The 288,358-nt window shown below is 45.3% G+C and overlaps 4 protein-coding genes across 6 annotated transcripts; 2 read left to right on the top strand and 2 right to left on the bottom strand.

Moving 5' to 3' along the window:
• Positions 1–87,073: 87,073 nt before the first annotated feature.
• On the bottom strand, positions 87,074–88,098 carry LOC121001465 (centromere protein L-like). The gene is given in 4 exon segments (XM_040432535.1): positions 87,074–87,140; positions 87,142–87,599; positions 87,602–87,765; positions 87,768–88,098. Coding segments are annotated over 4 exon segments (1,020 nt in total).
• A 45,476-nt stretch (positions 88,099–133,574) lies between these two features.
• PTDSS1 (phosphatidylserine synthase 1) lies at positions 133,575–239,120 on the bottom strand. Of its 2 annotated transcripts, XM_040431665.1 has the most exons (15): positions 238,986–239,120; positions 227,698–227,805; positions 199,163–199,276; positions 193,758–193,849; positions 182,320–182,364; positions 166,284–166,408; positions 162,356–162,514; positions 152,986–153,137; positions 151,465–151,606; positions 147,462–147,574; positions 145,664–145,729; positions 143,235–143,334; positions 142,000–142,068; positions 140,754–140,820; positions 133,575–135,986 (listed from the first exon to the last, which is right to left on the bottom strand). In XM_040431665.1, exons 2-15 carry the CDS (start codon positions 227,712–227,714, stop codon positions 135,898–135,900), a joined length of 1,350 nt encoding a protein of 449 aa, XP_040287599.1. In that variant the 5' UTR covers positions 227,715–227,805; positions 238,986–239,120; the 3' UTR covers positions 133,575–135,897. The 2 variants fall into 2 exon arrangements, with proteins under 2 accessions (XP_040287599.1, XP_040287598.1); XM_040431664.1 differs by lacking the exons at positions 227,698–227,805; positions 238,986–239,120 and having other exon boundaries at positions 199,163–199,434.
• MTERF3 (mitochondrial transcription termination factor 3) lies at positions 199,612–251,020 on the top strand. 2 transcript variants are annotated; one of them, XM_040431667.1, is made up of 9 exons: positions 199,612–199,671; positions 203,993–204,315; positions 207,095–207,247; positions 220,868–221,057; positions 238,976–239,123; positions 242,695–242,766; positions 245,264–245,425; positions 247,647–247,866; positions 251,003–251,020. In XM_040431667.1, exons 2-8 carry the CDS (start codon positions 204,009–204,011, stop codon positions 247,839–247,841), a joined length of 1,227 nt encoding a protein of 408 aa, XP_040287601.1. In that variant the 5' UTR covers positions 199,612–199,671; positions 203,993–204,008; the 3' UTR covers positions 247,842–247,866; positions 251,003–251,020. The 2 variants fall into 2 exon arrangements, with proteins under 2 accessions (XP_040287601.1, XP_040287600.1); XM_040431666.1 differs by lacking the exon at positions 251,003–251,020 and having other exon boundaries at positions 247,647–247,911.
• Positions 251,021–260,952: 9,932 nt separating this feature from the next.
• Positions 260,953–267,817, top strand: LOC121002000 (cytochrome b-c1 complex subunit 7). Its single transcript, XM_040433296.1, has 4 exons — positions 260,953–261,039; positions 265,186–265,257; positions 265,342–265,508; positions 267,608–267,817. Exons 1-4 carry the CDS (start codon positions 261,021–261,023, stop codon positions 267,683–267,685), a joined length of 336 nt encoding a protein of 111 aa, XP_040289230.1. The 5' UTR covers positions 260,953–261,020; the 3' UTR covers positions 267,686–267,817.
• The last annotated feature ends 20,541 nt before the right edge of the window (positions 267,818–288,358 follow it).

The following is a 288,358-nucleotide window of genomic DNA, read 5'->3' as shown; positions in this document are numbered from 1 at the left end:
TGGATTTTTGATGTGGATATAAAGTGCATCGATGTGGATGTAAAGTACATCTGCTTCAGGTAATGTTAGATACTCCTTGTTTTATCTACCGTCATCTCAAAGAAAAGTTATTATACGCATCAAGTACTGTTTATGTACTAGATATAGATAAAAGACATTGTTTTCACCCCCCTTTATGATAGCATAAAGCTGTTACATTGTATACAGATGTGTCTTTTGTGAATCAAGTTCTTGGTACGTGGCCATCAGGACTAACATTAACATTATCAGTGAATGTACTTTGAATAAATCATGGAGAATAATATTATACAGGTTGTAGATAAAACCCTCAGATGGACAATAAATGGAAGTGAAAAGATTGAAATCGTTCCCATATTACACTTTCTGTTAATGTAACAACTTTATAACCGGAGGAGCACATTTATGGTTGAGCACATGTTCCGGGTTGATAGAGGCCCATAATATGCCTTTGATGTGTTTTCAAAATCATATCTATTTTATTATATGCTCGCCCCTTGAAATGTTACCATATTTTTATTCTCAAATACTCAGTGATGCTCTACTGCAAAAATAACAGAAGATCATGCATTTATGATATCCTGGAAAACTATTCTTTTGTACATTATGGGACATTTGAGCCACATAAAAATCTACTATGTTTTCATACTTATATTGAATGTTCTACTTAACTATTACGGCATGGGCTATGCAGTGATGGGAAAGGTGCACCTCTTGTTCCCTGATGGGAAAGGTGCACCCCTGGGTACTCCCTGATTTTGGGACTTCTGCCTTTTGATTGGGGTGCCCTTGGTGTAGGTAAGTTTTGAGGCGTAAGGCAGGGGTCTAAGAGACACTGCAGCTGCAGTACCCCAGAATAGGGTACTTGAAAATTGTTATTTAATTCTATTTAAAGTACTGTATAACCCATATAACTTTGTTGTATGGATTAATCAGGGTTAAAAATCCTGACTCTGCCCCTGTAGGAAGCTGGAGGTTGGAGTTAGGTCCTTCCCCTAGCCAAGTTAGTGTGTTGCGTGTTAGCTGAGGAAGTGAGAGAAGCTACTTGTGCTCACTCCACAGAGTACTAGGCCTGAACTCCAGAGAACCTCTCTGAAGATCCATAGAGAGAAAACCATCTCTACAGTACTTCACTGTACTCTAGGAACAGAGAAAGGAAGAACTAAGAAGGTCTAGAATCTGCAAGACTGAGCTTTGGTATCAGTCAGAAAGGTATTCGCTGTTTAAGGCCTCATGCACACGACCGTTTTTCGGGTCCGCATCTGAGCTGCAGTTTTTGCGGCTCGGGTGCGGACCCATTCACTTCAATGGGGCCGCAAAAGATGCGGACAGCACTCCGTGTGCTGTCCGCATTCTTTGCTCCGTTCCGTGGCCCCGATAAAAAAAATATAGCATGTCCTATAATTGTCCGTTTTGCGGACAAGAATAGGCATTTCTACAATGGGCCGACCGTTCCGTTCTGCAAATTGCGGAAGGCACATGGGCGACTTACGTTTTTTGCGGATCCGCGGTTTGCGGACCGCAAAAAAACGGCGCGGTCTTGTGCATGAGGTCTTAGGCTGTGGGAGGGACATTCCTAAAATATCTTTCACTCTTGCACATGGTCTGGCCTACCATATCTTAATCCTGTACCCCTCAGCATAGGAATTAAAGCCAGCATTGCAAAAATAATAATGACAGCCTTAGACTCTGCAGAGAGAGATTTTGGAGAGATAGAGTGAAGAACTACTACAATCCTCATTCCAGCCTATATCATTACATTGCTATCTAGGAAGATTTGCACTGAGAATTGTTTGGAACTCTTGTTTGATACTGTTGAATGTACTACAACTCCCATTCTGCACTTCAGTAAAGAGATTCATTTATTTTCTATAACTGGCCTGGTTACTGACTCCAGCACCATACACTGGCTATAGCTCCCATATCTCTTGCATTGCACCTACACCAAACCCACAACACCAAGGCATAGCCAGGACGATGGGTAGCCAAATGTAGGAACCCAGCTAGGGCACCACCTCGCTACCCAAGGGGGAGAGCTATCAGGTTCACATCTGCTTCCATTCAATAGAATGGCAAAAGAGGCAAATGACATCACTGATCAGATCATTGCCTGACATCATCGCCGATCCTGGTAATTGCGACCGGGTGTCTGCTTTGTACAGCCAGCACCAGCCATATATGGAGGGAGCTCAGCGTGTGAGCACAGTCCATACAACCCCTTAAACACTCTTACGTACATGATTATGCGGGAAGGGCCTAAGCTCTGCCACAGGCACAGCTTAACGGTTGTTGAGGAACGGTTGAGACATATGCATATATATCCATGCATGCCTGCAAACACGTGCGGGCATGTATGGTATATATGTGCATACATTAGCCATAGCATCATGGGACGATGTGCGCAGATGTGCCCAGCATCTGCGCACGTCTGCCCATGGTGATCCCCAGGGGCTCATGGTGGCCCCTGTGGGAAATATGTGCCCCCTTATATTGTAGGGGCTTGTGCCCTCTTATATTGTAGGGGCTTGTGCCCCCTTATCTGTGCCCCCTTATATATGAATGTGGCCCCTTAGATAATCCCCCTTAATATATGCCCCCTTATCATATATATATGTGCCCCTATACAGTTATATAGGAGGGCTTATTCCTGCCCCTATGTGAATAATGTCCGTTCATATATGCTTATAGATGTGCCCCAAGCATCTATGGACATATATGGCCGGAATCCCGCTCATATGCGCCTGCTGGGTGGGTGGAGGAGACAGACAGTTGGACAATTATGTCCAGCGTCGGCCTCTACAAAGGACAGAGGATCAAAAAGATCCTCTGCCCTTTGTCACCATCTCCGGCAGCGCTGGAGATGGTATGCCTAACAGGGACATGGGGATGTGCGATATCTCCACAGGCGGGAGGATCAAAGGATCCCCCTGCCTGGGAGAGCGGGCTGGCGCAGGGCGGTAAAACGGGCGCGAGTGCTGCAGGGTTTAAATACCCCAGCAGCACTGCGCTCTGACAGTTGGGTCCCCCCCCCCCCCCTGAAGGTGAGCGCACCCGGCGCTGGGATAGAGAACCCCTGCCTGCCTGCCGCAGCAGAGCGCTGTGCTCTGCGCTCAGAAGTGGACCCCCTGCATGCCGGAGTGAAGATCCCCCCCCCCCCCACTAAGAGGAGAGAGCGCAGCCAGCGAAGGAGCTGCGCTCCTGCACATACCCGAAAGGCTGGCAGCGCTCTGAAGAGAAGTGGAGGAGACTAGGCTGAGTAGTTGAGCCCAGAACAGCCCTGAGGAAGAGAGCAGAAGGACGGAGCAGAAGTTATACAGTCTAAGTATCACTTTCCCTGTCCTGCCTCCTCCTTAACCCTTGCTGCCCTGAAAGATCTCACTGCCCCCCCTGCCATTAACCCCTTCAGTGCCCAGCAGTCCCCCAATGGCAATCCCAGCAGCATTGCTGCTGCCCTTAACCCCTGCCCTGCTGCCCCAGGTCACAGTCCCCTGCTCTGCAACTCTGCTCCCCAGTCCCCTGTTAACCCCTTCAGTGCCCTGTTCCCCTACTCTCCCCTGGTTACCCCTGGAACCCTATACATCCCCTGGTTCCCTGTGTGCCTGCTCTCCCCTGGTTTACCCTGTTATCACCCCCCATAGACCCCTGAACCCTGGTGGCCCTGCTGGTAAACCCTGATTAACCCCTGGTGGTTACCCTGGTCCCCTGCCTTGGTTCCTCTGTAGAGCATGCTTCTGCTCTGCAAACAATCCTCTGTGGAGCATGCCTCTGCTCTGCAAACAATATTGTGTAATTAACCCTCTTGTTACCCTGTAGGGACAGTGAGTACAGACGGGTGGGGTTGTTACTGATATTTGTGTGTATGCGAATGTATTATTGTATTGTATAGATAGTGTGTGGGGTGGAATGTGGGATTGTGTTGTGTAGTGTAGTTAGGCTTGTATTGTGTTTATGGTAGTACTGTTTCTGTACTGCGGTGTGTACGTCTATATGTATATATATTCATATCCATTGATCCATGAATATGTATAGATATTAGCGTATTGCTAGACGTGTATAATTGTATTGTGTAATAAATATTCCTTATTGTTCATAATGCAGTGTATGGTGTTTTTAGTAGTCGCCGCCGTAGTATAGTGATAGTAAGGCGCATGCAGCTAGATTAGTGATTAGTGTAAGGCAATCAGTAGTGTTTTATGTTTATTTAGGTATAAATAGGCGGAGTCATCACTAGACGACTCTCGCCTATTTATGAATATTAATTATTGAGATTTGCATAAATATCAATAATTAATATCCCCTTTAACATTGGCGAGCCAGCCAGGAGAATGTGCAGTCTACTGTTGACCGAGAAGCGCAGGTGGCTAGGATAGAGTCACAGTTAGTAGAGCTGCAGAGGCAGAAGGAGGAAATTGAGGCTAAGTTGACTCAGTCTTATACTGAGCTCAAGGCCTTCAAGGAGCGGACTGCCTCTACTGACGTGACGGTAGCCAAATTGAAGGCTCAGGTTGCTGTAAGGTCCCAGCTAATGTCTGGCATGCAACAGGTTATTACCAAGTTGGTGCCGGCCCTTTCTTTTTCCGTAAAGCCAGGGTCGGAATCTCCCAAAATGTTGCCCTGTGCAGGGCCACAAGGGGGGAGAGTAGTCTGTGACCGGTCTGATCATCAGGTCAAGCCGGTCCAGACTAACAGAGATTTTTCCCTGACTTTGGGAAAAAGAACTGTGGTGAAGAGTGCGTCCCTGAGGATGGAACAATTCAGGAGAAGGGAGCACGGCTGCAGTGTAGATGGACCTGGGCCATGCAGAGCAAGCATCAGATGTTTTGCATGTGGTGGCCTAGGTCACATAGCGAGACACTGCGAAACAGATAGGAACATAACACACAGGACAGGAAACCAAGTCACGTGTTTCAGGTGTGGGAACAAAGGACACATTGCAAGGAATTGCCCTTGTGCAGGTAATTGCAATGTGTCCAACAGTATCAGCCAGGTAACAAATTGTGCAGTGGGGTCTAGTCAGCCTGGCCATAACGGGGTTACCTCTCGGCAGCATCACCAGCTGCTGAGGGGTCAGAATGGCCAAGCTAGGCTAGGCAACATTTGACACCCCTGTACTATTTGTTACACTGTTTGTTCCCTGTGTATGTCCATGTTGTGTGTTTTTGTTATCTGTTTGTAAGTTTTTCTTGATGTTGATGGTGGTAGTCCTTGTCTACGAGTGTGTTCCACCATGCTGATTTATGTAGTGGTGTAAGTCCCATCTGCTGTCTGTTTCATTCTGTGTCCCCTTGCAGTGGAACAGTGTTATACTGTGGATCGAGAACGTATAGGCTTGCGAGCAGATAATTTCACACGGGAAATCCTACACAAAGGATGATGTGATTTTATTCTGGGCAGCCAGGGTCTAGGATCGATACAGATAGCGCTGTTGTGCTCAAGGTTTTCGGTAGGGCTGTGTTGCGCTGGGGACTGGGGCGGACAGACAACATTGGTGTAATGTTGTGCTGCGCACTTAATTCTAGTCCGGTCAGGTAGCACAGCTCTGATAGGGATTGGACGCAGAGTGTTTGGCAGCAGAATGTGGACTGTGTTCTTGTGTTGTGGGGTCCTGGGGAGCCAGGGCATGCCTATGCCATTGGTTCTGCGGGCCTCCACAAGATGGGATCACAGGGGGAAATCGGCCTGGGTACACATGAGTGGACAGGGATGCGGTGCCATCAATAACAAGATGGTGCTTTGTCCACAGAACTCCAGTTATCCTAACCTAGTAGGGCGGCCATCCTTATCTGTTGGTGCAGAGGGATGTGCAGCAGAGGACGCTATCCTCTGAAGGTAGGGTGTTCAGACACCAGTGTTGGGATAACGAGGGGTCCTGTGAGATAAAGGGCAGCCCAATACCTTTCTCTACCCATGGGTCAAAGGTATTGGTGCTGGGAATTTTCACATTTAATTGCACTGTTAGGGGAGAAATTCCCCTGGGAGCGCCTGGTATTTTCTTCTGCCATAGGTGTGATTTTATATGGAGCGGAAGAAAAACCCAGGAGACGCCACAGAAGAGACCAGCTATTCCCCCTGACACTGTTGTGAAGCTCCAGAGGATCCCACTGGATTTTGGCAACTAAGCGACCTCTGCCTAGAGGTGTTCTAGAGAAGACTGTGCCACAATCCAGCGGGAGCATTATTTAAGGCTCTGGAGGAAGACTTGGGAGACGTTCGGGTGGAAGAACTTATCACTTGTTTCACCCAGTGAAACTTCTTCTGGTTCTGGTCATCGTCGGAGGGTCAAGGGACTTATTGACCAAATACACCAGAACCAGACAGAACTTTACAGAACTATCCAGAGGAGGAGGCTCAGGACATAACTCAAACATTGTTCCTGTAGCCAAATATATCTATGGACACACTTTGTTTCCTATGAGGGTTCGGGACGTATAACATGTACTACCCTGAAACCCCATAGCACATTGTATTGTATATATATTGATTATGTTTGTTGGTTGATTGTGTACCCATAGACACTCTAGGTACAAATGTGTGACAGCCTATACCCAGGGAAACTCGCCCAACGCATTGCGGTGAGTTATAATTTGGCTGTACACATTTGCATCCTATAGTCGTTTCCCATTGACACAGGGGTCTGCGACCTACCTGTGTCTTTGGAGGTGTAGAGATATGCCAGGTTGCATGAGTCTCTATGGGTGCACACATTTAATGGAATTTGGTGGTGTTGGGAGGGATGTGACATGTATTTTGTGTGAATGGGGATAAGGTTAGGTCACGATAGGGACAGACATCATTCATTTGCCACCTTGAACCCTGGAACGGTGAAGTTCTTAAGGGAAGGGCTGGATGTGTAGTGTGGCGGAGGTGTTCTCCGCAGTAGAATTTAGGTACTGTGACATCGCCGCTTCTGACCTGCCTTGTAAAGACCTATTAATCTGTCCATGGGAGAACCGCACCCATCAAGATGGAAACAGATGTTGGACGAAAGTGGTGATTGAAGAAAGTTGGGACTGAGGTTGTGAGGGTGAACCCGCTCCAGATTCCTTGGAGGCGGGCCATACCTGAAGATCGGCAGAACTACCGAGACTGTGGGGGTGTGGTCACTCCAAAGTGGGGGGTGGCCGACACTAAAAGTCTGTTAAAGAAAGGCCAGTTAAAGACTGCAAAGAGTGAACCCGCTCCAGATTTGGGGGGGACGACGACACCTGAAGATCGGCAATTACCTAGAGACTGTGGGGGTGTGGTCACTCCAAAGTGGGTGTTTGCCGACACGAAAAGACTGTTAAAGAGACTGTGGGTGTGTGGTATCCTAAAGAGGTCAAGAAGAAGACGGTGTATCCTGTGGACGGAGGAGTAGGTTATGGTGAAGGGCAGGTCGGAGGAAGACGGATGTCTAAGTACCTAAAGATCAGTGTGCACTACAGTTCTTCCTGAACTTCCACCAAAGATGGGGTTGAAGGGGGGCAAATATATCTCAACCCGTTCCCCCATTATATTGTCGTATTATATAGTCCGACAACAGGGGGATTGTTGAGGAACGGTTGAGACATATGCATATATATCCATGCATGCCTGCAAACACGTGCGGGCATGTATGGTATATATGTGCATACATTAGCCATAGCATCATGGGACGATGTGCGCAGATGTGCCCAGCATCTGCGCACGTCTGCCCATGGTGATCCCCAGGGGCTCATGGTGGCCCCTGTGGGAAATATGTGCCCCCTTATATTGTAGGGGCTTGTGCCCTCTTATATTGTAGGGGCTTGTGCCCCCTTATCTGTGCCCCCTTATATATGAATGTGGCCCCTTAGATAATCCCCCTTAATATATGCCCCCTTATCATATATATATGTGCCCCTATACAGTTATATAGGAGGGCTTATTCCTGCCCCTATGTGAATAATGTCCGTTCATATATGCTTATAGATGTGCCCCAAGCATCTATGGACATATATGGCCGGAATCCCGCTCATATGCGCCTGCTGGGTGGGTGGAGGAGACAGACAGTTGGACAATTATGTCCAGCGTCGGCCTCTACAAAGGACAGAGGATCAAAAAGATCCTCTGCCCTTTGTCACCATCTCCGGCAGCGCTGGAGATGGTATGCCTAACAGGGACATGGGGATGTGCGATATCTCCACAGGCGGGAGGATCAAAGGATCCCCCTGCCTGGGAGAGCGGGCTGGCGCAGGGCGGTAAAACGGGCGCGAGTGCTGCAGGGTTTAAATACCCCAGCAGCACTGCGCTCTGACAGTTGGGTCCCCCCCCCCCCCCCTGAAGGTGAGCGCACCCGGCGCTGGGATAGAGAACCCCTGCCTGCCTGCCGCAGCAGAGCGCTGTGCTCTGCGCTCAGAAGTGGACCCCCTGCATGCCGGAGTGAAGATCCCCCCCCCCCCCCACTAAGAGGAGAGAGCGCAGCCAGCGAAGGAGCTGCGCTCCTGCACATACCCGAAAGGCTGGCAGCGCTCTGAAGAGAAGTGGAGGAGACTAGGCTGAGTAGTTGAGCCCAGAACAGCCCTGAGGAAGAGAGCAGAAGGACGGAGCAGAAGTTATACAGTCTAAGTATCACTTTCCCTGTCCTGCCTCCTCCTTAACCCTTGCTGCCCTGAAAGATCTCACTGCCCCCCCTGCCATTAACCCCTTCAGTGCCCAGCAGTCCCCCAATGGCAATCCCAGCAGCATTGCTGCTGCCCTTAACCCCTGCCCTGCTGCCCCAGGTCACAGTCCCCTGCTCTGCAACTCTGCTCCCCAGTCCCCTGTTAACCCCTTCAGTGCCCTGTTCCCCTACTCTCCCCTGGTTACCCCTGGAACCCTATACATCCCCTGGTTCCCTGTGTGCCTGCTCTCCCCTGGTTTACCCTGTTATCACCCCCCATAGACCCCTGAACCCTGGTGGCCCTGCTGGTAAACCCTGATTAACCCCTGGTGGTTACCCTGGTCCCCTGCCTTGGTTCCTCTGTAGAGCATGCTTCTGCTCTGCAAACAATCCTCTGTGGAGCATGCCTCTGCTCTGCAAACAATATTGTGTAATTAACCCTCTTGTTACCCTGTAGGGACAGTGAGTACAGACGGGTGGGGTTGTTACTGATATTTGTGTGTATGCGAATGTATTATTGTATTGTATAGATAGTGTGTGGGGTGGAATGTGGGATTGTGTTGTGTAGTGTAGTTAGGCTTGTATTGTGTTTATGGTAGTACTGTTTCTGTACTGCGGTGTGTACGTCTATATGTATATATATTCATATCCATTGATCCATGAATATGTATAGATATTAGCGTATTGCTAGACGTGTATAATTGTATTGTGTAATAAATATTCCTTATTGTTCATAATGCAGTGTATGGTGTTTTTAGTAGTCGCCGCCGTAGTATAGTGATAGTAAGGCGCATGCAGCTAGATTAGTGATTAGTGTAAGGCAATCAGTAGTGTTTTATGTTTATTTAGGTATAAATAGGCGGAGTCATCACTAGACGACTCTCGCCTATTTATGAATATTAATTATTGAGATTTGCATAAATATCAATAATTAATATCCCCTTTAACAACGGTAGTGATGTTTTCGCGAATATTTGGGCGAATATTCGTCATATATTTGCAAATTCTAGAATTCACGATTATTTTCTTGATTACGAAAATCGGCAATGTATTATGCGCGTATTGCGCCCGCAATACAGGCTTGGGTCACTGTTGCTGCATTTTTCAAGCTGCTAGAAGTTTCCTGAGACTGGAGAAAATGGTTGGCATGGCAGAACATTACAATAGCTTTATATGCAGATAGAGTGCTCTAATATATTCACGATTGCAGAAATCGGCAAATAATGATGCGCATATTTTTGCGCAATACGTGCAACTTCACATTTTAGCAGGTCTGACTACATATTACTGATTGGTGCACTATGTATTGTCACACTACCTAACACCCTGCACTAGAACCCATCAGCTACATCACGATCTAACCTACACTGACTATCTCCCACTAACTATTTGTATCATATATAAGCTAACTAACTAACTATCTAAAGTAATTAAACAGTAAAGCACAGAGCACAGCAATGACACTGCTGACTCTACTCAGAACTCCAATAAAACTACAGAAAATGGCTGCTGGGGAGGTTCTTATATAGTAAGGGGTAGTAAACTTTCCTATTGGTTGCTAGGGATGTTGCTAAGCTCAGACAAAGACATTGCAGCCTTCTCATTGGCCCACAAGCAAGAAAGGAGGTTACTGATGGAAAAAAAATCTAGAATATTTGAGAATATATAGCACTATATTACGAATCTTCGCGAATTCTCGAAGTGGCGATATTTGCGATTAAAATTCACGATTCAAATATTTATGCCCAAAACTACTTAACAGGCATCTTTTTATGGCAGGCCTCGGAGCCTTTACAAGGCCTCAGGCTACCATAGTAATCAAACTCTTTTTTTTACTCATCAGAGGTCAAAAGAAGTTCCTCTGCCTTTGTCTTACACCTTCAAATACTTTGGGTTAAATGATCAAAAACAGAGTTATCTCCACTCCTGGTCATTACACAGCTGGCACCAGCCGACAGCTGAGCCTGCTCCATACATTCACTTCTGACATACTGTAGCTGGCTAGCTAAGACCTTTCCTAGGTTGCTAATATAGCTTATATGTTTATACAGCTAGATCTGCAAATAACCTAATACAGTTCCTATGTTTGTGTGTTAAAGACAAAAGCAGAGTTATTTACAGTGACTTCATATTTGGATGTCATATAACTGTTATATACACTCACCTAAAGAATTATTAGGAACACCTGTTCTATTTCTCATTAATGCAATTATCTAGTCAACCAATCACATGGCAGTTGCTTCAATGCATGTAGGGTTGTGGTCCTGGTCAAGACAATCTCCTGAACTCCAAACTGAATGTCAGAATGGGAAAGAAAGGTGATTTAAGCAATTTTGAGTGTGGCATGGTTGTTGGTGCCAGACGGGCCGGTCTGAGTATTTCACAATCTGCTCAGTTACTGGGATTTTCACGCACAACCATTTCTAGGGTTTACAAAGAATGGTGTGAAAAGGGAAAAACATCCAGTATGCGGCCGTCCTGTGGGCAAAAATGCCTTGTGGATGCTAGAGGTCAGAGGAGAATGGGCCGACTGATTCAAGCTGATAGAAGAGCAAGCTTCACTGAAATAACCACTCGTTACAACCAAGGTATGCAGCAAAGCATTTGTGAAGCCACAACACGCACAACCTTGAGGCGGATGGGCTACCACTCATCTCCACTACAAATAGAAAAAAGAGGCTACAATTTGCACGAGCTCACCAAAATTGGACTGTTGAAGACTAGAAAAATGTTGCCTGGTCTGATGAGTCTCGATTTCTGTTGAGACATTCAAATGGTAGAGTCCGAATTTGGCGTAAACAGAATGAGAACATGTATCCATCATGCCTTGTTACCACTGTGTAGGCTGGTTGTGGTGGTGTAATGGTGTGGGGGATGTTTTCTGGGCACACTTTAGGCCCCTTAGTGCCAATTGGGCATCGTTTAAATGCCACGGGCTACCTGAGCATTGTTTCTGACCATGTCCATCCCTTCATGACCACCATGTACCCATCCTCTGATGGCTACTTCCAGCACGATAATGCACCATGTCACAAAGCTCGAATCATTTCAAATTGGTTTCTTGAACATGACAATGAGTTCACTGTACTAAAATGGCCCCCACAGTCACCAGATCTCAACCCAATAGAGCATCTTTGGGATGTGGTGGAACGGGAGCTTCGTGCCCTGGATGTGCATCCCTCAAATCTCCATCAACTGCAAGATGCTATCCTATCAATATGGGCCAACATTTCTAAAGAATGCTATCAGCACCTTGTGGAATCAATGTCACGTAGAATTAAGGCAGTTCTGGAGGCAAAAGGGGGTCCAACACCGTATTAGTATGGTGTTCCTAATAATTGTTTAGGTGAGTGTATATTGTGTTCACAAAAGCAGAAAAGATAATATGCCTTTAAGATTCATTATATAATGTAAGGTAAGCTCAATGACACTGAGATACCTTGACAGTGGTGCAAAAGGGCTCAGATGTGTTCCTGACAGGAATACATTGGCTAAAGTCTCAGTTTTTAACATCAGCTTGAGGGATTTGCCAGTGTTGTCAGTTGCATATCATTGTGGTGCACCTTTTGCAGTGATTTATAGACCTCAGATACACCTCTCAGAGAGATCATAAAGTGCTTAAATAACTTAAAGTGAGAGTACAGATACTCAAGAGATAAATATATCCACCATTTTATATTGAATGACAAGATTGAACAGTTGAACCACCATCTTATGCATACCGCCATTTTGTGATACTTTATTCAACACGTGTTTTGTACATGGACTATCTGCTGCGGAGGCGGCAGTGTTATATATGAAGAAAAGTTGAAGTTAGTAAAGAAGTTATTTTAAGCATTTGGTGTGCTCTTTAAACCTACTGCTTCCATAGAACGGCGCTAGAGGAATTACAGAGTAATAGACAGTCTGGTTAGACTAAAAAGTCAGAGATATCAAAATTCTTCTAATGCCACAGCGCAAAAGGCACTTCATAGTACTGTGCCTGCCACACATACAGTTATGTCAGGGTGCGGAAAGTGGTTAAGTACCAAGCCTGTTTTGATGTTAAAATGTTTGTTTTTTTTAATCCCCGCCTGCAGTTACAGTGGAAAAATCTATACTCATCTGTTCCCTGCCACTCTGTTACAGCTTCCTGGCTTTCTTCAGTGGTCCTCCAGTCCTGTCAATTGCCAGACGGACAGGGTCATGTGCGCCACTGCAGCTAATGACTGGCCTCAGCAGTGACATATCCCAAACCGGCATGTGACCCAACAGTGACTTGCCGCTTGGGGACACATCACCCTTGAGGCCAGTCATCGACTGCAGTGGCACACATGATCCGTCCATCTGAAAGTTTACAGATGGGGACTGGCGCCACATATCAGTGTGGTAGTACTTATCTTTATGCTTCCCAAGGTAAATAAACAGGTGCAAGAAACTATTATTTTCTCAATTACTTTCAGTTGTTTATGTGATGTGATATCATGCTGCAGCAAGTTGTCAGATTCAAGTTAGAAACTGCTCCATCTGTACTAATGAAGTTCATGTGTCGTACCCCAGACCTGGGGGTGCTACAATTCTGTATATAGTTTTTGTTTTATATTGTTATTAGTGATAAGTGGCAGGGGCAATATTCAAATTCGCAATATTTCGCAAACATTTTGTTGAATATTTGTTGAATATTCACGAATTCGAATATTCGTTATATTCTACATTCTTTTTTTTTTTACTCGAAAATCGGCAAGGTAATGATCAATACAGGAGTGGGTCAAAAACTAATATATAGCACTATAGAATATAGTGCTATATATTAGTTTTTCGAATATTCGTAATTTTTTCCATCTGAACACGATTGGCCCAAAAGCAATTTAAGCAGGAAGGAATCATGACTTCAGATGAAAAAAAATGACGAAAATTCTAAAAAACAAATATATAGCACTACATTTAATATAGTGCTATTTATTTGTTTTTTAGAATATTCGTCTTTTTTTTCCATCTGAAGTAATGATTCCTACCTGCTTAAGTTGCTTGTGGGCCAATCATGTGTTCAGATGGAAAAAATTACGAATATTCGAAAAACTAATATATAGCACTATATTCTAAATATTTGCGAATTCTCGAAGTTGCGATATTCAAGATAAAAATTTGCTTTTCGAATATTCGCGCTCAACACGAATTGTTATGTATTGTGTTGTAATTTCTATGCTATGGCCCTAACTACAAGTAGGGTGTAGATGGCAAGGGTTAACTTGGAATAAGGCTAAAAACCCTGTTCGTCCTCTCTTTGAAGGATTGGGCTGGGCCTGTTTCCTTCCAGGTAATCAGATAGAAGAAACAGGTCAGCACTTCACCTTGGTATTGCACGCTGCACGGGAAAAGGAGCAACCTCCAATGTATGACAGGTAAAAGAATCCCAGCTGCTGTGTCTTTGTGAATAAGCTTCTTTTTTATATAAAAAAGCTTATTCACAAAGACACAGCAGCTGGGATTCTTTTACCTGTTTCCTTCCAGGAGCTCCTGTTAAGCGACAGTGTGGAGAGGAAGCACTAGTCGGAGCTTCTGCTTCTAAAGAATAGTGATGCAAATTCGCTATCTCCATTCATAATTTATTTTTCAATGTGAAAATCGCAATGTAAAATTTGCTTACTGCGCATGTGAAAAAGGGGCGTGGCCTAGTTTACCAACTGTTTTCAAACGACCCAAAGTTTGAGGAGATTGGAAAACATGGTTGGCAGCAATTTTCGCGACAGTGAGGAAGAGCTCCTGATCACTGTAAGTAATTTGACATTACAGCAGTGTATTTGATTGATTTCACATGCATGTCAGAACAATCGCTTTATATGCAGATAGAGTGTTATAAAATATTCGCGATTGTGAAAATTGTCACTTGTGATACGAATGTTTTTTTTGCAATACATACAACTTCACATTTTATCAGGTCCCAGTAGATACAGTGGGGGAAATAATTATTTGACCCCTCACTGATTTTGTAAGTTTGTCCAATGACAAAGAAATGAAAAGTCTCAGAACAGTATCATTTCAATGGTAGGTTTATTGTAACAGTGGCAGATAGCACATCAAAAGGAAAATCGAAAAAAAAACTTTAAATAAAAGATAGCAACTGATTTGCATTTCATTGAGTGAAATAAGTATTTGAACCCCTACCAACCATTAAGAGTTCTGGCTCCCACAGAGTGGTTAGACACTTCTACTCAATTAGTCACCCTCATTAAGGACACCTGTCTTAACTAGTCACCTGTATAAAAGACACCTGTCCACAGAATCAATCAATCAAGCAGACTCCAAACTCTCCAACATGGGAAAGACCAAAGAGCTGTCCAAGGATGTCAGAGACAAAATTGTAGACCTGCACAAGGCTGGAATGGGCTACAAAACCATTAGCAAGAAGCTGGGAGAGAAGGTGACAACTGTTGGTGCGATTGTTCGAAAATGGAAGGAGCACAAAATGACCATCAATCGACCTCGCTCTGGGGCTCCACGCAAGATCTCACCTCGTGGGGTGTCAATGGTTCTGAGAAAGGTGAAAAAGCATCCTAGAACTACACGGGAGGAGTTAGTTAATGACCTCAAATTAGCAGGGACCACAGTCACCAAGAAAACCATTGGAAACACATTACACCGCAATGGATTAAAATCCTGCAGGGCTCGCAAGGTCCCCCTGCTCAGGAAGGCACATGTGCAGGCCCGTCTGAAGTTTGCCAATGAACACCTGAATGATTCAGAGAGTGACTGGGAGAAGGTGCTGTGGTCTGATGAGACCAAAATAGAGCTCTTTGGCATTAACTCAACTCGCTGTGTTTGGAGGAAGAAAAATGCTGCCTATGACCCCCAAAACACCGTCCCCACCGTCAAGCATGGGGGTGGAAACATTTTGCTTTGGGGGTGTTTTTCTGCTAAGGGCACAGGACAACTTATTCGCATAAACGGGAAAATGGACGGAGCCATGTATCGTGAAATCCTGAGCGACAACCTCCTTCCCTCTGCCAGGAAACTGAAAATGGGTCGTGGATGGGTGTTCCAGCACGACAATGACCCAAAACATACAGCAAAGGCAACAAAGGAGTGGCTCAAGAAGAAGCACATTAAGGTCATGGAGTTGCCTAGTCAGTCTCCGGACCTTAATCCAATCGAAAACCTATGGAGGGAGCTCAAGCTCAGAGTTGCACAGAGACAGCCTCGAAACCTTAGGGATTTAGAGATGATCTGCAAAGAGGAGTGGACCAACATTCCTCCTAAAATGTGCGCAAACTTGGTCATCAATTACAAGAAACGTTTGACCTCTGTGCTTGCAAACAAGGGTTTTTCCACCAAGTATTAAGTCTTTTTTTGTTAGAGGGTTCAAATACTTATTTCACTCAATGAAATGCAAATCAGTTGCTATCTTTTATTTAAAGTTATTTTTTCGATTTTCCTTTTGATGTGCTATCTGCCACTGTTACAATAAACCTACCATTGAAATGATACTGTTCTGAGACTTTTCATTTCTTTGTCATTGGACAAACTTACAAAATCAGTGAGGGGTCAAATAATTATTTCCCCCACTGTATTACTGATTCGTGCACTAAGTATTGTTGTGACATCACAGCACTATGTCTGTAGCATGTATGTATGGACAGCATAGAAATATCTCTCACATGCACATTGCACATCCATTTTCCTGCCGCACACTATATACACCCCCCCCACACACACACACATACACACACAGAAACACAATCTATAGATTAGAGTTTGTGTCCCGTTGGTCAGGTTTATTTAGAGTTACCCAGGGTGCACCACTGGGAAGCGAACCAGCTGTACACCCCATACCGTACCGTCACTTCACTAGACAGGTACATCTCTGCTCAGCTGACCAATATCCGATTGCTCAGACACCACACACATACAATCGCAATACAATCCGGTCTTATAATGGTAACATTAAATCTAATATTTCCCCTCCAAAGACTTAAATACCTGTCGATGTTTTGTTGAGGACATTATTTTCAATACTTATATTAAAACTTGGGATTATATGCTTGCATCTTTATCCTGCAGCGCATGTTGGAGCGGGGCTATAATAGGACCCGGGTCCAGGCTGAGAAGCACAGGATTGTCAGGGAGATCCGTTTCGAGCTCTTAAAGGGCTTCTGCACTTTGTTTAAACTGATGATCTATCCTCTGGATAGATCATCAGCTTCTTATCGGCGGGGATCCGACACCTGGGACCACCACCGATCAGCTGTTTGAGAAGGCAGCGGCGCTATAGCAGCGCCGCGGCCTTCTCACTGTTTACCGCTGGCCCAGTGACGTCACGTCTAGTATCAACTGGCCTGGGCACCTCTAAGCTCTGGTCACTTGAATGGAGCTTAGGCCCGCCCAGGCCAGTTGATACTAGTTGTGACATCACTGGGCCAGCGGTAAACAGTGAGAAGGCCTCGGTGCTGTTATAGCGCCGCTGCTATAGTGCTGCTGCCTTCTCAAACAGCTGATAGGCGGGGGTCCCAGGTGTCGGACCCCCGCCGATCCGATGCTGATGATCTATCCAGAGGATAGATCATCAGTTTAAACAAAGAGCAGAACCCCTTTAAGGAAGTTCAACGGCAGGCACCCTAGGATGGCCATATTAAAGAAATGGTCACATTTGAAGAGGAGGAACTCGGAGCGGATCATAGAGATCTGTGGTAGAATATACCTAGGTACAATGCTTACATTACTTTTGTATGTCTTACCAACACTCTGTAATGTATATATACAGTTATGAAAATAAGTATTTCATCCCTTTACAAATAATTACTTATTACTTGGTGTGACACTTAGCAAATCAGCAGGTTACATCATACATCTAAAACATAACTTTTAATTAAATATGCAAATAAAACACACCAGTGTGATGCCAAAATCTAAAAACATAAGGGGTCCAAGCCTGGTACCCCAACAATACTGGTAGACAAAGAAAAATCCTGCTCCACCTGGTGAAAGGTGCGAGCAGTCTTACCATACCAATACGTGTAACGAGACCGGGAGAGAATCCGAGGGAGGCGAATCCAGGGGACGTCAGATGTAGGTCCAAAGGAAAGCCACGGTAATAAACGGGGTCAGTATAGATTGTGGAGCTCTGTGCCCTATTACACCCTATTGAAGGTGAAGGGGGCTAGTTTCATTCTCCCTATCTACACAGAGCACCCGCCCTGAGAGGGGCGACCCTGTCCGGATACCTGTCCCTACTCGGGCCTGATCCCTAAATCTAAAAGAATTAGTAGCCAGCTAGTGCGCTCCTATTAACATTCTGACATGGCACGTTTCTGTCCGTGTCGACTCTTCAGGGGAATTCATACAGAAGGATAAAGAAGCCACAGGTAACAACCTGTAGCCGCAACTGGATCAAATATGGGTATATTGATAAATGCCTCTCAAATAGGAGGGTGCATTTATGCCAAGGAATCAATAATCCTGGGCTGAATGGTCAGGAGGATATGATAATCCTACGCTTTGCAGGTCCACTATGGTTGGGGGAAAGAAAAATACCAGCAGTGATTTTACACCTAACCAGTGGAGTTTTTAAATGCTACAGTACCTGTCCGCGCCTCTACATAAGGAACGCCCCCCCCCCACGTACAGCGCTGGTGCGTGACATCAGACGCACGCATGTGACGCCAGCGCTGCAATCACGTGGGTTGGGGCGGTCAGTAGCAGAGTCGAGAGAGGCGGCACAGGTGGTTGCCTGGTTACGGGAGTAAACAGGAACCATTGAGGACGCACAATTCGTGTGCATCCATGGTAACTTAGTAAATACAGTCTATAAGACAATCATTGGCATTGTTGACAGATATGAGGACAAGAGAAGAGGACAGAATGAGACTATGCATACAAAGATGTTAATCAATATACGAACTGTTATATAGGGCATTTGACCTGGTTGCTTATACCATATGTTAAACAATAGATGTCCCCCAGGTGCTCACCCACCCTCCTTCGAAATTCACGTATGCTATTGCCATGGGGATCTAGGTGTGTCCTGGGTGTGTCCTCTTGGCTCTTTATATCCTGGTGTTGTGAGAATGTGGTCAGTTGCCTTTCAGCCTTTGTGAGAGCTGGAGTGCTGCTCCTATCCTGGATATACCATCTGTCCAGTGGGAGGGCTTCCTAGCTAGAGATCAATGTCTCCTTGATGTCGCATAACCTCCAGAAGGGGGTTTCTGGGTTCCTCAGAGGGGGAATCACAAGTCAATGAGCAGCTGGGGCCACCATGCTTCCTCTCCACATTGTGGCCGATCCAGTGGCTGTTCACTGGCTGTCCCTTTCCTTGCAGCGGGGATGTCAGGGATGAACAGGTTGTCTCCTGCTCCTAACCTTCTTTCGGGGATCTTCAGGGTCAGAGGTTCCTATGTATGTATGAGCCCACCTACCATCTGGGTCTGCTCATATGGTTAGGAGTTAGGGCGGCATTAGGAGGTGACCTGCTCCCTTTTCCTGGTTTCCACGCCTAGCTGCTTCCCAGTCTTCCTTCACTATATGGTGAGGAGTTTTCCCCCATTTCCCACCGTGATACTCTGTATCCTAACCCCTTCATAAGAAATACAACACTCTAAAGCTGGGGGTGGAGCCAACCACCACTTAGCAACCTCCTGCATAGGGTTGTGCCAGAGTTAGTTTATTCTGTCACTACCATACATAACTATACTGGGAGTAATATATGGGATTACATAACCTAACATTATATTACATTACATTTTAACAACAAGCTATTTGCAGATACCTGGGTACTGCATTGGTAACACCAGTTTTCATTTTAGTGCGGCACTTAGAATAGGTTCATTCTGACATTGTAACCCTCAGACCAGAAAAGTTTGGTCATCCCTGGTCTATATAGACTGACAGATATGATGTTGAGATATAAGGAAATAGATCTTGGATTATAAGAAATCTTAAGTGTCATGGAAAACAATGGTTCTGCATAGTAATAAGGATGGTTTCTCAGTACCAGAAAAATTATCATGTGAGGCAAGGGTAGCAGGTCACTGTTGCAGTCAGCGATTGGCTGCAGCGATCACATGCTCCCCCATCTACAGGATGTTGATATTAGCGCACCAGGATGACCGAAGAAAGACCGAAACCATCAGCATGGCACATTTTGACTTGGCAAGACTTGCCCACTCTTCTTTGCAAAAACACTCCAAATCTGTCACATCACCCCACAGATTTTCAATCGAATTCAGGTCTGGGCTCTGGCTGGGCTATTCCAAAACTTGAATCTTCTTCTGGTGAAGCCATTCCTTTATTGATTTGGATGTATGCTTTAGGTCGTTGTCATGCTGAAAGATGAAGTTCCTCTTCATGTTCAGCTTTCTAGCAGAAGCCTGAAGGTTTTGTACCAATATTGACTGGTATTTGGAACTGTTCATAATTCCCTCTAGCTTAACTAAGGCCCCCGTTCAAGCTGAAGAAAAACAGCCCCAAAGCATGATGCTGCCACCACCATGCTTCACTGTGGCTATGGTGTTCTTTTGGTGATGTGCAGTGTTGTTTTTGGGCCAAACATATCTTTTGGAATTATGGCCAAAAAGTACTACCTTGGTTTCATCAGACTATAACACCTTTTCCCACATGCTTTTGGGAGACTTCAGATGTGTTTTTGCAAAATGTAGCCTGGCTTGGATGTTTTTCTTCGTAACAAAAGGCTTTCGTCTTGCCACTCTACCCCATAGCCCAGACATATGAAGAATACGGGAGATTGTTGTCACATGTAGAGATGTCCCGAATAGTTCGCTGGCGAATAGTTCCCGGCGAACATAGCTTGTTCGCGTTCACCCCCGCCCGCGACATATGCGATGTTCGGTCCGCCCCCTATTTGTCATCATTGAGTAAACTTTGACCCTGTACCTCACAGTCAGCAGACACATTCCAGCCAATCAGCAGCAGACCCTCCCTCCCAGACCCTCCCACCTCCTGGACAGCATCCATTTTAGATTCATTCGGAAGCTGCATTCTTAGTGAGAAGAGGGACAGTGTAGCTGCTGCTGATTTAATAGGGAAATCGATAGCTAGGCTAGTGTATTCAGTGTCCACTACAGTCCTGAAGGACTCATCTGATCTCTGCTGTAAGGACAGCACCCCAAAAAGCCCTTTTTAGGGCTAGAACATCAGTCTGCTTTTTATTTATTTTTTCCTGTGTAATCTAATTGCAGTTGTCTGCCTGCCAGCGTGTGTGTCAGGCTCACAGCGTATACTGTGCCCACTTGCCCAGTTCCACCACTCATATCTGGTGTCACAATAGCTTGCATTTAAAAAAAAAAAAAACTTTTTTGACTGTGAAATAATATCAGTCATTTTCCTTCACAAGTGTGCGTTTCAGGGCCTGCAAGGGCACAGTGTCACACCAGTGCAACTCATATCTGATAGGGGACGTAACAGGGATTAAACTGATAAGAATAGAACAACATAACACACCACAACTATCTGGCGGCACATTAGATTGCACGCGCAGTGCCCCAAATTTGAAGTAGGAGGACCGACCAAGCATCTTTTTCCATCTCCCCGTTCCTAAAATCAATGCCATATACACGTCCCCTGATAGGGGACGTAACAGGGATTAAACTGATAAGAATAGAACAACATAACACACCACAACTATCTGGCGGCACATTAGATTGCACGCGCAGTGCCCCAAATTTGAAGTAGGAGGACCGACCAAGCATCTTTTTCCATCTCCCCGTTCCTAAACTCAATGCCATATACACGTCCCCTGATAGGGGGACGTAACAGGGATTAAACTGATAGGAATAGTACTACTTAACACACCTTATAATAACGCATAGAGAGGCAACACAGAGAGAAGAGTCTGAAGAAGAGGAGTCAGAGGAGGAAGGTGGCTTTGAGGAGGTGGAAGACCAACCACAGCAGGCGTCCCAGGGGGCTTGTTGTCACCTTTCGGGGACCCTTGGTGTTGTACGTGGCTGAGTGGAGGAAGAGACCTTCAATGACTTCAGTGAGGACAAGGAACGGGACATGGCTAACTTGGTATCCAACCTTGTGCAAATGGGGAGTTTGCGGTTGTGCAAATGGACTGTTTGCGGTGCGTTAAACGGGGAGTTTGGTCTGTCACTGTCACGGCTGAGGATGGGGAAAACCCTCAGCCGTGCAATGCCACGAGATGTTAGTGGCTGCTCAGCCAGGACCACAGAATTAGGGAGCAGGTCATCTCCTAATGCATACCTAATCTGACCCTAACTCCTAGCTGCATGAGCCGACCTTGAAGGTAGGAGGGCTCATGCTCAGGAACCTCGGATCCCTACTCACCCTCCGCCGTTCCCTGAACTAGGAGCTGGGTAGACCACCTGTTTCTCCTGGATACGGAGAAACAGGTGTCTAAACTGGCCGGGCTGCAAGGGGAACAGAAACAGACATATGGCAATGGCAGGTAAGTGCAACTAGTACCATACCTACCTGCCACAGACACAGAGCCTGGAACCCAAGTATAAGTGCTGCTGTCCACAACAACACAAGAGACAGAGCACACACCACACAGGAACCCAGGAAACCATACGCTGCAATAAATAAGCATAACACAAACACATCTTCATAACATCTCGTGGCATCGCACGGCTGAGGGTTTTCCCCATCCTCAGCCGTAACAGTATGACCACAATGGCTCCTCACGGGGCGTTACCCTCGAAAGAGGGTGCAGCATGTACCGCCATCTGTTGATGGGGTGCATGTGCGTTCTCTGGAGGGAGAGCATTATGGGGGTTTCGCCGCTGACGGCGCGGTGAGTGGCTTTTCCCCGCCGTTCCTTCACCGTTGTCTGTCTTGGTGTCCCCTTATTTTTATTCTTTTTCCCTTGTTTGTGTGGTGTGCGGTTGCACACCTTCGAAAGAGGGTGCAGCATGCAGCGCCATCTGCTTTTGGCCTGCATGCGCGTTCTCCGGAGGGAGAGCGTTGTGGGGATCACCGTTAACGGCGCGGTTGGTGGCTTATTCCCCGCCACCTTACCTTCCGTGTCCGTGTTGGTGATCCCTCGTCCCTCTCCATGTTCCTATCTCTGGTCGTCTGCTGGCAGCGTTCCGTTTGTGTTCCAGCTGCGTGCTGGTTGGAAGTGTCTGCTGGCAGCGACTGGAGTGGGTACGTGAGTGGAGAGTGGACGCAGTGTTAGTGCGCTCTCCCCGGGCTGTTTCTTTGCTGGTCTCCGGTTCCTGTGTGTTGCTCCGGAGCCTGGCAGTCGGCTCCTGGTTCCTGTGTGTTGCTCCAGGGGCCGGCAGCAGTCCTGGGGAGACGCATATTCGGACACTGATTCCCCTTCTCCTGTCCCCTTGTATGGGTCCCTCTCTAGTTTTCCCTTTTTTTTTGGTGGGGGGGCTTTGAGGGGTGGGAGTGTCACGACCATGGGTATGGTCGTGACTCCTGATCCGCAGGCTGTTGCGGTTTGGTTTTGGTCAATCACATGGTGAGGGCGGCTGGATTGTTGCAACATGTTTGTGCTTTGCAGCTTGCTGCAAGCTGCATGCGGTTACACCTGGCAACCTGCGTTTGTAGGTGTGCCTTTTTATATATCTGGTGTGCACGAAGTTTGGGTGTGTGCACTGGGATGGTTTCCCTTCACTTGTGGCTGCCCGAGGTAACGTGGTGTTTTCTGTACATGTGGTGGCGGTGTCTCGGCCTTCTGGCTGACTCCCAGGACACGGTTGCCACGCATGTCGTTGCCTGCGGTAACAGCTGCAGAGTGATAAGGGTTTGTTCACTTCCCCTGTATGTGGCTGTTCTCCCTTCCCTGGTGTTAGAAGGGTTAATTCCCTTCTGTGTGTGTGAACACTGGGTGTATCTGTGTGGGTGTGGCTACATGGGCTATAAAGCCTCAGTTGAGACCTGATGTCTGAGGGGTACTCCAGCCTTGGTTGTAAGCTGGAGGCACCCTCCTGGTCCCTTATTCCATCTGCCAGTGAGGGCCACCCTTGTGGTCATAAATTGTGATACACGATGTTATGAAGATGTGTTTGTGTTATGCTTATTTATTGCAGCGTATGGTTTCCTGGGTTCCTGTGTGGTGTGTGCTCTGTCTCTTGTGTTGTTGTGGACAGCAGCACTTATACTTGGGTTCCAGGCTCTGTGTCTGTGGCAGGTAGGTGTGGTACTAGTTGCACTTACCTGCCATTGCCATATGTCTGTTTCTGTTCCCCTTGCAGCCCGGCCAGTTTAGACTCCTGTTTCTCTGTATCCAGGAGGAACAGGTGGTCTACCCAGCTCCTAGTTCAGGGATCGGCGGAGGGAGAGTAGGGATCCGAGGTTCCTGAGCATGAGCCCTCCTACCTTCAAGGTCGGCTCATGCAGCTAGGAGTCAGGGTCAGATTAGGGATGCGATAGGAGGTGACCTGCTCCCTAATTCTGTGCTCCTAGCTGAGCAGCCACTAACATCTCGTGGCATTGCACGGCTGAGGGTTTTCCCCATCCTCAGCCGTGACAGTATGACCACAAGGGTGGCCCTCACTGGCAGATGGAATAAGGGACCAGGAGGGTGCCTCCAGCTTACAAACAAGGCTGGAGTACCCCTCAGACATCAGGTCTCAACTGAGGCTTTATAGCCCATGTAGCCACACCCACACAGATACACCTAGTGTTCACACACACAGAAGGGAATTAACCCTTCTAACACCAGGGAAGGGAGAACAGCCACATACAGGGGAAGTGAACAAACCCTTATCACTCTGCAGCTGTTACCTCAGGCAATGACATGCGTGGCAACCGTGTCCTGGGAGTCAGCCAGAAGGCCGAGACACCGCCACCACATGTACAGAAAACACCACGTTACCTCGGGCAGCCACAAGTGAAGGGAAACCATCCCAGTGCACACACCCAAACTTCGTGCACACCAGATATATAAAAAGCTGCAAAGCACAAACATGTTGCCAGCGGCAACCACACGTGAGGCAACAATCCAGCCGCCCTCACCATGTGATTGACCAAAACCAAACCGCAGGCAACAGCATGCGGATCAGGAGTCACGACCATACCCATGGTCGTGACAGTCACTGTGAAGCGGGCGTAACTGTTACACTACCTGATCGATACAACATCATACCTGATGTTTTAAAGCACGTTATTCCAAACAATTTAGGAATGTTAGGTGATTTATGCCCTTTATGGATTAAAACCCGACTCTGCGTCAACTACGTAATTTTCCATGGGAGTTTTGCCATGGATCCCCCTCCGGCATGCCACAGTCCAGGTGTTAGTCCCCTTGAAACAACTTTTCCATTACTATTGTGGACAGAAAGTGTCCCTGTGGGTTTTAAAATTCGCCTGCCTATTGAAGTTTATGGCGGTTCGCCCCGGTTCGCCAGTTCGCGAACATTTGCGAAAACTCACGTTCGCCGTTCGCGAACGGAAAATTTTATGTTCGCGACATCTCTAGTCACATGTACCACACAACCAGTACTTGCCAGATATTCCTGCAGCTCCTTTAATGTTGCTGTAGGCCTCTTGGTAGCCTCCCAGACCAGTTTTCTTCTCGCCTTTTCATACATTTTGGAGGGACGTCCAGTTCTTGGTAATGTCACTGTTGTGCCATATTTTCTCCACTTGATGATGACTGTCTTCACTGTGTTCCATGGTATATCTAATGCCTTGGAAATCCTTTTGTACCCTTCTCCTGACTGATACCTTTTAACAATGAGATCCCTCTGATGCTTTGGAAGCTCTCTGTGGACCATGGCTTTTGCTGTGGGATGTGACTAAGAAAATTTCAGGAAAGACCAACTAGAGCAGCTGGACTTTATTTGGGGTTAATCAGAGGCACTTTAAATGATGGCAGGTGTATGCTGACTCCTATTTAACAGGATTTTGAATGTGATTGCTTAATTCTGAACACAGCTACATCCACAGTTATAAGAGGGTGTGCACACTTATGCAGCCACATTATTTTAGTTTTTCTTTTTTCCTGCACCCCCTTTACCTTTGTCTAATTTTTTTACAGCACAGAAACCTGACATCTTAACAGGGGTGTGTAGACTTTTTATATCCACTGTATGCTGAGACAGGGTCACATTACTTCTGAGTGGTGGATATGCTTGTCGTGATACAGGCTGCCACTCTGGCATGGTAATGGTCATACACATGGAGGATGTCCTCTGGTGGTATGTCATTCTAGTCACTTTCAACCTGAACCTGTGGTTCAGCGTATGCGGTTGTTGGCTGCTGTGCATGAGAGAACGGTCACCCCATCCAATCTCAAACATTCCCGATATATACCTCAACATGCAGTATACCCTGCTGCAGAACCCAAAATAAGGCTCCATTCATACGTCCGCAAGTGTGGCCCGCATCCGTTCCACAATTGTGCGGAACGGGTGTGGACCCATTCATTCTCTATGGGGACCGAATGGATGTGGAGAGCACACTTTGTGCTCTCCGCATCTGCATTTTCGGAGCGCGGCCCCGAACTTCCGGTCCGCATCTCCGCAAGAAAATAGAGCATGTCCTATTCTTGTCCGCAGCTGCGGACAAGAATAGGACTTTTTTATTTAGTGCCGGATCCGCAATACACCACGGACGTGTAAATGGACCCTAAAAGGTGCACCACCTTGGTTGTGTGATTGACACTGCATATGCTTGGCGATCAGCGATGTTATCAGCTGTTTGGATCCACCAGCTTAATGTTTCCAGAATTTGTCTTTCCTCCCATGGATATAGTACATCTAGCCAACAGCCTTCTATCCTGACTTCCCCATACATATAAATGTAAGTTTTGGCTAAGCATGTAGGTGTTGTGGGGACAGATGAGAGATTCAGTACCAGACACTTCTGGTGGTGGCTTGTCTCCTGGTAGAACAAAAGGAGCAGGGGAAAGTTGGGAGCTCCCAATACACATTACATGTGTATGTGGGCCTTTAGTCGTATGGGGAAGCAGTGCTACCGTTAGTGGTATTCTGGGTCCCGCAAAGACAAATGTTTAGGGCACCTTTGACTCTCTTCCTCCCATCCATAATCGGACGCATCAACTACCAAAAATATATATTTTGTGATAATTTTCTAGAATGAGAATTATTTTCTAGATCATCAGTGGGATCCATACTACATATTTGGTGGGTCCCTGAAGAATATCGGAAAACAAAACTAATTGTTGCCAGTGCACTTTCACACTGGAGTGGTGGGAACTTTAGCAAGTGAGTCAAGCGTTTTTCCTTTTTTTTTACGTCTGTCTGCTCACCTGAAGATCTTACAAACTGTCAGACAACCTCTTCAATGAACATGGTTCATGTCTGGTGATGACCACCTTTGGGACTCTCTTTTGGCTGCGAGCGTCTCATTCTTCAGCCACAGTGTTTTGGGATTCTCTATAAAAGTAAAACTGAAAATGTAACCTTGATGTGCACTAAATCCCACGTGGTGAAATATACTTGTACGTGTCCTTTAATATCTCCACAAGAGTCATTCTGCCTTTCCTCGCAAGCAGATTGCCAACTTGAAACTCCCTTTAGTGTGAACTTTAAACTGAGATCAATCCTATGGCATTTACACTGATCCAGACTATGTCTATTTTTGCAGCCTTCATGTAATTTTAAATATTATGCATAATGGTCCTGAACCTACATTAGACTGTTCTCATGGCAACGATTTATTATTGTCACTTGGCCTTTCCCCTTAAAAAAAAGCCCAAAAATCCTTATTTAACTCTCCAGAATTTTTTTTATTCATAAATATCCAACGTTAACACTTAGAAGGTTTAATGACTGCAAGTTACTTAGCAAGAAGCAAATGGTAGCATTCAATACAAGTCTCGAGCTTTATTTCTGAAGGAGTGGGTAAGTCAGAGTCAGTGGCATATTATAATATAGAAGGTTTAGGCAACTGCCTGGGGTCCAAGGTTCCCAAACCATCATTTTAAAAAGCAGACACATGACATTTGGCCCATAGACAGACTCCACTTGTGGTGCTAAATCAACTATAAACTTCTTGTTGCCCTATGGGAGCAACCAGTGGTAGATTAAATGCACCATAGGCCCTGCCCTGCTGTACACAAAATTTGGGCCTCCTTATATTTACATTCAGGTGTCTTGGTCCATTCAAGAGACAAGGAATGTTTCATACACAGAGTAGTCTGAGAAATTGGCGAGCCCGTCAGTCAATCATGTTGCCAGTATCTACCCTCACCAAGGCAGCATAAAGTTTATAGTTTATGTAGCATTTCAATCTACAAAATGTTTACCTTTTAAGATGATGGGTGGCTTGGCTGGTCATGGGCCCCCTAGGAGCCTTTGATCCTGAGAGGCTGCCCAATCTACCACTGCTGGCAATGAGAATGACTGCCGAGGTGGGCACGCACTAGGAAGCTATGGACAGTCAATCATACAGGGACTCAGTCTACCACACCATTACAGCCCAGTGGAGGAAGGATCCCCTCTGCATTGACCTAAAGTGGCCAACAGTTTCTCAGTTTGTTCTCTGCATTTTGCTGCCAAGTATAGGACATTTCAGCCTTTTAGTGGAATGGACATACGGATGCGGAAAGCACATGGATTTATGCATCCATATATCTATTCCACAAAAAGATAGAATAAATTTCTTGGCACATCTACACAAGCCAGTACTTAGGAACAAGCAGTCATTCCTGGTAATGGGCCCGATAATCTGTCCATGCAAATTGGCCCTCATTCATATCCTCTTTGCTACTGGGCGGCCACAACCTATACAGGACTCCCCTTTTCCAGAGGAGCTGAAAATGGTGGTAAAGAATTAGCCTAAGGTTTGTGTAAAGGATGTGGAGAGAGAAATAAATATCAGGTCGTGGGTGGCAAAGTCAAAAAGATAATGGCGGGCCCACATGATCTTTGAGGAGGCCCGTCTTCTATTTATCCACTGCTGGAGTACATTCTAAAAAGTCTGTACTTTACAGAGGTCTTAGAGGCCATTCTTGACAGTGGAATTTGGCACGGATTCTTCACCAAAAGCTGACGGACATTAGCTGTTCATGTGGCTGTGGTTTTTTGCCTTGATCACACCAAGAAAGGACATGTTCTCTCTTGACGTGGTCATGGGCAGAAACTGTGGCTTCCCATTGAAAGCAAAAAGAGAGGTGGTATCCACCAGTAGCGTAACAGCAAATTTTTGAACCCCCCAATAAAATTTTTGCAACCCCTCCTCCCCTGCAGCTAGTCAAGATCGCTCTCTCAGACAAAGCCTGTCAGCTGCCATAGCACATCTGTTTAATACAGTTGTGGCAAAAATAACCTCGCCACTGGGTTTTGGAGGGGCCTGTTTGCCAGCCTCTTGCCTCCGGATTGTAGCCCATATACTAACTTTGAAGGAGAAGGTAGACCGGCCGCACAGCCTAAATCTGTGGAACTGTTTTGGGCAGGAAAGCCATGCTTGCGGTCGGCCAAATGTGACTTCCATGGAATTCGGGAACCCCTGCTCGGATCTGGGTGATGTTGTTCACCCAGATCAGAGCTATCCATGGATGTATAAATTATGGGGATATGTGGGGTTTTGAGGTGTTTTCTGTGTTTTGGGGAAAAATGTGTGTTTTCTGCCTGTAGTGATTAAGTTAGCCCATTATGTTTGGTAATTGTATCACAGGCAGAGCCCATTGTGTTTTGGTAATTGTATTTTGTTGATTGCGTCAAAGACAATGCCTATTCTGTTATTGAGTGCGTCACAGGCAATGCCATTGTGTTTGTTAATTGCGTCACAGACAATGCCATTGTGTTTGTTGAATGTATAGTTTTTGTGTTTAAACTGTAAAGGATTGGCTGCTATGTTATGTCCTCAGTTCCCAACCAGGTCCACGGGGGTGGTACCCTTGTTGGAAAATGTGTTTATAAGGTCAATGCTTGTGTGTTCAATAAAGAGACCTGCTTTACCCCTTCATGAAGTTTTGGCTCATGTTTGGGGGATGGGAAAACTACACTCTTGGGGATTGCTATATCACAATACTCCCCTGAGGATAAGCTTTTGTAAGAGCTTGTTCATGGTTCCTGCTCTCTGGATTTAGTAGAGGTTCACCCACTGGAAGCTGAAGCCCGGTCTTGGGTCCAGCGTGGGTGGAGGACGGTGAGACCCCAACCAAGCTGCGGCGGTTCGTGGGGTCTCTGGTGGTTATGGTGTCAAGTCGAGTGCTTGGAGCCCTCGGGAAGAACTAGGAGCAGCCATCAACGGAGGTACCCAGTCTGGGTGCCAGGAGCTCTGTTACAACAGTGTTTCTCTATATAATGTCATTATATAATAGTGTTGAGGAGGCCCTGGCAATCAAATCTTTTAGTCCTCCTCCTGGGTGGGCTCCTTCTGAGTTCAGGCCCCAAAGCAGCCGCTTCCCCTATAGCTACACCCCTGGTTTCCACATTGCCACTAGTTGGCTTTTCAACACGGATTCTTCTCAAAGTTCCCCCGTCAAAAACCCACTGTGTGAATGACCCCTTAGTGAAGCAGAAAGAGTCAGGATGGAGCTGATATTCACTTTCTACTTCTGGAGGGGTCTCATGGGCCCTGGTGCAAGAGCTCAGCTTGGGCCCCCCTTCCCTCATTGCTTTGTGGACAGGGGCAGGTGCAGTGGCCGGTTTTGGGGTCACCCCAATGCTATGCTGGGTCCCCCGGACACTGTCGAGGTGTCACCACGTGTTGCTGCTCTCCTGAAGGGATAGTAAGGCATGGTGCACCCCAATGGGAAATAAGTCCAGAGAGTCAGGGTCTGCAGTAAACCAGGGTGTTTATTTACTGGAGGAATTCAGGTACAAAACAATACAGGCGAGACATTGGGCTGGCTTCCCCAGTTTCCTTCCTGGCAGAAGAAGAGTTTGATGCTGAGCTAGCTGTCCCTCTTTCTCTTCATAAGGCTGGTATCCTGGTCCAAGGCTAGTGATCCAGGGTCTGTGACAGCGTATCCCCGTCTTAGCGTCTTCTGGTCACTCAGTAGTCTGGCAGAGTCTCCTCTTCCAAGCACTGTTCCCTAACTGCAGCACACTAGGGGCTCTGACTGCTCTCCTTATATACAGTTTTTGCTAGACTAGAACCTTCTAGTGAATGGGGTGGAGTGGAGAAACTCAGCACAAACAGATACATTGTTTCAGCTACCGTCTGGTATAGATTTACATTAGAGCTTCAATGATACTCAATGGCAATTATACAGCAGGTTTTCCAGACCTAAACAAGTTTCCTGACATGACAACATAGCTAAAACCAGACATTTAAAAGGTCAGACTTTTTGCTTTTTGGTGGTAAACAAGTCTGGATTTTTCCCTCCAACAGGGCCATTTCTTGGACCGGGCGACCGCCCGGGGCGCTGTAGCGACTGCCACAAACACCACACACTGTAACAACATGCAGGACGGCAGCGCCCTTACTACTTTAAGATTCCCTGCCTGTGTCACAACTTGCCCGCTTCTCATGAGAGGGAGAGATGGGATTCAAACCTACAACCTTCTGTATCAGAGGCAAAGCACTTTCCCACACAGCTATAAGAGCTGCATAGCCACTGACTGAAAAAATTCTACTGTAGAAGGTTTGCATAAATACAATATGCGAATGTTCAATCGATAAATATCTCCGAACATTCAATATTGGCCGCTTGCTTTATTAAGCTCTCATAACAGAATTGTGTAACCCTTTGCAAGTCATCCAGCTACTTCTGTCTGCTTTAAAGAGACACAGCTATTTATGTAAGAAGTGTGATGTTTGCACAACTATAATATTTGAAGGACCATTAGTCTCATAATTAAGACGTATATATGTGGATTTAATCAAACCCATTGTATATGAGCCTCGGATTTGATACAATATTATTCTAAGAACCGTCCAGGTTGACTAATGTCTCTACAATGTTTTTAATTTTCAGCAATTGAGTATTGGCCAATACATATTGTGTTAATATTTATGCATAGGGAATTTTAGGCAAATAAATTTAAATTTTTGTTGCATCTGTGTGACCCTTGTATCTGTGAGTGCCGATCTAATTCTTTAATCCTATTTCATTCGGTAAACGGGGGTTTATACCTGATCGTGCACCTAGTCAGGATTCCCTATATTCAGTAGAGCCACCCTTTTCTGACTAATTCCATTTTTGATTAGACCCCCATTTTAGGGTGTGCTCACTGATTAGACAGAAATAATGGATATATGGAGTCACGCAGAAAATAAAAGATTAACTATGGAAACTTTCTCCTTTGGTGCCTCAGCTTCGGAGGAAACACCATTTATGGAATCAATGACTGATCTATTCAGGGAGACAGAATCATTACTTATTAAGCAACTGAAACAAAGATGGGAGATAAAATCCCTTCAACAATATATAGCACAAAAGAGAATTCCAAAAGGCCTTCGCCTTATAAAGACACCGGCTCAGGACCTTATTACCCCGGAATTTGAAAATGATTGGAATAATTTTCTGAATGAGCAGTCATTGGTTCTAATTAACATGATAGTGAGACATAGATCCCAGATGTTAGAGCAAATTGCAAGAAGGTTAGACTCCTTGAAGGAGAGGATTGATACACTTCCAAAAACCGAAGATTTTGAGAACTGGCAAAGGATACTACGTAGGAGTCTTGATAGAATGGAACAGGAAATCATGAACAAGAAAAAGAAGAAACTTAACATCAGACCTACTGATAACAATAGAGATGAGTATCCAAGTAGTACGGAAACTACAGTAGCTAGTAAACAACATTCAGGACAGACAAAAATATATATATGAAATACCAATCAAAAACAGATAAGAAGTTTTAATAGAGGAGCCTTTTTTAGACAAAACTCCACCGCATCACAAAACCAGGAACAGAATAGTGACACACAGATCACCGAGCCAGACACGCTCTTTGAGACCGAACAATCATTATGTACAACACACAGAGGACACACACAGATACAATCTCAGGGAGAGACCGTCCCAGAGTAGAGTTGAGCGAACACCTGGATGTTCGGGTTCGAGAAGTTCGGCCGAACTTCCCGGAAATGTTCGGGTTCGGGATCCGAACCCGATCCGAACTTCGTCCCGAACCCGAACCCCATTGAAGTCACTAAAAAGGCTGTAAAACAGCCCAGGAAAGAGCTAGAGGGCTGCAAAAGGCAGCAACATGTAGGTAAATCCCCTGCAAACAAATGTGGATAGGGAAATGAATTAAAATAAAAATAAAAAAAATAAAAATGAACCAATATCAATTGGACAGAGGTCCCATAGCAGAGAATCTGGCTTCACGTCAGCAGAGAATCAGTCTCTTCATGCCATAGCAAAGTATCTGGCTTCATGTCAGCAGAGAATCAGTCTCTTCATGCCATAGCAGAGAATCTGGCTTCATGTCAGCGCAGAATCAGTCTTCATGTCATAGCAGAGAATCAGGCTTCACGTCACCCACCACTGGAACAGGCCACTGTCACACATTTAGGCCCCGGCACCCAGACAGAGGAGAGCGGTCCCGTAACAGAGAATCTGGCCTTATGTCAGCGCAGAATCTGTCTTCATGTCATAGCAGAGAATCAAGCTTCACGTCACCCACCACTGGAACAGGCCACTGTCACACATTTAGGCCCCGGCACCCAGACAGAGGAGAGAGGTCCTGTAACAGAGAATCTGGCCTTATGTCAGCACAGAATCTGTCTTCATGTCATAGCAGAGAATCAGGCATCACGTCACCCACCACTGGAACAGGCCACTGTCACACATTTAGGCCCAGGCACCCAGGCAGAGGAGAGAGGTCCCGTAACAGAGAATCTGGCCTTATGTCAGCGCAGAATCTGTATTCATGTCATAGCAGAGAATCAGGCTTCACGTCACCCACCACTGGAACAGGCCACTGTCACACATTTAGGCCCAGGCACCCAGGCAGAGGAGAGAGGTCCCGTAACAGAGAATCTGGCCTTATGTCAGCGCAGAATCTGTATTCATGTCATAGCAGAGAATCAGGCTTCACGTCACCCACTACTGGAACAGGCCACTGTCACACATTTAGGCCCCGGCACCCAGACAGAGGAGAGAGGTCTTGTAACAGAGAATCTGGCATTATGTCAGCGCAGAATCTGTCTTCATGTCATAGCAGAGAATCAAGCTTCACGTCACCCACCACTGGAACAGGCCACTGTCACACATTTAGGCCCCGGCACCCAGACAGAGGAGAGAGGTCTTGTAACAGAGAATCTGACCTTATGTCAGCACAGAATCTGTCTTCATGTCATAGCAGAGAATCAGGCATCACGTCACCCACCACTGGAACAGGCCACTGTCACACATTTAGGCCCAGGCACCCAGACAGAGGAGAGCGGTCCCGTAACAGAGAATCTGGCCTTATGTCAGCACAGAATCTGTCTTAATGTCATAGCAGAGAATCAGGCTTCACGTCACCCACCACTGGAACAGGCCACTGTCACACATTTAGGCCCCGACACCCAGACAGAGGAGAGCGGTCCCGTAACAGAGAATCTGGCCTTATGTCAGCGCAGAATCTGTCTTCATGTCATAGCAGAGAATCAGGCTTCACGTCACCCACCACTGGAACAGGCCACTGTCACACATTTAGGCCCCGGCACCCAGACAGAGGAGAGAGGTCCCGTAACAGAGAATCTGGCCTTATGTCAGCGCAGAATCTGTATTCATGTCATAGCAGAGAATCAGGCTTCACGTCACCCACCACTGGAACAGGCCACTGTCACACATTTAGGCCCCGGCACCCAGACAGAGGAGAGCGGTCCCGTAACAGAGAATCTGGCCTTATGTCAGCACAGAATCTGTCTTAATGTCATAGCAGAGAATCAGGCTTCACGTCACCCACCACTGGAACAGGCCACTGTCACACATTTAGGCCCCGGCACCCAGACAGAGGAGAGCGGTCCTGTAACAGAGAATCTGGCCTTATGTCAGCGCAGAATCTGTCTTCATGTCATAGCAGAGAATCAGGCTTCACGTCAGCCACCACTGGAACAGGCCACTGTCACACATTTAGGCCCAGGCACCCAGACAGAGGAGAGAGGTCCCGTAACAGAGAATCTGGCCTTATGTCAGCACAGAATCTGTCTTCATGTCATAGCAGAGAATCAGGCATCACGTCACCCACCACTGGAACAGGCCACTGTCACACATTTAGGCCCAGGCACCCAGGCAGAGGAGAGAGGTCCCGTAACAGAGAATCTGGCCTTATGTCAGCGCAGAATCTGTATTCATGTCATAGCAGAGAATCAGGCTTCACGTCACCCACCACTGGAACAGGCCACTGTCACACATTTAGGCCCAGGCACCCAGGCAGAGGAGAGAGGTCCCGTAACAGAGAATCTGGCCTTATGTCAGCGCAGAATCTGTATTCATGTCATAGCAGAGAATCAGGCTTCACGTCACCCACTACTGGAACAGGCCACTGTCACACATTTAGGCCCCGGCACCCAGACAGAGGAGAGAGGTCTTGTAACAGAGAATCTGGCATTATGTCAGCGCAGAATCTGTCTTCATGTCATAGCAGAGAATCAAGCTTCACGTCACCCACCACTGGAACAGGCCACTGTCACACATTTAGGCCCCGGCACCCAGACAGAGGAGAGAGGTCTTGTAACAGAGAATCTGACCTTATGTCAGCACAGAATCTGTCTTCATGTCATAGCAGAGAATCAGGCATCACGTCACCCACCACTGGAACAGGCCACTGTCACACATTTAGGCCCAGGCACCCAGACAGAGGAGAGCGGTCCCGTAACAGAGAATCTGGCCTTATGTCAGCACAGAATCTGTCTTAATGTCATAGCAGAGAATCAGGCTTCACGTCACCCACCACTGGAACAGGCCACTGTCACACATTTAGGCCCCGACACCCAGACAGAGGAGAGCGGTCCCGTAACAGAGAATCTGGCCTTATGTCAGCGCAGAATCTGTCTTCATGTCATAGCAGAGAATCAGGCTTCACGTCACCCACCACTGGAACAGGCCACTGTCACACATTTAGGCCCCGGCACCCAGACAGAGGAGAGAGGTCCCGTAACAGAGAATCTGGCCTTATGTCAGCGCAGAATCTGTATTCATGTCATAGCAGAGAATCAGGCTTCACGTCACCCACCACTGGAACAGGCCACTGTCACACATTTAGGCCCCGGCACCCAGACAGAGGAGAGCGGTCCCGTAACAGAGAATCTGGCCTTATGTCAGCACAGAATCTGTCTTAATGTCATAGCAGAGAATCAGGCTTCACGTCACCCACCACTGGAACAGGCCACTGTCACACATTTAGGCCCCGGCACCCAGACAGAGGAGAGCGGTCCTGTAACAGAGAATCTGGCCTTATGTCAGCGCAGAATCTGTCTTCATGTCATAGCAGAGAATCAGGCTTCACGTCAGCCACCACTGGAACAGGCCACTGTCACACATTTAGGCCCAGGCACCCAGACAGAGGAGAGAGGTCCCGTAACAGAGAATCTGGCCTTATGTCAGCACAGAATCTGTATTCATGTCATAGCAGAGAATCAGGCTTCACGTCACCCACCACTGGAACAGGCCACTGTCACACATTTAGGCCCAGGCACCCAGACAGAGGAGAGCGGTCCCGTAACAGAGAACCTGGCCTTATGTCAGCGCAGAATCTGTCTTCATGTCATAGCAGAGAATCAGGCTTCACGTCAGCCACCACTGGAACAGGCCACTGTCACATATTTAGGCCCAGGCACCCAGGCAGAGGAGAGAGGTCCCGTAACAGAGAATCTGGCCTTATGTCAGCGCAGAATCTGTATTCATGTCATAGCAGAGAATCAGGCTTCACGTCAGCCACCACTGGAACAGGCCACTGTCACACATTTAGGCCCAGGCACCCAGGCAGAGGAGAGAGGTCCCGTAACAGAGAATCTGGCCTTATGTCAGCGCAGAATCTGTATTCATGTCATAGCAGAGAATCAGGCTTCACGTCACCCACCACTGGAACAGGCCACTGTCACACATTTAGGCCCAGGCACCCAGGCAGAGGAGAGAGGTCCCGTAACAGAGAATCTGGCCTTATGTCAGCGCAGAATCTGTATTCATGTCATAGCAGAGAATCAGGCTTCACGTCACCCACCACTGGAACAGGCCACTGTCACATATTTAGGCCCCGGCACCCAGACAGAGGAGAGCGGTCCCGTAACAGAGAATCTGGCCTTATGTCAGCGCAGAATCTGTATTCATGTCATAGCAGAGAATCAGGCTTCACGTCACCCACCACTGGAACCGGCCACTGTCACACATTTAGGCCCAGGCACCCAGGCAGAGGAGAGAGGTCCCGTAACAGAGAATCTGGCCTTATGTCAGCGCAGAATCTGTATTCATGTCATAGCAGAGAATCAGGCTTCACGTCACCCACCACTGGAACAGGCCACTGTCACACATTTAGGCCCCGGCACCCAGACAGAGGAGAGGGTCCCGTAACAGAGAATCTGGCCTTATGTCAGCGCAGAATCTGTATTCATGTCATAGCAGAGAATCAGGCTTCACGTCACCCACCACTGGAACAGGCCACTGTCACACATTTAGGCCCCGGCACCCAGACAGAGGAGAGAGGTCCCGTAACAGAGAATCTGGCCTTATGTCAGCGCAGAATCTGTATTCATGTCATAGCAGAGAATCAGGCTTCACGTCACCCACCACTGGAACAGGCCACTGTCACACATTTAGGCCCCGGCACCCAGACAGAGGAGAGCGGTCCCGTAACAGAGAATCTGGCCTTATGTCAGCGCAGAATCTGTCTTCATGTCATAGCAGAGAATCAGGCTTCACGTCAGCCACCACTGGAACAGGCCACTGTCACACATTTAGGCCCAGGCACCCAGGCAGAGGAGAGAGGTCCCATAACAGAGAATCTGGCCTTATGTCAGCGCAGAATCTGTATTCATGTCATAGCAGAGAATCAGGCTTCACGTCACCCACCACTGGAACAGGCCACTGTCACACATTTAGGCCCCGGCACCCAGACAGAGGAGAGGTTCATTCAACTTTGGGTTGCCCCACAATATAATGGTAAAATGAAATTAAAAATAGTATTGAATGAGGAAGTGCCCTGGAGTAGAATAATATATTGTTAAGGAGAGGTAGTTAATATCTAATCTGCACAAGGGATGGACAGGTCCTGTGCGATCCATGCCTGGTTCATTTTTATGAACGTCAGCTTGTCCACATTGGCTGTAGACAGGCGGCTGCGTTTGTCTGTAATGACGCCCCCTGCCGTGCTGAATACACGTTCAGACAAAACGCTGGCCGCCGGGCAGGCCAGCACCTCCAAGGCATAAAAGGCTAGCTCTGGCCACGTGGACAATTTGGAGACCCAGAAGTTGAATGGGGCCGAACCATCAGTCAGTACGTGGAGGGGTGTGCACAGGTACTGTTCCACCATGTTAGTGAAATGTTGCCTCCTGCTAACACGTTCCGTATCAGGAGGTGGTGCAGTTAGCTGTGGCGTGGTGACAAAACTTTTCCACATCTCTGCCATGCTAACCCTGCCCTCAGAGGAGCTGGCCGTGACACAGCTGCGTTGGCGACCTCTTGCTCCTCCTCTGCCTTCGCCTTAGGCTTCCACTGGTTCCCCTGTGACATTTGGGAATGCTCTCAGTAGCGCGTCTACCAACGTGCGCTTGTACTCGCGCATCTTCCTATCACGCTCCAGTGTAGGATGTAAGGTGGGCACATTGTCTTTGTACCGGGGATCCAGCAGGGTGGCAACCCAGTAGTCTGCACACGTTAAAATGTGGGCAACTCTGCTGTCGTTGCGCAGGCACTGCAGCATGTAGTCGCTCATGTGTGCCAGGCTGCCCAGAGGTAAGGACAAGCTGTCCTCTGTGGGAGGCGTATCGTCACCGTCCTGTGTTTCCCCCCAGCCATGCACCAGTGATGGGCCCGAGCTGCTTTGGGTGCCACCCCGCTGTGAACATGCTTCATCCTCATCCTCCTCCTCATCCTCCTCGTCCTCCAGTAGTGGGCCCTGTCTGGCCACATTTGTACCTGGCCTCTGGTGTTGCAAAAAACCTCCCTCTGAGTCACTTTGAAGAGACTGGCCTGAAAGTGCTAAAAATGACCCCTCTTCCTCCTCTTCATCCTGGGCCACCTCCTCTTCCATCATCGCCCTAAGTGTTTTCTCAAGGAGACATAGAAGTGGTATTGTAACGCTGATAACGGCGTCATCGCCACTGGCCATGTTGGTGGAGTACTCGAAACAGGGCACACAGGTCTCGCATGGAGGCCCAGTCATTGGTGGTGAAGTGGGTCTGATCCGCAGTGCGACTGACCCGTGCGTGCTGCAGCTGAAACTCCACTATGGCCTGCTGCCGCTCGCACAGTCTGTCCAGCATATGCAAGGTGGAGTTCCACCTGGTGGGCACGTCGCATATGAGGCGGTGAGCGGGAAGGCCGAAGTTACGCTGTAGTGCAGACAGGCGAGCAGCGGCAGGGTGTGAACGCCGGAAGCGCGAACAGAAGGCCCGCACTTTATGCAGCAGCTCTGACATGTCGGGGTAGTTGCGAATGAACTTCTGCACCACCAAATTCAGCACATGCGCCAGGCAAGGGATGTGCGTCAAACCGGCTAGTCCCAGAGCTGCAACGAGATTTCGCCCATTATCGCACACCACCAGGCCGGGCTTGAGGCTCACCGGCAGCAACCACTCGTCGGTCTGTTGTTCTATACCCCGCCACAACTCCTGTGCGGTGTGGGGCCTGTCCCCCAAACATATGAGTTTCAGAATGGCCTGCTGACGTTTACCCCGTGCTGTGCTGAAGTTGGTGGTGAAGGTGTGTGGCTGACTGGATGAGCAGGTGGAAGAAGAGGAGGAGGAAGCTGAGTAGGAGGAGGAGGAGACAGGAGGCAAAGAATGTTGCCCTGCGATCCTTGGCGGCGGAAGGACGTGCGCCAAATAGCTCTCCGCCTGGGGCCCAGCCGCCACTACATTTACCCAGTGTGCAGTTAGGGATATATAGCGTCCCTGGCCGTGCTTACTGGTCCACGTATCTGTGGTTAGGTGGACCTTGCCACAGATGGCGTTGCGCAGTGCACACTTGATTTTATCGGACACTTGTTTGTGCAGGGAAGGCACGGCTCTCTTAGAGAAGTAGTGGCGGCTGGGAACAACATACTGTGGGACAGCAAGTGACATGAGCTGTTTGAAGCTGTGTGTGTCCACCAGCCTAAATGACAGCATTTCATAGGCCAGTAGTTTAGAAATGCTGGCATTCACGGCCAGGGATCGAGGGTGGCTAGGTGGGAATTTACGCTTTCTCTCAAATGTTTGTGAGATGGAGAGCTGAACGCTGCCGTGTGACATGGTTGAGATGCTTGGTGACGCAGGTGGTGGTGTTGGTGGTACATCCCATGTTTGCTGGGCGGCAGGTGCCAACGTTCCTCCAGAGGCAGAGGAAGAGGCCGAGGCGGCGGCAGCAGCAGCAGAAGAGGCCGAGGCGGCGGCAGCAGCAGAAGAGGCCGAGGCGGCAGCAGCAGAAGAGGTAGCAGGGGGAGCCTGAGTGACTTCCTTGTTTTTAAGGTGTTTACTCCACTGCAGTTCATGCTTTGCATGCAGGTGCCTGGTCATGCAGGTTGTGCTAAGGTTCAGAACGTTAATGCCTCGCTTCAGGCTCTGATGGCACAGCGTGCAAACCACTCGGGTCTTGTCGTCAGCACATTGTTTGAAGAAGTGCCATGCCAGGGCACTCCTTGAAGCTGCCTTTGGGGTGCTCGGTCCCAGATGGCGGCGGTCAGTAGCAGGCGGAGTCTCTTGGTGGCGGGTGTTCTGATTTTGCCCACTGCTCCCTCTTTTGCTACGCTGTTGGCTCGGTCTCACCACTGCCTCTTCCTCCGAACTCTGAAAGTCAGTGGCACGACCTTCATTCCATGTGGGGTCTAGGACCTTATCGTCCCCTGCATCGTCTTCCACCCAGTCTTGACCCCTGACCTCCTGTTCAGTCTGCACACTGCAGAAAGACGCAGCAGTTGGCACCTGTGTTTCGTCATCATCAGAGACGTGCTGAGGTGGTATTCCCATGTCCTCATCATCAGGAAACATAAGTGGTTGTGCGTTAGTGCATTCTATCTCTTCCACCCCTGGTGAAGGGCTAGGTGGATGCCCTTGGAAAACCCTGGCAGCAGAGTCTTCAAACAGCATAAGAGACTGCTGCATAACTTGAGGCTCAGACAGTTTCCCTGATATGCATGGGGGTGATGTGACAGACTGATGGGCTTGGTTTTCATGCGCCATCTGTGCGCTTTCTGCAGAAGACTGGGTGGGAGATAATGTGAACGTGCTGGATGCACTGTCGGCCACCCAATTGACTAATGCCTGTACCTGCTCAGGCCTTACCATCCTTAGAACGGCATTGGGCCCTACCAAATATCCCTGTAAATTCTGGCGGCTACTGGGACCTGAGGTAGTTGGTTCACTAGGACGTGTGGCTGTGGCAGAACGGCCACGTCCTCTCCCAGCACCAGAGGGTCCACTAACACCACCACGACCATGTCCACGTCCGCGTCCGCGTCCCTTATTAGATGTTTTCCTCATTGTTCCCGTTCACCACAATTTTGAGAATGGCAAATTTGGGAATGCTTTTTCAACCCAGAACAAAAAGTCTGCTTTGACGGTCACTACAAATAACTTGACCAGCTAAAACTGTGCAGATTTGGTTGAATAGAGATGTGAGACCTGTTTTTTTTTGCGCTGTGTGACAGTTATAGCTTTAATCACAGAATGACACTTCTATCAGCACGCTAGCGTGTGTCTTAGGTTTTTCTGAATGATACTATCAATAACTTTAATGGAAGATTTTCTTTTTGGGATAGATTTCAAGTAGGCCTGAAATACCACAAACTAGTTATTTTCAGAATGGCAAATTTGGGAATGCTTTTTCAACCCAGAACAAAAAGTCTGCTTTGACGGTCACTACAAATAACTTGACCAGCTAAAACTGTGCAGATTTGGTTGAATAGAGATGTGAGACCTGTTTTTTTTTTGCGCTGTGTGACAGTTATAGCTTTAATCACAGAATGACACTTCTATCAGCACGCTAGCGTGTGTCTTAGGTTTTTCTGAATGATACTATCAATAACTTTAATGGAAGATTTTCTTTTTGGGATAGATTTCAAGTAGGCCTGAAATACCACAAACTAGTTATTTTCAGAATGGCAAATTTGGGAATGCTTTTTCAACCCAGAACAAAAAGTCTGCTTTGACGGTCACTACAAATAACTTGACCAGCTAAAACTGTGCAGATTTGGTTGAATAGAGATGTGAGACCTGTTTTTTTTTGCGCTGTGTAACAGTTATAGCTTTAATCACAGAATGACACTTCTATCAGCACGCTAGCGTGTGTCTTAGGTTTTTCTGAATGATACTATCAATAACTTTAATGGAAGATTTTCTTTTTGGGATAGATTTCAAGTAGGCCTGAAATACCACAAACTAGTTATTTTCAGAATGGCAAATTTGGGAATGCTTTTTCAACCCAGAACAAAAAGTCTGCTTTGACGGTCACTACAAATAACTTGACCAGCTAAAACTGTGCAGATTTGGTTGAATAGAGATGTGAGACCTGTTTTTTTTTGCGCTGTGTGACAGTTATAGCTTTAATCACAGAATGACACTTCTATCAGCACGCTAGCGTGTGTCTTAGGTTTTTCTGAATGATACTATCAATAACTTCAATGTAAGATTTTCTTTTTGGGATAGATTTCAAGTAGGCCTGAAATACCACAAACTAGTTATTTTCAGAATGGCAAATTTGGGAATGCTTTTTCAACCCAGAACAAAAAGTCTGCTTTGACGGTCACTACAAATAACTTGACCAGCTAAAACTGTGCAGATTTGGTTGAATAGAAATGTCAGGTCTATTTTTTAGGCACTGGGTGACAGGCTCAACTTGCCCCTGATGTAATATATGGCCAAAAAATAACCAGACTGTTGATGGTTAAATGCACTTCGGTGACACAGGCTCAGCCTGCAGCTGATGTAGTATATGGCCAAAAAATAATCAGACTGTTGATGGTTAAATGCACTTGGGTGAAACAGGCTCAGCCTGCAGCTGATGTAGTATATGGCCAAAAAATAACCAGACTGTTGATGGTTAAATGCACTTCGGTGACACAGGCTCAGCCTGCAGCTGATGTAGGATATAGCACAAAATAACCACACTATCGATGGTTAAATACACTTGGTGATAGCTCGTGCTGGCGCACCACAAGTCACAAAATGGCCGCCGATCACCCCAGAAAAAAAGTGATCTAAAAACGCTCTGGGCAGCCTCAAAAAAGTGAGCAAGTCAATAATAGCACTTCAATGATCCACAGCTGCAGATCGATCACAGAATGAAGTCTTTTGGAGGAGTTAATCTGCCTAATCTCGCCCTAACGTCGCAGCTGCAACCTCTCCCTATACTGATCATAGCAGAGTGACGTGCGGCGCTACGTGACTCCAGCTTAAATAGAGGCTGGGTCACATGGTGCACTGGCCAATCACAGCCATGCCAATAGTAGGCAAGGCTGTGATGGCCTCTTGGGGCAAGTAGTATGACGCTTGTTGATTGGCTGCTTTGCAGCCTTTCAAAAAGCGCCAAGAAAGCGCCGAACACCGAACCCGAACCCGGACTTTTACGAAAATGTTCGGGTTCGGGTCCGTGTCACGGACACCCCAAAATTCGGTACGAACCCGAACTATACAGTTCGGGTTCGCTCATCCCTATCCCAGAGACAACAGGAGCACAAGTTCACCGACAACAGATATGTGTCACAAACACAACAGAGTCACATGTACACACAACAGAAACGTTATCACAGAACACAGAGACACAAAGAAAGAGAATACGAAGGGGAGGGAAATATAAGAATAAGAAGGGACAGATATTAACATCTGAAAATGATTTGAGTGTAAATTTAAGCATGGTATCACTAACATCAGCACAAAAGTCACTCTTGAACAAAGGGTTAAAATTTGCCCCAACTAGGAAACTTAATAAGTTTGATGTATACATAGGAGTGGAGAAATATATGCGCCAACTATGTCTAAAAAGATACTACATTAAGAATCCAGTTATCAATCAGGAGGATAAATTAAGAAGTACTCCCTATCAGCATACAGATCTGAAATTAAGATCCACAAAGTATCCAAAACAGGAGTTAAGTGAGGAAATGACAACTTTTATTCGTAGGTTGAAAATTAAAGAAAAACATAAATACAACTTGACGTATAAAGAGAAGGAAGCTATCAAACAACTGGAATCGGAAGAGAATATAGTGATACGCCCCGCCGATAAGGGAGGGGCGATTGTTATTCTCGATAAAAACAAATATGTGGAGGAATGCCGGAGACAATTGGGGGACCCCAACACTTATAAGAAACTAACTAAAGATCCAACCCAACAATTCCAACAAGAACTAATTAATTTGTGCAATAAAGGTTTGTACAGTGGAATCCTGAATGAACAGGAATACAGATACATAACTACAACTCAGCAAAGATTACCTGTCTTTTATTGTATCCCCAAATTGCACAAAAACTTGGTGGATCCTCCGGGTCACCCAATTGTCTCCGGCATTGGGTCGTTGTCTTCTAATCTGTCCTGTTACATAGATAAACTACTCCAACCAACAGTTCAGAAACAGAAATCCTACTTAAAAGATACCACACAGGTAATAGAAATTTTGGAGGGTTTGAGCTATGACCCAACATGGACAATCTGTACTTTAGATGTACAGTCATTGTACACTATAATCAATCATACTCGGGGTGTAACAGCTATGAAATTTATGCTGTCAGAAGAAAGTAGATTACCAATGGAGCAGACTGATTTTTTGGGAGACAGTGTGGGTTTCATTTTGGATCATAATTATATGTTTTTTGAATCTGAATATTACCTACAAATCCAGGGTACAGCCATGGGCACCAGGTTGGCCCCAAATTATGCTAATTTATTTATGGCATATTGGGAACATCTAAATATTGGCCCTCTGCTTGGGGCGGACCTGGTGCTCTGGCTCCGTTACATCGATGATGTAATTTTTATATGGAGAAAGGACAGACAATCTTTAGGTAAATTTCTGGAAATGATCAATGTTAATGATTTGAATCTACAATTCACTGCCCATATATGTGAATCATCTATAGAATTTTTGGATCTACAGTTAACTCCGAAAGATCAAAAAATAATCTGTAGCACTTATTTCAAACCAGTTTCGAAGAACGGATTTATTCTTTTTAGCAGTTGCCACCTTCCTAGGTGGTTACTAAATGTGCCGGAGGGTCAATTTAGGAGACTGAAGCCCAACTGCACAGTAGAAACCGTCTTCGAACAGGAAGCAGCACAGATGAAGCAGAGATTTGTAGAGAAAGAATATCCAACAAACTTAGTTAATACCTTTATTGGACAAAATTAGACAAACTAAAAGGGAGACGTTTTTTAAAGGCAACAAGGAAGAGGGCCGAAAAACGAAAATGAGTAATCAAATGAGGTTAATAATACCATTTAACATTCAACATAAGGATATATTGAAACTAGTCAACAAGCATTGGCATTATTTGCAGAAGGATAAGATCATAGGAGGGGAAATTCCATTAAAACCCTGTGTAACGTTCTCCAAAGCCCCAAATCTAGGGATTCAGGTGGCATCCACAATTAAAAAACCAAGTCAACCACAAATGTCCATGCAAAAATGGATAGGCCTGAAAGGATTTCATAGATGTGGAGCATGTAACGCATGTTCCATAACTTCCTTTCCAAAAAAAATACACAGAAATGATATCAAGTGTCAATGGACACATACACCAGATTAAGGAGTTTCTTACTTGCAATTCGAGCAGCGTGATCTATGTCATCACTTGTCCATGCAATAAACAGTACGTGGGACGTACTAAAAGGACTTTGAAAAAGCGTATATCAGAGCATATGGCCAATATACGAAAGGGGGATATTAAACACACTTTATCCCATCACTTTAAAAGTGTACATAATAAAGATCCATCTGTTCTGACATACGCTGCAATAGAACAAGTTAATAGACAATGGCGAGCTGGAGATCATATTAACCACCTCAGCCCCCAGTGCTTAAACACCCTGAAAGACCAGGCCACTTTTTACACTTCTGACCTACACTACTTTCACCGTTTATTGCTCGGTCATGCAACTTACCACCCAAATGAATTTTACCTCCTTTTCTTCTCACTAATAGAGCTTTCATTTGGTGGTATTTCATTGCTGCTGACATTTTTACTTTTTTTGTTAATAATCGAAATTTAACGATTTTTTTGCAAAAAAATGACATTTTTCACTTTCAGTTGTAAAATTTTGCAAAAAAAAACGACATCCATATATAAATTTTGCTCTAAATTTATTGTTCTACATGTCTTTGATAAAAAAAAAATGTTTGGGTAAAAAAAAATGGTTTGGGTAAAAGTTACAGCGTTTACAAACTATGGTACAAAAATGTGAATTTCCGCTTTTTGAAGCAGCTCTGACTTTCTGAGCACCTGTCAGGTTTCCTGAGGTTCTACAGTGCCCAGACAGTACAAACACCCCACAAATGACCCCATTTCGGAAAGTAGACACCCTAAGGTATTCGCTGATGGGCATAGTGAGTTCATAGAACTTTTTATTTTTTGTCACAAGTTAGCGGAAAATGATGATTTATTTATTTATTTTTTCTTACAAAGTCTCATATTCCACTAACTTGTGACAAAAAATAAAAACTTCCATGAACTCACTATGCCCATCAGCGAATACCTTGGGGTGTCTTCTTTCCAAAATGGGGTCACTTGTGGGGTAGTTATACTGCCCTGGCATTCTAGGGGCCCAAATGTGTGGTAAGGAGTTTGAAATCAAATTCTGTAAAAAATGACCAGTGAAATCCGAAAGGTGCTCTTTGGAATATGGGCCCCTTTGCCCACCTAGGCTGCAAAAAAGTGTCACACATGTGGTATCTCCGTATTCAGGAGAAGTTGGGGAATGTGTTTTGGGGTGTCATTTTACATATACCCATGCTGGGTGAGATAAATATCTTGGTCAAATGCCAACTTTGTATAAAAAAATGGGAAAAGTTGTCTTTTGCCAAGATATTTCTTTCACCCAGCATGGGTATATGTAAAATGACCCATGCTGGGTGAGAGAAATATCTTGGCAAAAGACAACTTTTCCCATTTTTTTATACAAAGTTGGCATTTGACCAAGATATTTCTCTCACCCAGCATGGGTATATGTAAAATGACACCCCAAAACACATTCCCCAACTTCTCCTGAATACGGAGATACCACATGTGTGACACTTTTTTGCAGCCTAGGTGGGCAAAGGGGCCCATATTCCAAAGAGCACCTTTCGGATATTATTATCATATTTTTATAGTATTGGGACATTTTACACCACTATCGGTTCAACAAGTTTAAAGAAAATTCCACCCCAGTTTTTGTGCTTTTTTGAATTGTTTGGGTGGAGCTTATAGGGTATAAAAGAGGCACATGGAGGTTCACAAAATTTCCACTGAGGAAGGAGTAAGACCAGAAATTGTACTCCGAAACACGTTTGGGTCATTCAAATAAATTGGTCTCCAGTGCCATCAGAAGAATAAACAACTTTAAGAAATACTGCCGGCAGTGAACAATTTTGAAAAACATCAACCTGATATGAAAGCCAAGCAAACCTTCGCTAAAAGACATCAAGTAACCAGGAAGTGAGACACAGAGGTAATCTCGCGATAATAAACCTGGGACATTCGGGTAATGAATGCAACACACGCCAACAGCATGCGGTAATTCGGAAGCCTTGGAATATACGTGAGTACTTCATGAACGTTGTTCCATTGTGCCTATATTGAATCTTTCGGATCTGAAAGTCCGCATAAATACAACATACGAACTTTTGTATTATAAGGCCGAAAAAATCGTGAGCACCTCATCAATGTTGTTTCATTGTGTCGATATCGAATTTTTTCGATCAGAAGGTTCGCATAAATACAATACGCGAATGTTCGATCGATAAATATCTACGAACATTCAATACTGGCCGCTTAAACAAGCGTGCATACTGAACTTCCAATTCACCAAGTTCTTACCGAACGTTTGCTTTATTAAGCTCTCATAACAGAATTGTGTAACCCTTTGAAAGTCATCCAGCTACTTCTGTCTGCTTTAAAGAGACACAGCTATTTATGTAAGAAGTGTGATGTTTGCACAACTATAATATTTGAAGAACCATTAGTCTCATAATTAAGACGTACATATGTGGATTTAATCAAACCCATTGTACATGAGCCTCGGATTTGATACAATATTATTCTAAGAACCATCCAGGTTGACTAATGTCTGTACAATGTTTTTAATTTTCAGCAATTGAGTATTGGCCAATACATATTGTGTTAATATTTATGCATAGGGAATTTTAGGCAAATAAATTTAAATTTTTGTTGCATCTGCGTGACCCTTGTATCTGTGAGTGCCGATCTAATTCTTTAATCTACTATATCTCTATATATGACAGCTGCCCCAGCACACTCAGCTTTGCAATATCTATATATCTCTAAGTATTACTATACAGTAGATAGATATATAGAGATATATAGAGATATAGCAGAGCTGGGTGTGCTGGGGCAGCTGTCATATATAGGGAATTTTAGGCAAATAAATTTTAATTTTTGTTGCATCTGCGTGACCCTTGTATCTGTGAGTGCCGATCTAATTCTTTAATCATATTTCATTCGGTAAACGGGAGTTTATACCTGATCGTGCACCTAGTCAGGATTCCCTATATTCAGTAGAGCCACCCTTTTCTGACTAATTCCATTTTTGATTAGACCCCCATTTTAGGGTGTGCTCACTGATTAGACAGGAATAATGGATATATGGAGTCACGCAGAAAATAAAAGATTAACTATGGAAACTTTCTCCTTTGGTGCCTCAGCTTCGGAGGAAACACCATGTATGGAATCAATGACTGATCTATTCAGGGAGACAGAATCATTACTTATTAAGCAACTGAAACAAAGATGGGAGATAAAATCCCTTCAACAATATATAGCACAAAAGAGAATTCCAAAAGGCCTTCGCCTTATAAAGACACCGGCTCAGGACCTTATTACCCCGGAATTTGAAAATGATTGGAATAATTTTCTGAATGAGCAGTCATTGGTTCTAATTAACATGATAGTGAGACATAGATCCCAGATGTTAGAGCAAATTGCAAGAAGGTTAGACTCCTTGAAGGAGAGGATTGATACACTTCCAAAAACCGAAGATTTTGAGAACTGGCAAAGGATACTATGTAGGAGTCTTGATAGAATGGAACAGGAAATCATAAACAAGAAAAATAAGAAACTTAACATCAGACCTACTGATAACAATAGAGATGAGTATCCAAGTAGTATGGAAACTACAGTAGGTAGTAAACAACATTTAGGACAGACAAAAAAAATAAATATATGAAATACCAATCAAAAACAGATATGAAGTTTTAATAGAGGAGCCTTTTTTAGACAAAACTCCACCGCATCACAAAACCAGGAACAGAATAGTGACACACAGATCACCGAGCCAGACACGCTCTTTGAGACCGAACAATCATTATGTACAACACACAGAGGACACACACAGATACAATCTCAGGGAGAGACCGTCCCAGAGACAACAGGAGCACAAGTTCACCGACAACAGATATGTGTCACAAACACAACAGAGTCATATGTACACACAACAGAAACGTTATCACAGAACACAGAGACACGAAGAAAGAGAATACGAAGGGGAGGGAAATATAAGAAAAAGAAGGGACAGATATTAACATCTGAAAATCATTCAAGTGTAAATTTAAGCATGGTATCACTAACATCAGCACAAAAGTCACTCTTGAACAAAGGGTTAAAATTTTCCCCAACTAGGAAACTTAATAAGTTTGATGTATACATAGGAGTGGAGAAATATATGCGCCAACTATGTCTAAAAAGATACTACATTAAGAATCCAGTTATCAATCAGGAGGATAAATTAAGAAGTACTCCCTATCAGCATACAGATCTGAAATTAAGATCCACAAAGTATCCAAAGCAGGAGTTAAGTGAGGAAATGACAACTTTTAGGAAAAATGTGGAAAACGATATTCGTAGGTTGAAAATTAAAGAAAAACATAAATACAACTTGACGTATAAAGAGAAGGAAGCTATCAAACAGCTGGAATCGGAAGAGAATATAGTGATACGCCCCACCGATAAGGGAGGAGCGATTGTTATTTTCGATAAAAACAAATATGTGGAGGAATCCTGGAGACAATTGGGGGATCCCAACACTTATAAGAAACTAACTAAAGATCCAACCCAACAATTCCAACAAGAACTAATTAATTTGTGCAATAAAGGTTTGTACAGTAGAATCCTGAATGAACAGGAATACAGATACATAACTACAACTCAACAAAGATTACCTGTCTTTTATTGTATCCCCAAATTGCACAAAAACTCGGTGGATCCTCCGGGTCGCCCAATTGTCTCCGGCATTGGGTCATTGTCTTCTAATCTGTCCTGTTACATAGATAACCTACTCCAACCAACAGTTCAGAAACAGAAATCCTACTTAAAAGATACCACACAGGTAATAGAAATTTTGGAGGGTTTGAGCTATGACCCAACATGGACAATCTGTACTTTAGATGTACAGTCATTGTACACTATAATCAATCATACTCGGGGTGTAACAGCTATGAAATTTATGCTGCCAGAAGAAAGTAGATTACCGATGGAGCAGATTGATTTTTTGGGAGACAGTGTGGGTTTCATTTTGGATCATAATTATATGTTTTTTGAATCTGAATATTACCTACAAATCCAGGGTACAGCCATGGGCACCAGGTTCGCCCCAAATTATGCTAATTTATTTATGGCATATTGGGAACATCTAAATATTGGCCCTCTGCTTGGGGCGGACCTGGTGCTCTGGCTCCGTTACATCGATGATGTAATTTTTATATGGAGAAAGGACAGACAATCTTTAGGTAAATTTCTGGAAATGATCAATGTTAATGATTTGACTCTACAATTCACTGCCCATATATGTGAATCATCTATAGAATTTTTGGATCTACAGTTAACTCCGAAAGATCAAAAAATAATCTGTAGCACTTATTTCAAACCAGTTTCGAAGAACGGATTTATTCTTTTTAGCAGTTGCCACCTTCCTAGGTGGTTACTAAATGTGCCGGAGGGTCAATTTAGGAGACTGAAGACCAACTGCACAGTAGAAACCGTCTTCGAACAGGAAGCAGCACAGATGAAGCAGAGATTTGTAGAGAAAGAATATCCAACAAACTTAGTTAATACCTTTATTGGACAAAATTAGACAAACTAAAAGGGAGACGTTTTTTAAAGGCAACAAGGAAGAGGGCCGAAAAACGAAAATGAGTAATCAAATGAGGTTAATAATACCATTTAACAATCAACATAAGGATATATTGAAACTAGTCAACAAGCATTGGCATTATTTGCAGAAGGATAAGATCATAGGAGGGGAAATTCCATTAAAACCCTGTGTAACGTTCTCCAAAGCCCCAAATCTAGGGATTCAGGTGGCATCCACAATTAAAAAACCAAGTCAACCACTGTGAGAGAAGGATTTATTATTTTACGCATATATAATGATAATATTCTGTAGTACACATTTCTGTCCACTAGATGGCTGCAAACCATATGTATGAGAAGGTCAATGAGGGAGGGGGAAGAGGGGATTACATTACAAACCACTCCTATCAGGTTAAGGAGCCAATAGTCTCTTGTTAAGGAACACCCCTTTTGTGATGTCATGTCTGCTATTTAAGTGAATGTACTGTGAATAAAAGGCTCTCTCGCCTGCTCTTCTACCATGCTCAAGGAAGATGAGAAGATGCTTTCATGAAACCACCTAGTTTGTCTGGTCTCATTATAAAGCTGTATGGCATGCACATACTTATACTTCTAATTGATTTGGCACCACACAAAGAAGAAGGAGAAGCGCATGAATTGCGCTAACAAAATGGCGCCGAGCGTGAGGCAGATAGCTTGCGTAACTTCCGATTCAAACGCCACGAGAGCGACTTAAACTGAACCATCAGACGAGATCACATGCCGGCAAGGTAAGAAAGCTTTATTTCTTACAAATCTCCTCTGTAACTTCCGCTTTTGTGGGTTCTCAAGAGTTGAATTGGTGTTATCGCGATAAAAGGGTTCAAGTTATAGCTGATCTGTCTGTTAGAAAGAACCTGTTGAAATATTCCGTCTTTGTGTGGTAGAACATGCTGAAACTAAAAGGAAGTTGTTAGACGGCTGAGCCGGATATCCTGTGACGTAGAATTGGTTCCCAGCCCAAGATTCTGACGAGAATCTGGAGATAAGGGTTAATACCAATTGCCATAGGCAATTGGAAGTTATTAAGATTTTGTATCCCGGTGAATTGACTAGGGGTCTTCACTTTGAGAGATTGTGGGCTCAATACTATTATATCATTTGATCTTTGTGCAACTGCGCTTAAGTTTGTGGGTTCGGTGGCGATTACTTATAGTAATCGGATTCCGTTTGATCTTTGTGCAACTACGCTTAAGTTTGCGGGTTTGATAAGTAGCAATTGTTTGATCTTCGTGCAACTACAATAATGGGAAATTCTAATGTTGCAGGACAGAGTGAAAAGAGATATTAACAGCGGCTCAGTTGATGAGAGAAAAAGAAAGGAAAAGTTTCAGTTAGAAAATAAAAGTTGAAAGCATTCTGTCATACTAAGTAGCAGCGATTTCCGGTATTATCCGTAAATATGCAGTTTTGTGTAAAAGTTCCCCCTAGAGATTGCAAATGCAGTGGGAGATAGATTAAATTAAAGTTTGTGGAAAACTGTAGGTGGAAAGTTGAAAGTAATTGAGGAGAATGGACAATACTGCTATAGTAAAATGGAGGATTTGGGTGTGGTAAGGGAACAAAGAGAGTTGGCCATGCGGCATTCCCTTCCCCCCCACCACATGTGTTGTAACTAAGTAATCCTGGGTCTTGTGGTCCATCAAAGACTACCTATTGCTTTTTCTGTCAGCCACTCCTCTACACCAGGTGCTGGAATGTGCTAATCAGCACCACCCACTGTGCCTTTCTGCTCCCTCTAGCTTTTCCCCACCCCCCAAAAACTCTTTCCTTAGGCTGAAAATAACCCTTCCCAATTGTATGTCCCATCAGTTAAAAATGTACCTGCAGTAATTATTCCCATGATGCTAGTTGGAAGTGTCCAGTCTACTCAATCTAGATTGCACCCATTCTAAGTCCTTATTCAGGTATGAGTGAAAGTGTAGGGATATCTGCATCATTATATGATATATGACATATATTACACCCAGTAGTAACATCAATTTTGCCATGATGAATAGAATTCCCAATTCAGAGGACTTACTTATGCTGCTTTATAGAAAATTAGTTAAAATATGGAGAGTTTTCTCATATTATTTACGAGATTTAGAAAATTGAGTCCAATATAGAGCTGGGGATTTAATGCATAGTGAAGATCAGTGAGTCTGTGATGAAGTGTTTAGATCATCAGTCAGTCACATTGTCCTCAGGACAGAGTGTGTGGAGAAAGTTTTCACTAGACTCCAGGAAAGTTGGGTGGATTTGGATTTTTGAGATTACCTTATCTATGCATGAGAAAATCCTAAGTACTGCCTTTGTGGATCATCTTGAGAATCATCTAGAAAGGTCTAGTGTTGGCTAGGCTTGAGAGAAGTTAATTTTGTCCCTATTTTGTCATATTGTTAAGGTTAAATCAAACAAAGACCTAAGGCGGGCATGGCTGCATATCAGTCCTCCCCACAAGGGGGGGAGGAAGACTTTGTATGTACTTGCCCACTTCCTCGCCTGTGGGAGGAAGACAAATGTTCAGCCCTTCAAATGAAACACCCATAGGAAATTAACAACCCTGAATCAAATACTGGATCCCTATTATTTATATAATCCTTGGGATCTAATTACATTGCCTCATAGCAAACATGATCTCTCATGGCTAAGGATAGTATCACATGTGTAGGAGCATCTAGTAATGCAATTCCTACTCCTCTCACCAATTAATCACTGTCTTAAGGGTGTGCAAAATTAGATCCGATCACTCTGCTGCATCTGGAAGGGGGGAGGCTGGGAGTAGTAAATACAAATACTTTTTCCCACCTCTGTAAATAAAAATAAAAAGTGCTTTCTGGGAGTAGTAAATAAAAATATAAAAATTCAAATTCAAATTTAATGTATCCAATTAATAACCACATTTTTGAGTTTCTGGTAGATCATTTCAGGTTCCTGGAAGATGGATCATCTCGGACAGGATATGCTGTTCCTACTTAATCTGATGTTGTCAAGAAAGAACCACTCCGTCCAGCAATGGTAGTGCAGGAGACAGAGCTGAAGACACTCGCTGAGGTTGGTAAGATGGCTGAGGGTAAGACTGCTAACATCCAGGTATGCCTTCGGTATCACTCATTATTATGGTCTAATCTAGAGAAGCAGAGATTTTGTTTGATCCATTGGTAAGCCCATCAATAATGAATGCTGAGTGTATGAAAGATGTTTGATGCCCTGATGCTGCCTGAGGAGGTAGAGGCTACATTATTACCTGAAGTCTACCCTAAGTGGAAATCTGTGTGATAAAGGATGGCTTATGGCCAGTGGACTTCCAAAAAGTTTGCCTTTTTCAGATACAGGTTACAGAGGCTGAAAGGAAACATCAAAGGATAAAGGTAGAAGTGATGATAGGACTCTGGAGAGTTGGTAATAAACTCTTCCTTCAGAGGGCACTCTACCTAAAGAGGATGGATTTAGAACATGGGCAAATCGAGAGAGAGAGAAGGTGTGATTGGGTTCTGTGGTGGATGACTCCTGGGTTCAACAATGCTGCCACTAGGTGAATGCTGTAATAATGATGGGAGAACTATGGGAGTTCCAGGAAGGCATATGCCAAGGTCATCTTACCCATTTCAGAGACTGCGGATTGACTACATTCAGAACAAAGGTGGAACAGTGTGAATATGTCTGTGTCTATATTGATCTCTTTCCAGGATATTCGGAGATTTGGCCTGTAGCAAAGGCTACAGCTAAAAGATACTGACTGAGGTGAGAGTACCTATCCCTGGGGTTTTTCTTCCTCCGATATACATCTAACCGGAAGATAGGCCTAAGTCCTTATAAAGTACTCTTTGGGAATGCTCCTGGATTAGGTGTCTATTTCCCCAATAGTTCCAGATGCAGCATAGTAGTTTTCCAAAATGATGTTGTCTGTTGCACAAGTTATTGTCTAATGTGTATTTCCAAGTTTTAGTTGTTTCCTAGAATCCAGACTGTATAGAAGCGATTCATTCTTCACAATCAGGAGATTGGATAGTGGTGAAACAAGAGACGGGTGGAAAGTCCTAGAGCTACGGTTTGAAGACCTACATCAAGTCCTGATAACCGCCGCCACTGCTGTCGAATTGCAAGGAGAAACTGATCGTATTGCAATCAAGTGCCAGGACTATAAGAGCCATAATGTTGTTTCATGCCTTATTGTTTGTTCCATATTGTACAAAGGGGAAATCACAGTCAAATCAAATTCCAACGGTGATATATTATCAAGATGAGTCAGGAACAACTAAGTTGACTTTTGCAGTATAGTGGACTGTAAGACAGATGACAGATAGGACACTTGGTTTTGGTCTGATAAGTACATCTGTGTGACGGGGACTGACCCAGTCTACGGTAATTGTATTTAAATATGACCATACCAACTGTGGATATTGGAAATTAACAGAATGGAGTACTAGTCTGAAGTGTTGGGAATATAATCTAGTGGAAACTACCTCTAGAGTCAGTAAAGGCGAAGGTTTGTCGCAAAGGATGACTATCCTGAAGGGAACACCACCAAACAGTTGTAAACATGATGAGTGTAATCCTCTGTTCCTGTCCATTAGAAATCCTATCCAACAGGATTCGGGGATATATGTGTTAGGAGCGTGTGTAAGTGACAAAGATCCCCTAGGACCTTAGAGACAGGATTTATACAGGAAAGCCCTTTGGTGTTTTCCCTCCAGGATATTGTTCTTACATAATTCAGCTGAAGAAGACAAGTAGTGACTCTAACGTTTACTCTGACAGATGGTTTATCAACCAAAATTATCAAAACGCAGATATCTGGTGATTGTGTGGAGATTTGAAACTCCAACCCAGGATGCAGGTGGAATGAAGTGGCCAATGTACCCTGATCAAGTCCTGATCGGGTACTGATGCCATTTGTTCTATTCTCACCTCCTGAGTGGGATCAAATCAGAAAACAATGTCCGGTCACGACTAAGGAGGTCACTGCCTACATCCTATGACTCATGTTTATACATGGATACATGGATGCCATAGGAATCTGTAGAAGAGTTTCTGATGAATTTAAAGCAAAAAGTCAGATAGTTGCAGGATTTTAGTCATTAACTCCCATGATTAGTAAAAATAAAAATAATAATAATAATTTTTTTGATTGGATTAACATATCTATTGTCATCAACAGAGATTTGGGAATTATATCTGTAATGCTATGCAAGGAATGGTGGAACAACTGAGCTCTTTTCCAGTGATGACTCTACAGAACCGACTGGTCCTTGACAGCAGAAAAAGGAGGGGTCTACAGGAACTGCTGCATCTACAGCCCGGACAACACTGCCCCTGATGGAAGGATCACCAAGGATCTGAAGAAACTGATGGAAGGATCACCAAGGATCTGAAGAAACTGATGGAAGGATCACCAAGGATCTGAAGAAACTGATGGAAGGATCACCAAGGATCTGAAGAAACTGATGGAAGGATCACCAAGGATCTGAAGAAACTGATGAACTTTATCAAATGAACTGATGGGAAAAATTCTGAAATTAATATCATGGCCAGAATAATGTTTTGGGAACTGGTTCAGTGACTACAATGTTATTAGAATTTGGTTTTAATGGGCTGTCATATAGTTCTACATTTTAGGAAAATTGTTTTGGAAAATGTATAATACATCCATGCTCACACTATGTATATGTGCTGTGCCCCTGTCAAAGACACAGACTATTCCATCCTTAAGTAAATAAAACCTTGTTGATGGTTGCGGGGTAAATAGGACAAGGTGAAGGCAAACCCGAAAGGGAATTGAGGGGACCTGGTGAAGCAATAAGGAAAGTCCAGCTCTTCGCTGTTTAGGGCGTTGGGAGAGTACCTCACTTTGCCTGTTCACCTCTGGTCTATTGCCCGCAAAAGGAGGGATTTGTGAGAGAAGGATTTATTATTTTACGCATATATAATGAGAATATTCTGTAGTACACATTTCTGTCCACTAGATGGCTGCAAACCATATGTATGAGAAGGTCAATGAGGGAGGGGGAAGAGGGGATTACATTACAGTCTTCAAATACACCTATAGACTCAGTGAAACCACTCCTATCAGGTTAAGGAGCCAATAGTCTCTTGTTAAGGAACACCCCTTTTGTGATGTCATGTCTGCTATTTAAGTGAATGTACTGTGAATAAAAGGCTCTCTCGCCTGCTCTTCTACCATGCTCAAGGAAGATGAGAAGATGCTTTCATGAAACCACCTAGTTTGTCTGGTCTCAATATAAAGCTGTATGGCATGCACATACTTATACTTCTAATTGATTTGGCACCACACAAAGAAGAAGGAGAAGCGCATGAATTGCGCTAACACCACAAATGTCCATGCAAAAATGGATAGGCCTGAAAGGATTTCATAGATGTGGAGCATGCAACGCATGTTCCATAACTTCCTTTCCAAAAAAAAAACGACAGAAATGATATCAAGTGTTAATGGACACATACACCAGATTAAGGAGTTTCTTACTTGCAATTCGAGCAGAGTGATCTATGTCATCACTTGTCCATGCAATAAACAGTACGTGGGACGTACTAAAAGGACTTTGAAGAAGCGTATATCAGAGCATATGGCCAATATACGAAAGGGGGATATTAAACACACTTTATCCCATCACTTTAAAAGTGTACATAATAAAGATCCATCTGTTCGCCGATATGGAAGTATTTGGATTCTTATAAGTATGGGGTGGGGCTCCGGAATTGATAGAGGACCTCGGAGGTGTTTTATCCGACCTCGGGGGTCCTTCCTTAGTTCCGAGGCCCCAGCCCTGTATCATCCTCATATCAACTTAACAAAATAATTGGAGTTCCAGTTTGAGTTTGAGGTCCCTTTCTTCCATCAATATGAGAACATGCACCATTGGAGAAGGTTTCCTATGTTTTTAAGATTAAGTAAATACCAACCTGTAAATCCTGTTTCTATGATTAGGCAAATATTATTATAGAAATGCTTCATAGGGGTGATTCTCTGAAGTTTTCTGCAGCATTGGGCAAAAAAACGCATCCACTTACAAAAAAAGCATGAAAAACGCATTAAAATCGCACATGCGTTTTTTTGTCTTGGGAGTTGACTAATGTGCAGAAACGTCTAGTCAGAGGATAGGGATGATATAGGGAATATATTTTTATTATATTTTTATCATATTTTTATAGTATTGGGACATTTTACACCACTATCGGTTCAACAAGTTTAAAGAAAATTCCACCCCAGTTTTTGTGCTTTTTTGAATTGTTTGGGTGGAGCTTATAGGGTATAAAAGAGGCACATGGAGGTTCACAAAATTTCCACTGAGGAAGGAGTAAGACCAGAAATTGTACTCCGAAACGCGTTTGGGTCATTCAAATAAATTGGTCTCCAGTGCCATCAGAAGAATAAACAACTTTAAGAAATACTGCCGGCAGTGAACAATTTTGAAAAACATCAACCTGATATGAAAGCCAAGCAAACCTTCGCTAAAAGACATCAAGTAACCAGGAAGTGAGACACAGAGGTAATCTCGCGATAACAAACCTGGGACATTCGGGTAATGAATGCAACACACGCCAACAGCATGCAGTAATTCGGAAGCCTTGGAATATACATGAGTACTTCATGAACGTTGTTCCATTGTACCTATATTAAATCGTACGTAAGGCTGAAAAAATTGTGAGTACTTCATGAACGTTGTTCCATTGTGCCTATATTGAATCTTTCGGATCTGAAAGTCTGCATAAATACAACATACGAACTTTTGTATTATAAGGCCGAAAAAATCGTGAGCACCTCATCAATGTTATTTCATTGTGTCCATATCGAATTTTTTCGATCAGAAGGTCCACATAAATACAATACGCGAATGTTCGATCGATAAATATCCACGAACATTCAATACTGGCCGCTTAAACAAGCGTGCATACTGAACTTCCAATTCACCAAGTTCTTACCGAACGTTTGCTTTATTAAGCTCTCATAACAGAATTGTGTAACCCTTTGCAAGTCATCCAGCTACTTCTGTCTGCTTTAAAGAGACACAGCTATTTATGTAAGAAGTGTGATGTTTGCACAACTATAATATTTGAAGAACCATTAGTCTCATAATTAAGACGTACATATGTGGATTTAATCAAACCCATTGTACATGAGCCTCGGATTTGATACAATATTATTCTAAGAACCGTCCAGGTTGACTAATGTCTGTACAATGTTTTTAATTTTCAGCAATTGAGTATTGGCCAATACATATTGTGTTAATATTTATGCATAGGGAATCTTAGGCAAATAAATTTAAATTTTTGTTGCATCTGCGTGACCCTTGTATCTGTGAGTGCCGATCTAATTCTTTAATCTACTATATCTCTATATATGACAGCTGCCCCAGCACACTCAGCTCTGCTATATCTATATATCTCTAAGTATTACTATACAGTAGATAGATATATAGAGATATATAGAGATATAGCAGGGCTCAGTGTGCAGGGGCAACTGTCATGTTTATAGATGTAGCAGAGCTGGGTGTGCTGGGGCAGCTGTCAAATATAGAGATATAGTAGAGCTGAGTGTGCTATGCCACTATGATACTGCACACTCAGCTCTGCTATATCTATATATCTCTAAGTATTACTATACAGTAGATAGATATATAGAGATATAGCAGAGCTGAGTGTGCTGGGGCAGCTGTCATGTGTATAGATGTAGCAGAGCTGGGTGTGCTGGGGCAGCTGTCATGTGTATAGATGTAGCAGAGCTGGGGCAGCTATCATATATAGAGATATAGCAGAGCTGAGTGCATTGGGGCAGCTGTCATGTGTATGGATGTACACTAGCTATCAAAGCTATAAACGAGTCTACAGTAGAAGTCTCATATTTTTTCAGGCAGTGGCTATGCAGCTCTTATAGCTGTGTGGTTAAGTGCCTTGCCTCTGATACAGAAGGTCGTGGGTTTGAGTCCCAGCAGAAACATTTCTGAAATACACAAGCACTGACTCCATATATGGACATACCGGCCCGGAAGAGGCTGCATCGCATCGCTAAGTGTTTTTTATTTTTTTTAAATACCGGACTGTTACTGCCACATGGGGGGAGCGGGAGGCACATGGGGGGAGGAGAGAGACACTTGATACTGGCACATTGGGGGGGGGGGGGGGAGATGGCACTATGATACTGGCACATATGGGGGGGAGGAGAGAGGCACTTAATACTGGCACATTGGGGGGGAGATGGCACTAGGATATTGGCACATGGGGGGGTGGGTAGGAAGGAGAGAGGCACTTGATACTGGCACATTGGGGGGGAGATGGCACTATGATACTGGCACATGGGGAGGTGGATATAAAGGAGAGAGGCACTTGATACTGGCACATTGGGGGGGCTACTGGCACATGATAGGAGGCTACTGGCACATAAGGGGGACTACTGGCACATAAGGGGGGCTACTGGCACATAAGGGGAAGGGGAGGTACTGGCACATAAGGGGGGCTACTGGCGCATGATAGGAGGCTACTGGCACATAAGGGGGGCTACTGACACATATGGGGAGCTACTGGCACATTAGGGGGGCTACTGGCACATAAGGGGGCTACTGGCACATGATAGGAGGCTACTGGCACATAAGGGAGGGGGCTACTGGCACATAAGGGAGGGGGCTACTGGCACATAAGGGGGGCTACTGGCACTTGATGGGGGGCTACTGGCACATGATAGGGGGGAGGTGACTGGCACATATGGGGGGGCTACTGGCACATGATTGGGGGGGCACCCTGGCTACTGGCACATGATGGTGGGGGGCTCTTATTACTGGCACATGATTGGGGGGCATCTATGGGGGCTCTTATTACTGGCATATGATTGGGGGCATCTATGGGGGCACATCTTACTGGCACATGATTAGGGGGCATCTATGGGGGCACATCTTACTGGCACATGATTAGGGGGCATCTATGGGGGCACATCTTACTGGCACATGATTGGGGGGCATCTTTTGGGGCACTTTTTACTGGCACATTATTGGGTGGCACTATAAGGGCATCTACTGAGGCTAAAAATAAGGGGTATTTTATATGGGGGGCTCTGTATAAGGGCATTTTATACTGGGACACATTATGGTGGGTACTATGGGGAAGGGGGGAGAGGAGCACTATGGGGTCATCTACAGGGGCACTGAGAAAGGGTATTTTATATTGGCACATTATGGGAACATTAGCTCAACTGGAGGCATTACAAGGGGGTATGTTTTGCACATTATAAGGATAATTATTTCTACTGGGGGGGGGGCTTTATTACTCCCCCATGGTATGACCCCCTAGTAGCAGCACCAGCCTCTCCCTGCTCTGCTATCCCTCTGCCCCTTCTCCAAATCCTTATTATGAAATCTTTCTCATTAGCATAAAGCACAACATAAGCTCCACTGAGCCCCCCAGCCAAAGTGTGGAAGTGGTGTCCGAGATCCCCAAGGGCCAAGCCAAGTAATTGTAAGTTTTCATGCGGAGTATGTTTATGTTATACACATATAGCCTACACTGTGCCCCACAATATACAGTATACCTCTAAACTGTGCCACACAATATACAGTATACCTCTACACTGTGCCCCACAATATACAGTATACCTCTAAACTGTGCCACACAATATACAGTATACCTCTACACTGTGCCACACAATATACAGTATACCTCTACACTGTGCCCCACAATATACAGTATACCTCTAAACTGTGCCACACAATATACAGTATACCTCTACACTGTGCCACACAATATACAGTATACCTCTACACTGTGCCACACAATATACAGTATACCTCTACACTGTGCAGGGGTTATACTGTTTATTGCACAGGATGGCACAGAAGTTATATTGTCCGGCATGGTGTAACCTCCATACATTTTATGTACAGTATACAGTAATCCGCCTTGCCATCTATGCTTTGAATCTGGTTTTATATGTTACTTTGTTTTTCCGAGACGTTTTTTTGACACTCGCCCTGAGAGAAATTTTACCTAGAAACTGCACTTCCCTCCAAAACATGGTCTTTTTTAAACCCTATGGCAGCTGTGGAAAATTACCAACTTCTCAATCAAAACCCTAACAGTCTCTCAGTATTCATTAACCCTTTCCACAGAGCCATATAAATACAGTGATAATGAACAGGATATATAACACATCAAATATATAAAATGCAGTTACACAGTATTAAACAGTGCAAGTTAATCCTTTTAGGTTAAATAAAGTAAGAAGTTTTAACTTTGCATAGGGGAAATAGGCAAATGTCCAAATGTCAAAGTACTCCCTGCTCCAGAGAACTACACAAGGAACCACATAGCCTTCGTGCTGCCTAGTGCAAAAATTGAAACAGCACCCCTCCATGCCAAATTCTTGACCTAACCCCTTCCCTCAAGCCAGAGGTGTAACTTGACCAGCATGCACTTTCTATGATACTGGTGTCTGCTTATGTGAGCAAAGGGTCTTTGGGCCCCCTCAGGATCCTGGGCCTGGTAGCAACTGCTACCTCTGCACCCCCTATAGCTAGGTCCTGGGTCTCATTATTCACCTGAGAGTGTTCTCTGAATTTCTAGCTTTACCTGAATGAAGAATGAATTTACGAATTAATTCCATTCATCCGCAGAAAACATAAACTTGATTTATCCCTTTTGTATATAAAAATACATTTCTGTCTGTCTAGACGTCTGTCTGTCTAGGCATTCTATAACCGCTCCGTTCTCCGGTTATAGCCTCCGGTATGTTCATAGTTAGGCTCCACCCAGGGGAACCTGCCGGCGTCTCTTTCTCCTATGCTGTAGCGCTGGCCAATCGCAGCGCTCAGGGCCAATCGCAGCGCTCAGCTCATAGCCAGGCTGAGCTGAGCGCTGCGATTGGCCAGAGCTACAGCATAGGAGAAGGAGACCGCGGCAGGTTCCCCTGGGTGAAGCCTAACTATGAACATACCGGAGGCTATAACCGGAGAACGGAGCGGCGCCCGGGGATAACAGTAAGTGCAGGGGGATCCCTGGGCGCCGCTCTACACGTCTGTATAGTCAGTTTAGATACTTTATTCTGGTGAAAGGTCTTCTTTAAATATTCAGTCATATGACATATGATGGCACAACTACACTGCTACATGCATGGGGGGAAGGGGCCACTATTAAACGGATGGCCGTTGTGGAGTTCACTGTTAAAGAGGCAGGCACTGTGGAGGTCACTGTTAAAGGGGTGGTCAATGTTAAAGGGGTGGGCACTGTGGAGGTCACTGTTAAAAGGGCAGGTACTGTGGAGGTCACTGTTAAAGGGGCGATCACTGTTAAAGGGGCGATCACTGTTAACGGGTGGGCATTGTTGAGGTCACTGTTAAAGGGGCGGACACTGTGGAGGTCACTATTAAAGGGGCGGGCACTGTTAAATGGGCGGGCACTGTGGAGGTCACTGTTAAATGGGCGGGCACTGTGAAGGTCTCTGTTAAACGGGCGGGCACTGTGGAAGTCACTGTTAAAGGGGCGGGCACTGTGGAAGTCACTGTTAAAGGAGCAGCCATTATGAAGGTCACTGTTAAAGGGGTGGTCAATGTTAAAGGGGAGGGTACTTTGGAGGTCATTGTTAAAGGGGCAGGCACTGTGGAGGTCACTGCTAAAGGGGGTGCACTGTGGAGGTCACCATTAAGAGGCAGACACTGTGGAGGTCACTGTTAAGGGGCAGACACTGTGGAGGTCACTATTAAGGGGCAGACACTGTGGAGGTCACTGTTAAAGGGGCAGGCACTGTGGAAGTCACTGTTAAAGGGGCAGGTACTGTGGAGTTCACTGTTAAAGGGGCAGCCACTATGAAGGTTACTGTTAAAGGGGTGGTCAATGTTAAGGACGTGGGCACTGTGAAAGTCACTGTTAAATGGGCGCGCACTGTGAAAGTCACTGTTAAATGGGCCGACACTGTGAAGGTCACTGTTAAAGAGGCAGCCACTATGAAGGTCTCTGTTAAAGGGGCGGGCACTGTGGAAGTCACTGTTAAAGGGGCGGGCACTGTGGAAGTCACTGTTAAAGGAGCAGCCATTATGAAGGTCACTGTTAAAGGGATGGTCAATGTTAAAGGGGTGGGCACTGTGGAGGTCACTGTTAAAAGGGTGGTCAATGTTAAATGGGCAGGCACTGTAAAAGTCACTGTTAAAGATGCGGTCACTGTTAAAGGGGTGGGCACTGTGGAGATCACTGTTAAAGGGGTGGGCACTGTGGAGGTCAATGTTAAAGGGGCAGCCACTGTGGAGGTCAATGTTAAAGGGGAAGGCACTGTGCAGGTCACTATTAACCCCTTAAGGACTCAGCCCTATTTCACCTTAAGGACTTGGCCATTTTTTGCAAATCTGATCAGTGTCACTTTAAGTGCTGATAACTTTAAAACGCTTTGACTTATCCAGGCCATTCTGAGATTGTTTTTTCGTCACATATTGTACTTCATGACACTGGTAAAATGAAGTAAAAAAAATTCATTTGTATTTATAAAAAAAATACCAAATTTACCAAAAATTTGTAAAAAATTGCAAATTTCCAAGTTTCAATTTCTCTACTTCTATAATACATAGTAATACCTCCAAAAATAGTTATTACTTTACATTCCCTATATGTCTACTTCATGTTTGAATCAATTTGGGAATGATATTTTATTTTTGGGGGATGTTACAAGGCTTAGAAGTTTAGAAGAAAATCTTAAAATTTTTCAGAAATTTTCAAAAACCCACTTTTTAGGGACCAGTTCAGGTCTGAAGTCACTTTGTGAGGCTTACATAATAGAAACCACCCAAAAACTGATTTTACAAACTTTGTTAACCCTTTAGGTGTTACACAAGAGTTATTGGCAAATGGAGATGAAATTTGAGAATTTCAATTTTTTGCCAAATTTTCCATTTTAATCCATTTTTTCCAGTAACAAAGCAAGGGTTAACAGCCAAACAAAATGCTATATTTATTGGCCCGATTCTGTAGTTTGCAGAAACACCCCATATGTGGCCGTAAACTACTGTACGGACACACAGTAGGGCGTAGAGGGAAAGGTGCGGCGTATGGTTTTTGGAAGGCAGATTTTGCTGGACTGTTTTTTTTTGACACCATGTCCCATTTGAAGCCCCCCTGATGCACCCCTAGAGTAGAAACTCTAAAAAAGTGACCCCATCTAAGAAACTATACCCCTCAAGGTATTCAAAACTGAACTGATGCACAAGATTTAATGGAAAATAGAAACAATTTCAAAATTTCACTTTTTTGGCAGATTTTCCATTTTAATATTTTTTTTCCAGTTACAAAGCAAGGGTTAACAGCCAAACAAAACTCATTATTTATGGCCCTGATTCTGTAGTTTGAAGAAACACCCCATATGTGGTCGTAAACAGCTGTACGGGCACACGGAAGGGCGCAGAAGGAAAGGAATGCCATACGGTTTTTGGAAGGCAGATTTTGCTGGACTGGTTTTTTTGACACCATGTCCCATTTGAAGCCCCCCTGATGCACCCCTAGAGTAGAAACTACAAAAAAGTGACCCCATTTTAGAAACTACGGGGTAGGGTGGAAGTTTTGTTGGTACTAATTTAGGGTACATATGATTTTTGGTTGCTCTATATTACACTTTTTGTGAGGCAAGGTGACAAGAAATAGCTTTTTTGGCACCATTTATTTTTTTGTTATTTACAACATTCATCTGACAGGTTAGATCATGTGGTATTTTTATAGAGCAGGTTGTCATGGACACGGCGATACCTAATATGTATACAATTTTTTTTATTTATGTAAGTTTTACACAATGATTTCATTTTTTAAACAAAAAGAATCATGTTTTAGTGTCTCCATAGTCTGAGAGCCATAGTTTTTTCAGTTTTTGGGCGATTATCTTAGGTAGGGACTCATTGTTTGTGGGATGAGATGACGGTTTGATTGGCACAATTTTGGGGTGCATATGACTTTTTGATCGCTTGCTATTACACTTTTTGTGACGTAAGATGACAAAAAATGGCTTTTTTTACACGGTTTTTATTTTTATTTTTTTACGGTGTTCACCTGAGGGGTTAGGTCATGTGATATTTTTATAGAGCCGGTTGATACGGACGCTGCGATACCTAATATGTATATTTTTTTTTAATGTAAGTTTTACATAATGATTTCATTTTTGAAACAAAAAAAATCATGTTTTAGTGTTTCCATAGTCTAAGCCATAGTTTTTTCAGTTTTTGGGGCGATTATCTTGGGTAGGGTATGATTTTTGCGGGATGAGATGACGGTTTGATTGGTACTATTTTGGCGTACATGCGACTTTTTTGATCACTTTTATTACCTTTTTTGGGAAGTAAGGTGGGCAAAATTTCATTTTGTGCGGGGAAAGTAACATGACCATTTTATAGATCAGGTCGTTACGGACGCGGCCATACCTAATATGTGTAGTGTATTTTATTTTTATTTTTTTTATTCAGTGATAAATGTGTTTTTTTTAATCTTTACTTTTTTCACTTTTTTTTACATTTTTTTGACCCAGACCCACTTGGTTCTTGAAGATCCAGTGGGTCTGATGTCTGTATAATACAGTACAGTACACTATATGGTGTATTGTACTGTATTTTACTTACACTTTGTCTGAACAGATCTATGCCTTTAGCACAGATCTGTTCAGCACCATGGACAGCAGGATGCCTGAGAAGGCGTCCTGTTGCCATGGGAACCTTCCCCGTCTGCTCAGTTGTGGCCACAACTGAGCAGACGGGGAAGGAGGAGGGCTCCCTCCCTCTGTGACCCCATCCTGTCTTGGGGCTGCAAAGGCACAGCAGCCCGCCCATGGGAGAGGGAGGGCGCTCCCTGACTGTTAACCCTTTTCATACAGCGGTCCGTACATACCGTGGTATGGAAAGGGTTAAACGGCTGACATCACAGCACAGATGTCAGCCGTTTATACCAGAGTGTCAGCAATGTGCTGACATTCTGGTATAACCACTGGACACCAATGAATATTTAAGAGGAGGCACCACCCGCCGGCATAAAATAATTCAGGAGTGCAGGGGGGGTGAAAAAAAACTTTATTTTGGGCATTTTAAAGTTTGATCCCCGCGGTCAGGGACTGCGGGGATCAGAAACTGCAGAAAGCGCAGCAAACCGCAGGTCTGAATTGACCTGCGGTTTGCTGCGATCGCCGATACGGGGGGTCCTTAAGGACTCGGGAAACATGCCGTACCGGTACGTCATGCGTCCCTAAGGGGTTAAAGATGCGGTCACTGTTAAAGGGGCAGGTACTGTGGAGGTCACTGTTAAAGGGGCGTGCACTGTGGAGGTCATTGTTAAAGGGGCCGGTATTGAAGAGGTCACTGTTATGGGGGAAACTGTTGATATCTTTTTACGACACACAGAAACATAAAATGAAATAGATGAAATATACCCGTGTAAAGCCGGGTCCTTCTGCTAGTCTCATATATATAAAAATGAGTTTCTGTCTGTCTAAACGTCTGTCTGTCTGTAAGAACGTTCTTTATGCGCGACCAAATGACTGGACCGATCTTCACCAAATTAGGCACCTCTTTTCACTTAAATCCGAACTGTCATTTACACAGTCACATGTCCCTTATTAGCCAATAGAAGCTTGCAGGTCCTACTCCAGGTTGCCATAACAACTGATCACAGGTTTTAGCACTTCGCTGGTCCTTAACCCATTAGGGACTTACCAGTACGTCCTAAGTTTAAAAGTAGATTGCGGCGCGGCGGGGGTTAATTGTGACAGGATGCCCGCTGAAATCATTCAGCGGGCATCCTGTCACAACGCTGGGGGGGGTCATGTGACCCACCCGTATTGGCGATCGCCGCAAACCGCAGGTCAATTCAGACCTGCGGTTTGCGGCTTTTACCTGGTGCGGCGGCGGTGGTCGGCGGTGCCATCGGGTCCCCATGCGGCTGTGGGGGGGACTCGATGGCATGGAAGGCAGCGCGATGTCTAAGGAAGGCATCGAGCTGCCTTCCGGTGACGAGCCTGTGAGATCCAGCCCCCTTGATCTCACAGGCAGGAAGCTGTATGAGTAATACACACTGTATTACTCATACAGCCAATGCATTCCAATACAGAAGTATTGGAATGCATTGTAAAGGATTAGACCCCCAAAAGTTCAAGTCCCAAAGTGGGACAAAAAATAAAGTAAAAAAAAATTGAAAAAATGTAGTTTTCCCCAAATTTTTTTTAAAGTTTCAAGTAAAAATAAACCAAAACATCATTTTCCCCAAATAAAGTTAAAAAAAATTGGTAAAAAATAGAGGAAAAAAGTATTCATATTAGGTATCGCCTCGTCCGTATCGACCGGCTCTATAAACATATCACATGACCTAACCCCTCAGATGAACACCGTATAAAAAAATAAAAAAATAAAACTGTTCTAAATAAACCATATTTTTGTCACCTTACATCACAAAAAGTACAACAGCAAGCGATCAAAAAGGCGTTTGCCCATCAAAATAGTACCAATCTAACCGTCACCTCATCCAGCAAAAAATGAGCCCATACCTGAGACAATCGCCCAAAAATAAAAAAAATATATAGCTCAGAATATGGAGACACTAAAACATCATTTTTTTTGTTTTAAAAAAGCTGTTATTGTGTAAAACTTACATCAATAAAAAAAAAGTATACATATTTGGTATTTCCGCGTTCGTATCGACCAGCTCTATAAAAATATCACATGACCTAACCCCTCAGATGAACACCGTAAAAAATTTAAAATAAAAACTGTGCAAAATAAACCATTTTTTGTCACCTTACATCACAAAAAGAGTAATAGCAAGTGATCAAAAAGTCACACACACCCCAAAATAGTGCCAATAAAACCGTCATTTCATCCCGCAAAAATCATACCCTACCCAAGGTAATCGCCCAAAAACTGAAAAAAATTATTGCTCTCAGACTATGGAAACACATGATTTTTTTTTCGCTTCAAAAATGAAATCATTGTGTAAAACTTACATAAATAAAAAAAAAAGTATACATATTAGGTATTGTCGCATCTGTGACAACCTGGTCTATAAAAATATCACATGATCTAACCTGTCAGATGAATGTTGTAAATAACAAAAAATAAAAACGGTGCTATTTCTTGTTATCTTGCCTCACAAAAAGTGTAATATAGAGCAACCAAAAATCATATGTACCCTAAACTAGTACCAACAATACTGCCACCCTATCCCGTAGTTTCTAAAATGGGGCCATTTTTTGGGAGTTTCTACTCTAGGGGCAGGGCTCCAGACTAAAAAAAATATCAAGGAGCCATTGGCTCCTAACCTGAAAAACTTAGGAGCCAAATGAAACTTCGCCAAATTTAAAATACATAATATAACTGGGATGCTTAGGAGCAAGGGGTTTTCTAAGCTACAGCCCACGCAGTTAAAGGAGTTGTACACTCATTTCCATGACCTGTCAGACTAGCCAGATTTGCGTTGATAATCCCTAGGTGCTGGGTCCAGGCTCATTCGCTTCCCGGCCTCCGCTGCTCGTCTTGGCTTTCTCCATGAAAACGTTTGGCTGCAGTGGCATCAAGACAATCTCTGGCCACGGTGGAGATCTGCTCCCCTGGCATCACAGGACCATTTACCATAATGCACAGGAAGCAGTGGTCAGTCATCGGCTGTAACACCGTCAAATAGGAGGTTTTCATGAAGGGACTCAAGACAAGCAACAAAGGCTGGGGAGCAAATAAGCCGGGATCCAGCACTGGGCATCAGGCAAGTATGATCACCAACAAAGGTCCTGCCAGTCTGAGGTCCAGAAATTAGTGTATCCAAACCCTTTAAGGAGTAATTTTTATATTTTTCTTTAAGGGGTTTCAAACCAGTATTCTTCTATATGTGACTCAGAATGGGTTCAAAAAAACTATCCCCACTGCACTCCTTAAAAGGCCAATCACTTGAGAGTCGCCACTGCAACCAGTGACCACATCAGCCGGCATCACGTGTTGACGGGACCAGCATGACAGTGGGGGTGGGGGGAGGGCAGCTTTTTTTTATTTTTTTACATTAAGAAAAAATATAACAGCTAAAAATATAATACTACACGAGCTTTACTCTTTATTCTCAACCCCTCTGCTTGCCGGTCAGTGAATGAAAACCTCTTGTTTGCTGTTGTTTCTTGAGGAAAGATTGCCCATATTCTAGTGCTGCTCACTGTGTAACTGTGGCTGGACATGGACATTCAGTCTGTCAATGTCAACCTTAAAGGTTTCCATTCACTGCCAGCAAGCAGAGATGTAGGAAAGCTAGGGGACCTCCTCTGGCAGCTGAACTAGCCTGTGCTTAACCCCTTATAGGCTGCTTCAGTGCCATTTTCCCTCTTTTTAACTCTACCACATGTCTTTGGAACAGAAAGGAGCAGTTAAGGGCTCTCTGCCCATCACCCCCGTGTCAGTAAGGAGCCGTGCACGGACATCGCCCTCCTTTTCTAGAACGTGCGCAGTATAGGCGGCAATCTCTCCTTGTCAATTGGTTTCACACCGGAGTCTGTCTGCAGGAGCTCTGCACTGCCGGGGTCGCAGAGCATTATATTGATTTATGAAGCTATGTAACCCTTACAGTTCTGGAATGTATTGGATAACACTGACCGCATTAGGTCAGTGTTATCCAGTACATTCCAGACCTCTAAGGGTTACATAGCATCATAAATCAATATAATGCTATGCGACCCCGGCAGTGTTATGCAGACCAGGACAGCGAGTGTTAAAGCAGCACAGCCGGTGCTTATACTTGTTCTTACGGATCTCTGCCTTCTCCTTGTGACCCCATAAGGACCCAGTCCTATAAAACACACTAATAAATCTGCATACGGGTGACTCGCCTGGTGTTATCAGCCGTGGACTGTGCGGCCCTAGTTGAAGTGTCTCCAGCAGCTCAGCGCCACAGCACAGACTCAACTCCAAAACTTGCCAGACTGCTGGAAGCGGGAGCGGAGGGTCTAGGTGCAAATGGCGACAAGACTACAAAGTCTTGTCGCCATTTAGCAGTTCTAAGTCGCATTGGTGACCATTTTGGTCGCCATCTGGAGCCCTGTCTAGGGGTGCATCAGGGGGGCTTCAAATGGGACATGGTGTAAAAAAAAACAGTCCAGCAAAATCTGACTTTCAAAAAGCGTATGGCATACAGCTGTTTACGACCACATATCGGGTGTTTCTGTAAACTATAGAATCAGGGCAATAAATATTGAGGTTTTTTTGGCTGTTAACCCTTGCTTTGTTACTGGGAAAAATTGATTAAAATGGCAAATTTGACAAAAAAATTAAATTCTGAAATTTCATCTCCATTTGCCAATAACTCTTGTGGAACACCTAAAGTGTTAACAACGTTAGTAAAATCTGTTTTGAATACCTTGAGGGGTGTAGTTTCTTAGATGGGGTCACTTTTATGGAGTTTCTACTCTAGGGTTGCATCAGGGGGGCTTCAAATGGGACATGGTGTAAAAAAAAACAGTCCAGCAAAATCTGCCTTCCAAAAACCGTATGGCATTCCTTTCCTTCTGCGCCCTGCCGTGGGCCGGTACAGCTGTTTATGACCACATATGGGGTGTTCCTGTAAACTAAAGAATCAGGGACATAAAAATTTAGCTTGGTCTGGCTGATAACCCTTGCTTTGTAACTGGAAAAAAATTATTAAAATGGAAAATCTGTCAAAAAAGTGAAATTTTGAAATTGTATCTCTATTTTCCATTAATTCTTGTGGAACACCTAAAGGGTTAACGATGTTTGTAAAATCAATTTTGAATACCTTGAGGGGTGTAATTTCTTAGATAGGGTCAATTTTATGGAGTTTCTACTCTAGGGGTGCATCAAAGGGGCTTCAAATGGAACATGGTGTCAAAAAAAACAGTCCAGCAAAATCTGCCTTCCAAAAACCATATGGCATTCCTTTCCTTCTGCGCCCTGCCGTGTGCCCGTACAGTAGTTTACGACCACATATGGGGTGTTTCTGTAAACTACAGAATCAGGGCCATAAATAGAGTTTGGTTTGGCTGTTAACCCTTGCTTTGTAACTGGAAAAAAATTATTAAAATGGAAAATCTGCCAAAAAAGTGAAATTTTGGAATTGTATCTCTATTTTCCATTAATTCTTGTGGAACACCTAAAGGGTTAACAAAGTTTGTAAAATTAGTTAGTTAGTTTATAGAATGGGGTAATTTTTGGGTGATTTCTATTATGTAAGCCTCGCAAAGTGACTTCAGACCTGAACTGGTCCCTAAAAATTGGGTTTTTGAAAATTTCTGAAAAATTTCAAGATTCGCTTCTAAGCCTTGCAACATCCCCAAAAAATAAAATATCATTCCCAAAATGATCCAAACATGAAGTAGACATATGAGGAATGTAAAGTAATAACTATTTTTGGAGGTATTACTATGTATTATAGAAGTAAAGAAATTGAAACTTGGAAATTTGAAATTTTTAAAAACTTTTTGGTAAATTTGGTATTTTTTTTATAAATAAAAATGATTTTTTTTTACTTCATTTTACCAGTGTCATGAAGTACAATATGTGACGAAAAAACAATCTCAGAATGGCCTGGATAAGTCAAAGCGTTTTAAAGTTATCATCACTTAAAGTGACACTGGTCAGATTTGCAAAAAATGGCCAAGTCCGTAAGGTGAAATAGGGCCGAGTCCTTAACCCCTTCACGCAACATCACGTACATGTACGTGGGGGAATGTGGTGCCTCACCGTATCCCCACGTGCATGTACGTGATCGGCTCTTTGTGTCAGCGCAGGGAGCGAAGCGCTGAAGCTTCAGTGAAGCCGGTGTGCTGGGGTTGCTAGGCAACCAGAGAAGCCGGCAGGAGCTGTATTGGAGCTCTGACCCGCCCGCGATCGCTGTGATTGGTCCATTACTGCAGAGGGACCAATCACAGCGCATCGGGGCAGGTAAGGGGGGGTTAGGGAGGGACTATGTGCTTCTCCTTCTCTGATCGCCCCAATTCCTGTCAGGGAAGCGATCAGAGAAGGAGAAAGTGTGAAAATATTCCCCACCTATGACGAGTATACTCGTCATGGCGCACTGCTACTTAGCGCACCATGATGAGTATACACGTCATGGCATTCAACTGTCACCATGTCTGCAGACATGGTGACAGCGCTGAGATCCCGGCTGTGCACCTTAGGTCAATGCCGAGGGGGGTCCTGTGACCCCCCCATGTCGGCGATCGCTGCAAACCGCAGGTCAATTCAGACCTGCGGTTTGTAGCGCTTTCTGCGGTTACCGCGGGGATCAGAAACTTTAGTATGCCCAAAATAAAGATGTTTCACCCCCCCTGCACCCCTGAATGATGGCGGTGCGGAGGTGCGGTAAGGTGCGGGAGGCGGGCGGTGCGGCAGGCGGGATCGCGATCCCCCGCCCGCCTCCCCTTCAATGATCGTTGGTGTCTAGTGGGGATACCAGGGTGCCAGCACATTGCTGGCACCCTGGTATAAACGGCTGACATCTGCGATGCGATGTCAGCCGTTTAACCCTTTCCATACAGCGGTCCGTACGGACCGCTGTATGGAAAAGGTTAACAGCGCAGGGAGCTCCCTCCCTCTCCCATCGGGGGGCTGCTGTGCCTTTGCAGCCCCCCGATGGGAGAGGGAGAGAGCCCCCAGAGAGCCCCCCGAGAGCCCCCCTCAGCCCTGTACTTACCCTTCCCCGTCTGCGCAGTTCTGACCAGTACTGAGCAGACGGGGAAGGTTCCCATGGCAACAGGACGCCTCTCAGGCGTCCTGCTGTCCATGGTGCTGAACAGATCTATGCTAAAAGGCATAGATCTGTTCAGACAAGTGTAAAATACAGTACAGAACAATATATATTGTTCTATACTGTATTATACAGACATCAGACCCACTGGATCTTCAAGAACCAAGTGGGTCTGGGTCAAAAAAGAAGTAAAAAAAAGTGAAAAAAGTAAAGTTTCAAAAAAACACATTTATCACTGAATAAAAATAAAAAAAATAAAATACACTACACATATTAGGTATCGCCGTGTCCGTAACGACCTGATCTATAAAACGGTCATGTTACTTTCCCCGCACGGTGAACGCCATAAAAATAAAAAAATAAAAACTATGAGGAAATTGAAATTTTGCCCACCTTACTTCCCAAAAAAGGTAATAAAAGTGATCAAAAAAGTCGCATGTACGCCAAAAAAGTACCAATCAAATCGTCACCTCATCCCGCAAAAAATGAGCCCTTACATGAGACAATGGCCCAAAAAATAAAAAAAATATGGGTCTCAGACTATGGAGATACTAAAACATGATTTTTTTTTTGTTTCAAAAATATTATTGTGTAAAACCCTGATAAATTATAAAAAGGTAGACATATTAGGTATTGCCATGTCCGTAAAAACCTGATCTATAAAAATACCACATGACCTAACCCCTCAGGTGAACACTGTAAAAAAAATTAAATAAAAACGGTGTCAAAAAAGCTATTTTTTTGTTACCTTACATCACAAAAAGTGTAATAGCAAGCGATCAAAAAGTCATGTGCACCCCAAAATAGTACCAATCTAACCGTCATCTCATCCCGCAAAAATGATACCCAACCTGAGACAATCGCCAAAAAACTGAAAAAACTATGGCTCTCAGACTATGGAGACACTAAAACATGGTTTTTTTTGTGTCAAAAATGATATTATTGTGTAAAACCTAAATAAATAAAAAAGTATACATATTAGGTATCGTCACGTCCGTAAGAACCTGCTCTATAAAAATAGCACATGATCTAACCTGTCAGATGAACGTTGTAAATAATAAAAAATAAAAACAGTGCCAAAACAGCTATTTTTTGGCAAATTTTCCATTTTAATTCATTTTTTCCCATAACAAAGCAAGGGTTAACAGCCAAACAAAACTCAATATTTATTGCCCTGATTCTTTAGTTTATAGAAATGCCCCATATGTGGTCGTAAACTGCTGTATGGCCACACGGCAGGGCGCAGAAGGAAAGGAGCGCCATATGGTTTTTGGAAGGCAGTTTTTGCTGGACTGGTTTTTTGACACCATGTCCCATTTGAAGCCCCCCCCCGATGCACCCCTAGAGTATAAACCCAAAAAAATGACCCCATTTTGGAAACTACACCCCTCAAGGTATTTAAAACTGATTTTACAAACTTTGTTAACCCTTTAAGTGTTCCACAAGAGTTAATGGCAAATGGAGATGAAATTTCTGAATTTCTATTTTTTGTTACTTTGCCTCACAAAAAAGTGTAATATAGAGCAACCAAAAATCATATGTACCCTAAAATAGTACCAACAAAACTGCCACCTTATCCCGTAGTTTCCAAAATGGGGCCACTTTTTTGGAGTTTCTAACCTAGGGGTGCATCAGGGGGCTTTAAATGGGACATGGTGTCTAAAAACAATCCAGCAAAATCTGCCTTCCAGAAACCATATGGTGTTCCTTTCCTTCTGCGCCCTGCCGTGTGCCCGTACAGCGGTTTACGACCACATATGGGGTGCTTCTGTAAACTACAGAATCAGGGCCATAAATAATGAGTTTTGTTTGGCTGTTAACCTTTGCTTTGTAACTGGAAAAAAAATATTAAAATGGAAAATCTGCCAAAAATTTGAAATTTTGAAATTGTGTCTCTATTTTCCATTAAATCTTGTGCAACACCTAAAGGGTTAACAAAGTTCGTAAAATCAGTTTTGAATACCTTGAGGGGTGTAGTTTCTTAGATGGGGTCACTTTTATGGAGTTTCTACTCTAGGGGTGCATCAAGGGGGCTTCAAATGGGACATGGTGTAAAAAAAACAGTCCAGCAAAATTAGCCCTCCAGAAACCAAACGGCGCACCTTTCACTCTACGCCCCGCTGTGTGGCCATACAGTAGTTTACGGCCACATATGGGGTGTTTCTGTGAACATCAGAGTCAGGGCAATAAAGATACAGTCTTGTTTGGCTGTTAACCCTTGCTTTGTTAGTGGAAAAAATGGGTTAAAATTGAAAATTAGGCAAAAAAATGAAATTCTCAAATTTCATCTCCATTTGCCAATAACTCTTGTGCAACACCTAAAGGGTTAATGACGTATGTAAAATCAGTTTTGAATACCTTGAGGGGTGTAGTTTCTTAGATGGGGTCACTTTTAGGGAGTTTCTACTCTAGGGGTGCATCAGGGGGCTTCAAATGGGACATGGTGTAAATAAACCGGTCCATAAAAATCAGCCTTCCAAAAACCAAACGGCGCACCTTTCACTCTACGCCCCGCTGTGTGGCCGTACAGTAGTTTACGGCCACATATTGGGTGTTTCTGTAAACGGCAGAGTCAGGGCAATAAAGATACAGTCTTGTTTGGCTGTTAACCCTTGCTTTGTTAGTGGAAAAAATGGGTTAAAATGAAAAATTTGACAAAAAAATGAAATTCTCAAATTTCCTCCCCATTTGCCAATAACTCTTGTGCAACACCTAAAGGGTTAGCAATGTATGCAAAATCAGTTTTGAATACCTTGAGGGGTGTAGTTTCTTAGATGGGGTCATTTTTGGGTGGTTTCTATTATGTAAGCCTCGCAAAGTGACTTCAGACCTGAACTGGTCCCTAAAAATTGATTTTTTGTAAATTTCGGAAAAATTTCAAGATTTGCTTATAAACTTCTAAGCCTTATAACATCCCCAAAAAATAAAATATCATTCCCAAAACAATTCAAGCATGAAGTAGACATATGGGGAATGTAAAGTCATCACAATTTTTGGGGGTATTACTATGTATTACAGAAGTAGAGAAACTGAAACTTTGAAATTTGGAAATTTTTCCAAATTTTTGGTAAATTAGGTATTTTTTTGTGCAAAAAAAATAATTTTTTTGACTTCATTTTACCAGTGTCATGAAGTACAATATGTGACGAAAAAACAATCTCAGAATGGCCTGGATAAGTCAAAGCGTTTTAAAGTTATTAGCACTTAAAGTGACACTGGTCAGATTTCCAAAAAATGGCCTGGTCCTTAAGGTGAAAATGAGCCCGGTCCTGAAGGGGTTAAGGGGTTAAATATTCAGTCATATGACATATGACGGCACAACTACACTGCTACATGCATGGGGGGCAGGGGTCACTATTAAACGGACAGGCGCTGTGGAGTTCACTGTTAAAGGGGTGGGAACTGTGGAGGTCACTGTTAAAGGGGCGGGTACTGTAGAGGTCACTGTTAAAGAGGCAGCCACTATGAAGGTCACTGTTAAAGGGGTGATCGATTTTAAAGGGGCGGGCACTGTGGAGGTTACTGTTAAAGGGGCGGGCACTGTGGAAGTCACTGATAAAATGAAATAGATGAAATATACCCGTGCGAAGCCGGGTCCTTCTGCTAGTTTATTATATACGTTGCATTTCATCCCGATTGACGTGTCCCTATGGGCTGGTGACAGGGCCGGCCTTTGGGGTGTGCGGGCTGTGCGGCCGCACAGGGCGCCATAGTAACAGGGGCGCTGGGCGGCCGACAGCTCGCAATGTAATCTGCGGCAGGCGAGGCTGCACTTGTGTTCTCCCTCGGGGCGCCCCCTCCATCTCCCTCTCCCCTGTCTGACCTGCCTGCTGCCCCCGCCGCTGCCAATAAGAAGAGAGGCAGGAGGAGGAGGGGAGGGGCTGTGGCCACTGCGCCACCAATGAAAAAAACTGACCTGAAATACAAATACAGGAGGCGGGTGCCGGAATCAAATAGCCCGCACCCGACCTCTATGACAGGAAGCTGCGATCAGCTGCAGTTGAGTTAACCCTTCAGGTGCGGTACCTGAGGGGTTAACTGCCGCTGATCGCAGCTCCCTGTCACAAAGGTCGGGTGTCGGCTATTTGATTCCGGCACCCGCCTCCTGTATTTGTATAAGAAACGTTGGTGGCACAGTGCGCCCCCCCCCCCCCCCAACACCCCAGTATAAGAAACGGTGGCACAGTGCGGCCCCCCCCCCCCAACACCCCAGTATAAGAAACGGTGGCACAGTGCGGCCCCCCCCCCCCCAACACCCCAGTATAAGAAACATTGGTGGCACAGTGGGAAGTGCCAGTGAGGGTTAAAAAATAATTTTAAAAAATTAACTCACCTCCTCCAGTTGATCGCATAGCTGCCGGTCTCCTGTTTTCTTCAGGACCTGTGGTGACGTCACTGAGCTCATCACATGACCCATTACCATGGTGATGGATCATGTGATGAGCACAGTGATGTCACCACAGGTCCTTTGACAGGTCATGAAGAAAGAACAGAAGACGATCAATTGGAGGAGGTGAGTTAATTATTTTTTAACCCTCATTGGCACTGCCCACTGCGCCACCAATGTTTATTATATTGGGGGGGGGGGCGCACTGCGCCACCAATGTTTATTATATTGGGGGGGGGGCGCACTGCGCCACCAATGTTTATTATACTGGGGGGGCGCACTGCGCCACCAATGTTTATTATACTGGGGTGTTGGGGGGGGCGCACTGCGCCACCAATGTTTATTATATTGGGGGGGGCGCACTGCGCCACCAATGTTTATTATATTGGGGGGGGGCGCACTGCGCCACCAATGTTTATTATACTGGGGTGTTGGGGGGGCGCACTGCGCCACCAATGTTTATTATATTGGGGGGGGCGCACTGCGCCACCAATGTTTATTATACTGGGGTGTTGGGGGGGCGCACTGCGCCACCAATGTTTATTATATTGGGGGGGCGCACTGCGCCACCAATGTTTATTATATTGGGGGGCGCACTGCGCCACCAATGTTTATTATATTGGGGGGGCGCACTGCGCCACCAATGTTTATTATATTGGGGGGGCGCACTGCGCCACCAATGTTTATTATATTGGGGGGGCGCACTGCGCACAACGATGGGTTAGGGAAATTTCACAGCAGAGTGCGCATGCGCTGGGAGCCTCGCCGGCGGTTAGGGTAGGGAAAAATTATGGGCCAGTGCACAGGTGCGGTGATCGGATGGATGTTCTCAGCTGGACACCGGCCGACACTGCGCATGCGCTGGGAGCCTCACCAGCGGTTAGGGTAGGGAAAAAGCACTGGCCCGTACGTAATTTTTCCCTTCCCTAACCGCTGGTGAGGCTCCTGGCGCATGCGCACTCTGCTGTGAAACTTCCCTAACCTGTCGTTGTGCGCCTGCGCGGCGCTGCACACCTCCTCACGTCATGTCCGGTGCGACTGGAAGTGACGAGGGTAGGGAAATCTCACGAAGTAGGGAAGTATAACATTACACCGGCCTTTGGGGTGTGTGGGCTGGTAACTACTTGGTTGGATAGTCAGCCAGCCTATGCCATGATGCCAGCAACAAGCAGTGTTTTTTTTTTTTTTTTTGGGGGGGGGGGGGGGGCGCCACAAGGTTAGCTCGCACAGGGCGCCTGAACACCTAAGGCCGGCCCTGGCTGGTGAGATATATTTATAAGAAGCAGGTTGGTGATTATAACCTGGATTTGTCTGTCCCTGATGCTATGTCCTCGGTTTCGCGGCTTACATGTTTTGTTAAGAAAGGGAAAGCAGAAGTCGCAGTGTCTTCCGGATACAGCAACGCTTCTGTAATGATTCATTAGCAAAATATAAAAAGGTCGACTGTTACATTTAATCAGAAAGTTTTGCCGCTGCTCTTTGTGCTGAAGTCCTGAACCTTCATTGTAAAAGCTGTTTGACTTGTGACAAAGGAAAAGACTGTTAGCACTTCCAGTTCTAACCGCCTGTTTGATGGAGTGTGAACCCCATAGTGATCCTTTTATACTTGCTGCCTTTCTTGTTTTAATGAAAACTGGACATTTTTTAATGCTCCATTTTCTGGCTGTGTATTATTTTTGCTGCTTATGTGTGTCACTGTACTGAACGGCTGTTCTTGCACCTTCAGAAAAATATTTTAGTTTCTTTAACTAAATGAAAAATTGCATTTTATTGTCCTGTGATTTTAGAATTCCCAAAAAATAGTTACAATAAATGGCCGCAGATACAAAGTAACATTTTTATCTCTTTCTCAGTACAGGTGTTTTTATGTTCATCTGCTTTGACCCAAAGCGGTTTATTATATATCTTATTTATATCTTCCTGTTGTGATTAGTCACTAAACTGAACCACAAAAGAACAATAACAGTATTTTTCTCTTTATTTGTTCAGAATAATGAGGAGCTGCGACTTGTAGGGCGTTTTTTCAGTCTAAGCATTGAGAAAACCATATCTTATGTAATCTACGGTCTGCTTAAAAAAAAATTTTCATTCTCTGTATGGCAGTGTTATTTAGTCATTGTATGGAGGTATTAGTCTACTTTCACACTCGCGTTTTCGCTTTCCGTTTGTGAGATCAGTTCAGGGCTCTCACAAGCGGTCCAGAACGGATCAGTTTGCATTCTAATGCATTCTGAATGGAAAATAATCCTCTCAAAATGCATCAGTTCAGTCTCCATTACGCTTTGGAAACGGATACCAAAACGCTGATTGCAGCGTTTTCGTGTCCGACTGATGAAACTGAGCCAAATGGACCCGTCCTGGCACACAATGTAAGTCAATGGGGACGGATCCGTTTTCACTGACACAATCTGGCACAATAGAAAATGGATCCGTCCTCCATTTACTTTCAATGGTGTTCAAGACGTTATTCTCTTTGCACGACCCGAGGATTCGTGTGGAAAATTGCCCATATGAATATACCCAATTAATTTTATGGGTCAGCGTTCAGTCTGGGTGCTGTCCATTCTAAACTCGGACAGCACCCAAACAGAAACATCGACCACCTGGAAGGGGCCTTACAGACGAAGAAAAGATCATGATCCGCACAACTCCCAGAATGCTGACTTAGGAAGCGATTTCGACATGCTGTTTCGGCAGAGAACAGCTTACTAGAATTGGATCCGGAAATGAAGGACGCAAGGGGAATGCCCGCCAGCCCCATTAAGTATAATGGGGTCCAGAGGAGATATGGCTGCATGCTGCGGTTTGTGTCTGGCCAATTCTTGGCATTTTTACCATATCAGGCGGTTGGCTACCAGTGCCACAGATGTAAAAGTAGCCTCACATTGAAACTTCACCAACTACTTTTGGAAGATTGCAGGAGCACAAGGATACGAAGAAGAAGCTGAGGAAAATGTCAAGTTTAGATAAAGGGCCGGTGCACTCAAAACGTCCGTTATCCAATCGATGGAATAGTTAAACAGATCTCAAAATGTACAAATCACTGGATTGTTTAAAGGCGTTGGCCACTTTATTGTTACTGTTGACCAATGTGTTTTTGAGATGATTATATGACACTTACTAATATACAGTGGGATGCGAAAGTTTGGGCAACCTTGTTAATCGTCATGATTTTCCTGTATAAATCGTTGGTTGTTACGATTAAAAATGTCAGTTAAATATATCATATAGGAGACACACACAGTGATATTTGAGAAGTGAAATGAAGTTTATTGGATTTACAGAAAGTGTGCTATAATTGTTTAAACAAAATTAGGCAGGTGCATAAATTTGGGCACTGTTGTCATTTTATTGATTCCAAAACCTTTAGAACTAATTATTGGAACTCAAATTGGCTTGGTAAGCTCAGTGACCCCTGACCTACATACACAGGTGAATCCAGTTATGAGAAAGAGTATTTAAGGGGGTCAATTGGAAGTTTCCCTCCTCTTTTAATTTTCTCTGAAGAGTAGCAACATGGGGGTCTCAAAACAACTCTCAAAGGACCTGAAGACAAAGATTGTTCACCATCATGGTTTAGGGGAAGGATACAGAAAGCTGTCTCAGAGATTTCAGCTGTCTGTTTCCACAGTTAGGAACATATTGAGGAAATGGAAGACCACAGGCTCAGTTCAAGTTAAGGCTTGAAGTGGCAGACCAAGAAAAATCTCGGATAGACAGAAGCGACGAATGGTGAGAACAGTCAGAGTCAACCCACAGACCAGCACCAAAGACCTACAACATCATCTTGCTGCAGATGGAGTCACTGTGCATCGTTCAACCATTCGGCGCACTTTACACAAGGAGATGTTGTATGCGAGAGTGATGCAGAGGAAGCCTTTTCTCCGCCCACAGCACAAAAAGTGCCGCTTGAGGTGGGCTAAAGCACATTTGGACAAGCCAGCTTCATTTTGGAATAAGGTGCTGTGGACTGATGAAACTAAAATTGAGTTATTTGGCCATAACAAGGGGAGTTATGTATGGAGGAAAGAGAACACAGCATTCCAAGAAAAACACCTGCTACCTACAGTAAAATATGGTGGTGGTTCCATCATGCTGTGGGGCTGTGGGGCCAGTGCAGGGACTGGGAATCTTGTCAAAGTTGAGGGACGCATGGATTCCACTCAGTATCAGCAGATTCTGGAGACCAATGTCCAGGAATCAGTGACAAAGCTGAAGCTGCGCCGCGGCTGGATCTTTCAACAAGACAACGACCCTAAACACTACTCAAAACCCACTAAGGCATTTATGCAGAGGAACAAGTACAACGTTCTGGAATGGCCACCTCAGTCCCCAGACCTGAATATAATTGAAAATCTGTGGTGTGACTTAAAGAGAGCTGTCCATGTTCGGAAGCCATCAAACCTGAATGAACTAAAGATGTTTTGTAAAGAGAATTGGTCCAAAATACCTTCAACCAGAATCCAGACTCTCATTGGAACCTACAGGAAGCGTTTAGAGGCTGTAATTTCTGCAAAAGGAGCATCTACTAAATATTGATTTCATTTCTTTTTTGTGGTGCCCAAATTTATGCACCTGCCTAATTTTGTTTAAACAATTATAGCACACTTTCTGCAAATCCAATAAACTTCATTTCACTTCTCAAATATCACTGTGTGTGTCTCCTATATGATATATTTAACTGACATTTTTAATCGTAACAACCAACGATTTATACAGGAAAATCATGACGATTAACAAGGTTGCCCAAACTTTCGCATCCCACTGTAGTCTTTGTTGAAATTCTGCACGATTTTCTATATGTCATAAGGTATGCCCTTTTATTTACTAAGGCCTCTTGCCCACGATCATATGGCTTTTTCAGTATTTTGCGGTCCGCACAAAACGGATCCGCAAAAAATACGGATGGCGTCCGTGTGTATTCAGTTTTTTGCGGAAAGGAACAGCTGACCCCTGATAGAACAGTACTATCCTTGTCCATTATGCGGACAATAATAGGACATGTTCTATCTTTGAACGGAAATACGGAAACGGAAGGCACACGGAGTACCTTCCATTTTTCTTGCGGATCCATTGAGATGAATGGTTCCGTATACAGAACGCAAAAAAAGGACCGGAAACGGAAAAAAATCGTTCGTGTGCAAGAGGCCTAAGGTTACTTTCACACTAGCGTTTTTTGCGGATCCGTCATAGATCTGCAAAAGCGCTTCCGTTACAATATTACAACTGCATGCATCCATCATGAACGGACCCGGTTGTATTATGTCTTCTATAAGAGGGGATGAAGGACCTGCGATGACCTCACCATCATGTGACCATAGCAGGAGGTGGAGCTCAGCAGTGCAGTTGTAAAGTAATGAAGAAGATGGAGACCAGCCATGCATGTGAAGAAGTATGGATTCAATGTAAGTGCCAGGGAAATGCTGGGAGTTGCAGTCCTCTCCTCTTATACCTCCTGTTATGTAATATCAGAGTACATTACAAGAGGAGGTATGAGGAGAGGACTACAACTCCCAGAATGTCCAGCTTGTTATGTAATATAAGAGTACATTACAAGAGGAGGTATAAGAGGAGAGGACTACATCTCTCAGCATGTCCAGGCCATTATTATATAATATCAGGGTACATTGTAACACCCTCCTCTTATATTGTACTATGATATTACATAATAACTGCTTGGACATGCTGGGAGTTGTAGTCTTCTCTTATACCTCCTCTTGTAATGTACTCTGATATTACATAATAACGGCTTGGACATGCTGGGAATTGTAGTCCCATCCTCTTATATGTCCCCCTTGTTGTGGAAATTTTATTATGCGGACATTTTATCTTAGGATGTGTGTGTGTTTTTATAGATTGTCATCTGTCTCCCTGTGTCCGATTTAGCCAAAGAACGCTCTAGCAGAGGGTACTTGGGTTGAATCGGGACCAGTGGTAAAACCGTCAGTATGAAAACCTTCTCATGGGCTTGGAGACGTGTTCTCAGTATGTAGGGGGGCGTTTGCCGGTTTGTGAGCACTAAGTGCAATGCACTGGCTTCTTCCCTTCAGATGTCTATACACATTAGAGAAGTGAAGTCTGCATAACGAGAGATACATATTATACCTCTGCTGCGGCTTCGCTATCCCTTTCTGGATACATATCTGCTTTTAAGACATGCATATCTGCCTTGTCGGTATACTCGTACCGTATACTGACAATAGCCGTAGCAATGTCTCGCAGATAATCTCAAACCTATAAGACCAGTAGAATGATCTTCACTAGATACTGGTCGCTTTGAGCAGTATTGAATGGGATCTATGCTGACAGTGGTGGGGCATGGGCAGCCACCTGGCTGATCAGACAATGGACATGACTCATCCTTCCTTATACAGGGATGGGGTGTGTGCATTGCACTGTCCGGCCACGTTGAGGCCCTCCCCTGTCCTTTGACAAGTCTCACTTCCTGTATGTCATCACTTCCTGTGTCATCACTTCCTGTATCCTTGTTATGGGCCAGCCCTTTTACACCTTTTGTGAGTAAATAAAAGAAACAGACTGGGCAGGGGGAAGGAGGAGTTGCTCAGAAGAATTCGAGATGGTAACACCTGTGTCTGCCTCTAACTGCGGTTGAGGGAATAGGGATTTTCCTTTTTCCTTACACAAAGTTTGATGCGAGCGGATAACAACTATTAATATTTCTACAACACCATGTAATGTGCTCTGATGTTAAATAATAGACATGCTGGGAGTTATAGTCCTCTCCTGTTATACCTCCTGCAGTAATGTGCTCTGAATTAGGGCCGGGACAATGTATAGGGGAGGGTAGTCATCCTCCTATGGTGCAAGAACCCGAAATGACATCAATGCAACCTCCTGCTCTGGGTCTCGTCATCACGTGAGACCCGGAGCAGGAGTGGTGATGTCATTGGGACCGCATGCATCAGGACGCAGCAACACAAGCCACAGATAAAACTGTGATCTGCATCGCAGACAGCGGCGGGGGGACGGGAGGGGGGCGTTATTTTTAAAATATATACTAAATGTCCACACTGCTGGGGGAACCAGGGATGGGGGGAAGGAGATCATTATATATACTTTGCACTACTGAAGAGGAATGGAGGAATGGAGGAGCATTATATACATACTGGCACTATGGTGGAACATTATATACAGTGGATATAAAAAGTGTACACACCCCTGGTAAAATGTCAGGTCTCTGCGCTGTAAAAAAATGATACAAAGATAAATCATTACAGAACTTTTTCCACCTTTAATGTGACCTATAAACCGTACCACTGATTTCATTATTGAAAAACAATCTGAAATCTTTTAGGTGGAGGAAAGATTTTGGTAGTGAAATAATACTGTGAGTCCTTATGACATGCAGATGACAGGCGTCGCTCTTAGAATCACTGCACACTTCACTTGTTTGGGCAGTCACGGGGTAAAAACTGACCAAATAATTCAAGTATGAACTCAGCCTTACAGGTCGATGTTAGCACCAAGAAGAAGCGCACTCCTTTTACACTGTCTTCAGCTGACTCCACATAGATGTCTACAGAACCTGTTCTATTAAGTGCTTATACAAGTAGATCCCCCGACAGAGTGGAGATGGTGTCAGCAGTAAGTTTGTGTTGACGCCACTGATTATTTTGCCCTTCCTCTGATCCGCCAGAACAATAGCCCACAAAAACAGATCCTGTCTGTGGAGCATTTGCCTTCACTTGGTCAGCATTTGGTCAGTAATCCATCAGTATTGTTAATGCCAAAAAAACAGGAGTGGATCCAAAACAGAGATGACACGTGAAAGTCTTTTGTGTTTTGTACCCACTCCTGCTTTTGGCTACAAAATCACAAGGCAATTCTTTTTTTTTTTGAACGGGGGAGAAAAAACAATGTTTATTTAACAAACAGGACATTAATTTAACACACCTAAAATACAACACAGAAGGGGCAAAACCACAAGATTTAAAAGAGAAACTGAAAAAAATAAGTGCTTAAAGGGCTTCTGTCACCCCATTAAACCGTTTTTTTTCCCCTTTACTAATAATCCCTACACTGCGATCTCATCATACATAAGCTAATTAATGATTTTCGTTCAGTAGAATTAGTTAAAAATCGATTTTTGAAATATGTAAATTACCTTGCTACCAGCAAGTAGGGCGGCTACTTGCTGGTAGGAGCCGCATCCTCCGATGGTAATGACGCCCCCTCTGCTTGTTGATTGACAGGGCCAGCGGACGGGATCTTTCTATGCTGGCCCTGCCTGTTTTGATTCAATATCTGGCGCCTGCGCCGTGGCCGTACCTCTCTTCAATCTGCGCAGGCGCACTGAGAGGCGGCCACTCGCTCGGCCGCTCCATCCTCAATGCGCCTGCGCCGATGACGTCACATCTACACCCGGCGCAGGCGCATTGAGGAGCGAGCGGCCGAGTGAGTGGCCGCCTCTCAGTGCGCCTGCGCAGATTGAAGAGAGGTACGGCCGCGGCGCAGGCGCCAGATATTGAATCAAAACAGGCAGGGCCAGTAGAGAAAGATCCCGTCCGCTGGCCCTGTCAATCAACAAGCGGAGGGGGCGTCATTACCATCGGAGGATGTGGCTCCTACCAGCAAGTAGCCGCCCTACTTGCTGGTAGCAAGGTAATTTACATATTATAAAAATCGATTTTTAACAAATTCTACTGAACGAAAATCATTAATTAGCTTATGTATGCTGAGATCGCAGTGTAGGGATTATTAGTAAAGAAAAAAAAAAACGGTTTAATGGGGTGACAGAAGCCCTTTAATCAACAAGAATGGATTAACGACCAGTGTAGGGGTGACCACGATGGTAATGCATATTGATCATGAAATGTATGGGGTTCTGGCTGATTACTAGGGGACAGTCCAGCAAACAAGCCGACTCCAGCTCATTCCTACAGTGCAGGCTACACAATCACAGCTGGAAGGTAACTGGTCAGTACAGGCAACACCTGAAAATATTCATAAATAAGCCTTAGTATTTGCAGGTCTTACAGCCGCTGTAACAGAACGGTAAGAAGCGGTGTAACATGTAGTAAGCACTGCAGTGATCATGTCTAAGACATGTAAGACATCCGGGGGGTCCCGAACATTGTGGACAAGGTCCGAGATGAGAGTTGTCCATGTGTTCAATTAATGGCCAGCTCCGTGATGAATTCCAGCACTCGGATTAGGTAGTCCTTACTGAGGAACTTTTCCTTCACAATGCGCTGATGCCACAGATGCCGTCACCTTGACGAGCTGGGTTGCTGATAAGTGGATTCTAAAGTATCTGAAGAACTGCGAGTAAAGACATTGGAATAAATTGTCCACTTCCTCCAATGTGACCTCGTCCTTTGATTTATGAATATCATTCCATAAAGTCTTAAAGTCCTCTGCGTGGCTGGCATAAGAAATGTCCATGCTAGGTTCGACGGGCACAGAGAAAACAAGCTCTGTGGCCGACACTGATCCAGACACTTCATACCCGGTCCACATCGCTGCTAGCCAAGTAAGGTCCTGAGAACTGATCACCAGCTTACCGAAACAACAGTCAAAGTTTCTTTGGAACCACGTCCCTACGATAGCCGTGAGCGCCTCAGAGCCGTTATACAGGAAGAGCGGGAGGCAAGGAAATGTCTTTGATAACACCTCCAATAGATCGTCCTCTGTGTTTACGTCCCACAAAACCAACCTGTCCACACAATCCGGTCCTCTGTGCTTGCCTTAGTGAGTGGAGGCTTTGATGAAATTTGTATGAGTACAGCCAGTGGATCTCTGTCCTTTTCTTTGAGTACAGGTAAACAGGAAAATTTGGCTTTTAGGTTCGTCTCTGACCCACTTCAATGGCAAGACCCTTCTGCTTCTCGGCAGCTATGTGGGCAGACATGTGCTTGGAATACTCTTTCATTCTGGTGTATGAGAAATTATACATCGGTGTCACGCTGTACAGAGTCCATTGTTTTTGAAGGAGCAAAGAAGCCAGTGCCGGATCAAGAGTTTTCTCCAAGGGGGTGCACTGCAGGATTTTTCTTTTAGACAAGCTTCGCAATGCTGACTGTCGACCTGCAGAGTTCAAGCTTCCGGGAGGATACCTCGGGCTGTGAAAATGACTGCTCCTTCGTGCCGATGACCTACTTCTGGGGGTTAACACCCCATCGGTTGGTGTTTGCATATCCTTGCGATAAATGATGTTCCCGTTCACTGACTGTAAACAGAGATCTTGACAGACAAATGTATCAAACTCTGCCGCCATCTTTCTAGGAGCCACGTCTCCAGTCCCCGGACCAGCCAGATTTACCAGCATCTGTTCCAGGACATGAAGCAATGGAATGACATTGTTTATCCCGTAGTCCTGGCGACTGACAAATAAAGTGGCCTCCCCAAAGGGCCTGAACAAACGGCAGGTGTCACGCATGAGCTGCCACTGGCTGACATCGAAGTTACACAGGGGACTGCTTCTGTCCTCTTGGATCATGAAGAAATCGTTGATGGCCTTTCTCTGTTCGTATAGTCGGTCCAACATATGGAGGGTGGAATTCCAACGGGTGGAAACATCGCATATCAGCCTATGTTGTGGGATGCCGTTCTGCCGCTGCAAGTCAAGGAGGGTGTGCTTTGCGGTGTACAAGGGGCTGAAGTGCATGCAAAATTTCCTGGCCATTTTTAGGATGTCTTACAGATGGGTGAAAGACGTCAGGAACCGCTTGACAACCAGATTGTAAACGTGTGCCATGCAGGGCACATGGCTCAGCCCTCATTGACCCAGCGCCGACACCATGTTCGTCCCGTTGTCTGTGACCATGGTTCCGATTTTCAGTTGTCGCAGAGAAAGCTACGATTCAATTTCTTGCTGAAGGACACAGCAGTTCCTCCTCTATGTGACTCTATTCGCCCAGGCAAACCAGTTGCAGAACAGCGAGAGAGTGATGAGAGGGGTCGCACTTGGCTTGCATACACTACATGCCTCCAACATAATTCTTGGATCTCTACATGAAAATAATGTATTTGGTGTAAATCGCGCGAGGGGCATAGTTGGAGACATTGACTTCACAAGAGATACAGAGCAGCGGAGTTTGCTTTGAAATAAAAAATTTCACCACTGCTTAATTCGGCCCATACAGCAAAAGGAGGTGTACAGTCACCCATCAATGTTCCTAAAAAAAGCCAGTTTCACATAACAAATTTCACCACTACGTAAATCGGCCCATACCACAACAGAAGGTGTACAATCACACATACAATTTCCGAAAAAAAGACAGTGTCACATAAAGAATTTCACCACTAAGTAATTCGGTCCATACTGCAAAAGGAGGTGTACAATCACCCATAAATTTTCCCAAAGAAAGCCTGTGTCACATAGAATTTCACCACTAAGTAGTTTGTAGAGATGAGCGAATTTTTCAAAAATTCAATTTGCCGGTTCGCAGAAATTTTCGGGAAAAATTTGGTTCGATCCGAATATATTCGCTGCGAATTACGTTAAAAACGACTATTTCCTGGCTGCTGAGAGCCTTTATAGTGGTGTAGAACACTATGCCTTGTAGTAACACGCATAGGGAGTCTGCTTTGGTAGTGAAAATAATACCGTGAGTCCGTATGACATGCTGATGACAGACGTCGCTCTTAGAATCACCGCACATTTCATTCATTAGGGCAGTCACGGGGCCAAAACTGACCAAATAACTCAAGTATGAACTCAGTCTTACAGGTCTATGTTAGCACCAAGAAGAAGCACACTTTTTTTACACTGTCGCCAGCTGATTCCACATAGATGTCTACAGAACTTTTTCTATTAAACGCATATACAAGTAGAGCCCCCCGGACAGAGTGGAGAGGGTGTCAGCAGTAAGTTGTGTTGACGTCACTGATTAAATTTCCCTTCCTCAGATCCGTCAGAACAATAACCCACAAAAAACGGATCCTGTCTGTGAAGCATACACCTTCACTCAGTCAGCATTTGCTCAATAATCCATCAGTATTGCTAATGCAAAAAAAAAAACATAAGTGGATCTAAAACAGAGATAACATATGAATGGAATATTTGCATGTCTTTTGTACCCACTCCTGCTTTTGGCTACCAAATCATAAGCCAATTCTGATGGGACCATTCAGGCCTTACAGCTGCTACACAGAGAGGATCCGTTGTGCGTCTCATTTTTCCTTCCTTCTGACAGATCAGAAGAAAGTTCAAATAAATCATGATGTCAGGCAGGCCGAAAGGCAAAATAGTGGGCCAGTCATGAAGTGGGGAGGGTAGGAACAGCATGAGAAGTCCATAGAGTGGACCTATGACATAGTGGTGAGGTGGAAGCAGCATGAAGAGACCATAGAGTGGCCCAATGACAGAGTCTGGAGGTGGCTGCAGCATCAGGGGGCCACAGAGTGGCACGACGACAAAAGATTGTGGAGGTGGCAGCAGTATGAGGAGGCCACTGAGTGGCACAATGACAGAGTCTGGAGGTGGCGGCAGCATGAGGAGACCACAGAGTGGCCCAATGACAAAGTGTGGAGGTGGCGGCAGCATCAGGAGGAGACCACAGAGTGGCACAATGACCGAGTCTGGAGGTGGCAGCAGTAAGAGGAGTCCACAGAGTGGCCCAATGACAGAGTGTGTAGGTGGCGGCAGCAGCAGCTTCAGGAGGAGGCCACCGCACAATGATCGAGTCTGGAGGTGGCACCAGTATGAGGAGTCCACCGAGTGGCTCAATGACAGTCTGGAGTTGGCAGCAGCTTGAGGAGACCACAGAGTGGCCCAATAACAGAGTGTGGAGGTGGCGGCAGCAGCAGCATCAGGAGGAGGCCACTGAATGGCACAATGACCGAGTCTGGAGGTGGCAACAGCAGCAACATCAGGAGGATACCACAGAGTGGCAAGGTAACATAGTGTGGAAATGGCAGTAGAAGCAGCAGCAGCATCAGGATAACCACATTTGGTGACGCTGCATATGTTGATGCAGGGCTGTGGTGCCAACATTGGCACCCTGGCCACGCTTCACCTTCTGCCCACATATTCTACATATGGCCATGTTAACCTCCACACCGCCGGGTAGGTGATTTTCCCCCCAACATTCCGCACTGACTGACTGCTACCACCGCTGCTACCGCCGCTGCTTCCGTGAAACCCTGCAAAGCAGGTGGTCTACCCCGTGCACGTTTGACTCCCGACCTCCTACTGCTGCCACTCTGCTAACTCCCAGTCATGCTTTCAACACATATAACCGCTGACATGAACAGAGAATATATTTTTCTTTTTCTACTGAAATAGGCCACTAAATGCTTTCAACACATATAACCGCCCACGTGAACTGAAAATATATTTTTCTTTTTGAACTGAAATCGGCCACTAAATGCTTGAAACACATATAACCGCCGTAGTGAACGGAGAATATATTTTTTTTTCTGTACTGAAATAGGTCGCTAGACGCTTTCGCCACAAATAACTGCAACAGTGAAGTGTGTATATTTTTTTCTTTCTGTACTGAAATTGGCCACTAAACGCTTTTGCCAGAAATAAATGCACCTGTGTAGTGCGTATATATTTTTCTTTCTGTACTGAAATAGGCCACTAAATGCTTTTGCCATAAATAAGTGCACCAGTGAAGTGCATATATTTTTTTCTTTCTGTACTGAAATAGGCCACTAAATGCTGTCGCCACAAATAACTGCACCAGTGAAGTGCGTATATATTTTTCTTTCTGTACTGAAATAGGCCACTAAATGCTTTCGCCACAAATAACTGCAACCGTGAAGTGCTTATATTTTTTCCTTTCTGTACTGAAATTGGCCACTAAACGCTTTTGCCAGAAATAAATGCACCAGTGTAGTGCATATATAATTTCTTTCTGTACTGAAATAGGCCATTTAAAGCTTTTGCCATAAATAAGTGCACCAGTGAAGTGCGTACTGTATATTTTTTTCTTTCTGTACTGGAATAGGCCACTAAACGCTTTCGCCACAAATAACTGCACTAAACATTTTCAACATATATAACTACATAAGTGAACTGAGAATATATATTTTTTTGTACTGAAATAGGCCACTAAACGCTTTTAGCAGAAATATATGCACCAGTGAAGTGCAAATATTTGTTTCCTTTTTGTACTGAAATAGGACACTAAACGCTTTCACCACATATAACTGCAAAAGTGAAATGCGTATATATTCTTTGTACTGAAATAGGCCACTAAACGCTTTTAGCAGAAATAAATGCACCAGTGAAGTGCAAATATTTGTTTCCTTTTTGTACTGAAATAGGACACTGAACGCTTTCACCACATATAACTGCAGAAGTGAAATGTGTATATATTTTTAGTTTTGTACTGAAATAGGCCACTAAAATCTTTCACCACAAATAAATGCAACAGTGAAGTGCGTATATTTTTTTCTTTTTCCACAGATATAAGCCACTAAAGGCTTTTCAACATAGCACTTGCACCCCAATAAATTGCTGGAATGCCAGAGCTGTATAATGGCTATTTGGATTCCCAATAATGTTTCCCTGCACTTGTAAATCGCTTTTTTTTTTCACAATGAGGTTTTTCTAGCACTGTCCCTAGCGACTTCAGACGTCTCTCCCTGCACTAAGATGCTGTGAAATGATTCCTCCCTATCCTTTCCCTGCACTTGTAAATCACTTTTCTGGCACTGTCCCTAGCGCCTTCTGACGTCTCTCCCTGCACTAAGATGCTGTGAAATGATTCCTCCCTATCCTTTCCTTGCACTTACTGTATAAATAGTTTTATCATTTTTTTTTTCACAATGAGGTTTTTCTTATTGTTTTCCCTAGCGCTTCTCAGGTCTGTCCCTGCACTCAGAACGCTGGAAAATGTCTGACTCTAAGATGGCCGCTGTATTTATAGGGCTGTGACATCACAGGGCTGGCTGGCTGCTGATTGGCTGCATGCATGGCATTATGGGCCAGCCCGTCTTCTCAGAGTTCTTTGCCCCATCCATGATCTCACATGTGTAGCCATTGTAGCTGCCATTTTAGGAAAAATTGTGATTTGTTACCACGAAGTGCAAGGAAATTTGCATTCATTGCGAATCAAATTTTTCCTGAATTTCGGATCGAATTCCACTTTGTCTGATTCGATTCGCTCATCTCTAGTAGTTTGGTCCATACCGCAAAAAGAGGTGTACAGTCACCCATACATTTTCCCAAAGAAATCCTGTGTCACATAAAGAATTTCACCACTAAGTAGTTTGGTCCATACCGCAAAAGGAGGTGTACAGTCACCCATACATTTTCCCAAAGAAAGCCTGTGTCACATAAAGAATTTCACCACTAAGTAGTTCGGTCCATACCGCAAAAGGAGTTGTGCAATGACCCATACATTTTCCCAAAGAAAGCCTGTATCACATAAAGAATTTCACCACTAAGTAGTCTGGTCTATACGGCAAAAGAAGTTGTACAATGACCCATAAATTTTCCTAAAGAAGGCCTGTATCATATAAAGAATTTCACCACTAAGTAGTCTGGTCCATACGGCAAAAGGAGTTGTACAATAACCCATACATTTTCCCAAAGAAAGCCTGTATCATATAAAGAAATTCACCACTAAGTAGTTCGGTCCATGCCGCAAAAGGAGGTGTACAATCACCCATAAATTTTACAGTAAGTAGGCCCTTAATTTTTTCAACTTTTACACTACACAAGGCTTTTCAACATATAAGTGCAACGTTGAAGGATGAATATATTTTTCTTTTGCCTACAGACTCCTTTTGTTATGGCTTTGCACAGGGAGCAAGAATGTTACGCACAATTCTAATGGAACTCCTGATCTTAAGAAACTGGACTTGGACTCCAAAGCAGAGGCTGTCCTGTCATGTCTTGTGTGCTGTGGAGATCGAATGCAGACGGAGCAAATAAAAACACATGGATGTTTTCAAATTACTGAAGCTGCTTGATTTAATTGTGAATAGATGGTAAAGGCAAAGTCTTCTGGTTTGTTGTCATCAGCGTCTTCATTATGTTTACTGCTGGACCCACAACGACGTAATTTGGTCCATACCCCAAAAGGAGGTCTACAATCACCCATCAATTTTCCAGAAGAAAACATGGTTGAAATACAAAATTTCACCAATGAAAGGATAATGGAATTCGGTTCATACAGAAGAAAGTCTACAATCACCCATCAATTTTCCCAAAAAAGCCTGTTTCACATAAAAAATTTCACCACTACATAATTCAGTCCATACCGCAAAAAGGGCTTCACCACATTTAACTGCACCGCTGAACGGCAATTAGGCCCTAAATTTTTTCTATTTTTACACTACACAAAAGGCTTTTCAACAGATAAGTTCAACGCTGCATGGCAAATATATTTTTATTTTGCCACTAATACACGGCAAACAGGGCTGTAAAATATCTCACTGCACCGCTGAACGGCAATAAGGCCCTAATTTTTATCTATTTTTACACTACACAAAAGGCTTTTCAACAGATAAGTGCAATGCTGGACGGCGTTTCACCACTAAAACACGGCAAATAGGTCTGTAAAATATATCACTGCACCACTGAACGGCAATTAGGCCCTAATTTTTTTCTACTTTTACACAACAGGCTTTTCAACAGATAAGTGCAACGCTGGACGGCGAATATATTTTATTTCGCCACTAATAAACAGCAAACAGGGCTGTAGAATATATCACTGCACCGCTGAACGGCAATTAGGCCCTCATTTTTTTCTATTTTTACACTACACAAAATGCTATTTAACAGATAAGTGCAACGCTAGACGGCGAATATATTTTTATTTCGCCACTAATACACGGCAAACTGGGCTTTAGAGTATATCATGGCACCGCACAAGGGCAATTAGGCCCTAATTTTTTTCTACTTTTACACAACAGAAAGGCTTTTCAGCAGATGAGTGCCACACTGGATGGCAAATATATTTTTATTTCACCACTAATACACGGCAAACTGGGCTGTAGAATATATCACTGCACCGATGAACAGCAATTATGCCCTATTTTCTTTTTATACTTTTACACTACACAAAAGGCTTTTCAACAGATTAGTGCAACGCTGGACGGCGAATATATTTTTATTTCACCACTAATACATGGCAGAAAGGGCTTAACATATAACGTCACCGCACAGGGGCAAATAAGACATACTATAGAATTATTTCCTTGTAATAAAACCTGTTAATGGCTGCATCAAATAGCACTTGCACCCCAATAACAAGAACGGTTTGCTGAAAGACAAAGCTGTATAATGGCAATTTGGATCCCCTGTCAGTGCAGCAAGGGGTAACAGGATTGTTCCTATTACCCAGTCAGTAACCTTCCCTACTGAACTCTGTTCTACATAAATGCTGTGGAATGATTCCTCCCTATCCTTTCCCTGCACTTATAAATCGTTTTTTCACCACAATCAAGTCTTTAATAGCTGTATCAAACAACACTTGCACCCCAATAACAAGAACGTTTTGCTGGAATGACAGAGCTGTTGTCACGGCTGAGGATGGGGAAAATCCTCAGCCGTGCGATGCCAGAAGATGGATGGTCGATGCAAGGCCAGGACAGGAATCAGGGAGCAGGTCACCTCCTATCAATCCCTAATTCTGAACCTGTCTCCTAGCCGTATGAGCCGACCCTGATGGTGGGAGGGCTCATACTCCGGAACCTTGAAGTCCCTTCTAGCCCTCAGGGTGGCCCTGGACTAGGAGCAGGATAAGATGACCTGTTCCTCCTGAATACGGAGGAACAGGAGTCTTACTGGTCAAGCTACAAAGAAAGGGGAACATGAACAGCTTATGGCAATGGCAGGTAAATGCAACAACACAACACCTACCTGCCACAGACACAGAGCCTGGAACCCATGTGTAAGTGCTGCTGTCCACAAGAACTCAAAGGGACACAGCACACACCACACCTCACACAGGAACTCAGGACCATAAGCTGCAATAACAAGGAGATCAAACACACACCTTCATAACACCATGTAACATAACTTATGACCACAAGGGTGGCCCTCACTGGCAGATGGAATATAAACCAGGAGGAAGACTCCAGCTAACCATGGCTGAAGTACCCCTCAGACTTCTGCTCTCAACTGAGGCTAAATTGCCCATGTAGCCACAGCCACACAGACACACCCAGTGCTCACACACACAGAAGGGAATAAACCCTTCCCACACCAGGGAAGGGAAGACAGGCACTTAAAGGGGACGTGCACACATACAAAAACCTCGTGCACAACAAACAAACACAAGGCACACCTAATAGACAGGTTGCCAGGTGCAACCGCATGCAATGACAGCGAGCAGCCTAGCAACCAGCTCCAGCTGCTCAACTGCCACATACCTAATGTTGCCAGCGGCAACCACAGTTGAGGCAACATACTTCAGCCCTCACCTGTGATTGACAACAACCCCAGACCACAGGAACCTGCATGCGGTTCAGGAGTCACGGCCATACCATGGTCGTGACAGCTGTATAATGGCAATTTGGATCCCCAGTCAGTGCACCAAGGTGTAATAGGATTGTTCCTATTACCCAGTCAACCTCCACTACTGAATCCTGTTCTACACAAATGCTGTGGAACGATTCCTCCCTATCCTTTCCTTGCACTTTTAAATTGTTTTTTCACCGCAATCAAGTCTTTCCTTTCACTGTCCTTAGCGCCTGCAGACGTCTTTCCCTGCACTAAGTACACTGGTAAATGGAAGAATCTAAGATGGCTGCCGCTATTTATAGGGCTGTGACATCACAGGGCTGGCTGGCTTCTTATTGGCTGCATGCATGGCATTATGGGTGATCCCGCCTTCCCAGATTTACTTTCTCCATGTCCTCACATGTGCAGCAGCCATTTTAGGAAAAAATGCGATTCGTTACCACGAAGTGCAAGGAAATTCGCATTCGGTGCGAATCAAATTTTTCCTGACGTTCGGAACGAATTCCAGTTCGACAGCTTTGATTCGCTCATCTCTAGTTGTGATGATGGTACAATGAACTAGTATGCATTAATGGTGGTAATAATCTTTATTTATATAGCGCCACCATATTCCACAGCACGTTACAATTGAGAGGGTTCATGTACAAATCAAAAGACATCACAAAATTATAGGGTAATAAACAACTAAAACACCAGGAGTGAAGGGACTGCTCACAAGATCTTATAATCTATGAGGAAATGGGGGTGACACAAAAGGTAAAGTTGATAGTTTTATAAAGCAATCCAGCCACCTATGTACTAAAGCCAGTGCATTGGGTGTGGCGATTACTGTCAGAAGAAGGTGTTCAGTTCAGAATAAGGGTTGGGGGGGCGTAAACGGGGAAGAGTCAGTTTAGCAAACATGATAGGCCTGTCTGAAAATATTTGTTTTTAAGACACATTTGAAGCTAAGGAAGTTGGAAATTAACCTGATTGTCCAGGGTAGTGCATTCCAGAGAGCTGGTGCAGCTCGAAGAAAGTATTAGACAGTAGTGAGGTTTGAATTATGGACGATGTTAGTCTTAGATCACTTGCAGAACGGAGAGCACGAGTCGGGTGATAGACGGAAATGAGAGAGGACATGTATGGAGGTGCAGCACTGTGGAAAGCTTTGGCTGGTGTAGCGGGTGGACAGATACCGTAGATGAGCCTGACTGCTGCATTTAGGATAGACTGAAAAGGGGGAGGAGAGTTTAATGAGGGGAAGACCAATGAGTTACAGTGGTCAAGACGAGATCGAATCAAAGCAACAATAAGAGGTTTGGCCATTTCCACCGTGAGAAAAGGGCAGATACTGGAGATGTTCTTCAGGTGCAGAAAACAAGAGCTAGCAAGTGATTGTGTAAGGGGTACAAGTTCAATGGTGGCAAACCCCCTTCAAAACAATATTGAATTCCAATGCCATTACTAGTGCTCTGCTGCTATCTAGGGGCAAGACCTTGCATCTATTTTAGACATTAAAGGGGTTGTCCGAGTTCAGAGCTGAACCCGGACATTCCCTTATTTTCACCCAGGCAGCCCCCCTGAAGCTAGCATCGGAGCATCTTATGCTCCGATGCACTCCCTTGCCCTGCGCTAGATCGCACAGGGTACGGGCTCTTTTGTTTATCATAACAAACTGCCGTGCAGAAGCTTCCGCCCGGCAGTGTGTTCGGTGACGTCACCGGCTCTGATGGCAGGGCTTTAGCGCTGCCCTAGCCGTTTTACTGGCTAGGGCAGCGCTAAAGCCTGCCCATCAGTGCCTGTGATGTCACGGGCTTCCTGGCGGCCCCATGAAGAGCCCCGGTACGTCACCGGAACTCCTAAAAATGCCTTTGCCCTGTGCGATTTAGCGCAGGCCAAAGGAGAGCATCGGAGCATGAACTTCTCCAATGCTCAAGTCAGGGGGGCTGCCGGTGTGAAAATGGAGGTATGTCCGGGTTCAGCTCTGAACCCGGACAACCCATTTAATTGTAGGAATATTCTGGATGATGTCACTTCTTGGAAGGAACAGGAAAGTTCTGGCTGAGAGACAGAGAAGCAGAGAGGAGAGAGAGCTCAGAGAATAAGGTTGCATAAAGTACTGCAAGGCTACAAATCAGGATGATATAAGTTGATCATCTGCTTTGAGAAGAGACGCTTCCTCCAACAAGTGCAGACTGCACACATAGACTTTATCCAAAGCAGGCCACACGTGGGCCTAATTTGATGCTATACACCTGAAAAATCATCACTGCAGGAGATACATCCTCTGCCCAGGAAGAACCAGAGGGAAATCAACAAGTTAAGGGTTATGTTACTTGGCATGTAAGGGGACTGTAAATACATATACATTGTGCACTGGCTGATAACTAGGAGTGCCTTGGTGGTGGATAAAGAACATTGGAATAATCTAGAAAGAGCTACCAGTTTTCTTGTGTTCCTGTTAATAAAGAGGCTATATTAGATATCTGTACTGAACCACTTGCTGAAGAAGTGCTTGAGTAAAATATCCAGTTCTATCATACTCCATTGTGGTCTCTCTCTCTCAAGCTGGTGTGATTACTACTATACTTCTAACAATTGAATATGGGGAACAAAGGAAAGATCCGAGTTGAACATGACCCCAGGAGTTATGATACTGATGCAGACCAAAATTGGAATATCAAATTTAGGTGGATTAGTAGATGGGGGAAGACAAGAAGTTCAGTTTTTGAGAGGTTCAGTTACAGATGGAGAGAGGACATGATGTTAGAGACAGCTGCCAGACAATTACTGGTGTTTTGGAGTAAAGCAGGGGTGATGTCAGGGGTGATGTCTATCTCCTATAGTCTCTGCAAAAAAAGTAGATTTTCCCTTAAATTTTCTAAAACTGAAGTCAATTCATCATGCTTTTATCTAATGATGTAAAACATACAATGTTGCAGCCCTTGTTAAAGGGATTCTGTCATGAGATTTTACCCCTATAACCTAAACATATGCTCATGTCCGGACTAATAAGAAGAACCCTAAGCTGGCCTTATTAAACTTCACTGTGGCTCTATTTGCCCAAAAAACAGGTTTTTATAACCTGTCAATCATTTACTTAAGATGCCCAAGGGGAGGTCCGTTAATATACGGTGCCCGGCGGCACCCCTCGCCATCCGGTGCCCAGCACCGTCTTCGCTGTCTTCTGCGCCGCCTTCTACAGCTCAGCACCGCCTCCGCAATCCTACCCGTCCCTCTGCCAGATCCCGCGCCTCTGCCAGGATTATTCTTATTACTCTGGACATGAGCATATGTTTAGGTTATAGGGGTAAAATCTCATGACAGAATCCCTTTAAGTCCCAACCCAGAACACATCCTATGGAGGTCCCTAATGAGAAACTCCATTTTGGGCTCATGCACTTTTTGTCCATGTCCATTCCATTTTTTTTGCGGCCTGTATGCGTAGCCATTCATTTCAACGGGGCTGCAAAAAAACGGAAATTACTCCAGGTGCATTCCATATCTGTATGTCTGCAAGTCCGTTCCGCAAAAAAATAGAACATGTCCTATTCTAGTCAGTTTTGCAGACAAGGACAGACATTGTTACAATGGATCTGCAAAAAAATATATAAAATTATGTAACACAGGGCACAGACGTCACATGGATGTCATCCGTTTTGCGGACCGCAAAATACATACGGTAGTGTGCAGGAGCCCTTAAGCTGAGTTTGCACTCCAGTTATTTGGTCAGTGATTTCCATCAGTGATAGGGAGCCAAAACCAAAAATGGAGGCTACAGAGAGATAAGATATGATGGAAAGATTTCCTCCTGTTCTGTGTTTTTGACCCGCACCTGGTTTTGGCTCACAATCACTGATGGAAATAACTGATCAAATAACTGAAGTGTGAACTCAGGCTTAGGCCTCATGCACACGACCGTTCCTTTTTTTTGCGGTCCGCAAACCGCGGATCCTCAAAAAACGGAAGCCGCCCATGTTGCCTTCCGCAATTGGCGGAACAGAACGGGCGCCGGCAATATAAATGCCTATTCTTGTCTGCAAAGCGCGGACAAGAATAGGACATGTTATATTTTTAAAGCGGGGCCGCGGAACGGAGCCACGGATGCAGACAGCACACGGAGTGCTGTCCGCAACTTTTGCGGCCCCATTGAAGTGAATGGGTCCGCATCCGAGCCGCCAAAACGGCGGCTCGGATGCGGACCCAAACAACGGTCGTGTGCATGAGGCCTTAGTAAGGCCTCTTGCACACGGCTGTTGTGTGTCTGTGGCCATATTGCGGCCCGCGTACGGTGGGTCCGCAATACATGGACACCGGCCGTGTGCACTCCGCATCACAGATAAATGGGTCCGCAATCACAGAGATGCGAAATGGAAGCACGGATCGGAACCCCACGGAAGCACTACGGAGTGCTTCCAAGGTGTTTCTATCCGTGCCTACGTACGGCAAAAAAGTAGAATTTTTTTTGCGGTGCGGACAGGTCAAGGCCTCATTCAAGTTGAATGGGTCTCGATCCGTCCCGGCCGCCACACGGACGTTGCCCGTGCATTGGGGAACGCAAATTGCGGTCCCCAATGTACAGAACGGATGCACAATGTTCGTGTGCAAGAGGCCTAACTCAAATATAATGCTCTCCTTTGCCAACCCATTTAACATGGTGCTGCTGCTGACGAGGCAGTAAGCTCCCTTTCACACAAGCGAGTATTCCGCGCGGGTGCAATGCCTGATGCGAACGCATTGCGCCCGCACGGAATCCGGACCCATTCATTTTAATGGGGCTGTGTACATGTCCGTTGGTTTTCACGCATCACTTGTGCGTTGCATGAAAATCGGCAGCATGTTCTATATTCTGCGATTTTCACTTAACGCAGGCCCCATAGAAGTGAATGGGGCTGCGTGAAAATCCAATTGCATCCGCAAGCAAGTGCGGATGCGATGCGTTTTTCACAGATGGTTGCTAAGAGATGTTGTTTGTAAACCTTCAGGTTTTTTTATCACGCGCGTGCAAAACGCATTGCACCCGCGCGATAAAAACTGAACGCGATCGCAGGCAAAACTGAATGACTTTGCCTGCGAAATCGCGCATTTTTCACTGGACGCATTCGCAACGCATCCGGACCTAATCCGGACGCGCTCGTCTGCAAGGGGCCGAAGTGTGACCATGCACAATATTTGGATTTCATCACTTTGTAACAGGATGAACTGCATAACCACATAATAAGCAACAGAAGCAAGCTATAATTTTTTCCTTCGGCAATTTGGCCCTTGGTCTTGCAAGAAAACTACACAGAGATCGAAAACAATAGTTCTCTGTTAAGGGCTCATTCAGACGGCCATATGCTATCCGCAAAAAATGCGGATCCGTTTTTTTGCAGATTAGATGCTGTCCCATTCACTTCTATGGGGCCTTTATTTCCATTGCACGGCTCAGCAAAACAAATTAAACATGTCCTATACTTGTCCGTGAAAACCAGGACATGGCCCCATTGGAGTCTATGGGTTAGCAAAAAAACGGAATGCAATCCGTTTTTTTGCGGACATGATTAACTGTCCGCAAAAAAAACGGATCCGCATTTTTGCAGGCAGCATACGGTCGTCTGAATGAGCCCTAAACAGTAAGCCCCAGAGCCAACTTTTTCAGTAAAGAGGCCTAAATGACCTCAACAGACTTTATTTTCAGCACAATTATAGAATCTATAGGATTTTTTTAAAGGAGTTTTCCGGAAGTTAAATATTGAGGACCTGTACTCTGATCAGTGAGGGCCCAGCACTTGGCACCGCACCAATCAGCAGTCTGAAGAATCCGCAGAGCTCTGGTTGTAAAACGGCTAGACTTGGTGTCGCAGCTCATCCCCATTCACTTGAATGGGACTGAGCTGCACCTAGACCATGTGACCAGTGAACGTGACGTCAGTGGCCTAGGAAGAGGCCACAGCATTTGCCGGAACTCTGTGGTCTCCTCAAACAGCTGATCTGTGGGGGTGCCGGTTGTCCAACCCCTGCCGATCAGATATTGAAGACCTATCCTGGGGATAGGACATCAATATAAATCACTGCACATCCCCTTTAAGCTTCTATCAATCTACTTAGCAGATGAAGTTGTGATTTATGGGCTAGTGGGACCAATTTATTTTCAATGCTCCAAAGCTTCTAAAATAAAAAAATAACGCAGATTTTTTTAGTCTCCTCTTACACTTTTCTACCGTTCGCTGTCCGGAGTTCATCTATAGATTAGGCATCTCATGGTTTAAAGACTAAAAGCAAATCTCTGAAAACCATGGAATTTACATGTTATTAAAAGACTTGATGCCAAATATCACAGGACACGTATGAGTAAGGGGGCGTGTCCCCCAATACGTTGCATGAATGAGGTAGAAAAGTCAGCGTTAACAATTTGTTAGAACCAGCCCTGTACCTCACATGGATCCAGAGATCTTCCCATTCATTGCTCTGCTAGACTTATATCAAGCTGACAGCTCAAGGGGAGGGTCTATTCTGCTGCAGCTCAGGGGGCGTGTCCATGCTCTCCCTATCACAGCTCAGGAGACAGATGAAGGATGAAACTGAGCATGTGCGGCCATCTCAGTGAGCAGGACAGAGAAATAAGGGAAAAAAACTAACAGCAGGTGGTGCTATACAGATACATTTTATTGAATAACTCAGTGGCTATAATAAATTTCCAATACGGGATACAAATAAATCCTAGGCTGTCTGTCACTAGCTACACAGTAGTTCTCCCTAAATACCAGGACCTGGGTCTACCACCCAGTGTCCTCAAAACACGTCACAGTTCATGCCATAAGCCTGGTTCTGCGGCTCCTACAGGCAGGGGCGTAACTACCATAGCGGCAGACCATGCGACTGCTATGGGGCCCAGGGCAAAGGGGGGCACAGTCTTAGTTGGGAGTATCTCCTTTACTACTGGAGGTGAAAACTTGGTCAGGACTCTACCCTCTATATCAGGGCAGGCCAACCTGCGGCTCTCCAGCTGTTGCAAAACTACAACTCCCAGCATGCCCAGACAGCCTACAACTATCAGCCTACAGCAGGGCATGGTGGGAATTGTAGTTTTACAACAGCTGGAGAGACACAGGTTGGCCAGCCCTGCTCTATATGAACAACTTTTAGCAAATAAGGCAGTGGACAAATGGCCCAAGGATCATTAAAAAGGATTTAGGCAGAAACCCTTCTGTCCTGTGTGGGGGGCCTGGTGTGGTCTTTGCTATGGGGCCCTTACTTCTCTATGTAAATAGCGCATGCGTAACTCCTCCTATCCTAGATGCTAAATGAGGCATTAGTGTACAGTCGTGGCCAAAAGTTTTGAGAATGACACAAATATTAGTTTTCACAAAGTTTGCTGCTAAACTGCTTTTAGATCTTTGTTTCAGTTGTTTCTGTGATGTAGTGAAATATAATTACACGCACTTTATACGTTTCAAAGGCTTTTATCGACAATTACATGACATTTACGCAGAGAGTCAGTATTTGCAGTGTTGGCCCTTCTTTTTCAGGACCTCTGCAATTCGACTGGGCATGCTCTCAATCAACTTCTGGGCCAATTCCTGACTGATAACAACCCATTCTTTCATAATCACTTCTTGGAGTTTGTTAGAATTAGTGGGTTTTTGTTTGTCCACAGTCCACCCGCCTCTTGAGGATTGACCACAAGTTCTCAATGGGATTAAGATCTGGGGAGTTTCCAGGCCATGGACCCAAAATGTCAACGTTTTGGTCCCCGAGCCACTTAGTTATCACTTTTGCCTTATGGCACGGTGCTCCATCGTGCTGGAAAATGCATTGTTCTTCATCAAACTGTTGTTGGATTGTTGGAAGAAGTTGCTGTCGGAGGGTGTTTTGGTACCATTCTTTATTCATGGCTGTGTTTTTGGGCAAAATTGCTAGTGAGCCCACTCCCTTGGATGAGAAGCAACCCCATACATGAATGGTCTCAGGATGCTTTACTGTTGGCATGACACAGGACTGATGGTAGCGCTCACCTTTTCTTCTCCGGACAAGTCTTTTTCCAGATGCCCCAAACAATCGGAAAGAGGCTTCATCGGAGAATATGACTTTGCCCCAGTCCTCAGCAGTCCATTCACCATACTTTCTGCAGAAGATCAATCTGTCCCTGATGTTTTTTTTGGAGAGAAGTGGCTTCTTTGCTGCCCTTCTTGACACCAGGCCATCTTCCAAAAGTCTTCGCCTCACTGTGCGTGCAGATGCGCTCACACCTGCCTGCTGCCATTCCTGAGCAAGCTCTGCACTGGTGGCACTCCGATCCCGCAGCTGAATCCTCTTTAGGAGACGATCCTGGCGCTTGCTGGACTTTCTTGGACGCCCTGAAGCCTTCTTAACAAGAATTGAACCTCTTTCCTTGAAGTTCTTGATGATCCTATAAATTGTTGATTGAGGTGCAATCTTAGTAGCCACAATATCCTTGCCTGTGAAGCCATTTTTATGCAACGCAATGATGGCTGCACGCGTTTCTTTGCAGGTCACCATGGTTAACAATGGAAGAACAATGATTTCAAGCATCACCCTCCTTTTAACATGTCAAGTCTGCCATTGTAACCCAATCAGCCTGACATAATGATCTCCAGCCTTGTGCTCGTCAACATTCTCACCTGAGTTAACAAGACGATTACTGAAATGATCTCAGCAGGTCCTTTAATGACAGCAATGAAATGCAGTGGAAAGTTTTTTTTGGGATTAAGTTAATTTTCATGGCAAAGAAGGACTATGCAATTCATTTGATCACTCTTCATAACATTCTGGAGTATATGCAAATTGCTATTATAAAAACCTAAGCAGCAACTTTTCCAATTTCCAATATTTATGTAATTCTCAAAACTTTTGGCCACGACTGTACATTTTGATCAAAATGCATAAGCCCACTCATCACGCCAAGGTCGCCTCTATGAGTGGGTCCTATTCTAAAATTGGTGTGGTGCTGATCATATTATCAATTCAAATCTATGGAGAGGGGAGAGGTGAGGAGTGAGCAGGAGCACACACATAAGCAGATGGCTGGAGGTACATGGGCTGAGATATACATGTCCTAAGTGTTTTATTCACAACCATACAGGTAAGTACCTGTCTTGAAAGTCTGCCATGATCCTGGGGCTGCTTCTGAGTGAGTAAGAGGTTAGGAATCAGATTGTCCTCTACTTTCTGTGAGCTAGTCTCCAACCACCATCTGTTGAAGAACTAGATGGTGGTTGGAGAAACCAACTAGAATAGAAACTAGAAATTCAGCATGCACAGATTGACAGATACAAGTCATATAAGACCTCATGCACACGGACGTTGTTTTGGTCCGCATCCGAGCCGCCGTTTTGGCAGCTCGGATGCGGACCCATTCACTTCAATGGGGCCGCAAAAGATGCAGACAGCACTCCGTGTGCTATCCTCATCTGTTGCTCCGTTCTTTGGCCCCGCTAAAAAAATATAACATGTCCTATTCTTGTCCGCGCTTTGCGAATTGCGGAACACGCACGGGCGCCATCCATGTTTTGCAGACCGGAAAACACACCACGGTCGTGTGCATGAGTCCGAATGCTGAGAAATAGTGTTCTTCCTCAAGTAGACACACTGTACTGCTGATTTTTGCCAAGTTTGTTGAAAGGTTAGGCATGCTTTAACTGTTCTTTTACATATGGAATAAAAGTACTGTTTCTCAAGAATGAAACAACGGACCGCTAAGTGAAATATATCATTACATTCAGCTGAGCTAACCCTTCAAGGCATTGTGCTTGGAGTAACAGGGAATTTTCTGACGACAACCTTTAACACAGGAACAGACACAGGAGTATATTCACACACAGCAAATTTGTTTTAGAAATTCCTGCAAGTAAAAATCTGTTCCATATTTGGGTTGTTTTTGCAGATTGTGCATGTGACTTCCAAACCCTTTTATGTATATGGCACCATTTTTTTCACTTGCAGAAATTTCTATAGCTAATCTCCCAAATTGTAAACATGAATAATTTTCCATCATTACAGGTGATATAATTACAGGCAGGATTAGAATGACAGATAAGCAGGTAACTGCAGTAAAGTGATCTGTACAGACCAAGAAGTGGCGCCTAATATTAGTCTTAGTGGCCACTGCCAAAACTGAAGGATTTTATGGCTTTTGTTTAAATATAGATATTGACATGGAAAATTCAAAATATCAACAAAAATTATTTAAAAATATGTTGCCATAAAAAATATTAACATAAAAAAGTGATTTAAACAATAGATCATTTTCTGATTACACATTGCCTTTATGTCTGCAGCTTAATGTGTAAACAGGATAGTTTCTCCCTGTAGCTGACTTCCTGTGAACTACAGGATGTCATCATCACCAATAAAATCCTTCCTGGCAGCTCTAAGGCTTCTCCTCCCCACCATCCATATTTCTCTGTACATCTATGTATTCTGTTGAAGATATAATGTCATGGAACAGTAGTGCAGATATATAGTAAGTGAGTGTACACAGTGATTATCTGCAGTCATATAAACCGCCTGACTTACACGGCCTGTACTATTTGTGTGTACTAACTCTCCAGTATAATTCTTCACACTGGTCCCCCTGCCTCCTGCTTGTAAAAGCTGACGGGGAGAGAAAGATGATAGGGCAGAGAGGGCAGACAGGCTGAAGTTGCATCACATAAGAAAACTTGGAGATCCTGTAGTTTGAGTGGGAGGGCCTACATGTGTTCACTAATCAGAAGAGTAGGCCCGAGTCCAAGAGAATCACTATCTATGAGATATTTACACCCAGAAAGCCATATCTACTACATCTCTACTATATCTCTACAGTGCTCCAGAGACAGAAAGAAAGAACCAAGAAGGTCCAGAATCGGCAAGGTCGAGCATTGGATTCACTCAGTAAGGTATTAGCTGTTTAAGGTCAATAGAGACTTTACTGCAGTGAGAGGGACATTTCTAATACACCCTTCCACATTTTGATGGTCCTGGCCAGCCTCATCTTTACATAGTTACATAGTTAATATGGTTGAAAAAAGACTCAAGTCCATCAAGTTCAACCAAGGGATAGGTGGGGATGCGAATACCAGAAGGAAATGAGACTCAGATTTCTACACGTTTTCATAAGCATTAATGTTGTTTACTTTTAAAAATTCATCTAAACCCTTTTTAAAACTGTCCACTGTTCCTTCTGTGACCACATCCTGAGGAAGTCTATTCCACAGATTTACAGTTCTTACAGTAAAGAAACTTTGACGCTTCTGGAGACTGAACTTTTTCTTCTCCAGTCGGAGGCAGTGCCCCCTTGTCTTTTGAGCACATTTGACATGGAACAGTTTTTCATCATATTTTTTGTATAGCCCATTTATATATTTGTATAGGTTAATCATGTACCCCCTTACACGTCTCTTCTCAAGACTAAATAAATTCAATAATTTTAATCTTTCTTCAAAACCAAGACCCTCCATGCCCCTTATCCGTTTAGTCGCTCTCCTCTGTACTTTTTCCAGCTGCAGAGCTTCCTTTCTATGGACTGATGCCCAGAACTGAACTGCATCTTTATCATGTACCCCTCAGCCTGGGAATTACAATTGCAAGTTTTGCAAGAAACGTATTGCCAACCTTAGATTCTGCAGAGAAAGACTTTGGAAAGACAGAAGGAGTATCACAACCTCCATCATTGCTTATATCCATACACCATACACATACATTATCTGGGGAGATTTTTGCATCGTTAATTGTTTGGAACTTTATAATACTAAACAGCGGGGGGCACACCAATGATCAAGTAAAGGAGTGCAGGCCTGGTATAGAAAAAAGCATGAGCTAAACTAAAGAAAAGAAATACCAAACTCAGCCGCACCTCCAAAAATCAATAGTAATTTATAAAAGACACAAAGTTTAAAACCATGGACATATGAAACAATATCCCACTGAAGGGAGGAATTGATAAACATAAAGCAAACGTCATCCAAGGAGACCATAAGTAATGCAGTGCTAGAGTAAGAGAAAATGATCCATAGAACCAAAATGGTATACTTATCAAGTAGCACAGTGGTAACACAAGGAGAGAAGAATGAGCAACCCTTCAGTGAGACAAGCAGGAAAAGTCCTCACGCGTATCGCTAGTAACCAACTAGCTTCATCAGAGGTCCATATAAGTCTAAGGTGATGTTTCAAGGTTCTTATATTTACAATAATTAACCTATAAGTAAGTAAAGCTGTGGTCAAACCTATTTAGGTAATTTGAAGAGGAGAAGGCCAGGTGGACACATCAAGGGGCGCCACCTGAGTGCTCCCCGGTGCACGGTCTAGGCGCTGCGACATGTGCCGGTCAAGCCGGCGTGATGGAAAAGCGAATGCGCCTGCGCAACATGGCGCCCGGCCGGAAGCCGACGCCGCGATGCGTTCCATAGACCGGAAACGCATCCGGCCCCAGCGTCCCGTCCGGGCGACAGATCGCGCAACTCCGTCCCGTGGAACGCAAAGGACGGGGGGCAAAGTGGAACGCAGGTTGAATAGAGCGAACAGATTAGGTGACAGTACGCATAGTCATACCATTTGATGTCTTGACAACGCATGTTTATTTCAGGACAATATCTGCATGAACCATGAGCAATAATAGCATGATTATAAAAAGTATATAATAAATAATTCATCTAATAAATACACAGTGAGCCATAGTGTACCAATATTCAAAATAATGTTACACAAATACAATAAACAAGACATTGACGGCCGTGACCAAAATAACGCAGACAATAGTTCATTAGTGTATATATAAATATAATAAATATATAAAAAAATATATATAAATATATGATAAATAAATCATTTGGTGAATACATAGTAAACCAATATTCAAAATAAGAATGCAGAAATACAATAGACAAAGCATTAACGACCGTGACCAAAATGACGCAAACAATACTTCATTAATATGTAAAAAGGTATAATAAATACAGTATAATTGTGAGTAATAATTCATGAATATAAATAGAATATACAAAATAAACAAAGCATAAATTGTGATAAAAATGGCGTACCACAATTCATGATCAGTTCATGGGTCAGACAAATTATTTATACATGCCTAAACATGCGTGTTTCATACAATAGGTGTATCTTGCACAGCCCGCGTCAAGGCCCCTAAATCTGGGCAACATGGTTATTATGTAAAATTAGAGGCATTAGTATAAACAATTATCTCAAAAAATCAATATATACATAATCACATGTCCATGAATTCAAAGCCTAAACAGCCCAACAGGCGGGGGACCGTGCACCGGGGAGCAAAGGACCAGCCACGCAAGCGCATAAAAATAGGAAAAGAATAAATGCACATACATATACATATTATATAAATATAAATAAATGATAAATAGAATAAATAGGGGTGGAGGGACAGGACATAGCATATTATTTCACTGACAGCATAATTTCATGTAGGCAACGTTACATATCATTTCATAATATATACAGAGAATAAAAAGACAATGATAACAATAAACTAGGCGCAAAGAGGGAGTCTCAATGGAGGAGGTGGCTCAGCGACTGTGCAGTTACAGTAACCAAGGGTGCTTTAAAGTGCCAAGTGTCAAATATGTGCCATGAAGAAGAGGGTGAAGTCCATGACTTCAGTAGGTCCCATGATCAGGTGTCAGTGGGTCTTTTAAAACCTAAAAAATGAAAAAAGGTGAAAAGTGAAAAAGGAGATGAAAGAAGAGGGTAGAAAAAGGAATAAAAGAGTGTATAGAATCAAAAAGGATACATATCCCTGTGGGAATAAAAGAGGATAGGTGATTAATACATAGTCTTTGTTCAATCAGGACAAGATCTATGTATAAAAACCCGTGAAGGTGAGTTCTTCATTTAGGCCCCCTGGAAACTGTGAACCAAGGTTGAAAATCCACCTTGATTCAGAGCAAAGCAACCTCTTAGAGATATGTCCACCCCTAATGTTGCCCCGAACAATGTCCAGTCCTGCCACCCGTAGATCATCATACCTACCATCATGACAGTCCAAGAAATGGGTTGCCACTGATGTCAGGGGTTTCTCCCCCTTGCTTCTGTCCCGTGCTGCTAGCCGAATATTCGATGTGTGCTGTTGTACTCTCTTCCTGAGCTCCTGCATGGTCTGGCCCACATAGATCTTGTTACAGGGGCAAAGCAGAGCGTAGACTACATTCCTGGAACGGCAATTAACATAGCGTTTTAGATCAACCCTGCGGTTCTCTCCATAGGAGAGAGTATCCGAATTAAGCATGAATTGGCAAATGTTGCAGTCCCCACAGGGATATGTACCCTTCAACACACACCCCCTGGCCGTGGAAACCCCAGGGTGTTGAAAGTGGCTACGTACTAAGGTATCTTTAAGGTTTGGTGCCCTCCGTGCCACAATCCTGGGTGTTTCATCCACGTGCGAGGCTAATTTGGCATCTGACCGAAGTAGAAACCAGTGCGTGTTCAAAATTCTATAGAGGTCAGACCACTGGTTGTTGTACTTGGTGATCAAACGTATTTTGTTTTCTCTTGGCTTTACCTTAGGTATGAATAAGTCCTCACGTTTGGCCTCTTTAGCCCTCTCAAATGCCCGGGCTATGACCTTTTTGGGGTAGCCCCTCTCATTCAGACGTGATGTCAGATCTTGTGAGGCCTCTCTAAAGTCATTCACATCGGAGCAATTGCGTCGTAAACGTAAGAACTGACCCCTGGGTATGCCCTTCTTTAAGTGTGTCGAGTGGAAACTTGCAAAATGAAGCAAGTTGTTGGTAGCAGTACTTTTACGGAACAGGGATGTCACAATTTTAGAATCTTTCAGTCTGATCCGAAGATCCAGGAATTCGACTTCAGAATCCGAGATTTTGTGTGTTAAAAATATATTCAACGGGTTCTCATTGAGATGACCAATGAATTCCTCACAATCTTGTCTTGACCCCTGCCAGAAAAAGACGATGTCGTCAATAAACCGATACCAGCCTAACACCTGGTTTCTAAATTGATCCAATGGGTACACACGTGTGGCCTCCCACCAACCTAAAAATAGGTTGGCATAGGAGGGCGCACACCGTGCACCCATGGCTGTGCCAGAGATTTGTCTATAGAAGGTCCGGTCAAAGACAAAGTAGTTGTGCGTGAGCACAAACTCCAGTAGACTCACCAAGAATGTATGATGAGCTGCATCGCCAGTGGTGGAGCCAGACAGAAAGAATTTGACAGCATCTAACCCGTCGCTATGGGCAATATTTGAGTACAATGACTCGACATCACAAGTAACCATCAAGGTACCGGGCGGTAAGATGACATCTCCTAGTTCCTGTATTAGGTGCATAGAGTCCCGGATATAGGATTTAAGGCCCAAGACAAAAGACTGCAAGAAAAAGTCCAAGTAAATGCAGGCCTGCTCGCACAAGCCCCCAATGCCTGCCACGATTGGACGGCCAGGTGGGATCTGTAGATGTTTATGTACCTTGGGCAGCAACTAGTTCAAATTGGAAAGTCCATGATACAATATTTCAATCTGGGACAATGTTCCTTTAAATACCAGCAATCAACGTCCGGACAGTACTGACTTCTTTCGAGTCTGTGATTCAGATCTCGGTAACATACAATCCGCCAATTGTGGCGTTCAGTCTTTCCTCACCGTAGTGGGTTGTGTGCGGTGGTCACAGGCTGTGGAGAGATATTGCTTACCGGTGTCTGCAGATATCCGGCCCTCTCGTTCACCTGCCTTCCACACCGCGCTGCTGTACTTACTTCCGGCGTCCTCGCACTCTGTTCTAGGTCACGTGTTCCTGCAGAGATATCGCGGGACTTCGTTACTTAATTCCGGTATCTGATGTGCTAGTGCGCATAGCAAGATGGGAGAAATGGAGCGCTCCAAATTTGAGAAGTCAATCAAATGATCTTTCTCATGTCCGGATTAACACTTGCAGCAGGGATTTCCACGCCAGACGCGTTTCGAGGACTTCACTCCTCTTCCTCAGTGGCTGAATCCCTGTTGTACATCACTTCCTTTTATGTCCCCACAAGATCATTATAAAATCTGGACTGGAATGTGTTTTGAACACATTGCGGTATCAATGCGATTTGCATGCATTTTTTTTCGTTGTCCATGCGTTTTTTCTTTCCATTGCATCAGGATATTATAATAAGTGTAGACAGCGAAAAAAGCAATCTTCAATTGATCAATTTACACTCTTAAGTTTATAAAATACATAAAATACATGACTCCTGTTAAAATCAACATAAAATATACCCAATATATTTGAGGGAAGGGTAATTTGGGGTCTTGTTCATTATAAAAAGCAGGATAATAAAACCTCTCTCTTGTTTTACGTTCCAGCTACTTGTAGATTAATATATTGTAGGTTGATGTGGGGGAGTGGGCCTATCACCAAGGGGGGGTCGCAGCGCCGATAAACGGCCAGACATGCGATCCCCCATTGGATGAGAGGCACACCACCCAAACTCATAAAAAGCCAAAAATCTCCATTTCTGCATTTAAACCCACTGGCAACATGCTTCCAAAATTGTAAATCTGTTTTGTTTCTGCGAACGGATGTCTAGAGCAGAAACAAAACAGATTTACAATTTTGGAAGCATGTTGCCAGTGGGTTTAAATGCAGAAATGGAGATTTTTGGCTTTTTATGAGTTTGGGTGGTGTGCCTCTCATCCAATGGGGGATCGCATGTCTGGCCGTTTATCGGCGCTGCGACCCCCCCTTGGTGATAGGCCCACTCCCCCACATCAACCTACAATATATTAATCTACAAGTAGCTGGAACGTAAAACAAGAGAGAGGTTTTATTATCCTGCTTTTTATAATGAACAAGACCCCAAATTACCCTTCCCTCAAATATATTGGGTATATTTTATGTTGATTTTAACAGGAGTCATGTATTTTATGTATTTTATAAACTTAAGAGTGTAAATTGATCAATTGAAGATTGCTTTTTTCGCTGTCTACACTTATTATAATATCCTGATGCAATGGAAAGAAAAAACGCATGGACAACGAAAAAAAATGCATGCAAATCGCATTGATACCGCAATGTGTTCAAAACACATTCCAGTCCAGATTTTATAATGATCTTGTGGGGACATAAAAGGAAGTGATGTACAACAGGGATTCAGCCACTGAGGAAGAGGAGTGAAGTCCTCGAAACGCGTCTGGCGTGGAAATCCCTGCTGCAAGTGTTAATCCGGACATGAGAAAGATCATTTGATTGACTTCTCAAATTTGGAGCGCTCCATTTCTCCCATCTTGCTATGCGCACTAGCACATCAGATACCGGAATTAAGTAACGAAGTCCCGCGATATCTCTGCAGGAACACGTGACCTAGAACAGAGTGCGAGGACGCCGGAAGTAAGTACAGCAGCGCGGTGTGGAAGGCAGGTGAACGAGAGGGCCGGATATCTGCAGACACCGGTAAGCAATATCTCTCCACAGCCTGTGACCACCGCACACAACCCACTACAGTGAGGAAAGACTGAACGCCACAATTGGCGGATTGTATGTTACCGAGATCTGAATCACAGACTCGAAAGAAGTCAGTACTGTCCGGACGTTGATTGCTGGTATTTAAAGGAACATTGTCCCAGATTGAAATATTGTATCATGGACTTTCCAATTTGAACTAGTTGCACATGTCATCCATCTAGGACCGTTAGACAAGTGGAAATTTTATTGAGTTTTTAGGGGGATATTTTATGTATTATGTACCATGTATTCACTTTTGATTTAGACATATGTCATATTTTTTAAATATTAAAAGCTGATGTTGTGACCCACATAGTGAGTGCCAGTCCCTACTATCCAAATTTTTCCTTTACTCTGACTGATTGGGCGATCAGTCTTTGACTAGAGCACCTTGACCATACTGAGAAAGGTGGTGAGCTATCCACAAACACATATTTTTAATATTAGGAAACATGCTGAGAGAGCATTTTTTCATTTTTTAGGTTTTAAAAGACCCACTGACACCTGACCATGGGACCTACTGAAGTCATGGACTTCACCCTCTTCTTCATGGCACATATTTGACACTTGGCACTTTAAAGCACCCTTGGTTACTGTAACTGCACAGTCGCTGAGCCACCTCCTCCATTGAGACTCCCTCTTTGCGCCTAGTTTATTGTTATCATTGTCTTTTTATTCTCTGTATATATTATGAAATGATATGTAACGTTGCCTACATGAAATTATGCTGTCAGTGAAATAATATGCTATGTCCTGTCCCTCCACCCCTATTTATTCTATTTATCATTTATTTATATTTATATAATATGTATATGTATGTGCATTTATTCTTTTCCTATTTTTATGCGCTTGCGTGGCTGGTCCTTTGCTCCCCGGTGCACGGTCCCCCGCCTGTTGGGCTGTTTAGGCTTTGAATTCATGGACATGTGATTATGTATATATTGATTTTTTGAGATAATTGTTTATACTAATGCCTCTAATTTTACATAATAACCATGTTGCCCAGATTTAGGGGCCTTGACGCGGGCTGTGCAAGATACACCTATTGTATGAAACACGCATGTTTAGGCATGTATAAATAATTTGTCTGACCCATGAACTGATCATGAATTGTGGTACGCCATTTTTATCACAATTTATGCTTTGTTTATTTTGTATATTCTATTTATATTCATGAATTATTACTCACAATTATACTGTATTTATTATACCTTTTTACATATTAATGAAGTATTGTTTGCGTCATTTTGGTCACGGTCGTTAATGCTTTGTCTATTGTATTTCTGCATTCTTATTTTGAATATTGGTTTACTATGTATTCACCAAATGATTTATTTATCATATATTTATATATATTTTTTTATATATTTATTATATTTATATATACACTAATGAACTATTGTCTGCGTTATTTTGGTCACGGCCGTCAATGTCTTGTTTATTGTATTTGTGTAACATTATTTTGAATATTGGTACACTATGGCTCACTGTGTATTTATTAGATGAATTATTTATTATATACTTTTTATAATCATGCTATTATTGCTCATGGTTCATGCAGATATTGTCCTGAAATAAACATGCGTTGTCGAGACATCAAATGGTATGACTATGCGTACTGTCACCTAATCTGTTCGCTCTATTCAACCTGCGTTCCACTTGGCCCCCCGTCCTTTGCGTTCCACGGGACGGAGTTGCGCGATCTGTCGCCCGGACGTGACGCTGGGGCCGGATGCGTTTCCGGTCTATGGAACGCATCGCGGCGTCGGCTTCCGGCCGGGCGCCATGTTGCGCAGGCGCATTCGCTTTTCCATCACGCCGGCTTGACCGGCACATGTCGCAGCGCCTAGACCGTGCACCGGGGAGCACTGAGGTGGCGCCCCTTGATGTGTCCACCTGGCCTTCTCCTCTTCAAATTACCTAAATAGGTTTGACCACAGCTTTACTTACTTATAGGTTAATTATTGTAAATATAAGAACCTTGAAACATCACCTTAGACTTATATGGACCTCTGATGAAGCTAGTTGGTTACTAGCGATACGCGTGAGGACTTTTCCTGCTTGTCTCACTGAAGGGTTGCTCATTCTTCTCTCCTTGTGTTACCACTGTGCTACTTGATAAGTATACCATTTTAGTTCTATGGATCATTTTCTCTTACTCTAGCACTGCATTACTTATGGTCTCCTTGGATGACGTTTGCTTTATGTTTATCAATTCCTCCCTTCAGTGGGATATTGTTTCATATGTCCATGGTTTTAAACTTTGTGTCTTTTATAAATTACTATTGATTTTTGGAGGTGCGGCTGAGTTTGGTATTTCTTTTCTTTAGTTTAGCAATTGTTTGGAACTTTGATACCTTTGGATGTACTACAACTTCCATTCTGCACTTTAGTAAAGAGAGACATATTCATTTTTTACAACTGACCTGGTTACTGATCCGATGACCATTCCCTGGCCACGGCACCTAAATCTCCTACCTTGCATCCATACAATGCTCATAACACCAAGGGCAACATTAACCAACATCAGGCAGTAACCCCAAGTAATGCGACGGAAAAAAGGTGAGTGCCGCAGCCTCCTCACGGCTTACCATGCACAGTGCCATCCATTGGATAGCAGCTATGCTTGGTATTCCTGCTGAGGCTCATTCACTTGAATCGGTGCCAAGGCCTCGTGACCGATTAACATGACTTCGCATGGCCTAGGAAAAGGCCGTGGTTGTCAATGGAGCGCTGCAGCCTCTTCAACCAGCCGATAGATGGGGGTGCCAGGAGTTGGACTCCCACCAGTCAGATAATGATGAACTATCCTATCCCGAGGATAGGTCATCAGCATTAAACGGGTTATCCCATGATTAATGTAAAAAATTTATATCAGACATCATATAGTACATGACAATCTCTTTCTAAGAAAGTTAGAACCAGCCCTGGACCTCACATGGATCCATAGATCTCCACATTCATTGCTCCAATTGTTCTTCTAGATTTATATCAAGCTTGCAGCTCGAGGAGAGTGTCCTTTCTCAGGGGGCATGTCTTTATTCTATAGCTCTCTCTATCACAGCTGAGGAGTCAGTTGAAGGATGAAACTGAGCATGTGCGGCCATCTCAGTAAGTCGGACAAAGAAATAAGAAATAAAACAAACAGCAGGTGGCGCTATACAAATACATTTTATTGACTAACTCAGTAGCTATACTAAATGTTTCATTACATGCAATTACAAATTTGCTGGTTTGAAAACGACAATATTTTTTGTGGGACAACCCCTTTAAACACTTGGACAACCCCTTTAATACTATTATACTCTATGCACACTTTCCTTTTTCAAGCAAAGGACTTTTCTAACAGTTCAACCTTTTCATATGTGAGAAAATTAGATACATTTTATTTTATTTCCTTACCCAAGATTCTTGGCGTCTTTAGATTCTCTAAATTTTCACCTATGTGACATCCTGCCAAGATTTGACTTGGAAAGAGCCATAGACATCAGTCTCTGTAAAGGGCTCGGAGGCGGTATTGAAATACAAGCAAAGCTTGAGGCGACACAAGGTATTTCTTAGGTGCAAACATTCACAGAAACCAGTCGACAATCCTATCCTTCAAGTGAAATATTATTCTGCTGTAACTTTATCATGCCTATAGCTTATTGTTTTAAGCAGTCAGGACATATAAGTTATGAAAACAAACATTTCCTTTCGGCCTCAAATTCCTCTTTTTGGAGGATAGAATACTTTAATTGAAAAGCGGATAATATCGTTGAGCAAGAAGGAATGCAAAAGTATTCAACATGTGCAGAACAGCTGACGGGGACTCACGTGATTTACTTGGATATGTGACTGTTTTTATGGCCAGGAGCAATAGGAGATTTTGGCCTGTATGTAGGGAGCTCCACCTGCGGGAATGTCGTTACTGCACAAGAAAACTTTATAGAAAGCCAAAAGCAACTACCGCACCTAAAAATAAGTAACAGAGGCAAATCTGATTGACTGAATGCAGTCAATTGCAAACGTGTTTGCACAGGTTCAAGTCTCCAATAAAAGAGTCTTTTATATTCTTTTTATTGTTTTTTAAAATATTTTTTTTCCGAGGGTTCAGGCATTAACGGAGATTGAAAAATCTCACATTTTATTCAATGTATTAAAGCACATGTCAGCCAGTTTTTTTTTTTTTTTTTTACATTTTACAGTTCACATGTATAATCTACAGATGGGAGTCTGCATAACTGTGAATGAAGCTGAGGATGACCATGGGTGGTCACCTAGGACCAGGGGCATAACTACCATAGCGGCAGACCATGCGACTGCTATGGGGCCCAGTTGGGATCATCCCCTCTTCTACTGGAGGTGAAAACTTGGTCAGGACTCTACCCTCTAAAAGGAACAACTTTTAGCAAACGAGGCAGTGGGAAAAATGGCCCAAGGGTCATTGAAAAGGGTTTAGGCGGAAACCCTTCTGTCCTGTGTGGGGGGCCTGGTTTGATCCTATCCTTGCTATCGGGTCATTACTTCTCTTTGTACGCCACTGCTGAGGACCAGTACATTAGCAATACAGTTACTTAGTTGAGCCTCTTTTACACATCTGTGATGACCTCCATGAGAAGATGGTCTGTGAAGATGTGCATGAAGTATCCGTGTTTGGTTTGTGTGTCCGTTTTTTGCCCTCTGTGTCATCCATATTCCATGGACACTGCTTGGCTGAAGATTAATTTCCAATGCATACCCTTGCAATGATCTGTGAAAACCACAGACCAAACACGGATGGCATCTTTGATGTGTCCATGATTTGCACTGACTCATCGACTATAATATGCCTGAGGGATCCGTAATCAGGGACAAATATAAGGCATGCACCCGTAGTGTCACCACGGACCATGAAAAACCACTGACGTGTGAATACATACATTAAAGTCAACGGGTATGTGTGCTGTCCATGGAGAAACGTGTCAAATGTTGGGTTTGACCAACAAAAATTGCAAGAAAACTACCCTGAATGAATAAGCCACTGAGTTCAGGCTGGTATGTTAAGGGTCCTGTGCCCCAATATCTGAGGTCCATATAATATTTGAGGGAGAGACATTGGCCCAGATAAACTAATCCTGTAGATGGCGTTAACTTAGACCGGCACCAGATTGATCTCAGGAGCTCAGGCTGGATGATAGATGTGGTGCAGGGATGGACACTTTTCTCTGACTCTATACTTACTATTGGTTGGCTTACCTTGAGACAGAATTTTAGGCCAGAATTGTAGTGCAAAACAGCACATCTTAAGCTACCCATAGGCGTGCGCAGCCTATTGCATTACGGTGTGCACCCTAAAGCACTAACACACGCCGCGCGTGTGTAAATATATATATATATATATATACACATATACTGTACATGCCCACATACCTAAGCTGAAACACACTGGACCAAACCCTCAGTAGGGAAAAGGGAAAAAGACTATCAGCTCCTTCAACCAAAGGAGCTAGCATCACTCTGGGGGCCTAGTAAAAACAGACACAAAAGGAAAAAGGACTTATCTTTAGATGAGCTGGCGCAGACACTCCACCAAAACCGCCAGCACTATAACCCGCAAAGGCTACAGGTAGCGGGAGGAATAAATTGCCTCACCAATTACCAAACGAACCACACCTGATGGGAGGTGGGATTCTGTTCAAACCCAAAACAGTCAGATCGAGTCAGCAACTCTGACAGATCGTCTCAGAACACCCACAGGGCAGGGCGTGACATATGTGCATCTGTGGATGACGCACTGTTATGGGCATCAGTGGATGACACTATTATGGGGGCATCTGTGGATGACGCACTGTTATGGGCATCAGTGGATGACACTATTATGGGGTCATCTGTGGATGACGCACTGTTATGGGCATCTGTGGATGACACTATTATGGGGGCATCTGTGGATGACACTATTATGGGGGCATCTGTGGATGACACTATTATGGGGGCATCTGTGGATGACACTATTATGGGGGCATCTGTGGATGATGCACTGTTATGGGCATCTGTGGATGACACTATTATGGGGGCATCTGTGGATGATGCACTGTTATGGGCATCTGTGGATGACACTATTATGGGGGCATCTGTGGATGATGCACTGTTATGGGCATCTGTGGATGACACTATTATGGGGGCATCTGTGGATGATGCACTGTTATGGGCATCTGTGGATGACACTATTATGGGGGCATCTGTGGATGATGCACTGTTATGGGCATCTGTGGATGACACTATTATGGGGGCATCTGTGGATGATGCACTGTTATGGGCATCTGTGGATGACACTATTATGGGGGCATCTGTGGATGACGCACTGTTATGGGGGCATCTGTGGATGACGCACTGTTATGGGGGCATCTGTGGATGACACACTGTTATGGGGGCATCTGTGGATGACGCACTGTTATGGGGGCATCTGTGAATGACGCACTGTTATGGGCATCAGTGGATAACACACGGTTATGGGCATCAGTGGTTGACACACTGTTATGGGCATCAGTGGATGACACACTGTTATGGGCATCAGTGGATGACACACGGTTATGGGGGCATCTGTGGATGATGCATTGTTATTAACAGTGCGTCATCCACAGATCCCCCCATAACAGTGATCCACAGATATCCCCTTAATAGACTGTTAAGGGGATATCTGTGGATGGCACTGTTATGAGGGCATGATCATTTGTGTGGAATCTGACACAGATGCGGGGGGGGGGGGGGGGGTCTGTGGATGACACTGTTATGGGGGGCCGGGGGGATCTGTGGATGACACACATATATAGCAGCGCCAGCATCTTGTGCTATATGTGTCATGATCATTCACAGATATCTCCCCCCCCCCCCCCCCATAACAGTGTCCCTGACATTATGTAAGTGAGCTTAAGTTGTAAATAATAAACTTGTGCAAAGTATGTACTAGAATTACTACTATCTAATAATCCTTATCTATCACTTCAATAACTTACTGGGACAAGATCAGAATCCATTCACTGGGGCAGTTAGGCACACTGGGCGCGGGCAGGCAGGCTCCCGCTCTTCAAACATTCAAAATAGGCACTGGCAGCCGGCGGCAGCGTAACGTGACGTCACTCACTCCGTCACGCCGCACGCGCATGCTCCACTTTATTAATGAAGCAGGCGGAGCCGGCACGTGACGTCGGAGTGAGTGACGTTACGCCTGCTGGGAGACTGAGACAAGCAGCACAGCGGAGCAGTGGGGGTGGAGTCTGGATTAAACTACAGACCAGCACGCAGTATGTATGTATGTCACTCTCATACATGACATGAAGCTGTGCGGTCGGACGGACACTAGTGCAGGGCGGCAGTTCAGGAGGCGGAGCACAGGGGTGTGATTAGGGTGTGCCCAGGCACACCCGGCACACCCCGTGCGCACGCCTAACACTCCATCCATATGAAGCCCCATCCCTTTTCGAGCAAGTTGGAAAAAGTGTAGAAACCCAAATTGTGCAATTTCTTTAGACAAATTGTAGGTGCAGACACATTAGTAAATATGGTCCACTCAGTTCGGGGATATATATGTTTCTACAGAGGTATAGCCTGAGAGTATGTTCACACACACAAAATCCGCTGCTGAAAATGGCTAGTTTCCTCTGTCTAATCCACTATGAAAACGCTAACAGCAGCTTCAGTTGTCCTCCATGGACTGACATCATTGTGTTTTTTTTCCGTTGCTGACCAATCCACTTTAGAAACAGCATGTTTCCTTTTTTTATTGTGATTTTCCATAGAAATCTATGGAGAAGCAGAAAAACCTCACTCAAAAATTCTTCTAATATGTTTCTAAAAACTCCTCTTAAAAAACACCACCAAAGATCAATGGGGGAGATTTATCAAACTGGTGTAAAGTAGAACTGGCTTAGTTGCCCATAGCAACCAATCAGATTCCATCTTTCATTTTTCACTGCTCCTTTGGAAAATTAAAGGTAGAATCTGAATGGTTGCTACTTTACACCAGTTTGATAAATCTTCCCTATTGATGTTCTCAGGAATACTTATCTGAGAAATGCTGAAAATAAAGGGTGCTTCGACCCCAACATGTGTTTGAGTAAATGGTTCCCCATACGGGCCGGGAAAAACCCGGAATGGACACAGGGGAAAAAATACATTTGTGTGCATGACCACTTAAGTGCATTGGTACAAACAAACTAATAGTCAATAGTGGGAGCAACAGCTTCCAAGGTTCAGAACCAGTATAGGATTAATACAGCCCAGAATACAACTCCCAGAACAATATAGGAAGTCCAGCATAATGAATAAAAAACTAATGGTGGTCTGTGGATGATGTACTGTTATGGAAATCTGTGGATGACACTGTTATGGGGGATCTGTGGATGACGCACTGTTATGGGGGGGATCTGTGGATGACGCACTGTTATGGGGGAATCTGTGGATGACGCACTGTTATGGGGGAATCTGTGGATGACGCACTGTTATGGGGGAATCTGTGGATGACGCACTGTTATGGAAATCTGTGGATGACACTGTTATGGGGGGGATCTGTGGATGACGCACTGTTATGGGGGAATCTGTGGATGACGCACTGTTATGGGGGAATCTGTGGATGACGCACTGTTATGGGGGAATCTGTGGATGACGCACTGTTATGGGGGAATCTGTGGATGACGCACTGTTATGGGGGGATCTGTGGATGACGCACTGTTATGGGGGGATCTGTGGATGACGCACTGTTATGGGGGGATCTGTGGATGACGCACTGTTATGGGGGGATCTGTGGATGACGCACTGTTATGGGGGGATCTGTGGATGACGCACTGTTATGGGGGGATCTGTGGATGACGCACTGTTATGGGGGGATCTGTGGATGACGCACTGTTATGGGGGGATCTGTGGATGACGCACTGTTATGGGGGGATCTGTGGATGACGCACTGTTATGGGGGGATCTGTGGATGACGCACTGTTATGGGGGGATCTGTGGATGACGCACTGTTATGGGGGGATCTGTGGATGACGCACTGTTATGGGGGGATCTGTGGATGACGCACTGTTATGGGGGGATCTGTGGATGACGCACTGTTATGGGGGGATCTGTGGATGACGCACTGTTATGGGGGGATCTGTGGATGACGCACTGTTATGGGGGGATCTGTGGATGACGCACTGTTATGGGGGGATCTGTGGATGACGCACTGTTATGGGGGGATCTGTGGATGACGCACTGTTATGGGGGGATCTGTGGATGACGCACTGTTATGGGGGGATCTGTGGATGACGCACTGTTATGGGGGGATCTGTGGATGACGCACTGTTATGGGGGGATCTGTGGATGACGCACTGTTATGGGGGGATCTGTGGATGACGCACTGTTATGGGGGGATCTGTGGATGACGCACTGTTATGGGGGGATCTGTGGATGACGCACTGTTATGGGGGGATCTGTGGATGACGCACTGTTATGGGGGGATCTGTGGATGACGCACTGTTATGGGGGGATCTGTGGATGACGCACTGTTATGGGGGGATCTGTGGATGACGCACTGTTATGGGGGGATCTGTGGATGACGCACTGTTATGGGGGGATCTGTGGATGACGCACTGTTATGGGGGGATCTGTGGATGACGCACTGTTATGGGGGGATCTGTGGATGACGCACTGTTATGGGGGGATCTGTGGATGACGCACTGTTATGGGGGGATCTGTGGATGACGCACTGTTATGGGGGGATCTGTGGATGACGCACTGTTATGGGGGGATCTGTGGATGACGCACTGTTATGGGGGGATCTGTGGATGACGCACTGTGATGGGGGGATCTGTGGATGACGCACTGTGATGGGGGGATCTGTGGATGACGCACTGTGATGGGGGGATCTGTGGATGACGCACTGTGATGGGGGGATCTGTGGATGACGCACTGTTATGGGGGGATCTGTGGATGACGCACTGTGATGGGGGGATCTGTGGATGACGCACTGTGATGGGGGGATCTGTGGATGACGCACTGTTATGGGGGGATCTGTGGATGACGCACTGTGATGGGGGGATCTGTGGATGACGCACTGTGATGGGGGGATCTGTGGATGACGCACTGTGATGGGGGGATCTGTGGATGACGCACTGTGATGGGGGGATCTGTGGATGACGCACTGTGATGGGGGGATCTGTGGATGACGCACTGTGATGGGGGGATCTGTGGATGACGCACTGTGATGGGGGGATCTGTGGATGACGCACTGTGATGGGGGGATCTGTGGATGACGCACTGTGATGGGGGGATCTGTGGATGACGCACTGTGATGGGGGGATCTGTGGATGACGCACTGTGATGGGGGGATCTGTGGATGACGCACTGTGATGGGGGGATCTGTGGATGACGCACTGTGATGGGGGGATCTGTGGATGACGCACTGTGATGGGGGGATCTGTGGATGACGCACTGTGATGGGGGGATCTGTGGATGACGCACTGTGATGGGGGGATCTGTGGATGACGCACTGTTATGGGGGGATCTGTGGATGACGCACTGTGATGGGGGGATCTGTGGATGACGCACTGTGATGGGGGGATCTGTGGATGACGCACTGTGATGGGGGGATCTGTGGATGACGCACTGTGATGGGGGGATCTGTGGATGACGCACTGTGATGGGGGGATCTGTGGATGACGCACTGTGATGGGGGGATCTGTGGATGACGCACTGTGATGGGGGGATCTGTGGATGACGCACTGTGATGGGGGGATCTGTGGATGACGCACTGTGATGGGGGGATCTGTGGATGACGCACTGTGATGGGGGGATCTGTGGATGACGCACTGTGATGGGGGGATCTGTGGATGACGCACTGTGATGGGGGGATCTGTGGATGACGCACTGTGATGGGGGGATCTGTGGATGACGCACTGTGATGGGGGGATCTGTGGATGACACTGATGGGGGGATCTGTGGATGACACTGATGGGGGGATCTGTGGATGACACTGATGGGGGGATCTGTGGATGACACTGATGGGGGGATCTGTGGATGACACTGATGGGGGGATCTGTGGATGACACTGATGGGGGAATCTGTGGATGACACTGATGGGGGGATCTGTGGATGACACTGATGGGGGGATCTGTGGATGACACTGATGGGGGGATCTGTGGATGACACTGATGGGGGGATCTGTGGATGACACTGATGGGGGGATCTGTGCATGACACTGAGGGGGGATCTGTGCATGACACTGAGGGGGGATCTGTGCATGACACTGAGGGGGGATCTGTGGATGACACTTATCCGGCTCTGTGGATGACACTTATCCGGCTCTGTGGATGACACTTATCCAGCTCTGTGGATGACACTTATCCAGCTCTGTGGATGACACTTATCCGGCTCTGTGGATGACACTTATCCGGCTCTGTGGATGACACTTATCCGGCTCTGTGGATGACACTTATGTCATCCACAGATCCCCATAAGTGTCATCTACAGATCCCCCATCAGATGCATCAGTGTGGAGTGAGGAGGCGGAGACACTCATGGCGGGGCCCGGTGCAGTGACTCTACTCTAATACATCGGGCCCCGCAACTGTTAAACATTCAATCTGATCTATATCTAATAGTATATGCTCTGTACGGCTCTTACTGTAGTACCGTAAGTATAGCGCAGACCGGCATCTCCATCGGTTATGCGCCACCTGCTGCAGCTCCCTCCTCATGCGCCGTCTGCTCCAGCTCCCTCTGTCATGCGCTGCCTGCCCCAGCTCCCTCCTCATGCGCCGCCTGCCTGCTTATCTCACTTTATGAATGGACAGGCAGGCGGCGCATGACAGAGGGAGCTGGGGCAGGTGGCGCATGACAGAGGGAGCTGGGGCAGACGGCGCATGAGGAAGGAGGTGCGGCAAGCGGCGCATGACCGAGGGAGATGCCGGTCAATTAATTAGTGATTAATTTGATTACATAAAAAAATTCCATCTGTCCTACTAGTACAGAGGACTGATTAGGGTGTAAGGGAAACAGGCTGTATATGGATGGCATCCCCATGCTGTGTATTTTCATAGCCTTATTGACTTGAATGGGCAAGCCTAGCATGAGAAGCGGGCCAAAATAGTGCATGCTGTGACCGCTGGTCTGTGAAGAACATGTGAAGTGACCCAATGACTTTAATATATCATTCTTCAGTTCATGCTCTGTCCATTCTACACTCGGACAGTAAATGGATGTGAAAATCGCTTGTCTGAATGAGCCCTATGTGTCAGGATTAGAATTTTAAAAAAGCATTAAATCCTCTTTTGGATTTATTTAACAAAATATGTTAGAGGGGAGTAGTGAAGGGGGGAAATCAGGGCTTGTGCCCTGGCCGTAGAGAATTGAGGGCACGCCCGTCCGGGCAGGTCATTTTTAGATGGTGAAGCAGGTAGCTGTCAACTCCCTACTTCACTGTTGCATTGAAGTGCGCCGCTCCCCAGCAGTCCACACATCTCGCTGCTGGCTGTGTGAGGAGCAGTGAAAGCCCGGGAATCTGCCTCCGGCACAGACAGCAGCGCTATGTGTGTGTGTGTGAGTGCGTTGTGGTGCTGCTGGCAACACCGTATGTGCCGATCAGGTACACAGGTAAGTATTTGTGTATTTAAAAAAAATATATATTAATGGAGCTGAAGGGGGCAGAAGGTGGGCATTACTACAGTGAGGGGGGCACAATGTGAGCATAACTACCATGAATGGGGCACAAAGTGAGCATAACTACCATGAATGGGGCACAATGTGGGCATAACTACCATGAAGGGAGCACAATGTGGATATTACTACTGTGAGGGGGTACCATGTGGGCATTAGTACTGTGGTAGCACTAAGGGGAAATGCCCTAGAGTACCCTGTTATACACTGGGATGGCTTTGTCTTACAGGCCAGCACATCACTGTGTACCCTATGGTATATCTTATGAGGTTACATATTGGGGGTAATTTACAAAGACCGGCTTTTTGTGCCGATCTTTGTTCCCCCTCAGATGAATTAGGAGCACCTAATAGGTGATAACTATTGTAATCTTGCCTGTGATAATTAGAGATGAGCGAATTTCAGGTTATGAAATTCGTTCACTCTTCGTTTACTGGTAAAAGGTGAATTGTGTTATAAATTCTGTTACCACGGACCATAACGCAATTCTAAAGGCATTCCGTTATTCATTCCGTCATAACAGAAGTCTATGGGCTCCCCTGCATAACGGGGGAGGGGGCATAGAAACGGGAAGGATCCGTTTTGCAGCCCATAGACTTCTATTATGACGGAATAAATAACAGAATGCATCTAAAGGCATTCTGTTATGCATTCCGTCATAGAATTGCGTTATGGTCTGTGCTAACGGAATCCATAATGCAATTCACCTTTTACCAGTAAACGAAGCGTGAACGAGTTTCAAAATATGAAATTCGCTCATCTCTAATGATAATGAGCTGACTGCTGAAAAGTTATCTGAACAGAACAGACCTATAAGGGTACTTTCACACTAGCGGCAGGACGAATCCGTCCTGCCGCTATTTTGCCATGCCGCTGGACTGCTGCTCCGTCCCCATTATAGTCAACGGGGCGGAGCTCCAGCGCAGCACGGCAGTGCGCGGTGAGAGGACGCCGGACTAAAAAGTCGGACATGCAGTACTTTTAGGCCGACGGCCTCTCGCCATGCACTGCCGAGCCGGTGCTCCGCCCCCATTATAGTCAATGGTGACGGAGCGGCAGTCCGGCGGAATAGCGGCAGGATGGATCCGACAGGGTGAACAGCCTGTCGGATCCGTCCTGCCGCTAGTGTGAAAGTATCCTTATTAGGCCTCTTTCACACGACCGTATGGCTTTTTCAGTGTTTTGCGGTCCGTTTTAAACTGATCCGTTGTTCCGTTTTTTGTTTCCGTTTCGTTTTTCCGTATGGCATATACAGTGTACAGTAATTTCATAGAAAAAATTGGGCTGGGCATAACATTTTCAATAGATGGTTCCGCAAAAAACAGAACGGATACGGAAGACATACGGATGCATTTCCGTATGTGTTCCGTTTTTTTTGCGGACCCATTGACTTGAATGGAGGCACGGAACGTGATTTGCGGGCAATAATAGGACATGTTCTATCTTTTAACGGAACGGAAAAACGGAAACGGAATGCATACGGAGTACATTCCTTTTTTTTGCGGAACCATTGAAATCAATGGTTCCGTATATGAAACGCAAAAACGGCCCGTAAACGGGGGGAAAAAAAACGGTCATGTGAAAGAAGCCTTAGGCTTAGTGGCCAGTGTGAAAACTGCTGAATTTTAGGATTTTCTTTTAAATGTAGGTAGCGAGCTGGAAAATTAACAATGACGTCAACAAAAAAAATATTTTAAAATATGTTTAACATACAAATCTAGACAATAGGTCATTTTCTGATTACACATTTTCTGGTCTATAGAAAACCTCAATATGTGAAATAAAATAAAACACCCTATTGCTCGGTATGACATTCCCAGCAGTTACCATAGAAGTCAATAGTGGGAAAACTACCACTAACCTCCCCCCCATGTGAAGCCTCGGCTGCCGGAACGCTGCAGTAACAAGCCTCACAGAAATTATTGATTACAAAGTCGAGGAGCAGAACTTGCTCTAAATTGGCTGCTGCATGCATAGAAACATGAACAGATTCCAATAACAGGCGAAGGAAGTTTTTAAAAAAAAATTTTTTAAAGCTATTTATTTCGATTTAATGTGACTTTTTGTGTTCTCCGTTCAATCAGGACGAATTCTAAGGTACTTTTGTCGGCTTGCCGTTTTCTTGATTTTCGGCGCTGATGAGCTGAAGGTTCTGAATGACATCTCTAATTACAATCATTTTCTGGAATATCATAATAGTGGAAATAACAAGTCTAATAGTAACTCTGGAGAGAGAGGTCTAGCTTTACACAACCAGGATCACGCCGGGACGTGATTACTCACAGCTCAATGAATCCGAAGAAAAATGCATCAGTGTGAATGGGGGTTTAGTAAGTGGCTTCAGGAAATGAGTTGGTTCTCCAACAGCGTTTCTTCGTTCACACCGGATAATGGATAAAGGTTTGATAACACCGCTATTCCATCGGGGTTGTGGAGCTTTACGCACGGCTGCTATAGCTTAGGTCACTAGGACCCCCATCTTTAGAACCTGATGCCTTTGGATCCCAATTTAATCGGAGACATCTCAGTGATCATGCCTTATAGAACAAATAAAAATGAAAGAATTCACTTCCATTACTTTCATGCAAGGACCAAAGACTGCATTTATGGCAATGTAAAAAAACTGTCCGGTATTGGGGATGGATGGAGGGGGGCTAGGTGAAAGGTCTCCCCCCCCTTAGAAACAGCACTCTTACCCATGGCTACAGTATATCTGATATTGCAGCCCAGTTCCATTCAAGCGAATGTGATTGAGCACCCAGCACCCCCACCGATCAGCTGTTTGACGAGGCCATGACACTCTAGTGAGCGCTGCGGCCTCATCACAGTGCCATACATTGTATAGTGGCTATGCTTGGAATGAGCTGCAACTAGACCATGTGACCAATGAGCGTGACGTCATTGGCCCAAGGTGGTCACTCAGACCACCCTCAAAAGACAGACTTTACAGTCCCGCGTGGGGGCTTCTTGTTTAAAATCTCTGCAGGGTGACTTTCTCCCTGCCGCTTACGCTCATACAGCGCAGTGCTGCTTGTCTGAGCATGAGCTATTAAAAAGGACATCCCTACATCTGTCCAGGCCCTGTGCCGGACAGCGGGTCAGAAATCCGGACTGTCCGGCCTAAAACAGGACCTCTGGCCACCCTACACTGGCCTATTATTCTAACAGCTGTTGGTGTTAGACCCCCACCAATTAGATATTGGTGACCTAGCCTGAGGATAGATCAATAGGAGTCCCGGAGATTATTTTTTTTAAATATGTAAAGTATTAAAAGTCCAGTATATATACAGTATAAGGCCTCTTGCACACGACCGAATCGTTTTTTTTTGCGGAACGGAACAGCTGGCCCCTGATAGAACAGTACAATCCTTGCCCGTCATGCGGACAATAATAGGACATGTTCTATCTTTGAACGGAATTACGGAAATGGAAGGCATACGGAGTACGTTCCGTTTTTTTTGCGGATCCATATAAATGAATGGTTCCATATACGGAATGCAAAAAACGGAACGTAAACGTCTGTGTGCAAGAGGCCTAATAAAGTATAAGCCAAGCGCTGGTTGAACACAGTCTTACTTACCAAAATATACCCATATATTCATTTTCAAATCAAATCGTTTTCTCATCTTTTCACATGGCTTACTGGGGTTATAAGGACAAAGGGGGTCTTAATAACCCCTATAACGGGCAGTGGATCCGCCGCAGTTATGTAGAGGCTCCGGCCTATACATAACTTCGCCGCATCCAGCGCCAGTCTAAATGTAAGAAATGGTGAATGAGATGGTCCTGTCGGCCGCCCCCCTTTATAGAGCTGGAGTGAGCAGGGAAAAGTTCTATTCACAAAGTCTTTGACTCAGGACCACCTTCTATAAGCCAGGGCTGTTCTTTCCACATGGACGACTATTCATTTTAATGGGTACAAGCATGCCTCCCAATTTTTTCTGCAAAACGGGTCTAAAAGAGGCGCTGTCTATTCAAATAAGGCAAAACATTCCTGGATGACTCAAGGTTAGGTCTAGAAATGCTCCACACGGGGAGTCACATGTTTGGAGGTATGTGCATGTAATGCTACACTTCATCTGTAGTGGCCGCTGCAGGGAAGAAGTACAGCCAGCAGCTTGCTAAGGACTCCTGGATCGGCTGATTGCTGTTCTGGCTCTCATGGTCTCTACATTACGAGACAAATCCTTCCAAGCATTAGGCAGTTTCATTAACCCCATCAGCTGCCCACATAATGAGGTGTTCTGCTTCTGGCGAGCAAGATAAATTAATATAATTGGTCTTGCGAGTATTACATGGTACTCAAGATTTCAGGGGATGCGGCAGTCCGGCAGGGCCAAAAACCAGGTCTAGTGGACTCCTGTAAATGTAAAAGATTAATGAGATGTAGGGGCATACCTACCATGTTGGCAGACCATGCCCTGAACTGGTCCTTCTGTTCCCAACATACATGAATTCACTGCATTTCCCAGCAGGCAACACTAGGGGGAGCTCATTGTTAAGACATTATTTACAGCTTTCATTGATATCGAGGGTATAAATTCCTGAGTACTGAGCTCCCCCTAATGGTTGCTGCAGGCAAAGGGAAGCAGGAGATTCATCAGTGCATTTATTCCTGTTGTCTGGAGGACATCCATTGGGAAATATGGTGTTCAGGAGGGAGCGACATATTTATAAAACTTTTTGATTACAATTTTTTTAAAATAACATTTTCTTGTTTCTAAGGGCTCGTGCACATGACCGTAGCCCGTTTTGCGGTCTGCGAAACACAGATAATGCCCTTGTGTGTTCCGGCCCAAGTAGACACAGACAAGTATAGGACATGTTCTATATTTTTGCGGGTGCGACAGAACGGACAGTACACTGTGTGTAGGCCGCATTTTTTTGCAGCCCCATTGAAGTAAATGGGTCCGCATCCGACCTGCAAAAAAAAAAGCAGATCGGACGCAGACCAAAAATAAGTTCATGTGCATGATCCCTAATGGAATCACTTGGAAAGTTGGGAGTTGCACTTTGCGCTCCGTTTTGCCTGGGAGTGTTTGACACAAGTGTGCTCTGATATTGGGCTGGGGGACCGTCCTATGTTTTTATTGGGGGCTCTAGGAGAACAGATGAAGTATATATTCTTTACAGGGACAGTATCTTTCAGCACAGTTACCTTAAAACAATAACCAGGTTGCCCGTTGCTTGCAGGTTGCAGCATTTTTAATATACCGTGTTCCAGGGGATTGTCAGGAGCTGACACTTCATATAAAACATACATTTCACAGGTTTCAGCTGCCATCCCCCCCGAGCACAATCCTAATTAAAGGAACCTTCCTCTCTTTTCTTTTATTGCTTTGTTCTCTGTGTGCATAAAATCAGCTCATCACAATAACCTCTTCCCGAGAGTCGGAAAGGACCTCCGACGTCCTCTCCATCATGGACTATAGCAGAATCAGCATTAAGGGACCTTCTGAATCAGTGCACAGGGCTTAAGAGTCATCAGCTAAAGTTTCATCATTGTAACCGCGAAATCTTGGCGTCTGATCTTATCTTTTCTCTGCAATATTGAAATCCTGTTCACCACCTTATGTGCGGCGTCTGCTCCCTCACGTGCTATGAGGGTGGAAAGTTCTGATGCTGTTTTACACTATTTATACTGGTGTAAGCTTTATATTTAATCTGTCATTTGCTTGTAGTAATCACCTACCGTTTTAGGGCGCATTCACACGACTATGTATTTTGTGGTCCGCAAAACTACAGATAACGTATTGTGTTACATCCGATTTTTTTGGGGGATCCATTGTAACAACACCTATCCTTGTCCGGCAAAACAGACGAGAATAGGACATGTTCCGTCTTTTTCGCGGGGCTACAGAAAGGACATATGGATGTGGACAGCGCAAAAAACGCGGATCAGATGCGGACCAAAAATACATTCGGGTGAATAGGGCCTTACTGAATGTGGCCATAGACACAAGTGTTCTCATAGGATAAAATAGAGAGATGCTCTGCGGGCTCCGGTAAGAGAGTGAATGGACGGGCGGCTCAGCCATTACTGAGCCTACAGAGAGTGGTCATCAATCACCCAAAGATCGTACCAGTATACACAGACATTTTTACGTTATCTCTACGCCTCCCATTCGTCTTCCACCTTGCCTTGTTCTTGTGACAGCAGACTTGCACAATCTTAACAGTTTCTACATTTTCACATACATCTACACAGGGGGGAGGGTGTTTGACATCTGGGCTTCTAGAATCAGAGAAACTTCTGTTATCGGCCATTGAAGACCCCAGATGCAGGGTATTTAACTGTGGGAGGGGGCTCCCTCTGTCTTCCTACTGGTCCCCTGGAAATAAAACTATGCCCTACAGCTTCCTGACTTTCTTCTGTGGTCTCCTGGTCCCATCCTGTAAACATCCAGATGGGTTCGTGTATGCCACTGCAACCAATCACTGGCCTCAAACAGACGGGCTCATGTGCCCTACTGCAGCTATTGACTGGCCTCAGCGATGAAATGCCCCCAATTAGCATGTGGCCCAGCAGTAACGTGCCATTTGGGGACACATCACCGCTGGGTCACATGCTATTTGGGGACACCATCGCTAAGGCCAGTCAATGGCTGGAGTAGGGCACATGACTCCCGTCTCGTCAAAAGTTTACTGGGACTGGGGAGACTGCAGAAGAAAGCCAGGGAAGCCGAAACAGAGCAGAGGGGGAAAAGCTGAAAACCATTTTAAAGGGGTTGTCCGAGTGTTTAATACGGATTGCCTATTCTCAGTATATGATCAGTGGGAGTCCGGGTCCCCGGCACCCCCGCCGATCAGCTGCGGTATTCATGGCCTCTTCTTAGGCCAGCGAGACCATGTTCATCGGTCACATGGCCTATGCGCAGCTCAGTCCTATTCCAGTGAATGGGGCTGAGCTGCCATACCAAGCACAGCCGCTAATGCGAAAGATGGCGCTGTGCTCGGTAAGCTGTGAGGAGGCTACAGCGCTCACTGGATGGGCAGAGTTGCCTGGCGTCGGACCCCCACTGATCACATACTGATCATCTAAACCCATTTAAGGCCCAAAACAAGCCTAAACATAAAAGGGTTAAGGGTAATTATATTATTTGTGACTCGCATAGTAAGATGCATGTAAAAAAAAATACAGGACAGACTTTTTTTTCACCCAGTAACAGTTTAATCTGTACCCGAATGATTAGTACAGTGTTGATGGCGCACACACAGCGGCTGGTACCAACGCTATCTCTTCCCGATTATCAAAACGGCAATTAAGAACCCACTCAAGATTGTGGCAAACAAATCAATCGAGATTGTAGGACAGCTTCTGGAGTGTATTTTGGCATCTTAACGGTGATTTCTCCCACCAGACTGCTCTCTGGAGACTGAGGAAAGGCTATTGAGTGAGCAGAAATGTCTTAACATCTAGAAAAGATACGATGGCTGGAAACACGTACAAGTGACAGGACTGCGAATGGAAACACGTAATACTGGCGGAGGAGCTTTGGCCGCCTCAGTTCCAGATCACTTTTAGAAACCGAGGACACTTTGTCATGTTTGGCTTGCGGTGTCTATGTAAGAGCTTAAAGTGAATTTCCACCTTGAACATTATTCTAAACTAACTAGGTTGAAAATTTAGCGCCAATTAATTTAAACAATTAATTTAAAGGGGTCGTCTCACTTCAGCAAATGGCATTTATCATGTAGACATTACTAATGTGTTGTGATTGTCCATATTGCCTCCTTTGCTGGTTGGATTCAGTTTTCCATCACATTAGACACTGCTCGTTTCCAGAGGTTACGACCACCATGCAATCCATCAGCGGTGGCCGTGCTTGCACAGTATAGAACAGGGATCAGTAACCTTCGGCACTCCTGTAAAACTACAGTTCTCAGCATGTGAACTTACTCGGCTGTTCTTCTAACTCCCACAGAAATGAAAGGAGACTTCTGGGAATTGTAGTTTCAGAACAGCTGGAGTGCCAGAGGTTGCGGATCCCTGCTATAGAAAATAAATGGCTTATGCACGGTCCCACCAGAGAGGCCGGCGCCTTTTCCTATAGTGTGCAAGCACGACCACCGCTGCTGGGATTGCACGGTGGTCGTCACCCCTGGATACGAGCTGTGTGTATAATGTGATTGAAAAATGAATCAAACCAGCAAAGGAGGCAACATGGACAATCACAATACATTAGTAAGAGCCTTGTATTAAAAGAGGTTGTCCGAGCTTATCAGATCGGTAAGGGTCTGACACCCGGCACCCCCGCCGATCAACTGTATGAGGACACGACGTGTGCGGTGTGCACGAGACGTCTCCCTGCTCTCTTCCTGTGTGCTGCTGGATGTCTATGGGACAGCAAGAGAGAAGGTAGACGGCACGTGCACACTGCGCATGCCGCCTCCTCGTACAGCCGATTGGCGGGGGTGCCGGACCCCTGCCGATCTGATATTAATTACCTATCCCGAGGACAAAAGCCAGGACAACCCCCTTAAACTTTGTCTACATGATAAATGCCATTTGCTGAAGCGAGACAACCCCTTTAACATACCTTGAAAGGGGTCAGAGCTTCAGCTTTTCTTTATATGGAGTTCCAAATCGCTGACACATGTGTAGATTTAAAAGATGTCTGCCTGCGGCCACCACTAGGGGGAGCCCTCTGCAGTTATTTTAAAAAAAAAATCCTTTTCTCTGCAGGGGATTTGGAGCTCTGTATCAGTATCTGAGCTCCTATCGCTACGAACATATTTAAAAATGAATTTGCACATCATTTTAGGCTTTAAAAAAAAAAAAAGTGGAGATTCACTTTATGATAAATGAAATGTTGTCTCTTACATGCGCTGCATTACATTTTTTTTTTTTTACACAATATTAAAAGCAAAATGGAAAAAAGGTGAAGTTACAAAAGCAGGTGCGATCTGCAGCCTAGTTCGATAACGGCAAGACATGAGAGCGTCATCTCCCTTGACCGTTGAAAAAAAAATGAAAAAAAAAATAAAAAATTTAAAAAGCAGGACATCACACTGACTGCATGTGAAAATGACAAAGAAAGCAAAACCAACAGAAACATCACACTATACGGTAGAATAAATGCCCATGTAGGGCAGAGCATCAGCAGCGATCAAAGTCAGCAAGAGGCAGACCGATCGGTCAAAAAGAAGCAGCACGTCACAACAAAACAAAAAAAACAAAAACTTTGCAGGTCAGAAACTTAATGATGCTCTCAGCCGTGCAACATGGTGCCCGTCACTGGGTGGACTAGTGGTTATACGTTACAGTAGGATCCAGGGTCAGAATGGCAAGAATGGTTTGGAAATTCACAGTCACTCAGGATCCTTGACTCACACGAGCCACAAGAGCTGCATCTTTCCGATAACGCGTCCGTCCTGGTGCCTTCTTCGCGCTCAGTGAATGGATGAACCGTCGCACACAGAGTAGCAGCACCAGGTTCGGCTCGCACACCTGCATTAAGGCTTGCCTCCATTCTCACAGTTATTTCTTTCCAACTCCATTGGTGACTTTGCCCCTGCGGTTCTTTCTCCTGGACGTTGTCGTACTTTCATGGTGTCTCGCTGGAATTTCTGTTGGGGAAAAATAAATAAATAAAAAGATGGCAGATATTAAAAATGAGAATCAAACATCTAAGTTAAGGCCCCTTTCACACGAGCGAGTTTTCCGCGCGGGTACAATGTGTGAAATGAACGCATTGCACCCGCACTGAATCCTGACCCGTTCCCTTCAATGGGTCTGTGCGCATTTTTTTTCCCACGCATAATTTTTGCGTTGCGCAAGAATCGCAGCATGTTCTATAGTCTGAGTTTTTCACGCAGCTCCTGGACCCATAGAAGTGAATGGGGCGGCTTCAGGGAGAAACGCATTGCATCCAGATACAATGCGTTTTTCACCGATGGTTGCTAGGAGAGGTTCTTTGTAATTCTTTGGGGTTTTTTCACGTGCGTGAAAAACGCATCAAAACTGATAGTACCCGTGCGGAAAAAAAACGGAAACACTAAACGCAATTGCAGACAAAACTGACTGAACTTGCTTGTGAAATGGTGCGAGTTTCACTGAACGCATCCGGAGCCGATCAGTCACGCTCGTGTGAAAGAGGCCTAAAGGCTACTTTCATATCTGCGTTTTTGCCGGATCCGTCATGGATCAGCAAAAACGCTTCCGTTAGGATAATACAGCTGGCCACATCCGTTATGAACGGATCCGGTTGTATTATCTCTAAAATGGCCATGATGGATCCGTCACTAAAACCATTGTAAGTCAATGGGGGACGGATCCGTTTTCTTTTGTGTCCGGGAAAACAGATCCGGCACCAATGACTTGCATTGTGTTTCATGCCGGATCCGTCTGGCTCCGCATCCCATGACGCACTCAAAAACACTGCTTGCAGTGTTTTTCTGTCTGGCACGGGAACGCAACCGAACAGAATGGAATAATGCATTTTGGTGCACTCCGTTGCGTCCCTATTGACAATGAATGGGGACAAAACAAGTGTTTTCCTCCGGCATTGAGATCCTATGACGGATCTCAATACCGGAAAGGAAAAATGCGGATGTGAAAGTAGCCTAAAGCAGACAACCTAAAACTGAACCTACAGTAGTAATGTGTGCTAAAAAGAAGAAGATAAAACCACACAAGACATTTTATAAGGCAGTTGTCTACATTGTACATTATTAGATCGCCATCTACTGGCAAGCACAAACAATACTGCTGAAAGAACAGGGATAACAGGGATAACCTTATTAGAAGGGGATTCCTTCTAATAAGACGCCTTAACTCCTTCAGCCTCCAGCGATTTTCCTTTTCATTTTTAACTCCATGCTTTCCCGGAGCCATAACTTTTTATTTATTTTTTCAAAAAAGCCATATAAGGCTGCATTCACACGTCCGCAAGCGTTTTGCGGTCCGCAAAACACGGACACCGGCAGACCGCACATGCCAGGCAATTTAATAGAAATGCCTTTTCTTGTCCGTGTCTGCGGACAAGAATGGGACATGTTCTATTTTTTTGCGGAACGGAAGTGCGGAAGCGGACAGCACACTGTGTTCTGTCCGCATCTTTTCCGGCCCCATTGAAAATGAATGTTACCTTCTCCGGGTCAGTACAATTACAGCTATACCACAAATCTAGTTTTTCTTGTGTTTTAGTACAGACATAAAAAAATAAAATAATTCTGGCCCCCATAAATTTGGTCCGCATTTGAGCCGCAGTTTTGGCGGCTTGGATGCGGACCCATTCACTTCCTATTCTTGGAACAAGATTAGGCAGTTTGATTAAAGACTGTACGTGCCGTTCTGCAACTTGCGGAACGCACACGGACGCCATCCGTGTTTTGCGGATCCGCGGTTTGCATGTAGCCTTAGAGTTATGTTTACAGAGCTGTGGGGGTGCGGAGGGCTCATTTTTCTGCAGAACAATCTGTAGTTTTTATTGATAACATTTTGGAGTGTGTACGACTTTTTAATCACTTTCTATTCAATATTTCTTTGCAGGTGAAGGGACCAAAAAAATAGTGATTTAGATTTTTTTATGTTACGCCGTTCGCGATAAATATTTTTATACATAAATAGGGTGGGTGTTTTTGGACACGGTGATGCCCATGAGGTTTAGGTTTTAATTTTTTTATTATTGTTTAGCTTTTTTTCTTTTTTAGGAAAAGGGGGGTGATTAAATTTTTATTTTATTTAAAACTTTTTTTTAAAACATTTTTTTTTAACATCGCCCTAGATGACTATAAACATGCAATCATTAGATTGCATCTTGTATTCTATAATGCATATCTATTCAGTATATTCCAAAGCAGTGCTGCCACCTACTGGCCAGCATTGGAATATACCAGTAATCGGCCTGTGAGCCTTTTTACAGGCCTAGGCCTATTACTAGTGCAGGCCACCTTCCCCGATCTCAGCCAGGAGAAGGCAGCCCAGTCCAGGAAGCACGTGTCTCCCAAATGCCATGCACACATTTGAATACGGCATCTGAGGGGTTAAATATCTGAGATTGCAATTGACGGTAATGACAGACATTAGCCCCAAGCCTCTACTATGTAAAACAGCAGAAACCCGGCGGTTATGGTGCCTGCGAGCGGGTGTAATCTTTAAAAGACCAGACTTCCACCATACATGTACTGCCGAGGTCCGGAAAAGGTTAAAAAGAACCCCCTCAGAATACTCATGCTACGGATCCAACTGTGGGTTAGGCCCAATGGCACTGATCCACGTGAAAGCACTGGGGGTCATAGGCCTTTTGTGGCATGGGTTTATACATTGTTTGCTGTAATATCTGCATAAATTATAGTGTGGATACCCCTTTGTAAATAATGAGGTGGACTATGAGAAGATTATGTGCGGATTTCGGTGCAGAACACCCACCCCAATCCCCTATAGAAAAAAAACTGTGTGATCATACTCTACTGGGATTCAGCCAAAAATACAACCAATTTAACTCTATAGGCCAAAGCAATCTTCTGCATTAGGCCTCATGCACACGGCCATTGTGCGGCCGTTCCGTGCATTGGGGACCGCAATTGCGGTCCCCAATGCACGGGCAACATCCGTGCAGCGGGCCGGACCCATTCAACTTGAATGGGTCAGTGATCAGTCCGCAGCACAAAAAAAATGACATGACACTCCGTATTGCTTCCGGTGTTCCGTAACTCCGTTCCGCATCTCTAGAATTGCGGACCCATTCAAGTGAATGGGTCCGCATCCGTGATGCACACGGCCGGCAGCCGTGGATTGACGACCTGCTGTTTGCGGGCCGCCTGACGGCCGTGTGCATGAGGCCTTCCAGCTACATACCTTTCAGTTATACAGTGCCGTAATAACGCAACGTGTAGCACCTGAGTGTGTCTCCATGCAGGCTCCATGCACACAGCTCTGCATTGCATATTAGGGAACTTCTGTATAGAAACATTAGTTCCCCTGTATATATATATATATATATTTATTACCAGATTCCCTCTGGGGGGCTTTCTCATAGTGACATATAAATTAATTCCCCAGGGACAGCGGCAGATTAATATACCATAGGCTGTCTGCTGCTCCATAAGCAGTTTATCTTTTTCTTTTAAAAGGAGTCTGCCAGCATTTCTATCGATACAAAACTGCTGACAGACATAGGTAGGTGCAGGGGACAGGAGGTGACACACACATCAGTCACTAATTTTAGTGCTGTAAAAAGGAACTTTGAATGCCGAGGGAGCTGCTTTCGAAAATGCACCAAGAGCGGGCCGGCAGTCTGCAGTGCTTCGGAGAGGAGACACCATGACACACTGTACAGAGGGGAGGCTCAGCCAATACAATTGATAATTAAATATGATTTGGAGCACATGGAAGTGTTAAAGAGCATCTGTCAGCAGCTTTGTCCCCATGACACCGGCTGACCTGTTACATGTGCGCTTGGCAGCTGAAGACATCTGTGTTGGTCCCATGTTCATATGTGCCCGCATTACTGAGAATTTTTTTTTTATGCAAATGAGCCTCTAGGAGCAACGGGGGCGGGGCTGTTACACCTAGAGGCTCAGCTCTCTCTGCAACTGCAGCGTCCTCCACTTTGACAGACCAAGACATTGAAAACTTCATCACGCCTGATCCTGTCGAAGTGCAGAGGACGCAGCAGTTGCAGAGAGAGCTGAGCCTCTAGGTGTAACAGCCCCGCCCCCGTTGCTCCTAGAGGCTCATTTGCATATATTAAAACATCATTCTTTTTAAGCAATGCGGGCACATATGAACATGGGACCAACACAGATGTGTTGTGCACATGTAACAGGTCAGCCAGTGTCATAGGTGCAAATCTGCTGATGCATTCGCATTAACCCCTTCGCGCAAATTTAAGTTGGTGGTCGGGTATGTAAAAATGGCGCCCGCTGTTTTTAAACAGCAGACACCTGGGACTAATGAATGCAATCAACAAAATCAATTACACACATTTAACCCCTCAGATACCATGGTCAAATGTGACCACGGCATCTGGGCAGTCAAAAACCGTGAGCTCGCGCTTCTGGCTGTGCACTGGCTTCCCCTAGCGAGGATCACGGGAGTCAGATGATGTGTGCAGAGGCCTCTGTATTCCTAAATGATATGTGGCTGAGAAACCTGCGTATGGACTCAGTTTATGCTGATAGATAAGCATAGCAATGCGACTGTAGTTCTATCCGCCATAAAGGGGCCTGTCCAGACAGCAGCACTTATTTCAGGGAATTGCTGTATATTCAGTCTCCTAATACATAACTGTAGGTTCACGTTCAGTGAACTTGCTCGTTACATAAGAATCTTTGTCATGGATTATTGCATTACACCGTCCATAGTAGTAATAAAAGTAGATGGACACTTACCCGTCTTCTCCATATGTTGCCAGGGAATATCAGTATTATAAGTGCTGTCTTCACATTCAGAAAAGCTCTGGAAAATAAACAGTTCCATATCACACAATGCTGGTAGAGGTCACAGACAAGCGCCTATAGACTGTTAGGCTGCGTTCACACGGGCGAGATTTCCGCGCGGGTGCAATGCGGTAGGTGAACGCATTGCACCCGCACTGAATCTGGACCCATTCATTTCAATAGGGCTGTTCAGATGAGCGATGATTTTCACGCATCACTTATGCGTTGCGCGAAAATCGCAGCATGCTCTATATTCTGCGTTTTTCACGCAACGCAGGCCCCATAGAAGTGAATGGGGTTGCGTGAAAATCGCAAGCATCCGCAAGCAAGTGCGGATGCTGTGGGATTTTCACGCATGGTTGCTAGGTGACAGTCTATTCACTGTATTATTTTCCCTTATAACATGGTTATAAGGGAAAATAATAGCATTCTGAAAACAGAATGCATAGTAAGTGATCAGTTGAGGGTTAAAAAAAATAAAAAAAATTAACTCACCTTTTCCGTTTGTTCGCGTAAGTCCCAGTCTCTTCTTTACTTCTCAAAAGATGAACTATGGTCTAAAGGACCTTTGGTGACGTCAGATCACATGCTCCAATCACATGGTCCATCACCGCGGTGATGGACCATGTGATTGGAGCATGTGATCTGACGTCACCAAAGGTCCTTTAGCCCATAGTTCATCTTTTAAAGAACTAAAGACCGGGAGAACTACGCGAACAACAGGAGAAGGTGAGTAAATTTTTTTTTTTTTTTTTAACCCTCAACTGATCACCTACTAAGCATTCTGTTTTCAGAATGCTATTATTTTCCCTTATAACCATGGGGACCAGAGGTGGGACCCACACCTATCAGGCATTGGGGGCATGTCCTAGCGATATGCCCCCAATGTCTGAGAAGATACAATCTCTTTAAGAGACATCATAATGGCCAATTAGTTTCCCAAGTTTAACAGGAGCCAAAAGGGGCACAGTCTTTGTTTTAGCAATTGATGGAGTTTACAGCAGTCGGAGCCCAACTGATCACAAAGACATCGCTATGCCATAAATGTGTCCTGTCAGGTGGGGGTGCATGGTACGAGCAATAGTAACACATGTAACACTTATGTATTGGAAGAGGAACTCCAGCTAAAAGGATGTTCTGCCATGTCACTCAGACCTGTCAGAAGATGACATTGGCTGGGGGCCCATGATATCTCTACCTTTTGTCGTTGTCCGCAATATTCGGCATACCACACCATTCCATAGAGGCAGAGGAAAGTTGTAATCGCCTACAATGGACACGAAGAAATTAAAATTAAATGTTCGTTCTAATCAGAGCTACAATCAAAATATCAAGTCATCCAGTATCAAACGTTCAAACGGTAAAAATACATTCAATAATATAAAAGGGGGATTTAGAAAAGTTGGAAGTTCAGAGAAGAGGAAATTGAGGAGAAAAAGGTTATACGTTAGAATTACAGAAAATAATAAAACTGTAGGGTTTTGTAAGCTGAAGGCTACCAAACAATGCCAGGTGGCTGCTGCCAACGTAATAGGGCCATAGAAGCATGTGACGAGAATTTATTTTATGCAACAGGTAAAGTCACCAGTGAGACCGCACTTGGAAAAACAGTGTCCAACTTCTCATACTACATTGTATATTGGGTCATTGATCCACGGATTTATCCTAATAGCAGTGTCCGAACCGCCCCCCACCCCACCATCTAAAGGACAACTGGCAACTACCTCATATAATAGGTATAGCACAGCATAATAAGCACAGGTCAATGATAGACAAGGCTATTGGCGCTCATTTATAGGGCCTTTCATACGGGCTGAGGCAAAGTGAAAGGAGGACGAAGATGGTAATAGCAGGCGTCCGCCCACACTCACTTCGCATACTGTCTGTAGCACATCTCTTGTTTACAATATCTCGCCACCGAACAATTATTTTAGGTGCCACATGAATGATGTGATCATCTGACAGACAACCATTTTTCACATTTGCCAGGTGTTCGGCGGCACCTTTACCTGGGCCACTCATCAGGAAAGAGAACACCCGATAACTGACCCGATCCTCGAGTCATGGAAAAGGGCAACTGCCCTATCCATACTTAGAGGGGTTGTCTTTTCCAAATATCAAATTTTCAAATACCCTGTTATGGAATTCTGTTACTGTCCCACATTCAGACCCCTCATTTATTAGCCAGAAGACAGTAACAGCGCGTTTCCTTTCCCTGGAGGAGCCGGCGTATCCATACATTTCAGCAGATGGAGGCAATGCAGGGACACCGAACCCTTCCAGATTCCCTCACACGTTGCGGAGGAGCTTCCTTCTGTGAAAGGTCAGCTGTACCCGTGGGAAATGTACTGAATGCACAAAAGGAAATCATTTTTTCTTTCGTGAATGGGATTCGCTCATAAACAAGTGGAACAAGCGCGGGCTGAAACTTACCACACACAACAGCCACAGTACCACATACAGCAAGTGGGTCTTGGAGAACAGGTCCTGCCCAAACTTAATACACACTATTGCTTCGAGGAAGGCAATTGCTCTGTAAAAAGAAAAAAATATATATATAACAAAAGGTTGTCCACACTACAGATCAGCCATCCTCAGATTGGTCATCAATATCAGATGGGGGGGTCCGACTGCCTGCAGCCCTGCCTATCAGCTGTGGGGCTCGGGGAAGCTGCATCCTCTTTAATGTCTACCTGCACGCTGTCTTCATTGTACCAGCAGCAGTGTAAGTGAATATCTTGCCACTGAACTATTATTTTAGGTGCCACATGAATGATGTGATCATCTGACAGACAACCATTTTGCACATTTGCCAGATGTTTGGCGGCACCTTTACCTGGGCCACTCATCAGGAAAGAGAGCACCCGATAACTGACCCGATCCTCGAGTCATGGAAAAGGGCAACTGCCCTATCCATACTTAGAGGGGTTGTCTTGGCAAAATATTACATTTTCAAATACCCAGTTATGGAATTCTGTTGCGGAGGCAATGCAGGGACACTGAACCCTTCCAGATTCCCCTGCCTATCAGCTGTTTGAAGGGGCTGTGGGGCTCGGGGAAGCTGCATCCTCTTTATTGTCTACCTGCACGCTGTCTTCATTGTACCAGCAGCAGTGTAAGTGAATGGGAGAGGAAGCCGTACATACAGCTATGCTGACGGAAAATATAAGGTATGGCTCTTGGACGGCAGGGAGGAAAAAAATAAATAAATAAATTTGATAACAAAACTAGCTTGCATTGAAGGGGTTAAAGACCAAGCATTTTTAAGGATTTTGTTAATCTGCGCAGCACATTGCAACTTTCTGTTGAAGCCGTATTAGAGATTTTTTTTTGGGGGGGCAAGCTGTGTTTATCAATTATACCATTTTGGGTAGCCTGTTAGGTTGTGCCTACAGCAAGCATCTATGGATCAGTGGGGGAATCGCATTCTTGGGCTGCTGAGGTTACTAAAGGTCCCTTCATTCTTGGGCTGCTGAGGTTACTAAAGGTCCCTTTACTAATTATCGGGGGATGAGTGTTTCTAGAAATGCTCGTTCACAATAATTGGCCTGTGTAAAAGGTGCCGTTCATTTCTCCATGTAAATGCAGCCCTAATCTCTGCTGAGAATCAGGCAATTATCGGGAACATTTAGTTGCCTGAAACATTGGTCCATGTAAAAAAAGCCCCATCCTCTGTTTAACCACCTATATGACGTAGTCGCTACTAACCACGGCATCTAATGGGTTAAATGTCTGGAATCAGTCATCTCCAATCAAGATAAATGCAACAGAATGTCAGCGGTATATTACAGCTGAAACCCGTTGCTATCCCAGCAACATAACTGTATGTCGAGGTGCGCAAAATTCTCACCCTCTCGACCCACAGCTTATTTAGGCTTCCTTTGTAAGGAATTAAATCACGGAATGAAGCCCCCGATTCTCACTTTCTTTGTAGACCCCGCCTTGTACTGCACTTGCCATCCTCTCACTTCCAGTGCTTTCATCCGACTAAACTGCTACTGTGTGTGTTGCAGGTCCAGACAACCTGAGTTCTCTAACGCTGACAAAATTATTCTATTCACACTGATAGAGATCTATTAGGGTGAATAGGACGTCACACTGTCCCTGCTGCTCTGTGCACACAGCATCAGGGAGCTTACCATGGCAGCCAGGGCTTCAGCAGCGTCCTGGCTGCCATGGTAACCGATCGAAGCCTTGCAATTACACTGCTGGGGCTCCAATCAGAAGCTGCCACTGTGGCCAATACTGAGGGGACCCTGTTCTCACTGCCACCAATGACTTTAATATTGGGGGAGGTGGGATGCACTGTGCCACCAATGATTATTATTTATAATACTGTAATAATACTGGGGTTGGGGGTGGCGCACTGCGCCACCAATGACAATAATTAACACATTAATTCAAGTGTAGGCTGCGGGTGCCAACGGCGGCAACTGAGGGGTTAATTGCAGCGGTTCGTGGGATCAAAGCGACCTGTCATAGAGGCCGGGTATGTGATACCGCCACCGGCACCCTACACTTGAATGAATATGTTAATTATGGTCATTGGTGGCGCAGTGGCCACAGCCCCTCCCCCCCTCCTCAGTAATATTGGTGGCAGTGGCAGCAGCGGCACAATGGGGAGGGAGGGACTGCCTGCCTCCTTCTCACTGTGCTGCTGAAGAAAACATGGAGCACGCTGAGAGCGGCGCGTGTCATGTTCTCCAATTGATACTAGGCTGCGCAGCCTAGTATTGTTAAATAGTAAAACCCGGTATCATATCGATTAGGTATGGATACTTTGATACAACTCTATGCTGGGGTAGATAACTTATTGAGCAGCCCTCGGTGCAGCATTTTATATACATGTACCCAATACTCACCCAAACACCCAGCACTGTGTACCAACTCTTTTGCATTGTGTATCGGTAAGATATGCATAGTATTGCCTGTAAAACAAAAAATGATTGACAGAAGTATATTATAATAAAAGGGTTGTCCAGGACTAGCAAAAATGCTTCACCAAACCCTTTCCCTCCAGACACAACACCGATCTTGTCCACACAGGCTGCGTCTGCTATTACAGTTCATGGACATGAGTGGCGGTATTTCAGGAAATAAAGCAGACAGCAATATCTACAGGGTGCAAACACCATTTCCCCCCAAGCTGAAAATGTAAAGCTATCCCCACACAGACGCTTTGCGCTCTCTCCTTAAAGTAAAACTTTACTTTAGCAAAACATTTGATATGCCAGTGAAATATCAAAGGATTCGATTGAGGGGAAGGGGGGTCCGAGTGCTGAAACCCCTCACTGATCACTAGAACGAGGAGAAAGCAGCACTCGCACACAGTGCTCCCTCTTTTCGCTGGTTAAAGTGGTTACCCCGTCTCGCCATCTCAACTGCAAAAAGGAGGCTAAACGCTGACCCAATGTGGTGACCCAATATGGAAACTTCCCAGCAGGCCGGCGCTCTGCCGTTTCTCTGACTCCTATTGCAGTAAATGGGAGCTACTTAAACAGAGCAGCAGAAAGAGCTCCGCAGCCGTTGTGACTACCGGGATATGGAAACAGAATAGCCTAATGTGCAGATTCACTGCAATGAGAGTGAATGTCTATAAGCCAATCTCCTCCAGCGAGGAGAGAGCGTGCTCTACGTGAGCGCTTTGTACTCCTTGTTCTAGAGATCGGTGCGGGTCTCAGCACTCAGACCCAAAGCGACCTAATCTAGGTCACTACGACATATGAGGTTTTGGTAAAATACTGGTACATCTTAAAGAGGCTATGTCACCAGGATCAACCCTGTTAAAATCAGACATACAGTACTGCCTGGCAGGGCGCATCACGCTGATTAAAAGCGGGGCAGCCAATAGCAGGCCGCGACGAGAACGAGCCTCAGTAGCGTCACCCACGATGCTAGGGAAGCTCGTTCCCGTCGCGGCCTGCAATTGGCATCCCAAACCCCGCATGTTTTCATCCGCGAGACAGGGAGATGCAGGTACCGGGGAACGAGGTAAGTACTATCTGTGTGAGGAGCCCGGGCAAATGGGGGGACATTATAGAACTTGGATAACCCCTTTAATCCCTATACCGTTGTAGACCGCTGGGAATCCTCAGTATAGATCATCAATATCAGATCAGCGGGTCCTACTCCTGGCATCCTCACAGCTCAGCTGTTTGAAGAGGTGGCGGCGCTCGTGCGAGTGCTGCTTTCACTTCAAAATTACCGGAGCACCGTCTCCTTTGTAAAGGCGGCACAGTGTAATTGCATCTGCTCGTCTAATTCTAGTGAATAGGATGGAGCAGTGGTAATTACACTGCACCGCCTATTCAAAAGAGACGGCACATAGGTCATTTTGAAGAGGAAGCGGTGCTCGCACAAGCGCCGCTACCTCTTCAAACAGCAGATCGGTGAGGATGCCAGGAGTAGGACCCTGCTTCGCCTCTTCAAACAGATGATGCACAGGGGTGCCAGGAGTAGGACCTCTGCTGACCTGATATTGATGACCTAGCACTGCACAACCCGTTGAAGTAAAATATCTGGTAGTGTTCATGTGTCACAGGTTCTTCTACTGGAATTATCTTTAGAAATGTCCTAACAATCTCCAGGGAGGGGGGAGGGCGGGGGGTATGTGCTGGCATGAAGGTAAGGCCTTTGTAAAGAGATATGCACTGGCATTACCTGACTGTTGGAGCTGTAATGATGCCAATGAAGAGAATCCGGCAATAGCTCAGCGGGTGACTGGCTTGGAATACAAAGATATGTTTTAAGAAGAATGTATTGAGCTCCGTCAGCTGGAAGGCAGAGAAGAGACAAGGGAAATACTTAACATTTATTTAAAGCGACCCTCTACATTTTGGTAACTTCTGCAATAAAATGATTTTGCAATACAGTAAATTCTTATGATCCAGAATTCAATAATCTAGAACACTGGCCGTAACGTCAGGCTGTTCAGTGGTCAGTTCTTATTGGTTTCCTGTCTGCCCGCTCCCCCATCTCCCCTCACACCATGGCATTACCAGCGAGGTCCTCACTGAGAACATTACTGCCCCCCAGTGTTCAGAACAGATCTAGTCTGTGTCCAGACTACCATGGCTATTAGATGTTCCCTGACTCAACAGTCGCCCGACGATGAGCCGAATACTGCGGTGTGGCCTAAGAAACCCAGAGCGATCAGCCCGTAAAGTACTGCCGCAGCGCCGGCTGCAGGCAAAATGTAGCGCTGCATGGAGGCCATTCAGGACAAAAGGGGTTGCTCATCCAACCAGTCCAGTATAACAGCTTTCAAAAAGAGTTTGTACTATTGCAAGATCCTACAATAAATATGCATATATGAATATTAAAAGGGTAGGTTCACCACTTTCAGATAAAGGCGAGTCTGTGATCTGTGACCCTCTGCGATGGCTAGAAAGAAGGAACTAGGAGGCTCCAAACATTGCGCCCCTTCATCTTCTGACTACTTGCGTGTTACAGGTCCTACAAGATTTTGGAATACAGACCACAGACTTGGAAGTTTGTAGTTAGAAGTTAAATTGTGGTCAGGGGCGTCGACAGGTCAAAACATTCGGGGCTTGAGCCCCGAATGTTATGCTGGCCTGGTAGCATTTCTTATTTTATTTGGCTATTCCAGGGCCCCTTAATATTGATTGGACCTGGGCAACCCCCCACCCCCTTTGTACTTGTTCCGCTACTGGCGGGCATGAATTCAGTCACTTTGGTGCGCAATCCCGTCCTGCAGCGCGTGATCCCGCGAGACCCGACGCAGGAGGTCACTGGTCTCGCGGGATCACACGCCGCAGGATGGGATTGCGCACTGGGGGGGGGGGAGAGATTATCTGTGGGGTTGCCCAGGGTCCACTCCCATCAATATTAAAATATTAAAGGGTCCAAGCAAAGATTTCTGCAGTGGTGAGGAAATGAAACATAACAGATGTTGTATTATATAATGACTGCAGTCTGCACTTCATTTGCATAAAGCAGAACACCCCTTTAAGCATGCCTTTAATGTGCAACTTCAACACAGTGGGCTTGACCCTAGCAGCATCCCCCTGATTGTGGTCCCTTCGTTCTAGCAATTATCAAGGGGGAGAGAGCAGAGATCTCCACAGAGGACATTCTCTGACATAGCTGGGATTTACATGTTATTTTTTGTAATGTGTAGGGGCAGTGATAATTAACATTTTTGCAATATACTTTAGTTACTCAATTTGTACATTTCTATTAGAAAAATCAGTCTGAAGTAACCCCTTAGGAGCGCCCCCTATTGACTGCACTGTAGATGCGGTCCGGGCTGACTGCTGCCTCTACTAATATATAGATTTCCCTTTCTGGCTGTGATCTCTACACTGTCAGCGGTAAGTGCTGACAGTATACGTTCCCTCCGTATGCCACGGGAGATGAATGACAGCGGGCAGAGAGAAAGGAAGAAGCTGTTCTACACTATAGGGACAGATATAATATACAGTGTCCCTTTTCCCTTCCCTCTGTCTGCCCGCTGTCAGCTGGTTACATAACATACGGAGGGAACGTATACTGTCAGCACTTACCGCTGACAGTGTAGAGATCACAGGAAGAAAACGATTATACATAATCATATATACTGTATTTTCCTGCGTATAAGACTACTTTTTAACACATGAAAATCTTCTCAAAAGTCGGGGGTCGTCTTATATGCCTGTATACGGCGTTCTGAAACTTACTTCCTAGCCGGACTGGAGAAGCTGTCCTTCTCCAGCTTCAGGGACAGGCGCCCTCTAGCTGACCCACCGTGCTCTGCATCCCGGCCAGCCGCTCCTGAAGCAGCCCCCTCTCCCTGCTCTCAGTGGTTCTCTCATGCCGGCAGTATCACATTGCGTACTACTGCTCAGATCGTCCTGAAGACAGGGGGGGCTGGGCAGGCAGGGAGAGCTGACCCACCCAATCCAAGCAGGCTTTGTATGCAGTGTGCACAGGAAATACCGGTACATCGCTTGCCGTGATTGGCTGGTTGTTGTATACTGGGTTGGATTGGCGATTCTGAGGGAAGGCAGGGGAAAGCAGGAGCATCTGCACTTCAGCCAATTCTAATGCTGGAACGGCGGATCTCTAATGAAGTTTGGTGTGCATCTTATCTGTGGTGAAAAAACAGAGTCTATCTGTGGAGCAGATACGTGTGGTGGTGAATACAGTACGGGAGCAGATACCTGTACCGGTTCATACAGTACGGGAGCAGATACCTGTACCGGTTCATACAGTACGGGAGCAGATACCTGTACCGCTTCATACAGTACGGGAGCAGATACCTGTACCGCTTCATACAGTACGGGAGCAGATACCTGTACCGCTTCATACAGTACAGCACCAGTACATACAGTACAGCACCAGTATCTGTACATACAGTACAGCACCAGTATCTGTACCAGTTCATACAGTACAGCACCAGTATCTGTACCAGTTCATACAGTACAGCACCAGTATCTGTACCAGTTCATACAGTACAGCACCAGTATCTGTACCAGTTCATACAGTACAGCACCAGTATCTGTACCAGTTCATACAGTACAGCACCAGTATCTGTACCAGTTCATACAGTACAGCACCAGTATCTGTACCGTTTCATACAGTACAGCACCAGTACATACAGTACAGCACCAGTATCTGTACCAGTACATACAGTACAGCACCAGTATCTGTACCAGTACATACAGTACAGCACCAGTATCTGTACCGGTTCATACAGTACAGCAGTATACAAATGGCTAACAGCCAGGACCCCATCACGGCTCTACCAGCAAGAAGAAAGCCAATTTCAAACTGTTGTAAACTTTGCCATGGAACATAATAACTGCGCTGCTGCAAAACAATATGGAGTAACAGAAAAGATGGTTCGGGACTGGAAAGCAAATGAAAAAGCATTAAAGGGTATGCCAAGGGGTAAGTGTGCATTAAGAAGAGGCACCCCCACATTGGCCAGAACTCGAAAGACGTGTAGCAGACATGGTGAATGAGCATCGCCAAAACGGTTATGTAGTGACACGAAATAAAATACGTTTGTTTGCTCTTCAGTGGCCAAATCTAACCCAGATCACAGCAACCGATCTAAGGCCACTGTATCCTGGTGTACTGGATTCTTGGAAAGGCATAATATGCTACTGAGGAAAAAGCCGAAAATTGCACAATTACCTGCAGATCTTGATGCCAAAGTAAATAGCGTTGGAGGGGTAGTCTTATATGGCGAATATAGCCCAAACCCTATATTTTAACTGGAAAAGTTGGGGGTCGACTTATACGCCCAGTCGTCTTATGCGCCGGAAAATACGGTGTATATATATATATATATATATATATATATATATATATATAAGACACACACACATCAGTTTTAGGGCTATATAGGATAGCAGTCAGCCTGCAGCGCGTCCACAGTTCAGTGAATAGAAGACAGCCATTCCTTAGTAACACTCATTTAGACAGAGCTGCTAAGGGCCACTTCGGAACAATTCAGTAAATAAAGTATATTACAAAAATGTTCGTTATCACTGCCCCTACAAAACAGTTACAGAAGGTGAATCTTCCCTTGAAGGCTGTGGTCAGTGACGGGAAGAGAGGAAGCTGTAGGGGGTGGTCAGAGATTATGGCCAAGTAGACCTTGCACTTTTTTTCTATAAACCAAAGCGGCCATCACTATTAGGACTAGTGCACTTACCTGCCAGATGATCATGAACATATACACTCCAGCCACTCTTTGAAATGAAGATTTAGGGTCAAACCAACGCACATAGATCCAGCTGGCCGGCGTAAATTGCAGCACGGCCCTCTTTATTTTCCCCGTGGTGGTGTGAATGTCTCTGAGAGAGAGAAAGGTAGGTTACATGTGTGAAAAACATTGGTGGGTATTTCCCAGACAGAGATAAGACTGAGAATCAACCGTGTAAGAGCAGCCCATTACAGGGACTACTACTAGACCCAACAGGATAAAAAAAACATGACTCCATGCTCCTGCCCACCTGGCCGATGGCCTCTGTCCTTCGATAGCAGCACATTCAGGTGACAGAGGGGCTTTAACACAGAAGTAAAAGTAACATTTCAAAATGGCAGAAGCTAGAGTACAGTGGTCAGTGTCATGCGCAACCACCGCTCCATTCGAATGGGGTACAAGGGATCCCTCATTCTTGCCATCAGTGGGGGTCCTAGCGGCCAGACCCCACAGATCAGACACTTATTCCAGATCCTGTGTATAAGGGAACAATTTTGCTTCTGAGAAAACCCATTTTAAAAGGGCATCTGTAAGAATATTTGTCCCTATGACACTGGCTGACCTGTTACATGTGCACTTGGCAGCTGAAGGCATCTGTGTTGGTCCCATGTTCATATGTGCCCGCATTGCTGAGAAATATGATGCTTTATTATATGCAAATGAGCCTCTAGGAGCAATGGAGGCGTTGCCGTTACTCCTGGAGGCTCTGCTCGCTTTGCAAATGCCATGCCCTCTGCACTTTCACAGGACCAGGCAGTGAAAACATCATCACACATGCTCCGTTTCATCCTTCAACTGCCGCCAGCCCTATCTACTTTAAGAAGCTGTGACAGTTTAGAGGGAGTGAGCTGCAACTGAAAGGATGCACCCCCTGAGCTGCCATAGGGAGAGAGCTGCAGCAGAAAGGACATATCCCTTTGGCTGCCAGGTTGAAATAAATCTAGCAGAGTAATTATAGCAATAAAAAGGGGGGAGATCTCGGGATCCATGTGAGGTACAGGACTGGTTCTAGCTTTGTTAGAAAGAGGCTGTCATTAGTGTTGAGCGAACTTCTGTTTTAAGTTCGGCGTCTAAAGTTCGGCTTCCGGTTAGCGGAGAATCCCGATATGGATTCCGAATTCCGTTGTGGTGTGGCCCGTGGTAGCGGAATCAATAATCGGCCATTATTGATTCCGCTACCATGGACTACACCACAACGGAATTCGGAAACCATATCGGGATTCTTCGCTAACCGGAAGCCGAACTTTGGACGCCGAACTTAAAACAGAAGTTCGCTCAACACTAGCTGTCATGTTCTACATCAGGGATGCTCAACCTGCGGCCCTGGGAGTTGTAGTTTTGCAACAGCTAGAGGGCCGCAGGTTGGGCATTCCTGTTCTATATAATGTCTGATTTTCATTTTTACATGAATCAGGAGGCAACCCCTTTAATAACAACGAGACAAAAAAGCTGACCCAAGGTTGAACCTACTTAAAACTTGCCCAGTGATAGCTTCTCATCTCCAAAAAGCGACAGACCACCATACCAAGAAGGATGCCACCTCCATTACATAGGAGGATGTCCAGGATAACTTGGTCCCACCAACACTCAGCAAAATTAGGAAGAAGGTGCATAAAGAACAGCTGAATCAACACAAAAGAAGGAACAGGTTACAGGGGCCCCAGAACATTTTACACGTGTACACGTGCGATAAGTCTACTTTGGAAACTTCACCCATTTCATGTGCGGCCGCAACCACATCATCCCACAGAACAACTCGGTGGAGATCCAAACTGTTAGGCCCCCTTTGGGACCAAAAACATTTACTGGACATGCCATAAATTTATGATCCTATGGGACACAGACCCAGCAGGAAAATGGGGTTGCAATGGTTAATTCGAAGGAACTTATGGTCAGCTCCAGCAGCCACAAATAGGAAAAGAGGGCCTGCTGAATATCTCCGGTCCGGATTCACACTCATGATACAGCTGCAATACTAGGACCGCTTGGGGCTCTACTATATTAAGCACAAATAACTATAGGGCTCTATTGTGATATAATGGTGCAGTACTGCATGGTGGCTGTTGTTGACGTGCTTGTGGGGTCACCCCCTGCAGCTGCTGTTTTGCTGCCAATCACCATGTGGTGCCGAACCCAATAGCTTAACCACTTCAGCCCCCCTAGCTTAAACACCCTTAATGACCAGGCCACTTTTTACACTTCTGCACTACATTACTTTCACCGTTTATTGCTCGGTCGTGCAACTTACCACCCAAATTAATTTTACCTCCTTTTCTTCTCACTAATAGAGCTTTCATTTGGTGGTATTTCATTGCTGCTGACATTTTTACTTTTTTTGTTATTAATCGAAATTGAACGAAATTTTTGCAAAAAAATGACATTTTTCACTTTCAGTTGTAAAATTTTTCAAAAAAAACGACATCCATATATAAATTTTTCTCTAAATTTATTGTTCTACATGTCTTTGATAAAAAAAAATAATGTTTGGGTAAAAAAAAAAATTTTTTGAAGCAGCTCTGACTTTCTGAGCACCTGTCATGTTTCCTGAGGTTCTACAATGGCCAGACAGTACAAACACCCCACAAATGACCCCATTTCGGAAAGTAGACACCCTAAGGTATTCGCTGATGGGCATAGTGAGTTCATAGAATTTTTTGTCACAAGTTAGCGGAAAATGATGATTTTTATTTTTTCTTTTTTTCTTACAAAGTCTCATATTCCACTAACTTGTGACAAAAAATAAAAACTTCCATGAACTCACTATGCCCATCACGAAATACCTTGGGGTGTCTTCTTTCCAAAATGGGGTCACTTGTGGGGTAGTTATACTGCCCTGGCAATTTAGGGGCCCTAATGTGTGGGAAGTATTTTTAAATCAAAATGTGTAAAAAATGACCTGTGAAATCCGAAAGGTGCTCTTTGGAATGTGGGCCCCTTTGCCCACCTAGGCTGCAAAAAAGTGTCACACATCTGGTATCGCCGTACTCAGGAGAAGTTGGGCAATGTGTTTTGGGGTGTCATTTTACATATACTCATGCTGGGTGAGAGAAATATCTCGGCAAAAGACAACCTTTCCCATTTTTTTATACAAAGTTGGCATTTGACCAAGATATTTATCTCACCCAGCATGGGTATATGTAAAATGACACCCCAAAACACATTCCTCAACTTCTCCTGAATACAGAGATACCAGATGTGTGACACTTTTTTGCAGCCTAGATGCGCAAAGGGCCCAAATTCCTTTTAGGAGGGCATTTTTAGACATTTGGATCCCAAGGTATTCAATGAGGGGCATGGCGAGTTCATAGAATTTTTTTTTTTTTTGGCACAAGTTTTTTTTATTTTATTTTTTCTCACAAAGTCTCCCTTTCCGCTAACTTGGGACAAAAATTTCAATCTTTCATGGACTCAATATGCCCCTCACGGAATACCTTGGGGTGTCTTCTTTCCGAAATGGGGTCACATGTGGGGTATTTATACTGCCCTGGCATTTTAGGGACCCTAAAGCGTGAGAAGAAGTCTGGAATATAAATGTCTAAAAATTTTTACGCATTTGGATTCCGTGAGGGGTATGGTGAGTTCATGTGAGATTTTATTTTTTGACACAAGTTAGTGGAATATGAGACTTTGTAAGAAAAAACAAAAACAAAAAAAAAAAAAATAATTTCCGCTAACTTGGGCCAAAAAAAATGTCTGAATGGAGCCTTACAGGGGGGTGATCAATGACAGGGGGTGATCAGGGAGTGTATATGGGGTTATCACCCCCCTGTCATTGATCACCCCCCTGTAAGGCTCCATTCAGACGTCCGTATGTGTTTTGCGGATCCGATCCATGTATCCGTGGATCCGTAAAAAACATACGGACGTCTGAATGGAGCCTTGCAAGAGGATGATCAATGACAGGGGGGTGATCAGGGAGTCTATATGGGGTGATCAGGGGTTAATAAGAAGTTAATAAGTGACAAGGGGGGGGGTGTAGTGTAGTGGTGTTTGGTGCTACTTATTACTGAGCTGCCTGTGTCCTCTGGTGGTGGATCCAAGCAAAAGGGACCACCAGAGGACCAGGTAGCAGGTATATTAGACGATGTTATCAAAACAGCGTCTAATATACCTGTTAGGGGTTAAAAAAAAAAATCGCATCTCCAGCCTGCCAGCGAACGATCGCCGCTGGCAGGCTGGAGATCCACTCGCTTACCTTCCGATCCTGTGAACGCGCACGCATGTGTGCGCGTTCACAGGAAATCTCGCGTCTCGCGAGATGAAGCACGGATGCGTCCAGGAGGAATGAATCGACTGCCTCCAGGACGCATCCGTGCGTTAGGCGGTCGGGAGGTGGTTAAAGGCTATGTGTACACCTTTGGGGCCATTTTATTTGTATTATTGCATTGTACTTATTTTTAGCTAAAAATCATTTTTTCAATTTGTCTTTATTAAAAATATGGAATCCTTTTTTCTGTACAGAGCCGAGATGCTGTAGTAGCATTGTGGATTTTCTCTCTTTTCCGTCAGTTGGGGATCTGAAGGGCTCCTTATCTCTGCTCTCTGACATTATAAACACTCATAGTTCAGTTCTAATGTTACTGATAAGAATGTGGCTTAAATAAGGCTACTTTCACACTGGCCTTTGGGCTTTCTGTTTGCGCGTTCAGGGCTCTCACAAGAGGTTCAGTTTTGTCCTAATGCATTCCGAATGGAAAAGGATCCGCTCAAAATGCATCAGTTTGCCTCCGTTCAGTCTCCATTCCGCTTTGGAGACGGACACCAAAACGCTGCTTGCAGCGTATTGGTGTCCGTTTGATGAAACTTTCAATGGTGTTCAAGACGGATCCGTCATGGCTATAGAAGATATAATACAAATGGATACGTTCTGAACGGATGCAGACGGTTGTATTATCTGAACAGATCCGTCTGTGCAGATCCATGACGGATCCGCACCAAACGCGAGTGTGAAAGTAGCCTATGTGTTTATGTCCTCTTAGGGCTCTTTCACACTTGCGTTATTGTCTTCCGGCATACAGTTCCGTCGTCGGGGCTCTATGCCGGAAGAATCCTGATCAGGATTATCCTAATGCATTCTGAAGGAGAGTAATCCGTTCAGGATGCATCAGGATGTCTTTAGTTCCGGTACGGAACGTTTGTTGGCCGGAGAAAATACCGCAGCATGCTGCGCTTTTTGCTCCGGCCAAAAATCCTGAAGACTTGCCGCAAGGCCGGATCCGGAATTAATGCCCATTGGAAGGCATTGATCCGGATCCGGCCTTAAGCTAAACGTCGTTTCGGCGCATTGCCGGAGCCGACGTTTAGCTTTTTTCTGAATGGTTACCATGGCTGCCGGGACGCTAAAGTCCTGGCAGCCATGGTAAAGTGTAGCGGGGAGCGGGGGAGCAGCATACTTACCGTCCGTGCGGCTCCCCGGGCGCTCCAGAGTGACGTCAGGGCGCCCCAAGCGCATGGATCACGTGATCGCATGGATCACGTCATCCATGCGCATGGGGCGCTCTGACGTCATTCTTTAATAGCGTCCTGGCTGCCATAGTAACACTGAAAGCATTTGGAAGACGGTTCCGTCTTCAAATGCTTTCAGTACACTTGCGTTTTTCCGGATCCGGCAGGCACCTCCGGCAACGGAAGTGCATGCCGGATCCCAACAACGCAAGTGTGAAAGAGGCCTTAGTTTAGAGATAAGGGTTATGAAATGACCAGAACAAAGTAAAAGGGAAATTACCAATCACACAGTTTGGAAAAACAGTTAACCCTTTGTGACAGAATGGCTCAATATTTTTAATAAAGATCAACTGAAAATAAGCTTTTTAGCCAAAAATGAGTTAAATACAATCAAACAAAAATTGCATCAGAAGGTATACATAGCCTTTAACCACTTGCCGCAACTGTAACGCCGAAAGGCGTCATCGCGGCGGCTCCCCCAGGCTACGCTAACGCCGATTGGCGTCATCTCGCGTGAGCCGAGATTTCCTGTGAACGCGCGCACACGGAAGGTAAGAGAGTGGATCTCCAGCCTGCCAGCGGCGATCGTTCGCTGGCAGGCTGGAGATGTGTTTTTTTTAACCCCTGAAAGGTATATCAGACGCTGTTTTGATAACAGCGTCTAATATACCTGCTACCTGGTCCTCTGGTGGTCCCCTTTGTTTGGATCGACCACCAGAGGACATAGGTAGCTCAGTAATATGTTGCACCAAGCACCACTACACTACACCCCCCCCCTGTCACTTATTAACGCCTTATTCACCCTTGATCACCCCTGATCACCCCCTGTCATTGATTACCCCCCTGTAAAGCTCTATTCAGACGTCGGCATGATTTTTACGGATCCACTGATAGATGGATCGGATCCGCAAAACGCATATGGACGTCTGAATGGAGCCTTACAGGGGCGTGATCAATGACTGTGGTGATCACCCCATATAGACTCCCTGATCACCCCCCTGTCATTGATTACCCCCCTGTAAAACTCCATTCAGATGTCCGCATGATTTTTACGGATCCACTGATAGATGGATCGGATCCGCAAAACGCATACGGACGTCTGAATGGAGCCTTACAGGGGCGTGATCAATGACTGTGGTGATCACCCCATATAGACTCCCTGATCACCCCCCTGTCATTGATTACCCCCCTGTCATTGATCACCCCCCTGTAAAGCTCCATTCAGATGTCCGCATGATTTTTACGGACCTACTGATAGATGGATCGGATCCGCAAAACGCATACGGACGTCTGAATGGAGCCTTACAGGGGCGTGATCAATGACTGTGGTGATCACCCCATATAGACTCCCTGATCACCCCCCCTGTCATTGATTACCCCCCTGTAAAGCTCCATTCAGACGTCCGCATGATTTTTACGGATCCACTGATAGATGGATCGGATCCGCAAAACACATACAGGCGTCTCCCTGGAGCCTTCCAGGGGGGGTGATCACCCCATATAGACTCCCTGATCACCCCCCTGTCATTGATCACCCCCCCTGTCATTGATCACCCCCCCTGTCATTGATCACCCCCCCTGTCAGGCTGCATTCAGATGTCCGTATGATTTTTACGGATCCACGGATACATGGATCGGATCCGCAAAACACATACGGACATCTGAATGGAGCCTTATAGGGGGGTGATCAATGACAGGGGGGTTATCACCCCATATAGACTCCCTGATCACCCCCCTGTCATTGATCACCCCCCTGTCATTGATCACCCCCCTGTAAGGCTCCATTCAGACATTTTTTTGGCCCAAGTTAGCGGAAATTATTATTTTTTTCTTACAAAGTCTCATATTCCACTAACTTGTGTCAAAAAATTAAATCTCACATGAACTCACCATACCCCTCACGGAATCCAAATGCGTAAAAATTTTTAGAGATTTATATTCCAGACTTCTTCTCACGCTTTAGGGCCCCTAGAATGCCAGGGCAGTATAAATACCCCACATGTGACCCCATTTCGGAAAGAAGACACCCCAAGGTATTCCGTGAGGGGCATATTGAGTCCATGAACGATTGAAATTTTTGTGAGAAAACTTAAAATAAAATAAAACTTAAAAATAAAATAAAAAAACTTGTGCCAAAAAAAAATAATTTCTATGAACTCGCCATGCCCCTCATTGAATACCTTGGGGTGTCTTCTTTCCAAAATGGGGTAACATGTGGGGTATTTATACTGCCCTGGCATTCTAGGGGCCCTAAAGCGTGAGAAGAAGTCTGGGATCCAAATGTCTAAAAATGCCCTCATAAAAGGAATGTGGGCCCCTTTGCGCATCTAGGCTGCAAAAAAGTGTCACACATGTGGTATCGCCGTACTCAGGAGAAGTTGGGCAATGTGTTTTGGGGTGTCATTTTACATATACCCATGCTGGGTGAGAGAAATATCTTGGTCAAATGCCAACTTTGTATAAAAAAAAAATGGGAAAAGTTGTCTTTTGCTGAGATATTTCTCTCACCCAGCATGGGTATATGTAAAAAGACACCCCAAAACACATTGCCCAACTTCTCCTGAATACCGCGATACCACATGTGTGACACTTTTTTGCAGCCTAGGTGGGAAAAGGGGCCCACATTCCAAAGAGCACCTTTAGGATTTCACAGGTCATTTACCTACTTACCACACATTAGGGCCCCTGGAAAATGTCAGGGCAGTATAACTACCCCACAAGTGACCCCATTTTGGAAAGAAGACACCCCAAGGTATTCCGTGAGGGGCATGGCGAGTTCCTAGAATTTTATATTTTTTGTCACAAGTTAGCGGAAAATGATGATTTTTTTTTTTTTTTTTTTTTCTTACAAAGTCTCATATTCCACTAACTTGTGACAAAAAATAAAAACTTCCATGAACTCACTATGCCCATCACGAAATACCTGGGGGTGTCTTCTTTCCAAAATGGGGTCACTTGTGGGGTAGTTATAGTGCCCTGGCATTCTAGGGGCCCAAATGTGTGGTAAGAAGTTTGAAATCAAAATGTGTAAAAAATGACCAGTGAAATCCGAAAGGTGCTCTTTGGAATATGGGCCCCTTTGCCCACCTGATTGCAAAAAAGTGTCACACATCTGGTATCTCCGTACTCAGGAGAAGTTGGGGAATGTATTTTGGGGTGTCATTTTACATATACCCATGCTGGGTGAGAGAAATATCTTGGCAAAAGACAACTTTTCCCATTTTTTTATACAAAGTTGGCATTTGACCAAGATATTTATCTCACCCAGCATGGGTATATGTAAAATGACACCCCAAAACACATTCCCCAACTTCTCCTGAGTACGGCGATACCACATGTGCGACACTTTTTTGCAGCCTAGGTGGGCAAAGGGGCCCATATTCCAAAGAGCACCTTTCGGATTTCACTGGTCATTTTTTACAGAATTTGATTTCAAACTCCTTACCACACATTAGGGCCCCTAGAATGCCAGGGCAGTATAACTACCCCACAAGTGACCCCATTTTGGAAAGAAGACACCCCAAGGTATTCGCTGATGGGCATAGTGAGTTCATGGAAGTTTTTATTTTTTGTCACAAGTTAGTGGAATATGAGACTTTGTAAGAAAAAAAAAATAAATAAAAAAAAAAAAAATCATCATTTTCCGCTAACTTGTGACAAAAAATAAAAAGTTCTATGAACTCACTATGCCCATCAGCGAATACCTTAGGGTGTGTACTTTCTGAAATGGGGTCATTTGTGGGGTGTTTGTACTGTCTGGGCATTGTAGAACCTCAGGAAACATGACAGGTGCTCAGAAAGTCAGAGCTGCTTCAAAAAGCGGAAATTCACATTTTTGTACCATAGTTTGTTAACGCTATAACTTTTACCCAAACCATTTTTTTTTTTACCCAAACATTTTTTTTTTATCAAAGACATGTAGAACAATAAATTTAGAGAAAAATTTATATATGGATGTCGTTATTTTTGCTAAATTTTGCAACTGAAAGTGAAAAATGTCATTTTTTTGCAAAAAAATCGTTAAATTTCGATTAATAACAAAAAAAGTAAAAATGTCAGCAGCAATGAAATACCACCAAATGAAAGCTCTATTAGTGAGAAGAAAAGGAGGTAAAATTCATTTGGGTGGTAAGTTGCATGACCGAGCAATAAACCGCTAAAGTTGTGGAGTGCCGATTTGTAAAAAAGGGCCTGGTCTTTAGGGGGGTATAAACCTATGGTCCTTAAGTGGTTAAAGGGGTTTTCCGAGAGTTTTTTTTTTTTTTTTAAACAGATGACCTATACTGTGGATAGATCATCAGTATCTGATCAGTGGGGCTCAGACACCCGGGACCCCCACCGATCAGCTGTATTAGAAGGCATCGGTGATCACACTACCTCCACGGCCTTCTCTCAGCTCAGCAAGCACAGTGCCGTGTGTTATATAGCGGTTGTGCTTGGTATCGCAGCTTAGCCCCATTCACTTCAATGGGGAGGAGCTGCGCCTAGGCCATGTGATCAATGAACGTGACGTGACGTGGAAATTTGGGTCAGTGGAACTATCAGCAATGTGGGTGTAGCAAATACCAAAATGTAGCCATGTCCTAGCACTTATCATATGCCTCAGTGAGATAAGGGTGAATGGGAATATGAAGGACTTGAATGTACAATGACAGTTTGTACTAAAACTGGTCTCCTCAACAGCTAGACAAACCCAGTAAGGCTACTTTCACATCTGCGCTTTCCCTTTCCGCTATTGAGAACTGTCAAAGGATCTCAATAGTGGGGGAAACGCTTACGTTTTGTCCCCATTCATTGTCAATGGGGACAAAACTTAACTAAACAAAATGGAATACACCAGAATGCATTCCGTTCCTTTTGGTTGTGTTCCCATCGCAGACAGAAAAACGCTGCAAGCAGCGTTTTTCTGTCCGCGATGTGGTGCGGAGCAAGACAGATCCGTCATGACACACAATGTAAGTTAATGGGGATGGATCCGTTTCTCGGACACAATAGAAAACGGATTTGTCCTCTATTGACTTTCAATGGAGTTCATGAAGGATCCGTCATGGCTATTTTAAAGATAATACAACCGGGTCCGTTCAGAACAGAGGCAGACGGTCGTATTATCATGACGGAAGCGTTTTTGCTGATCCATGACGGATCCAGCAAAAACGCTGGCGTGAAAGTAGCCCAATATACAAACTGCAATCACCCAATCTCAGGCATTGCCTTTCACTGGATCCCTCATGCCCAGCAGGACACAAGCACTGCACAATTCTATAAATGGATGCCCATTGTGACACTGCAGACAGAGGACTTAAAGGTCCATGAAACACTGTTCTGATTTCCCCTTTAAGTAAATGCAACTATCCAAACAGCGGGAAGACTGAGATCGGATCTGTCAAGCACTTACCTCTGTCAGCTCCCAAGTGATGCTGATTGTCCAGCAAAGGCCATAGCTGCGGATCAGTAATGCCTTCATGGCCCAACCCCAGAAGTGGCCAAAAGCAAAGACATCAAAGTGACTAAGTATTCGTTCCCAGGTGATCACATGGCAATTGATTGCATATTCCTGTAAAAAAATGCAGAAATATAAGAAATCAATTTTTTTTGTTCCAAAGAAACATTTAAAAGGATTCTCTTGCTTTTCAATATTTTTTGGCTAACCCCCTCTCCGTAAGACCTGTGGTGAGGAAGCGTACGTATCCGCTCCCTGCCATTCGGCTGCAGCTACTTTCCGTTCAGCGCATTCCGATCCCTGCTTGTGAACTTCCAGCATCGACAGGGGTCGCATGTGCCGCTGCAGAGGTGACGTGTCCCCCAAGCGGCATGTGACCCAGTGACTGAAGGAGGCAGAACAGAGCGGCAGGCAGCGTTTTTTTTTTTTTTAATCAGATAATTTTTATCCATTTTCCAAGAGGTAGAAATAAAATAGAAATATCATTGCACATCCAAATGACAGTATGAGGTATACATAATCTCCGCTAATTGACATATTGTCTCAGCAGTAATACACATCATGCCTAGTATCTAACAACGGTGCAAGATATCAATATGATTTCTTATCAGTGAAGAATGGTAGCCATCATAACTTATTCACTCTGAAAACCCTCAACCCCCATCAACCCCATGCCCAGACCCCTACAGTCCACCCATTTGTCCCAGATTTTGGTACATTTTCCCAGGCACTGCCTCTTAAGATATATTCCCTTTTCTAGGCGAATTAGATCATCCATTCTGTTCAGGAATTCTGGCCTCGATGGGGCCTGGGGTCTAAGCCAGTATTTAGCAATCAGTTTTCTAGCCTGGAAAAGCCGACGCTGCACTCCCAGACGATAATGACGGTTTTTAATGTCCAGTATTCCCAGTACACATGTCCTTGGATTAGCCGAGACCTCAATATTGTACACGTCTTTAATAGTTACCAACACATCAGTCCAAAATTTATTAAAGGTTTTCTACCACCAGAAATACTGTTATGTAGCTGACTGATATAGAGACGCGCCAATGTCAGCACTACATAACAGTATGTTTCTGACATTAGTCCCTGCAGCCGTTTTGGTAAAATAAGCACTTTTATAATATGCTAATGAGCCTCTAGGTGCTATGTGGGCGTAAAATCAGCACCTACAGGCTCCGTCCACAAACCCTTTATCCCGTCCAGGTCCCCTGTGCTGCCCGCCCCGCTCCTCTTGATTGATGCCACGGTCCACCGCATCGTTGATGAAATCCTGCGCCTGCGCCGCTCACTTCTGTCTTCGGCGCAGGCGCAGTGAGTGACGTAGTCGGCACAGGCGCATTGAGGAATCCGGCACCAGGAGCGCATCATTCACTCACTGCGCCGAATACAGAAGTGAACGGCGCAGGGAACAGTGACATCAATCAAGAGGAGCGGGGCGGGGCGGGCAGAACAGGGGACCTGGGCGGGATAAAGCGTGAGTAGACGGAGCCTCTAGGAGGTGCTGATTTTACGCCCACATAGCACCTAGAGGGTCATTAGCATATTATAAAAGTGCTTGTTTTACAAAAACGGCTGTAGGGACTAATGTTAGAAACATACTGTTATGTAGTGCTGACATTAGCGCATCGCTATATCAGTCAGCTACATAACGGTATTTCTGGTGGTAGAAACCCTTTAAGCTCTGCACAGTCCCAGAACATGCAAGGAAGCAGGACTCGCTCCACATGGAGGACAGGATGCATCAGGTCTAACTCCTATCTTGAACAGAAATGGTGGAGTCCTGTACACCGTGTGAACAAGAAACAGTTGAGACATGCGTTGGCCTTCACAAAGCAACAACGAAGGTGTCAATGCAAATATCGACTTCCATTGTTCCTCTGATATTGGTCCAACCTCCGCAGGCAGCGGGTTTGTACGCTTCTCTCCACTGGTCCGGCAGGGAGGTGCAAAACACTGTGGAAAATCTGGAGAATCCCTTTAAGCGAACAGAGTACCGTATTTTTCGCCCCATAAGACGCACAAACAATGGGGGAAAATGCGTCTTATGGGGCGAATGCTGACATTTTTACATCGCAGGCTGCGATGTATGAGCGAGCGGGGAGGGACTGGGAGGAGGAGCTGGGGGCCGGTAATTGCGGCGGGGCCGGTGCAGTCACTGTACTCTGGCCCCGCCGCTCCAGTGCTGCACTATACAAATATAAAATGTCTCATTCAATTAAAAGTGATTAAACATGCCCCCCCCCCCCCCCCCCCACTTTTAATATTACCGTACACCCTAACAGCTTCTGTAGAATGCAGGCATGCAGGCCGGGCGGGTGGCAGCGTAACTCCCTGATGTCACGTGCCTGTGCCGCCTACTTTATGAATGAAGCAGGCGACGCAGGCACGTGACGTCAGTGAGTGACGCGCCAGCCACCCGGCCTGCCTGCCGGCATTCTACAGAAGCGGTTAGTGTGTACGGTAATATTAGGAGTGAGGGGGCATGTTTAATCACTTTTAATAGAATGAGACATTTTATATTTGTATACTGGAGCGGCTGGGGGGGGGGGGGTCTGTGGATGACAGTTTTATGGGGAACATCTGTGGATGGCACTGTTAAGGGGTGGGGGGTCTGTGGATGGCACTGTTAAGGGGTGGGGGGTCTGTGGGTGGCACTGTTAAGGGGTGGGGGGGGTCTGTGTATGGCACATATATTACAGTGTCCGTCACAGATCCCCCCCATAACAGTGCGTCATCCACAGATCCCCCCATAACAGTGCGTCATCCATAGATCCCCCCATAACAGTGCGTCATCCACAGATCCCCCCATAACAGTGCGTCATCCACAGATCCCCCCATAACAGTGCGTCATCCACAGATCCCCCCATAACAGTGCGTCATCCACAGATCCCCCATAACCGTGTCCTTCACAGATCCCCCATAATAATGCCATCCACAGACCACCATTAGTTCCAAACCCACCAAAAGCACACCTTTTGGTTAAAAATATTTATTTTCCTCCCCAAAAACCTAGGTGCCTCTTATGGGCCGGTGCGTCTTATAGGGCAAAAAATACGGTATGCGACTCCCGCTGAAACCCTCTAATCTTAGGCTGCATGCACACAACCGTATGTGTTTTGCAGCCCGCAAAAAAAACAGATAATGTCTGTGTGACATCCGTGTTGCATCCAGTTTTTTTTGCGGACCCATTGTAACAATGTCTATCCTTGTCCGCAAAATGGATAAGAATAGGACACGCTCTATAATTTTTGCAGGGTTACGGAACGGACATACGGATGCGGACAGCACACAGTGTGCCGTCTGCATTTTTTGCAGACCCATTGAAATGAATGGGTCCACATCCTTTCCGCAAAAAAAAAAACACAAAAAAACGACAGTGAAACAAAATACATTCGTGTGCATGAGGCCTTAAACCAAAGTGTCAAAATATCCTAATAAAATTCCTCTACCAAAAGAGCATGCATTTTCGTCAAGAAAACGAAAAGTAAGACTTGCTGCCATGGCAACACCTTGGCACCCTGCAATCACATTGGGAAGGAGCGATGAAGTAAGATAGGGAGCCTTCAATCTCTCTCTCCTCTAAACGGCCGCAGTCAGCACTGACCATGGCACCTAAGGGATTAAACTTCCCCTCCCAAATCCCAGTTCCCGATCTGGGGAGTGACAGAAAGGTGTCAGCTGTATAATGCAGCTGGACTAACAAGTACTGGCACAGGAACAGCACCTGAGCCTTCACTGCCCCATCATAGTATAGCGGCTCGTGGGAAGGGCACACGTCCCGTGACATACTACCTTGGAGCTGGGCAGTAAGGGGTTAAACGCGAGTCACAGAGGCACCACACACTTTACTATGAATAATAACAGCTTGAGGATTTCCCACCATTATATCAGCTTCTCTTGTAGCATAGCGCAGGTTTGGATCCAGCCAATACATGACTGCTTTCACTTGCTCGAAGTTTAGGAAGAGCAGAAATACCATGAAGAGGAAATAGAGGACGCTGAGGCCTAGAAGACAAAATAAGTGAAAACCAATTAGTATCACACTATTCCAAAAAATAATAAAAATAAATCCAGTATTTTAGGAAAACACAAATACATTATGAACATAAATACTGCATAGAAAAGAGCCTATAAATCAACCGTATTAAAACCAGCCTTGTGGGGTTGATCATGCTGATTAACATATTACAGACCAAAGAAAGGTATTGCGTTTTTAATTATATGCAAATGAGTATGTTGGAGCACCAGGGCACAGGGCTAAATCCTTGGAGCACTGCTTTTGTAACACCCGCTGTGCTCTGCACACTAACTTTCTCCTTGATTGAAAGGGCTAGACATTAGCACGGTGAGGGCAGAGCGGTGTCCTAGAATGTACATATCATATAGAGTGATGAGCAAACTTGTGTTTTAAGTTCAGCGTACAAGGTTCAGGTTATGTAAGAATTCCGTTATCACGAATCATAGCTTATGGTCCGTGGTAGCGGAATCCATAACAGAATTCTTAGATAACCCGAACCTTGTACGCCGAACTTGAAACACAAGTTTGCTCATCCCTAATCATATACACTACTTACTATAGCCTTACCACGTTGAGAAGAGTGGATTTCTATGCTTAGAAACCTAATACTTATTACTGGCACAATATACAATTATGAAGACACCAGTAATATATAAAAGTAAGGCGCTTTAAAGAGTTCTCCCAAGATTCTAGAGAATCTCACAAAGCCCCTTAAATACTATTCTCACTTTGTAATCTCATGGAAGTCCAACTTCCGGGACCCCGAGTGATCCTGAGAATGATCAGAGATGAATAATCAGCAGTCCTTAGTTGAATGAAAGTATGCTGGCGATCCGCTGCACAGCAGATAGGTGGGGCAATACTGTGCAGCAGGACTCCAGCACAGTTACATTCAACTGAATGGGAGAGGAAGCTGTAATTACAGTGCAGAGAATAATGAAGAGAACGCAGAGTTTCCATGAGGATAGGTCATAGATATCTATAGGCCGGACAACCCCGTTAGCGTGTTTGATCACTGTCCTCCTCCCCATAGACTTCATGGAGCTGTATATGCATTTCCGTGAACGGATTTGCTCAGTCATTTTAGAGAACGTGGATCAGGGCAGGGAAAGTTCACTCTTTTCACTATTATCTCTTATTTTTCACTAATATCAGCTATACTATTGAATTATGACAAATAAAATAAAAACTTAGATACATTTTAAAGGGAATGTGTCATCAGAAAATGACCACGTTTATTTTTAGATTTTTTTTAAAATTATTTTTTACATCATTATCTACATAAAAAAAAGAAAAAGGTACATAATGCTGCAATTTTCACACTGGATTCATTTTTCTCATCACATTATACACTGCTCGTTTCCATGTTTACGACCAACCTGCAATCCACCAGTGGTGGTGCTTGTGTAACACCCCAGAGTTGTGTTACTACACGCCTCTACCCTGCGACTATCTTCTAAGAGCCTTCACACTGTCATCTGATATGATTTTGCTCATGTCTTCACAACTGTGCATTAAAAACTATGTTAAATGTAAATTTCCTTGTAATTTTCCAGGTTGACCAGCAGGTGGCAGAAATGCGTTGGTAAGATATTAGTTTCAGTTTAGTATATCTAGGCTGGAATGGATTATTCCAGCTTACCTCCCCCTCTGTGGAGGTGTGGACTGTTTCCCACATCCTGCACCTTGGGTGGAGAAGGAAGTTAGGTTCAGTGTAGCCCACCCCCTTCTAGGGGAAGGCTGTGTGATAGAGATCAAGAGTCCCCCTGCATAGGGAAGAAAGCCAGGATCTTGTCTCGGCTGGTACATTGATCAAATACCCAGACTGAGCACTGCAACCTCAGCTGGATGACAAGAAAGCAGACAACCTCCAGAGTTCCAGGAGGAAAGCATTCCCTGAGAGCCTGAGAGTCAAGTCCAGAGATCTAGGAGAAGCCATATTCCTCCTCAGCTAGTCAGTCCCCACAAAGCAGAAGATATAGAGAAGTGCAAAAGACAAATTCCTGCCACAGTTACAGAGCTACAAAGCAGACTTCTTATCCTGCAAGCTCCAGATTTATAGTGCAGAAGATTTATTCCTGCCAACCATTGCCAAAACCTGCTGGGACCAAGGACCAAAGCTGCATACTGTTTGGATACAAGTTATCTTCAATAAAGAAAAGTTTGAACTTCATCTAAAGGTCTGGACATCATTTCTGCTGCAAAATTCCTCTATTACTCCTACTAACACTCAATTTATTGCAAGTGAGCCAGGAGTCCAGCCGTACCCAGGTAGGAGACACCGTTGACACCATTATCATCACCATACAGAGACATTATAGGCAATCACACCACTCTGGCATTCCTAACCTGGGACGTGCGTTATAACACCTTGGGAGTGATAGTAACCTGCGCACGCTGCAATTGGCGTCACAAACAAACTATAGACTATCATCTACATCTGACCCAGTCATTGCATAGTTTGGCGTCAGCGTATACCTGTATCCTGCTCATTGCACTTGCACACTATAGGAAAAAGCACTGGCCTATCTGGTGGCCGGGACCATAGGAGCTCACATAGGCTGGTGCTTTTTCCTATAGTGTGCAAGCACTACCACTGATGGATTGCAGGGTGGTCGTAACTATGGAAACATGCAGTGTATAATGTGATGGAAAAATGAATGAAGCCAGCAAAGGAAGCAATATGGAGAATCACAATACATTAGTAAGTGCCTTGTATTTTTTCCTCTACATAATAAATGCCATTTGCTGAACTGAGACAACCCCTTTAAAGAGGACCTTTCACCAGAAGAAAGTATCTAAACTGACTATACAGACGTGTAGAGCGGCGCCCAGGGATCCCCCTGCACTTACTGTTATCCCCGGGCGCCGCTCCGTTCTCCGGTTATAGCCTCCGGTGTGTTCATAGTTAGGCTCCACCCAGGGGAACCTGACGCCGTCTCTTTCTCCTATGCTGTAGCGCTGGCCAATCGCAGCGCTCAGCTCATATGAGCTCATTTGAGTCAAAATAATTCATTTTTATTTACAAAGAAAAAAATACCAAATTTACCAAAAATTTCAATTTCTCTGCTTTTAAAACAGATAGTAATATCTCCTAAAATAGTTATTACTCTACATTCTCCATATGTCTACTTCATGTTTGGATCATTTTGTAAATTACATTTTTTTTGCGACGTTAGAAGGCATAGAGGTTTAGAAGCAAATCTTGAAATTTTACAGAAAATTTCCAAAACCCACTTTTTAACTCCTTTAGGACCGGGCTCATTTTCACCTTAAAAGGGTTCTGCACTTTCATTTAACTGATGATTTATCCTCTGGATAGATTATCAGCATCTGACCGGCGGGGGTCCGACACCCGGGACCCCCGCCGATCAGCTGTTTGAGAAGGCAGCGGCGCTCCAGCAGCGCCGCGGCCTTCTCACTGTTTACCGCCGGCCCACTGACGTCACGACTAGTATCAACTGGCCTGGGTGGGGCTAAACTCTGTTCACTTGAATGGGACTTAGCCCCGCCCACACTAGTTGATACTAGTCGTGACGTCAGTAGACCAGCGGTAAACAGTGAGAAGGCCGCAGCGCTGCTGGAGCGCCGCTGCCTTCTCAAACAGCTGATCGGCGGGGGTCCCGGGTTTCGGACACCGGCCGGTTAGATGCTGATGATCTATCCAGAGGAAAGTGCAGAACCCCTATAAGGACCAGGCAATTTACGTGGTGATAACTTTAAAACGCTTAGACTTATCCAGGCCATTCTGAGATTGTTTTCTCGTCACATATTGTATTTCATGACACTGGTAAAATGGAGTAAAAAAAAAAATAAATAAAAAAATAAATAAAATAATTTACAAAAAAAAACACCTAATTTACCAAAAATTTGGAAAAAGTAGCAAATTTCCAAGTTTCAATTTCTCTACTTCTATAATACATAAAAATACCTACAAAAATAGTTATTACTTTACATTCCCCATATGTCTACTTCATGTTTGGATCATTTTGGGAATTACATTTTATTTTTTGGGGTCGTTAGAAGGCTTAGAAGTTTCGAAGCAAATCTTGAAATTTTTCAGAAATTTTTAAAAACCCACTTTTTAAAGGACCAGTTCAGGTCTGAAGTCACTTTGTGAGGCCTACATAATAGAAAACACCCAAAATTTACCCAATTCTAGAAACTACACCCCTCAAGGTATTCAAAACTGATTTTACAAATGTCGTTAACCCTCCAGGTGTTCCACAAGAGTTATTGGCAAATGGAGATGAAATTTCAGAATTTCAATTTTCTGGCAAATTTTCCATTTTAAATCAATTTTTTCAATTAACAAAGCAAGGGTTAACAGCCACACAAAACTCAATATTTATTGCCCTGACTCTGTAGTTTGCAGAAACACCCCATAAGTGGCCGTAAACTACTGTACGGGCACACGGTAGGGCGTAAAGAGAAAGGTGCGCCGTGTGGTTTTTGGAAGGCAGATTTTGCTGGACTGGTTTATTTACACTATGTCCCATTTGAAGCCCCCCTGATGCACCCCTAGAGTAGAAACCCCATAAAAGTGACCCCATTTTGGAAACTACGGGATAAGGTGGCAGTTTTGTTGGGACTATTTTTAGGGTACATATGATTTTTGGTTGCTCTATATTACATTTTTGTGAGGCAAGGTTACCAAAATTTGAAATTCTGAAATTTCATCTCCATTTGCTATAACCTGTTGAGGAACACCTAAAGGGTTAATAAAGTTTGGAAAAATCAGTTTTGAATACCTTGAGGGGTGTAGTTTCTTAGATGGGGTCACTTTTATGGAGTTTCTACTCTAGGGGTGCATCAGGGGTTCTTCAAATGGGACATGGTGCCAAAAGAAAAGGCCATCAAAATCTGCCTTCCAGAAACCATACGGCGTTCCTTTCCTTCTGCGCCCTGCCGTTTGGTCATACAGCAGTTTACGACCACATATGGGGTGTTTCTGTAAACTGCAGAATCAGGGTAATAAATATTAAGTTTTGTTTGGCTGTTAACCCTTGTTTTGTTACTGGAAAAACGGTTTAAAATGGAAAATTTGCCAAAAAATAGCTGTTTTGGCACCGTTTTTATTTTATTTTTTTGACTGTGTTCATCTGAGGGGTTAGGTCATGGGGTATTTTTATAGAGCAGATTCTTACAGACGCGGCGATACCTAATACGTCTACTTTTTTTAATTTTATTTTAGTTTTACAAAATAATATTTTAGAAAAATGTTTTTTTTTGTTTTAGTGTCTCAAGTCTGAGAACCATTTTTTTTTTTTTGATTGTCCGTGGCTAAATGGAATTAAAATTGGGGAAGGGGATTATAAATTTAGTACTCCATGGAAGTGTGGTACTCCCTGAAGCAACCGTCAATACAGAGGCCCGGATGCTCGGGGGAACGTGTCACACTGAGTGGTGGTGTCCTTCCGTATCCCCCTCCTGTTACACACTCTGCACCTTTTTTGGGTCCATCCCTTCTTTCCAGTATGGGGGACCACACCTGGAAAGTGTTGGCCAAGGACGATCTGGGAGCCTCCAGTTCCTGAGGTACTCCGACCTGCTCTTTCCCGGTCAGAAAAGATCAGGGCCTTGAGGACTGCTTCATAGAACTGCAGGAATTTCCCTGTGTTGTCAGCGCTCCGGGACAGCACAAAAGAGTTGTACAAGGCAACCTGTACCAAGTAGACTGCAACTTTTTTGTACCATGCCCGGGTTTTGCACATGGCATTATATGGCTTGAGGACTTGATCAGAGAGATCAACTCCTCCCATATACCGATTGTAGTCGACGATACAATCAGGCTTGAGGACCGTTGCCGCGGTACCTCGCACAGGGACAGGGGTTATCCCGTTACCGTGAATTGTGAACAGTACAAGGACATCCCTCTTGTCCTTATATCTGACCAGCAACAGGTTTCCACTTGTAAGGGCACGGGTCTCACCCCTGGGGATAGGTAGCTGGAGGGGGTGGGTAGGGAGGCTGCGTTGATTTTTCGGCACGGTCCCACAAGCGGACGTGGATCTGGCGGCGAGGGACACTGAATTGACCTGCGGTTTGCTGCGATCACCAACACGGGGGGGGTCACAGGACCCCCCTGGGCATTGTACCAAGGTGCCTGCTCAATGATTTGAGCAGGCACCTTGTTCCGATCACCGCCCGCCACGGTAATCGGAAATACACAGGGCGCCCGGAAATACACAGGGGCTCATTTTTTTTCGGTATGAGATGGTTTGATTGGTACTATTTTAGGGTGCATATGACTTTTTGATCGCTTGGTATTACACTTTTTGTTAAGTAAGGTGACAAAAAATGGCTTTTTTGACAGTTTTCATATTTTTTTTTTTTTTACGGTGTTCACCTGAGGGGTTAGGTCATGTGATATTTTATTTGCAGGTCGTTACGGACGTGGCAATACCTAATATGTATACTTTTTTATTTAAGTTTTACACAATAATATTTATTTTTTAAGCAAAAAAAAATAAAAAAAAATCATGTTTTAGTGTCTCCATAGTGCGAGAGCCATAGTTATTTTAAATTTTTGGGCGATTGTCTCAGGTAGGGGCTCATTTTCTGCGGGATGAGGTGACTGTTAGATTGGTAATATTTTGGGGGGGGGGGGGCATACGCCTTTTTCATCGCTTGGTGTTGCACTTTTAGTGATGTAAGGGGACAAAAAAAATGTTAGTTTTTTTTAAGCATTTTTTTTTATTTTATTTTTTACAGTGTTCATCTGAGGGGTTCGTTCATGTGATATTTTCATAGAGCCGGTCGTTACGGACACGGCGATACCAAATATGTCTGATTTTTTTTTTCACAATTTTGTGTGTTTTATTTTGGGAAAGGGGTGTTTTTTCTTTACTCTAAACTTTGTTTTCCATAATAAAATAAATAAATAATGTTTAACACTTTTTTTTTTGTCCCACTCTGGGACTTTAACTTTTGGGGGTCTGATCCCCTTTACAATGCATTACAATACTTCTGTATTGTAATGCATTGGCTGTAAGTGTATTACACACTGTAATACACTTACAGCTTCCTGCCTGTGAGATTCAGGGGGCTGGATCTCACGGAAGGCAGCCACGATGCCCAAGGGGACCTGATGGCCACCCTGGACCCGCCAGGATACAGCACGTGCCGCAGTCAGCGCTGACCGTGGCAGTGCAAGGGTTAATGCGCCGGCATCTGTGTTTTCATCGATGCCGGCGCATACAGCAAGGGTCCGGCCATCAGCGACTGTTGGACCCCTGCCGCTGATCGGGCGGGCGCAGCACCTGCTCCCGCCCGATCAGCCCGCTGTACATGAACGGCGCTGGTCCTTAAGTCACGTTTAAACAATGCTGGACTGCCAATTTGATGATGTCATGTGTTTGGAAGCTTCTGTTAGGTTTGTTGGCAACATCTGAGTAAGGCTACATTCACACGTCCGTGGTGTGTTGCGGATCAGCAAATAGGACATGCTCTATCTTTTTGCGGAGCTGCGGTCCCAAAATCGGGGCCGCGCTCCGCAATTGCGGCTGCAGACAGCACACTGTGTGCTGTCCGCATCCATTCCGTCTCCATAGAGAATGAATGGGTCCGCACCCATTCCGCAAAATTGCGGAAAGGATGCGGACCCATTTTGCGGACGTGTGAATGGAGCCTTAATTAGAGACACACCTGTGGATGTATTTAAATGCACACCTGAAACACACTGCTTCTTTGTGTAGCATCATGGGAAAGTCTAAAGAAATCAGTCAAGATATCAGGAAGACAATTGTGGACTTGCACACGTCTGGCTCAACCTTAGGTGCACTTTCAAGATACCTGAAGGTGCCTCGTTCATCTGTACAAACAAGATGGGAATGTCCAGTCATCATACCGCTCAGGAAGGAGACGGGTTCTGTGTCCCAGAGATGAACGTGCTTTGGTCCGACATGTGCATATCAACCCAAGAACAAAAGCAAAAGACCTTGTGAAGATGATGGCGGAAGCTGGTAAGATTGTGTCAGTATCCACAGTGAAACGAGTACTGTATCAACATGGGCTGAAAGACCACTGTGCCAGGAAGAAGCCATTACTCCAAAAGAAACATAAAAAAGACAGATTAGGCTTAGTTCACATCAGCGTTCAGCCTTTCCGTTCTCCTGCTCCGTTGTAGGAGCAGGAGAACGGAAAGGACGGATTCGGCACATAACGGAGCCTACGGACCCCATAGACTATAATGGGGTCCGTTAGGTTTCCGCTCAGAAGATGATTTTGGAGCGGAGACAAAAGTTGTGCATGCAGTACTTTTGTCTCCGCTCCAAAATCATCTTCTGAGCGGAAACCTAACGGACCCCATTATAGTCTATGGGGGTCTATGGGGTCTGTAGGCTCAGTTATGAGCCGAATCAGTCCTTTCCGTTCTCCTGCTCCTATAACGGAGCAGGAGAACGGAAAGGCTGAACGCTGATGTGAACAAGGCCTTAATGCTTGCAAATGCACACAGGAACAAAGACCTACATTTTTGGAGACATGTCCTGTGGTCTGACGAAACTAAAATTGAACTTTTTGGCCATAATGACTATCTTTGCATTTGGAGGAAAAAGGGAGAAGCTTGGAAGCCTAAGAACACCATCCCAACTGTGAAACACGGGGTGGCAGCATCATGTTGTGGGGTTGTTTTGCTGCAGGAGGGACGGGTGCACTTCACAAAATAGATGGCATCATGAGGAAAGAAGATTATGTGGAAATACTGAAGCAACATCTCAAGACATCAGGCAGGAAGTTAAAAGGAAACCTGTCACCTAAAAAACTCCTCCCAAACCACCAGCATTACCTTAAAGTAACCGGCAGTATGTTTCTAAAGATCCTTTTCTTCCTCCGGCCAGATGCACCGAAATCTTGAAAAACAAACTTTATTCCCCTGCAGGCGCTATGTAACAGCAGAGTTTGAAATGAAGGGGGCAGCGGCCTCCTCGCTTCAAGTCAGGATAACCACGCCCCCTTTCCCTGCCCCTTCGGTTTTTTATTGACTGCAGATAGTTTTCGGCTGTTCAGCAAAGCCGGCCGAAGTCTCACACATGAGCCCCGACGTCAATATTTACGTGCCTGCACACCGCTGTTAGGTCGTTTTCAGAGGCTCAATTCTCAGGCTCCCGGTGTGTGAGTGGGCGTCGGACGTTCACGTGCGTTGCTGTCAATGAGAGGTGAAGGGGCAGGGAAAGGGGGCGTGGTGATCCTGACTTAAAGCGAGGAGGCTGCTGCCCCCTTGACTTCAAACTCTGCTGTTACATAGCGCGTGCAGGGGATTAAAATTAGATTTTTTGTACTCCCCTTAAAATCCTTTTCTCGCAGTAGGCATTGGGGGACACAGCACCACGGGTATATGTCCAACTACCACTAGGAGGCGACACTAGACATAAAAAAGTGTTGGCTCCTCCCCGTTGGGCTATACCCTCTCCACAGCCACTAGGCAGCTCAGTTTGTACCAAAAGCAGTAGGAGAGAAGAAAGGCAAGGAACCAACAACTCCCGTACTGGGAAAGATCAAGAGACCAGCCCGAAAAAGCGGAAGTAAGAAACATAGGCTGGGATCTGTGTCCCCCAATGCCTACTACGAGAAAAGGATTTTACGGTGAGTACAAAAAATCCAATTTTCTCGTGCATGGCATTGGGGGACACAGCACCATGGGACGTCCCAAAGCAGTCCCCGAGGGTGGGAAAAGAACAGCCATGCCACCTGTAGGTGCGGAAGAACCATGTGACCCAACAGGAAAAAGCACGGAATAGGCAGAAGGCCACATAACAGGGAAAAAACCCCAAGGAAGCCAGTGACGACTGCCAGCACCCCAGCACAAATGCCTGGGAGAACGACCCAAATGCACGGAGAAGGCAAGGGGGAAAACCAAGCTCAGCCGAAGGCTGGAGAGAAAATAGGACAACATCGCGTATTGGAGCCACATAACATCCTAATAGTCTCAGGTGAAGCACAAACACCCTGAGGCCAACCCCTGACGGGCCAGGGGCATGGAATCACTGAAGGCCAAGCGAGTGAGGGAAGCCATAGCAAGGCTCACATGTGAAGGGAGCAGTTCTCCCCTCACCGCAAACCAGGTGAAGAAGACAAGCGCCCTATTGAAAGGAAAAAATCCCAAAGGCGCTAAGGGAAACCGCCAACCCTTTGAAAGGAAGGGGGTTGTAAGTAAAAACTAGAAAAAAAAAGAAAAGATAAGACCTGCATCCCCAAGCTAGGGGACAAGGAACGAGCCTCTGAAAACAAAATATCGCTGAGAAGCGTAAGACCGGAGAAACTCCGGCCAAATGAAGAATCAGGGAAAAAAAAAAAAAGAGGACCAGATGCAGGCCCAGGAAATCTCAGCAGGGGCACACCGGAGTGAGGGAAGCCATAGCAAGGCTCACATATGAAGGGAGCAGGACTCCCCCCACGGTGAAGCAGGTGATGAACAGAAGCGTCCTATTGAAAGGTGAAAACCCCCAAAGGTGCTAAGGGAAACCACCAACCCTTGGAAAGGGAGGGGGTTGCAAGTAAAAGTCAGGAAAAAGAAGAAAAGATAAGATAAGATAAGCCCTGCATCCCAAAACAGGAGACGAGGAACAAGCCTCTGAACACAAAATCTCGCTGAGAAGCGCAAGACCGGAGAAACCCTGGCCAAATGAAGTATTAGGGAGATGCAGGCCCAGGAAACTCAGCAGGGACACACTGGACTGAGAGACATGGGAGGAGAAGGAAAGCGCTCCCAACAGACTAAGGAGGAAGGTTCTACAAACAGGAGGAAGTCCCTCCCGAAGGAGACCATAAAGGTGGAAATGCAGACCGTAGCCCTAAACCACTCAACGCCAGGTACTTGACATGGGAGGATGGGAAGATAGACACAAATCCCAAGAGGTCCACAAGGCTATTGGAACCCGCAAGGGGAACAATCAACCCAGAATATCCAAGAAAAAAAAAGAAAGGAACCATCATATGGGAAGGAATTGGCCATGGACAAGTAGCCATTCAAAGAATAGGAGGTGTGGAGGGGTGGAAGCTAGTTGAGACCACCCGAGGAGGGTCCGTGGGCTACTCCTTGCGTGACTCTGTACCTGAGCGTGACCCATCAGTAGGGAGGACCCTGGGGGGAAGGGGGAGAAGGCAATTTGTAGGTAGCACTCCAGCGACCCCGCCAGGGATTGGGCGAGTCAGGCAAGGTTCCCATGGCTTGACATGGAGGGAGCCCATTCAGGGGGGACCTACACAGAAAAGGGTGGGAGGGTGACAATGCGACCACATAGAAACCTCCGTAGACAACGGACGCGCGTGAAATACGTAGGGAGGCTGGGAGAGGAGGCCACCATAGAGCAGCAGGGCTGTCCTATCTGTCCCCGGATGTCACGTCCCCCAAGAGGTGCTGCAGCAGCTATAGAGCAGGTGGAAGGGCTGCAGGAGAATGCAGCAATAGAGAGGGGAGGGAGGGAAAAGAGCCTGCAGAGAAATTCAGCCAGAGGCTGCCTACCAGACCCCAGTAACTGTGCAGCGCACCACAAGATGGCGACCGGAGAGAGCAGGAGCCGACAGCTGGAGGAAGAACCGCCCCTCTGAGAGAGAGAAGGAACCTGGGGCTGGACTGGCAGGCAGGAGAGGCCCCTCCCAGGCTCCCCCCCAAGGAGGGGAGGTGACAGAGTAAGCCCGGGAAGGGAGAAAGTGGGCGGGGAGTTGTGGCCTAGTAGGCCCGAAAAGCCGGGGACTAAATTAGTGGAGCGCGGCCGGAAGAACGGCCGCGATCGCGCCCCAGAGAAGCTGCGACGAACGGGGGCCAGGTGGGGGAGAGAACAGAAGAAGCGACCCCCAGAGAGAGAAAAACGGAAGGCCAGGGGGCTTATGGGGCCAGGATACAGCTAAGAGTTAAAAGTGTCTGTTGGGGCCTGAACCTACAACCTGCTGTATCAGAGGCAAAGGCACTTATCAGAGGCAAGGCATTGTCCCACACAGCAATGGAGCTGTATAAAATATGCGGGAAGGGGGGAGAGGAGGGAACGCGCCCAGGCCCGGGAGGGAGGGTAGGAGACCCTAAACTAACATACTCACCCTCAGACGTCTTCAGGCGCAGCAGTAACCACCCCCTTGGCGGACTCAACACAGGAACCGTGGGACTGCCGGAATTCCACTGCGGAAGCAGATTTGGGGACTGGGTGGCTGCCAGGTACCTGAGTACGCGCCCGCAGAGGGGCAACTAAAGTGGAACACGATGTAGCCACCCCTGCCGCAGGCCGAAACCTGCAGAGAAGAGAAGAAAAAATAAATGAAGAAAAAATAAAAATAAAAAAGTAGCAGGATGACCTGCACAAAAAAGCAGGTCAGGTCTGCCTCCTATGGACACTAGAACAAGACTGAGCTGCCTAGTGTCTGTGGAGAGGGTATAGCCCAACGGAGGAGCCAACACTTTTTTATGTCTAGTGTCGCCTCCTAGTGGTAGTTGGACATATACCCATGGTGCTGTGTCCCCCAATGCCATGCACGAGAAAGTTCATTTTTCAAGATTTTGGTGCATCTGGCCGGAGGAAGAAAAGGATCTTTAGGAACATACTGCTGGCAACTTTAAGGTAATGCTGGTGGTTTGGGAGGAGTTTAGGTGACAGGTTCCCTTTAAAGCTTGGGCGGAAATGGGTCTTCCAAATGGACAATGACACGAAGCCTCCTGCCAAACTGGTTACAAAGTGGCTTAAGAATAACAAAGTTATGGAGTGGCCATCACAAGGCCCTGATCTCAATCCTATTGAAAATTTATGGGCAAAGCTGAAAAGGCAGGTGCGAGCAAGGAGACCAACAAACATGGCTCAGTTACACCAGTTTTGTCAGGAGGAATGGGCCCAAATTCCGACCAACTATTGGGAGAAGCTTGTGGAAGGATATCCAAAACGTTTGACCCAAGTCATACAGTTTAACCCCTTCTACGCCAAGCCAGTTTTCACCTTCCTGCCCAGGCCATTTTTCGCAAATCTCACGTGTCACTTTATGTGGTAATAACTTTGGAATGCTTTTCTTTATCCAAGCCATTCTGAGATTGTTTAAGGCTTAGAATTTTAGAAGCAATTCTTAAAATTTTTAAGAAAATTTCCAAAACCCACTTTTTAAAGGACCAGTTCAGGTCTGAAGTCACTTTGTGAGGCTTACATAATAGAAACCCCCCCATAAATGACCCATTGTAGAAACTACACCCCTCAAGTTACTCAAAACTGATTTTACAAACTTTGTTAACACTTTAGGTGTTCCACAAGAATTAAAGGAAAATGGAGATTACATTTCTAAATTTCACTTTTTTGGCAGATTTTCCATTTTAATCCATTTTTTCCCATTAACAAAGCAAGGGTTAACAGCCACACAAAACTCAATTTATTGCCCTGATTCTGTAGTTTGCAGAAACACCACATATGTGATTGTGAACTGATGTAAGGGCACACGGCAGGGCGTAGAAAGAAAGGAGCGCCGTATGGTTTTTGGAAGGCAGATTTTGCTGGACTGGTTTTTAGAAGTTACCTCATTTTGGAAACTAGGGGATAAGGTGACAGTTTTATTGGTACTATTTTGGGGTACATATGATTTTTAATTGCTCTATATTACGTTTTTTGTGATGCAAGGTAACCAAAAAAATTGCTGTTTTGGCACTGTTTATTTTTTACAATGTTCTTCTGACAGGTTAGATCATGCGCTATTTTTATAGAGCAGGTTGTTATGGACGCGGTGATATCAAATATGTCTACTTTCTTTGTTTAAGTTTTACATAATAAAGCATTTAAAAAAAAAAATAATAATATGTTTGTGTGTCTCCATTTTCTGAACGCCATATTTATTTATTTTTTCTGCCAATCGTCTAGTGCAGGGCGCATTTTTTGCAGGAAGTTGTCGTTTTTATTGGTACCATTTTGGGGTATTACACTTTGAGACAAGGTGACCAAAAAAATTGGTTGTTTTGGCACAGTTTTCATTTATTTATTTTAACAGCGTTCACCTGAGGGGTTAGGTCACGTGATATTTTTATAGAGCAGGACGTTACGGACGTGGCAATACCCAATATGTATACTTTTTCTTATTTAAGTTTTACACAATAATAGCATTTTTGAAACAAAAAAAAATATATATGTTTTAGTGTCTCCATAGTCTGAGAGACATAGTTTTTTTTATTTTTTGACTGTCTTAGGTAGGGGCTCTGTTATTGCAGGATTGGTTTGATTGGTACTATTTTGGGGGGCATACGCCTTTTTGATCGCTTGGTGTTGCAATTTTTTTGGTACGGTTTCTATTTTTTTTTTTTTTTACTGTGTTCACCTGAGGGTCATATGATATTTTTATAGAGCTGATTGTTACGGACGTGGCGATAACCAATATGTATACTTTTTATTTATTTCACTTTAACACAGTAATTGCATTTTTGAAACAAAAAAATTATGTTTTAGTATCTCCATGTTGTGAGCTATAGTTTATTTTTATTTTTTAGGCGATTATCTTATATAGGGGCTCTTTTTTTGTGGGATGAGGTGACTGTTTTTTGGGGGGCATATGCCTTTTTGATCTCTTGGTGTTGCACTTTTTGTGATGTAAGGTGACAAAAATAGCTTTTTTTTTAACCAGTTTTTATTATATTTCTTTCACAGTGTTTTACAGACAGGGTGGATAATGTGATATATTTATAGAGCCGGTCATTACGGATGCAGCAATACCTAATACGTGTGTGTTTTCTTTTTTCTTCTTCTATTATTTTATAAAAAATCAGTGGAAAGGGGCGTTTTCTTCTTTTTTTACTTGAAACGTTATTTTTTTTTTTTTATTAAAAACTCTTTTTTGGACCTTTTTTTTTTTTTAAACTTTATTTCTGTCCCACTCTGGGACTTTACTTTTGGGGGTCTGATCCCCTCCGCAATGCATTACAATACATCTGTATTGTAATGCATTGCCTGTTAGTGTATTACACTGAGTAATACACCAACAGGTTGCCTAGGAGACGGCGCTGGGGCTGGATCTCCTCGGCTCCCGTTAAAGGCAGGTCCAGATGCCGTACAAGGCATTGAGCAGCCTCTGCACTGCATCGGGCTGCCGTCGGGTCCCCACCACAGCAGCGCGGGGACTCGATGGGCTCCCTCACCCGCCACCAATCCCCCTCTATGCCGCGGTCAGCGCTGATCGCGGCATCGAAGGGGTTAATCCGCCGGCATCGGCTTGTACAGCGATGATGGCGGGTACAGCAGGGGCCCAGCTACCAGGGACTGCTGGGCCCCTGCAGTGATCGGGCGCGCATCGCTGCGGCGCCCGCCCACCATGACGTAATAGCATGACGTATATAGTTTATGTATATCCTTCAACTGCCTCCTGAGCTGTGACAGGAAGAGACATGCAGCATAAAGGACACCCCCCGGAGCTCCAGCTGGAAGGGCACTCTCCTTGAGCTGCCAGCTTGATATAAATGTAGCAGAGCAATTGGACCAATGAATGTGGAGGTGCAGGGCTGGTTCTAGCTTTGTTAGAAAGAGATGATGTACTATGTGAGGTCTGATTTTCATTTTTACATTAATCATGGGATAACCCCTTTAACACCCTATAAAACTCAGGCCGTGCAGAGCCCCTCGCAAACAGGGTGACTCAGCCTCCACCTCATACATAACTACTCACCAAGGAACCACAGGGCCGGAGACAAATAGCATCATGGCAGGCCTCAAAAAGTGAGTTCCCAACCTGGGAGATGTCAGGATCTGTCTAGAACAGCTAGCCGAAATATTTATGGAAAGTCATGGACTGCGAGGTCATTTCAGGACATTGGCAGGGAATATAAAATATGGCAAATTATAATTCGAAAAAGGGCTTTTTATGGGTCTGATAATATCAGATATTCCAGTCTTTGGGCTTCATCAAGACAAAATGTGCTCAGGGGTAGACAGACCTGAAAAGTGTTACTTACCGAACACCATCCTCCATATTGCAGGGTGCGGCCTCGTGAAGGGTCCTGCAAAAACAAAAAGACAGACTCATGAGAAGACGCATCCTGGACAGCTCTGCAGGCGGATTTAAAGGGGGTTTCCCATCTTAGACAATGGGGGCATAGCGCTAGGATATGCCCCCGTTGTCTGATAGGTGCGGGTCCCAGCACCTACAATGAGAACGGAGCAAGGAAACAAACGGAGGGCGCACCGCGCATGTATAGCCGCCCTCCATTTATTTCTTTGGGGCCGCCGAAAATAGCCGAGCGCTGGCTCGGCTATTTCCGTCTGCCTCATAGAAATGAATGGGAACAGGGGCCTCGCATGCGCGGTGCGCTCCCATTCACCTCTACGGGAGCAGCGCTTAGTGGTGGACGGGGTCCTCCAGCCACAGCTCTCCCCGCTCCGTTCTCGTTGTAGGTGCGGGTCCCAGTGGTGGGACCCGCACCTATCAGACAATGGCGGCATATCCTAGCGATAGGCCCCCATTGTCTGAGATGGGAATACCCCTTTAACCTCTACCTGCCCTATGGCGCACCCTTAAAAGGTGTTAGCAATGACATGGTGTGATCGTACATGACAGTGACTGCTCAGGCATGGGAGCGCTCCCCCCAGCCGTGTGAAGGGAAACTTCACTGATAAACCAGGCACAAATTGGGCAGATTTACTAATAGTGTTGTAGTTTACAATCTCTAAGAATACGAATTATTCTTAAAAGAGTTTTCCTAGAAATTTTTACTGATGACCTATCCTTAGGATAGGTCACAGTATCTGATTGGCGAAGGTCCAACACCCGGGACCCCCTCTGATTAGCTCTTTGAGTAGGCTCTTGCAGCAGCACTGCAGCCTTCTTTCAGCTTTGCCTGGGCCATGTGACGTCACGTTCATCAGGCACATGACCTAGGCGCATCTCCGTCCCATAGAAGTGAATAGGGCTGAGCTGCAATACCAAGCACTGCCACTATACAATTGTACGGCGCTGTGCTTGGCGAGAGGGGAGAAGGCCGAGCCCCGATGCATTCTCACCAATCAGATACTGATGACCTATGCAGAGTATAGGTCATGAGTAAAAATTTCTGGGCTCATGCACACGACGACTGTAGCAGTTTTTTGTGATCCGCAAAACACAGATACCGCCCGTTTGCGTTCCGCATTTTGCGGAACGGAACATCCAAGCAATCATAGGACAATCCTTTCCTTGTCCGTAATGCAGACATGTTCTATTTTTTGTGGGTGCCATGGAACGGACACACGGAATTAAAGTGAATGGGTCCGCCTACGATCCGCAAAAAAATGCGGATCGGATGCAAACAAAAAATATGTTTGTGTGCATGAGCACTAAGACCGCGATTTCTATTCTTAGACAGTACAAAGTAGGACACTACTAGTAAATCCGCCTCAATGTGCCTGGATTATCAGTGAATTTTCCTGGTGACAGACTCCCATTACATGGCAGGGGGGAGCGCTCCTGTGCCTGAGCAGTCACTGGTCATGTACTATCACACCTGTCATTGCAATGACCCCCACTGATCCAGAGGTAGGTCATCAGTAACAACATCTCAGAAAACCTCTTCAATGTTAGACAAATGTACTATTCTGTAGCATGGACCCTTGTAGGATCGTAAATCCGGAGCCAGATTTACTCTAGAATTCTGTTTGTGCGCCCAAAATTTTGTCCATGCATCAAAATTTGGTCCTTGTGCCCAAAAAACCTGTCTAGTCTTAGTTTACGCTGCCTATAAGTTGCTGCGGTTTCACGCAAAAAAAATGCACCAAATTTTCCGCCACACAGAGGCCCATTTAGGCCACGCCCCCTTGCCAGGCAAGTCGTAAAATGCTTTGACAAGAGTGTAAAACCGCTAGTAAATGTGATGCAAAGCATGCAAGCCAGTTTTTGGGCACAAAATGAGAACAGCGCATTTTCAATAGTAAATATGCTCGTGCACACGTGTCCGTTTTGTGGTCCACAAAGTATGGACGAGGACTAATTTTTTTGCAGACCCATTGACGTGAATGAGTCTGTGGTCTGCAATTTGCAGACATTATCTTTTTGCGGAACAGACATAGAAATGGATGCAGAAAGCACACGGATGATCCGTGGACTGCAAAATACATACGGTCGTGTGCACGAGGCTTAAAGAGGACCTTTCACAGGTCCTAACATTACAATATAAGTATGTGGCACCGTTCTGGTTTCGCGCCCTGTATGCTTCGGTACGGAAAGGAGGAGATGCTAGCTTTTCTCAGGGGGCGCTTCCTCCTCCCTGAACCGATGCTATATATATATTATCATGCAGGGCACAAAGCCAGAACAGGGGGCACGGCACCCCAACAGAGTAGCCATGACATCTACTGCCCTACAGTGCCAGGTACTTCTATTGTAATGTCAGAACCGTTGACATGTCCGGCATCTAGGTGGGGTCTTATATTACCCCATCGCCTGCCGCGCAACAAGATGCCATAGGTTTGCTATGGCAGCTCGTGGATTATCAATGGACCCCATGTGTGCCATCTTACTGGGCCTACCGGAAAACCGCTTTAAAACGGGTTTTCTCATCTCAGAAAATCAGGGCATATCAATAGGATATATGCCCCAATTGTCTCATAGGTGCGGGTCCCACACCTATATCGAGAACGGAGCCCCGCAAAGTGGTGGCTGGAAGACTTTGGTACGGCCACCACCAAGCTCTCTCTCCCCCCAGAAGTGAATGGGAGTGCACTGCACATGACCGGCCGCCGCTTCCATTCACTTCTACGGGCCGGACGAAAATAGCCGAGTCAGCGGTCGGCAATTTTCGGCTGCCCCATAGAAAATGAATGGAGGGCGGCTGCGCATGTCAGATGCGCCCTCCACCACTTTCGGGGCTGTGTTCTCGATCTAGGTGCAGGTCCTAGTGATATGCCCCCATTGTCTTAGATGAGACAAACCCTTTAATGTTTATTTTGCCATCACGTAGTCAAATAACGGCCACACGCAGCGTGTAAGCTGAGGTTTTTCCACAGCAGCAAAATCTGCATCAAATGGAGCAGATTTTGTTGTGGAATTTAACGTGAGGGTTTGGCACAGATTTCAATCTCTGCAGTGCAAAAAGTGAAATCGGTGGCAGAAATCAGCACTTTGCTGCTACTATAAAGACTGCAGATATTTCTGAATGCGATGCCACGGCAGAAAGTCGGCAGCAGTTTCGCCAGGTTTGGCCACAGCCTAAGGCCCCTTGCAGGCGAGCGTGTCCGGATTAGGTCTGGATGCGTTGCGAATGAGTTCAGTGAAAAATGCACAATTTCGCAAAGTCATTCAGTTTTGTCTGCGATCGCGTTCAGTTTTTATCACGCGGGTGCAATAGGATTTAATAAAAAACTGAATGTATACAAACATCTCTTAGCAACCATCCGTGAAAAATGCATCGCATCCGCGCTTCCTTGCAGATGCGATTTCCACGCAGCTCCATTCACTTCTATGGGGCCAGCGTTGCGTGAAAATGGCAGAATATATAACATGCTGCGATTTTCCACGCAACGCACAAGTGATGCTTGAAAACCAACGCTCATGTACACAGCCCCATTGAAATGAATGGGTCCGGATTCCGTGCGGGCGCAATGCGTTCGCATCACGCATTGCACTCGCTCGTGTGAAAGGGGCCTAGGCCTGTCATCTGGCTATTACCTGTGTTGAGGGCTCAGTCCATGGTTTGAGCAGTGTATGTTCTTAGTGAGAAGGTATCTGTGAGTAAAGCTTATGGGGTGTCAGATGAGAAGATCAATGGTATTTATTTTCCTAGGTGTTATACGGAGAGGGAGCGTTCAGGTCTCAGTCAGCGGTGTAATGTCTGTCATCCCGGAGCAAACATGGATCATGTTGCCATTTTGACCTGGTACTTGAGCTTACAGTTGCTAGGGTCCTACTGGGTATCGAAGTCTCCATACTTTTTTATTACTTTTATACCCGGTTAGGTTCAATACCCAGATTACCCATTTTTCGATACTAAGCTGTGGTATCGCGAAGTGCAGCGGCCGCACAGTGGAGAAGGAAGGAGGACGTCGCTCCCTTCCCACTGGCCCACCGCCACCAATGGAAAAACTGAGAGGGAGTCAGAACCACAGAAGGAACCAGCAGAGCCTGTGGTAGCCCGGGTGACCCTGTACGTCCCCAGTCCCTGCAGCAGACCCACCCAAAGTCCCGCCTCTTTTGCTCTGCTCCCCCTGAAGCCCCCGCAGCCCTAGTCAGCGGGAGAACAGAAGGAAAGTGGGTCTGGCTTAACATGGGCAGCAAGCAGACCCTCTGCTGGGAGACCAAGACCTTCCTGTACCGCCCTGCAGTGATAAGCGCTTCTTTTCCTCCATATACTCTGTGTGCCACAGTATGCAAGGACTCCAGTAATATGCGACTCATTAACCTCAATGCTACCATTATGTGAGAAATAATGGGGGTCACTTACTATTAAAGAAGAACTCCCGCAAAAAAATGTATTCTCTGACCTGCTAAAAATGTACATGATGTAATCTGTGGTGAATGTAATTTTCTTACCAGTGACTGTATTTGTGAGTTATCCCCTCCCTTCTGATCCTCAGCTGTGACATGTGACCAACACTCTGACTCTCCAAATAACACAGTGGTATGTGTGGACAGGAAGTCCGTTTCTCTATGTACTCCTATGGGAGCCTCAATGTCAGTCTCATAGGAATGAATAGAGAAGTAACTGACTTCCTGTCCTGTGTCAGTTGGAGAGTCAGAGTGTTGGTCACATGACACAGCTGAGGATTAGAAGGAAGGGGATAACTCACAAACACAGTCACTGATGAGAAGATTACATTCACTACAGATTACATAATGCACCTTTCTAGCAGGTCAGAGAATACACATTTTTGTGGGTTACTTTAGTACCTCCATGTGCTTCACACATTAATAGTAAGATGGGCAACATGAGGTTAATGTAAGGTACATGATTTATTTTATTTTTTTACTATTAATATGAAGCACATGGAAGCCCAATAGGTAAAACCCATTGCCTCACATTAAGGCCTCATGCATAAGACCATATTTTGTATCCATGTCCGATTCAAATTTTCTTTTTTGCGGGTCCTGTTCATTTCTACCGGTCCTCAAAAAAAAAAAAAATGCATCTGTGTGTCTGTTCAAGAGACAAGAATAGTAATTTCTAGTAATGGGAGTGAGAAAAAAAAAACTAGATTTTTGTACTTACCGTAAAATCTGTCTCTCTTCTGTTCATTGGTGGACACAGGCTTTGACCATGGGTATAGCTGTTGCCGCTAGGAGGCGGACACTAAGCACACAAAGTGTAAGCTCCTGCCTCTTCAGCTATATCCCTTCTTACAGGGACCAAGCTAAGGGTTCATTCACACGTCCGTATGCGTTTTGCGGACCGCACATCGCTGGCAATCTCATAGAAAATGCCTTTTCTTGTCAGATTGCGGACAAGAATAGGACATGTTCTATTTTTTTGCGGAACGGAAGTGCGGATCGAAAATGCGGATACGGACAGCACATTCCGGCCCCATTGAAAATGAATGGGTCCGCACCTGTTCCGCAAAATTGCGGAACGGATACGTACCCATTTTGCGGACGTGTGAATGGACCCTAAATCAGTTAGTGCAAAAGCAGTAGGAGAAGCCAGACACAAGAAAATCACACTATGTACAAATCCAGAACCACACAGGCGCGAAAAGGCCCTTAAAACAAAAGAATGGGTGGGAGCTGCGTCCCCCAATGAACGGAAGAGAAGCAGATTTTACGGTAAGTACAAAAATCTAGTTTTCTCATCCGTATCATTGGGGGACACAGACTTTGACCATGGGACGTTACAGAGCAGTCCCCAAGGGTGGGCATAACAAGAAACCCTCACGTCAGAGAACTGCAGTCAGCAGACGCAAAAGGTGTACACTCTGTAAAACTTGGAAAAAGTATGCAAAGACGACCAAGTAGCCTCCTTGCACACCTGGAGGGCCAAAGCCCCGTGATGCACCGCCCAAGAGGCCCCCACTGCCCGAGCCGAATAAGCAGTCACCCGGAAGGGCGGGGCCTGGTCCTTAACGCGGTACGCTTCCACAATAGCCAAACAAATCCATTGGGAAATGGTCTTTGACGCTGCCAGCCCTCGTCTCGGTCCCTCTGGAATCACGAACAGGATATCCGTTCGCCGGAAAGATGCCGTCTGGGACAGATAGACTCAAACGGCTCGTACCAAATCCAGGGTATGGAGCAACTGCTCTCGAGGATGAGACGGTCCGGACAAAATGAAGGGAGAATAATCTCATTTAGATAGAATTCCAACACCACTTTCAGCAGGAAGGACTGCACAGGGCGAAGGACCACCTTATCCTGATGGAGGATCAGGAAGGGCGACCGACCTGACAGAGCCGTGAGTTCCGACACCTGCTGCAAAGGCTCAAACGGAGAAGATTGGAGAGCGTTGAGCACTAGATAAGGATCCCAAGGATCCAATGGAGGATGGAAGGGGAGAGCAGCATGCGCCACCCCCTGCATAAAAGTCTGAAGCGCCGAAAGTGAAGCTAAAATTACGCTGAAAAAGAATGGAGAGAGCAGACACTTGCCCTTTGAGGGAGCTGAGAGCCAGCCCCAAGTCCATGCCCGACTGCTGGAAAGCCAAAAGTCACGGCAAAGAAAAACGAGCTGTCACCGCTTCCACCAAATAAAAGTAGGACTTCCAGATTCGGTGGTAGATTCTGGAAGACGACGGCTTCCTGGCCCGAATCACAGTCTGGACCACCGCAGCCGAAAAAACCCTGAGCCTTCAGTACAGCAGCTACAACAGCCATGCCGTTAAATGTAGCGACCCTAAATTCGGGTGGAAGATCGGCCCCTGCGACAGTAGGTCCTCCCGGAGAGGAAGACGCCAAGGTTAGTTGGCGAGGAGGGCAACTAGGGACACGTGCCACACCCTGCGGGGTCAATCTGGGGCCACGAGAATGACAGGCAATCCCTCGGACCTGATCTTTCGGAGAAGACGCGGAATGAGAGGAAGACGTACGAAACGTGAACTGACTCCACAGCATCACCAGCGCGTCGCATGCCAGTGCCATGGGGTCCCTGGACCGCACGACGAAGTCCTCGACCTTGTTGTTGAACCGTGAGGCCAAGAGAACCACATCCGGCCGACCCCACCTCTCGCAGATGGGCCGAAAGACCTCCGGTGAAGAGCCCACTCGCCGGGATCGAGACGCTCCCGGCTGAGGAAGTCTAAGATCCAGTTGTCGACACCGGGTATGTGAACTGCCAGAATATGTTTCTCCACCCAGTTGAGAATCAGCACCGTCTCCGCCATGACTGCCGGGCTCCGGGTGCCACCCTGGTGATTGATGAACGCCACCGCCGTGAAGGTATCAGACTGAACCCGAATCGGACAACCCCCGAGATAGTCTGCCCAATGCCGTAGAGAGAGCTGAATCGCCCTCAACTCCAGAACATTGATTGAAAAGGAGCGCTCCTTGCGTGACCATACCCCTTGAACAGAGAGATTTTCCAACACTTCCCCCCAACCCTTGAGGCTTGCGTCCGTTGTTAACACCTTCCAACGGAGAGGGAGGAACGAGCGACCCGACGTCAACATCAGAGAGACCATCCACCATCTGAGGGCCCAGTGCACTGGGGCAAGGAGACGCATTGGCCGATCCGAGAAGGCTGGGGAGCGATCCCAGCTGGACAGAATGGCTCGCTAAAGCGTTCTGATATGGAATTGAGCATAGGGAACTGCTTTGAAGGCAGAGTCCATGTACCCCAGAGCCCGCATGCAGCGACGAATGGGAACCGGAGCTGGCCGCAACAAGGGGAGAATCTGAAGACAGAGAGCGAATTGTTTTTCAAGAGGCAAGAACACCTTGGCCTGACAAGTCAGCCGCTGCGATGGATAAAGACAAGACTTCTGCCTGTTCAGGATCCATCCGAAGCGCTCCAGGGTGTCTAGAACAATGTTCAAGCTGTCCGCCGTCCCCTGGAACGACGGACCCTTCACCAGGATGTTGTCTAAGTAATGGATCACCACAATCCCCCTGGCATGGAGCAGCGCCATGATTGCCGCCAGAACCTTCGTAAAGACCCTGGGAGCCGTTGCCAGGCCGAACGGGAGGGCTACAAACTGGTAGGTAAATAGACCAACTGCGAACCGAAGAAACCTCTCTGATGACGGACACATATGGGCACTTGAAGATAAGCGTCCTTGATGTCTATCGAGGACAGGTACTCCCCCGGTGCCATGGACGCAATGACCGACCTCAGTGACTTTATCCGGAATCTGCGGACGCAAAGGAAACGGTTGAGAGGCTTGAGGTCCAGAACGGGACGGACCGTCCCCTCTTTTTGGGAAGTCTTGCGCAGGAACCGGAACAATCACACCTGGCTGCAGCAGCGTGTGAATTGCCAGAAAAAAAAGAATCTGCGGCTGCAGGAGATGACCGAAAAAAACGGGACGGAGGGGAAAATTTGAAATCCAACTTGTAGCCCTCTACAATGACCTCACTCACTCAGGCATCTGAGACGTGAGACAGCCAAACATGCCGAAACACATGAAGCCGGCCGCCCACCAGAACGGAGAGCGCCGGGAGCCGCCCGTCATGCAGCGGAGTTCTTAGGGTTAAAGGACTTGGAGCCCTGCTGACGGGAACGCTAGGAAGGGCGCGGCTTGAAGGAAGGTTTGCGCTTCTGATCCATGGCCGACTTGTCGGAGGCCCTCTTGGGGCTGGAAAAACTCTGAAAGGGGTGAAAAAAAGGCTTCTGCTATTTTGACCTATTAGCCCGCCCCCTGTTCTGTGGTAAATGGGTGCTCTTACCACCTGTAGCGTCCGAAATTCTCTCATCCAGGCGCTTACCAAAAAGTCTGCTGCTGGTAAAGGGGAGGGCAGTCAGGGTTCACTTTGAAGCATTATCTGCCGCCCACCAGGAGAGCCATAGGGTACGGCGAATAGCCACCAACAGGGCTGACGAGCGAGCCATAAACCTGGCCGCGTCTAAAGATGCTTCACAAATTTTATGCACTGGCATGCGAGAGCTGCAGGGCCACATCTGCAAGTTCCCCCGAGGGGACTTCCGAGTCGAGACCCTGGCGTAAATTACTTGCCAACTCTCCCATAGCCTCTCTCACCCATGTAGAGGCAAATACCGGCTGCAGTGCTGTGCCCACTGCTTCAAAGGCAGATTTGGCAAACGCTTCCAGCTTCTTATTTTTGATATCAGAAAAAGAAGCCCCATCCGCCATTGGCAAGGTAGAATGTTTAGCCAAGCGGGAAACTGGCGGGTCCACTATAGGTGGAGCCGACCATTTCTTAGTCAAATCCTCCGGAAAAGGATAAAGGACGTTCAAGCGTTTTGGCAACATAAAACGTCTATCACGGAAATTCCACTCCTTAAAGAGAGGAATCAAACTCCTGGTGGTTGGGGAAACACTTGTGCGAGTGACGGGACCTTCTAAAGTAAAAACCCGATCTGGCAAACGACGGTGCGGGATCCTCAACCTGCAACGTCTCAAAACCCGCCGTAATTAGATTGTCCACCATGGAGGACAGTTTGGACAACTGACTCTCCGAAGACACAACATCCTCATCTGACCCTCTCTCCTCAGAAGATGCCTCTTCAACTGAGGACACGTCGGGATGAGACTCTCGTAGGAGGAGGAGAGGCCGAGGAAATGGGAGACACAGACACCCTTATGGGGGAGGATGTTCTAGCCCGTTTTGTAGGACGGCCGCGATGGGCACGCGCCCCATGATCCCCAGAGTTGGACCGGTCAGAGGACTGCCTAAGACATCGTGACAACCCTGGCGCCGAGGAAGAGGGGAAGGTTAGGCCCTGCAATAAAAAGGCACAAACAGCACTTACCCAGTCTGTGTCCCTCCAAGCAGCAAGCCAGTCCATCAGCGTCCCGCCAGGTGCTTTTAATCCAAAAGTGGGCTTAGCCCACTCTCCCTCTGCTCTGCTGCAGGCGTGGGGGACGGAGGGAACACAAGCCCCCCTCCCCCGCAACACACGCCGGCATCCCCGTCCAAATCCAGACGCCGGCCAGGGAAAAATAAGCTTGGGGGGGGGGGGGGGGGGGGGGAGCAGGGCGCACAGAACCCGGGGCCTCAATTAACAATGGCCCCGGCTGCCCCAGAACCAAGCCAACCAAGAAGCGGCGCTCAGAGGACGAAACTATGCCCCTCTCCCCGGCGTCCCTGAGCCCTGCACGCTGGCCCTGGAAGACGGATGCCCCCAGGTGCCATTTAACATTTAAAGGGCTCTCATTACTGCCCATAGTACAGGGCGACCACATAGGGACTATCACATGTAGGGAGGAGAGGGTACTGGAGGGGGGGCACTATGGGCAGTCTCCAAACTTTAGACTCACTTGTCCGCCGTCTTCTGCGCATCCCCCCACCCCCACCCCACATCTCCAGACGGATCACCACCTTGGTGATGCTGGCGGGAGACAGAGGTTTTTACAGGAACCTCTGGCCCTCCATTTCTTCTGGAGCACGTGAAGGAGCAGGGGGGTTTGGGTGACCCCCTGGTCTCCCGTCTCCTGGGTGGGAGTGCAGGCAGTTTTACGGACTGCCTGAAGCTTACCGCTAAAGAAGGAAAGAAGAAAAAACAAAAAATTAAAAAATCAGCAGACCTGCAACGTAGGGAGGTCTGCCTCCTACAGACCCTAAGCTAAAACTGATTTAGCTTAGTCCCTGTAGGAAGGGTATAGCTGAAGAGGGAGGAGCTTACACCTTGTGTGCTTAGTGTCCGCCTCCTAGCGGCAACAGCTATACCCATGGTCAAAGCCTGTCCCCCCCCCAATGATACGGATGAGAAATGCAGATTGCACATGGAAGGTGTCTGTATTTTGTGGATCACACTACAGCCACACATGGAGTGACGGCCCTCTTCTAACAGCAGATCGATGACCCAGGTGTCGGATCCCGGCCGATCTGATATAGATGACCTATCCTGAGGATAGATCATCAATATTAATTCCCGGATAACCTCTTCAAAGTAAAACTTCCGTTTTTAAATCAATGCATGTGCCGCACAGTAATAGTAAGTGACCCCATCAAGAACCTCCTCACATAAATGGGCAATCCCTACTTTGCAAAAAATAAAAAACACACCATACGGTTAATGTTCGGGTATTTTTTTTTTGCTTGCATCTAGGATTGCAATACTTTTTCTGGTATTGAAATCAAACTCAAAATTCTGGTATTGCCACAACTGTAACTGTTCTGTGTTATGTCTGTATACTCCTTTGGTATGTACAGCGACATGGAAGGAAAGGTGCTTTCATAATAAATACTACAGTACACATGGCTACATACAAGCAGTATTCAAATAAATTACGACACGTGAATAAGTTTTTTTGTTTTTTTCCAATCGCGCTCCCTTGCAGGTGAAGAGGTGGCAGAGATAAACATAAGAAGAGTACGTTACCATTGGGGAAGGCTAAGACGCTGATAATCAGGAAGAAGAAGATGACGGACAGGATTCCTCTCCATATATTGTCTTCTGGGCTCGTATCTTCCCTAGAACGCAAAGGTTAGAGAAACGTGAAACGCAATTTTTGTGCTTAACCCCCAGGAACGTCCGCTGTGGATTTTTCACTGGTGTCGCAGTTACAACAGTAGCAAAGTCGACGGGATTTTCCGCACATAACTTGAGGTGCCGATTTTAAATCCACGGCATATCAATTTATGCTGCGGATTTCTGCCACACATTTCATTCTTTGCAACGCAGAGGGTTAAATCCGCTCTGCACTATTTCAGCCAGATAACACTGCAGAACACCAGCTACACACGGCTGTGGCCAAAGGGCCCCGGTCACACAGAGGAATGGTGGCACGGACATTGCGTCAAAATTCCGCCGGTGGCCGTATGGTGTCTGCCTCTCATCGTTTTCAGTGCTGCCGTTTCGCGGTTTCAATCCGTGACCGCACCGAGGAGAGACATGCCCCTTTTTGGCGCGGTGTTTGGATGTAGGTGGTTTAGCTCTGAACATGGGGACTTCACCGCGACCCGGGGGAAGCGGGTCGCGATGATGTCATTCTACTGCCTCACAGGATTCAGGCCTAGTAGTGGGGACGGGAGCCATAGCCCTGCCATAAATTGGCACCATCCCTCCCAAAGGCAGATTGCCCTCTGCCCGAGGCAAGATGCTCATGTCACCTCGGCCCTGGGCAGAGGAGGTCCAGGCCTTACTACCCGGGCCTCCTTGCCACTGCGGGCTCCGTAGCAGCTGCTATGGCAGTAAGTCAGCAGCTGTACTGCGGGAGGCTGGCAAACCGCGAATAGTATGTAGCCGTAAATGTGATTTCAGTGAAAGTATGAACCCCCCCCTGCAAAATCAGCTTATCGCTCCGTCACATAGCTGCAGAGATTACTGCGATCCTGCTCAGTAATGAGACACAACTGAACAGCGTAATCCTGCTACGTAATTGGGAAAAATCATCCCGGTTTTGGGCATATGGGGGGGGGGGGGGGGCATTACAGGTCTTGGATAACCCCTTTAAGGGGTTATGAACGGGAGCTCTCGGCACATTCAGGGGGTACCAGGTTCTAGAGGAGGGATTTATCATCGCCTTTTCATCTGAAAAGTGGCAAACTATGTGTCGCACCTCTGGTTTTTAGGCCGCCCTCACCACTTTTCCTAAAGGGGGCATGGCAAGGGCAGCAGGGGGCGTGACGAGCAGCCATGACAAATGTATCTTCATTTACGGCAGTTTTCTGGTGCAAATAGAGCTAGAAATGTACTGCAGCGCCGATGTAGATTTCCGTTTAGGCGCACGGACTGACGCAGGATGTGCTTAATTTATGATGAGGCCTCCGGCAGCGCAGGCGCAGAAAGCAGCGATCTTGATGAATCTCCCCCTAGCGCAGGGGTCAGCAACCTCCGGCACTCCAGCGGTTACAAAACGACAGTTTCCAGCATGCCCCCTTCCCTTCCATGGGGGAACAGTTGAGCAGGTGCGCATGCTAGGAGTTGTAGTCGGAGGTTGCTGATCCCTGTTCTAGGGAATTAGTGGGTGCCCCAATACCTACTACAGCAGGTAGCGGTCCGAGCCCCCCGACAGTTCGGACTGGTGTCACTGGGATATTTAGCATCATAACCTCATTGTTCTGCACAGGGATGGGAAAAAATGGTGAAAGGCGAACTGTTCTGCTGTCAGTGAGTAGTAGTACATCCCTGAGAGTAGTAGTAGTACATCCCTGAGAGTAGTAGTAGTACATCCCTGAGAGTAGTAGTAGTACATCCCTCAGAGTAGTAGTAGTACATCCCTCAGAGTAGTAGTAGTACATCCCTCAGAGTAGTAGTAGTACATCCCTCAGAGTAGTAGTAGTACATCCCTCAGAGTAGTAGTAGTACATCCCTCAGAGTAGTAGTAGTACATCCCTCAGAGTAGTAGTAGTACATCCCTCAGAGTAGTAGTAGTACATCCCTCAGAGTAGTAGTAGTACATCCCTCAGAGTAGTAGTAGTACATCCCTCAGAGTAGTAGTAGTACATCCCTCAGAGTAGTAGTAGTACATCCCTCAGAGTAGTAGTAGTACATCCCTCAGAGTAGTAGTAGTACATCCCTCAGAGTAGTAGTAGTACATCCCTCAGAGTAGTAGTAGTACATCCCTCAGAGTAGTAGTAGTACATCCCTCAGAGGAGTAGTAGTACATCCCTGAGAGTAGTAGTAGTACATCCCTCAGAGTAGTAGTAGTACATCCCTCAGAGGAGTAGTAGTACATCCCTCAGAGTAGTAGTAGTACATCCCTCAGAGTAGTAGTAGTACATCCCTCAGAGTAGTAGTACATCCCTCAGAGTAGTAGTAGTACATCACTGAGAGGAGTAGTAGTACATACATCACTGAGAGGAGTAGTAGTACATCACTGAGAGGAGTAGTAGTACATCACTCAGAGTAGTAGTAGTACATCACTGAGAGGAGTAGTAGTACATCACTGAGAGGAGTAGTAGTACATCACTGAGAGGAGTAGTAGTACATCACTGAGAGGAGTAGTAGTACATCACTGAGAGGAGTAGTAGTACATCACTGAGAGGAGTAGTAGTACATCACTGAGAGGAGTAGTAGTACATCACTGAGAGGAGTAGTAGTACATCACTGAGAGGAGTAGTAGTACATCACTGAGAGGAGTAGTAGTACATCACTGAGAGGAGTAGTAGTACATCACTGAGAGGAGTAGTAGTACATCACTCAGAGTAGTAGTACATCACTCAGAGTAGTAGTACATCACTCAGAGTAGTAGTACATCACTCAGAGTAGTAGTACATCACTCAGAGTAGTAGTACATCACTCAGAGTAGTAGTACATCACTGAGAGGAGTAGTAGTACATCACTCAGAGTAGTAGTACATCACTGAGAGGAGTAGTAGTACATCACTGAGAGGAGTAGTAGTACATCCCTCAGAGGAGTAGTAGTACATCCCTCAGAGGAGTAGTAGTACATCCCTCAGAGTAGTAGTACATCCCTCAGAGGAGTAGTAGTACATCCCTCAGAGTAGTAGTAGTACATCCCTCAGAGTAGTAGTAGTACATCCCTCAGAGTAGTAGTAGTACATCCCTCAGAGTAGTAGTAGTACATCCCTCAGAGTAGTAGTAGTACATCCCTCAGAGTAGTAGTAGTACATCCCTCAGAGTAGTAGTAGTACATCCCTCAGAGTAGTAGTAGTACATCCCTCAGAGTAGTAGTAGTACATCCCTCAGAGTAGTAGTAGTACATCCCTCAGAGTAGTAGTAGTACATCCCTCAGAGTAGTAGTAGTACATCCCTCAGAGTAGTAGTAGTACATCCCTCAGAGTAGTAGTAGTACATCCCTCAGAGTAGTAGTAGTACATCCCTCAGAGTAGTAGTAGTACATCCCTCAGAGTAGTAGTAGTACATCCCTCAGAGTAGTAGTAGTACATCCCTCAGAGTAGTAGTAGTACATCCCTCAGAGTAGTAGTAGTACATCCCTCAGAGTAGTAGTAGTACATCCCTCAGAGTAGTAGTAGTACATCCCTCAGAGTAGTAGTAGTACATCCCTCAGAGTAGTAGTAGTACATCCCTCAGAGTAGTAGTAGTACATCCCTCAGAGTAGTAGTAGTACATCCCTCAGAGTAGTAGTAGTACATCCCTCAGAGTAGTAGTAGTACATCCCTCAGAGTAGTAGTAGTACATCCCTCAGAGTAGTAGTAGTACATCCCTCAGAGTAGTAGTAGTACATCCCTCAGAGTAGTAGTAGTACATCCCTCAGAGTAGTAGTAGTACATCCCTCAGAGTAGTAGTAGTACATCCCTCAGAGTAGTAGTAGTACATCCCTCAGAGTAGTAGTAGTACATCCCTCAGAGTAGTAGTAGTACATCCCTCAGAGTAGTAGTAGTACATCCCTCAGAGTAGTAGTAGTACATCCCTCAGAGTAGTAGTAGTACATCCCTCAGAGTAGTAGTAGTACATCCCTCAGAGTAGTAGTAGTACATCCCTCAGAGTAGTAGTAGTACATCCCTCAGAGTAGTAGTAGTACATCCCTCAGAGTAGTAGTAGTACATCCCTCAGAGTAGTAGTAGTACATCCCTCAGAGTAGTAGTAGTACATCCCTCAGAGTAGTAGTAGTACATCCCTCAGAGTAGTAGTAGTACATCCCTCAGAGTAGTAGTAGTACATCCCTCAGAGTAGTAGTAGTACATCCCTCAGAGTAGTAGTAGTACATCACTGAGAGGAGTAGTAGTACATCACTGAGAGGAGTAGTAGTACATCACTGAGAGGAGTAGTAGTACATCCCTGAGAGGAGTAGTAGTACATCACTGAGAGGAGTAGTAGTACATCACTGAGAGTAGTAGTAGTACATCACTGAGAGGAGTAGTAGTACATCACTGAGAGGAGTAGTAGTACATCACTGAGAGGAGTAGTAGTACATCACTGAGAGGAGTAGTAGTACATCACTGAGAGGAGTAGTAGTACATCACTCAGAGTAGTAGTACATCACTCAGAGTAGTAGTACATCACTCAGAGTAGTAGTACATCCCTCAGAGTAGTAGTACATCCCTCAGAGTAGTAGTAGTACATCCCTCAGAGTAGTAGTACATCCCTCAGAGTAGTAGTAGTACATCCCTCAGAGTAGTAGTAGTACATCCCTCAGAGTAGTAGTAGTACATCCCTGAGAGTAGTAGTAGTACATCCCTGAGAGTAGTAGTAGTAGTACATCCCTGAGAGTAGTAGTAGTACATCCCTGAGAGTAGTAGTAGTACATCCCTGAGAGTAGTAGTAGTACATCCCTGAGAGTAGTAGTAGTACATCCCTGAGAGTAGTAGTAGTACATCCCTGAGAGTAGTAGTAGTACATCCCTGAGAGTAGTAGTAGTACATCCCTGAGAGTAGTAGTAGTACATCCCTGAGAGTAGTAGTAGTACATCCCTGAGAGTAGTAGTAGTACATCCCTGAGAGTAGTAGTAGTACATCCCTGAGAGTAGTAGTAGTACATCCCTGAGAGTAGTAGTAGTACATCCCTGAGAGTAGTAGTAGTACAGTACATCCCTGAGAGTAGTAGTAGTACATCCCTGAGAGTAGTAGTAGTACATCCCTGAGAGTAGTAGTAGTACATCCCTGAGAGTAGTAGTAGTACATCCCTGAGAGTAGTAGTAGTACATCCCTGAGAGTAGTAGTAGTACATCCCTGAGAGTAGTAGTAGTACATCCCTGAGAGTAGTAGTACATCCCTGAGAGTAGTAGTAGTACATCCCTGAGAGTAGTAGTCCTTGTGATGCCGCTTCCCCACATGCAGATTACATGGATAAGCTACAGAAGATGACCAGATGTGTCACTGCAGAACTAGATGGCACTGCTGGGAGTTGTAGTGCCCTTACCTGGTGAAGGCGAAGTACATAAGACAGATGATGGTGAAGGTGAGCAGGGTGATGGTGTGCGGCCTGTAGAAGAAGTCTATGGTGATGTCCTCCACTTGCTGCTCGTTGACCATCCTGAAATGAAGTTTATAGTTGACATCGTCTTTGCTCAGGGTCCTGGAGCGCAGACAAGACGCCATGTCCCCTCTGCAGCGCACAGGAAGCAGCGGCGGCCACACTCACAGCCCGGAGCGTACCAAGCGTGCTGGAGGGGGGTGGCGCTCTAAACACGCAGCGTGCCCGTCTGCTCCTGACTGTGCGGTGTATAGGGTATATCTGTACCGTGTATCATGTATGCAGTGGTTCTGATAGTAATTATCCATCCTCTGAGCTGTAGCTGTATACGAGGACAGGAAGTAAGCGCCCCCCCTCCCTGTGGTTACAGAATGGTACAGGCCAAAGAGGAAGTGCTTGGCTGTGCTTGGTACCCACGTGGGTAGTGACCTGCGGAGGGGCCGCGGAGGTGACAGGTAATGTATACAGGCGGCGGCACTGCTGGCACTGCCAGGCTCCTAGACATAGAAACAAGTGCCACAATGTGGGATATCAGGGGCCATAACTCTGTACTATCTCTGCTTGCTGCCAGTGAACAGTCTCATTCACACGTCAGTGTTCGGTCAGTGATTTCCATCAGTGATTGTGAGCCAAAACCAGGACTGGACCCTCCACATAAGGGAAAGATCTGCTCCTGTTCTGTGTTTAGAGCCGCACCTGGTTTTGGCTCACAATCACTGATGGAAATCACTGACCAAACACTGACGTGTGAATGAGGCAAGGCTGGAGTCATATGTGATGGAAGATCCAGTAGGGAAAAATGCACAAAAAAGACAGGTATTACATGAGGTTTTTGCTTCTCTGTATTGAGAAGGGTGAAATCCACTGGATAAATTGACAAGCTGCAGATTCCAAATCCGCCATACCGCCGTTTTTCTGCTGTGCGGGTTTTTTTTTACGCACCCTTCTGAAACTCTCATCCACTTTGCTGATAATGTACAGCGCTGCATAAAAATCCGCAACTAATGAGTGACATGTGACCCCGGCCTAAGACGCCCCAAAAGTATCATTCCCAAGTGAACGGAGCTCAGCCCCGCCCAGGCCAGTAATACTAGTCGTGACGTCACTGGGCCGGCGGTAAACGGTAAGAAGGCCGCGGCGCCTCTTCTTTCTCAAACAGCTGATCAGCGGGGGTCCCGAGTGTCGGACCCCCGGCGATCAGATGCTGATGATCCAGAGGATAGATCATCACTTTAAACAAAGTGCAGAACCCCCTTAAAGAGGAGCTGTCGCCTCTCCTGACATGTCTGTTTTGGTGACTATTTGCGTTCCCCCCATAATAAAAAATCTGGTGCGCCTATTCTTCTGGCTCTATGATGTACCATTCCTTTATTATTCCTGCTGGAAGTTACAAATTAATTACTAGCAGTCTGCAATAAAGGTCCAGATGGGGGGGGGGGGGGTCCCTGCACAGTTTAACACAGCACTGATTGGATATTGTCACCCCTAACTGGTAACACCCAGCTGGACCTTTATTGCAGACTGCTAGTAATTCATTCATAAACATCTGGTAGGAATAATAGAGGGGTAGCACAACATAAGAGAAGGATCTATGACCTCTATTATCTTCCTTCAGCAGGACCTGCGCTGACGTCACCACGTGGTGAGCGCGATTACGTCATCAAAGGTCCTTTGGCAGGTCCTGAAAGAAGAAGCAAGAAGACGATGCCGGCTGCGCGATCAAGCGGATGAGGTGAGTTTAATTTTTTTTTTTTTAACCCCTCAAGGCACATTTTAGTAAGTATTCTGTATTCAGAATGCTATTATTTTCCCTTATAACCATGTTATAAGGGAAAATAATAAAATCTACAGAACACCGATCCCAAGCCCGAACTTCAGTGAAGAAGTCCGGGTTCGGGTCTGAGTACCACATTCTGGTTTTTTTCACGCGTGTGCAGAACGCATTGTACTCGCGTAGAAAAAACTGAACGTCGGAAAGCAATCGCAGTCAAAACTGAGTGAAATTGCGTGCCTACTCGCACGGTTTTCCTGCGATGCACACGCAAATTGATCCGGAGCAAATCCGGGACGCCCGGGGGGAAAGAGGCCTTAGGGTTCATGCACATGACCGTTCTTTGGGTCTGCATCCAAGCAGCATTTTTTTTTTTTTTTTGCGGCTGGGATGTGGACCCATTCACTTCAGTGGGGCCGCAATAGATGCGGAAAGCACTCTGTGTGCTGTCCACATCCATTGCTCGGTTCCGTGGGCCCGCAAAAAATAAATAGGCATTTCTATCATGGGCTGCGCGTTCCGTTACGCAATTTGTGGACCACAGAGAACAGCCTGTCTGAGTTCCCCGGATCCGGCCTAGCTAGATACTGCCGTTCACCGCCAGACCCCATTGACTATAATGGGATCTGGTCGCTTTCCGGTGAAATGCCAGCTTTCGGCTGGACAGGTTTTTGTTTTACCGGTCCATGAAAAACAAACCTAGCATAGATGGCTTCCATGTGCTTTCCGAGGTTTTCACACACTGAAATCGGGATGTTTGGTCCAGAAAATGAAGTAAATTAAAGGGGTATTCTGGTCAGGTTAGGGGCTATTTATTAGATCGGTGGGGTTCTACCACAGGGACCACCACTGATCACGAGAACGGGGACCGCATACCCCCGGAAATGAAAGGAGGTGCCGCGCACGTACACGTGCCATAGAAATTAATGGAGTGGCCGCATGCATGCCTGAGCAGCTGCTATATTTATTTGAGTGGAGCTGCAGGGAGTACGTGGCCCCCGTTAGCGTGATTGGTGGGGGTTCCAGCGGTAGGACCCCACTGATCTAATAGTTATCCTGTGGATAGGGGATAACTTAATCTGACCGGAATATCTCTTTAATACATGCTCCCGTTTGAATGAGTATACCCATTGAATTCAGCGGATCCGTAGCGTGCTGCGGTTTGCTCTCTGGTATGAGAACAAAACGGAATACATTTTGGAACATTCTGTTCTGTTCAGTTACGTTTTGTCCCCTATGACAATGAATAGGGACAAAACAGAAGTGTTTTTTTCCGGTATTGAGACCCTATAACGGATCTCTATACCGGAAAATATTAACGCTAGTGTGAAAGGGTACTTTCACACTTGTGGCAGAGGATTCCAGCAGGCAGTTCCGTCGCCAGAACTGCCTGCCGGATCGTTCAAAACGAATGCAAAATGATGGCATTTGTCAGACGGATCAGGATCCTGATCCGTATGACAAATGCATTGAAATGCCGGATCCGTCATCTGGAAAAACGGATCCAGCATTTATTTATTGTTTCACATTTTTTGCGGTCGGAGCATGCGCAGAGAGCAATGCCGGGTCCGTTTTGCCGGAACACTCGGGGCTGGATTCGGCAATAATGCATGTCAATGGGTAAAAATGCCGAATCCGGCATTCCGGCAAGTGTTCCGGAGTTTTGGACTGAGTTAAAACCGCAGCATGCCCCTTTCACACACTTCTTTATCCACTTACGGACACTGAATATTTTAGGTGTTAAAAGACACAATTTTTAAAATTTTTGCTCTTTTTATTTTCATGTATTTTTTCATCGTTTTAACTTTATAAGGATCCATTTTTTGCAATGAAGTTAAAAATAGTTATTTTTATGCCATTTTTTTTTTTTTTAAAGAAGTTTTCCAGGATTTTATTATTGATCGCCTAGTCTAAAGATAGGCCATCAATATCTGATCGTCTGACATCCCGCACCCTCGCTGATTCTGCAGTAGCCCCAGCACCGGAACAACACAGCGCCATCCATTGTGCAGCAGATGGAGCCGGATCCTCCAGCGCTGCTCTTGTTCACTTCAGCTGGAGTCGTGCTGCAGTAACCTGCGCCCCAAAGACAGCGCCGTGTAGTTCAGGCACTCACCAGTGGGGGTGCAGGGTGTCGGACCCCTGACAATCAGATCTTGATGGTCTGTCATAAACCCGTTCACAGTGCAGTGTAAATGACAAGTTGGCTTTGGGGCTCATGCAGACGACCCTGGTTCTGGTCCGCATACGATCTGCTTTTTTTGAGGATTGGATGCGGACACATTTATTTCATTTCACACTGTGTGCGCCGTCTTCAAGTCAGTTTTGGAGATAAGGATAGGACATTTCTATTGTAGTGAAAAAAGAAGATGGCGGCATGCACATGGCTGTGATCCGTGATTTGCAGATCTCCAAGCACTTACAGCCTTGTGCATGCTTATTCTGTGGTTTATTACAATACACAGAGATAACAAAAACTTTTTTATTTTTTATTTAAATAAAAAAAAAATCACAATTCCACATTCCAAGATTTTTTTTTTCTTTTTACAGTAGCATAGTCAAATGAGAGCTTTTTTTTTTTTTTTGGACATGTTCTGGTTTTCATTGGCACCATTTTTGGATTCATAGAACATGTTAATTAACTTGTATTCACGACAGCAAATAGTTATAGTTTTTTTTTAGCTTTCCATTTTATTCCGTCATTTATCCTCTGGCAGGGTCTATAGTATATATTGGGGGCCATTTCTATGCCTTATTACTATTACATTTTTTTTATTATTTATTTTTTGTTCTATGTTGTTATTATTATTGTGTTTATAATTACTGTTTTTATTCTTTATTTGTATTTGTTATTATGTTTGTAATTACAGTTTTTATTTGTATTTTTATTATTATATCATGCCTTTATAGGACCCTATGAATATAATAGAATACGGTACCATGCTAGGGCTCACCACAGACTATAAGAATTACAGGAATTTTACTGTATTTTTTTTATTTTATAGATTTCTTTGGTGAAGGATGGCTCTGTGTATGTGTCAGAGGGGCGCTAGATGTCTGCTGTCAGCTCTGCGTAATTCTGTGGCCACAACCCCTCGGCAGCTGAAGAGCGATGATCCTTTCTCCTCACATCGGTTTTCCCGTCAGTTTTTTATGATACAAAACACAGTGTGGAAAAGCATTTTTCAGTCAAGAGCAGCCAGTACACAATCCAGCCCTGAGAATGGTGTAAAGGTCTCCCACCCAGCGAGCAATCTGCCTTCCATCAGCCAAAGTCAACTCGAGACCATTGTAATATCCAGAGTGGAAATGGATCTCCTCCCAGAAGGTACGACAGCACTTGTCACACCCTGAAAAGCCACCGAGCCCGAATCATAACACAAATCTTTTGCTGTAAGTCTACTTTTGGCTTTCCGTTTGTGAGATCCGCTCAGGGCTCTCACAAGCGGTCCAAACGGATCAGTTTTGCCCTAATGCATTCTGAATGGAAAAGGATCCGCTCAGAATGCATCAGTTTGCCTCCGTTCTGTCTCCATTCCGCTTTGGAGACGGACACTAAAACACTGCCTGCAGCATTTTGGTGTCCGTCTGACGAAACTGAGCCAAACGGATGCGTTCTGACACACAATGTAAGTCAATGGGGACGGATCCGTTTTCTATGACACAATCTGGCACAATAGAAAACAGATCCGTCCTCCATTGACTTTCAATGGTGTTCAAGACGGATCCATCTTGTCTATGTTAAAGATAATACAAACGGATCCGTACTGAATGGATGCAGACGATTGTGTTATCTGAACGGATCCGTCTGTGCAGATCCATGACGGATCCGCACCAAACGCAAGTGTGAAAGTAGCCTAAATTAGAACAAAAAAATTCACAGATGAGCGTTTGTCAGTCTAGTAAAATAATAATCCATTGTATTAAAAAAATAAAATAAAAAATACCCTTTTAAAAGAAAAAAAATGAGTGGCTTAAAGCAGTGTTTCCCAACCAGTGTGCCTCCAGCTGTTACAAAACTACAACTCCCAGCATGCCCGGACAGCCTTTGGCTGTGCGGGCATGCTGGGAGTTGTAGTTTTGCAACAGCTGGAGGCACACTGGTTGGGAAACACTGGCTTAAAGGAACACTCTGGGCAAAACTGATAAACCATTTTATACCTGGTGGAGGACCTGAAGGGCGGTGCATGACAAAGGGGTTCAAAGGACATTAAGAGGAGGCTACCAGTGTCTTGTGCCACCCTTCAGACTAGAGGTCGCACTACATTGTTTCCTATGACAAGGCATGTCAAGGGCGCATGACGGCAGGATCAGCCTACACACAGCGTTAGTACGTAGTCTACGCATGGAGACACGTAGCTTCTCCTAGAAGCTGTGTACACAGAACGGTAGGATATTTTTAGTCAAGGCAAAATGTCTTCATTTTTGTGTATTTAGTGGCCTTGGAGGAAAGAAGTAAAATGGGTGCTAAAGTGCACACACACTAGCGTCCATCTTCTGAGGCCAATTTATGGGCAATGTATAGTCTGAATCGGCCTAGTTTCACACTTGCATTGTTTTCCGGTACTGAGATCCGGCAGAGGATCTCAATACCGGGGAAAAAAAACATTTCCGTTTAGTCCTCATGCATTCTGAATGGAAAGAGATCCGTCAGCCATTCCTGATGTGCAAAATCAAAATGGATCTGTTTAATTCTGGTATTGAGATCCTCTGCCGGATCTCAAAACCGGAATTAACAACGCAAGTGTGAAACTGTCCTCACTTGTTTCCCAGGCACTTGAGGCGAGGAGTCTGTTCACACCATCTTTTCTGTGTCCGTTCAGCACTCATGCCAAGAAATACTCCTGATACAAGTCTATAGATATGCCAAAAGTGTGTCCGGACAGGGAATTGTTCCTGGCATGTAAAGGGAGTCTGTACCGTAGGGGCCCGAAACATAACCATACCTTTCTTTTGAAAATCTGGTCCTCGAATCCTGAGAATTGCTTCTTTTTATTTTTATGCAAATAAGGTGTTCGGTGCACCGTGGGTGGGGCCTCTCTGTTCAGCCCACCTGGCTTCCCCTAAGGGTCCATTCACACGTCCGCAATTTCGTTCCGCATTTTGCGTAATGGAATTGCGGACCCATTCTTTTTTATGGGGCATTACGATGTGGACCACTTTTGGGTCTGCAATTCCGTTCCCGAAAAAAATAGAACATGTCCTATTCTTGTCCGCAATTGCGGACAAGAATAGACATATTCTATTAGTGCCGGCAAGGTGCGGTCCGCAAAGTGCGGAACGCACATTGCCGCTGTCCGTGTTTTGTGGATCCGCAGAACACGTTGGGGACATGTGAATGGACCCTAAGTCATCGCTATTGGCTACAAAACATCAGGGACTGACAATTAAGGGGAGGAGCTGGGTGGCGGTACTGTCAGAGTAGCGGTGCACCCAATGGCGTTGCCCTGCCCATGGTGCACCAGAAACCTTATTAGTATAAAAAGAAGAATTGGGATTAGAGAACTGGAATTGGGATGGTTATGTTTGGATGCACCGCCCCCATGGTGGTGTGTTTACTTTCAAACAGATTTTGGAAGTGACAGACTTCGTTTAACATTGCTGACACATGCATTTAAGGCTACTTTGACATTAGCGTTTTTTTTGCGGATCGGTCGTGGATCTGCAAAAAACGCTTCCGTTACCATAATACAAGTGCATGCATCCGTCATGAACGGATCCGGTTGTATTATGTCTTCTATAGCCATGACGGATCCGTCATGAACACCATTGAAAGTCAGTTTTCTATTGTGTCAGAGAAAACGGATCCGTCTCCATTGACTTGTGTGCTAGGACGGATCCTTCTTGCTCCGCAGTCCGCACCACATCGCGGACAGAAAAACGCTGCTTCTGTCCGCGATGGGAGCGCAATCAAACGGAACGGAATGCATTTTGGTGAACTCTGTTTTGTTCAGTTCAGTTTTGTCCCCATTGACAATGAATGGGGACAAAACTGAAGCGTTTTCTTCCGCTATTGATATCCTATGACGGATCTCAGTAGCGGAATTGAAAACGCTAATGTGAAAGTAGCCTAACTCTTATGTTTTTTTTGTTTTGTTTTTTGCAAGCGCTGGAAGATGTTCCTCCTATTTCTCCACTGGACGTGCTCACGGATGAGGAAGCTGCTCTGCTAACACCACCACCTCCAATCCCGCCAGAGTCTTTTACCCTTCAACACTATGTGACTAGTTCAGAAACTCTGCAGAAACTTGTCATGCTCGGTGAGTGGGTACACGCCATGGTAGTATCAGTCTGTTTTCTAGGTCTAAGCTTCTTTATAACCTGATTTATTATATTCAGACCCCCACCGATAACGTCTTCTGGCACGTTCAGTGACATGTAAGAAGATTTAGAGGTGGATCTTGGGTTGATCTCAAATAGCAGTTTCACACAGTGGCCACATTTATGAGGAGGGAAGACTGTCAATCACTGATAGGACCTCCTCCTCATAGAAGGAAGGCTATCAATCACTGATAGGACCGTCTCCTCATAGAGGGAAGGCTGTCAATCACTGATAGGACCTCCTCCTCATAGAGGGAAGGCTATCAATCACTGATAGGACCTCCTCCTCATAGAGGGAAGGCTGTCAGTGACTGATAGGACCTCCTCCTCATAGAGGGAAGGCTGTCAATCACTGATAGGACCACCTCCTCATAGAGGGAAGGCTGTCAATCACTGATAGGACCACCTCCTCATAGAGGGAAGGCTGTCAATCACTGATAGGACCATCTCCTCATAGAGGGAAGGCTGTCAATCACTGATAGGACCTCCTCCTCATAGATGGCAGGCTGGCAATGACTGATAGGACCGTCTCCTCATAGAGGGAAGGCTGTCAATCACTGATAGGACCGTCTCCTCATAGAGGGAAGGCTGTCAATCACTGATAGGACCATCTCCTCATAGAGGGAAGGCTGTCAATCACTGATAGGACCTCCTCCTCATAGAAGGAAGGCTGTCAATCACTGATAGGACCGTCTCCTCATAGAGGGAAGGCTGTCAATCACTGATAGGACCGTAGAGGGAAGGCTGTCAATCACTGATAGGACCGTCTCCTCATAGAAGGAATGCTGTCAATCACTGATAGGACCGTCTCCTCATAGAAGGAATGCTGTCAATCACTGATAGGACCACTTCCTGGACTTCAAAGCCCAGAATGAGCAGAAATTTAAATGAATGAAATACAAGTTTTACTAAATCTTTTCCCATAATACTATAAATCAGTCTGCTCATCTCCTCCTGCTCTATAATATGCTGCCTGTATATTACATTTTCATGGTGACAGGTTCCCTTTAACATAGCTAACTAGACAAACTTTTCTACCTACTTTTCCAAACTGTAGTGAGTGGTGGAAAAAAATGCAAAAAGCTTCAAAAATGTTTGCACAAGTGACTTCAAAGAATCACAAAAGCCTTATTTTGCGTCTTCTTGAAGACAAAATTCTGGAGTGCAGGACATGATAAATTCTTCCCTATGTGTAAATGAAGCCTAATGGAATAATAAACTTAAAAAGGTGTTATAAGTGACTAAGTGAATATATTAATACTTTATTAGGGTTGTTTCACACTTACATTGTTGATTTCCAGTATTGAGATCTCAATTCCGGGAAAAAATTGTTCCGTTTAGTCCTCATGCATTTGGAATGGAAAGAGATCCGTTCAGGATGCATCAGGATGTCTTGCATTCCGATTTATGACCGGACACAAAACCGCTGCAAGCTGCCGTTTTGTGTCCGGTTTAAAAAACTGATCCTAAAAAAATTGATCCATCACCCATCCAAGTCACCCGGATTCGGTTTGTTCCGTTTTGATGTCACACAACCGCATCCTAATGGATGATGTTCAAAATCAAAACGGATCCGTTTAATTCTGGTATTGAGATCCTCTGCTGGATCTCAAGACTGGAATTAACAATGCAAGTGTGAAAGTATTGAGTAATGTGCCCAGGTCTGCTGGTGGACGAGGAACAAGTGAAAGGCATCTTTAATTGCTTAGGCAGGATACTGGCAGTCCTTAACGGGACCAGCCCTGTATAGAGACTTACTGGAAGTGCTCCATGGGAAAACAACATGCAAAGAGGTGTCTCTTGAGAAAAGACAACCATGTCGCTAGCGCCACCTTGTGGAAGTGGCTCCCTATGAGTCAAAATCCGACTTGACATGATAAAGGAAAATAACCAAGCCAAATATTCATCCGTAGACGGCTGTTTCGGGGTGCTTGCCCCTCATCAATAAGTCTCCATACCATGGAGCACTACCAGTGAGTCTCCGTACAGGGCTGGTCTCTTTAAGGAGATTCAGCACCCTGCCTAAGCTGCATGCATGGCATCGCACTCAGCCAGCCAGAATCCTACTCCATACTGATGAGGGGCAAGCACCCCGAAACAACAGATGGATATCTACCTTGGCATGTTCCCTTGTCATATCCCAAGACTAGGGATGAGCGAACTTCTGTTTTAGACCATGGACCATAACTTATAGTCCGTTGTCACGGGATCTGTAACGCAATTCTCCAGTAACCAAAACTCGAACTTCTAAAACAGAAATTCGCTCATCCCTACCCAACCTTGTTAAAAAGTCTTGGGAGCCATAGGGAGCCACTTCCACAAGGTGGCGCTAGCGAGATGGTTCTCTTTCCTTGGGAGATACCTCTTTGCATATTATTTGCGCATGAGCATGGTGACCGTATGACGCTACTTCTGTGGATGACAGCTTATCAGAAAATGGCCTGACAGTTGAGTAATGATGCAATATGGATGTCTCCGCTCTATGTAGGGAACAGTAAATGAGACTGTGCACTTTCTGCACTGAAACCATTTCATGTGCCGGATACTGCTTGTTGGTGGTTGTCTCATTCGTATAACTTGTTTTTTCCAGAACATATATATTATATATCAGGAATTGATATTGATAACCTTTCCCAGCACCCCGCTGATTTCATTGAAGGGTCACCAGGCACATCTTTGTACATTTGGTATTGGGTATGCCTGACTGAGCAGCAGTGAGCTGCAGTACCAGACACTACCAGATGTACTGACCTGCGCCTGGTGTCCCTTCAATCAGCTGACTGGTCGGGGTGCAGAGAGTCGAACCCCCACCAATCTGATATTGATAGCCTATCCTGGAATCAAGAAAACCCACTTTACAATTGATGGTGTATTTGAAGGGTTTTCCAAAACTTTGACCCCTTAAAGTGGTTATCCCATGACTAATGTAAAAAAAATGAAAATCGGACATCATATAGTACATGACAATCTCTTTCTAACAAAGCTAGAACCAGCCCTGTACCTCACATGGATCCAGAGATCTCCCCATTAATTGCTCGGTGAGATTTATATCAAGCTGACAGCTCAAGGGGAGTGTCTTTTCTGCTGCAGCTCAGGGGGCGTGTCTCAGCTCTCCCTATCACAGCTCAGGGGGCGTGTCTCAGCTCTCCCTATCACAGCTCAGGAGGCAGTTGAAGGATGAAACTGAGCATGTGCGGCCATCTCAGTGAGCAGGTCAAAGAGATAAGAAAAAAACAATCAGCAGGTGGCGCTACAGAGATACAATTTATTGGGTAGCTCAGCGGCTATGCTTAATTTTTAATTACATGCAATTACAAAAGTATTCAGATCCAGGTGCCAGTTTGAAAACTGTAGAATATTTTTTGTGGTACAACCCCTTTAAAGACCTTGCCATTTTTCGCCTTAAAGACCAGGTGTTTTTTTTGGAAATCTGACGTGTCACTTTATGTGGTAATAACCATTCTGAAATGTTCACGTCATACATTGTACTTCATAACCGTGGAAAATTTGAGTCAATATAATTCATCTTTATTTTTTTTTTAAATCCAAAATTTAACAGAAAATTTTGAAAAATCTGCAATTTTCTAAATTTGAATTTCTCTGCTTTTGGCCTCATGCACACAGCCGTTGTTTGGGTCCGCATCCGAGCCGTGTGCTGTCCGCATCCGTTGCTCCGTTCCGTGGCCCCGCAAAAAAAATAGAACATGTCCTATTCTTGTCCGGACAAGAAAAGGCATTTCTACAATGGGCTGCCCGTTCTGTTGCGCAAATTGCGGAAGGCACACGGGCGGCCTCCGTTTTTTGCGGGCCGCAAAAAACGGAACGGTCGTGTGCATGAGGCCTTTAAGGCAGATAGTAATACATCATAAAAGAGTTATTACTTTACATTTCCCATATGTCCACTTTCATGTTTGCGTCATTTTGTAAATGTAATTGTATCTTTTTTTTTGGATGTTATAAGGCTTAGAATTTTAAAAGAAAATTTTTAAGAAAATTTTCGAAACCCACTTTTTTAAGGATCAGTTCAGTTTTGAAGTCACTTTGTGGGCTTTACATGGTGGAAACGACCCATAAATGACCCCATTTTAGAAACTACACCCCTCAAGTTATTCAAAACTGATTGTGCAAACTTTGTTAACCCTTTGTGTTCAACAAGAATTAAAAGAAAAAGGAAATTTCACTTTTTTGGCGGATTTTCCATTTTAATCAATTTTTTCCTGTAACACATCAAGGTTTAACAGCCAAAGAAAACTCAATGTTTATTACCCCGATTCTGCAGTTTACAGAAACACCCCATAAGTGGTCGTAAACTGCTGTATGGGCGCACAGCAGGGCACAGAAGGAAAGGAGCGTCATATGGATTTTGGAGGGCAGATTTCACTGGGATAATTTTAAGTTGCCAGGTGACATTTAAAGACCCCCTGAAACTCCCAAAAAGTGACCCCATTTTGGAAATTACGGGATAAGGTGACAGTTTTGTTGGTACTATTTTGGGTTACATATGAGATTTGATTGCTCTATATTATGCTTTTTATGAGGCAAGGTAACAAAAAAATGACTGTTCTGGCACAGTTTTTATTTTAGTTTTTTACGGCATTCACCTGACAGGTTAGATCATGAGCTATTTTTATAGAGCAGGTTGCTACGGACATGACGAGACAAAATATGTCTACTTCTATTTTTCTTTTCAGTTTTACATAATAAAGCGTTTTTGGGAAAAAAAATCATGTTTTTTTGTCTCCATTTTCTAAGAGCCATATTAAAAAAAAAAATTCTGGCAATCATCCTGTGTAGGGGCTCCTTTTTTGCGGGAAGAGCTGACGTATTTATTGGTACCATTTTTGGGTACATATTATTTTTTGATCAGTCAATATTAATCAACGATTAATCAATGTTATCGATAATATTCGATAACGGGATTCGTGGTCGACGAATCCCGTTATTGAATAATCGGCCGATTCGTTGCTATGCGGGTGGGAGCGGGCGGTCAGGCGCTATGCCTGCGGGGCCCGTGAATCCCGCACCGCCGCAGTTAAGTCCCTGATACATCGCTGGCTGCTATGCTTCACAGCGCAGCGATGTATCAGCCGGGAGGTAGGGGGGGCTGGAGGCGGCAACTCGCGGCGGGGTCGGTGCAGTCATTGTACTCTTACACCCGCCCCTCCGCTCACAGCAGTATAATATCTAAAGACTATTCCTTAACTGGCAGTAACTTTAAATCAGCGCTATTATCTTTATTACCTTCCAATGAAGCTCCGGTAACACGCAGAGCTGGCGGTGGCGTAACGTCACTCACTCATATACTGCTGTGAGCGGCGGGGCCGGTGTATTGGGGGACACTGTTATGGGGGAGATCTGTGGATGACACATATTGCATAAGATGCTATATAATGTCATCCACAGATCCCCCCCCCCATAACAGTGCCATCCACAGATCCCCCATAACAGTGCCATCCACAGATCCTCCCCCGCCATAACAGTGCCATCCACAGATCCCTCCCCCCATAACAGTGCCATCCACAGATCCCCCATAACAGTGCCATCTACAGATCCCTCCCTCCCATAACAGTGCCATCCACAGATCCCCGATAACAGTGCCATCCACAGATCCCCCATGACAGTGCCATCTACAGATCCCTCCCTCCCATAACAGTGCCATCCACAGATCCCCGATAACAGTGCCATCCACAGATCCCCCCCCCCAGATCCCCCATGGCAATGGACCCAGCCACCATCATTTCCCAGCCCCTAGTAGTTCCTATGTGGGATACTGGGAATGTGAAAAGAAAAAGATAGATTAGGTCAGGACAGGTAATTAAAGCAATGCCCCCTTGCCCTTGTCAGCGCAGCCCCTGGCCCTTGTCTGTGCCTCCCCCTGGCCCTTTCAGCACAGCCCCTGACCCGACTGCGCCCCTCTGGCCTTTATCTGTGCCCCCCCCCCCCCCCCGGCCTTTATCTGTGCCCCCCCCCCCCCCCGGCCTTTATCTGTGCCCCCCCCCCCCCGGCCTTTATCTGTGCCCCCCCCCCGGCCTTTATCTGTGCCCCCCCCCCCCGGCCTTTATCTGTGCCCCCCCCCCCCCCCCCCCCGGCCTTTATCTGTGCCCCCCCCCCCGGCCTTTATCTGTGCCCCCCCCCGGCCTTTATCTGCGCCCCTGGCCCTTACCTTGGCCCCTGTGTGAGCCACCCTGGCCCTTTCTGTGCCCCCCCTGGCCCCTATCTGCGCCTCCCTGGCCCTTATCTGCACCCCCTCCCTCACCCTTGTCTACGCCCCTGGCCCTTATCTGTGCCCCCCCCCCCCCCAGGCCCCTGTCTGCGCCCCCTGGCCCCTGTCTGCGCCTCCCTGGCCCCTGTCTGCGCCTCCCTGGCCCCTGTCTGCGCCTCCCTGGCCCCTGTCTGCGCCTTATGTAACTCCTAAAATTGTTTTAATATGGCCTTTGTACATAATTTTTCACCTAAAATCATATAAACCCTTTTTTTTGCCATTTTGGTGTTTTTCCCGATTAATCGATTAAATTATCGACAACTAATCGATTATTCAAATAACCGTTAGCTACAGCCCTAATTTGTATACACTTTTTCGGGCAAGGTTACCACAAGATGGTTGTTTTGGCACAGTTTTTATTTAATTGTTTTTGCAGCATTCACCTTAGGCCTCTTGCCCACCAACGTAAGGGCTCCATGCCCGTGCTGCGGACCGCAAATTGCGGTCTGCAATGCACGGGTACTGACCGTGGGGCAGCCGCATGCGGGTCGCGGACCGATTCACTTGAATGGGGTCCGCGATCCATCCGTTCCGCAAAAAGCTAGGACAAGTGCTATTTTGGCGCAACGAAAGCACTGAACAGAACACCACGGAAGCACCCTATAGTGCTTCCGTGTGGTTCCGTGCCTCCTTTCCGCACCGCATCTCCGGATTCACTTGAATGGGTCCGCATCCGTGATGCGGAATGCACACGTCTGGTGACCCGTGTATTGCGGAATCGCCGTATGCGGCCCGCAATACGGCCACAGGAGCACTATGACAGTGTGCAAGAGGCCTTAGGCGGTAGATCATGTGATATTTTTATAGAGCAGGTTGTTACAGATGTAGCGATACCTAATTTGTATATTTTTTTTTTATATTTATTTTGGTTTTACACAATAAAAGCATTTTTGAAAGAAAAACAATCATGTTTTTGTGTCTCCAATTTTTATTGTACGGCCTATTGTCTTTTGTGGGGGCTCATTTTTTGCGGCAACAGTGCTTGGTATTACACTTTTTGTAATGTAAGGTGACAAAAAATGAGTTTTTTTTGGCACGTTTTTTTTTTAACGATGTTCATCTGACAAGTTGGATCAGGTGATATTTTTTATAGAGGCGGTCGTTATGGATGCAACGATACCTAATATGTCTGGGTTTTTTTTGTTTTGTTTTTTTAGAATTTTACATAGCTTTTATGGGAAAGGGGCATTTTTTTATTTAATTAATTAGTTTTTTTTTACTTAAATTTTTTTATTGCTAAAAAAACACTCATTTCACTTTTTTTTTTATATCCCACTATGGGACTTCAACATTTCAGGGTCTGATCCCTGTTTCAATGCAGCACAATACATCTGTATTGTACTGCATTGACTATCAGTGTATTACACAGTGTAAGGCCTCATGCACACGACCGTATTTTTTCACGGTCCGCAAAACGGGGTTCCGTTGGTCCGTGATCCGTGACCGTTTTTTCGTCCGTGGGTCTTCCTTGCTTTTTGGAGGATCCACGGACATGAAAAAACGGTCGTTTTGGTGTTCGCCTGGCCGTGCGGAGCCAAACGGATCCGTCCTGAATTACAATGCAAGTCAATGGGGACGGATCCGTTTGACGTTGACACAATATGGTGCAATTTCAAACGGATCCGTCCCCCATTGACTTTCAATGTAAAGTCAGGAGTTAATAATCTTAATATACCATAGGATCAGAGTTTTCTCCAATCCGATGGTATATTTTAACTTGAAGCGTCCCCATCACCATGGGAACGCCTCTATGTTAGATTATACCATCGGATTTGAGTTAGAGCATGAAACTCAGATCCGACAGTATATTCTAACACAGAGGCGTTCCCATGGTGATGGGGACGCTTCAAGTTAGAATATACTAAGAACTGTGTACATGACTGCCCCTGCTGCCTGGCAGCACCCGATCTCTTACAGGGGGCTGTGATCCGCACAATTAACCCCTCAGGTGCTGCACCTGAAGGGGTTAATTGTGCATATCATAGCCCCCTATAAGAGATCAGGGGCTGCCAGGCAGCAGTGGCAGACCCCCCTCCCTCCCCAGTTTTAATTTCATTGGTGGCCAGTGCGGCCCCCCCCCCCCCTCCCTCCCTCTATTGTATTATTTTCATTGGTGGCACAGTGTGCGCCCCCCCGCCCTCTATTGTATTACTTTAATTGGTGGCACAGTGTGCGGCCCCCCCCTCTATTGTATTATCATTGGTGGCCAGTGTGCGCCCCGGCCCCCCCTCTATTGTATTAATATCATTGGTGGCCAGTGTGTGGCCTCCCCTCTCCCCCGCCCCGGCACCTGAGGGGTTAATTGTGCGGATCACAGCCCCCTGTAAGAGATCGGGTGCTGCCAGGCAGCAGGGGGCAGTCATGTACACAGTTCTCAGTATATTCTAACTAGAAGCGTCCCCATCACTATGGGAACGCCTCTGTGTTAGAATATACTGTCGGATTTGAGTTTTCACAAAGTGAAAACTCAGCTCTGAAAAAGCTTTCATACAGACGGATCTTCGGATCTGTCTGTGTGAAAGTAACCTACGGCCACGGATCAAGGACGCGGATGCCAATCTTGTGTGCATCCGTGTTCTTTCACGGACCCATTGACTTGAATGGGTCCGTGAACCGTTGTCCGTCAAAAAAATAGGACAGGTCATATTTTTTTGACGGACAGGAAACACGGATCACGGATGCAGCTGCAAAACGGTGCATTTTCCGATTTTTCCACGGACCCATTGAAAGTCAATGGGTCCGCGAAAAAAAACGGAAAACGGCACAAAGGCCACAGATGCACACAACGGTCGTGTGCATGAGGCCTAAGGCCGAATGCACACGGCCGTGTTCCGCGGCCGAGAGCGGTCCGTGGTATGCCGGGCTGGATTCCTGTTCAGAGCAGGAGCGCACGGCGTCATTGGTTGCTATGACGCCGTGCGCTTCATGCCGCCGCTGCACTACAGTAATACACTATACGAGTGTATTACTGTAGTGCAGCGGCGGCATGAAGCGCACGGCGTCATAGCAACCAATGACTCCGTGCGCTCCTGCTCTGAACAGGAATCCTGCCCGGCATACCACGGACCGCTCTCGGCCGTGTGCATTCGGCCTAATACACTGACAGTTTGCCTATGAGATCCTGAAGGATCAGGAGAGGGAGCACGAACCTCCCGTATGCTGCGGTCAGCGCTGACTGTGGCATATGAGGGGTTAATCCACCGGCATCGGTTGATAGAGCAGGGGCCCGGCTGTCAGTAACAGACGGGCCCCTGCTGCTGATAAAGACACCGCGTGTAGGGCAGGAGAAGGACTGCAGGACGAGAATGCTCGTCCTGGTGCGCTAGATACCCGCAGCGCAGTTTAGGACGGGCATTCTCATCCTAGGTCCTTAAGGTGTTAATACTGATGATCTATCCTCAGGATAGGTCATCAGTATCTGATCGGTGGTGGTCCGACACCCAGGACTCCCGCCGTTCAGCCTTCTCCAGCTTTCTCTAGGCCAGTGATATCACGTTCATCGGTCACATGGCCTAGGCGCAGTGCGACACCGAACACTGCCGCTATACAATGTAATGTGCTTGATAAGCACAGAGAAGGCTGCGGCACTCACAGGAGCGCCGGTGCCTTCTCAAACAGCTGATCAGCAGGGGTCCCAGGTGTTGGACCCCCACTGATCCGATACTGATGACCTATCCAGATAGTCTCAGAAAAGCCCTTTAAAAGGATACGCTGTTCATATTTATCGGGGTGGGCACAGCTCTGTTCTTTTGGCATTGACTTTACCTGGTATTACAACTAAATCCCATTCGCTTTAATGGGACAAGGCCGTGGTAAACTGTAATTCCACTTGTGTGCCATGGATTGGCACTGCCCAATAAACAATATGATGCACAAACCACCACACCCAAGGAAGTAAAATGCATAAAACACACACCAAAGAAAAAGAGGGTGTGTATAGAAATGGTGAGCACACCACATGGATCCAAGTGAATAAATCCTTATAACAAAAAAATATATATATATACAGGCAAGCGATAAGGGAGTTAAAAACAATTAAAAGACACAAAAAGTATATAAACATGCTAAAAGTATGAAGCTGTGCCTGCTAAGTGCAGCAAGTTCCACATCCCTTTCAGACAGCTCATCGGCTGAGGTGCAGAGAGTCAGACCAAACCGATCTGATATTGATGGATAAAAAAAAATTGAAAACCTTTCTATACGTCTGAGTGGTGAAGTCTTTAAACAGATTGCAGCTGCGCCCTAATCATTCAGGATCATGCCGTCATCCCTGCCTTTTCTTCTTCGTATACACAGCAATAGATGAGCAGAGCGTATACAGATCAGGAAGCGGTAGTGCCACTTCCTGCTCCGATCCTGGCAATCATGTGATCACTGGGGGCCTTGTAACTTCACCAGCTGCTGGGTCTTAGCAGACCCAGATCTGCTGTGTAGTACATGCCAGGAGGCTGTATTTCCCCTGTAACTGGGGCTAATATGTCGGCCCCATTTACAGGAGAAATCAGCATGACCTTATGGGGAGGCACAAAGTGTAGGATGGAAAAAAAAACATCACAAATGGCTTCTAGCCCTGCCCTTGTTCACAGTAAAGGGAACATTATATATTTTAGTTAAAAATAAAATTAGAAAAACAATTTTTCACTTTTTTTATATTTTCTCAGGTATTAAAAAAAAACTATAATAAAATGGCGTAAAAATAAAGCCCCATCTAACACCAAAAAAGAGGCAACAATTATTTAAATGACCAAATGAAAAACAAGTTACAGCTTTTTAAAACAGTGTATGCAAAAAAATATATAATAATAATAAATATATATATGACTGGTTAGGAAGGAGGGGGAAGTCAAGTCTGTAGAGAAGACGTGGTTTGTGTTTGTCCTTTTTTTCTGAATTGTTTTATAGTTTGTGTTTAGGATCCCCTTTTCTTGACCAGAGGATAGAGCAGTTACTCGCTATTGAGCACCTCTAATCCTGCATCACACAGACCTTCTATTAATGCGAACGAGCGCCGCCTGATGGTTCATTTCTCTGTGGCGGTGCTACAGGGAAAGGGAACACCGACTACAAGCTTCCCCCACAGAAAACAGCAAATCGCTGGGGATCTCAGCAAGGGGCACACCTTGCCATCTGTTTACTTTCAAGGGAATCTTCTAACAGGAATTCTCCAAAACAAGCAAACCCCGTTTACTCGCCCATCAACAACATAAAAAAAAAATATGTTTAGAATTAAACCTGTTTTTAATAGTTTGCAAGTTTTAGAAGATGCAATCCTTTAAAGGTTTTTTTGGGACTTAGATATTGATGGCCTATCCTCACCCCGCACCCCCACCGATCAGCTATTTCAGGAAGCTACACAGTGGACGGAGCTGGAAATACTGGTTTCCATGCAATGTAGAGTGGCCGTTCCCAGGATACCTCAGTTCAGCTCTGATTCAAGTGAATGGGAGCTGCAGTCCAGGGTCACCAGAAATTACACAATGAAAGGAGCATTCTGTTCATTTTATACTTCATGTCGCCAACGGCCCCCATCGGTGGGGGGTGCTGGGTGTCGGACCCCCACTGATCTGATATTGATGACCAATCCTGGAGATAGGCCATCAATATCTAAATCATGGACAACCCCTTTAAAGTGCGTATATGAAGTGCATATTCCAATAAATTCGACTGGAGGTTAGTTTTTAAAGGTTTTTTCCAGGAGTCAGACACAGATGTCCAATCCTTAGGATCGATCTCAGATGTTTGATTAGTTGGGGGTCTCTCTTTTGGACCCCTGCTGATCAGAATTAAGGGGCTGTAGGCACAGTGGCTTGTCTGTAATGGGCACTCTTCATTCTGCTGGTTGTCCGTAGAGATCCATCCACGCTGATCCATCTGATTCTCAGAAAAAAAAACTTTAATGTTAAAGGGACACTGACAGGGCCAAAAAGCATATTAAGGTATATATATGACCGTACAGGTCTTATAAAGTGTATAAGAATCATGTAAGTATCCCCCCTGTTCACCTTATAACTACAGTAATGTGAAGTTTTATAACCTGCTGGAATCGGGTTCAATCTGCCCAAGGGGCGGTGTTTCACCTCAGCTTGCGCCCAGCCAGCCTCGCCACAACTGCCGTTTGAAGCGCCGCCCAGCTCATCAATATTCACTTCGCTGGGCGGCTAACTAGTGTCCCCGGCTATCTTCAGCGCATGCGCCCGGCACCCTCACTGGCCGGGATCGCATCGCGCCTGCGCACAGTCTCATTCTCAGAGGCAGCCTCTGAGAATGAGACTGTGCGCAGGCGCGATGCGATCCCGGCCAGTGAGGGTGCCGGGGGCGCATGCGCTGAGGATAGCCGGGGACACTAGTTAGCCGCCCAGCGAAGTGAATATTGATGAGCTGGGCAGCGCTTCAAACGGCAGTTGTGGCGAGGCTGGCTGGGCGCAAGCTGAGGTGAAACACCGCCCCTTGGGCAGATTGAACCCGATTCCAGCAGGTTATAAAACTTCACATTACTGTAGTTATAAGGTGGACAGGGGGGATACTTACATGATTCTTATACACTTTATAAGACCTGTACGGTCATATATATACCTTAATATGCTTTTTGGCCCTGTCAGTGTCCCTTTAGGCTTTAAGGAAATGTCCACCTAGGGAAACCCTTTCTCTAGTTAGTTCCCCTAATGGGGAGCTGGTTATATATAATCTAATGTATGGCCATGCATGGACACCTATTATTTCTTCTCTTTGATGGAGAAAGGGTTGTCCCACAAAAAATATTCTGCAGTTTTCAAACCAGCATCTGGATACTTTTGTAATTGTATGTAATTTTAAATTTAGCCTAGCTACTGAGTTACTCAATATAATGTATCTGTATAGCGCCACCTGCTGTTTGCTTTTTTTATTTCTTTTGACCTGCTCACTGAGATGGCCGCACATGCTCCGTTTTATCCGTCAACTGTGATAGGGAGAGAGCTGCAGAAGAATGGACACGCCCCTGAGCTGCAGAAGAATGGACACGCCCCTGAGCTGCAGCAGAACAGACACTCCCTTGAGCTGACCGCTTGATGTCCAAGATTAGAAAAACATGGCTGCTTTCTTCTAAAAACTGCACCACCCCTGTCCATGGGCTGTGTTTGGTATTGCAGCTCGGCTCCATTGGAGTCAATGAGGCAGAGCTGCAATACCAGAAATAAACTGTGGATAGGTGTGGTGCTGTTTTTTTAAAAAAATAAACTGCCTTTGTTTTCTAATCTTGAACCACCCCTTTAATGATTATGATATCTCTTGCCATATTGAAATGCACGTCTTTCCTCAGGTGTGGATTTGTCTAAGCTAGAAAATCGGCCATATGTGGGAACGTTCCTCCTGAAGTTAGACTTTGAAAGGGATATCAGCAAAATTCTCTTTTTCCTAAAGGATGTGGGTGTAGAAGACAGTCAGCTGGGACCTCTCCTGACCAAGAATCCATTCATCCTCAGTCAGGATCTGGACAATCTGCACAAAAGGTATGAAACACTTTTATTGGCAATTCTGGCTCCTCGTCCGGGCTTTTAATATTGGTGACCTATCCTCAGGATAGGTCATCAATATCAGATTGGTGGGGTTCCGTCACCCAGCACCCCCGCCGATCAGCATTATAAAGAGACAGCGCGTGCAGTGTGCTCCCGTCTCTCTTCCTGCTGCTGCTATGTCTATGGCAAAGCAGCAGCGAGCAGGAAGAGAGACGGCAGGTGGTGCAAGAGTTCAGCTTGGGCCCCCCTTCTCTCAGTACTTTGTGGCCAGGGGCAGGGAAGCACATAGCCTTCCTGCTGCCTGAGACAAAAATTAAAATGCCCTCCCCCCCATGCCAAATTCTTGACCTAACCCCTTCCTTACAGCCAGAGGTGTAACTTGACCCGCATGCACGTTCTATAATACCAGTGTCTTATACCTATGTGGTACAAGGGTCTTTGGACCCACTCAGGCTCCTGGGCCCGGTAGCAACTGCCTCTGCAACCCTATAGCAACCCCCCAAATATGCACGCAGCGGTTTTCATCCAGCTGATTCTCAGCACATTTGCCAGGTTGCGGCTGGATCTCCAGCTATCCCAGTATAGGTATTGGGGTCGACAGGTATCCGGTAGCGTCCGGCAATGCCGGATCCGGACATCTTAGTTTTATAATTTACTTTCTGTTACAATAATACTCCAGTTGCAATATATTCCTTTCACTTCATTATAATGGTGCCCCTTGGTGTTTAATCTGTATAATAATGTGCGTGTCCCCCTACTAAGGAGGTCGCACATGCTCAATTACATTCTTCAACTGCCACCAGCCATATCTATTGTTAGAAGCTGTGACGGTTACAGGGAGAGAACTTGTCACAGAGAGGAGTGGATGAAACCCCCCACCGTGCGGTGTAAAAGGGAATCAGCCTGGCCAAAAGGAGTAATAAGGGAGCAGGTCACCTCCTACAACATCCCTAATCCTCTCCCTGACTCCTCACCGTATGAGCGGACCCCGATGGTAGGACGACTCATACTCAGGATTCCTAGAGACCCTAAGTCGCCCTGGTAATCCCTCACCAAGGAGCAGGGAAGAGACGACCTGCTCATCCCAGTAATGGAGGAACAGGAGTCTCTATCTGAGGCCAGGCTGCAAGGAGAGGGGAACACATACAGCTATAGAGATGGCAGGTAAGTGAGACTAGTAACACACTTACCTGCCACAGACACACTGACTGGAACCCGTGCACTAGTGCTGCTGTCCACACCAACATTAAAGGACACAGCACAAACCACACAGGAACCCAGGACACCATAGCTGCAATAACATGAGACAGGGGAATGTCTAGTAAACATGCTGGACACCAAACACCACCAGACATGTAACACCAAACTAGACCTACAAACACCCTGAACATAACCCACTCCATACAAATAGGGACAGGAAGGGAAGGAGACACCGGGATAACATTGATGACCACAAGGGTGGCCCTCACTGGAAAGATGGTAAAGCCAGGAGCAGTGAACCACCAGCACACACCAAGCCTGGAGGAACACATGAGCTACAGGCTTCCAGCAGAGACTAAATAGCCCAAACAGCCACACCCACAAACACAGTTAACCCTTCCAACACCAGACAGAGGAAGGAAGCCACTTAAAGGGGAAGTGCGCACACAAGCAAACTAAGCAACACGTTACCACCGGCAACAGCATGCGTGGCAACCATGTAACGGCAATCACCCAGAAGGCCGAGACACTGCCACCGCATGCTCACAACACGTTGCCGCAGGCAACCGCAAGTGTGGCAACAGTGTCACAGCGCAAACCAAAGGCCGTGACAGAACTGCAGCAAAAAAGACATGCCCCCTGAGCTGCCAGCCCGAAGAAAATCTATCAGAGCTCCTGGAGCAATGAATGGGGAGCTCTCTGGATCCATGCGAGGCCCAGGGCTGGTTCTAGCTTTGTTAGAGATTGTCATGTACTATATGATGTCCAATTTCTTTTTCTTTTTTTTTCTTTTTTTTTGTTTGGGGTGGGGGAACGACTGGACTCCTGAAGAGTTGGGAGGCCTCCTGGACTCCTGAAGAGTTGGGAGGCCTCCTGGACTCCTGAAGAGTTGGGAGACCTCCTGGGACAAGCATGGAGGGCTGCTTTCTCCAACTGTATGTGGTGCCAGGGTGCCGCGTCATTAGATACAGCCCCTAGGGCATTCAGGGGGGCAAAAATGGCAAAGTTTCGAATGAAAGGGGCAGAGCTACATAAAAAGAGTGCAAGGGCTTTAAAGGGCTGCATGGCGCCATCGCCATCATTCTCCCAGAGATCAAATATTAGCAAGTGTGTGTATATTAGAGGTCTGTATTTAACCTGCTGAACTCTAACAAGTGTGCACAGTGTCTTACGTTGCTGTATAATATGCTCTTGAATAACCTCTGCGTTCTCATCACAGCGTCGTCCATTGCAGTCAATAGGGAACCCTTAGTAACCTTCTTAGTAACAGCACCGAGAACGCGGCAGTCACTTTTACATGGCAGGTGACAGACACTCCGCTATACATATGCAGAGGACATGTTCACACAAGAAGATTGCTCAACATCTCACCTGACTCTGCGTGACTGCTCTGAACCCAGAGCATTTGGATGTGATATTAAAGGGGTTGACCAATCTCGCATATTGCTAGGATAATGTCACCAATATCTGATGGGTGCGGGTCACACCTCTGAGACCCACACCTTTCTCTAGAACAGAGCCCACAAAGTAAAAGGAGAGCAGACCGTGCATGTGCGGCTGCCCTCCATTCATTTCTACGGGACTGCCGAATATAGTCAAGTAGTGGCTTGGCTATTTCCGTCAGCCCCATAGAAGTGAATGGAACGGTGGCCGCAATTGCAAGGTGCGCTTCCCATTCATTTCTATGGGCTCCTGAAAAACAGCCGAGTGCGCCGCTCGGCTATTTTCGGCAGTCCCATAGAAATGCATGGGAAGCGCACCTCGCAAGCGCGGGCCAATGCTCTTTTTAGTTCTGTGAGGCTGACGGAAATAGCTGAGTGAGCATGCGCGGTCCGCTCTACTTCACTTTGCGGTGGGACCCACACCTATCAGGCAATGGTGGCATATAGTAGCGATATGCCACCAATATGGGCCAACCCCTTTAAGCGTGACAATAATGATATTGGGAGGTTGATTATTAACCATACCATAATAGCACGTCACAGTAAGTTGGGCCATCACAGAGCAAAACTCAACTGTAATATACAGCCAGGTTGGGAGAAAACTCTGATCCCTGGCTTTTAACCCATTAGATATCACAGTCAGAAGCCTATGTGGCACCTAGGTGGGTTGACAGAAGTAGGGGACTCTCTGACACCCCATTGGTGCCCCTTCAAGGCAGTTGCTGGGTGCTGATGGGTTACCATGAAAGCCACTGTCTAATAAAGGTCCCCAGGCTTGCCTTGGCTTTATGAACGGCAGGGCCTAATAGGCTGCCAGTGTTACGTCTCCTCTTCAAACAGCTGACAAACTGCCATTCAGATATTGATGACCTATCCTGAGGATAGATCATCAATAATATGTGGGCTGCACAACCCCTTTGAGAAGTCCATCTATATTTCTTTGTCTTTCTAAAGTCAGTGTCCCTTTAAATTGTCAGCCTGGTGGTACAGCATTTTTGGCACCGTGCTGCTGCACAAACCCATGCATCACAGACTACAGACTTTTTCCATCATGAATTTGCAGTGAAATCTCCTATGAAATCTACGTGTGCTCCATTAGTTTTTTTTAATCTTTTTTGCTAAAGCTCTGTATTTAAAACCCACAGCTTGTCCTGAATTCCACGCAGACCTTTTCCCTGTCCACATACGTTGTATTGTAAATGATTGCAGCTTTTGAGAGCAGAACAAATTCCCCCTTGCTGAACACACACTCTCTGTCACTGGAATATGAATTAACTTCCCCAATGGAAACTTCCATGAGACGCACAGCAATCGGTTTATCAGTTAACCTTGGCGCTGAAGCGTGTTCCTTGCTTCTCTTTGGAAACTGATTTTTTTTTGTCTTTTATGGAGTTCAGCAGCTGCTGTTCTGCAAATAGTAATTTCTTATCTCTGTGCTTCGTTATCTATTTAGGGTGATTGCAATTAACATCCACGTTAATATTTAAAAAAAGAAACTAACCCTGTTTTTTTTATATATAAGCAAATGTGCCTGGTCACATTTAAAAAAAAGAGAAATCAACGAAAATAATAGCACTCACACAACAATAGATACAAAAATTATGACAAATTACTAAAACACCTCATTCTGACATGATAAAAGCTGAGATTTTGATCAAAACACATCTGTGCCCGCCTACCACGGCAAGGTGATCTGTCATGCAGAAACCTACTCCATTTGACACTGTGGGCAGTCTAAGGCACACCTGTGCAATATTCATGCTGTCTAATCAGCACCTTGATATGCCACACCTGTGAGGTGGGATGGATTATCTCGGCACAGGAGAAGTGCTCACTAAGGCTACTTTCACACTAGCGTTCGGGTGTCCGCTCGTGCGCACCGTTTGAAGGGGCTCACGAGCGGCCCCGAACGCATCCGTCTGGCCCCAATGCATTCTCAGTGGAGGCGGATCCACTGAGAATGCATCCGCCTGCCAGCGTTCAGCCCCCGCTCCGCTCAGTGAGCGGACACCTGAACGCTGCTTGCAGCGTTCGGGTGTCCGCCTGGCCGTGCGGAGGCGAGCGGATCCGTCCACACTTACAATGTAAGTCAATGGGGACGGATCCGCTTGAAGATGACACAATATGGCTCAATCTTCAAGCGGATCCGTTCCCCATTGACTTTCAATGTAAAGTCTGAACGGATCCGCTCAGGCTACTTTCACACTTAGAAAATTTTCTAAGTTTTAATGCAGACGCATCCGCTCCGAACGCTAGTGTGAAAGTAGCCTAACACAGATTTAGACAGATTTGTGAACAATATTTGAGAGTAATAAGTCTTTTGTGTATGTAGAAAATGTTTCAGATCTTTGAGTTCAGCTCATGCAAAATGGGAGCAAAACCGAAAGTGTTGCGTTTATATTTTTGTTCAGTGTAGTTCCAGAAGACATAGCGAGAAGGTGTTTTTGTCCGACAAAGTTTCTTATATTCACCTGTTCTATTGATCTATGCAGAGTTTGTTGAAACAGCAGTGAACATTTAAATGTACCAGTCATCATGTAAACTATGTAAATTTATTATGTGTTTTTGACACTTTTTAGGACTGCCTTTTCAAGTAAAGGGTGGTGGCTAAGAGAAGGTGGAAAACGTGGCACATTTATTAAAAGACTATTCGGCAAATTAAAGGGAATCTGTCACCTAGAAAATGTATATTAAACCGCCAGCAGTACCTTATTGCAGCCTGTAGCATGATTATAAAGGTGTCTGTGTCTTTTCTGTACAATGCGCCAAAAGTCTGAAAAAATACTTTTATCTAACTGGCCGCGCTATGTAAACGATAGTCTTGAAGTCAGGGGGGCAGCGGCCTTCTCGCCTGCAGTCAAGCGTGCCCCGCCCCCTTTGCGTTTGATTAATAGGAATTCCCATTCCTTCACCACTGTACGCTCAAACGTAGTCTTGCGCGTGCGCTGTGTCCCTGCAGTGCCTGCGCACTGTTCTACTCCGCTGTGAGGTAGGCTCCATGATCAGGCACTCGCATGTGAGAGCCTGCGCATGCGCGAGACTACGCTAAAGCGCCCAGCAGTGAAGGAATTGGACATCCTATCAATCAAATACTAAGGGCCGGGGCACGCTTGACGTCAGGCGAGAAAGCCGCTGCCCCCTTGACTTGAAGGCTATCGTTAACATAACAAGGCCAGTTGAATAAAAGTCTTTTTTCAGACTTTTGGCGCATTGTACAGAAAAGACACCTTTATAATCATGCTAGAGGCTGCAATAAGGTACTGCTGGCGGATTAATATGCATTTTCTAGGTGACAGGTTCCCTTTAAAGGGGTTTTCTGAGATTCTGATATTGCTGACCTATCTTTTGGCGGGGATCTGATACCCAGGACCCCCTCAAATCAGCTGTTTGAAGAGGCCACAGCGCTATGTGAGTGCTGCAGCTTCTTCACAGCTTACCAGGCGCACTGCCATTCGGCCATTCTTGGTATTGCAGCTCAGCCTCATTCGCCTGAATGGGACCGAGCTGTGCCTAGGCCGTGTCACCAACAAACATGATGTAACTGGTCTCACTGGAGCGGAACTGCTTCTTCAAAGAGCTGGGGTCCGACATCTGGGATCCCCACCGATCTGATATTGATGACCTATCCTCAGCAAATGTCATTAATATCAGAATCTTGGAAAACTGTGAGGAATCAATACAGAAAGTATATTGGAAAATTGAAGAACTTTACTATGGAATTAGCAAACTTTTAGATATGCTATTGATATTAGATACTTTATATTTTAGTTCCACTATGGGCACTTGAACTGCTGTGAACTCGGTTGCTCATATAATACACTGCAGTACTTCTGTATTGCAGTGTATTATGTCTGTCGGTGTTATACTGACATCCTATTAGATCCGGTCTCGGGTTATGGCTTGTCTATTTAGATTTGATGCAGTTAGATAGAAAGCTCTACCAAGAAGCATCGAGGAGGGCAAGCGGTGCATGGGACGCTGCAGGGACTTACCTGTTGTTTGCCGCCATCGTATGTTCTTTCCTTGTGATTCTGGGCAGTAGTAGTTATGTGGCTAGAAGTAACCCTCCCAGCTGGTGTCCATCTTGTGTTTTGCACAGTCTGTAATTTTAAGCCAAAAATTAGTCTTCATGTTGTTGTGTTGGAAAAATCTTAAAGTTCAATGTGATGTTGAGATTACATTTTTACCTATTTATTGGTAAAACCCTCTCTAAGGGTGCATTCACACGACCGTAAGTGTTTTGCGGTCCGCAAATTGCGATATATAGAGAATGCTCTATATATGCTCTAATTTTTTTATGGGGCCACGGAACAGAACAGCGGAGCCGGACAGCACACGGTGTGCTGTCCGCATCTTTTGCGACCCCATTGAAATGAATGGGTCCCCACCCGTTCCACAAAATTGCGGAACGGATGCGGATCCATTTATACAGTCGTGTGAATGCACCCTTAAAGGGAACCTGTCACCGGGATTTTGTGTATAGACCTGAGGACATGGGTTGCTAGATGGCCGCTAGCACATCCGCAATATCCAGTCCCCATATCTCTGTGTGCTTTTATTGTGTATGCTAATTACCCTGAGATGAGTCCTGTCCCTGAGATGAGTCCAGCGTGAAGGAGCCCAGCACGGCCCCGCATCCTCCGAATCTCCTCCTTGCTCCCCGACGTCAGAAAGCTAGAGTGCTGTAATCTTGCAATGTGCGAGCTAGCGCATGTGCAGTGTCTGCATAGTGTTCCTTCCCTGTGCTGGCATCAGCCTCAGGGAACGAATTGCGCATGCGGTGCTCTAGCTTTCTGGCGTCGGGGAGCAAGGAGGAGATTCTGAGGCTGCGGGGTGGTGCTGGGCTCCTTCACGCTGGACTCCTCTTGGGTTAATTTGCATATCTATCAAATAGTTTTTTTTACACAATAAAAGCACACAGAGCTATGGGGACTGGGTATTGCGGATGTGCTACCGGCCATCTAGCAGCCCATGTCCTCAGCTCTATACACAAAATCCCGGTGAGCGGTTCCCTTTAAACTGCCATTTTGGGTTCCACATGTATAAGGCCCATTCCTTTTAAAGAGCATCTGTCAGAAAATTTATACCTATGAATAAAGGCCGCAATAACGCCTGTACAAGCGTCATAGACACCTATTCATGCTATTTTAATCCTTAAAAAAAAGGATTACGCCTTAGACTTTCCTCTGCCATTAATAATCGCAAGGCGTGCTGTGAACGGCACAGGCAGTGCAGCGATGCTGCCTGAAATAGCCAATAACAAAGCTCCTTGCAGGAACGGTGCAACGGTGGGACAGCCAATAGCAGGCCGCAACAGGAACGAGCCTCCCTAGCATCGCTGGTGACGCTAGGGAGGCTCGTTACCGTCGCAGCCAGCTATTGGCTAAACCCCAACCCCCTCCTTGACGCCGGATGTTTTCATCCATGCGACGGGGCGTCAGAAGCGACGCGGGTGCCAGGTAAATACAACATCTGTGAGGGGGGAGGCATTTTAGGGGTTGGATAACCCCTTTAAGATTCATTTAGCAAGGCAACCCCTCCAAAAATTAGATGCTTGGGAGGTGTTTTATAAAATCTCATGTACATAGAGGAAAACCTATGATGCGGTCCGTTTGTGTCAGAGGAGCCGCAGCCGATCCAGGAGATGTTTTTCACGGACCGAGTGCAGTCGTGTGAATCCACTGCAAATCCACCATTTCCTGGACTCCTCCTTTCTCATCAAAGATGGCCGCACCGCTTCTCAGATTACCTGATGCACACCATGCCTTGGTGGGCCAAGACACTTCCTGCTTGTCTGGCCTTACTCTTGGATTGGCCAGCAATGCTCACAATCGGAGGGCAGCAGGAAGTGTCTTGGACTACCGATGCATAGTATTTATCAGGTTGTCTGAGAAAAGGTGCCGCCATCTTGGATGGCAAAACAAGAGTCTCTGGAATGGCGGATCTGCAGCTGAAAGGATGAAGAGGAGAGCACATCACAAGTGTTCCTCAGGGGCGGGCTGCTATAGACCCTACAGGGAATTTTACCAGTAGGCCAATACCCATGGGACAGCCCATGCCCTCCTCACTGCTAGGAGCATCAGGTACTTATGTAACTGGCTCCTGAGTTCAACTGTATTGTCATCCTTAGGACAAAGAGACCATTGAATACTGCGGCGGGGGTGGCAATATTTTGTGCTGCGCTGTGATATTTGGTTTTGCCGCGGTGGTATTTTGTGTTGTACTATGGTACATTGCCTTCTTCTGTTGTCCCTGCCGTCTGTTAGTTTGGACCCTCCTACAACACGGGGCCATTTTAAGCGCCCATTCCGCCCCTGGTGTTCCGTTCGTAGGTTAATACCGTCCCCAGGAAGAGCTCAGTGAGCACTAAACCTGAAGTACTTGGGATGATTTCCAGAGAAGTTGTTTAGGTCCATTTTTTCACATCGAAGGACCCCGTGTGCCGCGTCTCTCTACCGTGCCATGCCTGATACCCTTGACCAGTCGCTTGCACATGGCTAGCTTGTCAATTTCATGTTGGTTGTGGAAGCCTGGACATATGTCAGTGGAGCATGCCGTGTTTACTCGCCACTCGCTGATACTTTTCCTATTATCTGTTCTGTTCCACCGGGGCACATGAAAATGGCGGCGAGCAAGTCAGGACAGATGTGTGTGTGTTCTATCAGACTTAGTTCCTGCCAAACTTTACACAATGAGACTTGTACTAGGCGATTATACGACATTCTACCCAACCGCATCCCGGCGTGTTTCATAACCGTGTCAGGGTGTGTTCTAGCAGGTAGATTGTGAGCACACAGGCTTATCTCGGATGATTAGCATTTTCTTCCCACAGCTGCATTTCTTTGACATTTGAAATAAATCTGAGCATTCAGCGGCTTGGACATTTTCTCACATTGCAGATTCCTATGATTTCTTTGTCGGTTTACAGAATACAGTGAGAGAATCCATTTAGCTGTTCATATAAATTATTCTGGGAATTTTTTTAAACTGATGAACTATCCTCTGGAGGGGGTCATCAGTGTCTGATTGATGGGGGTCCGACACCTAGCTGTTTGAGAAAGCACTCGCAGTAGCGCCGCGGCTTTCTCGCAGCTTTGCCTAGGTCATGTGATGTCACGTTCATCAGTCACATGGCCTTTTTCTAGACTAGTGACATCACTGTACATTGGTCACATGGCCTAGGCGCAGCTCAGCCCTACTGCTATACAAAGTACAGCACTGTGATTGGTGAGCAGAGAGGAGGCCGCGGCGCTACTGCGAGCGCCGCTGCCTTGTCAAGAAGTTGAATGGCGGGTGTCCCGGGTGTCGGATCCAGAGGATAGTTCATCAGTTAAAAAAAAATCCTTGGAAAACCCCTTTAATTCTCAGCACTTGCAATCTTAGGCTGGGGCTATACTACCACAAATCATGCAGGAGAAAAACATTTGTATGATTCGTCTGCAAGTTGCTGCCGCGTGACTGACCTAGAGCTGTGATTTGGCTGTAAAAAAACAAAACAAATCGCAGGTAAGTCACAGTCACACTTGTCTATGGTAACAAAGTCTTACACGACCAAAAATAGTCAACAGTGTTGGATTGTCCGTGAATGTGGGGTGTCGCACACTGCACCGTTAGTAGTCATTGGTTGCAGTGGGACACAACACATTTTGCCTCCACACAGAGAGCGATTCTAGTTAGTTAATTCCTTTATTGGATATCCAAAAAGTGGTATATCAATATTAAAACCTATACAGAAAACAGCACATCATGGGAACACTACGGTGTTCCAAATAATTGTATAAAAACAGAGTGAGCTCCAGACCAATAAGGGACTAGTATCCCCCCATACACAAATAAAGCAGTGTCAGCTTAGTGGGGCGCATGTAGCAGTAGTAGCACCCAGGACTCAAGGAAGTGTGGACCTGGGTGCAGCCCTCAGACTGCAGGGGGGGGAAGACACAATTTAAAGTGCAAGTGCAAAGTCTACCTACTGAGCCTGGTCTGAACCAGCCCCCCCCCCCCCCCTCTGCAGTCTCTGCCTTGTGAGGGCTGCACCCAGGTCCACACTTCCTTGAGTCCTGGGTGCTACTATTGCTACATGCGCCCCACTAAGCTGACACTGCTTTATTTGTGTATGGGGGGATACTAGTCCCTTATTGGTCTGGAGCTCACTCTGTTTTTATACAATTATTTGTAACACCGTAGTGTTCCCATGATGTGCTGTTTTCTGTATAGGTTTTAATATTGATATACCATTTTTTGGATAGACAATAAAGGAATTAACTAACTAGAATCGCTCGCTGTGTAGGTGATAATACGAATAACTCCATGCGAGATATTTATGATACGTTTGTTTTGGTGTTTTACAACACATTTTACCGTGTATCCCCAGCCTTAAAGGGGTTGTCCCATAAAAAAATATTCTGTATTTTTCAAACCAGCACTTGGATCCGAATACTTTTGTAATTACATGTAATTAAAAATTTAGCATAGCCACTGAGTTATTGAATAAATGATATCTGTACAGCGCCACCTGCTGTATGTTCTTTTTCATATCATCTGTCCACCTTAGTAACATTGCTGAAGTGGTCACACATGCTCAGTTCCAATCTTCAACTGCCATCAGTCATATCTACTATTAGAAGCAGTGACCATTATAAGAAGAGAGCTGCAGCAGAAAGGACACACTCCCTGAGATGCCGCCGCACTGCAGGATGTCAATCACACAGAAGAGGGGACGGTTAGGGGGCGTGCTTATCTTGACTTGCAGCAAGGAGGCCGCTGCCCCCTTGACTTCAGACTGACCGGCGAGATAGCGCTGATGGCGATTAAAACATCGTTTTTGTCATGTATGGAGCATCAGATTACCGGATCAAACACCTCATTAATAACAGACTGGGGGCTACTATAAGGTAATGCTGGCGGTTTTATATGCGTTTTTGAGGTGACAGGTTCCCTTTAAAAGCACAGGAAGTGCAATTCCTAAACGCTGGTCTAGTGCCAATCACCGGTAATGGCTGTAATATAAGCATATAGTAAATCCGGTAAATAATAGCGCCTACAAATCCACCACTTGCCTGTTTGCTCCGTCATGAGAAGTAAGCTCGGTTCTGTATGGAGGAGGAAGGGTTTCCTCAGGGGGTCCGCAGTTTGTCTTCTCACGTGTGGGGTAGCGCAGGCTGACATGCTATCTGATGTCATATTCTCTCAGCTATAGAATTTTACAGGATTTTTCATATGGTGTTATTGTGAATTGGCACTCTTGAAAAAAATGGCAAATAGATATAAAAATAAACTGGATGGATACTAGCTGTTCAGACTAAATATATAAACACTTAGGGGATCTTTTATGAAACTGAAATACGCCTATATTAGGGGTATTTCAGGCACAGATTGTAGCACAACGGTTCGTTGCGCCGCAGTCTGCGACTTTTCCCCCACTCACTCCAGGTCGGCGTGGGAAGGGGACGGGCCGTATCATTTAACATTTTCTATGCCCGTTTCAGGCATAGGAAAAGGACTAAATGTGTCCCGAAGCTGTCTTACATTTACAACTGGCGCTGGATGCGCCTAAGTTATGGAGAGGCCTGCGCCTCTTCATAGCTCTGGCGGATCCACCGCCAGGTATAAGAGTTTATCAAGACCGCCGGTTTTAATAAGTAATTTTATCCATTTTATTTATTTTATATTTATTTGATTGCCATTTTGCAAGAATGCCAATCCACATTAACAATGTGTTCTATAACTTTTTGAGGATTTTAGCACTGGCACTTGTCCCCTGTACGGATCGGCTGAGCCGTCGGTGTACTTTTATTTGGTTCCAGGATTTACCGATGTAGTAGAGTTAACACTTGTGCTTTCTGAGATTTCTGAGATGTATCATATGCTTACAGTATATTATAGCCATTATGAGGCACTTTTATTTACTACCTGTGTTTGGAGTATTGGGTTTGGTGGTCAGTACCTCTCAGGATACTACGCCTGGGTTTATGTATTGCATCACTTTGTGCTTATTAAGAGGCACTTCCATCAGAAAGGGGTGTTTTTTTTTAACTCCATATTCATACCAAAAAAATTTAGGACTTTTGGGCTGTTTTTCATTTTCATTTTGGCAGGACTATATCATTGAATGTTAAGTACCAAATTCTGACCCTCTGTAGAAGTCAGCACAGAGAGGTAAGACCTCCTATATGGATGGATAACCCACTGTCGGTTTAATGCTGCTGTGAGGAAAGATGATATCTGCTAGTATAATAGTAGATGAGTAGATTTAGAATAGCAGTATGACGGCTCTATTCTCTTTATAGCCCTAGATAATAATGTCATTGATTAGTGTAATGTCTGATGCTGTAATAAGAGTCACTACAGGGGGGAGCTCTCTGGTCGCAGTGAATGGTCTGACTGAGAAAGTCTAGCGAGGCTGTGTGCTGTGCCAAAAGTCCAAACAAAGGTGGACGTTAAAGAGCCAAGACAAGATGTAGAATACATGGAGTGACTTGAAAAAATTATTCTATTTCCAGCACCATAATAGGTACTCCCCCCCCCCCCCCCCCCCCCCAAAAAAAAAAAATTGAAGGGAAAATGGCGAATGCTAGTAAGTGCTTCCATTATGAAAACGCTCGCAGTACGCAGTAGGACTGGGGAGCGGTGAATACAGTGCTCCTTTTGCTGGCTGTACTCACTGCTCCAGGTCTTCTTCTGCCGGTCTCATGAAGATTGGGAAATCTGATCTGAGGTGTGATGAAAAATATATTTTCCTCCTCTAAACCTAGGTGCGTCTTATGGTGCGGGGAAAAAACGGTATATCCAGAAAACCATCCTGCCATTTATTTTATTTTTTTGGGGGGCTAAAAAATAAAAATGACAGGATATTCACCTATAGGCTGTTAAAATGTGAGAGAAAATGTGGATAGTAGTGTCCCTTTAAGCGTGTTATCTTTTGTACTGCCAGTGCTGTAAAGGAAGTAGTGACATTATTGATACGGACAGGATTTTATCTATTCCAGTTGCCTACTACACACCTTCTTTTTTCTTGGTTTATTATGATATATGGGTGTGAGGCACCTAATGACAGGGCTTAGCGGTGCCAGCCTTATTAGTCATGTGCTTTCTATTGTCAATCTATAGCTGGCCATTAGATGTGCAGTATTAGGTAGTATTAGGTGGACCTACCATCTAATGTGTGTGTGGGATTCCTACTCTGCTCCTCATCAGCAGATGTTAGGGGAGATGAGGATTGGACAGTTGGATTTCAATTTCCCCAATCCTTTTGTTCTTGAGGAGATGGCAGCCATCAGAGGTGTCTGGCAGCAGCTTTCACATGCACACTCGGCAGACGGGTTCCGAGAGAAAGTCAGCCGACGGGATTCTCATGTATGGCCAGCCTTCTCTCTGGTGAATCAGTTTGCCTATGGCCTGGCAACTGATGAAATTTGAGTTGGGGCGAAAACATTTGCCAACCGCCACTTATTAACATGATGATGCCTAGGAAATAGTAGTCAGTTTATTAACCCCTTCCAGAGGATTTTCTAAATTGAGGTATTTGAAACAACTGCATGATGGGCTCATACTTTGTTTTACAAGTCCTTTGTTAATTCGGTCCATAAAAGCAGATTTTGTGAGACAAAGCCTATATGTGACTTCGGTGCATGCATACTTCTTTGTATTGTTTGTTAAAGAGGTTGTCTGAGTCTTTAATACAGATGACCTGTTCTCAGGATAGGTCTTTGGTATCTGGTCAGTGGAGGTCTGACTCCTGGCAGCTGTTTGAAGAGACCACGGCGCTCCGGTGAGAGCTGCGGTCTCTTACTAAGCCTGTTATGTGTGACTGAGCTCAAAATGATTGTCCGCCCCGCAAAAACAGTTAGCTTTTTTTAATTGGTTCAAAATTATTTTCATTTTTATTATAAACTAACCTTATAGGGGTTAGAGCTCTGTTTTTCTTATACAGAGTTTCAAATCCCCTAGAGAGACAACATACTTGCTACCTGCAGTCACCACTAGAGGGAGCCTAAGAGCCTACTGCATACATTGAGCTCAGGCTGCAGTAAAGCTTCCATGTGCCCTCTAGTGGCTGCCATCCTGTTTTAAATCTATAGGTATATTGGGAATTCTCCTACTGTGTCCTTCCTCCATATTTTGTAGATTGTAAGCCCTCACGGGCAGGGCCCTCTCTCCTTCTGTACCAGTTTGTAACTAGTCTGGTTCATGCTTAGTGCAATTGTCTGTATCATGTATGTGCACCCCTTATCATATGTACAGCGCCATGGAATGAATGGCGCTTTAATAATAAATAATAATTTTAAACTCTGTATCAGAAAAACAGAGCTCAAACCCCTATAAAGATTAACTATTGAAAGGGTATTCCATCATTTTACTGTTGATGGCCTAACCACAGCATAGCCCATCAGGATATGTTGACAGAGGTTTGACATCCTGCCCTGCGGGAACTTCACAGCTACATCAACTGTGTAAGGCCTCATGCACACGACAGTATTTTTTCACGGTCCGCAAAACGGGGCTCCGTTGTTCCGTGATCCATTTCCGTGTGTCTTCCTTGATTTTTGGAGGATCACCAGACATGAAAAGTGAAAACAAAATCTAAGTCAAGTTTGCCTTGCAAATGATAGTAAAAAAACGGACACAGATCACGGACGTGGATGAATCTTGTGTGCCTCCGTGTTTTTGGTCATATTTTTTTGACGGACTGGAAACACGGATCACGGACGTGTATGACAAACGGTGCATTATCCGAGTTTTCAACAGACCCATTTAAAGTCAACGGGTCCGCAGAAAGTCACGGAAAACAGAACAACGGACACGGAACACAACAACGGTCGTGTGCATGAGGCCTAACAGATGGAGCTGGTTACTGCATTGTTGCTTCCATTGAATCGAATGGGAGCAATGCTGCAGTAACCAGCTATGTCCACTACACAGTGGACAGAGCTGACTGCTGACTAATGGCCAGAGCTACACAGCTGATCATCGGGGTTCCAGAACCCCTGCTGATCAGTTGTTTTGTAGTGGCTCTGGCTCCATAAGTCAGCAAAACTACACCGCACCGTCCATTGTGAAATAGCCTGTTGCAGCAGCATTGCTCCCATCAGATATTGATGGTGTTTCCTGAGAATAAGTGAGAAATAAATCACCAGTGTTTCAGACCTAAAAATCACATGTTGACATTCAGCCGGAGGTTACGTGGGAAGATGGAGGCATGAGCTGCATGAACTCTCACAATTAAACCAGATCTAGGTTAGCTCAACAATGTTGGATGCAGCTCACATACTATCATTTACAGTACTCCAGAAATTATACCGTTCTAGATGTGATGACCATAGAGTCATACCACTTGGAACCGAACCCAAGTTCGGGAAATTATTTTTTACAGTATAAATCAATTTCTGAAGTTTATATGGGAAGTCTCCTGAGACTTTGCGAAGTAATAACTTCGGCTCATCGGAGCCAATACATTCTAATACTGTACGGAGCGCTATCGCTCCATACAGTATTGAAACAAAGTTTTATGCGAATCGACTTTGGATGTTTCATCTGAAGTCGATTCACTCATCCCTAGACATAATCCATAAGACCTGATAAATATTAGAAACTTTCAGGTGCCTAATCAATTCAGAGCTTATAGAAAGAAACAAGCCCTCATAGCCCCGGGAAGACAGGGAAGAAAAAATAAAAATGCAAAAACAAAAAAAACCTCCGGTATCTTAAGGATTAAAGAGCGCCTGTCAGCAGGATCAACACCATTAGACCAGACATACTGCCTGGCAGGGTGGATTCTGCTGATTAAAATGATGGCTTGTGAAAATCGGTTGTGGTGTTCCTTAGAAAAAAAAGTCTGGGCTTGGGCCAGCACTGGAAAGCTGAGGTGCACAGAGGGTCCGCACCCCGCCTCTCGGTGCATTAAAACTAAGGATTGTGTCAGGATCTGTTCATGAAATAACTGATGGTTTTGCACATAAGTTCTATCAGTTTTGTCCGCGATTGCGTTCAGCGCGTGCGTTTTTTTTTTCTGCTCAGATGCAATTAGTTTTTTATGAGTTTTTCATGCGCATGGCGAAAAACGGAAGAATAAGAATCTACATCTCCAGCAACCCTCAGTGAAAAGTGCATTGCATCCGGATGTCTTCCGTTTTTTCACACAAGCCCCATTCGCTTCTATGGAGCCAGAGCTGCGTGAAAAAAAAAGCCCAATATAGAACACGCCGCCATTTTTCCTGAACGCAAAGATGATGCGTGAAAAACGATGCTCACGTGCACAGACCTATTGAAATGAATGAGTCGGGATTCAGTCCGGATGCTATCCGTTCACAACTCACATCACATCCGGACAGAACATTCGCTCGTGTGAAGGAGGCCTAAAAGTATTTTTTTTCTCAGACCTCCATTTTTATTTTTTATAATACTGGTATCATTTTAATCAGCAGGATCAACTCTACCGGACAGCATGCCTGGTTTAAAGGGGTTATCCGATACTATAAAAAGCCCCCCTCGCACTGATTCTACTTACCTGGGTCCCTGCTCCCTGCGCCTCTCCTGGTCCCCGCACCGCCGCTGCTGCTTCTCCCCGTGCGTGGATGAAAACATCCAGTGTTGGGGGGAGTAACCAACGGCAGGCGGGTATGGAGACAAGCCTCCCTAGAGTCACCCGTGATGCTAGGGAGACTCGTCCCCGCCTGCCCTTAGCTGTACCCCGCTCGACACCGGATGTTTTCATCCACGCACGGGGAGAAGCCGCAGTGGCGGTGCGGGGACCGGGAGTGGCGTGAGGGGCCCAGCATATGGGGGAGCTTTTTATAGTCTCGGATAACCCCTTTAATAAGGTTGATTCTGCTGAACAATGCTTTTTAAGATCCACCCAGGTAACGACCAGTCTCATCCCATGACCAACCTACAATGTCCATAATCCATCCACTTTGGGGTATATTTCCCCCCGTCTTCAGCGCCCAGTACCCGGGATCACTGGAAACTATGAGAATGCAACTTTGTATACAGCATCAATCTGAACTGTCTCTATCAGGATCTGAAAGAATACATCCATATCTGTAGGTATTGAAAAAAGTCACTTGTATTTGAGGGAAGTGGCCCTTTCAATAGTCCTGTCCTTGTGCACGTGGATCAGAACGCTGATGCATCATCAGAATTAATTTCCACTGCATTCATTCATATTTTCTGTGCTAAAAACAGCTTGAAACACATTCTATTTGTATAGTTCATTGTAAGTATCTGACTCTGGCGGGCAGCTTCTCACGCCGGTCTGTGCTCTTATCTCTGCAGGGTGGCTTACCTGAGCTCTAAAAAATTCAGCAGGCATGCGATCGCAAGAATGATCTCCCGCGCCCCCTATTTACTCAACTTTTCTGTGGAAAGACTGGATAACCGCCTGGGCTTCTTTCAGAAAGAGCTGGGACTCAGTGGCGAGAGGGTAAGAATGTGTTGGCATAAGATACTTGTCGTGTTTGCTTTTCCTGTGTTTGGTTTGTCCTACGCTTTGGTGTACAGCGCCCCCTACAGCAGCTCCTGAACATTTACAGAAAATGACCTAATTACGTGCAAGTTCACGCTGTCTCGTTATTACCCTAATTTAACGGCGTCTCATGAGCCGTGATGTTAAAGGGGCGCTCTGAATTCAGCAAATAAAGTTAGTCCATTGTAAAAAAATAAAAAGGGAAAGTTAGGAGACGTTCTGTATCAATTCCTCACAGTTTTCAAGATCTCTGCTTGCTAGCGTTCAGTACGACTTTCGCAGCTTGTGTTCAGGGGATAAAAAACGTGTCCTGGCCGTGTGATGATCACACAGGGGCACAGCTCGTTACAAAACACTGCAGTAACTATGTATGAGTCTTAGGGCTCATGCACACGACCACATGTATTTTGCGGTCCGCAAAACACGGATCCGTAAAAAAAATACGGATGACGTCCGTGTGCATTCCGTATTTTGCAGAACGGAACAGCTGACCCCTAATAGAACAGTCCTATCCTTGTCTGTAATGCGATAATAGGACATGTTCTATGTTTTTGGGGAACAGATATACCGAAATGGAAAGCACACGGAGTCCTTTACGATTTTTTTTTTTATTTTTTTTGCAGCCCTATTAAAGTGAATGGTTCCGCATACGAGGTGCAAAAAAACCCTGAACGGACACGGAAACAAAATACGTTCGTATGCATGAGCCCTTACATGACCACAGGTTTAGGGCTCATGCACACGAGCACGCCATGTTTTGCGTTCCGCAAAACACAGATGCCGTCCTTGTGCATTCCGACATGCGTCGCAGAAAAGTTGCATGACAAAAAAATAAATGTGCCTCTAGGTGTAACGGCCACGCCCCCGTTGCTCCTAGAGGCTAATTTGCATATATTTAAACTTATTTCTCAGCAATGCGAGTACATATGTACATGGGACCAACACAGATGCCTTCAGCTGCCAGGTGCACATGTAACAGGTCAGCCAGTGTCATAGGGACAAATCTGCTGACAGATGCCCTTTAATGTAAACCGGATGCAACATGCCCGACCCATGTCGCCAGGTATCCTCAGCCTGAGTCACATGTGACCCAAAATCCATCAGCTCTGGATTTTTTGTGACTCTCGTGTTGCATTACAACACTATGGCCAATCATTAGATGCAGCGTCGGGCGACTTTTATTTTGCCACGTAGCCCCAGCCTTATAAAGTCAAGTAAGCAGTGAAGGGTCCTATTGAATGACAGCAAAGCAAGCAGAGACCTTGAAACTTGCAAGGAATCGATGCAGAATCGATATATTGCAACATTGGTTTTCCAGTAGCCGTGTATTTCAGGGAGCAGCGACCTCCGGCACTCCCAGCTGTTGTGAAACTACAACTCCCAGCATGCGCCATTCACTTCTCTGGGAGTCCCAAATACAGCCAAGCAAGTATGCATGTTGGGACTCCAGTTTGTTGTGAACTTAGAATGCAGATCCCTAATATACGGTCCGTTATGAAAGTCATATGCTACTTTTTTTTTTTTTTTTTTTTTTTTTGCATTTTTAGTTACACTACATTTTTTTTTTCCAGATTTTTTTTTTCTCTTTACAGAAGTCACTGGGAAAATGTTGACAAAACACCACGAGCAGAGCATACGGCAAATTAAAAAGAACGCCAAGGCACTAACACAAAAAAGCTTCAACTGTGTTAAACACCACAACAAAAAAGTGTTTATAGGACGTTTTCTAATCTCTCGTTGGCCAACATGTAACATCTGGCCGCATTGTTTGTGACGTGAAACCATGCTATGGCGATGCGTCCACACGGGACGCATACACTGCATATTTTCATGCGGCAAATCCACTGTGTTGTAAATACTTGCAAAGTGGATGAAACTTAAAAAAAATCTCATCCACGTGTTGCAATAAAAAATTTAAAATCTGCAGCGTAAATGTACGTGCGGTGCAGATTTGAAGTCCACAGCATGGCAGTTTACGCCGAGGATGGCGGTGAATTCAGTGGAAAAAATATATATCTTTTTTGCAATAAACTGTATCATAAAACATAAAGTAATATACACCTATTTGATATCGTCAAAACCAAACAACCTGCACAATAAATGAATTGCATTTTTTTCCCCAAGATAAAAAAAAATGTCGATGCAATGGCACTTCCAAAACGTACAACTTGTCCCACAAAAAACAAACAAAAACAAAAAAAAATTTCTAAAAGTTGTAAGTGCTGCAATGCAAGTTGAAAATTTTTGAAAACTGTTCTTGGTGTTAAGATAAAAAAAAAACCTGCTCAGCTTTTTATAAAAAAAATGTATCTTTATCTCTTTAGGTCTGATTCACATGACCGCACTTGGTCCGTGAAACACGGCCTGTGTGTGGGCTGCATCTCCCGGACTGACCCAAACTGACTGCACCATAGTATTTTATGATGCATTCAGTTCCTGTCTGATTGCGGATCTATTGTACTGTACTCACATCATCATGCGCTGTAGTTTCACACTAGTGTTACCAGGATCTGGCACAGGCCACTTTCACACTTGCGTTGTTAATTCCGGTATTGAGATCCGGCAGGATCAGTTTTGATTGTGCACATCAAGATGCATCCGTTCCGTTAGGAAGCAGTTGTGTGAAATCTAAACGGGGGGAAAAAAACTGATCCGTCACTACATACATCAAAAGTCAATGGGTGACCTAAAAAAAAACGGATCCGTCACCATTGACTTACATTGTTTTCAGCGCCGCATCCGTTTTTATGACTGGACGCAAAACCGCAGCTTCCAGCGGTTTTGTGTCTGGTTACAAAACGCAATGCTGCTGGAACGGAAGACGTCCTGATGCATCCTGAACGGATCTCTTTCCATTCAGAATGCATGAGGACTAAGCGGAAACGTTTTTTTCCTGTATTGAGATCCTCTGCCCGATCTCAATCCCGGAAAACAACAACGCAAGTGTGAAACCGGCCATAGCCGGATGTTACCGCAGTGCTCTCCGGCCCCATTGACTATAATAGGATCCGGCAGAGATCAGTATGCCAGAATTCAGCTGGACAAAAACCGCTTCACGCATCGGTTTCTGTCTGGCCGAATCCCGGCATATTTGCCAGGTAAGTGGGTGGATCTCTGTTAGATCCTATTGTAGTCGATGGGGCCGGCGGTCATTGCGGTAACATCTATCTACGCCGGGTCCAGAGAGCTCCGGCAGGCTGTCTTCTGCCGGAGACCGGTAACGCCAATGTGAAAGACGCCTACGCTGCTGTTGATGGATCTGTGTCTGTTACTGTACTTTGAAGACCCAATAGTCTGTTCATTGGGCAGTTTATATGTTTGTGTGTTATTCGAGTACAATGGCCGCAACAGGAGATTTACTGCACTTCCTAATTTAGATTATTTTATTTTATTTTATTTTCATGGACTAGAAAATGAACATCTATTACAAAAACGATGGATTTTAAATTGAATGCTTTTATAGCCATTGTTAGTCAGAACGTATAGATGAGATGACATTGCTGTTTCTTTTCTTTCACCCTTTGTGCAGACTCGGGAATTGGTAACACGTCTTCCGAGGATTATAACCGGCAGCCTTGAACCTATAAAAGACAATCTGAAGGTAGAGGAGGCTGCCCTCAAGTCTCTGTTCACTTCTCTCTTCATTGCGGCACGAGTGGATCAGTTTTGCTTCTTTGCTTGGGGAGGTTGTAAAATATCAGATTTGTAAAGTAGTCCAAAAAAATTATTAAAATTACAAAAATAACTAATTTAAATCCACCAGTGGCCAGAAATTCTCTTCTGTTCTATTGGCCGGCAAAGGAACCACCCCCAATATAAGGGGTAAAGAGGTCAGTTTAGGCTACTTTCACACTTGCGTTCAGAGCGGATCCGTCTGGTGTCTGCACAGACGGATCCGCTCCTATAATGCAGACGTTTGTATCCGTTCAGAACGGATCCGTCTGCATTATAACTTAGAAAAAATTCTAAGTGTGAAAGTAGCTTCAGACGGATCCGTCCAGACTTTACATTGAAAGTCAATGGGGGACGGATCCGTTTGAAGATTGAGCCATATGGTGTCATCTTCAAACGGATCCGTCCCCATTGACTTCAGGTGTCCGCCTGCTGAGCGGAGGCTGAACGCTGCCAGACTGATGCATTCTGAGCGGATCCGCGTCCACTCAGAATGCATTAGGGCTGGACGGATGCGTTCGGGGCCGCTTGTGAGCCCCTTCAAACGGAGCTCACAAGCGGGGCCCCGAACGCTAGAGTGAAAGTAGCCTAAGGTGTCCCTCCGGGGGGAATGCCACGGATCTGACGCTTTCGGGTCCCTGTTACATGCCCCCAAAATGCCCACAAGCTCTTCAGGCTTCAGTATCTGAGAGACTCCACTGCCTCTGCTCTCGGTTGGACCAACATTGGTGACTGTGGAGGTGGAAGGGTGGGCAGTACATCGCCCTGTTATGTCACATTTATATCCAATACTGGAGAGTCACTGGTACTAATGGAAAAAGTGATAAACAAATTACAATAAGGGAATGGGCTGCACAGGAATATAGTATATGTCCTTCACAGACCGAGGCGGAGGAGGGAGATTAAAGGGACACGTCCATCCCAAAAAATGTTCTCACATATTGAAGGGGTTATGCAAAGCTGTAAACCCCCCACACCACACTCACACACAATGTCTGGGCCCCTCATACAGATAATACTTACCTGGTCCCCGACGCCTGTGTCCTTCTGGTCCCCCCCACAGCCGTCACTGCATCTCCCCATCGTGCAGATCACAATATCCGGCGACGTGGGGTGCAGCCAATAGCAAGGGGAGCAGGTCAGGGAGCGGCCTGCTATTGGCTGCACCCCACGTCGCGGGATGTTGTGATCTGCATGAACGGGAGATGCGGCCACAGCCCTGGAGGGATCCGGGAGGACACAGGCATCAGGAACCAGGTAAGTATTCTCTGTATGATGGGCCCGGGCATTGGGGGGGGGGGGGGGGGTTACAGCTTTGGATAACCCCTTTTAAAAGATACTGTATATGTGAATATTCTATGTAAAAAAAAAAAAAAAAAAAGCAGGTGGGTGATTTTCTGGATATAATTTTTTTTGTAGTCCCTCCATGTATTATTCTATTTCCTATCAGGGCTCTCTAACTTCCTCTTTGTTTAACCCTCTGTCAGACCATCTCTATGACCAGAGGGAGCCCATCCCCCCCCGTAGTGCCTCAGACAAATGCTATCCTGTGGACATCTTTATATAGGCTCAGCAAGATAACAAAGGAGCTTGTCGTACCTGTTATCCTAATTCTATGCTAACTGTGATGAAGATGATTACCTTTCAGATATCACCTTCCCCTCACAGCAGCGGTAAACTGACAATAGGTCACCTATCTGTATAGACATTTTCTCTCTCTATGCGGACTGCTACAGAAAGATAATGTTTTGTGTTTTATTTTCAATGGCGTAGTACCGGCAAAAATTCTAAAAAAAATAATATCATTTCCTATGAATATTGAATAAAAATGACCCCCGTCTGATGGAAATGTCCAGGTAAATGAACTGAAGCTGTGAAGTCTGTGCAGCCTAGCATTCATAGGACATGTAGTCACATAAAGAGTAGTCTTGAGCACTGATCCCTCTATAGACTGACTCCTCCTATTCTGTAGAGATCGATTCTCATCAGTCATCTCATTATCATCGCAGACAGGATTACAATGACAGGAAACACCTCTTTACAAAGGACACTAGATCCGCCATTATCAGTAGTTGTTCGCTACCTCCTCCCCATGTCGTGGAGCATGCCCACGGCATTCCCCCAAGTCTGTGAGTCATTTTCTGGCTAATGCTTTTCAGGTCCATTTGGTTGTGTTAAAGCTCAGAAATAATAACTGCCCTCGCCATCCAGTACGGAGAACATCCATCCATAGGGGGCGCCACTACAGTACTTCAGGCTACTTTCTTAAGACAATAGGTGGATGACGTGTGAAAGTGATAACCTCTCTTCTCGGCCATCAATGTGCGTTTCTTACTTTTTAGCGTCATCGCTTTTTTTTTACGTATTATGCTGCTTTTAGTCACTCTCTGCCCTCTCTCCATGATGCATTTCTGTTCACTCCATAGGTATTTGAAATCGAATTTGGATTTCGTAAAAATGAAATACAGCACATTGCCCTGAGGGTTCCTAAGATGTTAGGGGGTAACAAGAGGAAACTTACCGAAACCTTTGATTATGTGCACAATACGATGGGGATCTCTCACCACCTTATCACCCATTTCCCACAGGTAATTCACATTGCAAGCATCCGTTCCGCCACATGAATGTATGCGCTTACGTATCGGGCTATAGTCACACTCGGCACAAGCCTCTTTAGCACTGGGGGCAGCGTTCCTCAGGAAGAGCGTTTTTTATTAAAGGAATCCAATTGAAAAATTGTTCAGTTTTGCCTGATCTAACGAGAATTTTATTATTAATTAATCAAGTAGAGAAAGTGAATACAAGGCTCTTACTAATGTGTTGTGATTGTCCATATTGCTTTCCTTGCTGGCTGGATTCATTTTTCCATCACATTAGACACTGCTCGTTTCCATGGTTACGACCACCCTGCAATCCATAAACCTACACAATAAGACGCCGAGTCTCAAATGGCTATAAAAATAATAATAATCTTTATTAAATACATATAATCAATATATTAAAAAGAGATGGAAAACATCACCATAAGGCCTCTTGACGTTTTTTGCGGATTCTGTTTGCGGTCCGTATCCGGAACCATTCATCTCAATGGTTCTGCAAAAAAAAAAACGAAATGTGCATTCCGTTTCCGTATTTCCGTTCCGCTGAAGGATGGAACTTGTCCTATTATTGCCCGCAAATAACGATCCGTGGCTCCATTCAAGTCAATGGTTCCGCAAAAAAAAAAAACGGAATGCATCCGTATGTTTTCCGTATCCGTTCCGTTTTTGCGGAACCATCTATTGAAAATGTTATGCCCAGTCCAATTTTTTTTATGTATTTACTGTTTAAACATTATTGTATTCTTCCATTTCCGTTTGCGATCCGCAAAAAACGGATCACAAACGGAAACCAAACGGAACAGAAGCGGAATGGAAACGCTACTGAAACAAAAAACGGATAGGTTTAAAACGGACCGCAAAAGCATACGGTCGTGTGCAAGAGGTCTAAAAGTGCGGCACACGACTGAGGGACAAAGTAGTAGTACTCTAAATGAGGAGGGGAATATGGTCGCTGTACGTCAGTCCGTCACCAAATAGTAGGCGTATTGTAACAAACCTATCGTGTAACCGTCAAGACCTATGTCTATCGAAACCCTCTCACAAAGAGACTGCAAATACAAAACAAATAATCACATAACCATAAGTGGGGACGTCGCCTCAGAAGGACCGGACACGCTGACGCGCGTTTCGGCAAACACCTTCATCTGGGGCGCCCCCGATTACACAATACGCCTACTATTTGGTGATGGACTGACGTACAGCGACCATATTCCCCTCCTCATTTAAAGTGCTACCACTTTGTCCCTCAGTCGTGTGCCGCACTTTTACGGTGATGTTTTCCATCTCTTTTTTAATATATTGATTATATGTATTTAATAAAGATTATTATTATTATTTTTATAGCCATTTGAGACTCGGCGTCTTATTGTGTAGGTTTGTTGGATTGCAGGGTGGTCGTAACCATGGAAACGAGCAATATGGACAATCACAATACATTAGTAAGAGCCTTGTATTAACTTTCTCTACATGATAAATGCCACTTGCAGAAGTGACACAACCCCAATAACGATTGCTGCCTCACATTTCTTAGGCTTCATAGAAATGGACATTTTATTGCATTGCTTGTATAAAAAATAAATCACTATAGACAGGGGCAGGTTGGCCATGGACCCTACAGGGAAATTTCCAGGTGGGCTAACGACCAGTGGGCCACCTGAGCCCTCCTCATGGCCGCCGGCCAGGTACAGTCCATAATGATCTGACGCTCGCAGCATGTAGAAGCATCAAGTACTTATGCTCCTGGCTGGTGCCCTCCTGAACTCCGCTATATGGTGGCAAGTTGTGTTCAGGAGTAGTGTTGAGCGAACTTCTGTTTTAAGTTCGGCGTCTAAAGTTCGGCTTCCGGTTAGCGAAGAATCCCGATATGGATTCCGAATTCCGTTGTGGTCCGTGGTAGCGGAATCAATAATGGTCGATTATTGATTCCGCTACCACGGACCACAACGGAATTCGGAATCCATATCGGGATTCTTCGCTAACCGGAAGCCGAACTTTAGACGCCGAACTTAAAACAGAAGTTCGCTCAACACTATTCAGGAGTCCCTTTGCTCCATGTAGTACCAAAGACTGTCATGGCCAAGACCTCCTGATAGGTCTTCTCTATAGTGGTAGATGTTTTATCCAAGCCTTTTAGAAGCGTGGCCATTTGCCATGACAGAACTAGCTTCACTGCCTGATTTTTTTTTTTATTTTTTTTTGTGCTTTTCAGGTTTTTAACACCAGCCTCTTGAAACTTAAGGAAAGACACGAATTCCTGACATTTCTAGGAAGAGCAATCTATGACCCGACCCAACCCAACTATGTCTCCTTAGATAAGCTGGTGTCCATGTCTGATCAGACCTTCTGTGAAGAAATTGCCAAGACTTCCATACAGGACTTTGAACTATTCCAAAAAAACATGTGAAGAAGTCACCGAACATGCAGTGTTACTGTGATTATATGGCTTTTATATGTTTGTATGATTTATAAAGGACTCGTCGAAGATAAATGACTCATCGTTTCCTAAATATTAAAGGGGTATTCCCATCTCAGACATTGATGGCGTAACAGGGCCCCTGAAGTGAAGTAGAGCACACAGCACATGCGCAGTGTGCTCTCCATTTATATGACAGTAAGTTGCGGTCCCAGCTCACCTAATGCATGAATACTCCGCGTGCACGGAAGGACCAGGGAATCCAAGACGTAATGATGAAAAACTAATCCGGCACAATGGATGCTTTGCAGTAAAATCTTCCGTTTATTTCAGCAACATAACTCCACGTGCAGACACCAGCGGTATTATGCCAGTTGACGCGTTTCGGACAGAGTCCTTAGTCGTAACACAGGTGGATGCTGAACGGAGACAATCTATATGCTTCCTATAGAAGTGCGGGTGGAAGGCTAGGTCTACACAACAACATTTGTCGCGCGACAATTTTTATAATGGCAGTCTATGGTGTCGCACTGCAACATGCTGCGACTGCGACGCAACAGTCGCAGAAAATCCATTCGAGATGGATTTTTCTGCAACTGTTGCGTCGCAGCATGTCGCATGTTGCAGTGCGACACCATAGACTGCCATTATAAAATGTTGCACCCTATCTGTCGCGTGACTTATTGTCGCGCAGACCTAGCCGAAGAGAAATTGACCCATGCGGGTGTGGCACTGTCTAGCATACCAAGGGACAAAATCTGCAATGGCAAATGGCTAGGTCAGTGCAGCAAAAACCGCATGGTGTGAACAGACGCATAATAAGACAATATATAAATTACATATTAAAATCAAAAGGGAGTCTAATGACAAACAATGGCATGATGTATTCCATGAAGATAATAAACATGTCTGGAAAACAAATCATTAATAAAGGCACATAAGTTCTCTCTGGTGTTCAGTCTAAATAGCCTTTTGTCCGAAACGCGTCAACTGGCATAATACCGCTTGTGTCTGCATTGTCTTTACGTGGAGTTATGTTGCTGAAATAAACGGAAGATTTTACTGCAAAGCATCCATTGTGCCGGATTTGTTTTTCATCCTTGCTCTCCATTTATGGCTATTTTTGGAAATCCCATAGCAGTGAATGAAGAGTGCACTGCGCATGCGCGGCCATCCCTCCAGTTATTGCTATAGGACTGCCGGAAATAGCCAAACCAGCGCTTTGGTATTTTCACACTCCTATAGCAGTGAATGGAGGGTGGTCGCGCTTGCGCTGTCTTTTACTTTGGTGGTCGAGTTCTGGAGACAGGTAGGCAATATGCTAGGAGATATCAGTGTCTGAGACAGGAATACCCCTTTAATTGTGTGTTTCTAGACCAAAACATGCTCAAAAGAGTATCCAGGATTAGAAAAAAAGGGGTTATTTATTTTCAAAAACAGCACCACAATAGTCTGTAGACTGTAACTGGTATTGCACCCCAGCCCTGTCTTTTATGGGCTGGTTAGAGCATTCACCAGATGAGCTTCACTGTAAGGTCGGGGCATGTGGCCTCCTTTACTGTTACGCGTCCATTTACCATATTCATATAAAAAGGCAGAGAGTATGACGGACGCCTTCAATTCTACTTCCACTTCAATAGTAGAAATAAGGGTCCATTCACACATCCACAAGTGTAAATTGCGGACCACACTTGGCCGGCACTATGATAAAAATGCTTATTCTTGTCCGCAATTGCGGACAAGAATAGGACATGTTCTATCTTTTTTTGCCGGGCCACGGAACGGAACTACGGATGCAGACAGCACACCGTGTGCTGTCCGCATCTTTTGCGGCCCCATTAAAATAAATAGGTCCGCACCCGTTCCACAAAATTGCGGAACGGATGCGGACTCATTTGTGCGGACGTGTGAATGGACCCTAACTAAACTTGTTTGGGTCCAAATGGGAAATGTGTTTTCCAGTAAAAGCAGCAGAAGAGACTAAGGCTTATTGCACACAAACGTTTGCGCTCCGTGGCCGTATTGCAGACCGCATTTGCGGATCCGCAATACACGGGCACCGTTCCGTGTGCATCCCGCATAACAGATGCAGACCCATTCACTTCAATGGGTCCAGAGATGCGGAACGGAAGCACTACGGAGTGCATCCGTGGGGTTTCGTCCCGTACTTCCGTTCTGCAAAAAGATAGGACATGTTCTATCTTTTTGTGGAACAGCCGGATCACAGACCCATGAAAGTGAATGTGTCCACTATCCGCTGCGGCTGCCCCGTGGTGGGTGTTCATGCATTGCGGCCCGCAGAACGGCCACGGGGAGCACGTGTTTGTGTGCAAGAGGCCTAAGGGCATATTCACACATTGGTGTAGTTTATGGGGATCTTTTCTGCGGATTTCACCAAATTCACCTTTGTTACTTGTAGATTTTGTTGTGGATTGTGACTGTGATTTGGCCCAAATTTGTGCAAGTGTGCACCACAGGTCAGAAAATCTTTGCACCATTTAAAAAAAATCTCATCTCCTTAGCTGGTACTGTATTAGGCCTCATGCACACGAACGTTGTTTTGGTTCCCATCCGAGCCGCATTTTTTGCGGCTTGGATGCGGACCCATTCACTTCAGGCCTCATGCACACTAACATATTTTTTTTCAGTGTCCGGTCCATTTTTTTTTTTGCGGATAGGATGTGGACCCACTCATTTCAATGGGTCCGCAAATAATGGAAACAGCACACAGTGTGCTGTCCGCATCCGTATGTCTGTTCCGTAGCCCCCAAAAAATATCATGTCCTATTCTTGTCTGTTTTGCGGACAAGGATAGGCATTGTTACAATGGATCCACCCAAAAGAAAAAAAACGGATGAAATACTGATACTAAAAGGACGTCATCTTATTTTTTTCGAATCCATGTTTTGCGAACCGCAAAACGCATACGGTCGTGTGACTAGCCTTACTGGGGTCGCAAAACGGCATCCGTGTTTTCGCAAAACACGGCACAGTCGTGTGCATGAGGCCGTATACTGTGGATTTTCCACATGACAATCCACAAGTGATACGCATATGGCCTACAGCAGCAGTGTGAACAGAGCCTAAGATGTCTCTCAGCCATCTGAGCATTTTTTTTATGTACATATGTCATGTGCATTTATTTCCTTTACGCCTCATGCACACGACCGTATCCATTTTCTTGTCCGCGAATTGCAGATCTGCAAAAGACTGATCCCAGCCGTGTTCGCTCCTTTTTGCGGGGTCGCAGAATGGACATACAGATGCGGACATCTTTTGTGGCTCTGTTGAAATAAATGGGTCCGCATCCAATCCACATAAAATGCAGATCGGATGTAGACCTTAGGGCTCTTGCACACGAGCGTAAGGGTCTGGCCGTGCGCACTCTATTTGTGGGTCCGTCATCTGCAAGTGACGGCCAAAGATATAACGCATTCTATCATTTTGCAGTCACAGACCCGAAAGCCCACAGAAGCGCTTTGTGGTCCTTCTGTGGACTTCCGATCCGTGCCTCCGCTCAGCAGAAGATAAGTGATGTCTTGTCTTCAATCATATCTTGCGGCTTGCAGACCTATCAAGTCAATGGCTATAATATTTTTTTTTCAGTTTACGTTCCTTTTTTGCGTTCCGTATAAGGAACCATTCATTTCAATGGATCGGCAAAAAAAAGGAAGGTACTCCGTATGCCTTCCGTTTCCGTTTTTCCATTCCGTTTAAAGATAGAACATGTCTTATTATTGTCCACATAACGGACAAGGATAGTACTGTTCTATCAGGGGCCAGCTGGTCCGTTCCGCAAAAAACGGAATGCACACGGACGTCATCCGTATTTTTAGCGGACCGCAAAACACTGAAAAAGCCATACGATCGTGTGCAAGAGGCCTTAGGCTTATGTTCTGTTTGGAGCGGCAAGACCATGTTCACATGCTGAGGATTCTAACTAATAAAGATTGAGGTCTGCACTCTTGTATAAGGCTACGTCTACACGACGACAATAAGTCGCGCGACAGGGCACAACTACACTGCAACATTTGTAGCGCAACATTTTGTTGCACTAATGTCGCGCGACAATTTTTATAATGGCAGTCTATGGTATCGCAATGCAACATACTGCGACGCAACAGTCACAGAAAAATCCATCGCAAATGGATTTTCTGCGACTGTTGCGTCGCAGCATGTTGCAGTGCGACACCATAGACTGCCATTATAAAAATTGGTGCGCGACATTAGTGCAACAAAATGTCGCGCGACAAATGTCATCGTGTAGACGTAGCCTCAGCTTGTGCTCACAAAGTACTTGTCAGTTAATCAATATAGTTCAAAAACATTTTGGACACTCAGGTTCTGTGCAATTAATATATCTCTTTATTAATCAATTTATTGTGTTTGTTCATGTATCAGTTTTTTTCTGTGTTGTTTAATCTGTATTTATTGGCACATTTTTTACATCCTGGTACTCTGTATTTATTACTTTTATCCTACTTTATTACAGATGTAACTGCTTAGATAGATATATTGTGGTATTCTCCGGCTCTGTTATACATATTTGGATCGTTCTTTGGATGTTGATTTTTCACAATAAAAAGATATATTAATTGCATGGAACTTGAGTGCCGCAAATTTTTGAACGATGCTGAGGATTCTTTCAGAATGTGGGCGTAGGTTCCTCTCCTAATTCCTGACATTCGCTGACATTCATCCATCAGTGCAGGTGAATAAGGTGTTTTAACCACCTCAGCCCCCAGTGCTTAAACACCCTTAATGACCAGGCCACTTTTTACACTTATGACCTACCCTACTTTCACCGTTTATTGCTCGGTCATGCAACTTACCACCCAAATGAATTTTACCTCCTTTTCTTCTCACTAATAGAGCTTTCATTTGGTGGTATTTCATTGCTGCTAACATTTTTACTTTTTTTGTTATTAATCGAAATTTAACGATTTTTTTGCAAAAAAATGACATTTTTCACTTTCAGTTGTAAAATTTTGCCAAAAAAACGACATCCATATATAAATTTTGCTCTAAATTTATTGTTCTACATGTCTTTGATAAAAAAAAAATGTTTGGGTAAAAAAAAAATGGTTTGGGTAAAAGTTATAGCGTTTACAAACTATGGTACAAAAATGTGAATTTCCGCTTTTTGAAGCAGCTCTGACTTTCTGAGCACCTGTCATGTTTCCTGAGGTTCTACAATGCCCAGACAGTACAAACACCCCACAAATGACCCCATTTCGGAAAGTAGACACCCTAAGGTATTCGCTGATGGGCATAGTGAGTTCATAGAACTTTTAATTTTTTGTCACAAGTTAGCGGAAAATGATGATTTTTTATTTATTTTTTTCTTACAAAGTCTCATTCCACTAACTTGTGACAAAAAAATAAAAACTTCCATGAACTCACTATGCCCATCACGAAATACCTTGGGGTGTCTTCTTTCCAAAATGGGGTCACTTGTGGGGTAGTTATATGCCCCTGGCATTTTAGGGGCCCAAATGTGTGGTAAGTAGTTTGAAATCAAAATCTGTAAAAAATGGCCGGTGAAATCCGAAAGGTGCTCTTTGGAATGTGGGCCCCTTTGCCCACCTAGGCTGCAAAAAAGTGCCACACATGTGGTATTGCCGTACTCAGGAGAAGTTGGGCAATGTGTTTTGGGGTGTCATTTTACATATACCCATGCTGGGTGAGAAAAATATCTTGGCAAAAGACAACTTTTCCCATTTTTTTATACAAAGTTGGCATTTGACCAAAATATTTATCTCTCCCAGCATGGGTATATGAAAAATGACACCCCAAAACACATTGCCCAACTTCTCCTGAGTACGGCGAAGTTCATGGAAGTTTTTATTTTTTGTCACAAGTTAGTGGAATATGAGACTTTGTAAGAAAAAAAAAAAAAATCATAATTTTCCGCTAACTTGTGACAAAAAATAAAAAATTCTAGGAACTCGCCATGCCCCTCACGGAATACCTTGGGGTGTCTTCTTTCCAAAATGGGGTCACTTGTGGGGTAGTTATACTGCCCTGGCATTCTAGGGGCCCTAATGTGTGGTAAGTAGGTAAATGACCTGTGAAATCCTAAAGGTGCTCTTTGGAATGTGGGCCCCTTTGCCCACCTAGGCTGCAAAAAAGTGTCACACATGTGGTATCGCCGTATTCAGAAGAAATTGGGCAATGTGTTTTGGGGTGTCTTTTTACATATACTTATGCTGGGTGAGAGAAATATCTCGGCAAAAGACAACTTTTCCCATTTTTTATACAAAGTTGGCATTTGACCAAGATATTTCTCTCACCCAGCATGGGTATATGTAAAGTGACACCCCAAAACACATTGCCCAACTTCTCCTTAGTACGGCGATACCAGATGTGTGACACTTTTTTGCAGCCTAGATGCGCAAAGGGGCCGACATTCCTTTTATGAGGGCATTTTTAGACATTTGGATCCCAGACTTCTTCTCACGCTTTAGGGCCCCTAAAATGCCAGGGCAGTATAAATACCCCACATGTGACCCCATTTTGGAAATAAGACACCCCAAGGTATTCAATGAGGGGCATGGCGAGTTCATAGAATTATTTTTTTTTTGGCACAAGTTAGCGGAAATTTTTTATTTTATTTTTTTCTCACAATGTCTCCCTTTCCGCTAACTTGGGACAAAAATTTCAATCTTTCATGGACTCAATATGCCCCTCTGCGAATACCTTGGGGTGTCTTCTTTCCGAAATGGGGTCAGATGTGGGGTATTTATACTGCCCTGGCATTCTAGGGGCCCTAAAGCGTGAGAAGAAGTCTGGATTATAAATGTCTAAAAAATTTTACGCATTTGGATTCCGTGAGGGGTATGGTGAGTTCATGTGAGATTTTATTTTTTGACACAAGTTAGTGGAATATGAGACTTTGTAAGAAAAAAATATATAATTTCCGCTAACTAACCGTGATCAATGACAGGGGGGTGATCAGGGAGTCTATATGGGATGATCACCCCCCTATAAGGCTCCATTCAGATGTCCGTATGTGTTTTGCGGATCCGATCCATGTATCCGTGGATCCGTAAAAAACATACGGACGTTTGAATGGAGCCTTACAGGGGGGGTGATCAATGACAGGGGGGTGATCAGGGAGTCTATATGGGGTGTTCACCCCCCTGACATTGATCACCCCCCTGTAAGGCTCCATTCAGATGTCCGTATGTGTTTTGCGGATCCGATCCATGTATCCGTGGATCCGTAAAAAACATACGGACGTTTGAATGGAGCCTTACAGGGGGGTGATCAATGACAGGGGGGTGATCAGGGGTGAATAAGGGGTTAATAAGTGACAGGGGGGTGTAGTGTAGTGGTGTTTGGTGCTACATATTACTGAGCTGCCTGTGTCCTCTGGTGGTCGATCCAAGCAAAAGGGACCACCAGAGGACCAGGTAGCAGGTATATTAGACGCTGTTATCAAAACAGCGTCTAATATACCTGTTAGGGGTTAAAAAAAATCGCATCTCCAGCCTGCCAGCGAACAATCGCCGCTGGCAGGCTGGAGATCCACTCGCTTACCTTCCGATCCTGTGAGCACGCGCACCTGTGTGCGCGCGTTCACTGGAAATCTCGCGTCTCGCGAGAGGACGCGTATATGCGTCCAGGAGGAATGAATCAACCACCTCCAGGACGCGTCGCTGCGTTCGGCGGTCCGGAGGTGGTTAAAGGGCTTCTGTCACCCCCAAAACACATTTTTCATTTTTGGGCATATTAAAATCCTTATTGTATGACTATTCCCTATATAGGGCTCTTACCTTGGTCTGTGGCTTTGTTTCATTAAAAATCGATCTTTTAAAATATGCAAATCACTTCACTACCAGCAAGTAGCGCGTCTACTTGCTGGTAGCCGCCGCATCCTCCTTTTAAAAAACGCCCCTCCTCCTGTTGATTGACAGGGCCAGCGAGTGCTCTCCTCCTCCTGGCTGGCCCTGTCAGCATTTCAAATCCCGCGCCTGTCTTCATTCGGCGCAGGGGCTCTGAGAGAAGGAGGCTCGCCTCCTCAGCACTCCCTCAGTGCGCCTGCGCCGATGACGTCACCGAAAGAGAAGACGTCATCGGCGCAGGCGCACTGAGGAAGTGCTGAGGAGGCGAGCGTCCTTCTCTCAGAGCGCCTGTGCCAAATGAAGACAGGCGCGGGATTTGAAATGCTGACAGGGCCAGCCGGAGGAGGAGAGCGCGCGCTGGCCCTGTCAATCAACAGGAGGAGGGGGCGGTTTTTTAAAAGGAGGATGCGGCAGCTACCAGCAAGTAGATGCCCTACTTGCTGGTAGTGAAGTGATTTGCATATTTTAAAAGATCGATTTTTAATGAAACAAAGCCACAGACCAAGGTAAGAGCCCTATATAGGGAATAGTCATACAATAAGGATTTTAACAAGGCCAAAAGAAAAAAATGTGTTTTGGGGGTGACAGAAGCCCTTTAAATGTGCACGTGAAATGCTGATCGCGCTGTGGATTTTAAATTCCGCATCATATTCATTCTTGCTGCATAATCTGCACTGAATGACATTCCACGTCCGGATCTGCTGGCCGATCCACGCCAAATGTCAGCAGTAGATTTCTATTGTAGCTTAGGGCCGGTTTGCACTTGTACCAGTACATACTAAATGGTAAAACACTGGGTTAGGGCTCATGCACATGAACGCATTTTCTTTCTGCTTCCTTCCCGTTTTTTTTTTGCGGATCGTATGTGGAACCATTTGCTTCCGTATTTTGCGGATCCATACTGTAGAAATGCTATGCCCTTGCCATATTGCTCATGTGTTTGGTGCTTAATAAGTTACTGTTTCCATTTCCGATCCGCAAAGAACGGATCAGATACGGAAACCATACAGATATGTTTTGTGGAATAACGGAACGGAAGAGGACTTAAATCAGAGAGAGAAAAAACCTCAGATGCGGAACAACGGATCCGTGAAAGACGGTCTGCAAAACAACGGTCGTGTGCATGAGCCAGAACACTGACATGGAGAAGGATTTAGGAATTTTAGTGAACAGAAAACTAAGCTGTAGAAACCAGTGTCAGGCAGCTGCTGCCAAGGCCAATGAGATAATGGGTTGCATCAAAATGGGCATAGATGCCCGTGATGAGAACATAGTCCTGCCACTTTACAAATCACTAGTCAGACCACACATGGAGTACTGTGTACAGTTCTGGGCTCCTGTGAACAAGGCAGACATAGCAGAGCTGGAGAGGGTCCAGAGGAGGGCAACTAAAGTAATAACTGGAATAAGGCAACTACAGTACCCTGAAAGATTATCAAAATTAGGGTTATTCACGTTAGAAAAAAGACAACTGAGGGGAGATCTAATAACTATGTATAACTATATCAGGGGTCAGTACAGAGATCTCTCCCATCATCTATTTATCCCCAGGACTGTGACTGTGACGAGGGGACATCCTCTGCGTCTGGAGGAAAGAAGGTTTGTACACAAACATAGAAGAGGATTCTTTACGGTAAGAGCAGTGAGACTATGGAACTCTCTGCCTGAGGAGGTGGTGATGGTGAGTACAATAAAGGAATTCAAGAGGGGCCTGGATGTATTTCTGGAGTGTAATAATATTACAGGCTATAGCTACTAGAGAGGGGTCGTTGATCCAGGGAGTTATTCTGATTGCCTGATTGGAGTCGGGAAGGAGTTTTTTATTCCCCTAAAGTGAGGAAAATTGGCTTCTACCTCACAGGTTTTTCTTGCCTTCCTCTGGATCAACTTGCAGGATAACAGGCCGAACTGGATGGACAGATGTCTTTTTTCAGCCTTATGTACTATGTTACCATTCAAGTTGAAGGGGTCTGCGGAAACCACAAATTGCGGCTCCCAATGCACGGAATGGCTGGCACTCGTTCGTGTGCATGAGCCCTAAGTTCAGTGTTTCCGTTTTCTCCACTCAGATACAATACGTTATTGATGCATTTTTCACACACCTGAAGAATAACAATCTACATCTCCAGCAACCATCAGTAAAAAAAAAGCATTGCATCCAGATGTCTTCCGTTTTTCAAACAAGCCCCATTCACTTCTATGGGGCCAGGGCTGCGCGAAAAATGTGCAGTATAGAACATCCTGCGATTTTTCCTGAATACAGAAATGATGCGTGAACACAGAGCCATTGAAATGAACAGGTCAGGGTTCAGTCCGGAAGCTATGCGCTCACAACATACGTCACATCCGGATGTGACAGAGGCCTTACTAGGTGCGTGGGTTCTTTACCGCATTTGTCCTGCTCCATTACTTGCTGCCTGGATGGAGCCTTGCTTTTAGAGGAGAATAGCGCTCTACTGTGTCCCTGCGGTTCTGGAAAAATGTTACTATGTAAGGCCTCATGCACACGGACGTTGTGCGGCCGTTCCATGCATTGGCGACCACAATTTGCGGTCCCCAATGCACGGGCAAAGTCCGTGCGGCGGCCGGGACGGATCGAGACCCATTCAACTTGAATGGGTCCGTGATCCGTCTGCACCGCAAAAAAATAGAACATGTTCTATTTTTTTTGCGGTGCGGAGGCACGGACAGAAACACCACGGAAGCACTCCTTAGTGCTTCCGTGCCTCCGTTCCGCACCGCAGCTCTGGATTGTGGACCCATTTAAGTGAATGGGTCCACATCCGTGATGCGGGGAGCACACGGCTGGTGCCCGCATATTGCGGACCCCAGCAAACTGAGAGCCGCTTCACGCCTGAGCATTGCCTTATACTCGATTTATGCGCAGGTGCTGATTGTATCCTCATTAGGCCTCATGCACACAAACGTTTTTTTTCTTCCGTTTACGGGCCCTTTTTTGCGTTCCGTATACAGAACCATTCATTTCAATGGTTCCGCAAAAAAACTGAACGTACTCCGTATGCATTCCGTTTCCATATTTCCGTTTTTTGGTTCCGTTGAAAGATAGAACATGTCGTATTATTGCCCGCAAATCACGTTCCGTGGCTCCATTCAAGTCAATGGGTCCGCAAAAAAAAACGGAACACATATGGAAATGCATCCGTATGTCTTCCGTATCCGTTCCATTTTTGCAAAACCGTCTATTGAAAATGTTATGCCCAGCCCAATTTTTTCTATGTAATTACTGTATACTGTATATGGCATGCGGAAAAACGGAACAAAAACGGAAAAGCCTTTTTCCAGATGCCCCAAACAATCGGAAAGAGGCTTCATCGGAGAATATGACTTTGCCCCAGTCCTCAACAGTCCATTCACCATACTTTCTGCAGAAGATCAATCTGTCCCTGATGGGTTTTTTTGGAGAGAAGTGGCTTCTTTGCTGCGCTTCTTGACACCAGGCCATCTTCCAAAAGTCTTCGCCTCACTGTGTGTGCAGATGCGCTCACACCTGCCTGCTGCCATTCCTGAGCAAGCTCTGCACTGGTGGCACTCCGATCCCGCAGCTGAATCCTCTTTAGGAGACGATCCTGGCGCTTGCTGGACTTTCTTGGACGCCCTGAAGCCTTCTTAACAAGAATTTAACCTCTTTCCTTGAAGTTCTTGATGATCCTATAAATTGTTGATTGAGGTGCAATCTTAGTAGCCACAATATCCTTGCCTGTGAAGCCATTTTTATGCAACGCAATGATGGCTGCACACGTTTCTTTGCAGGTCACCATGGTTAACAATGGAAGAACAATGATTTCAAGCATCACCCTCCTTTTAACATGTCAAGTCTGCCATTTTAACCCAATCAGCCTGAGATAATGATCTCCAGCCTTGTGCTCGTCAACATTCTCACCTGAGTTAACAAGACGATTACTGAAATGATCTCAGCAGGTCCTTTAATGACAGCAATGAAATGCAGTGGAAAGTTTTTTTTTGGATTAAGTTTATTTTAATAGCAAAGAAGGACTATGCAATTCATCTGATCACTCTTCATAACATTCTGGAGTATATGAAAACTGCGATTATAAAAACTTAAGCAGCAACTTTTCCAATTTCCAATATTTATGTAATTCTCAAAACTTTTGGCCACGACTGTATAATGTGATGGAAAAATGAATCCAGCCAGCAAAAGAAGCAATATGGACAATCACAATAGACTAGTAAGTGCCTTGTGTTAACTTTCTCTGCATGATAAATGCCATTTGTGGTACACTCCCATTCACTTCTATGGGGAGCCGGCTTGGTGGTGGCCGGACCGGAGTCCTCCAGCCACCACCTTGCGGGGCTCCGTTATCGATATAGGTGCGGGACCCGCATCCATAAGACAATGGGGGCATATCCTAGCGATATGCCCCCATTGTCTATGATGAGACAACCCCTTTAAGGGGGCAGAGTGCTGCGGGGGTGAAACTTAAGGGTATTCCGGTTGTTAGAAGTTATCCCCTATCCACCGGATAGGTGATAACTATCAGATCGGTGGAGGTCCTACTGCTGGGACCCCCACCAATCACAAGAACAGAGCCCAGTACTCCCTGCAGCCCCCTGAAATGAAGAGTGTCTGGTCAGTCATGCGCGTGGCCACTCCTTTAATTTCTATGGGAATTCCGGACACAGTGGAGCTTTGTACTCAGCTATCTCCGGAACTCCCATAGAAATGTATAGAGGCCCAACCAACCATTTCCTTCATTTCAGGGGGGCTGCAGGGAGTACGGGTCCCCCGTTCTCATGATCGGTGGGGGTCACAGCAGTAAGATCGTTATTCCCTATTCCTTCTAACGACCAGAATACCCCTTTAAGGAGGCGGAGTGCTGTGGAGGTCACTGTTATGGGGGACAGTTAACTGCCAGTGTATATAGGGCTACCAGCAATTTATCGATAAAAATAAGAGGGCACGGATCGGCCTCCCTTCATACTCTGGCATCTATTTGGTATTGCTGGGTTTACCACCTGTACTATATAATTATGTGGGGGATGGGGGGACCAAAGGTAAATGTACATTACAATTTTTTAACATTCTGCATTATTGCTTTGCCCTTTATGATTAGAGCATACTGTCTTGGAGGGCCCACAGGTAGTATCTGTGGACATGTGTGTATCACACAAATGCAGTCATTTTAAGCAGGTGGTGACTACTAGAGCCAGCCCGATGACCAGAGAAGGTCACGTGAGTCTCTTCTGCCAGCACTTCCCTACAGCTTCCGCCCTTACCCTGTCGATGACGTCACTCTCGTCGCGCTGATATTTGCGTCATTGCTGCTTCCCAGGTTTTAGCAAGATGGCGGCGAGGGCACCGGGTAAGGACGAGTGGCTGCGTGATGTAGTGGAGCGGGGCTCGGGTGATAGCAGGATCCGGGTGGCAGTGCTGGCACCGTGACGGGTGGACCTTAACCGGGTGTTGTTACTGCGTGGTTTAGACAGGAAGGAGGTGACATTCAGTGTGTCCTCCAGGTGACCTGTCATTTTGGGGGGTGACTGCAGGCAGTGATATGACGGCAGGTGATGTGTACGATCCCAGGTCATTCCTCCTTATAGAATATGATAGAATTGCTTAAATGGCAATTCCCCTATATGAAGGGGTTTTCTGAACGGACACCTCTGTCTTGTCAGGGTAAACCTGTGTGACTGCTGGGGGCGCCGCTGATCCAGGGAACAACCAGAGAGCTGTCTGTGCCACTTTTGCCTGGGGCCACAAAACCGCTCTAAAGTAAAATGCTGGGGAGGCCACCGACCGGTCAGCCACGGCGTGTCCTATGACTATAGCAGAAGTGGAGAGAATAGGAAGGACGTCGGCTTCTGCTGCAGGGAATTGCTCCAGAAAAGGCTTTTTAGGAAACTAGCCTTAAAGGGAACCTGTCACCGGGATTTTGTGAATAGAGCTGAGGACATGGGCTGCTAGATAGCCGCTAGCACATCCGCAATACCCAGTCCCCATAGCTCTGTGTGCTTTTATTGTGTAAAAAACAAAAAAACTATTTGATACATATGCAAATTAACCTGAGAGGAGTCCTGTCCCTGAGAGGAGTCCTGTCCCTGAGAGGAGTCCTGTCCCTGAGAGGAGTCCTGTCCCTGAGAGGAGTCCTGTCCCTGAGAGGAGTCCTGTCCCTGAGAGGAGTCCTGTCCCTGAGAGGAGTCCTGTCCCTGAGAGGAGTCCTGTCCCTGAGAGGAGTCCTGTCCCTGAGAGGAGTCCTGTCCCTGAGAGGAGTCCTGTCCCTGAGAGGAGTCCTGTCCCTGAGAGGAGTCCTGTCCCTGAGAGGAGATGTGTATATGTATCAAATCGTTTTTTTTACACAATAAAAGCACACAGAGCTATGGGGACTGGGTATTGCGGATGTGCTAGCGGCCATCTAGCAGCCCATGTCCTCAGCTCTATACACAAAATCCCGGTGACAGGTTCCCTTCAAAGGGAGGGCTCTCTTCTCATATTGGGGGCGTGATGGCAGATCGCTCGGAGGTGTCATCATTTTCTGACTGGTGGGGTCTGACCTCCGGGGCAGCACTGAACATGGAAGGACTGATTTCCATAAAGCAGTCTTCGGCATGTACCGGAATCGCTGCAGAAAATTTCCACGGCAATTCCAGAAGACACTGCAGCAGCAAATCCACTCTGAATCGTGCGGAATTTGCTTCCAGATTTCTGCTGGTGAGCAGCCAAAAAACTCCAGAATTCTCCCCTTCCCTGGCAAAATCCATAAATCCTAAACTATAAAAGAAACAAATAATCTATCAGTATTCTCCCCTTTACCTGCTGCAGTCACATGGGATGAGGCTTGTTAAGGGAGATATTAATTATTGATATTTTGGATGATGCCAATAATTAATATTCATAAATGGGCGTGAGTCGTCTAGTGATGACTCCGCCTATTTATACCTTAAAAGGAAAACTAACTCTATATGTTAGCTAATTGACTAACACTACACTGAACTACGCTACGTGCGACTTACTGCTACTACTACGGCGGCGACTATTGAAGACCATACACTGTACTATGAATAATAAAGTGTTTATTATGCAATACAATTATACAAGTCTAATTATACGCTATATCTATATATAAATTTATAGATCAATGGTTATAAATATATATACGTATAGACGCACACACCACAATACAATAATAGCACTACAATACACAATACAAACCTAACTACACAATTCCTATTCCACCCCACACACACTATCTATACATTACACACATACATATATCAGCAACCCACCCACCTGGCTACTCACTGTCGCTACGGGGTACAAGGGGTAAATGGTGGCACTGCAAGGGTTAATACTTGCAGGCCAGGGATGTAGTTGTGGGTTATAAGGGTTAACTGGGCAGGGGTAACCCAGGAAAAGGCTCTGCTGGGCAGGATCAGTCCAGCAAGGGGTTACTACAGGGCCGGGGACCAGGGGTTAATGCTGGGGCTGCACACATGAAACTGGGGCGCAGGGAATTGAGTGAGGAATGGGAAAGCTGGGGCTGGTGTAAATACAGCCCAGCAAGGGAGGTGAGCAGGGGTTACTTGCAGGGCAGGCAGTGCAGGGACTCTGCTGCTGGGTTCAGGGCAGCAGGAGTGAAGGGGTTAATATGGAACAGGGGTACAGGGCAATGCAGGGTTCAGGGACGGGGAAGGTTACTCAGCCATCCATGTCTGCTCTCCTGTGGCTGCCACTTCCTCCTTCCTGTCTGGGGCTGAGCTGGTCGGGTGCTGCCTGCGGTACTCTTCGGGGGCAGGTCGGGATCCCTCTGCAGAGCGCCGCTCACTCTCTCCTGGCTGTGGGGAAGCGCAGGTGGGAGCGGGTTCTCTCCAGAGCGCCTGCTGTGCTCTTTCTACTAGGACACGCCGGGGTTCTGTCTTCTAGCGCAGCCCAGCGCATGGCTACCTGCGCTCTACTCTTGCAGGGGGAAATGCCGGGGGTCCTGTCTGCCGAGCGCATTGCCGCTGGGGTATTTATAGTTTACAATTTATGAATTTTGAGGCAAATCAGCGGCCATTTTCAGAGCCCAGCGGCTGGAGGTGATCACAAGTTAAACATATTAAAGGGGTTCTCCGGGCTTTTACAATTGATGTCCTATCCTCAGCTGTATAGACAGCAGCAGCGGACAGGAAGAGAGAAGGCAAAGTGTCGTCTCCTCATTCAGCTGATCGGCCGGGGTGCTGGGTGTCGGATCCATCAGAGATAAGCACGATGCTCTCAGCACATGTGCAGCTAGTCCTTTATGAAGGCTAACCCCTTTAAACAGCAGTGCACCGCAGTCCTGTATCCAGGATGGAGGCATCGAGCACATGGTATAAAATACTTGTTTCATTTCCAAGAGACACATACTGTAAAAGTTAAAAACCACAATCTTTTACGCCTTTCAAGCTAGTCATCATGCCAGACCCATCCATCGGCCACCTCACTGGTAATGGGCTAGTCTCCTGTGTGCAGAGGCTGCTGCTGGATGGGTTTGGTCCCATGTCTCTCCTTTAGTGCTCATTACAGGAGCTACATGCCGTCTGAGGAGACCAGGGAGAGATTAGCGTAGGACTATTAAAGGGCATCCATCAGCAGATTTGTCCCTATGACACTGGCTGACCTGTTACATGTGCGCCTGGCAGCTGAAGGCATCTGTGTTGGTTCTATGTTCAGATGTGTCTGCATTGCTGAGAAACATGATGTTTTATTATAGAGGCTAGCGCCCTCTCCACTCTGACAGGGCAGAGTGTGATGACGTTTTCACTGCCAGGCCGTGTCAATCAAGGTGCAGACCGTTGCAGAGAGAGCAGAGCCTCTAGGTGTGACGGTAACGCCCCTATAATAAAACATCATGTTTCTCAGCAATGCGGACACATATGAACATGGGACCAACACAGGTGCCTTCAGCTGCCAAGTGCACATGTAACAGGTCAGCCAGTGTCATAGGGACAAATCTGCTGAAAGAGGCCCTTTAATAGTGGTATACTGGTAAATTGCATTTAGTGACGATTCATACATACTGGTTATACACATGAAGCGGCCGCCCCTTCAGGCTGCGGCTACACCGCGACATGTCACGACTTCTTGTTGCGTGACATTTTTCATAATAATAGGCAATGGTGTCGCAATGCAGCATACTTCGATTCGACAGTCCCCAAAAAATCTGACTTGGATAGATTTTTTGCGACAACATTGACTATCATTACAAAAAATGTTGCGCGACTTTTCAGCAACAAGAAGTCATGCGACACACATCTCCCTCTATCCGTACCCTTAACATTCAGCACCTGCAGCTAAGGAGCAACTGACTGACGTCCGCGCGGCAGAGACGATGCGCTGCTTCCGCTGTGCCAGTCATTCCGAGTGTTGAGGCTGAATTGCCGTGCACTCCTCCTCCTCCTCCGCTTCTCCCTCGCACTGGTATCTGGAAGGGTCGCACAGGTGAGACGACTGTATTGACCTCATGGGATTTCTTTGTGTTCTCTTCCAGTTGCAGCCACGGGCCGTTTTATGGACACCTTGTGCAAGTGGTATTATGGCATCGCAGGATTCAACAAGCTAGGTAGAGTGCGATTACATTGTGCGCTCTGTAAACTGCTGTCGCGCAGAGAACTGGTGTGGGTTTTATTAATGGTTTATTTCATAGGTTTAATGCGTGATGACACCATATACGAAGACCCTGATGTACAAGAGGCAATCAAGAGGCTGCCACCCAAGCTGTATGATGATCGAGTCTTCCGCATCAAGAGAGCCCTGGACCTGGATATGAAGAAATCAATCCTCCCAAAGGAACAGTGGACAAAATATGAAGAGGTGAGGGCTTCCTTCTATGCAGGCATAGGAAGAAGCCCTATTACATCCTATTGTCCGTGTAGACCCAGTCTGTGCTCATACACGGTGTAGGGCTATATCGCTCAGAAATACCACTGTTAGCTGGTTGTTTTTTAGGTTGTGTTCACACTCCAGTTACGTTTCCATTAGAAGTTATATGCTTAAATCCGGTATTGATTAGTATACCATGACCATCATTCATGTCAGGTTCATATTAAAGGGGTTGTCAGAGTTCAGAGCTGAACCTGGACATACCCCCATTTTCACCCAGGCGGCCCCCCTGACATGAGCATCAGCGCAGTTCATGCTCCGAAGCTCTCCTTTGCCCTGCGCTAAATCGCGAAGGGCAAAGGCATTTTTAGGAGTTCCGGTGACAGACCAGGCTCTCCATGGGGCTGCCGGGAAGCCCGGTGACGTTACCGGCACTAATGGGCGGGCTTTAGCGCCAGTAAAACTGCCAGGGCAGCGCTAAACTCCACCCATCAGAGCCGGTGACGTCGCTGTACACACTGCCGGGCGGAAGCTTCCGCCCGGCAGTGTGTTATGATAGACAAAAGAGCCTGTGCCCTGTGCGATCCTGCGCAGGGCAAGGGAGCGCATCAGAGCATGAGATGCTCCGATGCTAACATCAGGGGGGCTGCTTGGGTGAAAATATGGGTATGTCCGGGTTCAGCTCTGAACCCAGACAACCCCTTTAAGGCTAGGGCTACACAGCGACATGTGTCCCACGACAATAAGTCGCGCAACAAAATGGGTACAACTTAATTGCAACATTTTTTGTAATGATGGTCAATGGTATCGCACTGCGACATGGCAGTCGCACAGAAATCCAACTCGGATGGGTTTGTTGCAGCTGTCATGTCGCAGTGTGACACCATTTACTGTCATTATAAAAAATGTTGTGCAACTTTTATGCAACAAGAAGTCGCTTGACACATGTCGCCGTGTAGCCCTAGCCTTAATGGTATATGTTTCAAAGAGGTTGTGCAGTTTCATGGTATTGATATCCTATCCTTAGGGTAGGTCATCTATATCAGATTGGTGGGGGTTCGACTTCTGGCACCCCCGCCAATCAGCTGTTTAAAATGGCCACGGCATTCGGGCGAGCTCTGCGTTATCTTCATTGCACCAAAAAAATGAGCCCTCGCACAGCTCCGTAGATGTAACTATAAAAGTTATGGAAAAATTTAAAATCATTTTTTTTAAGTATTAAAAAAAAAAAGAAAGATTATATAAATGTCATATCGTTGTAATCGTATTGACCCGGAGAATAAAGGAAACGGGTCACTTAACCTAATGAGGAATGTCGTAAAAACAAAACCCATAAAACTAGAATTGCAGTTTTTTAATTTATTTATTTTGTTTTTTGTTTTTTCAATTTCACCCCATTTTGGAATTTTTTTTCCCAGCTTCCCACTAAATCGTATGCAATATTATATAGTGCCCTTAGAAAGTACAACTTGTCCCGCAAAAAAAACACAAGCCCTCATACGGCTATGTGAATGGAAAAATAAAGTTATGACTGCAAAAAAGGGGTTTTCTGGGGATGATTTAAAATGGTCGCTAGAAACCTGTCCTAGAATATGAGCAGGACTGGCCACCACTTTCAGAGCTGCCTAGGGGTTTGAGGGGACGAGGCCTCTCTACAAGCTACGCTCTGGCACTTGTATATACTACACATTGCTGAGTTTTCCGGTCAGGCTGCTCAGCCATAATGGCATATCGTAGGCAGGCTCACATCATTACCATGTATTGTAGAGGAGTGTAATGAGCCCCCGAACCCCTCCTAGGCAGCTCTGCAAGTGGTGGCATCCAGTACTGCTCTCATTCTAGGACAGGCTACTGGTGGCCATTTTAAAGAATTTCCTGAGAACTCTAAGGCCGAATACACAAGGCCGTGAGCGGTCCGTGGTAACACGGCCTGGATTCCTGCTGAGAGCAGGAGCGCACTGCGTCATTGGTTGCTATGACCCTGTGCACTTCATGCCGCTGCACTACGGTAATACACTGGTATGATCTACCCGTGTAAGTACTGTTGAGTCCTTTGCTTTTATTTACCAACTTCCATTTTGTTTCCACAGGACTTCCCTTATCTGCAGCCATACCTGAAGGAAGTATTGCGTGAGAAGAAAGAGCAGGCAGAATGGAGTAAGAAATGAGGTGGCCGTCCCTGCTCAGAGATTTTTCTACTATTTATCCCTCATGTCCACAGTGGTGGATTGGACCTTCTAACTTCTCGTGCCGGTCTCTCTACTAAAATGCAGCCAATAAAGAAACCGTTTCAATCATTAGGCATGTTATTTTTTTTTTTTTTTCCGTCTTGTGTACAGTTGGTAAATTAATAAAATTCTCCAATGTCACCACTATCTATTTGGAAGCTGTTTGTGTTCAGCTGTATTCAGGCACAGCCATGTTTGGCGCCAAGGATGGGATTGAATTGTCAGGACAAGGGACAGAAGCCTTAGCACATATTCACTATTTATCAGGTTGGTTACAGAAATTCTACAGAATGTGCAGAAAATCAGCTCTGCAGGAACATAACCGTACAGAGGTTTTTTGTAAGATTTCCTTAGGCCCCTTTCACACGGGCGAGTATTCCGCGTGGATACGATGCGTGAGGTGAACGCATTGCACCCGCACTGAATACCGACCCATTCATTTCTATGGGGCTGTGCACACGAGCAGTGATTTTCACGCATCACTTGTGCGTTGCGTGAAAATCGCAGCATGCTCCTCTTTGTGCGTTTTTCACGTAACGCAGGCCCCATAGAAATGAATGGGGCTGCGTGAAAATCGCAAGCATCCGCAAGCAAGTGCGGATGCGGTGCGATTTTCACGCACGGTTGCTAGGAGACGATCGGGATGGAGACCCGATTATTATTATTTTCCCTTATAACATGGTTATAAGGGAAAATAATAGCATTCTGGGCTTGGGACTCCCCTCTAAGAGCTAAAACTGAGAGCTGCTTTGTATGAGCATCCCTGACTCGGTCAGACTTGGGTCACCCTTCTATTACAGGGACAGCCATTCATCTGAAATGAAATACCTGGCTGGATGTGGATGGTCGAGGCTTCCCCCAGCAAAATCAGCTGCTTTCTGGAGATGTTGAGAGAACATCAGCTGATGACTCCAGCGGCCACATTTTCAGTGAACAAGGAGTGAAGAGCTCCTTTAACTTAGGGGTTTGCTACGAGGTCTGAAATAATTTAGGGTTCTGGTCAGAGGTTAGAATACATTTTTTGGCTTGGTTTGGGTCTGAATTAATTCAGAGGTCAGTTCTGGGGTCTCAATTACATATACAGCAAGCTGTAATGCACAGTGTGCTCTGACTGCTTTTTCCTGCTTCCAGTACATCAACTTCAGGAACTGTATAATCCACAGTTGCTATTGACACAATATAATGTTATTCACCTACGGTATGTGGTTCCAATGTTATGGCTGATCGGTGTGTAATGTACTGTGCACCGCAGTTGGGCAGCCATATAGCAGAGCAAGTTTTCATTGCAACTTTAATTCTGATGTCCTTTCCTTAGGTGAGGACATCAGTGCTTGATTTCTTGGAGTCTGCCATGTCCCCTTCATAGTATACACAGGCACAATGCACAGCCCCTTTCTGCAGACCATGCCCAATTCTAATAGGCCACACATCCTTTTCATGACATGGCACTGCCCCCTCGGTGTACATTTGGGTGCCAGAGCTGCATCTGATCCCACACACAGGTTCATGGAGGACTGTAGTACGGGAAGTGCCAGAATGCTTCCGTGATGCCCAGGAGATTTGCCAACTCATGCAATAGTTCTCTCCATTTGTCAGGAGCCTCCTGGATAGTCTTCTTTTTTTTTTTTCTTTTTATCTCAAATACAGAATTAAATTAAACATATCGCAAAAAAAGTTAAATACAAAGGCAGAGAAATACATTTTTTGAAAAAGAGTCTCTTAATGGCTTGGATAATGAAAGCATCCCAAAGTTACAGATTTTTAAAACTAGGCTCTGTCAGGAAGGTGAAAAATAACAGGAACGGGATGAAATCAATCTAGTGGGATTAATAATAATGCTTATTTACGGCATAGTGAAATAAAAAAAAATGTTTTCCTTTAACCATATGTACCTTGCTATACACAAAGTTGAAGTATTTCAGGGGAAAAAGAGCAAAAGTCTGGACACTAATGAGAAATGTAATTTGCATCAACCCTACCAACACTTTGCTCTGGGGGTAATAATTGGTCCACTCACAGTTGTGCTGCACTCAGGGCTCGGGCTGTTGTGTGATCCTCCAGTCCCAGGCTGTAGAGAACAGAGAGCTGCTGATTGGTGGATTAGAATCTGATCAACCAATCAGCACTTCCCCTCAGAAACATGACTGATAATTGCTGTTACCAACTGTCAATCCTTGTTGCTGGCTGCAGGAGGAGGAAGATGTCTCCCTTCTCTGTCTGCAGGAGAGAAGCATCCGTGTGTCTGTAGTGAAGTCTGCGACCCCCTCTTTACATCATGGTAAGTTCTGACATTGCAGGAGGGGGATCATTACTGTACCAGGGAACTGTATGGGATGATTTATGTGTATGAAGAGGTTCATCTAAACCACTGCCTAAGACGAGCGGAGCTTGTTCATAGCAGCCAATAAGGTTCCAGCTTTCAGACCATTTGGAAAGTGCCTTTGGTTCATCTATTCACTGCCCCCTTTATCGTACTGGTCACTTCCCACCCTAATTTACAGATCACTGCCTTATCTTACAATTCACTTCCATATATTACTGGTCACTGTCCTAACTCACTGGTTATTACCCTACCTTACTGGTCTCTATCCGCCCGATTTTACTGCTAACTGTCCTATCTTCAATTCACTGAGATTGATGATGCAGAACACCAAAGAAGATATGTTGGGAATTATGGGTTATCTCAATGTCCTGTTTTTGGGTATGGTCATGAATCAGTAAAATCTGTTTTTTGATACTACAATTGGGGTTATGGATGATATTGTGGGTGACTCTCACAATTTACCCATTATTAATTACTGTATCGCCGTTATCGTATGTATCAGTGATCTTAATAGTCTGACATTTCCACTGTCCTGTCTTACTGGTCATTACCCTATCATACTGGTTATTATTCATCCTATCTTACTGGTCTCTGTCCTATCTTACTGCTTATGATCTCCCCTATCTTCCTGGATGCTGCTCTATCTTACTGGTTAATGTTCCAACTATTTCACTGGTCACTGTCACTGGTCACACAAACAATAGCAACCATGATAACACCAAGGTAAGGAGAGGCGATGATTAAGGCTACTTTCAAACTGGCGTTTTGGCTTTCCGTTTGTGAGATCCGTTCAGGGCTCTCACAAGCAGTCCAAAACTGATCAGTTTTGCCCTAATGCATTCTGAATGGAAAAGGATCCGATCAGAATGCATCAGTATGCATCAGTTTGCCTTCGTTCCGTCTCCATTCTGCTTTGGTGTCCGTCTGACGAAACTGAGCCACAATGTAAGTCAATGGGGACGGATCCGTTTTCTATGACACAATCTGACAAAATAGAAAATGGATCCGTCCTCCATTGACTTTCAATGGTGTTCAAGACGGATCTGTCTTGGCTATGTTAAAGATAATACAAACGGATCCGTTCAGAACGGATGCAGACGGTTGTATTATCTGAACGGATCCATCTGTGCAGATCCATGACGGATCCGCACCAAACGCGAGTGTGAAAGTAGCCTAATTATTAAGTCCACTGCTTTTGGTAGTTCACAGCACAAGGAGAGATTTATCATTCCTGTACACCAGAAAACTGATAAACAAAAGTTGCAGATTCTGTTTAAAATGTTTGTAAATGGCGTTTTACTGCCAGCCTCTTCATTTTTTGAAAGGGGTGGACTTAGACATTAGCCCCAGAAGATTTACTTGATGTATGACAGTTTTCTGCTGTAAATGATGACTGAAATCTATGGCAGCTGTGAGCTGGCCAAGAATTCATTCAGGGCGCATAGACTGTCAGAGGATGCACTTAATTTGTAACCAGGCGTGAACTTCATGATAAATTAAATGCATCCCCCCTGCTCTTGATAAATTTCCCCTGAGATGTTTAGTGAGTGGAAAACAACTCCAAACATGTTCTGACAGTTGCTGGCTATTATGGGATGATGGGAGTTGTATTTATACAGCAGCACTTGCTGAGCCAGAGGTTGGAGACCATTGTTCTAGAAGTTGAAATAATTTCTTGCATCAAACGTTATCAGGGTTTTGTTTTATTTCTAGTTTACATAAAATTTAATATTTCTTCTCTATTGCCTCCACAATTGCCTGGAAATGATTTATATGTTGTATTCTTCCTTGCAGGTGTGCACATTTTGTAGGAAGGATGACATCACAGCTACAGAGTTGACCGTCTAATAGCCTAGCTTGACTGCCCACCTCTCCTGAAGACCCCCTCAGTCGAGTGGAGGACATCATCTCTGAAAGAGGGTCCCACAGATGCATCCTAGCAGTTTGAGCACCACTCCTACAAGAGTCAATGTCCTGAGTGATTTCACTGGGTGGTACTTGTGTTGGGATGCACCTCTGGCTGACTATCATCATTCTATAAGATAATGATGTAGGTGTGTGCTGTCAATAACCCCATAAAGATTTGTGAATGTTTAGATTAAATGGCTACTATCAGACAACCAGGAATGGATGTCTAACATCCCATGATCTATGCAGCTTATCTGGATACTTCATGCAGTACGGGAAGTCTAAGTGGCCATTTATGGACAGGTAGGAAAGATAGTTAGCTAACAAATGAGAAATGCATATATGAGTGATAATGTAATGATCAAAAGAGGAAAAAATGTGGCAAGAAAGAATTAACTCTGATTTCTTGTATCAATCATTATCAGAGTTTTGGTTCATGTCTGCTTTCTTTCCACTTTCCTGCTTCTCCTCTATTATATAACATTCAATTATTGCCTGGAAATGATTAATATGTTATATTCCTAGTTGAGGGCGTGGATATGTCCATTTTGTAGGAAGGATGACATCACAGCTACAGAGTTGACCGTCTGATAGCCCAGCTCGACTGCCCACCTCTCCTGAAGACCCCTCAGCTTTTTGAGAGTTGGGTGGAGGACATCATCTCTGAAAGAGGGTCCCACAGATGCACCCTAGCAGTTTGAGCACCACTCTTACAAGAAGAGTCAATGCCCTAAAAGCGTGATTTCACCGGGGATTACTCCAGGGTGGTCCTTGTGTTGGGATGCATCTCTGGCTGGCTGTCGTCATCCTTTTAGGTAGATAATGAAGTGTGTGCTGTCAATAACCCCATAAAGAAGCGGAATGTTCAGATGAAATGGCTACTATGAGGTTTTCAGGAAGGAATATCTAACATCCCATGATGTATACAGCTTACCTAAATACTTCATGCAGTACATGCAGTTCAAGGGGCCTTTTCTAGACGGCTAGGACAGATAGTTAGCTAAAAAATCAATGAGAAATGCATATATGAGTGATAATGTAATGATCAAAAGAGGAGAATATGTGGCAGGAAAGAATTAACTCTGATTTCTTGTATCAATCATTATCAGATTTTTGGTTCATGTTTGCTTTCTTTCCACTTTCCTGCTTCTCCTCTATTGATATAACATTCAATTATTGACTGGAAATGATTAATATGTTATATTCCTAGTTGAGGGCGTGGATATGTCCATTTTGTAGGAAGGATGACATCACAGCTACAGAGTTGACCGTCTGATAGCCCAGCTCGACTGCCCACCTCTCCTGAAGACCCCTCAGCTTTTTGAGAGTTGGGTGGAGGACATCATCTCTGAAAGAGGGTCCCACAGATGCACCCTAGCAGTTTGAGCACCACTCTTACAAGAAGAGTCAATGCCCTAAAAGCGTGATTTCACCGGGGATTACTCCAGGGTGGTCCTTGTGTTGGGATGCATCTCTGGCTGGCTGTCGTCATCCTTTTAGGTAGATAATGAAGTGTGTGCTGTCAATAACCCCATAAAGAAGCGGAATGTTCAGATGAAATGGCTACTATGAGGTTTTCAGGAAGGAATATCTAACATCCCATGATGTATACAGCTTACCTAAATACTTCATGCAGTACATGCAGTTTAAGGGGCCTTTTCTAGACGGCTAGGACAGATAGTTAGCTAAAAAATCTATGAGAAATGCATATATGAGTGATAATGTAATGATCAAAAGAGGAGAAAATGTGGCAGGAAAGAATTAATTCTGATTTCTTGTATCAATCATTATCAGATTTTTGGTTCATGTCTGCTTTCTTTCCACTTTCCTGCTTCTCCTCTATTGATATAACATTCAATTATTGACTGGAAATGATTAATATGTTATATTCCTAGTTGAGGGCGTGGATATGTCCATTTTGTAGGAAGGATGACATCACAGCTACAGAGTTGACCGTCTGATAGCCCAGCTCGACTGCCCACCTCTCCTGAAGACCCCTCAGCTTTTTGAGAGTTGGGTGGAGGACATCATCTCTGAAAGAGGGTCCCACAGATGCACCCTAGCAGTTTGAGCACCACTCTTACAAGAAGAGTCAATGCCCTAAAAGCGTGATTTCACCGGGGATTACTCCAGGGTGGTCCTTGTGTTGGGATGCACCTCTGGCTGGCTGTCGTCATCCTTTTAGGTAGATAATGAAGTGTGTGCTGTCAATAACCCCATAAAGAAGCGGAATGTTCAGATGAAATGGCAACTATGAGGTTTTCAGGAAGGGATATCTAACATCCCATGATGTATACAGCTTATCTAGATACTTCATGCAGTACATGCAATTTAAGGGGCCTTTTCTAAACAGCTAGGACAGATAGTTAGCTAACAAATCAATGAGAAATGCATATATGAGTGATGTAATGATCAAAAGAGGAGAAAATGTGAAAGGAAAGAAGTAACTCTGATTTCTTGTATCAATCATTATCAGGGTTTTGGCTCATGTCTGGTTTCTTTCCACTTTCCTGCTTCTCCTCTGTTGATATAACATTCACTAATTACCTGGAAATGATTAATATAAAATAATCCTAGTTAAGGGCGTGGACATGTCCATTTTGTAGGAAGGATGACATCACAGCTACAGAGTTGACCGTCTGATAGCCCAGCTCGACTGCCCACCTCTCCTGAAGACCCCTCAGCTTTTTGAGAGTTGGGTGGAGGACATCATCTCTGAAAGAGGGTCCCACAGATGCACCCTAGCAGTTTGAGCACCACTCTTACAAGAAGAGTCAATGCCCTAAAAGCGTGATTTCACCGGGGATTACTCCAGGGTGGTCCTTGTGTTGGGATGCACCTCTGGCTGGCTGTCGTCATCCTTTTAGGTAGATAATTATGTGTGTGTGTGTGTTGTCAACAACTCCATAAAGATGTGTGAATGTTCAGATGAAATGGCTACTATGAGGCGGCCAGGAATGGATGTCTAACATCCCATGATCTATGCAGCTTATCTGTATACTTCATGCAGTACAGGCAGTCTAAGGGGCCTTTTCTAGACAGGTAGGATAGATAGTTAGCTAATAAATCATTGAGAAATACATATGTGTGATAATGTATTGATCAAAATGGTGAAAAACGTTAAAGAAATAAATTATTTCTGATACCCTGCCTGCCTGTAATCTAATTTCATTCATATTAATAATATATTCTGTTGTGCTTGAGAAAATTATACTTATATACGCATAAAAACTTTTTTAACAAGAAGACCTCATATCTTGAGGACCCGTCGAGCCTACCATCAACACCCCCACATTCCAAGAAGACAGAAGACAAGGACACATATCTCTTGAATTTGACTGCTCGCATTCTAATAAGTTGTTTACCATGTTCAATACTACATGCTCTTTGCATGTTGTATGTGACTATATTGTAATCTTACAATATATTGCCATATTACTTTATTGTAATCCCCTGCGGGGACCCTTAAAATGAGTGGAGAGGCAATTCTACTTGAACTAGATGATCGCGTTAATTGTCTTATGAAGAATGCCTTCATTAAACTGGGCAATGTTAACCAGTTGTTGACTGCCGATTTATATACATCTGGGGGGGTGTTGCATTTAACTACACAAGGACATTTCTGAGTGTCCTTGCAAAGTTAGGATACTTTCACATCTGCACTTTTACTTTCAGCTATTGAGATCCGTCATAGGATCTCAAAAGTGGGGAAAACGCTTCAGTTTTGTCCCCATTCATTGTCAATGGGGACAAAACTGAACTGAAGGGAACAGAGTGCACCAAAATTCATTCCGTTTTGTTTCATTGTGTTCCAATGACGCACACAAAAACACTGCAAGCAGAGCTTTTGAGTGCGTCCTGGGATGCAGAGCAAGACGGATCCGTCATGACTCTCAATTGTGACAGATTCGTTTTCTCTGACACAAATAAAAAGATCCGCCCCCCCTTGACTTATAATGGTTTTAGAGACGGATCCGTGATGGCTATTTTAGAGATAATACAATCGGATCCGTTCGTAATGGATGCAGAAGGTTGTATTATCATGACGGAAGCGTTTTTGCTGATCCATGATGGATCCAGCAGATGTGAAAGTAGCCTTAGCAGCTGCAAGGACATCATGCAGCTGCAGAAGCAGTATTCCCCCTTAGCTGGGGCTAATATGTTGGCCTCTGTTACAGGAGAATTCAGCAATTAAAAGAAATCTTAAAAAATAAATAAAAAAATGTATAAAAATTATAAAACACCACCAATCAGGGGCATTGCTGATGTCTCAAAAGATCCAGGGCCCAAGCCCCAATGCATATGGCTCCAGTCGACACCCCACCGCTCACAACTAGCACTAAAGATTTTAGGCTACTTTCACACTTGCGATAGCAGGGTCCGGCAGGCATTATAGTGATTGGGGCCGGAGCAGACATCTGGTGGCATGCCGGACCCTGCTACCGCAAGTGTGAAAGAAGCCTTAATTGCTTTACTTGCTGCATAGACACTATCAAACATACAGGACTATACAGCAGCACATACTTCTCACATCCAGAGCCTCCCAGGTGACGTCTACTCTGATGTAGATGTTTTCTTTCATCTTCTCCTACACAACTTATTTCAGCCGTGCCCCATCTCTGCAGAGATTAACGCATAGACATCTTAGGTTCCTCACTTTTCTATCATTCTCCCCATCCTCAAGTCCCACAAGATTTATCTTGCTACTCTCTGTGCTCCCCAATACCCCCAAATACTATCCATAAGAAATAATAGTGCCAAAGACATAGTTCCCCCTATAGTAATTGTGCTCCTCAAAGCCCCACCAATAATAATTCCATTCATTAGTAATAGAGCACCCTACAGTGCCCCTGTTATAGGACATATCAATTATTCATATTTGGGATTTAATATTAATAATTAATATAAAAAAATAGGCAACTACTACTGACTCTGCCTACTTCCTATCTCTATCTCTCTGTTCCTTTACCTTTCTGAACTGTGTGTCTGTACTGAACTACAGTGGCGCGACTGAAAACTCTATATACGGTATTATGATTAAATACATTTATTAAAACAATACAAAGTTTACAGTCTATTATTTTCTACTATGTATATATTTATACACATGAACTGTAAATATATATATTTATACACGTTATATATATATATATACGGGGGGGCGTGGCCTGCACTGGGAGCGCAATAACTGCTTAGCTCAAGAGCTCCCTTCAGGCATCCTGCAAAAGCGACTTATAAAGCAGTGGCTCACCAAAAACTTGGCAACCATCAACCCCTTTAAGAACCCCACTCCACAAAAGATGCCCAAGCGGGGTAAGAAAGAAGCTCCTAAGCTTCTTACAGCTTTTTTTCGACGTCAAACAATGGCGCTCGCAATCCCGCCACCGCAAGACAGGTGGAAATGGAGTCCATGAAATCCAAAATGGCGGACCAAGAAGACCGCAACCGGCGGAATAATGTAAAATTCCGCGGCATTCCAGAATCCGTATCACCAGCCAACTTGGTCAAATTTCTCCAGAAACTGATCATCACTACACTCCATGCTACAGATACGGATGTAATTATTGAAAGGGCCCACAGGCTACCAAAGCCTAAATCTCTCCCTGACTCAGTACCAAGGGATACAATTGCACGTATCCACTTTTATCACATAAAGGAGCAGCTCATGCAGGCGGTGAGAAAGAAAGGCAAGCTACCTGACCCCTTCCAAGAGGTAACACTCTTTGCAGACCTCTCGCAGCACACCTTGGCAGCAAGGAGAAAACTACTACCCCTCATCAAAAGCCTTTGTCACCACGAGATTCCGTAGTGGGGCTTCCCAAAGAAGTTTATCATGGCCAAAAATGGAGATCAGCACCTCATCACCTCCCTGGAAAAAGGACTCCATTTACTGCAGAGTTGGGGGCTACACCATCCAAATGCTGTCTCGCCTAAATTCCCCATACAGCCGTCTAGAATACCAATAGAGTGGCTATCCACATCACGGGACACGTGAGGCCTTCATACTGTATTCCAAAATGCAGGACACTATTTTATGATTCATTAAACTATCCCCATGTGTAACTCCCCAGAGTTGTGTTACAAAACTCTTTTACCCTGCTACAATCTGCTAAGAGAATTAACTTTGTCATCTGATGTAATTTTACATAATAACCTCACAACTGTGCATTATAAGCCTTGTTAAATGTATATTGTTGTCATTCTTCATGTTTACCAGCAGGTGGCAGCAATGTTCTGGCAAGGAGCTAGGTTCAGTTTAGTATTTCTGAGCTGGAATAGTTTATTCCAGCTTGGCTCCCCCCTCTGTAAGCAGAGTGGACTGTGTCCATATCCTTACAACAACAACCAAGAGAGTATATATAATTCCATCAATATAAAATATATATTTATTGATAATTTTTAAAAGAGTGTACAAAACACTGTCATAAACAACATAAAGTACGAGTTTCCAAAGTTGTGGCTTTATTGCACAAGTAATTTGACGCTATAGATGTGGTACTACAACTTTGGAAACTCGTACTTTATGTTGTTTATGACAGTGTTTTGTACACTCTTTAAAAAATTAGCAATAAATATATATTTTATATTGATGGAATTATATATACTCTCTTGGTTGTTGTTGTATTGAATTTTTGAGCATTCCGGTCACGTTTGCCCATACTAGCTGCAGACCTTGTTGTGTAGTAATGTGTCCATATCCTGCCTCATGGTGAGGGAAGGAAGTTAAGTCAGTGTGCCAGCCACCCCTGCTAGGGGAATGCTGTGCCTGTAGGAGCTCCCAGATATAGGGAATAAAGCCAGGATCTTGTCTCGGCTAAGACATTGATCATCATCCCCAGCCTGAGCCTTGCAGCCTCAGCTGGAAGAAGCAAGCAGACAACTCCAGAATTCCAGGAAGAAAGCATACCCTGTGAAGATAACTGTGAGTACAGTCCAGAGACCCAGGAGAAGCCATATTCCTCCTCAGCTAGTCAGTCCCCATTCAGCAGAAGATAGAAAGTGTAGAAGCCAAATTCCTGCCACAGTATAGAGCTAACAAGCAGACGTCCTTTCCTGCAAGCTCCGGGTACATGAGAGAGCAGAAGCATAAATTCCTGCCAACCATTGCCAATACCTGCTGGGACCTAAGACTAAAGCTGTATCTTGCTTGGATGAAAGTTACCATCAGTAAAGACAAGTTTGAACTTTACCAATGGTCTGGATCTCAATTACTGCTGCAAATACCTCTATTACTCCTACTAGCACCACACTCAATTTTTTACAAGTGATCCAGGAGTCCAGCCGTACTCAGGTAGGAGACACCGTTGACAGTATACCCACTACCATACAGAGACATTACACCACTCTGGCATTCCTACCCTGGTGCGTGAGTTACAACACCTTAAAGGGCCCTGCGACAGTACCTTGCGCATGCTGCAATTGGCGTCACAAACAAAACTATAGACCAGGGGTACTCAACTAGTTTTATTAAAGGTCCACATACCAGGGTCTGCAGTCAGGTGAAGGTCCGAGCTGAACGCCAACAGTAAAGATGCCATGCGATCATGCGCGTGGGGCGCTCTGACGTTATAGTGGAGCGCCCCGGGTAAGTCCCAGAATTAGTAATGGCCACATTAGTGCCCCAGTAAGAATAATGTCCCCATTAGTGCCCCCAGTAAAAGTATTGCCCCCCTTCTCTGCTTTTGCAAAAAAAAAATAAAAAATTTGCATTCACCTGGCTGCGGTGAACATTCGCTGCTGACTGCACGCTCAGGACCGGTGCTCCAACGTGATGGCGTCTTGTAGGTCCTGTCCTGAGCTTCTAGTCAGCAGGGAGTGTTCTCCACAGCGTGAGCAAATGGAGGTGGAGGTACTGTAATGAATATATATTTTTTTTACTAGCACAAGTAGCGGTGGAGGTAAAGGCTGTACTAATGGGCGTTCCATGATGGAAGCGCTCATTAGTAAGGGTACTTTCACACTTGCAGCAGGATGGATCCGACAGGCTGCTCACCCTGTCAGATCCATCTTGCCACTACTTCGCCGTGCCGCTGCTCTGTGCCCATCGACTATAATGGGGATGGGGGCAGAGTTACGGCGCAGCACGGTGAGAGGCCGCCAGACTAAAAGTACTACATGTCCGACTTTTTCGTCTGGCGGCCCCCTCAATATAATAAACATTGGTGGCGCAGTGCGCCCCCCCTCAAAATAATAAACATTGGTGGCGCAGTGCACCCCCCATCACAATAAACATTGGTGGCGCAGTGCGCCCCCCCTCAATATAATAAACATTGGTGGCGCAGTGCGCCCCCCCATCACCCCAGTATAATAAACATTGGTGGCGCAGTGTGCCCCCCCATCACCCCAGTATAATAAACATTGGTGGCGCAGTGCGCCCCCCCTCAATATAATAAACATTGGTGGCGCAGTGTGCCCCCCAATATAATAAACATTGGGGGCGCAGTGCGCCCCCCCTCAAAATAATAAACATTGGTGGCGCAGTGTGCCCCCCCATCACAATAAACATTGGTGGCGCAGTGCGCCCCCCCTCAAAATAATAAACATTGGTGGCGCAGTGTGCCCCCCCATCACCCCAGTATAATAAACATTGGTGGCGCAGTGTGCCCCCCCATCACCCCAGTATAATAAACATTGGTGGCGTAGTGCGCCCCCCCTCAATATAATAAACATTGGTGGCGCAGTATGTTTATTATAATGGGGAAGGGGGGGTGGGGGCGCACTGCGCCACCAATGTTTCTTATACTAGGGGGGGGGGGGGGCGCACTGTGCCACCAACGTTTCTTATACAAATACAGGAGGCGGGTGCCGGAATCAAATAGCCGGCACCCGACCTTTGTGACAGGGGGCTGCGATCAGCTACAATTAACCCCTCAGGTACCGCACCTGAAGGGTTAACTCAACTGCAGCTGATCGCAGCTCCCTGTCACAGAGGTCGGGTGCCGGCTATTTGATTCCAGCACCCGCCTCCTGTATTTGTAATACAGGTCAGTTTTCTTCATTGGTGGCGCAGTGGCCACAGCCCCTCCTCCTCCTGCCTCTTCTTATTGGCAGCGGCGGGGACAGCAGCAGCACAGGGGGGAGGGAGAGACTCCTCCTGCGCTGCTGAGAACTATCATCTCCTGTGCCCCGCCGCTGTATTGAGCAGAGCTGCCAGAGTGTGCAGGAGGAGGAGCGCTACATGTGGAGGAAGCCCTGTCTCACTGCGCTGTGGGACAGGTGGAAGTGCGCCGGTAAGCTCCTCCTCCTGCACGGCACAGTGTGCAGGAGAGGAGCAGTTCTCTGAAGGATGGCCGGGGTCCGGACAACTGGCGGCCGCGGTCCGTATTTGGACCGCGGTCCGCCAGTTGAGTACCCCTGCTATAGACTATCACCTACATCCAGGGCCGTAGATAATTATTTTTCCTGGGGGGGGGGGGTTCAGCTTTCTCAAATTATAAGACTATCTAGCAGACACACAAGGGTTTGAAAAAAATATACCAGCCATATCATTCCTAAACCAATCCCCATGTTAGCCATCCGCCCTCCATGTCATATTTCTCCCTGTCCATGGCACAGACAGGCTACAGACATTGAACCAAAAAAGAAAGCCTCCTTACAATGCCGTAGGGTAGGGCAGACGGGAAACCAACCATATAAACCTAAAAGTGTTGCTAAAAAACAACCATAGAATGCCCAATATATTCAAAAATATATACTTTATTTAATCACAAATGATTCATGATTACACAGATATAAGAGATTACACAAAAAATTTGGAAAAATCTGCAGAAAACCTGGATGCCGTAGTCCCCCGGCTGGTGTCTCAGCAACCCGCCAAAAAGATGGAACACATGTCAGGTGTATGTTGAGTATGCACTGGGGTGATTCACAGAGAGGTGGTATCAGGTACTAACCACCAAAAATGACCGTGATCATCACTCCATTGCATAGCCACTAAGCGAGTGTTTGGGTGTGGGGCCCTTTAAATGCACAAATGGCAACAAGAAGTGAAATAATATCTATCTGAAGTACTCAAATAAATAAGTCTCCATACACCAAACCATCTAATGAAGGCTATAAACAACCCTCGCCTATGGGCACCTGATGGAAAATCATAACATACCAAGAGACATGATGGAGGGCAGAGACAGCAAGCACAGGACAGGCTGGAAACCCCGACGCGCGTTTTGCCTCAGCTTCGTCAGGAGGTTAATGAAATATGGCCATGGTCCCCTCTTTATACCCCCCCTGTAGCTTCAAGGCATCGACTAATTATATGTAGCAGCTGATACTTACTATAGAGCACTTGTGTCTGATGGAGACATGCCGCATTCATCAGGAGGAGGGGTGGAACGCAAACCATGCGTTCCAGCCCGCCTCCCAAGGAAACGTAGCGGCGTCCTCACGTGACCCGGCGCACAGCGCATCACAACACAGCGCTGCATCAGCCTATCCAGCGTGAGTAGTATCCGGCTATGACAATGTCAGAACCTGATTATACATATCTGATTATACATATCTAGCAATATAATTCACACTGATATAGCCTTGAACGAAGTCTAAATAGGGTTATTGGCAATATGGGACACCAATAAAGAGCTGAATACATACTAATATCAAAGGGAGAGGGAGGTGGAAACATAACATCATGATTTTTTAAGGGATTAAATGTATTTACACGGCTCTAAGTTCAAAATTCCATAAGAGTACATAATCATAAATACGGCACTAGATATGTCATGATCCATCCAAAGTGTACAGAATCCAAATATTCCACTCCCAATATACACTATACACTATGAATAGGTTCCATATAATCCTCAAATCACAATATAGATTATCGATGAGTACCATGCATGATCATGTGAACATAGATAGCCAAAGAAATTATTTATCATGATGCATAAACAGTATTAAAGCCTAATCACATACTGGTATGTTCAGGGCGCACATTATAAATGAGTACTATACATAATTACAAAAAAATAATAAAGAATAAAAATACATTTGGACGTCTCATAGCAATATAATCCCGATGCTTGTTGTAAATAAGTGCCATACCTGATTATGGAACCATCCATGAATACGGATAAATCTATACAAAATAATAATAATAATAATAGATGCCCCCCATAAAGTTTCTAAACCATGAATAGAGGGTATAAAATATATACCATATATCATGTCTATCACCCAATAAAAAGTATAGTATATATCAAATATAGGCAATCATTTACAACAATATCTCACTGGGATTGCCCTAAACCAGAATAAATTGTGATCAATAAACCAGAATATGTAGGGGCAACATAACCTATGTTAGCCCAGCATAATGAGGCAAATTACCACCCATCTTAGGCTACTTTCACACTAGCGTTCGGGTGTCCGCTCGTGCGCACCGTTTGAAGGGGCTCACAAGCGGCCCCGAACGCATCCGTCTGGCCCCAATGCATTCTCAGTGGACGCGGATCCGCTCAGAATGCATCAGTCTGGCAGCGTTCAGCCTCCGCTCCGCTCAGTGAGCGGACACCTGAACGCTGCTTGCAGCGTTCGGGTGTCCGCCTGGCCGTGCGGAGGCGAGCTGATCCGTCCAGACTTACAATGTAAGTCAATGGGGACGGATCCGCTTGAAGATGACACCATATGGCTCAATCTTCAAGCGGATCCGTTCCCCATTGACTTTCAATGTAAAGTCTGAACGGATCCGCTCAAGCTACTTTCAGACTTAGAAAATTTTCTAAGTTTTAATGCAGACGGATCCGTTCTGAACGGATGCAAACGTCTGCATTATAGGAGCGGATCAGTCTGATGAAACATCAGACGGATCCGCTCCGAACGCTAGTGTGAAAGTAGCCTAAAGTGCCAAGTGCATGACAGTGGTAAAAAACAACAAATACCCTATTTAATTCCCCACCATCCTCATACAGTGATGTCAATGCTATATCTGGCCTAAATGACTAAGGAAGGTCAGGCCTATATTTTAAATCAAGTGCTGTACCAAATCACTAAAACAACAATACCGTACATAAAGTGACGACAAGTGTCTTAAGTGCAGATCCTATGTGTCAGTCCATTCCTATGTATACATGATGATCCATCTTCATATTCACATTGTATTTCATTTTCATCACCATATTCACGGCGTGCAAGAGATTTATCCCTCTCCTCACAGTTCATCAGTCATCATGACGTATGGCCACACGAAAACTAGGTAAATAAAAAGCAGTTAAAATCACTGAACAATTCAGTAGATACACTAACCTAAATAAAGGATTTGAAACTCAAAGCCTCATTCAATCCATGAGGGGTCACAGTATTGAGCAGAACCATCCACTTTGTTTCCTTTTGGAGGAGACAATGTTTAATGTTGCCCCCCCCCCTTATTCCCAAACGTACACGATCTATCCCTTTAAATGAAATGCCTCTAGGATTGCAGTTATGAACCTCCCTAAAATGTTTTAAATTTTTTTCGTTTGTCGCACTCAGTGATCTCGGCAGCCGCCTTAATATCACGGATATGCTCCAAAACTCTCGTCTTGAGTGCCCTTGTGGTCATCCCAATATAAATCAGGCCACAAGGGCATTCAGCATGATAGACCACTGCCTCTGTTTTGCAGGAGATATGGTGCACAATTTTGTACTCCTTCTCTCTGTTTGTGTTGGTAAATGTAGTCAGATTTATGATCGGCCCTTTAAGACTGTAATAAATGTGGTTTGACGGTAGCAGCTTTACAAAAGTCGCACATCTTTACGAAAAAGTCGCACGTTTTTATGAAAAAGTCGCATGTTCTATTAAAAAGTCTCATAAGATAAGCATGGTCCTCACTGGAGTGAAATTGCGACTTTTTTGCGACTTTTTAAATAGTCCCAATAGTAAATCTGTCTAGAGATTCATTTACATAAGAAAACACGCCCACTTTCAGAAAACTGGCGAGCATAGTGCAGAGCAGAAAAAAGTCGCAAATTTGTGCGCAGTTTTAGCGTTTGGGACTTTTTTTGGGACTTTTTCACTCCATTATTCTGACCTGAGCTAATGATAAATCTGGCCCATTGTCTCCGGCCCATCATGTAACCCCATCCTCACCCATGTCACATTTCTCCCCCTCCATTTGATTGCTCTAAGACCTAAAGAATTTTTATTTATTTTTTTAAACCTGATGTTTCTCCAGATGATCTTATGCTAAAAGTCATGGTAATAGAGTCTCAAAGGTCTATAGAAGCAGGTACACTATTTTTACAAACCTTTGAGACCCTATTAACACTACTATCATCATCAGGTCATTTAGAGAAACAGCATCTTTTTTTAATTATGTTTTTCCTTTAGGTGTTAAAACATAACTTTCATTTGATTGCTGTAACACCTAAAGGAAAAATCATTTTAAAAACCTGCTGTGTCTCTAGATGACCTTATGTTGACAGTAGTGTTAATAGAGCCTCAAAGGTCTGTAAAAATAGGGTAACTGCTTCTATAGACATTTCAGACTCTATTACCACTGCTATCGACATAAGGTCATCTTGAGAAACAGCAGGTTTTTAATTTGTTTTCCTTTAGGTGTTCAAGCAATCAAATAAGTTATGTTTTAACACCTAAAGGAAAAAAATAATTTAAAAAAACTTGCTCTTTCTCTAGGTGACCTTATGTTTATAGTAGTGTTAATAGAGTCTCAAGGGTCTATAAAAGCAGTTACCCTATTTTTACAGACCTTTGAGACTCTATTAACACTACTATCAACATAAGGTCATCTTCTAGAGAAACAGCAGGCTTTAAAAAATCCCTTTAGGTGTTAGAGTACACTGCAATCAAATTAATGTTCTGTGTTAAGATTAGGGTCAGAAGCCGACAAGCAGGTTTTGTTTAGCCTCTTGGGTATTAGTTTTTACATTCATAAAGCTCCACATTGAGATTCCAGCAGCAGACAGATGCCAGGGCACTACTGTGGTCACCTCACCTGGGCACATGGTCTTTGCTCAGCAGAGTCCTGCCATACATGCTGGGTAGATGCTAGAATGGATTTGTTAGAAGGAGGTCTGTGACGTCACTGGTCACATGCTCCTTCATGGTCACATGATCCACTGTGAGAACGCCTGCCTCCTGCTGTGTTCAGCTCCAGAGAGAAGGGGGTGTGAAAGGATGGACCAATGGCAGGGCAGCTAGCTGATACTGGCCAATCAGCAGCCTCCTGCTCCTATCTGTGGCTTAACACAAGCGCAGCTTAGAGTGAACACTGGCTGGGGAGGGCGCCCGGCAGCGCTGCGCTGCTGGCAAGTAAGTGATTAAAAAAGAAAAGGTTTGTTTTTCCGCCCACCCCTTTCTCTGTGCAGGGTGCGCCCTAAGGCAGCCGCTTGGTCTGCCTTATGGAAGCGCCGGCCCTGAGGAGGACAGGCACTCTGGGGGGGGTTTGAACCCCCCTATCCCCCCCCTTATCTACGCCCCTGCCTACATCTGACCCAGCCATTGCATAATTTGGCATCGGAGTGCATACCCCGGTCCAGCTCATTGCACATGGTTTGTGCAAAATGTGTGGATGTAGTTGACTATATCAAATAAACATTTAGAAGAATAGGTGCACTACTGTGGTGGATTCAATCAACAAAATCTGACTAAACCCTCATACTAATGTTAAAACTGAGACTTTAGCCAATATATCCTTATATGAAGGACATACCAGAGCCCTCGCACCACATCAAGGTATCTCAGGTGGCACGGGACCTCACACTAACCTACCTATGCCATATGGGCAGTACCAGGGGAGCTGTTTGCTTTGATTCGGACCTTACACTTCTATAATTTGCCCACTGGCCCCTGGTACTGCCCATATGGCACAAGTAGGTTAGCGTTAGGTTCCGTGCCACCTGAGATACCATGACGTGGCTCCGGAATGTCCTTTATATAAGGATATATTGGCTAAAGTCTCATTTTTAACATCAGTGTGAGGGTTTAGTCAGATTTTGTTGTAGCTTATATGTTATCCCATGAGCAATGTAAAAAATGCAAATCAGACATCATATAGTACATGACGATTTCTTTCTAACTTAAAACCAGCCCTGTACCTCTCATGGATCCAGAGATCTGCCCATTCATTGCCCCACTTGCTCTGATTTATTTCAAGCTGGCAGCTCAGGAGTTGTGCTCTTTCTCAGGGTAGAGATGAACGTACCAGTTCGCAACAAACCGGGTTCGTTACAAATTTTGTCAAATTTCAGCCAGCAGACAAACCTGAACCTTTTTAGTTTTGTATCAAACAAATCTAGTAAAACAGCGCAGGGGTTGGGTGGGGGGAATAATTTCAAAACACGTGTATTACCAACCAGACAATAGATGTAGCATTTGAAATCTCAGAGAAAACACCTGAAATACTAGTCCAAACTCTGTATCAGGGCATCTCCACATTTACATTTATATATTTTGTTTAACTGTAGGAAATAGCATATGTGTGTCTTACAATACAGAGGGTAGCAGAGAATAGCATTTATGAGTGATAACTAGGGTTGAGCGAACCCGAACTGTAAAGTTCGGGTTCGTACCGAACTTTAGGATTTTTGGACACCGGACCCCAACCCGAACATTTTCGTAAAAGTTCGGGTTCGGGTTCGGTGTTCGGCGCTTTCTTAGCGCTTTTTGAAAGGCTGCACAGCAGCCAATCAACAAGCGTCATACTACTTGCCCCAAGAGGCCATCACAGCCATGCCTACTAATGGCATGGCTGTGATTGGCCAGAGCAGCATGTGACCAAGGCTCTATATAAGCTTGGGTCACGTAGTGCTGCACGTCACTCTTCTGATACAAGTGTAGGGAGAGGATGCTGCTGGACTTGTGATTTCAGGGAGAGCATAGGAGAGAATCTAACTCAGCGATCTACAGACAAATAGTTGTGTGGGTGCAGGGCACTATCGATTTACCCTGCCCTGAGCCCATTGGCCATTTTATGCATGCTCAGTGCACCAGCACTGCATCTGAGCTTTTGAGACATTACAAATCACCATTTTTTTGGGGCAAACTACAACATCTGGATTAGTCAGTGTGCAATTTAAGGTAGAAATACACCCATCATTTTCTGGGGTTTGAAAAACACACTTTTTTTTCTAAAAAAACTGTATTTTCCAGATCTGCAAGTGTTAAATTCAAGTTTAATATATACAGCATTCATATTCTGTTAGCAAAAAAAGACTTTTTGGGCAATCTACAACATCTGTAATAGTCAGTGTGCAATTTAAGCTAGAAAGACACCCATCGTTTTCTGGGGTTTGAAAAACACACTTATTTGACAAAAAACACTATTTTCAGGCCTTGCAGCATCAGCACGTGTGAAATTACAGGCTTATATACTGCTGTCAAATTCAGTTGTTAAACAAACAGTCGTTTGGGCTCCAAAAATTTAGTTGGCAGCCTTTGATGCAGATGT

Source organism: Bufo bufo, chromosome 5 (assembly GCF_905171765.1).
Source record: "Bufo bufo chromosome 5, aBufBuf1.1, whole genome shotgun sequence".
Classification (NCBI taxonomy): domain Eukaryota; kingdom Metazoa; phylum Chordata; class Amphibia; order Anura; family Bufonidae; genus Bufo; species Bufo bufo.
Note: the sequence above shows the minus strand (reverse complement) of the source record. Positions and strands in the feature narration are given on the sequence as shown.

What these genes read in the sequence shown, in the direction of transcription:
- PTDSS1 (XM_040431664.1), bottom strand. Translation starts at nt 199,341, where the DNA reads ATGGCGTCTTGTCTGCGCTCCAGGACCCTGAGCAAAGACGATGTCAAC. An exon ending in CGTCTTAGCCTTCCCCAATG is followed by an intron (nt 182,365 to 193,757) that starts GTAACGTACTCT and finishes TTGTTTTTGCAG; the next exon opens with GACCCTTCACGAGGCCGCAC. An exon ending in TATCACTGGGCAAGTTTTAA is followed by an intron (nt 151,607 to 152,985) that starts GTAGGTTCAACC and finishes TCTCTCTCTCAG; the next exon opens with AGACATTCACACCACCACGG.
- LOC121002000 (XM_040433296.1), top strand. An exon ending in CGCAGGATTCAACAAGCTAG is followed by an intron (nt 265,258 to 265,341) that starts GTAGAGTGCGAT and finishes TTTATTTCATAG; the next exon opens with GTTTAATGCGTGATGACACC. An exon ending in AGTGGACAAAATATGAAGAG is followed by an intron (nt 265,509 to 267,607) that starts GTGAGGGCTTCC and finishes TTGTTTCCACAG; the next exon opens with GACTTCCCTTATCTGCAGCC.
- MTERF3 (XM_040431667.1), top strand. Translation starts at nt 204,009, where the DNA reads ATGGCTCTGTGTATGTGTCAGAGGGGCGCTAGATGTCTGCTGTCAGCT. An exon ending in CTATAAAAGACAATCTGAAG is followed by an intron (nt 242,767 to 245,263) that starts GTAGAGGAGGCT and finishes TTCACTCCATAG; the next exon opens with GTATTTGAAATCGAATTTGG. An exon ending in TTATCACCCATTTCCCACAG is followed by an intron (nt 245,426 to 247,646) that starts GTAATTCACATT and finishes TGTGCTTTTCAG; the next exon opens with GTTTTTAACACCAGCCTCTT.